Raw genomic sequence first — 243,793 nt, forward strand, 5'->3', positions numbered from 1 at the left:
TCAAAAGCAGGGTAAAGAGGTATTTTTTTAAATGAGAGCTATTTAAGAAGATGCCAGACGCACCGTTGTGGAGAGGGAGTTCCACAACTTAGGGGCTGCCCAGAGAATGCTGTGTCCTTGGCCACCACCATGCTGAGTTTCTGAGGGCTGTGGAACAACCAAAAGGGCTCCCTATGCTGATCCTGGCATCTGAGGGGGGTCTGTAAGGAAGGAGTGAGATTTACCAGGTATTATCAGGAGTCTCAGTCATTAAACACTCATGTTAGCTTTGAATTGGACCCTGGGACTGGCAACCAGTGCAGCTGCTTTGAAACAGGATTTATGTGAGATCTGAAAGACATACATAATTAGAAAACATGAACAGTTTTCATCTGTTCTTAGTCTATTGTTATTTTAGCATTCTGAAAATTTTAAATTAGTCTTGTTAATTTTTCCTAGTGATAATTTTATTGTTTTATCTTTTTTTGTAAACCACTTTGAGGTGTTCTTTCTTTCTTTCTTTCTTTCTTTCTTTCTTTCTTTCTTTCTTTCTTTCTTTCTATCAGGAGGTATAAAGTTTATGAAATAAATAGATAAGATAGAGGGATATAATAAGAGGACATTTAGGAGCATAGGACCCTGCCTTGTACTGAGCCAGACCACTGGCCCATCTAGCTCATTATTGTCTACAGTGATGGGCAGTGACCCTTTAGGGTGTCAGGCAGAGGGTCTCTCCCCTCCCTACTTGGAGATTTAACATGGGGCTTCCTGCACGTAAAGCAGATGACCGACTTCTGAGCTAGCTCAGGCCAATGTGATCTTCTTGCTTTGCATTCTACGTGACATGAGGGGGGTATTCATCCTAGACATCTGACTGATCTAGATTTCCAAATGGCTCATATCCTATCATTTAGAAGGCATCATAAAATATGTGTCCTTTACCACTTTCATGAACTTGGCAAACCACAGTTTTTAGAAGATGGCAGCTGGGAGTAGCTAAATGGCGGCCAGTGTCACTATCTATAGTTGGCAGACATGTGCAGTTATTGTCTGAGAGCAGTATTTCAAAATCCAACTGCAGTTCTCCACATGACTGAACTATGTAGGTGCTGAGTTTTGAAATCATGCTCTTGTTTTTCTAATTCATCACAGGATGTGCAGTTGGGAGGGGGGAAGAAATGCACAAAGTTCTAAAAAAAAAGGCAGATACTGCTAGCAAGTTGTGGTGACTGAGAAGCTAGTATTGCTTCTCGTGTACAATATTACAGCAAAAGAGCATTTCCTTTTCCTGCTTTTTCAACCCTCCATTAATCCTTGGGGTAGTTTGCATCATTTGTAAAAGCACAACATCAAAAACACCAAAACAAAACAAGAAAGCCTAACAGCACAGTCCTATGTATGTCTACTCAGCAATAAGACTCACCAAATTCAATTGGAGTTGCTCCCAAGTAAGTGTGCATAGGATTGCAGCCTAAATCTCCAAAAATGAGCAAGGCCTTCTGTATTATCTCTTATGAGATATTAATAGATTCAGGAAGGTAGTCATGTTGGTCTGATGCAGACAAAAATAAATAAATTATAAAATTATCCAGTAGCACCTTAGAGACCAACTAAGTTAGTTCTGGGTATAAGCTTTCGTGTGCATGCACACTTCTTCAGATACCATTTCTTCACTACTTCTTCAGGTATCTGAAGAAGTGTGCATGCACATGAAAGCTTATACCCAGAACTAACTTAGTTGGTCTCTAAGGTGCTACTTGACAATTTTATAATTTTGAGACATTAATAAATAACTATACCAAGCCCGCAGTGAGGTCTGTGGAGCCCCAGCTTGGCACTGGCAGAGTTGCCACCGCTGTTGCCCGAGAGCTTACCCCAACCCCACTACTGCCTTGTTCTGCCCCATCAAGAGGAGCACAGCGTTGCCACCACTGGGGAAATGCCACTGTTGGCATGGATTGTGCTCTCTTTGTAGCCCCTAGTACGGAAAAAATAACTGAAAAGTTTCCCCTCCCAGTTGCTATAAAGGAAGAGCATTTACTGTATGCGAAATGCAGACCCTCCAAGTGTCCCTATTTTCCAGGGATGTCCCGGATTTAGAGAAGCAGTCTCAGTTTCTGATTTGATCCTGGAATGTTTCCCTAGGACGTCCCTATTTTTATTGGAGAAATGTTGGAGGGCATGGAGTTATCCAGCTCTTAAGCTGTCTGAAGGAAATCCTGTATAGGGAAGATTTTTTAATGTTTAATGTATTATTATGTTTTTTATATATGTTGGAAGCTGCCCAGAGTGCTGGGGCAACCCAATAAGATGTGTGGGGTAGAAATAGTGAAATTATCGTTATGGAATGGGACGTCCCTATTTTCATCAGAGAAATGTTGGAGGGTACGGAAGTCTGAGTCAAACTTCTGTTTGTCTCTTTCCCTCCCGCCCCACACCTTCCTCTGGATGTGTATCTAGTCTGCAGTGCAGCTTGGGCTTCCTTCCTTTTTGTCAGAGAGTCTGTTTCCGCTTATACACCTTGCATTTGTGCTTTGCAGACACGCTAAACTATACGGCAGTTGCAATAAATCAAGCTGTTAGGAGAGTCTCTCCCTCCCTCCCTCCCTCTCCCTCTCAAACTGTTCTGTGTCTCTTCTAGCCGTGTTTTAATAAGAACCTCGGTGACTTATGGCGAGGCAGCTGCATTTGGAAATCCTGTCAGCTAGCAAAATGACACGACACTTTCTAAATCAGAAGGGAGACAAATACATTTTTAACAGGACCACCCAATTTCAGCACAAAAATGATCCTTGCATGCACACAGCTGGCTTCCTTGCCTTATAAAGCAAAAGCATGTGCGTATTTTCCTTTGGAGGAGTGCAGCTGTTTTTGCTTCATAAAGCTGCGTGCCATTTTTTTTTAAAAAAAGTTTTATTTACTACAGAAGCCTCTTATTTTAGCCATGTGAAGTGCTGCAGTATGATGATGATGATGATGATGATGATGATGATGAATGATATAATAACACTGTACACTGGGCTGTGTGGGGTGTTGGGGGATGGGTATCAACTCTGATGGGGGGGCACATTTTGCTCCTTCTGGGTTAGATTGCTCACCTTTGGTTCCCCACCCTTCACTCAGTTTTCACCTGAGGCTCAAAGAAGATGTCAGCAGGTGACATCTAGTATGGAAATACAACTCTGGGGAAAGCTTCACCAGTTCACATTCCGTCTGGAAGTCATTTTATGACATTGTGGAGGCATTTGCATTTGATGAAGCATTTAAAGAAATTGGAGTGAGGGTATTTCCTTGGCTTTGTGCATGTTTATTTCTCTCTACATGGTTTGTGGACGCTGTGTACTTTCCCATCCTCACCTTACCTTTTATCTTTGCAACAACCCTGTGAGGTAAGTGAGACTGAGTTAATTAATATATGTGCAGCTAAGCAGCATTTGGTAGCTGCAGTTCGTGTAACGTTAGGCATGCAGTCCCTGAAATGCTGAAATATATTCTTTTTGGGGTGCAGTCCTATACACACAGTTTCTTCAAACTGAGAATTTCTTGATCCAAATCCCACGACAAAAGGGAACTCGGCAGGGCGTTTTCCTGTCCAGGCAGTAGCAGCTCTCCTCACGCCCTGTTTGTCAGCTGCCTGCTTGCTAACAAGGACGCTGTGGGGTGCATGACTGAAACATGCACTCCTTGCCAGAAGCTGCCTGTCACTTGTGTGCTACCCCAGTAGTCTTTCAGCGGCTATCCTGATATTTAGCTGTGTTTATATTACCGTGCTGCTGAAACCTCCCTCCTGCTTTGCGAACAGCAGAAAGGAATGCAGACTGGAGGAGACCAAGGGCCCTGCGAGGCCACCCAGATCAGAGAGTTTTGTGCAGAAGCCCCTATATGGCTCTGTTTGACAGAGAGATGGAGATGGAGCTCTGCTCTGCTCCTTGTTTGGGAAGCTGGTGGGAGGGGAACAGGCCAAGGAGCTATATAAGCTGAAAAGGTTCACTTTGCCAGTGCACCACCCCAGAACAGCTCTCCCCAGCCAAGCGCTGACAGGTAAGAGGCAGGGAACCAAAGAAGTGATTTCAGGATTTGCCTGATCAGTTTAGATAAAGAAAGAAGGGGGGGGGAGAGAGTCTTTCTTTGCTGTTTCAATCCAGCATATTGGTGGCACGTAGGAGAGCTCATCACACAAGAAAGGAGTACATGTGCGATAATCCACGCCCATTGAGCTTAATTGGTGTTTGCTATTTTACTTCAGTGGGATGTTCCATGTACTCTTAGGTCGTGCTCCTGCTGTCTGATGCACTGCACATTTACTTGGAAGTAAGTCAGTCTGAACTCAGTGGAGTTTAATCCTAAGTAACTGTGCTGCAATTCTAAGGAAACATTCTTGGGTGTGGGACTTATTTCTGAGTAAACAAGCACTGGATTGTGCTGTTTGTCCTGATCCAATTAAGTATTTATTTTTATGAGAGGATTTAAGCACATGCCTTACTCTTCCAGTGAAATTGGTGGGGCTTAAAGAAGGATACTATAATTTTGCCTCGATTGTGCCATTGTCTTATTCCCTGACCCTCACTTTTGCATTTCCATTTCTAAGATGAAGCTGGTATGATGTTTATAAGCAATGTCATTTATAGCTAAGCCTCTGTAAGCCTTTCTGCCAGAGTATTTATTTCTCCTTCTGCATTGCTCTTTAAGCACCATCCTTGCTGGGAAAGGGTCTCTCTCTCTCTCTCTCTCTCTCTCTCTCTCTCTCTCCCTCTCTCTCTCAGTTATGATTCAGATTTGTTCCTAGTGTGTTCTTGCTCTTTAGAAGCTGTGTGGATATTAGGCTTGCATGAATCTGTACATTGTGAACCTGAAAAGGCTTTCCCACTTCAGGCTTTTGACAGGTTCTTTTCACACCCTCACTGGGATTCTCAAGCTTGGAATGAACTGGTGGATTGAGACCTAATTGAATGTGTGTGTGTGTGCGCATTTTCACATGGAACCCCTTTGGTTGTTTTGCCAAATGGAGATAAGATGCATTCACTTCTAGTCATGGCCTTAAGTTCAGAGCAAGAGGAGATATGTAGCAGAAACTTGTGTTTTGTTTATGTCATGGTGTAAAGTGCCATGTATATACATGGATAGTGCTGCATAAATAAAATTACTATTACTACTTCACGTGCTGCTATTACTCCTAAGTAGTGCCTAGAGGAAATTCCTTAGAAGCAAGCATAACAGCACAAAATTAAAACTCTAGTGAGTCATAACTTCACTCTGTCCCCTGTTCGGTGTAAGTGTTGATGTTAACTAACAAGGGTAAATTAAATTATAGAGTGCAAATGCTGTAAAAAAGCATAATCTAGGATGGCTAGATGCAAAAGAGGACATGGTTCTGCAAGTTGCATAGAAGTGGGATATTCAACAGGTGTGGCTTGTCATGCAATAAACAACTGTTGAAATCCTATCTTCTTTCTGTTCTTTGTCCCATTTTGCATCTTATTCTCCTAATAATAGCTGCAGCCTAGGTTCTCGTGGATGCCCTGTACTGTACCCAGTTGGGGCTTGTGGGTAGCCCAATGCTCGTATGTAGACCTGTGCCAGTGGAAGGTACATGCACTAGAATCCCTCCAGTCACACTGGCTCTGAGCATGGTCCTCTCCATGCCTCAAACACATAGCTATCCAAACTGGAGTGGCCAACATTTGTTGACATACCACAATATTTACTGCAGCATTTCCTCAGTATACAGTTGCCATTCTTCTCATGTATATAATGTACTTGCTGAACTCTGCCTATGATAATATATTTGGACATTTAATTATTAGAACACACACACACCACTCACTCACTGGGGAAAGCCCATTTTTTGCTTTTCCTGCATGGGTTTTTTTGTCAATGTCTAACACCCCCACACCTGAGCTTTGCCTGCATTGAGGCTGCAGGTCATCAGGACAGGCCAGCTGCTTGTCCAGTGCTTGTATGTGAGGAGGGGCCAGTGGAGAAAAGAGCGCAAAGCCCAGGGCCTTCTCCATTGTGACACCATCCCTGCAGAATTCCCTTCCGAAAGAGCTTCATATGGCCCACTCCTTCCATGGTTTTCTAGAGAGCAACTCTTCTCTTTATAGCCCAGTCTAGCACCTGCAAGGGACAGCGATAGTAAATCTTCACTCGGAGTTGTGTTATTTAAATTCTCCTTGTGTTGATTTCTGTCATTTCAACTTATAATTACTATAGATATTTACTTGCACAGCTTTGACATATTGTGAGCCTGTTTGTTTGGAAAGTGGGAAAAAATAGAAGGATCCTCCTCCTCCTAATATCTAAATAAGCCATAATCTGCAGACAGTATATTTCAATGAGATTTGCCTTTCCTGTAGCATACCTGGTATGCTGGGATGCCTTTTAGCTCTGTCCAGAAGCAAGAATTAGCAGACAATTGCACATCTTAGGACAGCTTTCCCCAAAGTGCTACTGCCCTCCAGATGATGTTGGAATACAAATCCCATCAGCCCCACTTAGCATCACCAAAGGTCAGGGATGATGGGAGTTGTAGTCCACCAGCAGCTGGAGATTACCAGGTTGGGGAAGGCAGCCTCGGGCTGCAATCCTGGTCATGCTTTTGCTGGCAGGCAGTCCCTTTGCACTCAGCAGGGCTTACTTCTCAATAGACATCCATAGGATTAAACTATTAAAAGACAATCCTATGTATAAACTCCATTAGATGTACTGGGGTTTATTTTCTTAGTAAACATGCATAGGATTGCTCATGAGAGATGCACACAATGGGTTTGTTGCAGGTTTCTGGGTTACATTAGCAGCTGCAGTTATCACCTTAGCACTCTGGAGCATCCCAGGGGCCTTAGAGCACTGCTTGCTTCTCTGTCACTAGAAGACACATGTTAAAATCTGCTTGAATTTATCCTAGTTACTAAATATGGTTTTCATTTAGAGTTCACCCTGCTCAGGCAGAAATGCAGCATTCCGCCCCCCCCTCCCTCTTAGGATTTTTGGCTCAGTTGGCTTGAGTTTGAGCAAACCACCCTTGACCTCTCCAGCTCTGTTCCAAAAACAGACATTTGAAAGACTTTGTTTCCTAATTAGGAAATCGTTTGTTCCAAACAGGCTAGCTAGAGGCACTCAAGTTAGGTAAGGTTTCCTCTGTGCTTTGGATTAAAATGCTCAAGTATATATAGCCACTAGCTCCCCAAAGTATGTGCTATTAAACATTTCTTTTCAGCAAAACTAAATATAAAAAGTCTTCTTCTACTTGTTGTTTTAAATTTAAGGTTTAATTCCCATCCCCTCCCTGAGCGTTTCAGAAGACCTATATTATACCCTCATCCACTTTTTATGTGAAGTAACCTGGACTGATGAGACAAAGAGTGAATTGACACATCACGTTCCTTGAGGTGATGTGTCGAAGATGTGTCAAATGAAAAATGTAAATGTGACAGATATAGATTTGCAAATGTGGGTTTATTACCACCCAGGGAAGAGCTAAGGTTAGCAGGAGCTCTTTGCTGAGCTCACTCATTTTGGGACAGCCCCAGGTTCCCCTGTGTGATGTGTATAGAAGTGGCCTCTCTCTATATTTATATTTTGGTATAAACATTTCCTTAAAGATCTCTTATCCCAGGTTGAGAAGGCATTTGAATTCGGTTCCCTCTCACACCCAAAGCAAAGGCTCACTGGCTCACAAAGCATTTCCTTTGAACACTGCCTCACAGTTCCCATTCCTGAGTCCCAGGGTGTGTTCTGAGGGCACCATCTTGTATGTTTGGGACTGGATGGGCCACCTGAGAATCCCAAATGCTTCACCTTGAGTTCCACATTGGAAGAAAATGAACTAAATATTAGTGACAGCAGATACCAATGGAAAGGCACAAGAAATGCCATTCTTTGTTTCTAAGAGGCATTTAGAGCCTATGTTCTTTGTATTCATGCTAGACATCTCATTTTTACCTTCACCAGTTTGAGCTTTCATGCTGCTGCTCTCATGATGAGAACATCAAGTGCTTCTAGTTTCTTAATTAAGGCCTGCAGTGCTTGATCTTATCTGCCTTGTTAAAATCCAGCACCGCAGGCCTTAATTAAGAAACCGGATAACAGTATTAAGTTGGGTTAAGTTGCACTTGAGTTTCCTCATGACTAGCAGAACTGTTTGTACCCTGTACTAAATCAAACTGAAATCTCGCATCCAAACCCTACACACACACACACACACACACACACACACACACACCTTCTGAAACCCTTGGAGAAATGATGGGATAAAAATTTAAGTAAGAATTATATTGTCACTATTACGATAAGAAACATTTGCTTTTTAAGAAAAGTAAGCTCAGATTCTTAGGAGGGTGAATTCTGTACCTAATAGCCACATTCTGTGGCTTTATCTTCACTCCCACTGCATCATGGGGGAGCGGGGGGGGGGGTAAAATAGTAAAGGTAAAGGACCCCTGGATGGTTAAGTCGAGTCAAAGGCGACTATGGGGTTGTGGCGCTCATCTCGCTTCAAGCCGAGGGACCCGGCATTTGTCCACAGACAGCTTTCCGGGTCATGTGGTCAGCATGACTACACCGCTTCTGGCTCAGTGGGCAGAGGCGTACGAAGTGGGGGCGGAAGGGGTGGGTGACCCTGGGTACTACTCGGGAGGGGGGTGACAAGATGGCCCCTGCCTCTCCCCAACTGTAGAGTGGCTGAGGGTACACGCAGTCAGTATGGGCGCCACTCACACAGCATCTTCTCTGACATCCTCCTCCATCAAGAATGGAGATGGTAGCAGAGAGGATTAGAGTATCTCCCTCCTTCACACCCCTTTGTCATCCAGAAGCATTGCAGGGCAGAAGAGTGTTGACCATTGGGGCTACTTTTAAGGCAATTACAATGGCAGTGGCCCTTCAGAAGCCCACAAGTCCCAAAGGCCACCACTTTTAAAGTCATGAATTGCTGCTCTGCTACTTGTCAGGACAATTGAGAGAGGTGACAGGGATTCCCCTTTTGCTACTTTTACAAAGTTTCTTCTAATTGGAACCAGACCCCGTTAACTCTCGAAGCTAGCATTCCCCTGCCCCCAACCACCACCACCGCTCCTGGGAATGTTTTCTTTTATTACATTGAGACTTCTATGTTCTCTTTATAGGTCTGTACTTGTGTGGAAGGTCTGAGAAAGTTGCTATAGAAGATGTGTGAGGAAGAGGACAGCACCGCACTGGTTTGTGACAATGGCTCAGGACTGTGTAAGGCTGGCTTTGCTGGGGATGATGCTCCGAGAGCAGTTTTCCCATCCATTGTGGGACGTCCCAGGCACCAGGTGAATAACTGGCTCAGCGACTGAAACACTGATTGGTACAGAAGCCAAAGGATTCATTAGCAATAATAACATGGACCTCAAAAGGAAGAGTTTTGTTTCCCACACACACTCCCTTTACAATGCCACACTCCTTATCCAATTTCTTTCAGATCATTCCTGTTGATGTCAATAGAGTTTTGCCATGTAGCATGTTGTGGTCCAATTTAAAATGCAGTTTAAACTCTTGAGCAGCCATATTGGAAGAGAGTAAACTTTCGCCAGAGGCTGGCAACCCTATTTCCTCAGCCAGTTTCTCTAATTTGGAAAAATGTGCATTCAACAGTGCTTTTTGGTTTTGTGTTTGCTGAGGTAGAATGGGAGAATGATCAGCAAGTAGAATTGACTATTAAAATTGACTAATCAGTTGACTAATTTAGAACATCTTGTAGATTGGTAGACTAACCATAGATTGCTATAGAGATGAGTTTTAAGAAAGTCGGGGGGGGGGACAAATATCAAGTAATCATAGCAAATCAAATATCACTAGTCAGATACCTCTTACTAAGGGCCCCTCAGGATGTCATTTTTATTGCACATTCATGATGATTTGTGCTCATGATTTTATCAGGGCAATAATATACAGTCCTGTTTTTAATACTGTTTGTAGCTTTACATGCTTTGGGGTAGCCACACTTCTTCCTTTTTAGTCAGTGCATATCCCACAACTTCCTGCTGAAATCTAGTAACTTTTTATACCACAAATGTTCTGGTTTCTTTTGTTTTACTTCTGTTCTGCTATAGCCTCTCCAGACAGCAATAATGTGATAGCACTGGGGAAGCATCACAGAACAAGCTAAACGGAATACATCCATCAGTAATGCGCTTTAAATAGCCATGTCATCAAACTTCAAATTCACAGCCTAAGATGATCTTGAAACTGTTGAGATATCCATAAGCTATAGACCTGAGTTGGGGGGGCCCTTGTGTGTCCAGTCTCTGCATGTCAGGTCAATGGAACTGTGGCTTGTATCAAATAATTATTGTGACCCAACAAGAATGGAAAATGCACGTATTCAAATCCATCAAGATAGCACACTTTTTTAAAAAAAGACTCTTTTTCTTCCCCTGTTAAAGCTGCAATACTATTTATCTGGAAGCAAATCCAACTGAAATACCTGAGGCTTACTTCCAAATAACAATGGCTGAGGATCAGGCTGTAAATGTGAGCCATGGAAGTGGAGCACTTGAGAAGAGTGTGCTGTCCAATATTTGCCACTAGATGGCTGTTCACTCATATTTATAGCATGTACCAGAAGTAAAGATGGCCATCAACTTGGATGACTTCAAAAGAAGATTAGACCAACTCATGGAGGATAAGGCTGCCAGTAGCTGCTAGCCACAATGCCTATGTTCTGCCTCTATTGCCAGAGGTGGTATGTCCCTGAATACTGGTTGCTGAAAATCACAAGAGTGCTGTTAAGCCTGGGTCCTGCTTATAGGCTTCCCATAGATATCTGGCTGGCCACGGCGAGAACAAGATGCAGAACTAGAGGGGCATATTCTTTGCATGCAGAAGGTCTAGTCTCTGGATGCAAGGGTTTGAGGAAGCACTATTATTGGGTCAGATCCCTGTCCAAGACTCTGGCAAGCTGCACGCCATCTGTGTAGGTGACACTGAGCCAAAGGGACCAATGATCTGAGCCAATATAAAACGGTTTTCCTATGTTTCTATCCCATTGGCCACTTTTTCCTATTACGTTTCTTATAGTTATGCTCAGTGGGGAAACAATGAAGGCTGGTTCCTCAACCTTTTATTTAAAAATAAGATAGAGGGTATGGGTCATCTTGTTTCCTTTGTTACATTACTTTCTTATGAGCCTGTTGTTATCGTCACCTTTTCTCCCTCTCTTACTTAGGGTGTGATGGTAGGGATGGGCCAGAAAGACAGCTATGTAGGAGACGAAGCCCAAAGCAAGAGGGGGATCCTGACCTTGAAATATCCAATAGAGCATGGAATCATCACAAACTGGGATGATATGGAGAAGGTATTGAAACCACAAATTAAAACAGAATATAATGCAAAATGAATGATAAGCAGAAGCAGGGATTTTTGCTCTTTTTTGGGGAGGGGAGAAAGTTGTGATTTGCCTGTGTATTTTTGGTGAGAACAATCTGCATATCTTCTGCTATTGGGATTTTTAATTTTTTTCCAATAAGTTCATGGTGTTTGGTGTTCCAGTAAGGACGTTGCAAGAATGCATATTTGCTGCTATGATTTGGAAGTACATAGAGAATAATTAAGAAGTCACAGAAAGAAAATGCAATTAACAAGTTCTGGAAAGTGGTGGCTAGGGCTTCCTGTATCTGGAGTGGGCGTGGGTGCTTCTCCACCACTGCTGGTAATGTATACATCTTCTGCCCATGGAGGTTATCTTTACTCACAGTGTGCTGATTGGGAGCTGTTTCTCCTCATTGCTCTCATGCGTGCAGCTGCGATGAATATTGCATTCACATAGATGACACCACCCCCTCTCATAGTTCTGAATCAGACATTGCTAGTTTGGGACGGAATTATGCGGTCCACTTAGCCACATGGGCAGAAGAGTGGGCAGAGGAGTAGATTGGGATTTGCAATGGTTTGAAAATTGTGACTATTAAAGTGTTTTCCTCACCTCCTAAATTAGGTGGCTGAAAGCTTGGGGGGGAATGGGATTATTTGCATGAGAACAGAATTGTGTGCAAGCTGCAGTTCTGATATTGAAAACATGTGCCTGTGGCGTTCGTACAGAGCCCCCAGTCGTTTCACAGACTATTGACCTGTACACCACTGTTTTATTCTTCTGCTGCCACCAACCAGGTTTCTTCTGCTGAAATACTGAGTCTCAGTCAGGTTGTAAAGTCAACAATGAAGATTAAAGTTTATTGAAGAACGAACAAGTTTTAAATATGTTCAGAACGGTTTCTCAAATGCGTGCCCTTAACTAGATGTGGCACTATCTCACACTGTCACACTCTTCTCTCTCAGTTCTATCCCTGTCTCTCACTCTGCCACAATTGCTATATTCATCTTTTACTAGCTTTCTCTGACTCTCCTATCTTCCAATGGTAAAATCCCTGGGCTGAACCTCAAAAGCAGGTAGGCTTTCTCATTGGTCAATCTACATTAACCATTCCCATCCCCCTGTACAAACATAATCACAAGGAATGGGCAAAGGCCACATTGCCCAGGAACACCGTGGTCCACAATGCTATGTCTGCCTTCTTGAGCCACAAGGGTCCAGTAAATTATCCAAGCCTGAAATCTGCCTACCCTTGATGTAGAAGAGGTTACCTGGACTGACATGGGTGAAACTATGGAGATATAGCACTTGCAGTCTAAAACATTCAGTTCTAATGTCTCATAAGAGTTCTGTACCCACTGGAGCTTCAGAAATATTGTCAAGGTGGGGTGGTGACCTGTGGCTGTTTATTATAATATTATAATAAAAATTCACTTTGCTTTTTATTAATACAGATTTGGCACCACTCTTTCTACAATGAGCTGCGCGTTGCCCCTGAGGAACATCCAACTCTGCTTACAGAGGCACCTTTGAACCCCAAAGCTAACCGAGAGAAAATGACACAGGTAAACAGCCTCTTCTTAGCATTAAGGTCTTTGAATTACTATATGTTTATGTATTTCTTCGTTAAAGTTCTATACGGTGTAGGTGCCAGCTGTATTTCTGATTGTTGATGTGGGTTATACACTGGTTTTGGTGGTTCTTTCTTCTGAGTTTGTAGGTGACCTTTATCTGTATTAGACTCTGTACTTCAGGACAATAAAAGGATTAACTCATACTTTTCATTGAATGGCTGGGATTTCAGTTCATGTCGTTAATATTTCATGGCACCACATATATATTGGTGTGAAACCCATTTCAGCTACCCTGATTTCCTGAGAACTGTAATTTTCTGAGGAATGGAAGTGACTGTTAATCCAGCTTAAGTTTGTAAACATACCCTAGCTGCATAGTACTGATTTTTATTTCATTAGAAAAGATGTCATGGTGTACATTAACCCTCTCTAAATTAATGGAAACCTCTGTTGTTAGTCATGAGTTCTATTGATCCAGTTAGTGGAACCTGCTTAATTTGCAGGTTCTGGATGCATTGATAAGGATTGTGGAAATCATTTAAATTATGTGCTGTTGGTAATTAATGGTTACGACCCTATTGCATGGAGTAACAAAGATGATAGCACAAACCCGATACTTTCATTTTGTTTGTTTGTTTTTAATTACTTTTCAGATTATGTTTGAGACTTTCAACGTCCCAGCTATGTATGTTGCTATTCAGGCAGTTTTGTCCCTCTATGCTTCTGGACGTACAACAGGTAAGAAAGTGATGGGAGCTTTTGGATTTGTGAAAAGGAAGAAGAGTACATAGATATCAGGATAAATTCTGCCCGTTTTGTGTTGTATCTAGGGATTGTGCTTGACTCTGGGGATGGTGTCACCCACAATGTGCCAATCTATGAAGGCTATGCACTGCCTCATGCCATCATGCGCCTGGACTTAGCCGGCCGTGACCTTACCGACTACCTCATGAAAATCCTGACAGAACGTGGCTACTCATTCGTTACTACTGGTAAGAGAAATACTTAGGATTGAGATTGCTGAACATACTTTTAGGAGCTTTACAGGCACGTGGTTGCTTTCAGTAATGGTGAACAAGTTTTTCTATTAACATGTCTTGCCTAACACTATGTCTCCTGACCCCCTGGATGTGATGTGGGGACAGATAGGAGGCGGGTGAAAGCCCTATTCTGCTAGTGCTTGCTCCTGCTAGTTCAATCTGGCCCCAAATGTTGTGCAAATTTGTAGCATTTGGGGACTTCCTGTTGAGACGTGTATTTGTTTATTTTGAATGCAGAACACTGCAATTTTAAAAGCAAAGCAAGAGTCCTGTTTCATTATCATGAATAATACTGAACTAAAGATAAGCAATGCAGTTCCTTTCTTTGATTGCCAAAATTCTTTGGTGATCACTTGTTGCCGAGTAAGATCAATCAATCATTCTTTGATTGCTGAAATAGTGTGATTTACATAGTACTGTTTGTAATTTAAACACAAATCTTTGCTTTGAATCCCATCTGCAGCTGAACGTGAAATTGTCCGTGACATCAAGGAGAAGCTTTGCTATGTTGCCCTGGACTTTGAAAATGAGATGGCCACGGCTGCTTCTTCATCATCCTTGGAAAAAAGCTATGAGCTGCCTGATGGTCAGGTGATCACAATAGGGAACGAACGTTTCCGCTGCCCAGAGACACTCTTCCAGCCCTCTTTCATTGGTAAGATAACTTACACTGTTTATTGGCCAATTATATTATTATACTCCTGCAAGAAATTCAGTCACCTCTCTCTAAATGGCCATACCTACCTGGTTATTAAAAATGGAGAACAAGTGGTCCTCAGGATGTCATTAGACTACAACTCCCATCATCCCTGGTAATGATAATGTATGCTGAGCTGATGAAAGTTGGAGTCCAACTTCCTCTCGAGGGCTATAGGTTTCCATAACTGCTTCTACGCCAACACAGACAACGATCCTTGAACATCCATCCTTCAGTTCACTTCACTTTCTGATTAGCTTTATATGCTAGAGGTGATGTGGGGCATTTCACTCATGGTGTGGTAAAAACCTGGACATGTATTTCCAGCTAGGAGCTGGCTCCCTGACAAGTGTACAAAAATAGCATAAACTAAGGCTTAAGACACCAAAGTGAACTTGCTGCCTTAGGGTAAATGAATGTTATTGTTGGCAGCTGTAACATTTGGGAAGAGTTGTTTGAGAATCAAAGTTGGATATAGTAGCAGCATTCTTTGCCAGGGAGATGGTCCAAGCAGTTACATACCTGTGAATTCTAGATTCAGGTAGGTAGCTGTGTTGGTCTGTCACAGTAGAAATAAATTAAAAAATTGTCCAGTAGCAGCTTAAGAGACCAACTAAGTTTGTTCTGGGTACTGTATAAGCTTTCGTGTGCATGCACACTTCTTGAGATACACTGAAACAGAAGTCATAAGACCCTTATATATAGTGGGAGGGTGGGATGGGGTTTTTCCCAGAAGGGTAGTAGGGGATGGGTGACTGACTCAATGGTAAAGCTGCTGACGACTGTTAATAACTGCAATTAGTCCTAAAGGAAAAATACAAGGGATAGTATGCAGGTGACAAAAAATAGCTTTAGCGTGTGTAATGAGACAAGAATCCAATATCGCTATTCAGACCAGGTCTCTGAATGTCAATTTATATACCTATGAATTGACATGTTTTGAAAACCCCAACTCTAACTGGATTTGTAAATGTTGAATAACTATATTAGGAATTCTTAGCCTGCATTGAAAATTGTAAAGGTGCTTCTATTCTTCTTTCATCTCTGTCATTCCCTTTATAAGAAACATTTTAAGAAACCAATTGTTGCACTTCAAACTTTGTCTGACTTCAACCTGCTAATAAGATATTGGTTTTTTAAGTGTGCACACAATTACCTGACTTCTATACGCTAGGCTTTGAATAACAATTTCTCTCAGCCTTGAATTAGTTTAAGGCTACAGTGGTACCTTGGTTTTCAAACATAATCTGTTCCGGAAGACCGTTTGACTTCTGAAACGTTTGAAAACTGAAAGTGGAAGCCTCAATTCAATAGGGCAACTCAAAATGGAAGCTGTGTAGTATGTTCAGCTTCCGAAAATTATTTGAAAACCGAAGCAGTTACTTCCAGGTTTTTGGCGTTCAGGTTCCGAAACGTTCATCAATGGAGACATTCAAGAACCAAGGTTCTACTGTATTTCATTAAGGTTCATTCTAACATCTTCTCCACACCTTCACAGATTGGTGGCTACTGGGTTCAGTCTTCTCAGTTGTGGCACCCACAATTCTACTATCCTAAGGCATGGTTAGAATTTTAGGATGCCCTCCCCAGGCAGATCCATCTGCCACTTAACATATATGGCACCAATTTAAAAATATTTCATTCTCCAAGGCCTTGACAGAGGGTGCATTTTGAATTTATGATTTTGTTGTTGCATGTATTTAAGTTTATCAATTGTTTCTGGTCCTGTTTTCTTTCTGATTGCCATTTTCCTAATTATTATAATGGATGTATTTTAACACTTGACTATAATCCACACTTGGAGAGGCAGCTCAAAAGTTGGAAAGCCAAGGCAAATATATTTTAAATAAATAATTTCTCAACCATCATAGGCATGGAATCTGCTGGCATTCATGAAACCACCTATAACAGCATCATGAAGTGTGACATTGATATCAGAAAAGACCTCTATGCAAACAATGTACTATCTGGTGGAACCACTATGTACCCTGGCATTGCAGACCGAATGCAAAAGGAGATCACTGCCCTGGCACCCAGCACTATGAAAATCAAGGTACTGCATTATTTGATTATTATCTAATTTATAGCGGCAAAGTAGGCCAGCATATTTTAAGGTGACTAGCTAGCTTACATATTTTAATGTAACTAAGATAAGCCAAAAAGGGATATGTAAAGCCCTTAATAAAATCTTGATGCAGAAAAGGTTAAAGCTAACTAAACAACTTATCCCATTCCCAAGCCAATATAGGGAAAGACAGGAACTGAAGAAAGTAGAAGACCAAGCAGAGGGGATTCCCAGCAGCACAGTGATTCTAGGGCGAGTTTACACCATTAAAATTTTTTTCTTGCAAGAAAATAAAATTAGATTATTTCCTGATGATACCATGGTTAAGCTCCTGTAAGTACTCTGGTGATCTTCCCCAAGGTTTTGCAGGAAATCACCCACCCAATTTAAACTGCCTTTAAAAACAGAGCAAAATATAAATCTGATCACGTAAGAGTGCTTTTGCAAGAATACTGAATTGCCCCAGGTGAACGAAACCTAGTGTTTACTTTTCTCCTGTCAAAAACAATTGCATAAGCACTCCTTTAGATAGGAAGACTTTAGAAGCAGCTCTTACCTGCTTGTGTCAGATACACAAGTATGGACAGATAAAACTCTTTTGTTTACCCATTTTTGCCATAGGAATGGCTTGCATCACTCCACTGAATTCAATTTCTTCGTGCAGTTCATTTTATCATTGCATACAGCATTTTAGCTACACCCTTCCATTTCTCTTTTGTGCAGATTATTGCTCCCCCTGAACGCAAGTACTCCGTTTGGATTGGTGGTTCTATCCTTGCCTCTCTTTCCACCTTCCAGCAAATGTGGATCAGCAAACAAGAATATGATGAAGCTGGTCCATCTATTGTTCACCGCAAATGCTTTTAAACTGCTTCTCTCTTTCCTATTTTTTTCTCTCTCTCTCCTTCCCTCTCTCCCCGAGCACATTACTGTGAATATATTCAGGAATAGCAATGTTTTTATAACTCTATTCCACTTATCTTAATAACAATGGCTCTGGCTATGTTTCTAATTAGATTCTGTGTATTTTGGGGCTGGGGCTGGGGATAGAATAAATTGTAAACATGCTACCAGTTGGGTGCTTGCAATTTTTCTTAATAAAAACACTTCCAGTTGTTCTTACTCAGCTGAAAAACTGCAGTTCACAAAAGTCATGGAATCTAAGACAGAAAATTCAGATGCGCTGCAAATGTTCCATCACTGTCACTGTTTCAAGTCCATTTTATTTTCATAGTATTTCAGCATAATAACATATCCTGATTGAATGCCACCATGAACTCTATCATGACAGAACAACAAAATAACCTCAAAATGGGAAAGGGCAATAAATATCAAATTATTAAATCTAAAATGTACAAATATAAAATGTCAGTAACTTTTGGAAAACACTGTAGGAAAATCTGGCAGCCATGTTCTCCTTTGGGCAGCTGTTTTTGAGGTGGTTTGTTTTCCCATCCACATCACCTCAGGTCCAATACAGTTATTTTTACATCTTTCCCAACGACGTGTTTACATATCTGCAAAAGAAGTCACCAAAATCAATCACGGATATACGTTGGTGAGGAATCTGCTGCAAGAGGCAAATTGCCTCTGAAGTCAATTGAGAACATGCTGTTTAAGAGACAGCAGATCATGAAAAATTTCTCTTTGAAAATATGGTACTTCTCCTGGAGGTTAGTGCTGGCTCAGAGGAAAAGAACCATGGTGCTCATAAAACAGCATTCTCCCTCCTCATCCTTGCCTTGCCATCTCTTGTAACTCACATATCAAATTGGAGGCAGTAGTTCCCCAGTCTCAGGCTGACTACATTCCATACATTTAAAGCATATGACTTCCCCCCCAAAGCATTCTGGGAACTGTAGTTTAACCTTCACAGCGCACAATGCCTAGCACCCTTAAATAACTAGTTTCCAGGATGCTTTTATATATATATATGCTTTGAATGCTGTGCATACAGCCTAAATCCCATCTTGGTCAATGTAAGACCAGCCACACTTTTTCCTGCACCTTATGAAAGCAGATGTTTGGTGTCTGTGATGTCGGAAAATTAGTGCTTTAATTGTGACCAAAAAGCAGGAACAATGGGGGGAAATGGAAGAGAGTACACTTTTAACTTATTAGTTAAATTTAAAATTAGTGTCTTTTAGTAAAGACCAGCTGGGCTGCATATATAAACCTATGCAGTTTACGCTTCTTCCTCACTAGGCAAAAATAAACATTTCCAGTGAAGGGGAAGGAGAAGGAGAATTCACATTTCCTCTCCCCCACTTTCTAGATGAGTTCTGCGTACTCCAGAAGCAAACTAAGAGAACACCCAGAATGATAGAGCACAACTCTATTTTGAGGAAAGGTTACAGTATTGGGGGCTTGTTAAATTGGAAAAATAGTTACAGGGGCATGATAGGAGAGAGTGGATGGGAGAAGCTTCTCTCCCTGTTGGAGATTCAAGGAAGACAAAAAGGAAGTGCTTCCTCACACAATTATGGAATTCACTCCCGCAAGACATTGTACTGGACAAACAAACACACAGACAGACAGACATACTCAGCCAAACTGTTGAGAGGTAATGCTTACATTAAATAGTCTAGGATCCTTGGTATGGGGATGAAAGCCCTTCTTTTTACAAGCAGAAACTTCCAACATGCCAGCATTAGTAAGTCTGAAGACTCCCGTGCTAGAAAGCAAAGAAAGTATTATGTCCAAGGAAGCAAACAGAACAGAGCAAAAAATAAAATAAAAATGTACATCTCAATAATGTGTGAAAAATCAGGTGCATGAGCAACTTTAGGGCGTTTGCCAGAGGAGCATTTCAATTTAAGCTCACACCTGAGGACTAAGAAATGGACAGCTCAATTCTACGCAGCAGCAGTAGCAGAAGAGGTATGTATATACAGCAACTGTAACAGCTTCCTATGAAAGAAAAGTTGCTTAAGATTCATCCAGCTCTGCCCAACTGTATTTATAAATGAGGCACCAGCAGGAGAGCGGGTTGCTTCACCAGAGAAGAGGATACTTTCTCTTTCTCTCCTAGTGATGAAATGGGTCATTTCTGTAGCACATTTGCATCACATATGTAGGACTGTAACTGCTGCCTCACGTATCAGACACACATGATGCAAATGATGTCACACTGCAGCCAGTGTGACATAATGAGCAGAGTAATATCCAAAAAGTAGATCCTGCTGTGGAAAATTCTGAACTTGCCTAAACCAGACAAAAATAATTGCAGTTGATTAAGCATTTAATTTTTAAGATAATCAATCAAGGTTGACTGCACCTGCACATTACATGGAAAAAAGACTCAGATTTAATCTCCAACTAGAAGGATATCAAGTAGCAAGGCTGGGAGAGATGCTTGCTTTGGAACCTATCCCTGGAGAAGCCACTGCCAATCACACGAGATCACACTGGGCTACATGGTCCAATGCCGTATTTTGTATGTTCAAGTTTTATGCTCAACACTTGAAATAAAGTTCATCTCCTTATTTCCCTTTTTCCATTCCCCACGACAGTAAAGCAAAATTGCACCACAAAATAAATATGCCTACAAATTAACATTCCCACCAAATAAACTGAGTAAAATAACAAACAAACAGCCTATAGCTGAGTACAGAGACATCTTTCTGAACATTGCTGATGGATGGAGTCAGAGAGAGAGAGAGAGAGAGAGAGAGAGAGAGAGAGAGAAATAACTTACTCATTATGTTTTGGTGAACAAACAATTGCAATAGCCTCCGGTAGCATTAGCTGATAAGAACAATGTGTATGAAGATCAACACTGGATAAGAATGCCGTCTGTGTTGGATGTGTCTACAAAGAAAGAAAGGAAAATGTCTACTTAGTGGATGGATTATTATTTTTTTAACAGATCAAGGTCAAATACAATCAAGGAGAAATCATAGTTAGTCTGAAGGCTTGTTGTATGATTTTCTAGCAACTGTTTATGCTATTTCCTTCACCCAAACAGACAGCATGACAATTCTCATCAGCAAAGAGGGTGCTTCAAAGTCATAGCAAAGGTACCTGTTGTAAGTTACTCACTGCACCATAGGTGGGCTAGTAAGGAAAGGGAAATTACTGAAAGGGACAGAAAACTAAGGCCTTTGACCATGAAACTATATCAAAGAAATAGGGGCAGAAAATGACAAACTACTACATGGAAAATTTAATTAAATTGGCAGGTATAGATATATAATTTGCATCGTTTTGGTCAGACATACAAACGATTGATGTACAGGAGGCGGGGATGTAATCTGTTTTTCTTGTTTGTAGCTGAAAAAAACAGTGCACAGTGCTAATTGCCTGACTCCTGTGACAATCACAAAACAGCCTCCCCAGAGGAATTTCCCCCTTGACTGACTGAAGTTTCAACTTCACCCCCAAAATGGGATGGGAAGTCCCCAAGCAAATGTTTTCTTGCAAAACTTTTCAAGGCACTTGGGGGATGTGGGAGGCAATGCCTGGCACGTACTGAAGTGATTATTTAATTGCTTTGGCACATGTCCAACTGGCAAGCTCACCTGAGCCACTGTTCAGGACATTTCTTTGGCTTTGAGGTTGAACGTGGCATGAGCTGAACATACTTCAGTGGTCACTGATAGCATGATAACCCCCCCCCAAAAAAAAAAAAATGCTGAGCAACAGGTCTGGGAGCATGTGTGCCCACCTGTACTCAAAGGAAAGTGAGACATATGGAATGCTCATTGGAAGTATATGCCAGTTAGTCGTATTTACCAGGGCCAATTGGGGGAGGGGGTACATTTGTAAAATAACACCAGCATTTTAATCGGGAATGCTGTGTTGGGGAAAAAGTTAACGTCTTCTCTCCCTACAGTCCTGGTCAATGTTCCCCTGTGACTGCTATTTAAATTTTGAAAAGATCAGTGTCTATACCTACCTAGAGTTACTATATATATTCTTGCAATGCCTTTTTTTGTTGTTGTACAGCTGCAGCATTTAATGACTTATTTATTAATTTGCCTATTTTACAACAGTTGCATACCACTTATTTATAATAAAACATCTAAATGGTTTCAAGTACATCAGTAAAACAGTTTAAAATAATGACAATTAACAGCAAGAAAGATTAAAAGACATAACCATCTCCGTGTCTGGATAGAGTTGCCTAAGCAAAAATATTTTAAGCAAATGTTTTCATTAAATGAATTAAAGCTCAAAATGTGTCCTGGTTTACGGTATCCTAATTAAACTGGTAATATATATATTTTTAATACATCATCATAATCTTTATTAGTAGCAGTAGTAGTAGTACTTATAATGTCTCCTAAAGGATGCATCTGCCTTTTTCTGTCACACGAGAAATTTTTTGTTAAAAAAAATGGGATGACAATATGCCCTGCTATCATAAGTACTTCTGTGTAGGCATAACAAATCTGAAGATCTAGTCAACAAAAGTAGACTTGTTGAAAGATTTGCAGTGCCCTAAGGGGCTACAGAACACTTGGTACATGTGGGTAGCAGGAAGGTTAAGGAGGAATAGTCTAGGGATAGTGCTTTCATTTTGAAAACAAACTGAATGCACTACCTTTCACTTTCCATTAAGACAAGCATATAACAATAACAAATGTGAAAAACAAATGTCAGTGCATGTGTCATGTTACAGGCAGTAGCAGACAAGATGGGTCTCCACTGAAATCCATGGAAAAATTAAACCAAAGTAAAATGGAAATAAACCAATGCAACTAAAATGAAGATAAAGCAAAAAGGACTTTGGCTTAAAAACCAAAACCAATCCCCCCCCCATTGCACACCCTTAGAATAGTTTACCAAAAATATTGTTTCTGTAAGGAATGTCTTCTGCCTATTTCTTCACTGAGATCCACAGCATATTTATGTATATACGTACATGGATCCAGCCGAGAGTGAGGAGATCGTGTTGGTCTTGAACACTGAACAGCTCTTCCACATTCTCCATGTCGCAATAATCTGGCCCCGCAGACTGTTTTGGCACTATCACATGAGTAATAGTGAATTCGTTATGGGTCTGTAAAATAAAAGTGTGGCAAAATAGCTTTGGGAACAAGCACCGAACATCGACCCCCAGAACCATCACCATTACCAACTGAATCAGTTTTTAGTACTCTTATCATAGTCGCTGTGCTGATTTACACCAAGCGATACTCAGGTTCATCACAGTAACAGACAAAGCAGAGGTCAACATTGATATTAAAATATTATATACGTGGACAAACATTTAAAGGGAAGATTGAAAATTGCCATATTAACTGAGGCAAAGCTTTAGTCCATCTAGCTTGGTATTTTCTACACTGACTGGAAGCATAGCGGTCAACGTTTCCCTTTTTAAAAGGGAAATTCCCTTATTCCAAATAGGATTCCTCGCAAGAAAAGGGAAAAGTTGACAGCTATGACTGGAAGTGACTCCAAGGATACAGACTTTGGAGCACTTTTCCTCAACCCTTACCTGCAAATGCCTGGTACTGAACATGGAACCTTCTGCATTAAAAGCCCATGGTTTACCACTTATGTAAAGATACGGTAGGAAATGCTACCTTTTCTTAGTATGTAATCTTATTCACACTCACTTGCGAATGGAATTTACTTCTCAGTAAACATAGATAGGGTTGGGTTTCACAATGCAGTGTATTTTTTTAATCTTCTTATTAGCCAGAATATATATTATTTTAATATCTGTGTATGTTTTCCCCTGTGTGCCAGGTTGAGTACTTTATATATCAGCCATGTTTCAGATACCATTTCGCAGTTAACTATTGGTGTAAAGTGAACATTAGGCAACAGTGTGCATTATTTACCTAGGAAGCAAAATCCAAGCAATAATAGCTAAGCGATATTTGCTATAATTTCTCTCCACTCATACATACACACAAAATCTGATATTCAGAATCTGATATGCCACAGCATTAGCTCCCACTATATTTAATATTGGTTTTCCTGCAACAAATTATCATTTGTGTTTCATGGAAATCATTTTTAAAAATCCTTTAGTGGAGTCTAACTTCACAGCAGAATGATTTAATAGCATTACATGCTTCCCATTGCCTAAGATCAATGATTTCTGCTCCTCCCCCAAAAGGCAAACAGCAGACCACAGTTCAGTAAGAATTTCTGAGAAGTAAAGTCAATTATGTAGCACACTTACACTCCACATCTGCTTTTGCTCTGATATCAGTTCATTACAGGAAAATACAGTACTATCAAAAGTGCCTTCCCCATACAAATGTGAAGGTTCAACTGTACCAGTTTTCCACAGAGAATTCCACATGTCTCTATTCCTTTTACTGTATTTGCCTCTGCTAGCAGCAGAAATTTGTGGCAAAGATCCTTGGGCAGAACCACACTTCGCAGCCCTTCAGCCACATTGTCTAAAAAGAGAGACAGAGTAAGAGTGTCATTTATGCAGAGGTAAAGGTAAGGTAAGGGATGCGGATGGCACAGTGGTCTAAACCACTGAGCCTCTTGGGCTTGCTGATCGGAAGGTTGGCGGTTCGAATCCCCACGATGGGGTGAGCTCCCATTGCTCGGTCCCAGCTCCTGCCAACCTAGCAGTTTCTGTCACGGTGTCCCGTTGCACCAGAAGTGGTTTAGTCATGCTGGCCACATGACCCAGAAAGCTGTCTATGGACAAACACCAGCTCCCTCGGCCTGAAAGCGAGATGAGTGCCGCAACCCCATAGTCATCTTTGACTGAACTTAACCGCCCAGGGGTCCTTTACCTTTACCTTTTTACATTTATGCAGAAGTCTACAGTATTAAAATGCTCTTATAAAATACAATTTAAAAAGTGCTTGACTGACTTGAGTACATGTACAAATTGGGAGGCTAATTTTTTTAATAATTTATTTTGCATTTATTCATTTATTTTGGAAATTTATACACTACCTAGCTACAGTCAGAATTCAGGGTAGATATAAAGACATAGCAAGTGACTGTCCCACTCCTAGCAGTGATTTTCTTCTGCGCCTGTTTCAGTTGCCCTCTACTTATGGCAAATAGCTTGTGCAACAAACAGAGGCTGAAATTTCTATAAAATATCACAAGCTATATAGGTTGGACAGCTACTAGAGTTGCTGCAGTCTCACTTATTTGGTATGTGCATTTTAGGATTTGAGTGCCAGTGTGATGTAGTGGAAAAGCTGGTTTGGGATCCCTGCTCAACCATGAAGGTCATTAGCTGACCTTGGGCCGTTCGGCAACATTCCAGGATGAATGAGCATTTATTAAACAGAATTTATTGAACTTTGGAAGCATAGTTCCAGAATCAGGGTATCAAAGAGGTTCGAGTGACTTAAAAAACTAAAGTCAAAGGGGAAGGAGTTATGAGGAATACAGAGAAACAGCTTTATGAAGGTAAACTAGGGGCATGGAAGAATGCAAACTACGTGAATGGAAGCCTGAAAGAAGGGAGATCTGAGACCCAAATATTTCCCTTCAGCAAACCAACGAATAGCGTATACTAGAAGTCAGTCACAAACACACAACAATAATGCGCACCTTGACTTCCATATCGTAAGTGGGGTGTTGTCTTGGATACCTTCGTTAGGTTGAACTGCCAATTATTTATTTATGGCTTTTCCTTTTTAGGGAAAAACCACTCAATTCAAATGGAGGTCTGAACAAGTAACTGGGCAACCTTTACAGAGCTCTCCATCCAGAACGTGGAAACACATTTCTAACCAGATAAAAGATACCTATGTGTGTATCAAAGTTTCAGAACATGCTCTATGCTGTAACATTTCAACGGTTTGGGATTTTAATCATTGGCATTGTGTAGATTTTTAGGTGAAATTTTTCATGTACAGTGGTACCTTGGGTTACATACACTTCAGGTTACAGACGCTTCAGGTTATAGACTCCGCTAACCCAGAAATAGTACCTCGGGTTAAGAACTTTGCTTCAGAATGAGAACAGAATTCGTGCTCCGGCGGTGTGGCGGCAGCAGGAGACCCCATTAGCTAAAGTGGTGCTTCAGGTTAAGAACGGACCTCTGGAACGAATTAAGTACTTAACCCGAGGTACCACTGTATTCCGATTTATATTGGATGCCACCTGTTGCGAACTTTAGCTACACAGTTGGCTATAGAGTCTAACAGTGCAATAACATGGGAAGAAGACAACAACAACAAAATTGCTCTCTTACTCTGAACAGCACTTAGAGTAGCAGCTGGCTTTAAGGCCCGACTTATAGGAGGAGACTGTCCATCGCTCTTGTTTGCAATTGTTGTAGGGATAGAATTATTCAGATGTGTTGCAGTGCACGACGATAACGTGCTCCCATCAGTCTGCTCAGATGTAATTGAATTATCCTTAGTTTTCTCATCACGGGCTCTTTCTTGCTTCTTCAGTTGATCTTCAAAGAATTGAAACTGTTCTGTTTCCAGCTGCTGTTGACGAATCTGTGCAATCCGCTTCTTCTCTGCTTCTATCAGTTTCTGTTGCTCTAGCTTCTTGAGTAATTCATCTTTGCATTTGCCCTGAAAAATATATTACATGAAAAAATCCAATGTACAGCCCACAGTGGTTCAAACCACATTAGACATGGCAGATCCAATTGTTTAAATACTTATCCCATTCACATATAAAGTGGAGTACAGTGGTACCTCGGGTTACATACGCTTCAGGTTACAGACTCCGCAAACCCAGAAATAGTACCTTGGGTTAAGAACTTTGCTTCAGGATGAGAACAGAAACTGTGCTCTGGCGGCGCGACGGCAGCAGGAGGCCCTATTAGCTAAAGTGATGCTTTCAGTTAAGAACAGTTTCAGGTTAAGAATGGACCTCCAGAACGAATTAAGTACTTAACCCAAGGTACCACTGTACTATTTAAAAGCTAGGAGTGTATGGGGATGGGGAGAATGCTGAACAAACCTTCAGCCTGTAGCTTTCCCCCTGCAGGGCTTACTTCTGGTACTGGACCTTAAGAAACAGACTTCTGGGTAAACTGTCCAATACCCTGCTCCTGGCTGCATAGCTCTCTGACCCTTTCATTTGCACCACCCACACTCATTTTGCAAGTGAATATGAGAACTTTTCATTTAGTAGGTCTGCTACCATCATGCATATTTTGGGCTTTGGAAAGGATCCTTTCCTCTGTGAGCACAAGCATAGGAAGTGAATAATGTCAAGGAACTGACATATGTTTATTGCTGGCTATGATTCTTGGCCAAACTTTTTGGCAAGGAACAGTGCAGTGCAGAATATGGCTGCATTGCTTTTGGGCAGTACAGTTCTTGGCACCCATGTTGTTTGGGCATGGCTGCCTACTTGTGTGTGTCTGTGTTGCCAGGGGATTGATTGTTCCATCAATCCAGTGGAACATTTCCATGGATCAAGGGGTAACAAAGGACTTTGGTTTCTAAATAGATAGCTGATATGTTAGTGTTCAGTTTCACTTTTTGTTCATTTTTAACATTATTATTATTATCATCAATAGTAACAGTGTTACTTACCACCACTACCACAAAATGTTTAAAAGCTAAATAAATTATGTCATTCACAGAAAGGGTTCCTTACTAAAGGTTTATATATTTGCCAGCTTTGTTATACAGAATATTGATGATGGGGTACACATATAATTAAAAACACATACAATATAAATGTTCTGGTGGAATTTACCTTGTCTTGCATATATTCCCGATATTCTGCATTATATTTCTTTAACAACTCCTTCTTCAATTCATCAGTTCTTGGAAAGGCTATGTCCTTCAGTTTCTTTGTTAGAAAGAATTTAAATAAATAAACAAATAAACAAATAAATGCATATAAACACTTGCTTTCCTCCCATTCCAGATCACCATCTTGATCTCATAATCAATTCATCTATTAGTATAAAATTAAATACAAAAAATTTAAGGTTCAGATCTATGAATCAGCTTTATCTGTGATTAATGCCTCTATTGACATGGCTATTCAATGGCTTTAACTGCCCTTGTGTTTGCTACTGATAGATTTCAAAGGTCATAATGGCACTGCTGCCTTGGTAAAATGGCTAACATAATTTAATCATGAGAAAATGTATAAAGTCTGGTCTCCATAGGAGAACATGGCTTCCAAACCCAGAGTTCATACTGTAGCCCTCAGCACCGATGGAAACATCAGCTTCTAGAGCCCAAATGCCTTAGCAGAGCTGATGGTGCTGTTGTTATTGGTTCATGAAAAGAAAAAGGAGTCCTTTGAAATGCCTGTTGTTGTTTTTAAAAAAAGCAACTCTACCTTCATGATATCCTGTTTTTCTGGAACTGCACATTGCTGGTAGTCTCGATGACAGGGCAGCTTTTCTACAAACAAACTAGAAAACGAGACACACACATTTTCCACCTTGCATGTCTGAGAAATATCCACAACACCATTGTTTTCCTGCAGAGACAAAAGCTGGCTGCATAAATCGTATGACGCTGGACCTAGTGTTCCTTTTTTGATTCACAGCAGCTTTCTGTACCTTTGGATTTTAAATTACAACACTGCAGTTCCACAGTCGGTTCTCAGTGCACAATTGGTTTACTATTTACTATGCTGTAGTGCCACTCATTCTCATGCAGCTCTTCCAGAAAAATAATGCTTCTCAATTGCAGTCAATGCTATGTTTAGAATATATTTGTAAACTATAAAAAGGTAAAGGTACCCCTGCCCGTACGGGCCAGTCTTGACAGACTCTAGGGTTGTGCGCTCATCTCACTCTAAAGGCCGGGAGCCAGCGCTGTCCGCAGACACTTCCGGGTCACGTGGCCAGCGTGACAAGCTGCATCTGGCGAGCCAGCGCAGCACACGGAACGCCGTTTACCTTCCCGCTGGTAAGCGGTCCCTATTTATCTACTTGCACCCGGGGTGCTTTCGAACTGCTAGGTTGGCAGGCGCTGGGACCGAACGACGGGAGCGCACCCCGCCGCAGGGATTCGAACTGCCGACCATGCGATCGGCAAGTCCTAGGCGCTATAGGTAATGAATAAAACAAAGCACTAGAACTATCCTTTGGTGTACCTACTTTCTTTGTTTGTTGTAATTGACAATGTAATTTTTCAATCCTTCACTCCCCTCCATTTCAATTCTTCTTGCCTCTTTCCTCGGGGGTACTAGCCCAGCACTGACTATTTCAATACTTCAACTGAAAACAACTTCTCAAAACTTAAGCAGGTGTCCCAGTCTGAAAAGTTGTGAACATTTAGACTGAAGGACTGAGGCTGGGACCTTCTGAGTGAAAAGCTTATGACTCACCACTGAGCTTCAAGACTTTCCCATTTAACTTCTCACATGGCTTTCCCCAGAACACATACCGTATTTTTCGCCCTATAGGACGCACTTTCCCCCCTCCAAAAATGAAGGGGAAATGTGTGTGTGTCCTATGGGGCGAATGCAGGCTTTCACTGAAGCCTGGAGAGCCCCAGCACCAGCCCCACAAGGTCGGGGGACAGAGGGAGGCGGAACGCTGCCATCCCGCTGTCTCCCGAAGTGGTTTGGAGGCTGACGGCGGGGAGCCCCCGCTGCCAGCCCCGCAAGCTCCGGGGACAGTGGGAAGGCACAGCGCGTCTCCCTGCTGTCCCCGGACCTAATCTGAAGGCGGGCGGCAGGGAGAAGAGCGCTTCTCCCCGCTGCCTGCCCCACAAGCGCCTTTATTTCCCCCCCCCCAAAAAAAAACTTGATGCGTCCTATGGGCCGGTGCGTCCTATGGGGCGAAAAATACGGTAGTTGCTGCAAGTTTTCTGTTTCCTTTTCTCAGATGTGAGTGTGGGTGAATGAGAAGGCAGCATGGAAAGCAGCTTGTCTGCATCCATAATGCAGCCTATTGTGTTAAGGTACGTCTGGGAACAAAACTGGGCTTGAGGAAGGGGAAAAGACTCTGCCAAGAGAGTGCCAGAAGCAGGCACAGGTGCACAAAAGGAATTCAAAAATGGGATAGCGAGCTTCCACTCATTCACTCGCAGGTTAGGAGATGGATTAGTGACTCAGCAACAGAAGCAGGTCTGGCAGCCTAGTTTATTGACACTATAGGAAACACTGGCAGGACTCCCTATCCCCATTTACTGGCAAAATACTGCAGTTTCTAGTTCATGGAGGTTGCTCGCTAGAATGAAAGTAGTCGTTGGCATGGCGATAGTGGCCGTTGTAATTGCTGGCTGCTTATTAAGGTATGCATTGGTTATTTGTACTGAAGATGCATGACAAGAGTTAAATAAAAAGCTGCTCTGTGTGTGTGTGTGTGTGTGTGTGTGTGTGTGTGTGTGTGTAGGGGGGAACACAGCTGTATTCAAAATGCAACATGCAAGATTAAATCACCCAGCAGAAATCCCTTATCTCAGTTTGAGCCCTAGCTTTGTGATGATGCAACAGCAGCCACATAGTTCACATGGACCTCATTTCTGCACTTTCCCCGAGTTTTTACAACCATCAGTTTTAGCAAAATACTAGCTGAAGGCAGGAGTCAACCCCAGCAATGCATGGTGCAGCCAAAGCTCACACGTTCTGATGAGTGGTGGCCTGCCTGATGAGCCTGTCTCTTCTCAATTAAAGGAAAGTCTATTAGGCTCTTCTGCATTTGAAAAGGTCTGGAAGGTTGCAGACTGTGAAACTGGGATGTATGGCAAACATGAGGCAACCCATGAAAACAGCACCCTGTGTCTTGTTTCTTCCCTATCCCCTTTCTCAAATGCCAGATAGCCAACACTGTTCTCAGACTACAAGTCCCAACATCTCAGCCTGCATGTGATATTCCATGCGTAATATTATATCATCACTCTCTGTATCCATGTAGATCATTGTCAAGGAAGGTTACAGAGTAATGAAATTCTTCTGTATGTTGAATATCCTTTATCATTATGGACAGGAGAAGGGACACAAAGCTGATGTTTAAGATGGTGGCCTCAAGTTTGCTGTAACATCTAACTCCTGGTTTTTGAGTGCTCCATCTTTAAACATTAAAAAAAGGAAAACTGTCTTTCCCATAAATTAACACAATGGTAGAGGCATCAGGTAAGGATGAAAGGATGTCTATTTCCAGTTCACGTAACTTTTGCATCGAGTCTATTCAGTCCAATTTCTGCGTGATTCTGCAATTTCTTTTTTTAAAAAAATCATAGGAAAATGTGCATTTTCTGTACACATTTTACCGTGAAATACAATTTTAATAGTTTTTTTTACCTAAAATACACATTTTAGCCTAAAAGAGGCAGTTGAATACACATTTGCGCTAACAGCTATATCACAAAATTCAGAGAAGTTTGAAAACGGAAAAATAACTGTGTTCTGATCTGCGTATTAATCCAAGAAGTGTGAATCAGGTTGGATCACTTAAAACATGGAGTGAACAAAAACTGTGAAAATCCCTAGCACCAGGTGAGGGTTTTGTTGTTTATCACTACTAAAGTTAACATACATTTTCTACCAGGCTCTGTGGCACTAGTGCAGTTACATTGCATGCAGTGTTCACATCACAACTGACACGCTAGCTGGGAGAAAGATGTATTTTCCAGGTATAAAAGTAATTACTGTTCACATGCTTGGAAAATACAGAATTTTGGAAGCAGAAGTTAGGAAAGCCTTCTGTGTGCCCTGTAACAAATGAGGGCATATTTGTTGAGCTCTAAAGTCATTGCCTAACAAGACCCCTTTTTTCAGACACGTTTGGAATCATTTGCTAGCACTCCACTGGCTTAAAATTGCCATTTCTAAAAATTAAGATGAGGTTGATATCCATAACTCCAGACCAATCCTTACGTTATAAACTTATTATAGAGAACAAAGGCATTTTCAAGATTTCCTTCTTCCAGATATACAGATGCCATGCGCTCCATCTCCACTCCAGATCTGAAGTAGCGCCGTGGAGTAATGTCTTCATTTATTGTGATGTTACAACCAAGTTTGCTTAAGGCACGTACACGCTCCTCTGGGGTCAGTGAAACATCTGTGTGGTCAGGTATAGCTGCTAGCCTTTTCTGTTAAAACAGACAGCACAAATTGCATTTCACTTTGGTTACTGAACTTATCCAAGGAACTCAAGCTGAAATCTTGAGCCACAATTAGCAGTTGCAACCTACAGTTTCAGCAAGGTTCGATTTTGCTCCATCAGAGCTGTTGCAAAATAGTGGAGGGGAAATCCCATTAAACCAACCCCCAGCTACTCCATGCACATGCACACAACCACACTTTCAAAACCACACAACTTTTCAAAAATCATTTTGCTTAATGATGCGAGAGATGTGCACTTTATGCCCATTATGATATATTTTTAACAGCTGCTGCTGTTCTGAAATGTTGTCTTTCACATTTACATATATGCACGTCAGAATCATAAAGCTTTCAGTCGCCACTTTTTAAACCATCCGGAGCCACTCTGTTCGGCCTCTTTCATAAACAGGATGCAAGTGGCGCTGTGGTGTAAACCACTGAGCCTTGGTCGGCGGTCCCCGCTCCTGCCAACCTAGCAGTTCGAAAGCACATAGTGCAACTAGATAAACAGGTACCGCTCTGGCAGGAAGGTAAACAGCGTTTCCGGGCGCTGCCCTGGTTCGCCAGAAGCAGCTTAGTCATGCTGGCCACATGACTCGGAAGCTGTATGCCGGCTCTCTTGGCCAATAAAGTGAGATGAGCACCGCAACCCCACTGTCATTCATGACTGGACTTAATTGTCAGGGGTCCCTTTACCTTTAGCCACTCTGTTCAGCCTCATTCATAAACAGGAATGTAATATGGGAGGTTTCAGATATGATTCAGGCTTCAGCAAAGACATAGTGAGAAAGGAAGACTGCTGAAGAAAACACCAGTCCTGCATCTCTGCCTCCTCCTCGCAATTTAAGCACATGGCATCATGCCACCATGCTGAGAGTTCCCCTGTGTCCCCAACTGGCAGCCACTTAAATGTAGCAAATATATTCTCTCACTGTGATGATGTCTCACCATACGTTATGTATTAGTAGACATTATGGAGGGAGAGAAAAGAGGAGAGGATGGTCCTATTTTTAGCAGCAGCCCCACATCTTCTGTCATGTCTACCTCAAGCCTTAAAAGTTGTGATTTTTAATTATGTCTGGGCCTACCAAGGAGTGGTTTAGGATAACTTATCAACAATGATATGATTATCAGAGGAGTTCAGTAAAAGTAAAAAAGTTATGGACCAGATGGAGAGTAAGAAGTAGCATTCATAAACTTTTATTTTATTTTATGCCAACTCAATACATTTTGGAAAGATGGACAACATGTTCCAGGGTGTATTTTGAGCTTGAGTGGGATGCTTGCTTCACAAAAAAACAGGGCTCAAGCCAATATCCACACCATTCAAGCAGACATGGCTGATAAGCAGCTTTCCATGCATCATGAAGCACCAGCCCTTAGCACTTACCAATGAACTTACAGTGAATGGTTGTTCCATGTTACTTTGTGCTTGCAACCCAAGCTTATTGTTCCTCTCCAGTCCTTCCATCTAGGCACAAAAATAGAATGGGAAAAGATACAGTGCTCAGTAGCAGTCTCATCCAACATCTCACGCCAATGACGAAGTTCCAAAGAAATATACTGATGATGCTCCTATCTTGTCAACAACCGTAACTAACCAGTATTTGTCTCTTGAAATATGAATCATGTATCATGAATCCATAGATTGGTACTTAAAGCATAATGGCTTTGTTAACCTGTATTTCAAAGGTAGCTATATCTTCCGGATATATACCTAGCAACTGCCCTGGAAAAATTGGGACATCGCCTTGTTTCATGTGAGATCATGGTGGCCATTTTGGGTGCCGCACTCTCACACTGTGCTCTTGCCCCCTAAAAAGAGCTTTGGGCGGGTCGTGATCTCAAGCTTTCCCTGCTTTGGGGGCACATCAGGGGACTAGGATAGTTTTAAATCCAAGCCATTTCCTGATCCTCCCCTAGCACAGCCCCAAGCCCTCCCAGGGGCCATAAGATTGCACCCTAAACAAAGGAAATGACTATACTTTCATGGTAGGCTCCTTCCTAGCAATATATCATATGTGACAATGCACTACAGCAAGAGCTAAGTTCTCTGTTTTACTGCACAAAGTAAATATGTAAAGTGTAAGAAAGCATTTGTTCCTTCACTACTTTTTTCCAGTCAAGACATACACTGTTATCATGCATTGGTAGACAGTCTTTAATACACCATACCTTAGGTCTGTTGATCTATCCCTTTCACCATATAAATAACAGTAGGACTAACTACTTTTGGGGGTGCAATTCACAGCTTTACTGAAATATACCTGCACCTGATTCACATAACCTTAACTCAGCAGAAAAGCCCTTGAGATCCTCTTCATATAAACCAAGGTCATTATCTCAGAATGTCAAGCATGGAAATGTCAAGCATGTTGGAGCTTGATTCTGCAAAAAAACACCCTGTGAGCTCAGCAACACCCCCCCCCGCCCCCAGCTGCATAAACCCTTTGAAGGCAAAGAAACAAAATGCAGGGTTTGAAAAAGGAACAACGTGATTAGTAACATCAACAGGCAAGTTTGCAAGCCTCATTGGTTCTGCCACCTGCACCCTGGTAGATTTAGAGAAGTCACAAAACCAGACATCGGAAATCAAAGCAACAGAAGATGAGAGTGGTAAGCTGAAGGGGGTGAAATGCTATCTATAGATATCTTAGCCAGTAAAAATAAGAATATGCAAAATACTAATTCAAATTTACTAGGACTGTGAGCTACATGCTACTATACTGATATCGTTCCATATTCTTTAAGAGGTAAAATGTTCCAGGAAAATCACCTCCCAGGTTTTGCTTTCCTTTGGGGAAGAAAGTGCTGGAGACTGGCCTTTTTGTAATACTTTGCTTATGTACAAATATGCAAGCAGAGTATACATGAAAGCAGTGGGTGTCCTAAGAGGCAATATCTACTATGCCACACCAGATCCCTGGAAAGGCACTGGCACTTCAAGATGCTTCCAGCCTTTCATTCACAGCTTCTTTCTTTGTATCCTGCCAGGTTCCAAAAGTGGTTTCTTTTTCTCTCTTCACATGCACACACAGCAGCACATACCCCTCTTGTCTTCCCCCTTAGCAGGGCAGGTGTAATGCTCCCAGCTCTGCTAACTCTTAGTCAAAACACTCAGCGTTGTCTAACTACTTCCTAACAATTAGCTCCCATTAATGAAAAATCTATCAACCGTTCTGGACCATTAAGCAGTAATTTCGCCTTGCAGCCATAAACAGCATTATCACTTGATTATCCCAAGATGAAAGAAAGGGTTTATTCCAACTGAGCAATTCATATGTACTTCAATAATCTTCCCAAAATTTTGGAGGGTGGGCTTGAAAATTATTTTGCGTTGTTGTATGCAGTGGGGCTTACTGGTTGTTATCAGCACAGTACCATCAAGCCATACTGCTGTACTATCGTGTTTTGGGATTCTTGTGATGCAATCTCAGTGCCATGCTCTTCACTCTCAGGAGCCACAGAAATCCTGGCACATGAACCTATATTCTTATTTTCCAAAATAGCATCTGACAGGATCAGGCTAAGGTGGAACTGTAGACTGTGTAAAAATAGCTCTGCAAAGTTTCTGAAAAATCTTTTTAATAAGCATTCATCTTCTATCATCTTTTAATAGAACTGGAGTATCTAACTCCAGCACTCAGCCCCCTTCATTTCAACAAAACTTGCTCTGACTGCCTAACTGGCTTTGGCAAACTGAGTTGAAGGATAGGCTATTTATAGGTTGTTCAACAATAATTTCAGTAGAATGTATTTACATCATCTCTCTCTCCTAAATAGAAGACATCTGTGTCTATAAATCGACACATTATTTTCAAAACCAAATAACAATTCAAGTCATTCTGCTACCACAACGCTGACATTATCCAATTATCTCACCGTGTGCCATCTTCCTCCAAAATAATAAAAATACTGAACACTCAGTGTCCAAATAATCTGATAGCAGAGAAAAAGCTGAGCTGGTAAAGAGTGCCCCTCAAAGATCTCTCATAATTATTTCATCACCTATTCTGAAAAGTGAAGTTCTCTCAGAGCCTACAGAGCCTGCAGGAGGTTGACTATATTGCCACCATTTAGAGGGAAACAAGAATTTGGTTTGGTATATGACTGGTCAAAATATTGGGCAAATTTAGAGCATTTCATTTTAAGAACAGTAAAAAAGAATAATAGTAATTATGCTTATTATAAGAACACAGATTATAAGAACACTCCACAATCGGTTTGTTCCCATAATCATGACTGTTTCAGAGCACTTGATAAAACCTCACCACATCAAATGCAATGGATTTAGTGATAGTCCACTGATAAACGGGAACTTGTGACTTATGTGAAATTGCTTGTGTGTGTTGCTCCCTATTGAACTGTAAACCTGTACTGTTCAGAGCTGGCAGTGCAGCACCCAGGTAGGAGGAGAAGCTAGGATGGGATGGCTAACTGTCCCTTTGGCAGTCTAATCCATGTCTCTAAGAAAACATTTCTGACACCCCCCCCCCAAGACTCTACAGGAAAAAAAATGGGGGTGGATGTAGGCCACCTCATCATCAGACTGCATTGATCAGCTGTGGAGGGAGGCAGTGTGCCTTTGGATGTGCATACAAGTGTGTGGAGCAGCAACACCTGTTCCAGAGGATTGGTCAGGAGTGGATGTGGCCCTTGACTGAAAAAAATAAAAATGGTGAGCCACCCTTGAGCTAGGTCATGTGGTTAATAGGAAGGTAAGAGCATGGAATGCATTTAGAAGGAATTACAGGGCAAGTTGTAACTTAGCATTTGCGGGGCTCAGAAATAGAGCCTTTATTCTCTGTCATTGTTAAAAACAATCTCATAGTATACAATAAAAAGGTACGCATTATTTTCATGCATGAAGTAACTGATTGAAGTTAATTGACTGCTCAACAGGCACTGTTTGATCAGTCAATTGTCCCCCACGTCTGTCCTAAGCAGAATACACAAATTAGCTTTGGCATTCTGGTTTGGGAGAGTTCCCTTGGCAGTGCACAAATTTACTGTCCCAGCATATTATTTTTCTCAACTGTCTTTATCGAAGCTGATTGTCCCCTGCACTCTTGGCCCTGTTTCTATTACCTTCTCCAGTTTTATTCTGCTTTGCACCATTGCAAATTTTGCCTGCAACAGCTGTCATTACTCAGAGTGGCCATTTTATCTTCCTAATCCGTCTGATTTATGCATAGAGGAAGCCCAGACATCCCAAGAACCACAAATCTGACGAGCCTTGCTTACTTATAGAATTGCCACTTGGGTCAATTGACTGATCAAATATTGTCAACTAACTGTCCATTATTAGATGCAGTCAACTGGGAAACACTGGCCTGCGAGCGCTCCAATTGGAGAACAGCCGTTACCAAAGGTGTCATGGGTTTTGAAGATGCTTGAACTCAGGACAAAAGGGAGAAAAGTGCTAAGAGGAAGGCACGCTTGGCAAACCCTCACCATGATCAACTCCTGCCTAGAAACCTACTGCATGTCCCCACTGTGGAAAGACATGTGGATCCAAAAATGGCCTCCACAGTCACTCACAGACTCACTTTTAAAACCGTGTTTATAGAAGACAATCTTACTCGGCTGCAAGTGATCACCAAAGAAGAAGACGAAGAAGCAGTCAAGTATGATCAAATATTCCATGAAGTCGGGGATGCCACCACACAGGTGTCAGCTTAATGCCATAATGAAATTAAAGAGGTTTTAGAAATTGCAGGAATGGAGATGCTTCCTCCTGGCCCTGCAGCAATTAGGGGCAAACTTGAAGGAAAGGAAAGTTTTTTCCAGCTGGCCACCTAGGGTAATTGTGGGTGGTTTTCAGCCTTTTTGAGTCCATAGTTTCCTTGACCAACTACATTCTTTCTGTGGCACCCCTGTGGAGCTCAAGAGCTCAGTTATGTCTCCCCTTGCCTGCAGAGCTGGCAGCCTCTCACCCTTTTTCAAATACACTACCTTGTGGAGTGTTCCCTCAGCATCCTCTCCCTCTTCCCTCTCCCCTCTCCTTGGGAGTCCTCCAGGCAGCAGCTGCTGCTGCCCCAAGGAGAGGTGCCTCCTCACACTTCCTCCAGCCCCAGAAGCACCATTCGCCTGGGTAGCTTGTAGGCAGGGATGCTGCAACAAACAGCTGTGCAAGCCTTTGAGAGGTAGAGATGTGAGAGGGCATTAGAGGAAAGGAGGGAGGGAAGGAAAGAGGAACAAAGACCAGTGTTGCCCCTGGCATCCCTGACCATCACTCAAGGCACCCCAGGGTGCCATGGAAGACAGGTTGAAAACCACTGGTGTATCTGAACAGGAAAGCAGTCAGTTATCAGTGGCAAAGACCACTGCCAATGAATACCTATTATTCTATCTTGCTTGCTGCAGGAATGAGCATTACCTCTGTGATATCTGTTGTTAATTTATTTTATTTTAAATAAATTAAGGCTGGCCCTGATGCTGCAGGATAAAAGTAAAAAAGGACTATTTGCAGAATAGTTAGCATTTATAGCAGAGCTTTCCAAACCGTGTGTCGCAACACATTAATGTGCCGTGTGAACGCTCCCTACGCTCCTCCCGGAGCTGGAAAGGGGTTAGTTTAACCTAGGCATAGGCAAACTCGGCTCTCCAGATGTTTTAGGACTACAACTCCCATCATCCCTGACCACTGGTCCTGTTAGCTAGGGATGGTGGGAGTTGTAGTCCCAAAACATCTGGAGGGCCTAGTTTGCCTATGCCTGGTTTAACCTCTGGTTTGCTAGTAAAACTGAACTACTGTGTCGTGAAATGATGCACATCTAAAAAGTGTGTCACCAACATGAAATGTTTGGAAAACTCTGGTTTATAGAAACCCTACCTAGCACTGTTTAAATTTATAGCAAGTTGTCTAATGACTCCAGGCGTGATTTGAGGCCACATGAGACAGCTGCCTTGGTTGTGCTACGCAGGTCTGTGCCTGGTCAGTGTCTACCCGGGAAGCCCATGTATGCTGCCTTGAGTTCCATCACAGAGAAAAAGAAGGATATAAACATACGGAATAAATAAATATATTTTTAAAAGTGAATTTAATTGTATCATAATGTTGACTAATTTGTTTTTGTAATTAGTATAAGTTTCCTATCTGCTCATGACTTTATTGTTTTAACAGTTAATATCTCTTAACATAGTTAATATATTTGATCAAGTGCCTATCTCTCATCTTCCAACCTATATTGTGGAAATTTCTTTGTCTGGTTGCTATGAATGTTATAAGCAAATTTTGCATGATGGTTCCTATGATCAAGTAGCAGGCTTTTATCTATGTTTAGATACAAATGGACGCCATTTTGGCAGACTGAACCTTTGAAAACTGCACTAATTTGTTGGTTTCTTAGAATTCCTGAGCAACGTCAACTAGGTGGCTACTGGTTATCTATATAAGTAACTATATAAGTATCCATATAAGTTGTTCAGAACTGTGGATACTTTTTTATTTTTTCACTGTTGCAGCTTCTGAGTTTGTAAATAGTCCCACTGATGACTAGGCAAATGACTAACGGAGATAATTATTTCCTTTTATGCTGCCAGGGCACAGCAAATTTCTGATACAGTGCATGCATAGGAAGGTTGGCTAATAATAACAATAACAGCAACTTAGTAACTGAAGAAAGTAGACTACATGTCAAGCCAAATCAATAATACAAAGCAAACAGAGGCATACAAACATTCAACTGATACATATTCACATCAAATTATGCAGAAATGTCAAACATTAAAATGGCAGCAAACTGCATTTGAATGTACAAGGTGAGCTCTAAGATTAGCTCCATGAAAGCTTAAGTAGTTACATTATAGATGACAACATGATTAAGATATATAAGCACTTCTGTCGGTTGAGAGTACTGTAGAATCATAATACAATCATTGAATATGTCTGCTTCCTAACAACAATTTAGTTGATTTTACAATGCAATGCTCTGCATACTTATTCAGAAGTGACTATGGGCTGTGTGTGTGTGTGTGTGTGTGTGTGTAGCAAAATCATAATAAAACAGATCATATAGAAGTTTCAAGAGGAAAGTAGTTAGATCTCAGGTTACCCTGGTTGTTTATTGTGTGTAGAAAAGATACTGACGAATGCTGCCTCTGTATCAAGGTAAACCATTCCATTGATTTTTAAACTTGACTCAGAGCAAAGGTATCAAAAGAAGGTGACCTTCAGCTCATGGAGAAGAGTTCATTCCATATGCTTGTTTGCTACAAACTTCTTTAAGGTCAACTGGCATGATTATTCTAAGCATCCCATTACTTCAATACGCTCCTAATCCGCTCATAGCTAGCAGACTGGTGTATCCTCTAATAACACTCATGTGAGCAATGGGATTTTAACCAATGACCTGTTGGTAGGCAATACCCTTATTACAACACAAAAGTAACATGTCGTTTGGGAGGTGGGGGAAGTTCCCCCCATTTTAAAAAGGAGCAGCTTATACGCAGTTCTGGTTTGTGAAACAAATATAGATATGCAGTAGATACTAGTCCATAAAAAAAATTCTATTTATTAGATTGTATTCCATCCTTCTTCTAAGGAGCCCAAGGCAACATGCCCAAGACTTAACTGATATCGCCCTCACAACAACATTGTGATGTAGGTTAGATGGAGAGAGCTCAAGGTGAACTGCATGGGTCAGCGGAAAATTGAACCCAGAAATTTCCCTGATCAAAATCTAACATTCTGATACACCGGCTGTCAACAGTTACTGACGTTTTGGGCACATCAGGACATCATGTGAAACCAGGGACCACCAATGTTGTGCCCATGGGTGCCCATGCAGCCATAAAGGCCTTCCCTAGTGCCCACCAGGTCCTATCCCCTCTCCACACAGATTTCTCTCTTGTAGCCAATAGAATAGGCTGTGGTGTATGCGTGGATGCACCGTGTGTGTGTGTGTGTGTGTGTGTGTGTGTGTGTGTGTTTCTCTAGCTTGCAAATGTGCTCACAGCCCCTAAAAGGTTGGCAGCCTTGGTGTTAGATTACAGGTTAGAATTATGCATGCACTCCATAATGAGCTGCCTCGAACTCTGGGCTCACATACTCTCCTGCTCCCATCTCATGCACCCAAGAGAAGAAGTTCCAAAGTGCTTGCTTTTGCTTAACCAGAGGTTGCATTTGCAGTTTGGAACTGAGACTGGGTTTTTTGCTCTTAGCTAAAAACTCAGTCTAACATTCAGCAATGATTGTGTGAAATCAGCCTGTTTGAAACTAACAATAGTGTTTGTTAGGTATTGAAGAGCTGCTGAAAGAAAAATGGATATTATTCCTGTATGCCACAACAGCAGCAAGAATCTTAATAGCACAAAACTGGAGGACTGGAGAAATACCATCAAAAGAACAATGGCAATAAAAGTTGATGAACTATGCAGAGTTGGCAAAGTTAACAGCCAAATTGCGTGAAAAGGACAATAGTGATTTCGAAAAAGAATGGGAACCTTTTACAACATACAGTATTTGCAGAAATGAAAAAACAAACAGACATGGACTCCCTGGCAGGTTTTAAATAAACATTTACAATTTTATTTACAGAGAACAAGAAATTTAACAACGTGACAACATAGTACTATATACAAACAGCAGGATGTAACATTTGATGGAATAAACCAGAAATGGAAGCTGAGGGAAGTCAATAGGAAGGGGGAAAATTGGAAAATGAATGTTCTTATATTGGATATTTGTTATGAGAAATTTTTTTAATTAAATTTTAAATTTTAAAAAGAAACTAACAATAGTGTTAACCATTTTGCTGGTCTGAACTACATGACAAAAGCACTTACAGAATAATAGAATTGTAGAGTTGGAAGGGACCCTGAGGATCAGCTACTTCAACCCCCTGCAATGCAGGAATATAAAGCTGTCCCATATGGGGATCGAACCTGCAACCTTGGTGTTATCAGCATGAAGCTAAGGTATGAAGTAGAAACAATGAGGGGTGTAGCCTGGCCAGAAAGAAGAGGCTGATGAGCCACATTTGGTCTGCAGACCTGAGCTTCAGCACCCTGGTTTAGTGTGCCATGGAAACACAGATGACAGAGGACAAGATATTTGGACAGTATTCTCGAAGCTACCAGCATGAGTTTGACCAAACTGCAGGAGGCAGTGGAAGACAGGAGTGCCTGGCGTGCTCTGGTCCATGGAGTCACGAAGAGTCGGACACCACTAAACGACTAAACAACAACAAAACCACCCAACAGATGGCCACTTTGCAAAGCCTGACAGCTCAGATCACCTGCTCGGGTTTGGAGGGGAGAGCTAAATCACAGATCCTTTTCTTCACAATCGGTAACACAGGAAGTAGCAAATGAATTATGTTCACTTCCTCCAAATGAATGCTAAGTGCTTTGTACATTAACCAGTCCCATATCTGGAATTACACAGAATCTAAACAGAAGGATCCAAAGCCAGAAAACATGCTCACTGTATACTTTTGAGCACATAATTTCAACCCATGCAAGGGATGTGTACATGAGGTTTCCTTCTGTACATGCACCATCCTTGTTAAATTGAAAATATATGCAATTACTTTCTTGGGCTCCATGATCACTGCAGATGGTGACAGCACTCTTGAAATTAAAAGGTGCCTGCTTCTTAGGAGAAAAGCAATGACAAACCTAGACAGCATCTTAAAAAGCAGAGACATCACCTTGCCAAGAAAGGTCCGTATAGTTAAAGCCATGCTTTTCCCAGTAGTGATGTATGGAAGTGAGAGCTGGACCATAAAGGCTGATCGCCAAAGAATTGATGCTTTTGAATTATGGTGCTGGAGGAGACTCTTGAGAGTCCCATGGACTGTAAGAAGATCAAACCTATCCATTCTTAAGGAAATCAGCCCTTAGTGCTCACTGGAAGGACAGATCGTGAATCTGAGGCTCCAGTACTTTGGCCACCTCATGAGAAGAGAAGACTCCCTGGAAAAGACCCTGATGTTGGGAGGGCACAAGGACAAGGGGACGACAGAGGACGAGATGGTTGGACAGTGTTCTCGAATCTACGAGCATGAGTTTGACCAAACTGCGGGAGGCAGTGGACGACAGGAGTGCCTGGCGCGCTCTGGTCCATGGGGTCACAAAGAGTCGGACACAACTAAACGACTAAACAACAACAACTGCTTAATAGAATAAAAACTTTCTACTTCCAATTAGAAAACAGACAGCACTAGCTGCATTAAGTTCCACTTAGAAACAAGAGGACAAGTTACTAGGCCGGGGGGAGAAACATGACTGCTACCAACTCTCTAAAATGACTGTGCCAAACTCAGTGCTTGCCAGCAGCAGTCACACTGCTCTCCCAAGTCAACTCATTGTAGGCTGAATATTCTCTGAGGATGGTAACATGCTGAGAGGGTTGTGTGACTCAACTTTCAGTCACATTCAAAACCCCATCAGAATTCACTAAACTCATGATTTCAGTGTACTGATTCACTGTGTTAACTGCTCCTAGGCTCTACTGAGATAGGTCATTTTTGAGCGAGCCCATTTAGCAATGGAATATAATTTGTTATGATCTTAAAATGTTTCCTGACACTGAACATTAGCATAGCTGCTAAAAATAAGCAAATATTGGCAAACCTTTCAGCTTTATATAGTCCAAACACCAACAGCCCCAACAACAAAACTCCAAATTCAGATACAGTATATGTTTTCTTAAAAAAAGAAAAGAAAAGAAAAGAAAAGCTTCTATCACTAGAATACCAGTTTATGACATCTTTAACTGTGGCTGTCTAGCCACATTCTTAGCAATTTAGAATTTAACAGCACTTTTCAACTTGGATTTCTGAATTTCTCAAGACCTAATCTATTCTTACAGTCGTATCAGTCCTATTAATTGCTAATTTTATGAATTATCCTTTGTCTGGAGATCCAGTCCAGAAATGTGACATCATTATGCAATATTTTTAAAATACACTCCATTTTATATTTAGTTGGCCTACTAAAATATATTACAGCAAGCTAGGTTACGGTTATGCCAAGCTTTTATCTATTGAAAGGCAATACAAGATTCTAGACAGCGCAGTTTCACAGAGTTGTTGCTCCTTCCTCACTTTCTTAAGACATTTATTTTTCATATTCTGCCAATGCTATTTACGGGCAATATTTCAACATGTCCCTGGAGAAAGTGCCTGTTAGAACAAGAGCAATTACCAGGCCGAAAACCTAGTAGAGTGCTAATTGCTGTTCAATTTACAGTTGAATCCAATTAGGAACAGAATCTTGGGTTAATCCTAACATTAGTAACTCATATATATAATGGCGTGGTAAATTATAAAGGTCATATACTGTACTCACAATAAAAAGGGGAAAGGAAAGAAGGAAAGCTGTTTATGATAGAGAGAGGGTGAAAATTCTCCCTGAGCATCTTCTCAGTTCCACCTTATTGTCTTGATTGCTTCTCAGTATTTGTATTGCATTCAAGGCCATCTTGATGCAACCTGAAAGTCCTTGGGGAATCAATAACATAGCTGCGAAAGTGCTGAGGGCAGGCAAAGAGAAAACTGCAGCTCTGAAGTGAAGAATGAGTCTGAGGTACAGATGCAATAAAATCCCTAGGGCAAAAGCCACTTAGCAGGAAAGGGGAGTGCTTGGACGTGGGGATGGGGTAGCAAATCCTTATGTGGATTTGCAAATCCCAGTGGGCCTGTTAAGGGATTTGTGGAGTCTGCTTATAAAAAGAGAAGAGTGGGGGAGGGAGAGAGAGAGATCTATAATGTTGTTTCTGAAATGTGCACCCTCTTCCAAGTTTCCCTTTAAAAACAAATGGCAGCTGGAAACGACTGAAGCTGCTTCATTTCGGCCACATTTCAAAGGAACTGCCGCCCGCCCCGTTGTCCAGATCAACTCTAGCCCTGATCATACAACCAAAGAGCACCTTTCCAGCACAGCAGGTTCCCGAGCGGCGATGCTCTAGGGAAACGCGGTATATAATAATGGCCAGGGAAAGAGAGATGTCAGATCAGCCTCAGCCAGAGAGCCCGGCTTCCCGATTCCCTAAGCTCGAGATTCCTCGCCGGCTGCGGCAGCAAGAGGCGGGACTAGGAAGACAAGGGCTTCGAGGCACACATGTTTGTCTGGCGGAGGGCCGGCGCCTCGTCCACGCGTCAGAGCGGGCCCTTTCGGAATGGGAGCGCAAGGTGCCTGCCGCCCAGCCCTGCGCCTCCGGGAGGGGTCGGCCAGATGCGCCTGGGGCACGGCGAGGGCGGCAGCCCCCCCCTCCGGCTGCCTTCCCGCAGCCCCCTTCCCCGCCCTCCATCCCTCTGCAGCAAAGCCATCCCCGTTTCGATACCTCTCCTTCGAAGAGGAGAAAGCGCGCCAGCTTACCATAAAGCCATGGCTGCCGGGAGAGTCGCGTCAAGTCCGCCTCGCCTGAGGGCTTCGGCTAGAGAGAAGTGGCGGCAGCCGCCGGTCGCCGCCGCCGCCGCCACAATGGCCCAACAATGAGCGGAGCCGAGCCCAAGCGCCGCTGCTGCCCGCCGCTGCTCGCCTCGCCTAATCCGTGACACGCGCCGGGGGCGGCGCACGCCCCAATCTCTCGCCGCGAGCGCCGCTCTCGAGAGCAATGCCGCCAGCAGCAGCAGCAGCGCCGCGCGGGCTCCGGCCGCCGTGGCTGAGCCAAGGGCCCGTTGCTCCCCTCAGCGGAGACAGCCGGCTGGCGCCGCGCGCGCGCTCACAGGGACAGCGGTTGGGCGGGGCGCAAAGGGAAAGGCGCGGTAAAGCTGAGCGGCCGCCCGCGAACGAGCGAGGCCCCCGGCTTAGCTCTTCGGAGTCTGCCTCGGGCAGGAATGGGAGTAGTTGAGAGGCGGGTTGGTAGTATGAGCAGCAGTTAGGACCTTGGTGAGGCTGAGCCCTCGTGAGGCTGGACTGACACCTGCACAGTTGTTGTTGTTGTTGTTTTAAAGCAGATGTAGAATCATAGAATTGTAGAGTTGGAAGGGACCCTGAGCGTCATCCAGCGGTTCTCAACCTGTGGGTTCCCAGATGTTGTTGGACTACAACTCCCATCATCCCTGAGCTCTGGCCTTGCTCGCTAGGCATGATGGGAGTTGTAGTTCAACAACACCTGGGGACCCAAAGGTTGAGAAAGGCTGGTAGTCCAGCCACCTGCAATGCAGGAATATGCAGCTGCCCTATATGGAATTGAACCCGCAACCTTGGCTTTATCAGCACCATGCTCTAACCAACTGAGCTATCCAACCGATGCATGTGTTTTTATTGTTATTTTCAAGGAACAGAGCGATCAGTTTGCAACAGTGTCGATTCACAATAGCAGCAGTAATGAAAAAGAAAGTTTAGGGTTAAGAGCAGGAGAGTCTTAATCTCAGGGTCATGCGTTCCAACCCATGAAAGATTCCTGAAGTGCAGGCGGGTTGGGCTAGATGACCCTCATGGTACCTTCCAACTCTACAATCCTATGATTCTGTTTCTTGTGTGGCTCAGAAGTCAGAGGAGGAAGTAGGGGAGGGCAGAACCTCGTAATTCATGTGTCATGGCAGGTGCAAGAACTACTGTGGAAATTATTGTTGGCTACAGTCACATTAAACCAAAGCTGAAACAGTGAAGAGTCTGACTCATATGTATGGGTGCACTGAACGACCTTTTTTTGATCACATGCTGTTTGCTTCTAGCACACTTCTTCTGCTCGCTCCTGCGAAACCCTTTACCAGGTCTATGTTCTGAACAGTTGAATATTATTGCTGGTTAAGTTTCCTTGCACAGTTAAGGCACATACCTCACCCAAGTCCTATTTCCCATTGCTGTGAGGAAAACCCATTCACCCTGTCCTCACTGACTGTAATATAATGGTGGGTAGAATATTGTGTCCCCAGTGGTGCTGCTCTAACAGGAAGTCAAAGAGCATGGGGAAAAGGGGAAATTATGGTATCTCTTTACAGCTGTAGTATGTACAGTTTGCAGGAACAAATTAATGCCCCTTTGTGAATTCAGTAATAAATGACATGCATGATTATGTATAGGTCAGGTTTGTTTGGCGAAAAGCAGACTACAGTATCCATTCATCTATTCATTTTTTTTTAAAGTAGCCTCCATGATAATGTCCTTGCAAGCTTTCAATAGCTCCCTGGCAGCATCATGTCATTCCACAAGTGCCACCATTGTTGCAATGCTGATGGAAGAAGCCAGCAGATAACAAGTTTATTTTCTATTTAGAAGCTTGTGTAAATCACTTTAATAACTTTAAAAAAATTCAAAATGGTTGTCATCTATAAAATTATTAGGTGTACTTATATACAATGTAAATAAATAAATAAAAAATGTTTTTCCAGTAGCACCTTAGAGACCAACTAAGTTTGTTCTGGGTATAAGCTTTCGTGTGCATGCACACTTCTTCAGATACACACTTATATGCAATGCTTTGCAGTTAAGTTTGAAAACCACTCCAAATCTGCAACTCCAGAATCACTTGTTCCATGTTTAACTTACATTAAGTAGGAATACTATGGACTCAGGCATGCAATTGTTCATGCTGTTGTATGCACCGATGCTCCCACAGTGATCTATACAAGGTAAATGGGAATACATTAGCTTGCTATGCTGAACAAATTGAAACAATTGAGAACAATGTCCAGGGCTGTGCAGATGTCTCTATCATAAACCTCAACAACCCTGAAGTGTATCAGCTTTTAGAGTGCTTATCATGGGGGTGTGATGCTTCAGTTTTTAAAGTCCCTTTCTGGATACTTTGCTGAACAAAGGAGACCAGACTAGAAGGGAATTTGTGTACACTCATACTATTGCAATCTATTGAATTTTTATTTTTTTTAAAAACACTTTAGACCAATAAAAGTCAAAACTAAACACTCATATAAGTGAGTATTCCAGGCTTTGCGGAACAGGACCTAAGCCGAGGGCATTTACTTCTGCTTTTCAGCTTTCTCTGTTCTTCCATCTCCTCTGAAGAAGGTCAGCTGAACAACCAGCAGCTGAACCATGCAAAGCCAACGTGGGCGCAATCTGGTTCGGAAAATACAGCCAGAGGCAACCTAGATACATACAAACAAGTACACATTTCTTTGTATGACTCAACAGTAAACATTGAAATGGCCTAAACCCTGTACATTTCAGATCTAGCATAGAATGGAACCACCAAAGGCAAGTATAGATTTTCCTGATCCTGTGTTAGTTGGGCAGCTGGGTTACATAGCAGAATGTGCAAAGGAACATGTGGCTGGACAGCTCCAGGTAACCTACAAATCCTATGCTGAAGCAGAGCATCACTCACAACAATATACTGTATCTGTTTGCAGTCAAATTACAATGGGATCAGATGGAGGAGACTATGTGACTCACTAGCCTGTTTCCAGGCTTCATTTTATAATTGACTGGCTCAGTCTTTTGGTCACATTTAGATTCTGATCAATCAGACATGGCTCCTTGAAATGTATCCCATGCAGATGTTTCAGGTAGACAGAAGGTACTTGATAGAAACGTTCCGTGCTTTTTTCCTGGGTGCACAGTACCGGCACCTTTTCTTTCCTAGAGGAAAAGCACTGGCATACGTTGAAGACGTTCTCAGTTGGTTTTTCATGCTGCATATAAAACCACTTTAATGCACTATGAACAGTGAGAAAAAGAAGCTTATGGCCCCATATGCACAGTCTTAATTGGTTCCGTACCCATACAATTGCTTCTAATATGAAAAATGTTGTTAAACAAGACTTTTGCCAATATCTGTGAAAACTAAAGCAACTACTTCTGGATATCTAGTTGCATACCTCACAATGGCCAGTATAAACTCTTTCTGCTTCCTAGTGAGTTTGGGGAAGAACATCTGTATAAATATATCTAGATATATGCCTCTATTCAATAGATTGGTGTCCTATAAATGTCAACGAGTTTAGAGGAGCATTCATTGTTTTGTTATTATTCCCTTTAACAGATGATCCTTCCTCTAAAGTATATGACACTTCTGAGTGGATTATTTTGGTTTGATAATAAGTAATCTTTCCTCCCAGAAATGACTGTTTGGTTCCTTCAGCATGGATTTCTGAAAAATAAGTCATGTCAGACTAACCTGATCTCGTTTTTTGACAGAATTACAAGCCTGGTAGATAAAGGGAACGCAGTGGATGTAGCCTACCTTGATTTCAGCAAGGCATTTGACAAGGTGCCCCATGATATTCTTGTAAAAAAGCTGGTAAAATGCGGTCTTGACTATGTCACCACTCAGTGGATTTGTAACTGGCTGACTGACCGAACCCAAAGGGTGCTCATCAATGGTTCCTCTTCATCCTGGAGAAGAGTGACTAGTGGGGTGCCACAGGGTTCTGTCTTGGGCCAGGTCTTATTCAACATCTTTATCAATGACTTGGATGAGGGACTCAAGGGCATCCTGATCAAATTTGCAGATGACACCAAACTGGGAGGGGTGGCTAACACCCCAGAGGACAGGATCACACTTCAAAACGACCTTGACAGATTAGAGAACTGGGCCAAAACAAACAAGATGAATTTTAACAGGGAGAAATGTAAAGTATTGCACTTGGGCAAAAAAAATGAGAGGCACAAATACAAGATGGGTGACACCTGGCTTGAGAGCAGTACATGTGAAAAGGATCTAGGAGTCTTGGTTGACCACAAACTTGACATGAACCAACAGTGTGACGCGGCAGCTAAAAAAGCCAATGCAATTCTGGGCTGCATCAATAGAAGTATAGCATCTAGATCAAGGGAAGTAATTGTTCCACTGTATTCTGCTCTGGTCAGACCTCACCTGGAGTACTGTGTCCAGTTCTGGGCACCACAGTTCAAGAAGGACACTGACAAACTGGAACGTGTCCAGAGGAGGGCAACCAAAATGGTCAAAGGCCTGGAAACGATGCCTTCTGAGGAACGGCTAAGGGAGCTGGGCATGTTTAGCCTGGAGAAGAGGAGGTTAAGGGATGATATGATAGCCATGTTCAAATATATAAAAGGATGTCACATAGAGGAGGGAGAAAGGTTGTTTTCTGCTGCTCCAGAGAAGCGGACACAGAGCAATGGATCCAAACTACAAGAAAGAAGATTGCACCTAAACATTAGGAAGAACTTCCTGACAGTAAGAGCTGTTTGACAGTGGAATTTGCTGCCAAGGAGTGTGGTGGAGTCTCCTCCTTTGGAGGTCTTTAAGTAGAGGCTTGACAACCATATGTCAGGAGTGCTCTGATGGTGTTTCCTGCTTGGCAGGGGGTTGGACTCTATGGCCCTTGTGGTCTCTTCCAACTCTATGATTCAGAACTTGATATTTCTATATTGTTTTCTCTCTCTTTGTTTTTCAAGCTTTAATAAAAATAGCTTTTTAAAAAAGAGCTTGATGTTTCTGAAACAGCAATATCTTGTCTGGAATAACAGGAACCAAAATGCACTTTCCCTAAGAAACCAGAGGCCTTTCTCTTGGGCATTAGTAACCAATTGGTGTCGAAGAAAGATAGAACTTTTTTATGTATGCTACTACAGCAGCAAGAATACTCATCGCAAAGCATTGGAAGACCCAAGATCTACCCACCCTGGAAGAATGGCAGATGAAGGTGATAGACTATATGACATTTGCGGAAATGACCGACAGAATCCGTGAACAGGGGAAAGAGTCGGCGGATGAAGACTGGAAGAAATTTAAAATTTATCTCAAGAAATATTATAAAATTAATGAATGTTAAAATGTTGAGGTTCTTAGTAAAGAAAGGAGATTACAGCGACAAAAGATTAAGTAAAAGAAAAGATCAAATAAGGAACAAATTTGATAAAATTAAGTTTAGGACTTGCTGAAACAATTTTGGAAATTGGGATGTAGAAAGGGGAGGTTTGGGGGAGTCAGAGAAATGAGGCTTATGAAAAAAAGGAGATGAAATTATACATGTTTGTTTTGTCTTTTTATTTGTTTGTATTGTTTATAAAAATTTTGTAAAACCAATAAAAATTTTTATAAAAAAAACAAAACAAAAAAACCAAAATCTTTTAAAAACTTTTGTTGGTATTTAAAAAACCCCAACCCAAATCAAAACCCTGTTCGAGTTCCAGTTCACCTTGATGGTTTTTAAGTTCTGCTTTCCCATGTTCATTTCCTACAATTTCTTTTTCTTTCCCATGAGTTAAAATTTAACTGCCTTCTTTTTTCCTTTCACTGTTGAAGTACTGGGTTTATTGAAATGTTGGTTTTTTACTTAGTTCCCTCTAGTCATGTTTATTTAGCCGTTAAACCCCATGATGTATTTTTCAATGGAAAAGAACAAGCTGACCTTCTATCACACCATCTTCATAAAACTTTGTCTCAACAAATAATGACACTGCTGACCACACCCATGTGACATTTTCTCCCTCTTTTAAGAAATCTCTATTTCTGTGGAGAAAAAGCTGGGTTTTTATGTCAACAGACACATATTATGTTTTAATATAGATTGCTTTGGGTCACTTTTGTAAGGAAAGCAACTAATGCCTATAATAGATCAATCTAATAGTAATAGTATACTCTGTTGGATAGCTCAGATGGTTAGGGTGTGGTGCTGATAATGCCAAGGTTGCAGGTTTGATCCCTTTATGGGACAAATGCATATTTCTACAGTTGATGTTCCTAGATGATCCTCAGGGTCCCGTCCAATTCAATGATTCCACTCTGCAGAAGTTGGTGCTGAACTATCATAGGGACACCCAGACCGAAGCAGAAACCACTTCTCTTCCAAATAACTGAGTCAAACTTCTGCTCTTACATAACTTACATGTTTCTCCACAGCCTCAAACATTACAATTTTTGTTTGCAAGGGGTTGCTCCAGCCTACCGATCATTTTGGTTGCTGTTTTCTGCACCATCTCTTTACAGATGCAATAACCTGAGTGGTACATAGCATTGTAGGTGTAGTCATACAGTAAATTCAAGGGAAGGCAGTTTTATTCTCTTTAAGATCTGTAACATAGAACTCAACATTTATTTTTTATAGCTGCCACACTGGTCAGCATTTTCAATGTGCTATATCCACCGCAGCCTCATGATCCCTTTTGTTGTCTGTCACCACCAATTCAGACCCCATCAGTGTATTTTGCCCTCATGTGCATTACTCTTACATTTAACTGCACCTGCCATTTTAATGCCCATTCTCCCAATATGGAGCTCTTTGCAATCCTCTTTCATCTTTACCACCCTGAATAATTGGGAGCCATCAACAAACCTGGCCAACTCACAGCTCATTCTCAACTCCAGATCATTCATGAGTTTGTTGCATGGTAAAAGGACACACCACATATGCCCATATCCACCCCTTGGGAGGAAAAGATGTGGTGGTATGCTTTCCATTTCCTATTTCAAATCTAAACATCCCCAAATGACAAATTGTCATTTCTCAGTTTCACACCAGGTGGTGGTGTTCAACCTTCCGCCACTTGAAACCAAGAGAAGGGTTGGAGAATGCTTTGCCTGCTGTCTCCCTTCCTGCTTGTGACACCACAGACCAGAAAAGGGAAATAAGTTTTTTTTTGGGGGGTTGGGCTTGGTTTTTGGAAAAAAGATGCATTTTGTGCAGTTGTGCTACATTTGCAAAGGAGGGGAGGGTGAATTCTCCCTGAGAAAATGCTGTGATAGGTCTCAGTTCCTTTGGGAGCTCCTCTTTGTGTAAGACGCTAGTGTGCTTGGACCAAGAAATCTGATAGTGGGACCCACACACCTCAGTCTATGTGCTTCCAGTTCAGCCCACAGGTTCCTGTTCACAGGATCCCAAGCATTGCTACTCTGCAGTGCTACCCTAGCTAAGAAGACTAGCTAGGTTAATATAACAGCTGTCCTCCAGGTTGGCTTGCCAGTCTGAGCAATTTGGCAGTCAGTCAGAAGAGCTGACGAATGACGCCTGAAGCTCTGCCCTTATTCTCTGCATTTAGATGATTCACCGTATTTATCGCTCTATAAAATGCACCCGACCATAAGACTCACCTAGTTTTTAGGGGAGGAAAACAAGAAATAAGAAGCCTCCTGAGCGAAGAGGGAGTGCTCCTCCCTCTTCACTCAGGAAGCTTTGCAGGGCTATCCCTGAAGCTAGGAGAGCAAGCAGGATCGGTGCGCACCGATCCCGCTTGCTCTCCTGGCTTCAGCGAAAGCAAGCCTCATGGCTTTCCCTCGACCTCCCACAAGAGTCGCACGCTCTTTAAAGGGAGAGCGGCTCTTGGGGACTTTTCTGGGAGGTGGGGGAAGGGACAGAGCCGCGCACTGTGTCCCTTCCCCCACCTTCCGCAAAAGCCAGGGATAGCTGCGCGAAGCCTCTGCAGGACAGCGGGATGAAGGCTCCCCGCTGCCCTGTGGAGACTTTGCGTGGCTAAGCCAGAAGCTAGAACAGCGCAGTGCTCCCTCTCGCTGTTCTGGCTTCTGGGATAGCCCGCGAAGCCTGCATTCGCTCCATAAGACGCACACACATTTCCCCTTACTTTTTAGGAGGGGGAAAGGGCATCTTGTAGAGCGAAAAATACAGTATATACCATTCTTTGCACAACCATCAGGGTGTTTTACAACAGATTAAAAAAGAAAAACCCCACCATCCTTTAAAACACAGAACAGATAACTAAAGGACAATTACTAAATAGCAGCAGCAGCTTTTATTTCCTAGCATTGCTGCCTTTCCAAACCTCGCTGCCTACCTGTAAAATTTTATGTCACCTGCCTCTGGGCCTTTGCTTGCTTCCTTTGGAGCTTCACTTCATGCTTGTCCTGGGGCCCCTTTTATGCCCTAAGTCTTCTCTTCAGCTTAGACTCACACCCAGCACCCCTAGACGCACCTTGAAAATGGACCACTTGGGACCTGGCCCTGCTGGGCCTTCACACTTTGGTTGTAGTTCATACTCTGATTATGTCAGCAGCCCAGACCATTAAAGTATAGCTAAACCCTTTCCCTAAGCTACCGTACTTGAAATTGCCCAAACGTATCAGAAGATATGGGTGGTGCTGAAAACAAAACTTGCTCATGGATTTATGAGCTTAGCCACTCTAGGTTTTCCTGAGATTGAGAGTGGACTGGCAGGAGAGAAGCAAGCTGATCTTGCTTTGGGAACTGAGGTGCTCAGGGAGGCATGTTCTTCTTCTTCTTCTGCTGCTGCTGCACCCCCATAATGCCTGATCTACTTGTACACTTTTAAATAAACAGATTCATACAAAGAAAGCTTTATTAGTGTAATCCTATACATGTCTATTCAGAAGTAAGCCCCATTAAGCTTCCTGGGATCTTCTCCCATGAAAGTATGCCCAGGGCTGCAGCCTAAGCCTACAGACCTCTTTTCAAAGGTCTTCCCAACAGTATTATATGATGTGAATCTCAGTAGCTTTACTATATGTTTTGGGACCTGTCTCTAATATCATTGTGTGCACACTAATCTCTGAGCAGTGAGAGACTCCAGGAGTGCCAGCACTTGCCCAGGGTTCACTTTCTTTGGAATGAAGGTCATTGGGGACTCCAATGTCTTTAGGATATATGGTTTTACTTAGACATCTATACAACCTGAGCAAAAGATACAAAGGCTCACAGTATTAACACTCCAACAGATCTTGCTTCCCCATTAGGTTTCTAGGAGGGTCCCAAACTCATAGCTTTTGATTCAGCACAGAGAGCAAGTCAAACCTCTGTCTCTTTTCAGCTCCCAGCTTCAAACCAGACTAACGTAAAACAAAACAAAACCTAGCTCCTTAATGTTTTCCCACCCATAAGATGACATGACATCCAGCCAGATGAGGAGGGAGGATGCTTATCCACTCCTGAAAGAGCATCAAAGGAAGCTTTGATTTTGCTTCTGATTCAGTGACAACTCTAGAGATGATTTGCTCTATGCTTTTGGTACTGTTACAGGGAGCCAGCAATTGTTGTATTTTACTCACATGCCTTGAGTCTCACCTTCCTGGAACCCAAGAGGAAATTCCATTCTGGAATCCTGCAGGACGATAACAACTGATTTCCAAAAGCCCTTTCTGCCAACAGCAGGCCCATCATGTTCTATCTTGTTCTCCATGTCAGACAAAATGAAATAATGCATATTGACCTTGTGACACAATTATGGGAACAACAAGTATGTAAGACAGATTGCCCATTTGCAGCACAACCAGACTCTCTAGGTCTGGTGAACAAAAATACAATTTCTAGATTTCTGAAAGCCTTGCAGGGCAGCATATTTGAGCCATACATCATCTTATTTGCAGTGTTGGTGAAAATAAAATGATATACTATGAGCTCAGTCACTTGAAACCTCACATGACCCTTGTGGTCCCTTCCAACTCTACAATTCTATGATTCGATGAAACGATTAACTATTGCATTGTATTTTTCCACATTAGGAAAAAATACAATGCAACAAATGCTTATGAGTTAGCAGAATGCCTAGAACATATGCATAGGAAAATTAGATAGCTGACATTTTATGGCCCTACATGCTAGCATACCCTACTTTTATAGAATTCAATTATCAGTGAATATAAAATTATTTAATGCATGTTTATTCCCCTTCTACTGATAAGCAGAAATTGCTATGAGTCTACACATACCTACACATACCTTGGGTGTTGCCCGTCTTTCGAGGAAACTATGATTGCTGACTTTCAAAACTCCACATGCCACTGTCACTTGTCTGTAGAGCCTTTTGTTCTCCACACTGGAGAAAAAGGCGAATAAAACTGATTTAACTAGTTTTCGTCAAACTTCCTGTGGCATCAAGTACTGTATTGTGGGCAGGCTTCTAAATAAATGGTGAGGCAGGTGTTTGTCAGTTGCGAACATTAAAGATCCTTAGCAACACTCTTTAAAGCTAAAGAGAAACAGATGTCAACAGACTGCTTTAGATGTGGAATAAATTGAGTTAGAAGTAAAATGCACCACTTATAGTTACTTTGCCAGTCACTAAGTTCCAAGCATATAAAGAAGGATCTTTGCTTAGGTATGTAGCTTTCTGGATGGCATTAAAAGAGTGCGGCACATGTAAATCGCCAACCAAAATGAATAGCCAAAAAATAAAGCTGGAATTCTTGGAGTCGGTAATATTAGAGAGGGAGGCTGGCTCTGGTTTCCCTAGACTGCAGGCAGCTTCCATTAAAGGACAATGTGTGAGCAGTTGTTATTTTTATATTTGCACACATCTGGACTGAGGCCAGTGATTTCAGCCACATGTTCTGCAGCTGAAGAGCTGATCCTAGTCACCTTTTAAACATTAAAGCTGCATGAATAGATCTACATTTTGCTGGTAGGTGGAGCTGAAAGAATTGAGCTTACATGCACATAAGTCTGTATTAGATCGGGGTGTTATTTAGAATCACAGAACTGTACAGTTGGAAGGGACCCCAGGGGTCATCTAGTCCAACCCCCTGCAATGCAGGAATATCGACTCACACATTCATGGCAGATGGCCGATGGAAAGAAAGTCCATCATTTTGGGGATAGCAGTGAAATTTATTACAGAATAAACCTGGTTAGGAATATGCTGCAAGCCTAAGAATATTTAATGCATGTTAATGTGTCTGAAATCAATAGGATGAACTACTAAGAAAACTTACATAAGGCCATACAGCTTAAGTTTGAAAGGTGCTTTCAAAGTTCCAAAGCAGTAAATGGAATTGAAGCCAGAACTACTAGCTATCTGCCAATCTTGTGTACTAAACAAAGGACATAATTATAGACTGGCTTGGTTAGACTGGAGGTGTCAGTTCTCACCTTCCGTATAAGCAGTAGCAACCAATTCCTTTTTGCTAAGCCGAAAAAAACCCACCAAGTTTCCCCCACCCCATCTGAGTGATGACTGAAACCTTTTTAGTTCCATAGAGTAGTTCCCTAGGAGAAGGTGGAAAGGCCTTTGATCAGTGCAGCCTTGGGGCAGATCAGCTCCTCCTCACTGGGCTCACACTCAAGAGATGATCTTGTAAATATAAATATGCAAGAGTACCAGGGTGGGACTGCTGAACTTGTTTTGCAAGACCTAAGAGTGTTTTGTTGTAGCATTAATAAATCCGTGCTCACTCCACAGTGAAAATGAGCAACCAGAACCTTTGCCAAACTCAACAAGAAATCATCACATCATTGAATTGTAGAGTTGGAAGCGACCCCAACTGTCATCTAGCCCAACTCCCTGCAATGCAGAAATGTCAAGCTGAAGTTACTTTCAGAAAGTATAGTCAGGATAGTACCCTCTAGATGTAGACTACAACTCCAATAATTCCCAACCGTCATCAATGTTGGATGGGGCTGATGGATTTGTATTCCAGCAACACCTGGAGGGAACTATATTGCTATTCCTACAATATTTAGAGGATGCAGGTGGCTAAAAGTAAAATGCCTGTTAGCACAGTACAAAGATGCCCCCATGGATAAGATGCCCCCTATTTTGAGGTACTCAGATTTAAGAAAATGGGGAGAGATGTATCCGTGTATAAGACGCCCCCTACTTTTTGACATAGTCTGATACATGGGAAAATATGGTAATTCTCGTGCAGAAGTCACAATTTTTGAATGAGTGCCTGGGCAGGTGTGTGTGTGTGTGTGTGTGTGTGTGTGTGTGTGTATATATATATGCTTTCGTAGATTTTCACGGGTACAGGAATGCAGGTTTTGGTGTCTTCGGGTGTCTTCCCGTGTAAGAGTCGGGGTGTCTGGGCGACGTTTCGACGAGGTCTCACTCGTCATCTTCAGGCTGGTGCTTTCGGCTTCTTGTTACTGGAACTTTCGTAGATTTTCACGGGTACAGGAATGCAGGTTTTGGTGTCTTCGGGTGTCTTCCCGTGTAAGAGTCGGGGTGTCTGGGCGACGTTTCGACGAGGTCTCACTCGTCATCTTCAGGCTGGTGCTTTCGGCTTCTTGTTACTGGAACACAAATATATATATATACACCCCGACTCTTACACGGGAAGACACCCGAAGACACCAAAACCTGCATTCCTGTACCCGTGAAAATCTACGAAAGCATATATATATATATATATATATATATATATATATATATATATATATATGCAGGTTTTGGTGTCTTCGGGTGTCTTCCCGTGTAAGAGTCGGGGTGTCTGGGCGACGTTTCGACGAGGTCTCACTCGTCATCTTCAGGCTGGTGCTTTCGGCTTCTTGTTACTGGAACAGAGAAGCCGAAAGCACCAGCCTGAAGATGACGAGTGAGACCTCGTCGAAACGTCGCCCAGACACCCCGACTCTTACACGGGAAGACACCCGAAGACACCAAAACCTGCATTCCTGTACCCGTGAAAATCTACGAAAGCATATATATATATATATATATATATATATATATATATATATATATATATATATATATTTGTGTTTGGCATTCATGTGCATTACGTTTTGTCTGCAGCTGCTTGTATCTCCTCAAATAACAATGTAATCATTCTGCCATTTCTGGTTTTACAGTTTCATTCTCTTTTGCTAGTTTGGTCCTCTTTAAAGACACATTGTATGAACTGAAAGAGGTTTTAATGTTTCTGTTGCTTTTATTTCAACAGCTTCCTTTAAGGAAACCTCTAATTTATGTTGCCAAACTGACAAGAGTGAGCCAACTCTCTTTCTGTTGTAACTTGTACTACTGAGATGTGGGAACCTTTCTGCAAAGCAATACTCACCTCTGCCTCACTGGGCAGGGCCTCTAAGCACACCATTGGCTCTCGGTGTGGCTGATTAAGAAAGCCAACTTGCAGCCAACAGTAGGAAGCACTTGGGAGCTGAGTACTGTACAATACTTGAGCCTGTTTGCTGCTCAGAATGCTCGGTTGAAGGACTTTGCAGGTTACATTTTCATCAAATTGAAGGACAATACAAAGTCAAGAGCCTGCTAATCCACGAAGGAGCAGAGGATTCCAGCCAGAATCCCAATATACAAAAAAGCCATGGGGATATTATACTCACAGGTATGTAAGGCGTTTCCTAGTCTGCTAGAATACAGCAGAAGTCTAGCAGGTCTGTTTCAAAGGATTTATAAAATCTTATTTAAGTGCTTCCTCAAGTGTAACTTTAAAAGTGATCTGAGGGTCTAGGGCATAATCATAGTAGGTGTAATAACCAGTTTTTCATACAGTGAATTAGATTACAGATATCAAGGGCAGGTATTTGAAGGAATGTTGTGGTTTATGGCAGCTAAACAGCATGAACTGGGCATTCTTTCCCAGAGTCCTCAACAGGGATATTTCTGTAGATGTTTATTAATGAGGGGGGGGAATGGTGAAAAGCAATGCTTTTTCCTCATGCGCACCTCACATTAGATCCATCCTGTAGCTTAGTTCAAGTCCTGGCCTGTGAACCTTAATGAAACAAGCCACACACGCACAAAAATTGCCCTCATTTTAAAAAGAAGAAAAAACTGTAATAAATTATAATTATTTTATTTTATAAAATGTATATAATGCTTGATGGGGGGGAATCCAGTGGGTTTTTTTTTTAAAAAAAACCCAAACTATATATTTAAACAATTGTGTAATTTTGCGTCAGCTATCTGTATACATTTGTAAAAATATTGCCCCCTATTAATGAACTTAATTAATGACAGTTGAGTGCTGATAGACAGGGAGTCATTAAGAAACAGCAGATGGTGTATCAGCATTCTTTGGAGAAGCCCAAAATATGCAGGGACATTAAATGTTTAAAACAAAAATCAAAGGAGGGAAACAGTAACCTCAGTGACGTCCAGGAGCCCTGGAATGTTGAGTATCATTTGGAAAAGAAAACCAGAAAACTTTGGAGCAGCACAATGCATGGGCTTGCCTGAACCTCTTTCAGCTTGTAATATCCTGGGGGAGAGCATGCCTGTCTGCCTGGGACCCTGAACCAAAGCATTCCTGTTAGAGGGTGTGAGAACACCGTATACATTTAATCCCAGATTTAGAGAAAAACTTATTGGTATTTGCGATTTTGGGGTGTAGCACTACTGCACTGCTCAAGAAAAACCTGTTTCTACATTTTAAAGGATCATTATCTAAATGTACAGCATGTGAAGAAAATGTGAATGCTTGTTAAATGGGAATGGGAAGAAGACATTTCTGACGTACACACAGATGAGCCAGTTGTCATGTCTGGTTGGATAGCATTCCATTTCAGGGAATGATCTGGGTTTTTTAAATCTAGCCTCTGTGTTCTTTGTTTTACTCACACATTTTATTGCAATACAAAAGGCAGACGGCCAGGTTTGTTTGTTTTTACTGGAGGTGCATAATACATGCATTCCTGTATAAGGCATTGCTGCCTTACTTCCTTGTGGGTCACAACTGCCTTCAGAACCCCAGCATGTGTCTCTTATGTTCAGGACCACCTGGTGAGGTTAGAGCTCTTCTGATCAGTAGATCCACTCTTATTTGTTTTTTAGACTCATGCTCCCAACTTTACAAACCTCCTTCTTCCCATATCTGTTTCCTCCTGCTTTGATAATGCTTGCCCTTCACTTTTATTCAGCTACAATCTTGCCCCTCTTAACATTGCAGCTGATAGTATTTCTCCTTATTCATGCTTTTAGTCAATGCCTTGGGCCTGTCTCTTGTTAATTTTCTAGGGTTGTTGTTGTTGTTTGTTATTTGACTCTGCTTGTCACCCCACCTTCTCCATTTCACACTCATTCACACATACACATTCCCTTTCTGTCCTCCATTCCCCCACTGTTGCACTCTTGTATGTCAGACTCCCACTCTACCCAGAAAGTAGAGGATTCATGAAATTGGTCCCTGCTGGGGGCACAGGCTCAGCAAGGGTGCAAAAATCACCCCAGAAATCTGTTTCCAGTTGTCTGTGCAAGGTTGTGAGTTTTGACAAGAGCTGGGAGCTAAGTAGTAAGTGAAATGGCAAGGTAGACCACTGGAGACTATGGAGTGTTTGGCATATAGGAGTTTGGTGATGTGCTGCCACTGTTGCGGTGAGATCAAACATGAAAGATGTTTCCCATCCTTCTTGCACCATGGCCCAAAGGCATGTGAATGTTTTCACTCTTCCTCCTTGCCTGTCTCTCACTCTGGATGCCTTGAGTACTTGGGCCATGTAAAATGTAGGAATTTCTAATGTGACTATTGTGGTGAAGTGATTTTTTGCCCCTGGGGGACTGTGCCAATACAGTTGCTTGCCAAGGGTGCAAGGGACCCTATGTATGCTTCTGACCCTACCTTCACACTAGGGATGTAAGAAGGCCGCAGTTTCCATTCTGACCTGTATTTGTCACAATCAGCACTGTCTCTTTTCTACTGCAGTTCAGCTTCCACAAAATACCACATTATTCATCTCACAGTGTGCATGGAGTGTTAGGGGAGGGGTAGTACCTCTGGTGGGGGGCATGTCCTGCTCCTTCTTAGGTAGTTTGTCCACCTTTGGTTCCCACTCTGAACTCAGCTCTCACCTGTGACTCCTAGACCAGTGTTTCCCAACCTTTTTTGGGCAAAGGCACACTTGTTTCATGAAAAAAATCTCGAGGCACACCACCATTAGAAAATGTTTAAAAAATTAACTCTGTGCCTATATTGATATATATAAAGTAACTCTCTTTAATAGGAATCAAATAAACACAAAGAAAGTATTTTATAATTACTTTATTATGAAATAGTAAGTAAACAGAAATATGAAAAATTATAAAATACTTTATTCAGTGCGCAACCTGGGCCTGTTTGGCTGAACACAAAGCTGATATTCTGGCTGGAATCGAAGAAAGACACACACGTAGCTCTTCGTCAACAGCTCTCAGTCTCTCTCTCTGTATTTAGTTTTTATAGCAAATGAAGGAAGAGTAAGCAGGCTGGGGAGGGTTAAGTAAGGGCTGAAAGTGCCTAGATGAAGTGGGGGAAGCTAGAGAGGAGGTACATTCTGACGTTTGAGGATAGACTAGGTTCTTTATGTGAATGATAGATGAGTTATTTGACAGATCGAACTGAGAGCAAGGTGTGGCTTGTGTAGCTGGGGTGGACATGAATGTTTGGGGTGCAAACCCCAGGCCGGCCAGGTCCGAGGGGGGGCAAGGAGAGACGGGCCTGCCTGCCTCTGCCTGCGCTGTAGTGTGTTTTGCCCCGACGGACGGACGGACCGACCTGCCAGCTGTCTCCGCAGTAGCAGCGCGGACTGGAGCTCCGTCATTCTCCCCGCCGGTGCCCGGGGAGGGGAGTGTGGGGCGGCCGCTGTGGAAGCGACGGCGTGCTCCTCCTCCTCCTCTTGCCGGGCTAGAGCCAGCCGGCTAGCGCTCGCCCCTCCTTGCTCGAGCCGACCCCGCCGCCGGGGGCCTTCCCGTCCTCTCAGTGGCGCCGCCTCGCGTCCCTCGTCCGGGGGTTGGGAGGTGGCTGGGGGGGAGGAAGGGGGCGAGGGGGAGCAGCCGCCGCCGCTCCTGAGGAGATTCTGAGGCAGTGGCGGGCGACGCGTGGCGGAAGAGGAGGGGTCCCGCCAGCCCCGCGTTTCTCTCTCTCTCTCCCTCACGGAAACCTTCCCCTCAGCTTCTGCCGCTTTTTCTCCTCTTTCCCTCTTCCTTTTTTTTTTTTTTTAAAAAAATGAAAAATCTTTCCTTTCTCTCTTTTCCAGCCCCCCCCCTCTTCACGGAATTTCACTGCACTCGGGCGCCGCGGCGCGCAGGCGCACTGCTCGCTCCTCTTTTCGCGCAGGCGCCTTCTCTCGCTCTTTCGCCTCCTTTTCTTTCTCTCTCAATGGTCCGCCTACAAAGGAGCGAGGGAGGCGCCCGCCATGTTTGGATTTGCATCCAGCAGGAGATGCCGCCGCCGCCCCGCCTCTCGCCGCCCGACTCGCCCGCCTCCCTCCCACGGAACACAAGGCAACGTTCCACGGCACACTAGTGTGCCGCGGAACACCGGTTGGGAAACACTGTCCTAGACATCTGAAGGCAACCCTGTATCAGGAAGTTTTTAATGGTTGGTGCATTAGTATGTTTTATATATTCTGTACGCTGCCCAGAGTGGCTGGGGAAACCCAGTCAGATGGGCAGGGTATAAATAATAAAATTATTATTGTTGTTGTTATAGAAGCTGTCAGCATGTGACAGCATCTGCTCCCTAGGAAACTGCTTTGATTGGCCAGCTAAACCAGGTGAGGGTAGCCAATGGGTCTCAAACACCCAATGAGTTAGGGACTTTCCTTGCATGCGAAGACAGGCTCTGGCAGATTGAGTGGACAAGGCTAACAACCAAGAAGGCAGTTTCTGCATGTGCTGGAGAGGGAAGTAAGGGGCAGATGGGGCTCCTGAACCTGGGAAGGTAGCCTATCTAGGAGAAGGAAAGTTCTGATTCTAAATTTCTGCTGCCTTGCCGGATATCTTCAGGAGAAGAAAAAGCTGAGGAGTAAAGCCTATACAAATGTTATGTACTGAGTTGAATAGGATCCAAATTGCAGCAGTCTGATTGGTCCTAGAACAATAGGATCCAGAATGCAGGAGTCTGATTGGTCTGCAGGAGCCACCCAATCCAACTCCAGGTGGAAGTGAATCCGCAACCTGATTGGCCTACAGGAGAATCCTGGAATTAGCCAATCATGTGGGGCTCATTGTGTAAATAGTGTATATAAAGCAGGCAGTTCAGGGGAAATCCCATTCCTCACTACTATGAGCTGAATAAAGAGCGTGAAATCTACACTCGACTCCGAGTATATTTTAACAAATCTGGAGTGGAGTCCTAACAGAGTTGGATGGCACCTTCTACAGTTCCATCTGGCACCTCCTGCAGCCAAACTGGTGCCTAATGTATTGCTCTGCTTTACTTTGGACCACATCAGCAAGCCTCAGAGAGGGGGGAGGGTCTTGTTGTTTGGGAAGCCCAGGATCTCTACACATACTGCCCAGGCTTGTGTCACAGGGAGGCCACTTTGGTGCTGCTATATAACACAGCGGTTTGACTTCACCCCTGGAGGTACACTCCATTGTCTCTCGAGACAGACGGATGCCAGCAACAACATCTCGCCATCCACTATTCAATGTAAGTTACATAACCTCTTACATAACTTACCTTGATTTCAATGTAAAGGAAATGTCAAAACAGTGTGTAAAAGAATTACATCTCCTAAAAATAATTTGTTTGGCTTATTTCCATTCATGACCACAGATGAACATGCGAACTGCAGCAATTTCAGCTCCCTTTTCCATTTTCACCAGAATGGTCTGACTTTCCTACTTCATTCACATGCTGCCTTTTGCTTTTCTTCTCTCTCATGAGCTTCCATTCATCCTCATTCTTTCTGCTGCTGACTCTTTTGCTGACTCATCCTTGCCTGTATCTTGGTTCACCAGTTTCCCCTTTTCTTCCTTGGTAGTTGGGACCTACACCCGTTGTGTTTTTCACCCCACTTCTTTTTTTAATAAATAATTTTTATTTGATTTTACAAATTCATTCACACTCAAAATCAAAAATAATAAAAATTACACAAGATTCTTTTAAATCTCTAGACTTCCCTCTGCCCCTTTGTGGGTTCTTTAGTTAACTTCTTCAACTGCATACTATAAGCCCTCCTAATTTTCCAGTCCTCCATTATGTCCAAAGTCTATGTAACATTACAAGAGTTATTTAAGACCTGCCAAAGAGTTCAAGTGTTTACAGTCGTCTGTCAAATATAATATAAATTTCTCCCATTCTTTGCTGAAGTTTTGGTCCTCCTGGTTTCTGATTTTCCCAGCCATTCTTGCCATCCCTGCATAATCCACCCTACCTTTATCCTTTATCAGGCTGAGTAGTGGCGCATCCCCAGTGCCCCACCATGTCACATTCAAATGGACTGTCAGCGCCTCACTGCCATTTAGGGAAGCCTCTGTAGGGGCATCCCCACATAAAGTGTTTAAATCACATGCTATTACTATAGCATATAAAGTAGTGACCATGACAAATGTTCATAAGAATGCCCTTTTTTGTATTTTAATCTTAAACCTATGCAAGAGGAGAATATTGAAGCTTGCTGGCAGCTAAATGATTCCAAGTGAGCTACAAATCAGCTTTCATATCCTCCAACATTTTTTTCAATGAAAATAGGTACATCCCATTCCATAGTAATAATAATAATAATAATTTTATGATTTATACCCCACCTATCTGACTAGGTAGTCCCAGCCATTCTGGGTGGCTTCCAACATATATAAAAGCATTAAAAAATTATATATATACACTTCCGCCAAACAGGACTGCCCTCAGATGTCTTCTAAAGGTTGTACTTATCTCCTTGGCTCAGGGTTCGCATAGCCATATACCCTCCAGCAATTCTCCGGTGAAAATAGGGATGTCCCAAGAAAAAGTGGGACATTCCAGGATCAGTAAGAAACTGGGACGGTTTCTGCAAATCTGGGACTGTCCCTGGAAAATAGGGTCTGAGCTCTGACTAGTGTAATAAATATACTTTAAAAATGCTCTTTTAGTAAATTCCCTTCAACTAAGATTGAAGACAGATGACTCCATAGTTTGTCAGTGGCCAGCAGTGAAGCCTGTTGAGTTGCCAAAGGTCTTGTACTACTTTTTGGTTCACGGGCCTTACTGCTTCTCTGATGCAACCCTGCTGCCCTTCCAGATTTGGACCTGAGTGTAATATGTATTACACATGTGAGGAAAGAGGATGTCCTGCTGCTGTTGCTGTTACTGAACAGCACCTTGGGAGATGAGGGATGATCGGGGAATCTGATCTTTGCAAATTCTGAAAGGAAGCCTGAGTCCCAGCTCCCAGGCCATTTGGAACATGTGGGATCTGCAAAAGCCAGTATATAAATGACTTCCAGTTGATTCTAGTCTGGGACAGTGTAGTGCTCGGCTGCTGTCTTGGAACTTCAGCTCCCATCAACCCCAGCCGGAAGCTCCAATGATAAGGCATGATGGGAGTTGTAGTTCATCACATTTGGAGGGTCACTACACTGGCTACCCTTGTCCCAGACTAATGTGCCAGGAATGGCTCCCCCCCCCACGAGGTTCTGCAGTTCCCAAATGTCTCCCAAAGAGTTTTCATCTCCAAATTTCTTTTGAAATGTGTGTTTTGAGATAAAAGACATTTGCAAATGGACAATTATTTAAATAAACACTTTAATGTATTTTTTAAAAAAATATGTCACAGGTTACTACAGGGCAGGGCAGAGGATATATGTGAAAGTGAGAGAGACAAAAAATAGACTGATGCTACTTCAGCCCCCACTCCCTGAGCTACTCTCAATTCTTCTTTCTCCAGACATCCACATGTATGGTTTTTGTGTTTGCATGGTGAGCTCAGGTGGCTTTTGAATCCAGTCCATTTGAATATATAGTATGCATTCTCTCACTACTTTCTCAGTCTTCTTACTGCTTCTGAAAGTTAATGATAAACTAGTTTGTCTGTAAGATGCCACAGCACTCCTCCTCTTCCTGCTGCTATATACAAAGGTCTGTTTCAGGTGCCAGAATTCTTGTATGCGAGATGAACAAGGAAGCACATGGGATGTTTTAGTGTCAGGTGTTTCAGCTGTGAAGGTTTCCTTTGGATTGAGCCAGTGGTGACTAATCTGCTAGCACCACTCTGTGGATTTAAACTGTGACTGCAGTTTTGAATGCCACGTGACTCTCTCTGTAGCTTCTCCTCACTTAGAAACATGAGGCGGGGTGGGAGGATTTTGCTTTATAGGAGTTGAGTATGCAGTATCATCTTATTTTATGGCACTCAGAATATTCTGCACTCCCTCCATCAAAACTCAGGTGTGAATACATGTAAATGCAGAGTCTTTACGAAGTAAGCCATATTTCACAAAGACACCACAGACTCATCCATCATAAGCAACAAGAACAAAGGGTTGGGGCTCCAGATAAATATTACTGTGTACCTCATGTGGAACGCCCTCCCACCAGATGTCAAGGACATAAAGAACTACCTGACTTTTAGAAAACATCTGAAGGCACTCCTGTATTGGGAAGTTTTTAACGCTTGGCGTTTTATTATGTTTTTATATATGAGGGAAGCTGCCCAGAGTGGCTGGGGAAAACCCAGCCAGATGGATGGGGTATAAATAACAAAACAATTGTTGTTGTTTATTACAATTAACTGTTGAGGATTATGTCTAAAGACCAGAGAGTGTACAAAATCTGCTGATATATGCACATTCACTAGCACATGTGCTTTAAATGTACAATGTACAGCCTTGGCAGACACACAAAAAAAACTCGATTTGTTTTGGGGTTAGGCATTGGTGTTGAAACAGGAATTCAGAAGGAAGCAAGTCTGACACATATTCCCCAAATGAGTCACGACTATGGCAGTTTCCCTTTGAATGGAGGCTATAATCTGCTAGCCCCACTCTGTGGATTTAAATTGCAACTGCAAGTTAAACTGTGTGGGCAGATCTACTCCAAACATTTCTATCAAGAAGTGGTGGTAGTGGAGTTGCATTTGTGTTTTTGCTTTATTTGTGTTGATTATGCAATCCAAAGTAGCAGCTTCTCATCTGGTTTTGCTCTCTATTCTGCTATATTTAAGTCTGCATGCATTCCGAAAACTTGTGTGGTGGTAAGGGTGTTTAGTAGTATGGGTGTATGTTCTGTAACAATTTTCTTTCATGTGGGGCAGTTCACACTGTGGCGCTGTGGGTTAAACCACTGAGTCTAGGGCTTGCCGATCAGAAGGTTGGCAGTTGGAATCCCCGTGACAAGGTGCGCTCCCATTGCTCGGTCCTAGCTCCTGTTAACCTAGCAGTTCTAAGTAAGCCAATGCAAGTAGATAAATAGGTATCGCTGCAGCGGGAACGTAAACGGCATTTCCGTGCGCTCTGGCTTCCGACACGGTGTTCCATTGCACCAGAAGTAGTTAAGCCATGCTGGCCACAAGACCCAGAAAACTGTCTCTGGACAAACGCTGGCTCCCTCGGCCTGAAAGAGGGATGAGTGCTGCACCCCACAGTCACCTTTGACCCAGGGGTCCTTTACCTTTACCTTTTTTATCACACTGTAGTGAAGGTGAGTTTCAGTTGCCAGTAAAGTGTTCATTTGTCTACTCTGCTGCACACCGAGACTCCTCTTAAGCTTGGCCATGTTGGAAATCTTACACAGCTACATTCATGGTGATGGACTCTCCTTCCTTGGATGTTTTTAAGAAGAGGCTAGATGATCATTTGTCATGTGTGATCTAGCTGAGATTCCTGCATTGCAGGGAGTTGGACTAGTTGACCCTCAGGGTTACTTCCAATACTACAATTCAATGAAGAATCTAGATGTGCGGTTTTGTAGTAAACTGGTCAGGGTAGACGGAAAGCTCTCTGTGAGCTCATGTCTAGTCAGCCAAACACCACAAGTCTAAGGCTATCGGAAAAGTTTGTTAACCTAAGACACTTTGTTGAACTGTCTTCATTTCCCACCTCTTCTTCTTCTGCAGCCCATTTGTCAGGCAGCTTATAATAATGACTTCAATGAACTGCAGCTCCTTCTGGAAGAAGACAGCAGTTATTTGAATGTCCAGGACAGCTTTGGAGGAGACACACCATTGATTTGTGCCTGCAAAAAGGGGCACAACAGAATTGTCAATTATCTTCTGAAAATGAATGCTGATGTAAACATAAAAAATAAGGCAAGTCTCAGCAAATGTATACCCGATGAGGTATTCCTTTATGTTACTAAAGTCATAATATGATCTATACCTTGAAGCGGAGGGGGTAAGCTTCTCACTCATTATTTGATTAGCTTAACATCCTCAAATATCCAGAAAAAGATAGATGCTGTTATTCACTTTTCCCATAAATAAAAATTTTATGCTCGGACACAGCTTAGACGTTTGGTTTAAAGAAGGTATGTCTCAGCAAAATCTTTCCCACATGCACAGTTCTTATTCACAGAATAAAATCAAAATTAAAACCACAAAATATATAATCAAAATAACAACAACAACCCAATAACAACCCCCCCCCAAAGAGCCACATTTTAAAAGGGCATAGGATGTCAATCAAATCAACCAAAGGCCTGGCACCTAAAGGTGTATAATGAAGGCACCAGGTGAACTTCCCTAGGGAAAGCATTCCACAGATGGGGAGCCACTGCAGAGAAGGTCCATTCTTGTGTTGCCACCCTCTGGACCTCTCAAGTAGGAGGCACATGGAGAAGGGTCTCAGAAGACGATCTCAGAGTCCAGTTAGGTTCATATGGAAAGAGGCAGTCCTTGAAGTATTGCAGTCCTGAACCCTTTAAGGCTTTATAGGTCGAAACCAGCACATAGAATTGGGCCCGGAAACTAATTGGTAGCCAGTGCAGTCAGACCAGGATCCATGCAATATGTTCAAACCATCTTGCTCTGGTGAGCAACCTGGCCTCTGAATTCTGCACTAGCTGAAGCTTCTGAACTGTCTTCAGAGGCAGTCCCATGTATAATGCATTGCAGTAATCTAACCTTGAGGTTACCAGAGCATAGACAACAGTAGTTAGGCTATACCAGGTCAGATAGGGGCGTAGCTGGGCCACCAGCTGAAGCTGATGGAAGGCACTCCAGGCCACTGAGGCCACCTGAGCCTCGAGTGACAGAAAAGATCCAGGAGTATCCCCAAGCTATGAACCTGCTCCTTCAGAGGAAGTGTAATCCCTTCAAGAGCAGGTTACCTCCCACCCAGCTTGTCTAGGGGACCACCCACTAACAGTGTCTCAGTCTTATCTGGATTGAGTTTCAGTTTGTTGGCTCTTATTCAGTTCATTACCAAGGCATATTTCTCATAGGCAATTTCTAATAGAGAAAAAGAAGGAAAATGTGCCCCAAATATGTCTAACATACTTTGTTTATAAAATGGAAGGGAATTGGAGCTATTTGCCTAATATAATGCGAGTTCTTCTGCTTCTCTCTAGAAAGAACGAACATGTTTACATTACGCTGTCAAAAAACGGTTCAGCTTCCTTGACTACCTGCTCATTATCATCTTAATGCCTGTTATGCTTCTTGGGTATCTGCTCATGGTAAGTTCAGCAAAAGAATGAAAATAGCATCTTTATATACCAGCCTTCACAAAGCTTCACCAACCTGGTGACATTCAAACAGCATGGCCACCTTGTCTGGGATTGATGAGAGTTGTAGTCCAAAATATCTAGAGGACACCAGGTTGGTGAAAGCTGTAAGATATCAGCAGATCTAGGGGAGCATATCTGGTTTGGTAGCACCAGGCACAGAACTTCTGGGCTGCCACAGTTATGACATCCAATAGAAGGCGAGAACCAGGATGCTGGATTTTGGCATTGCACATGGTGCCACTGAAATTTGAGGTGCCAAGGTTCCTCACTGGCCCCACACCCCATTTTCTGGACATATTTTCTCTCACAACATACTTTATGGACCCAACTATTACTTGTGCTCCCTTGCTCTAAAAGGTAAATCAACTCAACTGGGTAATCCCATTGTCTCACTCTCAGAACAGAAAGAAAGTATGCATATATTGGTTTGTAGCCATTAAATATCAACCTTGGCTTGTGTGCCAAAGATATCAACCTTGACCTAAGTGACCCTCATCCTTGGCATACCAGGGCCCGTTCAAATATTTCCAAAAGCCAGTGTGCACCCATAGGCATTGAGTGATTGTCACATGTGACAAGAGAACTTGTTTTCTACGGTTGACTATACATACTAGAAAGCCACAAAGCCAATTACAGCTTCCTAGCAAATAGGCATGCACATGACATTTTTTTTTTAAAAAAAATGTACATGCTTCTCACACAGAATTTATGTAACATGATGTAGTGCATTCTTGTAAACGGAAATACAGTGCACAGAAATGAATGGAGCCCACTTCACAGTATACCTGCATAGGATGGTGACATGTGAATTTAGCATCAGACTAATTTACATTGCATATTAAACTTTGATTGCTACAGACTGCATTCACTAAGTAACTGCTTATTTCAGTGGTGAAGGCTAGGGGGATTTTGATACAATCTTACTGATAAAATGTTTAAAAAGTTCCACATCATGAATAGAAGCACTGTATTTTTCGCTCTATAAGACAAACTTTTCCCCCTTCAAAAATTAAGGGGAAATGTGTGTGTGTCTTATGGAGTGAATGCAGGCTCCTTGGCTTCAGCGATAGCAACGTGAAGCCTCTGAAGTGCAGAGGGAGAGCTCCCCCCATGCTCCAGAGGCTTTGCGTTGCTTTCGCTGAAGCCACCTGAAGGCCCCTGGTGCAGCGGGAACTCCCTCTGTGCTCCAGAGGCTTCAGGCAGCTATCCACAAGCCTTCAGGGTGCAGCAGGAGTTCCCGCTGTGCTCCAAAGGCTTGTGGATAGCCGCCTGAAGCCTGAAGCCTCTGGAGTGCAGCGGGAACTTGTGCTGCGCTCCGGGGGCTTCAGGCAGCTATCCGCAAGCCTTCAGAGCGCAGCAGGAGTTCCCGCTGTGCTCCAAAGGCTTGCAGATAGCTGCCTGAAGCCTCTGGAGTGCAGCGGGAACTCCTGCTGTGCTCTGAAGGCTTACGGATAGCCGCCTGGAGAGCGAGAGGGGTCGGTGCACACCGATCCCTCTTGCTCTCCAGACTTCGCTTCACTGGAGAGGCGCTGCACAGTTTTCCCTCTCTGCGCAGCGCCCCTTCCGCGAAGCGGGAGGAGAAATGGAAGGGCTCCATTTCTCTTGCCGCTTCGCTGAAGGGGCGCTGAGCAGAGAGGGGGAGAATTTTTTTCCCCTGTTCTCCCCCTCTAAAACAAGGTGCGTCCTATGGTCCGGTGCGTCCTATAGAGCGAAAAATACTGTAAGTTTTCTTTGTTGTACAACTCAGTATGAGAGTTTTCTCATTGTGAATATAAACTGTCATTCTAACAATGCCCCATTGCCCATCTGTTGAACAGGTATCCAGAAGTAAGCAGAATGAAAATCTTATCAAGATGCTACTTAGAGCTGGTGTTGATGTTAATGTTACAGATGATGTAAGTGGACATATATATCCTTGGAGGATTCTAGGACAACGATATAGTGGGATCCCCAGCTCTTTGCACTAGGAGTGATCAAAAAGTCGTCTTCTTTTTTGGCAATCACTCATAGCTGAGTAAGATTGTCTTCCATGGATATGGTCTTAACGGTGTGTCTGTCTTAACTGTGGAGGCCAAAAGTAAAACCATACCCAAAGAAGAGAGGGGTGTGTGTGGAAATATCCAGAGCAGGGGGGAAAAAACATGTGGGGCATCCTCTGCAAATGTGTAGTTTGGACTCACAGAGGCCGTTAATTTAAATCATTTGTTTTCTATAGCACTTGTGGCACCCTACTCTGTTTCAGCAGCCCTCACTTACTAGTTGTAGGACAGTAACATGCATTCCTAATCATCACCACCATTCCATCAGGGTGCAAGTTGTTTTACAAAGTGTAAGAGGACAGGTCCACGTCCTAAGAAAGCTGAAGGTTAAACTTTGACACAGGGAAAACTGCAGAGGTTGGAGTAAACCATTATGGGTTTATTGTTTGGGGGGGGGGGAAAGAGACCAAATCATTAGAAGCATAACACAGCTACAAAGTTACAAGGCTCACAGCTCCCCTTTCCTTTAGAAATAAAGGATGCATTAACAGAGAAGCATTAGGACATGACTGAAACATCTGCTTCTATAATAATGCATATCTTTCCAAGGGTAATTGTTTGGTTCTTTTCAGTCAGGAAGGACAGCTCTCCACTATGCCTGTGAAATGAAGAACCCATCCATTGTTCCTCTACTTGTAGGAGCAGGTTCTGATCTCTCTATAAAGGACAAGGTAAGAAAGTCAGAGCTTAACACAGCTGTAGTTTTGACTGACTTTGACTAGGCTTCTGGTTCATCCTCTCTTCTGGATGGTACCAACTATCGTTGAGGGAGAACCTGCTGTCTCAAGTAGTTGTCCATTTCTAGAATGGCCAGCACTGCTTTGTCCCTCTGGAAGACCCAGGCTGTTCATCATTTGTTTCTCATGTAATTGATTGAGGAAAGCCTTGATGTTTGTATAGTTCCCATATATCAGGTATGGGGAACTACGGCCTGTCACTAGTTGTTGGACTCCCAACACCCCTGAGTCCTATCTATTGGCTATGCAGCTTGAAGTCCAACAATATCTGGAGAGCTTTATGTTTCTCATCCCTGATTTACATCTTTTAAACAATCTCAACCCTTGGGCATTCTAATTTAATTTTTACCATCTAAAAACATTCAACTGTAAACTGAAATGTGCAGCTGATTATGGGAGAGATGTAAGAGCTGGACCATGCAGGATTATACTATTCATTTTGAATGGATTTCTTTTCACACACTGTATCTGCTCTCAAGAACACCTGTACCAGCTGAATTGGAGCCCTCAGAAATCCTTTTGTAAATTCACATAAAAATGACCATTCTCTCTTGGCCATGAATAATCTCAAATCCTCTGCAAGGTGAGCAATATTGCATTTCAGAATGAAGACACCAAATATTCTTTTTCCATGTTCAGAGACCCACAATACTAAGCTGTGCCTTTGTTGAGGAAAAGCATTTGACTTGTTTCCTTTTTGTGTGTGTTGTTTCTGTCATTAGCTTTTGTAAAAGCAGAAGTATTTTATTCCTTTGCACAAAGAATTAAGTGTTCATATTAGCAAGACTGGGAATATTTTGATCAAAATTGCTTCCTCCAGTGGCAATTCTTTTGTACTGATCTCAAAATGGATAAACAATTGGGAATTATTAAGAGAAATCCCACTAATTTCAGTGGAGAAATTCTCCCTCACTCTAGAACCCACAGCTGGCGACAGCTGGCACTATCTGAAGTAGGAATAGGGGAGAAGATTGATTCTGTTCATTATTAAAGGTTAATCTATCCAATCTGCACTTTCTGAAAAAATGTGAGAGCTGAAATACAGCCACCCTTCAAAATTCTCACTAATCCATCTTTCAGTATTTCATTCTCCATTATTTACAGAGAAGCATATATTAGGGGAAAATGTATCTAAAAGTGTACCTTAAAGTTAATACAAGTGAAAATAACATACAAAAATGAATTATATTAGGAGAAATTGCTGGCAAAAACATGCATATTAAGTCAAAGCTGCATACAAACAAGTATGAGATTCGTACTGAAATGCTGGTGGATTTTCATGAAGATTTTCCAGATAAATGTACAAATTGCCAAGCAATGTGGAGAACTGAATACAAGACTCAAAAACTTGAGGGAACTGAAACGGGGAAATCTTTCCATCCCTAATCTGAAGGAATTGCATTTCACACAAGAAGCCATATTCAAAGATTAGCCCTGTTGCTCAGCAATATCTATTAATACACACACACACACAGAGAGAGAGAGACACACACAGAGGTACTACGGTCTTGAATTATTTTTATCGTTGCTTATTTTATCTCTTTTTTTTACAGGAAGGAGAGACTCCACTTGACATAGCAAGAAGATTAAAGTTCACCAACATAGAAAACATGTTAAGGAAGGATACTTAGGCCATAATGTGATGTTGTCAAGCCCGAGTCAGGGGAGGAATCTATGAGGGCAATAATAAGTCCCACAGTACTGACATGTTATAGTAACCTCATGTTTACAGCAGCTACCAAGTTTATACAGCATAGATGGACTGTGTTAAAATCTGCCGCTCCGTATGAATAGCTGCTATGATTTGACCAGAAGCACATGGTTAACATTATGAACATTAAGAGCTATTCATTATTTTCATTCCCCCTGTACCAAAGTATGTTTATAAAGAGAATGAACAATACTATTTATTTGATGTATACTATCTGTAGCAGTTGCAACTGGAAACAGATTAATCAGTAAAGATCTATTTTGTATTTTTTTTTTTTTACACAAGGTGTGCTTTCTCAACTACATAGAATTAGAAAGAGCTGCCAATTTATGACATGGGCATCATAAATGGCAGAGCAAAGGGCTGTGTGGGCATGCCTTGGCAGGAGCAGAAAACTTGGGAAGCTGAATATCTCTGTCTCTTCTACATTGTACTGTTCCCACTCCCAGTAGAAACAAAACCACACTAAGGACCTGGGAAGTAGGGTGATAAATGAAGAGGGAATTCAGACAGGGTGGTTGACAGGTTGAAAGTAGACAGAAGACTGAACAGCAGAGATCTACAAAATGATAATAGGAGATATCATTTTCTTTTCAATATTTATTAAAAAATAATCTGGGGAGTATTTGCTGCTAGCTGTGTTGACAGGCCATTCCTTTCTCCGGAAGACTGAAGGAGCCAAGAAGCGAGCAATTTTAGATGCCCAGAGATTATTTAGATTGTGCTGTTTGGATTTTTTTCTCTCTCCCTGTGCATTTCAAATGTCAAAAAGATACATCTTTCCATCTAGAGCTGTGAGCTGTACTACAACTCCCATTATCCCTAGCTAGCAGAACCAGTAGTCAGGGATGAGGGGAACTGTAGTCCAAAAAACAGCAGGCAACCCAAGTTTGGGAAGAAACCCAGGAAACAGCTAATTAAGTTTGTTTTCTTCTCTGACCAACAACACAATAGTAAAGTAGAAAGCAGTGGGTTCCCCTCTTGGGGGTACTCAAGGGTATGTAGTACCAGAACCTTTTTTCTAGAAGAAAAGCACTAATAAAAAGAAATCCCAAGATTATTTATGTCAGTGTTTCCCAAACTTGGGTCTCCAGCTGTTTTGGACTACAACTCCCATCATCCCTAGCTAGCAGAACCCAGTGGTCAGGGATGAGGGGAACTGTAGTCCAAAAAACAGCAGGCAACCCAAGTTTGGGAAGCACTGTGCTGTTTTGCCATATATGTAACTTGTTACAACAACATAGTTGCATCAAGGGCAAACTAACTAAATATCTCTCAGCTCACACCTTTATTAAACGCTTGCCAAATTACAAAGGTATTGCAAAGAAAAGAGGTTGTGAAAGAGGGATTAATTTCTTCATCTCCAAAGCAGCATTGAGTGTAGTATATAGATTTTTCTTCATCATCATCATCTCAGTTATTTCTATGTACAGTTGCATCAAAGATTATGGATATCCCCTGAACAAGAATATGAATATTCTCAGTGGTCAACTCAATTATAGCAGTTCTAATTGCTTTATCCATGATTTCTGTGTACATGTCCTCCTTCCCTAAGACTTCCGAACATCAGTGACAAGCACTATGGATAATTCTTCATTATCTCTATGATCTCCATATACATGCGCTCAGTTGCATCAATTCCCCAGATAAAATCTAGGTGGTTCCATTCGGGAAGATACTTTTCATAAATGAGGTTAGTAATCCGTGGGCGTAATAGTTTTACATCATTTGGGTGTGCAAACAAGTCTTGCCCTCCAGTCCATATTGCGATCGGTATTTGAATATCTTCTATCCTGTATACAGGAGGGGTTGTCTGGGGATAAAACAACAACAGTAATGACCACTAAAAACTTCCTTCCAAGCAGATGATGTAAAAAACAAGGCAACCTATAAAACAAAATAGGACTATACACAGGTTGCTCGTAACTTCCCTCTGGCCAGGAATCTTGAAGCAATATAGCAGAGGTCAGCAAACTTTTGCAGCAGGGGGCCGGTCTACTGTCTCTCAGACCTTTTTTTTGGGGGGGGGGACTATATTTTGGAAAAGAAATAATGAGCGAATTCCTATGCCCCACAAATAACCAAGAGATGCATTTTAAATAAAAGGACATATTCTACTCAAGTAAAAACACGCTGATTCCCGGACTGTCCGCAGGCCAGATTGATAAGGTGATTGGGCCTGATCTGGCCCCCGGGCCTTAGTTTGCCTACCGGTGCAATATAGTATAATATATCCAAAGGCAAGATTATTGGGGTATTATATATGTAACTGAACCATTTTCACAACCAAAATCCATTTGTCAGTGGCGTATAAACTGTGTCTCAGCACACTGTATTTCTGAAAACATATATAGTTTTTCATAATCTACCTCTCAATTATTACACTTGTAAATTACAATTCCAGCCAGATGTTATTCCACATTATGTATAGTAATGTAAAAACTAGGAAAATGAAACCTATTTTAAACTACATTTAAAAACATTCAGTCAACTAGCAAGCAAACTACAAAAAACCCTGTAAAATACCTCCAAATTGCACACAACAGAATGTTTGCTAAAATAGTGTGTAAATTTGAACACATCCAAGATAATAAAATGGACTTTAGATAACAGCAAAAAATATGCGAGGATGGGGTCTGAGCTCAGCTCCCTGACATAGGCATGCCTTTGAACATAAATCTAATGTGGTCCCCCTCTAACCTGTATGAAGTGGGAAATAGTATCAAAAAAGTTTCCATGTGCAATATACCTATCAGAGATGTTATTCTGATTTCAAACACTGCCCTACCTGATTGTACTTCTCCATATTCTTTTCCTCTGAACCATGGTCATATCCTTCAAATTGTTTTCTCAGATGCAGCTAGAAATAAATTGTACATTTTTGTAAAATGTATAATTTCCAAAGATGCAAAAAGTGTCATATGTAGGATTTCAGCAATCTTGACAACAGCCCTGTAAGATAGGCTGCTGTTATTTATCCCTGTTCTTTGGATAGATTGCTATAATGGACTCATTATGAATATCCGTCTATAATCATTTAATAATTCCAGAAAACATTTTTTAAATCAACTACAGTGGTACCTCGGGTTACGTACGCTTCAGGTTACATACGCTTCAGGTTACAGACTCCGCTAACCCAGAAATATTACCTTGGGTTAAGAACTTTGCTTCAGGATGAGTACAGAAATCGTGCAGCAGCGGCACAGCGGCAGCAGAAGGCCCCATTAGCTAAAGTGGTGCTTCAGGTTAAGAACAGTTTCAGGTTAAGAACAAACCTCCAGAACGAATTAAGTTCTTAACCCGAGGTACCACTGTATGGATTAATACACTGCTTCTTTAAAATGTTGCTTTATTTCCACATGAGTACATGGATGGAATCCCATTGCATTCTTTTCTGGGAAGTATTAGATAGTGTCAGGGGTTCAGGAGCAGAGACGCAGAGAAGGGAGGAGACAGAGAGCGAGGGGGAGGAATACGAAGGAAGGATGAGTGGGGATGACGACCCGAGATCCCCGAGCCTGTCCAGTGAGTCCGAGGATTCCCAGAAGGGAGCGCCAGCGGTCAGAGCAAGGGGGGAAAGCAGGGGGACACCCCAGGAAGAAGGGGCCAGAGAGGGATCAGAGAGCAGCAGCTGGAAATCGGGACCAACGTGCCCAGCTGGGAGCAGCGGGGAGAAAGGGGACCAGACATCGGGGTCCGGAGGCTTTCAGCAGGAGGGAGGGCATGAGTCAGGAGTAGTCACGCCCTCATCAGGAAGCGAGGAAACGGTCAAGAGGAAGGTAGAGAGTTGGGCGGGCGCGCCAAGTTCAAATGCAGCGGAAGCTGGTGCAGTAAGCAGCCCGGAGAGTGAGCCAGGTCCCAAAGCCCGCCGCAAAGAGGCGGAAGGGTCCGGGGGGTCAGCGTCAGAAGAGAGTAGGAGGGAGGAGACCCCGGGGGGCAGAAGGACCCAGAGACGGAAGGAAAGGCGCAGGAGGTGGAGCAAGGCTAGGGTATTAAGCTGGTGTGCAAGAGGCGGAGACTCAGACGGGTCTTCGCCGGTCTGACATAGAAGACGTAGGGCTGCACATTGCAGTTCGGAAATGGAACCTGTAAACCAGTAAAGACTCTTATAACGTGAACGCTGGCTAGCGTGGTCCTAGGTGAGCTGGGACTGGGTAGCAGCCCTGACAGATAGAGTCAGATTTCATGTGCCACATGATCCTTTCCCTGATTCCAAACATCGGAGGAAGCTGCTTCCAGCCATTCTGTAGATAGCTACAAAATCTGCAGACACAAATAATAAACATCCTGCTGTGACAGAAGAACTAGAATGATTGGCAGCATGGAAGTGGAATAGGATGTTCGGCACAGTTTAAAGCAAGTAGAAAGCATGGGTTGAAAAATGACAGAGATGAGAGACTCTAGTTGTGTGTGGGAAAGTCAGAGCCCAAGGGAAAGTGAGATGGGAGAAATACAGAAAGTGAATGGGGAAGAGTTGGGTTAACTGTTTCAAAACATATAATAGAAAAGTTAGATAAGAAAACCAGACTTCAAATTAGCTACCAGGCTAAGTTCAAGGTGCTGGTTTGGTGCATAAGACCCTACACAGCCTTCTCCAAAATGTTGCAAAAGACAATCAGATAAAGAAAATGCCATGGTGGGAGGAGGGGATCTGGACTTGGCTGATTCAGAGCTGCAGGGCTAGAATCTCAGCAACACTCTCCAGTTGCAGGGCTCACACTGTTTCTTAGAAAAAGTTGGTCCAGCCTCTGTTTTGTCCAACCTTTGATTTCTCTCTCTCCTCCCCCATTCCCAATTAATCCCAGATTCCTGTGTCTGTGTGTATGTGAAGTTTGATGTGCGTGTCTTAGCCTTATGGTTACATAGGTGGTGTCACACTTCCCTTACGACTATCCCTCATTTTGGTCCTACTTTTTAAGGTAAGGTTTATTTATAGCTGCATTCTGCTTCATGTACTTCTCCTTATTAGTACTTCTATCTTGTATGCATGCATGTGCAGTGGTGTAGCTAGCCGCTCGGGTGCCTGGTGAGGGGTGTGTGTCCTGCAGCTGGGGGTGGGGTGATCCACCCATAAGGGCGGGGCGAGCCTCTCCGCCGCATGGAGCCTCTCCACCGCCTCCCCCTCAGCTGTAGGGCAGCTGAGGGAGAGGCGGTAGGCAGAAGCAAGTCCCACGCTGCCATTTCAGGCAACGTGGCACCTGCAGGCACCTAAGCCACCATGTCACTCCTAAAAAGTTTCGTGAGGCCATTTTTAAAAACAAAAAAGCCCTCATTTTGTCACCCCCCCCTCAGTAATGACACCTGGGGTGGTGTGCACCCCCCCGCACCCCCTTCCTCCACCACTGTGCATGTGTGAGTAAGTCTTGTGAGCAAACTGCACACAGTCCAATACATATACAGAACAGGGTGCAGGTGGCACTGTGATCTAAACCACTGTGCCTCCTTGGGCTTGCCAATCAGAAGGTTGGTGGTTCAAATCTCCGCAACGGAGTGAGCTCCTGTTGCTCTGTCCCAGCTCCTGCCAACCTAGCAGTTTGAAAGCACATCAAAGTGCAAGTAGATAAATGGGTACTGCTGCAGCGGGAAGCTAAACGGCCTTTCCGTGCCCTCTGGCTTCCATCACGGTGTCCCGTTGTGCCAGAAGCAGTTTAGTCATGCTGACCACATGACTCGGAAAACTGCCTGTGGATAAATGCCGGCTCCCTTGGCCTGAAAGCAAGATGAGTGCTGCAACCCCATAGTTTTGTGTGTGTGTGCGCGCGCTTCAGTTATTTAAAAAAATATAATCTTTTTTTGGGGGGAAGGGAATGGTAAAGCTGGCTAGCACGAAAGTCCTTGCATGGAGTTACCTTTCTGAAATTTCAATTACACATGGGGAGGAAACCCCCAAACAGGGGTATTTCCCCCCTGCATGCCTCCCCCTTCCTCTCAAGTTGGCTCAGGGTGTGTGTGTGTGTGTGTGTGTGTGTGTGTGTGTGTGTGTCAAGAGGACCCATGGAACCGCTTGGGGGGAGGAGGAGAGTGGGGGTCATTTTGTCTGGTAAACCAAAATGCTTGTCTTGCCAGATCAATTGACATAGCACTATGATGAATTTCTTCAATGGCATTTTAATAAATATCGAAGAAACATAATGTTTGAAAATTCAATATACCTGTTTCCAATGAAACATATTTTGCACAGATGTTCCAGCAGGAGAATGGCTTGCATATACGTCCATTCGGCTCTGAAATAGAACAGTCTGCATGGCTTATGCTGCTATGATGCTCTGTTCTGGAAGCCTCACCTGATATTTACACTTTCCCCTTTTCAACAGCATGCAAAGACCTTTCTTTTTCCCAGAGAAATGAATATACAACAGTCATGATGTCTGAAGATGAGGTACAGATAGAGTCCAACAACAACTAGAGGAGTACAGGTTTGCCAGCCCAGTCTGACTGTAGGACTAGAATTCAAAGGGAACTTGTTGGAATCTAGTGGTTCAGACATGCTGCAGGAAGCTCACAGTCCATTAGGACTTCCTGCCTATCCATTTCAGCTTCTCATCCATAGTGCTAGAGTGCATGTGTACCTACAGGAAGCCTCTTGGATTGATAGGGGTCAACAAAATTGCCATCCTGGATTAGATGCATTTGCATGACTTCTCCATGAATGCACAGCAATACATAACAATACTTTGTGCACAGAATTAGAGGGAAAGTGATGCAGATCTGTGTTCCTTCCTGAGAACTTGTGTGATGAAACAAATGTTCATCATAAAGGTGGAATGGGAATTCTTTGCTACCCCTAGACAGAGGAGAGAACTGGTAATCCATTTCCACATTTCAATAATTTCAACCTGGAAGCTTTTACATAACAAAGCTTAAGCACTCATTAAGCTTAGATATAATATATCCTCAACTCCAGCAACCCCAAACAATCTATATGTTATAGATGTTTTTAATTATTTACAATATGCTTTTAATTTATTTTAAATTCTATTGTTCTACCATTGATGTGCTCCCTCTAGGGAGGAAGGATGAGGTAGAAATTTTTATTTATTTATTCGTTGTTGTTGTTTCTAATCCAACAACAGGAAGTACCTCAAAGTCACATGTGCCCAAGCTTAAGCCTATGCATGTTTGCTCATCATAAACTCACCTAGGATTGCAGGGCTAGTTTTCAAGAGAAAGAATCACCCTTCAGGGGCAGAAGGTCTTGCCCTGCCCTTGCCATTTGGACTACAACTCACTTCAGGGGATTGGGTGTGTAACATATAAGCAATGGCAACAGTATAGTGACTGTGCATAAAGCTCCAGAACCAGGTCCATGTTGTCTGTCTGGTATCTACCCAGCTCACTACGAACCCATTTTAGTGGTTAGTGGGTGGTAGCGCCACGTTTGAATGGGAGCCAAGCTTTGCCCCCGCCCCCAGTGGCCACCTGCCATTTTGATTTACCTAAAATTTAATTCCCATAAATCTATGAAATTGCTTTGTGTGTGTTCTGGGGACCATCAATAACACTGAGCCAAGAGCAATCTGGTGCTGTCCCTGCCCGCAACTCTTTTGTTGTTGTTTTTGGTATGTGTCATGGTTCCAGCTTGACTTCCAGGGTCATCAGTCTCTTTCCCTTATACCTAACCTGCTTAAACACAAGCTCCCCTAAAATTTCCATTAAGTGTTACAAAGACAAGAATATAACTTACCAGGTTGAAATTGGGGGTGTTATATCCAGCCACAAAGGAAAGAACTTTGGCACAATATTTAGGCTGATAAGTGCAAAACCAAGAGACTGGCTTTTTCCAATGTATAGCATAATCAAAAATATTTTTCTGGCCAATTGTTGCCTGAAAAATAATATATTTGAAATTAGCTACCACTAAACCAAATAAAGATCAACACCCTATTCCCACAGAGTCCCACTGTTGTGGAATGTGTATGGAGGCAGGAGGGAAGGAAGTCTATAGTGGTTTCTCAGGCTGCTGCACCCGCCAAACTCTCAGCAGATCTACCTTTGCCTCTAAGCTAGCAGCAGCAGCAGTCTGGGTGGCCAGTAGATGCCCATTTTGCAACTGGCACTGCCAGGATGTGGAAGAGGAGCCAGCCAAGCTGCATCATTCCATAGCACTTAAGTGCCTTTCCTGCTTCCTATGTCATTATGTAGCATAGCTCATTTCCTATTTTCTATTAGCATCATTTTCAAATAGACAGAAGGCTGCTTAAAGTCCTGATGCCACAAGTCCAGTCCTGCTGCCAATGAGCAGAGGGAGGGAGGCAGGGAGGCAGCTCCAAAGCCCTTGAAGGAGAGCCCAGATGTGCTTCAAGCACCTCCTGCTCTCCAGCTCAGGTTCCTCTCAGGGCATTTCCGCTGCTTCCAGATGACACCTTAGCTGGAGCTGCTTCACAATTCCCTCAGTGGTACTGTGCTTGGGAGGAAGAGCATTTCATAGAATCATAGAATCATAGAATCATAGAGTTGGAAGAGACCACAAGGGCCATCGAGTCCAACCCCTGCCAAGCAGGAAACACCATCAGAGCACTCCTGACATATGGTTGTCAAGCCTCTGCTTAAAGACCTCCAAAGTAGGAGACTCCACCACACTCCTTGGCAGCAAATTCCACTGTCGAACAGCTCTTACTGTCAGGAAGTTCTTCCTAATGTTTAGGTGGAATCTTCTTTCTTGTAGTTTGGATCCATTGCTCCGTGTCCGCTTCTCCGGAGCAGCAGAAAACAACCTTTCTCCCTCCTCTATGTGACATCCTTTTATATATTTGAACATGGCTATCATATCACCCCTTAACCTCCTCTTCTCCAGGCTAAACATGCCCAGCTCCCTTAGCCGTTCCGCATAAGGCATCGTTTCCAGGCCCTTGACCATTTTGGTTGCCCTCCTCTGGACACGTTCCAGTTTGTCAGTGTCCTTCTTGAATTGTGGTGCCCAGAACTGGACACAGTACTCCAGGTGTGGTCTGACCAGAGCAGAATACAGTGGCACTATTACTTCCCTTGATCTAGATGCTATACTCCTATTGATGCAGCCCAGAATTGCATTGGCTTTTTTAGCTGCCGTGTCACATTGTTGGCTCATGTCAAGTTTGTGGTCAACCAAGACTCCTAGATCCTTTTCACATGTACTGCTCTCAAGCCAGGTGTCACCCATCTTGTATTTGTGCCTCTCATTTTTTTTGCCCAAGTGCAATACTTTACATTTCTCCCTGTTAAAATTCATCTTGTTTATTTTTGCCCAGTTCTCTAATCTGTCAAGGTCGTTTTGAAGTGTGATCCTGTCCTCTGGGGTGTTAGCCACCCCTCCCAGTTTGGTGTCATCTGCAAATTTGATCAGGATGCCCTTGAGTCCATCATTCAAGTCGTTGATAAAGATGTTGAATAAGACTGGGCCCAAGACAGAACCCTGTGGCACCCCACTAGTCACTCTTCTCCAGGATGAAGAGGAACCATTGATGAGCACCCTTTGGGTTCGGTCAGTCAGCCAGTTACAAATCCACTGAGTGGTAGCATAGTCAAGACCGCATTTTACCAGCTTCTTTACAAGAATATCATGGGGCACCTTGTCAAATGCCTTGCTGAAATCAAGGTAGGCTACATCCACTGCGTTCCCTTCATTTGCTCTGCAAACTCTCCTGCCCACACTGGATAAGGGAGAGCTCCCGACATGCAACACAAACCGGGCTGCATGCCTTTTTCTTCATTGCAAATGTTAATGAGACTGCAGTAGGACCAGCAAATATGGCAGGTTGGGTTGGACAGGAGAATAACTGCTGTGACTGGGGATAGTGGCCAGAGTGCTGAAGGGGCCCAAGAGAGTCCCCGTACCTGACAGTGCCACTTCCTGCTTTGCCTCCCTCCACCATAGATCTAATGGGACACTCCTTAGTAAATTATAAGAAACTGTTACAGCACTCTTAGGGCCTTAGGGAAGAATAGCGGGGCACGCTGAGTTTGGCAAACAAATGAGAGCAGGGTGGCACTAGCATATACGTGTGTGTACGCGCGCGCGCACACACACACACATGGACTATGAATATAGATCTTTACTCAACTCTGTGCCTAATCTGTGCTCATATAAATAGTGCCCAGAAAGACTTACGTGCATGAACATCTCAGGAATACGCGCTAGTTTTACGAGTGGGGTTGTGGAAAATGTCACTGTGGCTATAGGTGCCAAAGCAAAAAATACTTTGATTCTTTCAGCCAGTTTTGGCCGAGTAGAGAATCCTATGAAACCTGAAAAAATAAAATTTATCCTAAATCAGCAAGCTGTCAATTTCTTCACCTTTCTAGAATACAGTGGTGCCCCACAAGACGAATGCCTCGCAAGACGGAAAACCCGCTAGACGAAAGGGTTTTCCGTTTTTGAGCTGCTTCGCAAGATGATTTTCCCTATGGGCTTGCTTTGCAAGACGAAAACGTCTTGCAAGTGTTCCGATTTTTTTCTGCTCCCCCCTTTTTCTAAGCCACTAAGCCGCTAATAGCCTTTTAGCCGCTAATCCACTAATCCTTTAATAGCCGCTAAGCCTTTAATAGCCGCTAAACCGCTAATAGCGCTAATCCGCTAAACCGCTAATAGGGTTGCTTTGCAAGACAAAAAAACCGCTAGACGAAGAGACTCACGGAACGGATTAATTTCGTCTTGCGAGGCACCACTGTACTCACAGCCCTTGCAGTTGATAAAAATGTAATTGTCTTCCTTCGTGTTGAGTGCCTTTAGCTTTATATTCCATTCCTGTTGGGCATTTTAATGGCTAGTTGGTGTCTTGGGGGGTTGGAATGGTCATGTTAGTTTATGCTGGTTTTCAAAATATTTTGTACTGTCTAAAATGGAATTCAATGCCTGTTTTTAATCTGGTTTTTAAAATGTATTATGATTTATTTGTGTTCATTTTTGTAAGTCACTTTGGGAAGCATTTTGATTGAAAAGCAAAATATAAATCTTTTAAATAAAGAAGGGGAGCCTTGCTGAATGCAAGGGGGTGGATAGCTCAGTTCCACTTGCTGCTCTGCCCTTTTTAACTAGGATGATGTACATTGGTCCACGTGAGGGCTGTCTGAGATACCTGTCCAAGAATGTGGAGAGAAGCTCCTATCCAGTGTAGATTGGGGATAGGGAACCTGTTGCCTTCCAGAACATGTTGGACCCTCAGCCTGGATGACTAATGGTCAAGTATAATTGGAGTGACAGTGTAACAACAAACATTATGAGGGCCACAAGTTCTCCATCCCTGGTGTGAACAGTACTGAGCTATGTGCATCCACGGTTTGTATCAGGCAATTTCCTACTGAACCAGGAGTGGGAAAGTGGATTCTGCTAACAAGTTAGAGACTCAACATTCTCACTCCCCGATACGGCACATTTGAATGCCAGTGATACCGAGTTGAAACCTGCAGCTGCAAAGGAAGAATCAGGAGCACAGATTTTCCCTTTCTTCCTCTACAGCCCTGCATTTAAACCAAGCCATGGCTGTAGGGGAAGATTCTCTCTTTGCAGTCACAATTTGAAATCAAGTTGTGGCTCTGGCTTCAAAGAACAAACTGGGAGTTCCTTCCAAGCGCAGTGGTTCTTCCATCCCAGGACTATACTTTTTGAATCTGGCACCTTTTTGGCCTCAGAAAAAGGCACCCAATTCAAAAAACAAACAAACACTCAAATCATAGCAGAAGCTGGCTGTATGCTGTGCTTCCCCCGACAGCCTTGTTTCTTTCTAGACCTGGTTTTTCTCAATGTGTCACTGGAACAATATCTCCACATCCCATTGTGATGCTCATGTGAAAACAGCCTGCATTCTGTAACATACCGCTTGTGGAGCCTTGAGAATGGCCTATGTAATATAGTTGTTCCTGCCCGGTTTTATTCAGAATGAAGTGTATAACAGCTGGAAGGTCATAGTATCCCATCTCATGAAAACTAGAGAGAGAAATGCACACAATAATGCATGAGCAAGCATTGGTGATGTATTAGCATTAGTAATGGATAAACAAGAGGCAAGGATTAGCACAAACCAAAGAAAAATATCTACAGGGATAATGTGATGACATAATCCACCATCTTTGTTTTCTTACCTAAACTCCCAGAATTTATTTTCATTTCTTCTCATTTTTTTATGATTTGAAGACCAAGAATTTCCTCTGCTATTTCCAAGCCAAACATCATACCCAGTGTCTGCCAATATGAAACCCAAACTGTTGCTGGGCAAGTTCGAAATCCAGTGGGTAGCATCTCCCAGCAAAGCATGTTGCAAAAGCACACTGGGCCGTGGACCTGTAAAATAGTAAGAGATGCTTTGTTAATGGCCCGTTATATTCTATATAAGGGACTCCAATTTTCAGTGTAGGAAGGAAACAATTTGATGTATTCTTCTTATTAACTTATTTATTTATACCCCACCTTTTCCCATGATGGGTCTCAAGGCAACTTACAGATAAAACCAAGAACTGCTTAAAACATAGAAAAATCAACCATTACTATACAATTAAATATTGATAGAATTATAAACTATATAAATATATAAAATCTGTTTAAAACATATCAGCCATTACAAGAAAAACGACACGGCACCAGCCCTTTCATTAAAAGCAGCCAGTTCCCAATTGCCTGTTGGAACAAGATTAACTTCACCGGCTGGCAGAAGGACAGCAAGGATGGAGCCAGTCTAGCTTCCCTAGGGAGTTCCGAGTCTGGGAGCAGTCACCAAGAAGGCCCTCTCCCAGGTCACCACCAAACATGCCTGTCAGGGTGGTGGGATGGAGAGAAAGTCCTCTCCCAAAAATTTCAAAACCTGGTCACGTTAATATGAGAGAATACCATTTTTTTTCAGATAGCTTGGATCTAAGCTGTGTAGGGCTTTATAGGTCATATACAGTACATTGCATTGCTGTCCTTCTGCTAGCGTGTGTCACTGAGGCCAAATCAGACGTCTCAAGGAATGGGCACACTTGGCGCACTAGCTTTAACTGTGCAAATGCACTCCTGGCCACCACAGAGACCTGAGCATCCATGCTTCCAGGAGCATTCCCGAATTGCGAATCTGTGTCTTCACAGGTTGAATCCCTATTCCCTGTTCTGCCTTCTGACTGACTAAAAGTACCCCTGTTTTGTCTGGATTAAGTTTCCATTTGTTCACCCTCATCTATTACTGATGACAGACACTGGTTTAGAACCAAGATTGCTTCCTTGGATTTAGGTGGAAAGTCAAAATAGAGCTGGGTGTCATCAGCATACTGGTAACACTGAGCGCCCAAATGCCGGACACCCTCTCCTGGCAGTTTCATGTAAATGTTTCAATAGCATGGGGGACAGAAGAAAACCCTGAGGGACACTGAAGGCCAATGGCCATCGTGTTAAACAGGAGTCCCCAGCACAATCTCTTAGGTTTGCCCCTTCAGGAAGGAACAGAGCCATTGTAAAACATTGCCTCCCAATCTCATCCTTGCAAAGCAACCCAGAAGGATATCATGGTCAATGGGACTGAAAGGCACTGAGAGGTCCAGCAGAACCAACAGGGACACACTACTTTTGTCCAGTTCCTGGTGTAAGTCATCCACTAAGATGACCAAAGCTGTTTTTGTCCCATAACCAGGCCTGAAACCAGATTGAAATGGATCTGGATCATCCAATTAACTGTCAATAGAAGTTAGTCCAATTCACATCTTTACTTGTTCTGCCCAAGACACTTCATTTGAAATGTGTAGATCACAATGTTCAAGAGGCTTTGCTTCACATATGGCACGACAATGCATTTTTCCTGTGTTGCCCTTGTTGTCCATTATTAACTTGTTTGCAAATGTCAACATTACTCTAGCATTGAGCTGCAAACCTTCACTTACCAGATAATCAGTGAAGGGACTAATTAATGGACTCAACACTTAATTCCTATTTAATTAAACAGTGCCTAATTACACACAGTTGGGATTAGGATTATGGCCAAAATTTGCAAAACTGAGGGTGGGATGGGGTAGGGCTTGTCAGTGTTATGGTGTTACCCTTTCCCGTGGCATTACCTTTGTCTGCATCACAGTATCTTCCACAAGGTATTCTGTTGATTGTAAGTATATATCCGTCTTCTGTCTCAACATGGTGTTCCTCACTTGGGTATCCATGATAATCGATAATCTCACTCTGGGGAGAAAACAGAATGGGTTTGCTTGAAGGCATCTCCTTTGTAATTAAGTGCTGCCCATCCATCCGTCCATCCTTCCTTCTGCCCACCTGTCTCTGTTAGCAAGTAGGTGCACCATCAGTAGGGAAATTCACCACAGCTGAGTTTCCAGCTTCACCCAAGCAGATAGAAAGCAGCTACAAGGAGCTCTGCCATGAGCTAGAGGGAGCCCTGGCTGGCAAAGCATCAAGGGAAGTTTTAGCCTCAACCATGACATATGCTCCCACATTTCTCCAATTCAAATTGATATCCTATTTATTATTTATATTTATATTTATATTTATATTTATATTTATATTATCACACCCATCTGACTGGGTTGCCCCAGTCACTCTGGAGAGCTTCCAACCTATATAAAAACGTAATAAAACATTAATACTTCATCAAATTAATAGTCAAATTAATCCTCCAGGGATCCACTGCCATCCCCACTTAACTCACCAGCAGGAACAGGAACAGGCAGGAGCCCAAGGTGTTGGGGGACATGTGGGCAGAGGAAGCAAGTGGGGAGGAGAAGGAGGATCCAAAAGAAGGGGCCAGTGACTTGTGAGGTGCTGTGCCCCTTGTGGTGGAGGAAGAGGGGAGTCAGAAGGAAGAGACCTGGCAGCCAGAGACAGGGGAGACAAGGAGAAGGAGAAAGCGCTGCAGGAGGCTTCAGATCCTGTAGATACTGAGAGTCATTGCTTTGGAAACCTCTAGGTCAGGCTTCCTCAACCTCGGCCCTCCAGATGTTTTGAGACTACAGTTCCCAGCATCCCTGACCACTGGTCCTGCCAGCTAGGGATCATGGGAGTTGTAGGCCAAAAACATCTGGAGGGCTGAGGTTGAGGAAGCCTTCTCTAGGTTCTCTCCTCTGCCTCTCCATACTCAAGGAAGGTGCTGAAGGACTGGAAACAGCAAGAGCTGCTACTGAGCAAGCTATAGCAGGAAAGGCGGGAAGGAAGCAAGCAGTAGTAGGTGTCATGACAGCTGTGTAGCAGGGAGTGTTTTTGTATTTATTTGAATGTTAGTAACTGAGGTAACCAAGTGCTTTGCCAATGAAGAACTAAAGATCCTGTTGCTCATCCTCATAGAATCTTAGAGCTGGAAGTGATATATTTTCAAATTCAAAATTCTTTTGCCTCAATCCTTTTATTTTCCTCTCTATTTAATTTCTTGTAATATAATGTTACAAGTGATTAAATTACGACAAACACAATAGAATATTGTGTTTGTAGTAATTTAATTTCTTGTAATATTTCTTTTTTTGAATTATGGTGCTAGAGGAGACTCTTGAGAGTCCCATGGACTATAAGAAGATCAAACCTATCCATTCTGAAGGAAATCAGCCCTGAGTGCTCACTGGAAGGGCAGATCATGAAGCTGAGGCTCCAATACTTTGGCCACCTCATGAGAAGAGAAGACTCCCTGGAAAAGACCCTGATGTTGGGAAAGGTTGAGGGCACAAGAAGAAGGGGATGACAGAGGAAGAGATGGTTGGACAGTGTTCTCGAAGCTACAAACTTGTGTCTGAGCAAACTGCGGGAGGCAGTGGAAGACAAAAGTGCCTGGTGTGCTCTGGTCCATGGAGTCACAAAGAGTCAGACACGACTAAACGACTAAACAACAACAACAACAACACAATATTTCTTTATTTCTAGGTTTTTGTAATAAATCTTTTTCTTTCCTTACTAACTCATTTACTTTTTCCAGTTTTTAAATTTCATTTGAATTTTTCAAATATGCATTTTACTTTATTAGGTAGCTGCTTAGGACTGCCTGACTTGTGTCCCAGACCCTCTTCGAAGTAGAAGAAAGAGAGGAAGGTGAAGAAGTAGATAGTTAGAGATGGAGAGGAGCAAGAAGGAAAGGAGGAGGAGGGAAGAAAGGAAGGAAAGGAAAAGAGAAGATTTTTTGGGGGGGGAGGTTTAAAAGTTGACATTCTACTAGTTCTCCAAAGTCTTTTTTATATTTTCTCACAAATGATGCGGCTTTCATTACTTCCACACATTGTTGTTTCTTTCCCTTGTAAAGAGAATTCCCTCTGGATGTTCCCACCGGAATGAAAGAGCTTCTGTCAAGAATTTGTGTTCACTCCTTTTTTAAAAAGAATCTTATCGGGATTTCATTCAAGTTGATAATTCTTTGTTCCTCAATTACCAATCCTTTCTGAAAGTGCGCCTGCAGTACATTATTTCTGAAGCTTCTGGAATTGAATACCACCAAACAGCTGGTGATTTCTTACTTTTAGCATAGGGTGATTCACTCTGAAAATCATGTGGCAACTGTAGTACTGCAGATTCCACCAATCAAAGTGATTGAGTGGGCACATCTAGTAGGTAAACTGTTCCCAAGTTCTGTTGGGCTTTATATACTAATTGTAACACCTTGAACTTGGCCCAGTAGCAAATAGGTGACCAGTGCAGATTTCTGAGCACAGGTGTTATATGCTGATATAGCCTCACTCCTGCCAGCAATCGTGTTGCAGCTTCTAGGTCAAGCGCAAGGCAAGCCCCACTTAGCGTGCATTGGAGTAATCCAGTATTGAAGTAACCATTGGATGAACCACTGTGGCAAGGTTTTCCCAGCCCAGGAATGGCCACAGCTGTCAAACCAGTTGCAGTTGGTGAAAAGCAGTTCTAGCCACTGAGGCTACCTGAGCCTCCAGTGACAGAGCTGGATCCAGAAGCATCCCCAAACAGTGAACCCGCTCTTTCAGGGTGAGTGCAGCCTCATTCACAGTAGGCAACTGGTTAAATTTTCAGACATGGGAGCTTCTTACCCATGGTGCCTCCTTCTTGCCAGGATTCAAGTTCAGCTTGTTTTTTTCTCATCCATTTCACCTCTACCAATGGCTTCATGTAGATAGCCACCAATGGGCTGAAAGGCCCTCTCCCAATGCTACTGTCTGGACTTGGTCATGAAGCTAGGACTGGAACCACTGTAATGCAGTGCACCAAATTTGAGTGCCCTTGAGACTGACCCAGAAACTCCAGTATAGACTTATGTCCAAGTTTTAAAAATCCAGGCACTGATTGCATAATTTTGGCAGCTCCCTAAGGGGCATTATGTACCCAACAGAGGCATTATCTTAAATCCTTGACAAATTTCCTTGTTGCTTGGCAGAAAATCCTACTGCTTAAGACAGAACTAGTCATTTCCCCCAAAATCTCAGTATGTGTATTCTCCCAGCACAGAATCATCTCCTATCCAAAAACCTCTCCTTTGACATGGATTTGGTGAGAACAAAGTGTATTTAAGAGCTGAGTTTTAGACAGAAAGATGGTGTTCCAACCAGGCAGCAGCGTAGCGTGGGTTATCAGCACCCGGGGCAAGGCAAGTAATTTGCGCCCCCTAACCCGGGACAGGGCAATTAATTTGCGCCCCCTAACCCGGGGCAAGGCAAATACAGTAATTTACTCTCCCAAGCAGCAGCAGCGAGGCTTCTCTTTCCCCCGCGCTCTCCTGGAGCTGCCTCTTTTCTTTCCTTTTTTCCCTTTCTCCAAGGCTTTTTGCTTTCTCTCCTTAATTGATTCCTCCTCCACACCGCAGCGTTTCCTGGCTGCTTCCCCCCCTTCCCCTCTCTCTCCTCCTCGCTCTGCTTGCCTTGCCCTGCCCTGCCCTGCCTGAGGGCGCCCTGAGGAGACTCCGCTCTTCTTTTTGACCAGGCGAGGTGGAAAAGTCTCTTCCCGCCCCCTCGCCAGACTCCTTGCTCAGCTCGGCTCACTACCCAGGCGGCCAGTGGAGAGAGAGCTGCAATTACCATAAAGCTCCTCTCCCTCCGCTTCGCCAAGCTGTCAAAGCCCGGCAGCAGCGGCAACGGCAGCAGCAGGTGCAGCCAGACCCCCGCCAGCCAGCCAGCCCGCCCGCCCGCCCACCCGGCTTCCTCTCCCTTTTTTGCCCGCGGCAGAAGGCTTCCGCGACCTCCTCGCCAAGCCGAGTGAGCGCGGGCTCCCTAACCCGTGGATTTTAGTAGGGGCAGAGAGCTGCTAGTGCGAGCGCCCCCCCCATGTTGCGCCCGGTGCGGCCGGCACCCCTGGCACCCCCCACGCTACGCCACTGCAACCAGGTACCTATGCTCCTGATGATTCAAGTCTGGATTTGGAGCACAGGCCTGAAGGGGGTTTCTGTTGCTTCAGGGTAAAAGCAGGTATTGCCTTCCTGCTTTTTGGTCAGAGTTCCTTTACAGATGCAGTTGTATTTCTCACACCACTCTTGGAGAGTCTCTCATGATCTACTGACTGAGCCATCCCTTATTTGATGCCCAATACCCCTGGACCTGTGTCCCCAAAGCCCAGGATGGTGTCTCCTCTGTTACTAAGCCTTTCCTCAGAACCTACCTAGGTTAATCCCCTAATTTCTATGCACGACCTTTGTAGGTCAGTCTGTAAACAAGCCTGTGCAAATGTGCCTGATGGCATCACCCTTCCCTGTTTATTACTACCCATAGATACTTACTAGTAGTATCTGAAATAGCCCATAGTACTTTGGCACAAGCACTGGTGATTCCTTTTTATCTCTCTTAGTTTAATGACAAAGAAATAGCAGTCAAAAGTATGTCTTACTTACAACATTCATAAAACACTCAGGATCCACTGTATCTGCAGTCATAGGTTTTTCTGAAGCTTTGAATTCTTCTGAACTGTAAATTCCTTGGCACAAACATGCTACTATAATAAAGCCCCACATCTTCAACCTGTATGGAACAATGCTGTTGCATAACAATAACAACAGTAGTAGTAGTAGTAGTAGTAGTAGTAGTAGTAGTATCATATGTGGTTCCTGCAGATTTAAAGCAGGAATGATATGCCCAAAACTTTTGGTTAACATGAAAGAAAATTCTGAAACCAATGTAATTCCCTGGTGGATCCCTTTTGACATAAAGGAGGAGATGTAAGAATGTGTTAGGAATGGGAGTGGGGATGTAAAACAGATAGGAAAACTATGACCTTGGATAACATGTGATCAGAGCATCATTTAAAGCATTTTTCTCTCTGAGATTCATGCTGAAATAATTAAAAAATAAATATCAGTTGGACTCTTATGTTGTTTCCCAGCATTTTCTTTCCTTGCTCAAATTTGGGAACAATGGGGGAAACCACACCAGTTGATGGTAGCTTTATCTGTGGTTAGGGGGATGTGTTGAGGGACTGGTAAAGTTTTGGATCCTTCAGATCCAAGTCTTCCTCTGGTTTGCCCTCAGCATGTTGCAAATCTCTCACCAGGCACCAGCTCCCGCTTCTTTTAAGGTCCTTCTGATACTACAGCTCCAAAATTTGTAGTCCAAGGGCCATGGAAGTTTCTGTGGTGGTGTGTAGGGGAGCTACAGCATCTGATCTCGCTCTTCTAGATCAACTATCTCTATCTCTCTCTGCTCTTGGGGAGGGAGATCCAGTGATTCCTAAGTCCCCTGGAATTTCAGGGATGTAGCACTACAAGTCTCTGTTTTCAAGACCTGTGTGGTTCCACTAACAAAACTTCCCAATCATCTTCATGCATTGTATGCATACAGTGGTTCTGTAAAATACACTCCCCATTGGGGGAGAAGTCTTCTGTTCACCATTCCCAGAGCACTGCCTCATCATCTAAAATATTTCAAAAGCCTGAACTATTATTTTTGTTGATCAGAGTAGCTTCCTTTCTCCAAGCCTAGAACTATATTTCCCGGAGTTAACACCCCCCCCCCATGGAAGGAAATCTATATATACAAACAGACTACTCACCTAAAGCAGGATTCTCACCCTTCTTTGTTGCAGTTGCAATTTTTTATTTTGGGCTAGAGTTCCTAAAGTGCAATTGCTAACGTTATTAGGCGAGTTTGTCGTCCTCTCTCAAAAGAAGTGCAGAGACCCGACTGAGCTTCGCAGAAGCGTTTATAAAACGGGAGTGTGCTAAAAGTTCTGGATGAATAGCAGTCCTCCAGAAGGTACATCGGAGGGTTGCTCTCTTACGCCGGGCAGCGTCGCCGCCCACTCTCCTGTTTCCCAGATTGGGCGTGACTCGGGAGCGGAGCTGCAAGCAGGCACACTCCTTCTGGCGCGGAGCCCGGCTCAGTTGAAGGAGCCTGCTGTGACGCCACCACAAAATTGCGGCCGGGGCCACGCCACCCCCGCTGTCATCGCAGCCTTTTGAAGAGACCAAAAGCAGTTCTTCAAATCCCAGCTAGCGACTCATTATTACCTCCTTCATTACTGTTTGTAAAGAGTTCGGTACAGCCCACGGAGACTGCGTGCGAAAGTCGATACATGGCTGAGAGAGCCTTAAGTGGATTTCATGATGTCCGTCTAAAAATACAACATGCGTTTGATCGCAGCCGGCAAGCAGGACAAAGCGAAGCAAATGGAAAGGCTGCCTCTCCCCTTTGCACCTCACGATGCTAATATCACTTGAAACTGTTGAATGACGTAAACTATCTCTTCCGCTTTGTGTTGGCTAAGCCACTGCGTTTAGCAGCACCGAAGTAAGGCGCAGGCCTGGAGAATGTGTGTGGAAGCCCTGGGCTGCCCAGACCACAAGACCCAACTCTCAGTCTCTCACGGATGTGGTCCAAAGGAAAGCAGAGCAACCCAACCCATTAGACACCAACTTGGCTGCAGGTGTTGCCAGATGGAAGCGTAGAAGGTGCCATCCAACCGCCTTAGGGACTCCACTCTTGTGTAAGGTTTGCTCCTTAGACTTTTCTTCTCCCAAAGAAATCTTGCAAGGCAGCAGAGCTTTAGGACCAGAGTTTTCCTTCTCCTAGATGGGGGGCAGATGGAGCTCAGGCTGGTGAGCCCCATCTGCCCCTCTTTTCCCTCTACAGCACATACTGCAGTCGAGAGGCTTCGGAGATCCCTTTCTGTACTTCCTAGAATTGACCTGTTCTCCCTGCCCCATCCCCACCCCCCACCCCTCACTAGCAGGCTTGAGATCCGCCAGGCTCGACAAGAACCTTCACAGAAGTGACGCAAATCAGTGCGGCCTTTTCAGAATGCTGAGGGAGCTATTCTGTAAAGGATGTGGCTTTAGATTCATGCTCATTATTCAATAATAATTAATTCTGAGGAGGAATTGAGGACACCTGGTAGCAGATTTGTTTGCGATGACTCAAAAATAAATTGAGTCAATGCTGACACATTTGGGCACTGGGTTAAGCATGTTGCTTCATCAGATTGAAGATTTCATTATACATCCATTGAATTGGATCCAAGCCCCAGACGAAATCCAGATGAGACCACCTGGGAATGAATTGAGGAGAAACAAGGTTCTTGGTTTGGCTGTCAGGTCTGAGAGCAGGTTTTTTCCTCCAGACCAAACTGCAATTGGCACAGACATATCTTCCACTTTATATAAAGGAGGGGTAAACTAGAAGGTGGAGGAAGGTGAATGAACTGGCTCCCCTCTGTCATCCCATTTCAGTGACAGAAAGTGGTGTCTTGTCTAATGAGAGACCCTAAAAGAACTATGCCTTTCATAGTTCTGTTGTGTGTCAAAATTTTGTTGTTGCCAAAATTGGTGAAGTAGTTCAGAAAACACATTTAGTAGTTATTTCCTGCATACTTTTAATGGACAAACAAACAAACCCCAGTGTTGCAAAATATGACTCAGCAATATCGAAAGCAACACGATGGCCAGAAACAATTACAGTACAGAAAACTTTATGGAATAATGCAAAACATCAAAACTATCAAACTGAAGTCTCTGAAAGTCCTTGAATAAGTCACGGTGCCAGACTTTACCCGGCGGAGATCAAGCTTGTAAAGATTTGTATAATCAGCAAATGTTCAATTCTGATGTCCAACTCTGAACTCTGCTGAACAGTGTTTCCGGATAGCAACTACTGTTTTATTCAGTTCTTCATCAGTCAATTAGCAGTGACTGCATAATCTCATGAGCACTATTCCAGAGCATTTTTCATTCTCATGTATATTATATCAATTCAAAAAAAGATTGGTTAATGAAGAAATTACACATCTTTCTACTTACGAGTGTTTGTTGAACTAATTGGCTGATGAAGAACTGAATGAAACAGTAGTTGGACTTTCAGAGACTTTCCTGCATTTTCAGGCATACTGTAGATCCCCTCCTTCCTGTTTCTGCATTAATCTGTCACTTTTTCCAAAACCCTCACCATAATTTGCATTTAAATCTGAACTTTCCTCTCAAAAATACATATTTCTAATTGGATTTTGTCTCAGAATGCAATTTAATTGCATATACCTTTCAGCCACAAACTGTGTTGAAACATCCTGGAATAGTGAAAAACATTAGTTCTGGGCTGAATGAATGAATGAATGAATAAATTTATTACGGTCATAGACCAGAAGAAAGGGGGGGGGGGAAACATAAAAGGCAGCAATAATTTACAAGGGAATGGTGGTGTCAGTTAAAAGTTGTAAAATTATACATAAAAACAATGCACATATACACACACACACATATACATACTCATTTATGCACTACAGTATATGTATGGGCTTAAAAAAAGGGGGGGCTTATCCAGGGGTCAGATCTTTTACTTTTTTACAGCTAATGCCCTCCGCTTGATCGCGGCCGCAGAAAACTTGGCCACTTTCAATGTTACTTCTGGGTTTTTGTCTCCTAGTAGGATTTTCAGCCGCTGAGATTCAGATCGACCTGGAAATTTCTGAACGATAGGGGAGATAAACAGTAACCTGATATCCCCGTAAAGGTCGCAGTGTAACAACACATGTGAAGCCGTTTCCACCTCCTTCAGACCACATGGGCAAACTCGTTCAGCATAGGGTGTGCCCTCGTATCTGCCCTTTAGTAAGGCAGATGGCAATACATCAAATCTAGTAAGGGTAAACGCCCGCCTATATTTTGCGATTTGTAGGTCCATCAAATATGGGGTTAGGTTAAACCCTTTTCCATAATCTTGGATAGCTGGATATTTATCTATCTTGCTCATATGGTCCTGAAGCTCTACATCTCCTATTCGCTGGCTCACCATCATTTTAGCCTTTTCAAAGCCTGAGGCTATAAGTTCTTGTGAGGAAAGCCCCAGGCCCCTCAGTTTTTCATAGAGCGACAATCTCCATTTAGACTGGAACGGGTCTAGTAGAGTCAATGGAGCCACTCCCACTGGGAAAAATATGAGTTTTAGCCAGAAATGAATCTTCAGGATCCATATCCTGGCATTAATAGGGAGTTGGCCAACCTCCAGCCTAACGGCAGTGTTAGAGACACAGGTAGGTAACCCTAGTAGGGAACGATAAAATTTAGTTTGTACAGATTCCAGGGACTTGAGTTTTTGACAGTTAAATATCTGGGTGCCATAGGTCAATTGTGGAAGTATTTTTGCAACAAAGACCTGGGAGGCAGCGGGAACATATTGACCTCCTTTTCTATAAAAGAATCTTATGATAGCTCTGGAAGATCTTTGCGCATTTACAATGGAATTCTTAATCTGATGGCACCAAGACCCCTTCTCATCGAAAATTATTCCAAGATATCTAAAAGATGTTACTTGCTCAATAGGTTGGTTATTAATTTTCCATTTATGTCGGAGTTTTCTCTTGGAGAACACCATAATTTTTGATTTGGTGTAGTTTATTATTAGGTGTTCAGCTTCGCAATACTCTGTAAGAGCTCGTAAAAGTTTTCTTAGACCCACACAAGAGAAGGAAATAAGTGCCGCATCATCCGCGTACAAAAGGACCGGGATTGGTGTATTATTTAGATTTGGGGAGTGAGTACTTGCTTCCTCCATCTTTCCGACTAAGGAGTTTATATAGAAGTTAAAAAGAATAGGGGCAAGAACACAGCCTTGCTTGACACCATGGGAACTTTGGATTTCCTTTGATAGGTTCCCATAACGGTCGCATCTAACACGGATCCGAGTATTTTCATGTAGTCTACGGATAAGAAGCAAAAGACGTCTATCGATGTTTGTGACATTTAGTTTTTCCCAAAGTCTGTGCCGGGGTATCGAGTCGAAGGCTGATTTGAAATCTATAAAGGCTACATAGAGAGAGCCTCCTTTCTTTGAGGTGTATTTCTCCACTAGATGTTGCAATACCAGTCCTTGGTCTAGAGTTGATCTATGTGCCCTGAAGCCAGCCTGGGCTTCCTTTAGGATGTGCTCCTGTTCTAGCCAGTCCGCAAACTTTTCACGTAAGTGAGTTGCATAAAGTTTGCTGATGATGCTTAAGAGACTGATTGGTCTGTAATTGGCTGGATCAAGTTTACAGCCTTTCTTGAATATGGGAACGATGATTGCCAATCCCCAGTCCTCTGGTATTATTGCTGTTTGATCTATGCTGGTGAAAAGGGTGGCAAGGACTGGGGCCCACCAGTCAATATTGGCTTTGAGAAGTTCAGGAGAGATGTTATCTGCTCCCGGGGCTTTTCTGTATTTGAGTGCCTGAATAAGCCTCCTAATCTCCGCAACCGACACCGGAGGCCACTCATCATCTGCCGCACACTGTATTAGTGGCTGTGTCAGAGGCAGAGCTGAATATGAAGATTGAAAAAATGCCTCCCAAGTCCCTGCAGGTATAGTATACTCCACTTCTGAGGAAGTAGGTCGCACTCCATTTGCTACCAGTCTCCAGAAGGTGGCCGAATCTCTCTCTCTGGATGCATCTATTAGACATTTCCATTCTCTTTTCTGTGCCAGGAGTTTTTTGTTTTTGATCAAAATTTTATAATTCCGTTTATCTTCAAACCAGCCCGTGGGGAGTTGGGGTAAATTGGCAGATCTATAATTCTTGTATTTTTTCAGTAAATTTAGCTTCATATCCTGACATTCTTGATCGAACCAGGGTTTGGAGTTTTTATATACTGAGGATTGTCTACTTGGCCTGTTCCTTTTTTCCTTCAGGGGATCTTGAAGGAGTAAAATTAGCTCCTGAAATAAATTTATCTTTAATTCATGGCTTGAGGAAGTTATGAGGTTTTCTCTCTTAATGAGGAATTCCTTTGAGCATAGCCTACTTGAAATTTCCTTATGCAGTTCATCTGTCCATCTAATGCGCGAATATCTGAGCTCCAAAGCTGTAGGGCTCGAATGCTCGATTTTTTCAGCGCAGGATAAATCCTTTCCCGCAGCCACAAGTGCACTTAATGGCAGATGATCACTGTCTAAGCGCTCCTCCACTTTGCATTCCAGAACTTTGTTTTAGTTCTGGGCTGTAGATGAGTCTTGAAGGCACAGAGTTGGTTATAATCTATTAGAATTCACAAAAAACAGTTTTGCAGGTGAACAAGGAAGCAAGTGGAATGACTGAGTTTTGCCCATGCACATGATCTTTCTTAATTTCTTAAACTTCTTCATATACATGAAAAATGTATATGAAAAAATGGCTATTTTTTTCCTTTTCATATGAGAAAGAATAATAAAAAGACATACCAGAACTACAGTCTTAAATCTCATTATCAACTTTTTGGATGGCACTTGCCATATTTATATTTTCTGTACTATATCCACTGAAAAAGAAGAAGACATTTCCACAAACACTATTAAAGAGTCTCCAGCTACAGAAGGTACTAACTACCCATTCCAGGCAAGAAATTGCCTTTTGTCAAGTATACCCTGTAAAATACACCAAGAACGGTCTGTTGAAATATTTGACTTTTGGCTTATTATGTCTTCTCCAAGTTCTGTAGCCATACTGATGAAGCAGATCACAGTCCTTTACATAAAGTACTTTCCCCTACATTACCTCAGTAACCTTTAAGTGCCCTGTGTCACAACCAGTCAGATGTCTACATCTGTACTCTGTACAGCTCACAGAGATTAACAAGCTTTATTTATGATCCAGGGGATGAGCAGGTACTGGAAAGAAGAGACAAGACATACTGTGAGGAGTCTTTCTGGAAGGTGAAGCAATTTTATTGCAGGGCTTTTGGAATACTTAATTCTAGTCACAGGAGCTAAGGCAAAAACCTTTTGATCTTTTGAGCCAACTCTGGCATTGTCAAAAATGCTACAAAGGCTGAGAGAAATCAAAGAAACAAAGTCAATGACGAATAGAGGTTAAAGAAAGTCAGTGGTATAGAACAGAAGTCTCATCTGCCTATAAACTAGGGTGAATCCTAAATCCTGAACCAGGCATAGGCAAACTCGGCCCTCCAGATGTTTTGGGACTATAACTCCCATCATCCTTAGCTAACAGGACCAGTGGTCAGGGATGATGGGAGTTGTAGTCCCAAAACATCTGGAGGGCCGAGTTTGCCTATCCCTGAACCGATTCAGATTGACCTGGGATTTGGCTGGATTGGGTGGAGTCAGCTGCAGATGCCCACAGTTGAGATGGGGTTCACCTCGAGTGAACCCAGACTGGCAAAAGTGAGGCAGTCTGGCCAGGTTTGGCCAAGCCATGAGGTAAGATGAGGTGCTGCCTCAGGTGGTAAGATGAGGTAAGAAGACCTGCTGCCTCAGGTGGCAGAACCCACAAAGGCAGCAGATTCAGCTTCCAATGATTTTTTTCCTGCTGTTGGTCTTTTGAGTTCAGCATGACCTGCTCTTAGGTAAGAATGTATAAGATTGCAGCCTAAATATTGGCCACATTCCTTATAACTAGTTCAGCTTGCTGGTAGGCACATTTGCAACACAACACACTTTCTCTGAAATGCCATCTTCCTCCTTGATACTCACTATCAGCTTTCTTTTCTCATTCTGCATCCTGTCGACACCAGATTTGGCTCTCCAATAGTTTCATGAATAAATGAGCACTGCATAGAATCTTATCATTCTGGAAACTTTTTATTTCTAAAAAACACACACCAAAAAACATATCTTATAAAAGTCCTCTTTGCTCCCACTATTAGCTTAAGGTTTTTCAAATTAATAGCCTTTTTTATTACCCCCACCCAAATATCTATAGCGCTTTTGTTGACTGTCCAACATAATCCTCAAAACTTACTCTCTCTTTTTTGGGGGGGAGAGAGGGTTGTCCAGCACACTAATCTGTGTTTATTAGTTCAACACACAGGTCATTTATTTTTTTTACATGTAAAACTTATTCAAAGCCCTGCAAAGTGCATACTGATATGGGTCACAAAAATGGCTTTGTTATATATGAGTCCTTAACCCAAGTAACATACCAGCTGCAGCACCCTGCGAATGGCCAACATAATACAACTGCTGTTGTCCAGTTTTATTCAGAATGAAGTTGAGCACAGCTGGAGGATCATATTTAGCCATCTCATCAAAACTAAAATGGGGAAAAAAATCAAGCACACAGAATGATGACAACATTCAAAGTGGCAACATACAAAACTGTACATCGGGCACAGAGCTGTTCATTGCCACCCAGGGCATGTGTGTGTGCATGGGCACATGCCAGGCATAGATGGAGCATGCTTGCTCAACCATTGCAGGGTGCGGAGGGTGCTGTTCACTGTCCGCTCTCACCAAGCCCACCCTGCCAGAGCCAGGCAGGGTGTGGGGATCTCTACTAGGGGCGGGGCATTCCTGGTTCATGCCCCCCAAGAGTCTGCACCCAGGGCCATGCCTCCCTGGCCCCCTATGCTATGCCACTGCTTTATATCACAAATAAAACTGAGTAGTGTCTTTTTTATTATTGAATTTATAGTTGTTTAGTGTCTTAAATTTTTTTTTTTAGCAAAAACTAAGAGTCGGGGTCCAGGAAAGCTTGGGTAAACACATGCTTTTAGAGATGTAGTTAAAGATCATTCTTGTATTTGCCTCATAAATGACCCGAGAGAGGGCTTTCTTGATGGTGGGTGCAAAAGTAGATTTAGAAATTGATGGGGGTTACGTAAGCAAGTGAAATTTTTGAGGCACAGTGGCAGCATCTGTTTTTGATCTATCTATCTATCATCTATCTATCTATCTATCATCTATCTATCTATCTATCTATCATCTATCTATCTATCTATCTATCTATCTATCTATCTATCTATCTATCATCATCTATCTATCACTCACAAATTAAGCAGCTGAGAGCTTGAGTCAGTGGCCAGATGGGGTGCAATGTTCTCCCAGAAAGCCATCTTTAGAGAGACAGGTGTGTTGTCACAGATGGGAATAGGGTGGTCGCCTCACAGAGAGATTCCTCCTGTTTGCCCCTCCCTCCTCCACATACACAGGCATATACCAGGTGCAACAGCAGTTGTCGTAAATGGAGGTGAGTGGCAGAAAGGAGTTCTCCTCTGGCTCAGATTACAATCCAAGCCAGGTGAGAACTATCAGGTCTCACATTCAGAAGTACCAAATTCACATTCTGAATTACGTAATTACCAAGATTTGGTAGCCTTACCGCTTTCCATCAGATGCGAAATCTTTTAACTATCAACTTGGAAGAAGTTCAACGGGTCTTTCTTCCTGGGAAAACATAGCGAACCTCCGTAAGATTATGATGAAGGGTGGTATATAAAACTAATAAATAAAAATAATAAATAATAGTCACCTTCAGCCTATACAGATAAAGGGTATACCTCTGCTCCCCACAAATTGTGGTGCTGGTGATATTTTGACAGATGTCATAGACTGGCTGGATCATTTTTTTTTAATTGACCTATAAGCTACTCTGAGAACCTTTCTATCTGAAAAGTTGGGTAAATAGGCTTTAAACACACACACACACACACACACACACACACACACCTGAAAGCCCCAAATTTTTTTTAGACAGTCAGATTTTGGTGCCTTGTGGACCCTGTGCTTCCTCTGCTGTTTCCAATCCAAGCATCATAGCTAGCATCCACAACGATGAAGCCCAGACTGTTGTGGGCAAAATGAATGACCCAGTTGCTTCCATCTCCCAACAAAACATGCTGGTGAAACACCACAGGTTTCAAAACTAGAGAAGGAACAGAATGCTTTTCTTAGTCATTAAGAATTAAGCATTAAGCATTAAGCATAACATGTTGTAATAATATGCTACAGCTAGAATTATTTGTAGTCTAGGAGAAGCATAATGAAGGGGTGAAGTAGCACCCGTCCCTTTGAAGCGGTAGCACTGCAGTGGAAATGGAGCGAGCTAAGGAGGCAGCAAGCTTGGGGAAATGTGGGTTAGTGGCAGCCTGTAGGTGCACATGCAGTTGCTGGGATACTGCCATCACCAAGCCAAGTGGATTTCACCACTGCTTTGTCCTGGTTTAACTCAGCAATTACAGCAACACCATTCCTGGAAGGGTGGTTTTAATCTACTCTGTTTCTACACCACTGCTGGTGTACTCTACAGACAGGGGGATCTCAACCAAAATCCTTCAGATTTTGAGAATTTTATTTCAAAATATATGTAATAACTCCACTCCCTCCTACCACAACATGGTTGTGTAACATTATTCAAATTAATGTAATAAAATGTGGGTTTCATCACTAACACATCCTTAAAACAAGCATCAAATGTCATTATGAAATCTGCCTCATATTTCGAGTCTTCCTCCTTGATGAGGCATTGAAATACATTCTTCATTTTGAAGCAGGCAGAAAATCAGTATTTCATTCGGAACTGAAGTAAAACTAAAAATTCTGGGCTATCCAGACTCTTGCACTTAAAGAAATGAAGCATTATGGTGCGATTCGAACCATGTCTCCTCAGAAGAAAGTCCCACTCAGTTCGGCATGATTTACTCCCAGATAAGTGGGATTAGGATGCAGCCTGAAACACTTCAATTTGACAGGAGTGTGCCTTTTGATTTTGCATATGGAAAGAGTAGTTATTGATATAAAATGTTTTGCAGTTTGAAAGTGCAGTGCATTTTGGATTTGCGTGTTGAGTCCCACAGTGCCACCCACCAAAAATTTCACACTTCACACGTAAATTTTTGTTTAAGGTTTTTGGCATAAATTTGGCCACAACTTTATTTAAATACAAAAAATGTGAGTGGTTGCTTAGGCATTGGTTATGACTATCTGTCCTTGCCCTCAAGGACAGGGCTGGCCCTTCCGGACACCAACGGAAGCCAGCGTGGGAAACAAGTATTGGGTGAGAAATCTGAAACTGGGCGACAGTCCCTCACTTCTCACCCTCATGTTCCGGTGGGGCTTGCACGGCCGCAGGTCCGACTCCGGGGACAAGGACAAATTGTATGGCAAGCCCCTGGATTCCTTTAATGGAATTCCCTTTCCGCATCATTTGGAGGGGTAGGCACTTACCCCTCCAAGCACCAATTTAACCAATGCCTAACTGCCAACCTTACAAGTTGTGACGATTTGCTACGTAGTAGGCAAAAACCAAATGGCACCAGCCAATCAGCCAGATGGCAAAATTCCTACTAGGCCCCCGCACCAAGGCGGACGACCCCATGACAGGCAATAGCAAGGTCAAGCGAGCAAAACAAAAAACTACCCTATAAAAGGGCGGGAGGGCGGGAGATCCGATGCAAAACGGCCAAGAGAGCGTCCAACGTCTGGCCCCTGTATTTAAAGACTCTGGCCCCTCCCACAAATTGGCCACAATTCAAACTCCCCAGCAACCCAATTTAACCACTTAAAGGCTTGGGTTCCTCACCAAATTTGCCTAGTCACTATAGGGTGGCCTGTTTTTCCCAACCGCAACACGTGCTCTCTGTTATAGAGAACACGCTTTATGTGACAAGTCCTCCCACCCAGGATCATGTATTGAACTGGCCAGCTGACCTCCCTTCAGAGAAAAGTGATTATTCCAGCTCTCTCAAGAACATGGTGAAGTTAGAATTGCATTAAGGGTTTCATTTCATCTCTGTTATGCAACCCACCATGGTGAACTTCATCTGGGTATTTAAATATGCCCCAATTTGGCAGTTCATGGCATGTTCACAACACCTGGAGCTCATCTTCACAATTCAGCTGACAGATAAGGATGCCAACCAATAAAATCCTGGTTGAAGGCCATCAAGTCTTGCACTTTCCCATAAACTCCCTTCTCTGTTTTCTCCTTGGGAAAGCTTAACAATGCACCACGCAGCTGGATGTCTCAAGCAAATGTCAACACTAGCTTTTCTTAGTGATTGAGAGAGGAGGTGAGAAGGCGGAAATAAGAGTAGGAGAGAGAAGGGAGTGGGTGGAAAGAAAATGGAGTGGGTGGAAAGAAAACGGAATGTCCTTTGTTACACACCCTGCTAGATTGGTGGGGTGAGCAGCAGTGGGTGGCTATTTACATTTCCTGGGAATGCCTTGCAGCAGAATAGAGGAAGAATCAATTTTAAATAGGCTGGTGTTTCCAACCTGATCAAACCTTGCTCGCATCAAGCACCCACTTATATCAAAGTTGCTAGTATAACTCTTGCTTCTCATCAAGATTAAGGAGGGAGTCAGGAATTTAGTAGGAAGCTTGCTATAGAGATTTGCATCCTTGGCGGTAAAAATATATTTAGATTACTGTGGGAAATTTTAAGGGTAGATCAAATCAATATTGATCAGGTCAGGTGTAAGCATTGGAAGGCCTTGCCTAGTAATTGCCCTAGAGTGTCAAGTGTTGGCATTGCCCTAGAAAGTGCCAAAGGCGTTTGGTTTCAACCAGCATTAGATTTGCTGGCATGCTTGTTTATCAATTCAGTTGTGACTGCAGACTTGCAATGTGGCTGAAGAAGGTGCATTGAATTCACTTTTTACATTACAACTGACGCTTCCCATATTCCACAGCATGCAAATTAATCATACCTGAATTCCGCTGACTCTCAATGCCAGATGGTATTCTGTTTATGCCCAGAATATAGCCATCTTCTGTCACCTTCTGTTGCCTTTGTGGATGATAAGTTCATTCTTCAAGGGAGAAGATGTGAGTGGGATTTTAGCCCCTCCTTGAAGGATTTATATTGTAACGCATCTTATCTGGATTTCTGAAGTGATATCTTCCTTTTCAAGTTGGACTGGGTAGATAAATAAACTAGACTAGAGCCAGGGATGGGGAGAAGACAGGGGAAAGCAGGGTACATCTGTCAGGAATTTATTTAATATCCTTTGATTTTTAAAGGCAGATCCTTGTACACTCTGGCCAGGTTTTCAACTTGCTCATGAGGTGGATAGTTGGTAGTTAGTTTGGATGTCCTAGGACATGGGTCGTCAAACTAAGGCCCGTGAGCTGAATCAGGCCTAATTACCTTCTAGATCTGGCCCACAGATGGTCTGGGAATCTCCGCATGGATCGCCAGCATATGTGTTCTTTCCCTCTCCCATCGATGGCAGGAGTCGGCTCGCCTGCCTGCCCACTTCAGCAAGGTGGTGCTGTGAAGGGGGCGTATGACACTGGCTGCTGCTGCATTTTTTCTCCTGCTCCTCCCCCCTCTGCCTTAGTCTGCCCTTCCTTCCTTCTCGGCACCCCTTTTCCGAGCCGCTTTCTCGTGTGCTTTCTTCACTGCCATCTGACTGCCTGCCTCCATCCCTCCTTCATTCCTCCCATAGCATTCAGGCAGGTTGTTGCGGTGGCCACAGCCACTGCTTGCGGGTTGGCGGGCGGCTCTGTCTTCTCCGCAGTGCCTCTCAGGAAGCAGCACCAGCAGCAGGTGGTGGGTAAAAACTCCAGCAATGCCCCAGTTCCCTACCTCCGCCCATGGCTCCTCTGCCGGGGCTGCTGCTTCTGTCTTCGCTGGCCAACGCAGACTCCTACCCCACCACAGTGCCTGGCTGGCTGGAGAAGCCAAAGTGTGGCTATTGGGAAGACAACTGGGACAGGTAAAGTGAAGCATCTTCAGGCCTCTTTGCAGGCAGGCAAAAATTGTTCATTCCCCCACCTTCAAAATATAGTCTGGCCCCCCACAAGGTCTGAGGGACAGTGGACCGGATGTAGTTTCTGTTTTGCCACTGAGCCACTGCTTAGAGTCACAAGGCTCTGTTTACATTCCAGAGACAGTCCAGGCTGCTGGAAGTCTCACAGGAGATGGGAGACGGATGTGACGTTAGTGGTTTCCTGTTCCTTTGTTCCTTTGCTGTTCAGTTGCTCTCTGCTTTCATAGAGAAAGGATGTATTTTTCTTTGCTGTCTGCGTAGCGAGAAATAAAACTCTTTAGCCATGTAGCCATAAATCTCATCACTTCCGCATGCTGCTTTGATTCTCTGCTGGATGGGAATGTGCCTGAGGCCTCATCAAAGGCTCAGGTCGTTAATTATCGTCAGGGGCAATTCCGGAGGAAAATGAGCTTTATCAGCTTGGCCGAGCAGAGATCTCGACACTGGCCCCCTGTTGAAAAAGTTTGCTGATCCCCGTTCTAGGAGATAGAATGAATGTAGAAGGGGACTTTAAAAGGATGGTTTTTGTGTTTTTTTACTTGAAGAACTATGCTAGTGACAATGATGATGTATCCTATTAATTGTGAACAATTATCACTAGGCAACTTACAGTATTCATGAATGCTTCAGGATCCACCGCTTTCTTTTTTCTAACTTGTTCTTTTGAATGTGCAAGTCCTTGGGACAGGCATATAAAAACAATAAATGGCCACATCCTGCTCCTAGGTAACAATAAGAGCATAGATTCATGAATAGTGGTGCTCTGTATTAGTTAGTACTGAGAAGAATGATTCTAGTGGGTACAGAAATCCTTTTAAAGGCCCTGCGAATGAAAGACACATTGGAGGAAATGCAAATAGCAACTACTGGTATAGTCACTATGCTTGTGTCCCTGTAATTTACTCAGATCTGATTATGGGCTTTTGCATTTATTTATTTAAAATATGTGTAAATTGGTGTTCCTCCAAAGGATCCCACAGGAGGCAGCACAGATGACTTGTTCTCAAAACAGAATTGCAAGTTAATACTGATGTCCATACCTGTGGCAATGAACCCATAAAATAGTAAACTTCTTGCCACAGTACAGAAATCCAAGCTATTCAGTCATGCTTTGATTTCAGTGGACCTAAAAAGTGACTTATTTCCTGTAGATCCAACTTATAAATACACACCTTAGAATAGATTTCTATGCTCAAGCTATACATAAACACATATCACATTCTGTTCTAAGCTGTTATTAAGGTTATTCTGAATCCAAAGCACATGCCATTCTGAAGCCCTTCTCATTCTTTTCTCACATTACTTTAAAGATGAATAAGGTGGGGGGGGGAGGAAACAAGTTATAACATTTCTCAATTTGTTCATCTCAGTTTGTTCATCTTGAAACTTCACACAAGCATTCATTTCCACATGTGGCTCCATGCAGCTCTAAAACAAATAAAATAAAGTTGTCACACTAACCTTTCGCAGAAGTCACTTGCTCTGCTGAAAAGTTCAAATACTTTGATGATGGACATTCTTGGCTCCTCTTTTATACCAGAAACATAAGGTAAAGATGATAGATAAGTGATGCCAGTCACATACGACCTTTTCCTTGTAATCATTAGCTCCATGGGCAGTGAACATCCCCTTAGCTACCACTTACCTGTAACCTGAGGAATGTCTTTTGCTTGACAGTTATCTCTGCTATTGTACATTACAAGGGAAATAGTCTGTGCCATAAGACTCGTAGCATGTATTCCAGAGATATAGGATCATTGCTAAAAGATCTGAAAGGCCCAAAGGATTCTGTTGTCGGAAGGCATCTGAAACACATTCCCATTTATGTTTGGAGTCAAAGAAAGGCTGTATTTCAGTTCTGATAATTTGGCTAAGATGCCCTGATGAGTTTCAGGGAAATATATCAATTATCACGATTGCTTGGCTAGCATATAAGGACACAGAAAGAGCTTGCTGGACCAGGCTGCTGGTCCTTCTACTCTAGCATCCTGTTCTTACAGTGGCCATCCAGATGCTTTTCAGAAGCCTGCAAACAGGACATAGGCACAACTGTACTCTGCCCACCTGAGATTTCCAGTTACCGAAGGCACTTTTTATCATATGTGGTGGACATGTAAAGTAGTAAAAGAATTTTGGGAAATGATATCTAACGAATTGAAAAAAATATGTTTAAAATAGGGGTCGGCAAACTACAGCCCATGGGCTGGATCAGGACCCCCACCTGGGTCCTAGATCTGGCTTGTTCCACAAAGCCGGAACTCGCCGCAAAGCTGGGATGGCGACGGGAGAAAGAGGCCGAGCGGCGGTGGTTCTGCCAATCAAATGCCACATTGATGGATTATGCCAAATTGTCAAAAAATGACCAGAAGAATCAGAAATCAGGAAGACCAAAATTTTAATAAGGAATGGGGAAAATACATAATTTATCTTAAAAACCATTGTAAACAGCTAGAATCATTAGTAGGATTGGAATAACACCTGTAGTTTATTTTTGAATTTGCATATAATGGAGATGATAGTTGCTGATAGCTTTCAAATGCGAAGCTCACTCTATGGATGAAAGCAAACTAACCTTCAATAATCTTTATGAATTGAGAAAGTCTCTTTATCTTTAAGAAATGACTTGAATGTTTCAAGGAATTTAGCTTGAAATGTGATGTATCCAAATGCCTTGGCTCCTAAAGAGGTGCAGGTTCAAGCTAGTTTTGTTCTCTCTAGGGAATATGAATTCTAATGCCAAAGAATACATCGTTAAAAGAAATAGATAAGTCTATATAGATATGTCTACAGGCATATTATTCTCAGTTAGACCTGGAGCATTCCCTCTTGGAAGTAGTTTGCCCTGACAAGCCTCCATTGTCTTCTAAGGCTTGAATTAAGCTCTCCTTGAATTTCTCACTGACACCCCCCCCCCCAAATTCCTATTGCAATTTCTTTATGAAGAACAAGCAACTCTAGTGACAGGGTTGTGCTTGAGAGTTTTATTTTATAGTGTGTCAATGAATCTTGATTGCTGTTTTTAGCATTGAAACTTTTGGATAAGACATGGAAAATTGGAATGTCCACTGATATCACCTGACCTTTGCCAAACAAACGACAGTTGTACCTCAGAAGTTGAACAGGATCTGTTCCAGAAGTCCCTTAGACTTCCAAAATGTTTGGAAACTAAGGTGCAACTTCCAATTGGAATGTCCTTGTTGGACATTCGGGTTACAAATAATGTTTGCAAACTGGAACACTCACTTTTGCGGCGTTCGGGAGCCAAAATGTTTGAGTTGCAAGGCGTTCTACTTCCAATCTGTTTTGCTATTATCTTTCATACCTCATATGATGTTTTTGTCAGCATCGCCCTTCAGCCAGTGCCACGGACTGGACTCATGCACTTCAGCCCCGACTGGGCTAGGCGAGCTGGGTAGCACTTCCAGAGACCACCTTCTGCACAGGAACAGGTCAAAGTGTTGTGGACTCACAGCTTAGAGTTGTGAGCACCGGATTCACTTCCACAAGAAGACAGTCGTCGCACAGCAGAGTATAGCAGAGTATAAACGACTCGGAAAGTAGCTCTGTAGAATATCTTCTTTTATTCTATCTACAACTATACAAGCTATATACAGAGCTATATGAAGGTTAAACATAAATGAATGTTGCACTGAGTGTCTGCAGCTACTCTTAGCAGCAACCTTATCTATACACACGATCTCTAACACTCAGTCTCTCTCTCTCTGATACTGACTGACACTTTGATGAAGTGCTGGAGCGGAATAAGTAGAGAGCAGAAAACCGCCCCTCCTCTATGGAGAATCAGCAGAGCACATCACCAGAGGGGTGAAATCTCCTCAGTTTTGTTTTGAAATCTTTAAGACAATGCTTCAGTTTTCCTGTTGATTACATTGCTTTAATGCATACTTTTTGTTTGATTTTCTTCAGTAATGTTTTATTATGGATTGTTTTGTTTGATGTTTTAATGTGTTGCAAATGGCTTTGAGATTTTTTTCCTGAAAAATATAAAGTGGTATAGAAATGAAAAGAAAATTTAAAAAGAATTATATGAAAGAAATAGAATACTTAAGCTTCTTAATGAAAAGGTAGTCATCACAATTTGTTGGCTCCTAAGGTGTATTCCTGAACAAATACCTGAATCATCAGTCGAAGGGCAAGAGAATAAACTTCTAGTAAGATTTTTAAAAACACTTTGGACCAAAATAAGAGGCAAACTTCAGTGCTATTTTTGTTCATTTAGAAAAATGAAAGACAGGAGAATGACTTAAGGAAGCTGGTTTTTGTGATCTTTAGTCCTGAAAAATGCCTGTCAGGATTGAGACTGTGTTGTATTTTGGGGGAGAATTAGAACTTGTTACCCCACTTAGAGTAACAGTTAAAAGTAGACCTGCTGTGATGGCCTATGACACAGATCAATTATTGGCTGGCCCTTGCTTGCTTGTTATACAGTATTTGTCTTTTTCAGCCACCCTCCATTTTCTCCTGCCCCCCCCCCCCCACTTTGAAAGTAGAGTTGCCATATTTTAGAAAGTGAAAATCCAGACATGAAAGTTGTTGAGCTCCCCCACCCCGAGATGGGTTGCCATACCTCCAGAATTTTCCATACATCTCAGCAATTTCCACCCAGACACTATTTCTGATGGCCAAATCCCAGCTATGTCCAGGAAATTCTGGACATATGGCAACCCTATGAAAGTAAATATTTTATTATTGGTCACAGAAATTGCTGGTGTGCCTAGAAGGTTAGAACCAATCTGTATTCAGTTGAAGCAAACTCCCACTACGAGTCACAGTATGGCAGCTTGTATTCTTCCGGCCCATCAGGCTTCAGTGAGACTTCCTCCAGCACTCATGCTTTATATGGTCGTAGCTCCAGACGTAGCTGACGACCATGTTGGCAATTATCATCTTTTCTTCACATCAATGTACTTTTTGACAAATCTGTTATAGCCTCCCCAGACACATATAACAAGCCCAACTGGGGTGTCATCTCGCATTGCTAACCAGGTTGGCAACTGTCCCACTTTTATATCCAGCAGCCTCATATCTTTTACTGCAACAGGTTGGTTTGCCATCTTGAAGCAGTCGGTATCCCTCTCCCTCATTTTCTTTTCAATCATAGTGAGTTGATGGTTCGTTGTTGCAGATGGTCCTCAAAATGTGTAATATCACTCTTCAAAGCTCACCAAAGCACACTGAAATGTCCAGAATACTATGTTGTATTGTTGAAGCACTCAAAGGAAACAACTGTTGACCATTTGCACTAAACTAGATTTCAAACGAGTCCATCAGAGGGTGTGGGTGGGTGCATGGAGTCTTTAAAATGTATATTTTAAAGAAAAGTAAAGTACCGTAATTTCCACTCCAAAACACGCACTTTTTTGCTCCTAGAAAGTAAGGGAAAATGCCTGTGCATGTTACGGAGCGAATGCATGGATCGGAGCCATGGCTGCCGTCAGTCAAGCAAAGCGGGAGCTGTTTACACGCTCTATGAGGCTCTCGCTTTGCTTGCTTTAAAACGACCTGGAGCCGGGGAGGAGGGAGGGAGGGAAGGAGAGCCATGGCAGCAAAGCGGACACGGAGGAGGGACAGACGCTAGCAAAGGTCTGTGCGCTCTCTAAACAGAGCAATGAGGCTGCAGAGGGACAGCAGGAAAGATAAAATTTAAGCAACCAGCAGCAAAATAAAACCAACCTCTAGCTCTGAGCCACGCAGTGAAAACCAGGAAGTAAAAAAAAAAGGCTGGGGATGAGGGAGAGGGGAAAACTTCGCAAATCCCCTGCGTCTCAGCTGATCCGCTGGGACGGAGCAGCTTGTTTTCAGGCAGGATAGATTTGAGCATTGTCTGGGTCCTAGTGCCCCTATCTCTTTTTTGTGCTCCATTCTATTGCTGCTGGTGGCTGCTTATCACTCAGGCTGCGAGGAGCGCTTTTACACAGCTAATGGTGAATCCCCTGCAATCCAAGTCCTCCTCACTTGCTCAAATCTATTCTGCCTCAAAACAAGGAGCGGAAGGAAAAGGCTGCAAACTGTTAAATGGAAAAAAACCCAGGCACAGGGCAAATACCTTAAGTATACCTTTAAAGCAACAGTGTTCTTTCCCTCCCTCCTCCCCGCTCAGCTCCCCAAAAACCTCCTTCTCCATACCCCCCACACTGCTCCTTGTCCCTTGAGTGCTTTTCCTTCCCTCCCCACTTAAAACGTGTTTACAAAGCATGGATCCACATGGATCATCAGGATTTTTGCACTGGGTCACCCCAAATTCACCATCAGATCACATGTCTGTGGCCACAGCATGAACCACAAAAATCATACATCCACTGTTTCATTTAGAATATTTCTTTCTTGTTTTCCTCCTCTAAAAACTATGTGCATGTTATGGTTGGGAGCGTGTTATAGAGCGAAAAATACGGTAAGTAAAAACCTCTAGCTATAACATTTCTCCCAGAATTTGATGCATGTATGCTTATCCCTTTGAGAACATGAAAGCTGCCAAATTTCAGAAAGATATATTTAATGGGAAATAGAAATCACCCTAGGGTGGGGGGGTTTTTTGGGGGGTGATCTTGAAGACTGGGGACACTGGAGTGAGGTGCCCATGGGTAATATGCCTGCCAACGTTCAGACAAATAAGCCCAGGAGCTATTGTAGTATGTAATTTTATTTTGTTATAAAAAGCTAGAAAGTCACAGTTTTTTCTTCACTGCCCCTCTGTTCCTGGATGTTGTGTGTAATGTGACCAATTTTGTAGATGTGCTAATAGATAAAACTCCCCTTGTTATCCCTAAGAGAGCTCTAGAATCAACTATTTGTAGTAGTGATGGTCAAGACAGCAACAAGGTTTGTATTTCTGTGAAGGCTGCCCAGTGCCTACTCATTCCCTACCCTGAAGTTCAAAGTATGAGGAGTCACTTCTGGAACAAAATTCAATGTTTATTTAATTACATTCTCTGAAGGTTTAAAGCATGATGATTTCAACCGTGAGACACAAAACTAAAGTTTAAGACATAACCTTTTTGCTGATAATTTTACACTCTTTTCTAAACTGAGTTTCAGGGAGATTTTACCCACCTAGAATGGCGGTCACTGTTCCTTACCAGAAACACCCACTCAATATCTTCTATTTAGTTTTACTCTCAGGGAATCAAAACTGAATTGCCCCACCTAAGTCCAGGCCTTAACTGCCCACCCTGGCAGCCACATTCATTCAGCACCATACATTTTAAACACTCTGGAAGTGTAGTATGCAGGGAATCAGTTGTGTGGTGAGGTGGTAATTCTTTTATCACATTTGTATCCTGGCCTTTTTCCTGGGGTCTGATGCAGCAAGGCAGTTCTTATATTCTTAATCATGTGATTAAGGATACACAAACCAGTGGTGAGGAAACTGATACACTTAAAATAAAATAAAAAGCACTCTTAAAACACTAAGTCATGAATTACTCCAAATAATTCTGGGAACTGTAGTTTATTAAGGATGCAGAGAGCTGTTAGAAGACCACTATTCCCTTCAGAGAGCTATAAGTAGAGGGATGATTGTTAAACCACTCTGAAATTGTAGCTCTGTGAGTTCCCAGGAAGCCACGACTGTTAAAGTGGTATAAGAGTGCTTTAAACATATGTCAATAGACTTTTAAATACTGTGGATTTCAGTGGCCTACATGGCTGTCAATGCAAGTATAGTGTTTGTTGTGACTGGTGTAAAAGGAAAGAAATGAAATTTATCATAGGAATGTATTGCTTTACAGAGACATTCTCATGGAATCATAGAATTGTAGAGCTGGAATGCAGGAATCTCAGCTAAAGCAACCATGACTCAGCTAAGGCATCCCATCTCAGCTAAAGCATCTCATCAACTTAATGATTTTGTAGTACATCAGCTCGGGGGCACTGAGGCCCCAGATGAAATCCCAGTGGTTCCAGTATGTCATATTTTTGTGGTAAACTAGGTTAGTGATACGAGGAAGTAAGACGGCTACATCTCTGGGGCTTGCAATCAGGTCATTTCCACCAGTCCACACTGCAGTTGGCACAGTCATGTCCTCTATTTTATACAAAGGGGGAAAGCTCTGGAAAGTAAATGACAATGAATCATTATTTTTTTTAAAAAAAATGTTGTTAGTGACAGCATCTTTACGCAATTCAGACCAACTGTGGACAGTCCACAGGCTTGTATAGATGGGTGATTTTTCCTTCTTTCTACCTAGAACACTTATAGTCTGCTAACATGTTTTAAATATGGTTAGGTGGATCCTCTGCGGTTCTCCACAGATTTGCTCCTGGTTTTTCAAAGTTTTGCACTACAAGCCCAGCAACTGTAGGCACTGATTTATTGCTTTCTGGAGTTTGTATTTTTTTTGTATTCTATCTTATTTCTTTTTAGCTTGTTGTACACTACTTTGATGGCCTCAGCCCATGAAGTGGCCTACACATTTACAAAACAAGCAAACAATGGAGCAGGGGGCAGGGAGAACCCAAGGCAACCTGACTGACAATTGAAAGCTTCCCTGAAAGAGCTACACTCTCTGTAATTCATCACACAGATAACATGATGATGTGGGAAGAAGATGGGAATTCTCCCCACATTTCTTTGCTGCCAATGCCATTGTTCCTGCAAGGAAAGTGGGGAGTGGTTTGGGTGGTGGGAATGGCTTTGAGGACCCTCCAGCTATTTGCTGCTTGGTCTGAGGAAAAGGAGATTGGGAGTCAGGAGATTCACACCACATTTAAGGAGGTGGAAAAGAACCTGCTTTGAATGCAGAAGGTCCCATATTAAATCCCTGGCAGGGGTACAAGAAATCCCTGGAGACAAACTGGACACATCTAGGCTCCTCCTCCAGACTTTGTCAAATGTGTGGTCTGAGGTTGGATCTAATGTACATAGCCATGCTCCACCCACCCACCACACATTCTCTGAGCATGTGGAGGCAAACACTTGATGGGATCACATTCACATTAACTGTGAACTAGTGTGGTATACTGGTTAGATTGTTAATTAGTACTTGGAGATCCATGTTTACATTCCCCCTTAACCATGAAGTTCACTGACTGACCCTGGATCAATCACAATCATTCTAGACTACCTCACAGAGTTGTTATGTGGATAAAATGAGGGGACAATGACCCATTCCAGCTTGAACTGCATGGATGAATGGTGGGAGGTATATAGGGCTACCATACATCCCGGAATTGGACTGTCAAAATGGGGTCTGGGCAAATTTTCACCGAATTGGCAAAATGTCTGGGAAAACCTAGATGTATGGCAACCAGGCCATTTTTTAAAAGAAAAAAGTGTTTTAAAAATCCAATTCCCCCCATCCCCCCAAAAAACTCAACAACTTTGACAAAAAACTAAAGAAAACCCAACTTTGTCCTGATTTGGAAATATGTCGATATATATATAGAAGACATCTGAAGGCAGCCCTGTTTAGGGAAGCTTTTAATGTTTGATGTATCATAGTATTTTAATATTCTTTTGGAAGCCGCCCAGAGTGGCTGGGGAAACCCAGCCAGATGGGCGGGGTATAAATAATAAATTATTATTATTATTATTATATATCGATATATGTCGATATATATATATATATATATATATATATATATATATATATATATATATGCAGGTTTTGGTGTCTTCGGGTGTCTTCCCGTGTAAGAGTCGGGGTGTCTGTGCGACGTTTCGACGAGGTCTCGACGTGAGACCTCGTCGAAACGTCGCACAGACACCCCGACTCTTACACGGGAAGACACCCGAAGACACCAAAACCTGCATTCCTATACCCGTGAAAATCTACGAAAGCATATATATATATATATATATATATATATATATATATATATAAGCTTGTGTCACCAAATCACTTTTGCAAATCCATGTTAAGAACATCAGAAAATTAGGCGAATTCTTAACTCTTATATTGACACTGATGAGAACGCCAAGCAGTTAATATCATCTGGGTTGTGCTGATAGTCAGAACCATTGTAAATGCATGTCCTTGATGCAGATTTCTATTTTCACCATATTTACTGAACAAAAATTGTTCGCTCTTACCTGGTTATATCTTGCCTGATTCTCATTCCCGTAGTCAAAGTATCTGAATAATCCTGAATCTCTTATCTATCAAAATAATAGGAAAGCCATAGCATTGGATATTAGCATTAGATATGATGTGATACATATTACAAATAATAAAATTACTATTTTTGATCCAACCTATTCTTTTCTGTAAAATCCTTGTTTGACTAATTATGAACGTTGCCTGTTCCTTTTGGAATTTATCTCTATGGCAGTAAATATCCCTTGGGGTAAATATATTTCATGTGAGGAATCCCTTTCTGAAATGAAGGGATTTGCAGAACACTTGGTGTTCATGTGCCCATTTTTTCATAAGACGAAAAGAGCTCCCTACTCCGCCTAAATAAACAAAACTAGGTTTTAGCCATGTCAGTTCAGAAAGCTCATATTAGAACAATAGCACCAACTTAAATTGGCTTAAAAAATTGTCCAGTAGCACCTTAGAGACCAACTAAGTTTGTTCTGGGTATAAGCTTTTGTGTGCATGCACACTTCTTCAGATACACTGAAAAAGAAGTCACTGGACCACTGTTTCAGATGTATCTGAACAAGTGTGCATACACACGAAAGCTTATACCCAGAACAAACTTAGTTGGTCTCTAAGGTGCTACTGGACAGGTTTTTTATTTATTTTGACTGTGTCAGACCAACACGGCTACCTACCTGAATCTTAAATTGGCTTAATTATTGTAGTGGCTTCCCAGGGAAAGTTAAGTACACTAATAGTTGCAGGATTCTTTGGTGGAGGCTCAGAAAGTTTGTAATTTTTGAGTGAGCATATAAGCATGGAACTCTCTTGACCATCACAGCTGCTAAAAAGTATACAACACTCTACCTGTTTCCAGTGTACAATAGATTTAGCTGATGTTCCATCCATAAAGCGAGCTCCATACACATCCATTCGACTCTGCAGGAAAAGTTTGGAAAATAAACAACAATCTGAAAAATCAGTGAAATTAAAACAAACCCCCCCCCCCAGAAACTCCCCTACAAGTAAAGGCTATTTTGTTTAGAAAAGGGATGATGAAAATACTATACAATTGTAAATGGGATGAAAAGAGTGCATTTGTACGGGGGGGGGGGGGGAGAGAGATTTCTCCCTTTCACATCAAAAGAACCTGAGGCCACCAAAGCTGGCAGATTCAGGAAAGTTCAAGCAAATAATTTTGTCACACAGTGTATATAGCTCAGCTGGGGAATTCACTTTTGCAAGATGTGATAGTGGCTTTGAAGTGGGTTGAGACAAATTCATAGATGATAGCTCTATCAGTGGCTATTAGTCATGAAGGCTCTGCAGTACCTCCAGTATCAGAGACAATATATTTCTGAATAGCAGCTGCTGGGAGACAGGAATGGGGTAACTGAGGTTGTGCTCAGGCTTGTGTATTTCCTGTAGGAATATTATTGGCCACTATGAAAACAGGATGCTGGGCACCATGGGCCTTTGGTTTCCAACGTTTCTTGAACGTGGGTCCCCAGCTGTTGTCGGACTACAACTCCCATCATCCCTGGCCACTGGTCCTGCTATCTAGGGGTAATGGGAGTTGTAGTCCAGCAACAGTAGGGGACCCAGATATGAGAAACCCAGGGCTTTTCTTATGTTGCTAAATTCCAGCTTTTTAGTAGCAACTATTGTTAAGGCAACAAGGTGCATTAAAGTTGATTCACCCTTTGAGATGAATTGGCCACATCCTGCTTATCGCTCGGCAGGCAGTGCATGCATTCTGTCTTTAAGGTCACAGGCTGGACAGAACCAAAATTCTAATGGTCATTTTTCTTCAGGAGACATGTCTCCGATGCCAGCTGCACCTTAACTTTAAAGCAGTATCACATCACTTAAAACAGCCATGGCTTCCCCCAAAGAATCCTGGGGGCTGTAGTTTGATAGGGGTGCTGAAAGTTGTTTGGTGACACCTATAATTCCCCTCACAGACTCTGATTATTTCCCACACACTGATTGTTAACTACTCTGAGGGAAGCCATGACTGTTTAAAGTAATAAGTTGCTGTATAGTGCAGATGGAGACTCACTTTCTGGCACCTAAACCCATTTTCCTGGGAGTAAGTCCCATTCAACTCTATGAGAATTGTTTCTGATTAGACATATATAAACTTGTGCTGTTCTAGTGCAACCATAGGCATATCTACTCACAAAGTAAGCCATTTTCTGTTCACTGAGACTTATTTCAAGTTTGTACAAGATTCCCATCTTATTCTGAGTCTTCAGTTTTTCGCAGGGCTTTTTGCACCCTTTGGATGCTCAGCTTTTGCTGCAAAAATGAAGCTTTGTGAAGATTCAGAGCATGTAGCAAACCAATCATAGTAGCAAACTACTATGTTTTCTTTACACAATCTACACACCATATTTAGATTTGTTGCATTAAATCCGCCTGTTGAGAATATGAGTTGAGCACAGAATTGCTGCATCAATGTAACGCTGCACAATTTCCTGAAAAAGTCTGCCACGGGTTTGCGAAACAGTACAAATTCTCCTCTGACAAAGATGCTCTGGGAAGATACAAAAGGTGTTACAATTTAACCTTAAAAATATATTTGCGGAATTAGCTATGTTCCTCTAGAATTCTTTTGTGGCTGGTTGCAGCTTCTTAAAGCAGGCTCGGCCCTCCAGATGTTTTTGGCCTACAACTCCCATGATCCCTAGCTAGCTAACAAATGGTCAGGGGTGATGGGAATTGTAGTCTCAAAACATCTGGAGGGCTGAGTTTGAGGAAGCCTGTCTTAAAGGTTTCAGTTGGAGAGTGGGAACAGAGACCCATATGCTGATCGTACCTGTTCCACCTTCCCGTGGGAAGGTCTGAAAGGGATTTAGAAGGGCATCCAGCTGGTCATACTTACAAGCCTCTTCTCAATCAGGAACAATGATAACACCCGGTTCCAATTAGAGGAAGCCTTGTAACCATGTTCCACCAAATCTATTCATAAGACCCCTTCAGATCTTCCAGCTCAGGTGGAATCTCGACACATATAAATGTGTCTCTGAAAATGCTTTTTTTTAAAATGCTTTGAAAAATATACTGAATCTGCCATAAGCTCAACATCACCACTTAGTGTCACAGCTGTATAATGCACTTAAAATGATATATTTGCAGCTGGATAGCTGAGTCCTCGGTGCAGGAAGGTTGGAGTGCGAATTAGTGAATCTGTTGATTCTATTTCTCTCAGTTTTTCATATTCCACTCTTAAGTTCAATTTTCCACATTTCTAAATCAGTTTGCATTTTTTTTAAGCACAAATCCGCTTGAAATTTCTTCAGTGTGAATTTTTTCAAATGCATACATTTTTGGTACATTTTTGCCTAGCACACACATTTTTGCAAATAAATTTCCCCTAATATAACCATTTTTGTCTGCTATTTTTGCTAACATGTGGAATAATAAACACATTTTACCCTAGTATATGCATTTTTGTATTCATAACCTGCTTGGAGAACCAAATTTTAGAGATGAGTAAATTTTGAATGGCAGCTGAGCTTCTTTTTTTGTGTATTGTGCAAATGAGGTCGGTTCTCCTACAATGCAAACTGATTTTTTTTTAAAAAACACACCAAAAACCCCCACAACCTATTCCTAGTTTGGATGTGGACCAAAAACACAAAGTACACATACATTTCTCCCCTAGATTGAAATATTTAATCCTTAGGGCTTTTTTCTTGGTTTATTCTCTTTATGTTGTTCAGCACTGTAAGAGCAATCCACAGCTCACTGAAATCTATAGTAAAGCCTGTGTTGGTTTTTCAAAACATTAAAAAAAAACAACCCGAAATTTTGCTATGCATAGCAACTCAAACAAATTTAGGTTGTATTTCTTATATTTCTAAACAGCCCTTCATTCAGTATGCTCTCCGAGCAACATTACAGTTATATAAAATGTGAACCTGTTATATAGAATCATAGAGTTTATAGACTTTTTCTTTTATAGCATAATCTCTATGAGGGTGACAGGTACAATTGTCTATCTTAGTTATGAAGTTAAGGGAAAGGTTACTCTTAAATTCCTGCTGGCCTAGTATTCTTTGATTTCCCGGTAATAAAATAGAGAGTAATGTGTACCTTGGATGAGTAGTCAGGAAGTAGGAAGGAAAATTTGGAAGCAGGGCTTGTCACATGCTTAAGAGAAATCACAGGAGCCAAGGCGGTAAATAGTTTGATTTTTTGAGACAGCTCTGGTATGGCTGAAAATGCTATGAAGCCTAAAGGATAGGGGAGAAAAACACAGTGAGCATTTAGGACTGCTCATAGTACAAAATTCATTTGCCAATTTACCAAAGGCCTACTCCTAGACTCTAAAGCAGAGATGGGGATTCTGTGGCCCTCCTGATATGGCTGGTCCACAACTCCCACTATCGCTGTTCATTTGCCATGCTGGCTGGGGCTGATGGGAGTTGGAGTCCAAGCGCATCTGTAGGGCCACAGGTTCCCTATATCTGCCCTATGTGATCAATGGATCAATTGAGGCTAAGCAATAGATCTGCCATGGGTGGCAAAACCTGACCATCTCCCTTCTCTACTTATCAAGTTAAAACCAGTTGCCAGTAAAGTAAGGCAATTGAGATTATTCTGTTATTCTTGTAATGAGTTTCTCTTTTAAATATAAACTGTAAAAGTCTAAAATGAATCTAAATAGGGCAAACCCTGGATCACAGCTGTATGTAAAGCAAGGCTGAATTCTTATGTAAGATCATGGGGCACATGGTAAGGTTTTATTCTGTAACGTCAAAGCCTCTTTTTCTCCCCAATGAGAAGCTGCTGAATGGAGGTGGGCAGAGGACCAGTTGAAACTGGTTGTGGGGTGCATCTGCCCCAAGGGTCAACAGGACAGCTTACCACTTTCTCCACCCTTACAGCCATCTTCTCATTTTCCCCTGAAAACTCACAGGGACATAGCATAGTCACAAAGGGAAAGCAGGCCCATAGATATTGATTGGTTCACAATTCAGCACCAGTGTTGGGGCAAGGCTGACTCTCAACACAAAAGGATCAGCAGTATAAGGTCAAACTGGAATCTTTACAGCTGGCTCTAGGATCCATAATAGCAGAACATAAACCCTTTTTTTCCCTTAGAAAGAGGGAGAGAGAGAACAAAAAAACATGGGTTAGCCCAATTTAGCATACCAATGGTTGTGCCTTGAGAGTAGCCTACGTAATACAGTTGCTTCTGCCCAGTTTTCTTCAGAATGAAGTTGATCATTGCTGGAAGGTCATACAGAGCCATTTCATGGAAACTGAAGGAAATATTTAAATGTTATGGCAAAATTAGTGACACCTCTTCATCTGAACTCCTAGATGTTCACCCAGAGTTGCCTTCTGGAAGCTTTTGCTTGAAATGTGGGTGCAGAACCAGGTGATGGCGCCACCATCCCCATTCTCCACTTTAATTTTGCAGCGATGGCTTCCAGCAACAGAACATCACTAAACATCTCTCTCTCTCTCTCTCTCTCTCTCTCTCTCTCTCACACACACACACACACACACACATTTTTTCATTTCATACATGAATCGCATGAAGAACCATCACACATAAAAGCAGGCTGTAAGATGTGAAGATGCTCAGTGTGTGGACTTCTACTTCTTTCCACACATTCTGGAATTGTGCAGGCCACAGTACATATGTGGAAATCCAACATGCATAGAGATCTATAGCTTTTAGTTACCGTCCTGACGAGGGAAGGGGGGGGATTTGATTCAGTTTGCATTGAAACCTAAATTTTTCAAATTCGCACTTTCTAAAATGAAATGACAACTGAAACACAGTCGTCCTTCGAAATTCATATTAATCCATATGTTGTGATGCCATCCTCCAACCAATCAAGAGTTTACAAAAATACATATATTATGCAAACTGTGAATAAAAAGTAGTGAAAATGACATGATAAAATGTGCACACCAAAATATATCAAGAGAAATTTGTACTAAAGTACGGAGGAATTTCCATGAAGACTTGTCAAACAAAATTTTTTCAAATTGCTGCAGATATGTGGAGAACCAGATTTAAGTTTGGGGGAAAATGACAGACTGTGAGAACCAAAACCGACAGATCCTTCCATCCCTAACTAGGAGTAGCAGGTTCACCCAGCCACAATGGTCCCCTCACATATGAATCAGGGGAAGGGGCATTGTTAGGAATAAAAATGTTGCCTTTTCAAAAGGCCACAAGGCTATAACAGCTAGATGACAGCAGACAGCAGAAACTTGCTTACACATATCTTGTGGTTAGGAGGCTTATAGATAGGGCTGTTTGCAGCCGTTATGTGATTTATCTGTACTCAGTTATACCCACTAGTGGTTGGGATGTGGCTTTATTGCTTGAGTCAATGTGTAAAAACATAAGAAACATGGACCAAATAAGGAGAAAGGTAAACAGGAGTAGTGGTCGTTGGAACTAGAGTAATGGGAGATGTCAACAAAGGTGGGGATTTTAGTATGTTAACTAGGTGGTCATGATAGGCTATAAACCTTGCATGTATCCAGCCAATGAGGAAACAAGGGAAACCTGTGCTTCAGGCATAAAGAATATAAACTTGTACCTTACCAATTTGAGGTGTGCCTACTTTGGACACCCACTCTTGCAAGAATGTATTGTACTTAATAATCTCTTTGCTACTTCACCAATTTTGTTCAGAATTTATTTTGAGGGTCTTGGGACCCACGTTTTACTTCTAACAGGCATCAGACATAGAAAATCACACATAGGGCTGTAGGATGCGAAAAACCCCTGCGTGTAGACTCCTGCTTTTTCTCACACATTCTGGAATTGTGCAGGGATCCAAAATTTTGTAGTCCCTATTTCAAAGGGTTATGTTTCTACAGTTCATTTCTTAGGATAGCTACATGTATAGAAGCCTATAGATTGTAGCCATAGTCTTGCTCAGTGCAAATCTATTGACATAAAGGGATATGAATAGGGATAGGGAGAAATTCAATTCAGTCTACATTTAAAGCTGAATTTATCAAATTTGTTGATATGAGAACCAAAACTCAGCCATCCTTAAAATTTTTGAGTGATTAAGTTCGGCAACCACTCAGTGTTTACAAAAATGTGTATATTCGGTAAAATTGTGCATAAAATGTATATTATTAGTGAAAATAACATTTAAAATGTACCATATTGGGAGATACTACTTGCAAAAATGTGTACATTAGTCAAAACTGCATACAAAAATGTGCTGATCTGGAGAAATTTGACTAAAATGCTGAAGATCAGCAGAGTTAATGTGTGAAATAGTATTGTTTATTGCTGTTTATTTTACAGTTCAAAATACCTGAAATCCCAAAATTCATCTTGGTCAGTTGACAAATTCTGGTGTCTCCGAGACCAACTTGATCCTCTGTTGTTCCCCAGCCAAACATCATAGCCAGCATCCGCTAATATAAAGCCAAAACTGTTGTTTGCCAGATTTTCGACCCAGAAGCTAGCTTCCGCAAATATCCCATGCTGCAGCAACACAACAGGCCTGGGACCTGGTTTAAAAAACAAACCATTATAACAAAGCAGGTGAGAATCTCTGTGCCATGATAACAAATATGTTTTTGACAAATATCCCTTGTTTATATTATTAGATTATAGTTTATATTACAGTACATTATCTCAGTATGTTTGTTAGGCTCTAGTCCCGGGGCCGGCAAGGTTTATCTTGCCTGGGTCGGATTGGTCCCATACAAATCCCTTCGTGGGCTGGATCCCTCTCTCATGTGAGCGCATGTGTCTGTTATTTCCGGTATCTGCGCATGCGCAGATGCGATTTCCAGCACCACGGCAGCGAGTCCCCGTGCTGCGCTGCACTGGTTTAGCGCAGCATGTGAGCAGGTGGCTCATGGGCCGGTCAAACGATCTTCGCGGGCCCCTTCCAGCCCATGGGCCCGAGGTTGGTGACCCCTGCTCTAGTCTCATTCAGTGGCATGGATCTGAATTTTGACTGTAGAGGAGGCTTGTCAACAAAGCCCTATTCAAGACTTCAGAAAAAATCTGTGGGCACTGAAACTGGGGAAGGGGAATAGGCAGGCAAATGCCAAACCATGCTCCCAAGGCCCTGATATGAAGTGGACTTGTCCATCCCATCATTGACCTTCCTGGGAGGTCTGAAGGGAAATTATAAGGATGCTTTCTCAAGACATTTCCATGTGCTTCCATGAGGACATCTCCATGTGATCCTGATAAGGCTGGGCTCTCATTTGAGGAGAGACTTTTTAGGGTGTTCAGTCCCTTTCTGACCTTCCTGCTCAATACAAGACAGTTGAGGAATGAAGCTGTTGTACCTGTCCCTTCACCCATCCAGTTTAAGGCTGTATATGCTCTTCTGAACACTTCAGTGGGGCTCCAGAAGGCCATGCAACAACCTTCTGGGCCGAGTCGCTTTGGGTCTTGACTCAGGGTCTGATATCTTTATGTAAAGCTCTAGTAATTACATAATTCTGGACTGTATTAAGGCTTTTAATATACAACTGTGATAGGCCAACAATTTGTTTTGAACTATAAATAAGGAAAAAAATATTTTCAGATACCTTCAGCGGTAAGATTTTCTCTTCCAAAGGGAATTCGGTTTACTGTCAAATAATAGCCATCATCTGTTAAGACTTCATACTCTTCACTGGTGTATCCTTTGTAGCGAATCACCTCGCTCTAAAAGAAGAAGAAATAAACTCCTGAGATGTTTGAATTCAGAATATTTTAATCTGTCACAGAGGAGACCCTTAGCTAACAACTGTACATTGATAGTGTCAGTATATAGGTCAGTCACTATATGGCAATGGAAGCAGTTGTTTCTATGTGAAGTGAGGCCCTTCTTGTGTCTGCTCTGTGTTTGTTTAAAAGACACCATAAACAGATGTCACCACCAGTGTACATTCCATATATTTGCATACACCAATAGTTGAGCAACACAATTATAGTGTTATTCACATGTAATGTTCAACAAGTTTACAACCTGAGTACAAAGCAGTTGAGCTGTGTAGACACTTTCAACAAGTGTAGACTCTGTCACACAAGACCCTTTCACTCTTTGCTTTAAAATTAGTTTGCAATAAGCTCCTGTTCAGTAGGAAATGAAGCTGTACCAACACATCACCACCACCATCTAATTTCATTGCCTTTGTATACTGTCTTTCTGCAAAGGCACCCAAAACAGTTTACTGTTTTAAAGTACTAAGACAAATGATAAAACATCTAAAAGCAGGGAGGAAGTCTGACTGGAGAAGGTTGTGATGTTGTCTGTGCCTGCCTCCTTCATACTCACTCAACCTACACTCAGAATTGAGAAATGTTCCTGAACTGCTTTCAGTATTACGGAACAGAAGTCCTGGCTCTCACTCTTGGACACCATACTCAGATTCTTAGCCAGATTGTTACCAAACACTTAATCCCACAATTCACCACATAGATTATGTTACAATGAGTCCATTGTACAACGAGTCCATTAATGCTGAGCTCCAAGGAGCATGGGGTAGGTGTAAGAAAGGCTTTCTTTCTGCCGGAACTCACCAACTCAGTTCCGGCACCTCTCAGGTGGGCTCCATTGCCATTCTAAGGGAATGAGGGAGGTGTTTGTGCTGGTGTCCCATCCTTAGAGAAGGAGGCTCACTGTCTGATTCAGACACAGGCACATCCCCAGAGATGGGAAGTGTTTTGCTGGCAGAAGGAGACACCTGGGTCAAATCAGCAGCCCTCCCTTGGTGCTTGGGACATCCAATAGCACTGAGGTGGGGCTTCCTCCCTCCAACCAGCATCCAGTACAGCACCTCACAGGCCACTGGGTCCCTCCCCAGGATCAAACTCCCCACTCTCGTCCCATTCCTCCTCCCTGCTCTGGCCAGCTCTGCCAAGAAGTCTTTACATAATCTATGTGGTGAATTGTGGGATTAAATGTTTGGTAACAATCTGGCTGAGAATCTGAGTACAGTGGTGCCTCGCAAGACGAAAAGAATCCGTTCTGTGATTCTCTTTGTCTAGCGTTTTTTTCATCTTGCAAAGCAAGCCCATTGAAGGATTAGCGGATTAGCGCTATTAGCGGCTTTTAGCTTTAGCGGCTTTTAGCGGCTTATCTGCTGATCGGATCAGCTGATAAGCGGCTTAGCGGCTTAGAAAAAGGGGGGAGGGGGGAAAAACCCGCAGGAACTCGCTAGACATTTTCGTCTTGCGAAGCAAGCCCATAGGAAATTCGTTTTGCGAAGCACCTCCAAAACGGAAAACTCTTTCGTCTAGCGAGTTTTCCGTCTTGCGAGGCATTCGTCTTGCGGGGCACCACTGTACCTCGGGTTACATACTTAATTCGTTCTAGAGGTCCGTTCTTAACCTGAAACTGTTCTTATCCGGAAGCACCACTTTAGCTAATTGGGCCTCCTCCTGCTGCTGCGCCACCGGAGCACAATTTCTGTTCTCATCCTGAAGCAAAGTTCTTAACCTGAGGTACTATTTCTGGGTTAGTGGAGTCTGTAACCTGAAGCGTATGTAACCTGAAGCGTATGTAACCCAAGGTACCACTGTATTGGGTTACTTTTTTCTGGGGGGGATGCAGGGGGACACATACACCTAAACTTTCTGTGAATCTAAGTTTTGCCTCATTGAGGGGCAGTATTTCAATATGAGTAGGAAAATGAGAGTACCACTAAACATTTGTAAAGAAAAAGAGCACTGCTAAGAGGGAAACAGAAAGTGCTGTTGTTTGTCTTTCCTTGCTGTTCTACATACTCCTCTGCATCACCAGAAATAAGTTTTGCATTTCCCCATGGCTTGTTTGTCATCATTCCCAATTGCATATCCCCACGCCATTAACCAATAGTTATGCTTTTGATGTTCAAGACCTGGGATTGCCAACACGGCGCCCCTGCAGATGTTATTGGGCTAGAACTCCCATTGGGTAAAGGGTAAAGGGACCCCTGACCATTAGGTCCAGTCACGGACGAATCTGGGGTTGTGACGCTCATCTCGCTTTATTGGCTGAGGGAGCCGGCGTACAGCTTCCGGGTCATGTGGTCAGCATGACTAAGCCGCTTCTGGCAAACCAGAGCAGCGCACGGAAACACCGTTTACCTTCCCGCCAGAGTGGTACCTATTTATCTACTTGCACTTTGATGTGCTTTCGAACTGCTGGGTTGGCAGGAGCAGGGACCAAGCAACGGGAGCTCACCCCATCACGGGGATTCGAACAACCAACCTTCTAATCGGCAAGTCCTAGGATCTGTGGTTTAACCCATAGCGCCACCCGCGTCCCTTGGGCTAGAACTCCCATTAGGCCCTGATAAATGGTCATGCAATCTGGGGCTCATGGGAACTGGAGCACCACAACAGCAGCTTGAGGGCACCTCGATGGCTACCCCTTGTTCTAGACTGGAGGAAGGGAGATAGAAGGAACAAGAGCTGCTCTTCAGCTCCCTCAGATTTGAATTCTAGCCCCATCTCAGGCCTGCCACTGCATAAGATTTATAAAGGAGTACATAGCTTACAACATTCATGTGAACTTCAGGATTTGAACCTCTGCTCCCACTCAGTTCTTCTGCGCTCCCAGTTGCTTGTATTAGACAAGCGATGGCAAGAAACCACCACATCTTCTTTCTATATATGATTTTTTTTTAAAAAAAAGTAAAAAGTGGGGTGGAAGAGGAGGAGGGGAAAAGTGGGGTATCCTACATCAATTACTTCATAAACAATGCAGACATAATATATACATTTTAATCAAATATTCCAGAATGTCTGAAATCCAAATTCAATACATGAGTAACATACAAAAATAAACTATCAAACCTAATAGAAAACATAAAATTGTGTTAAATGCATGAAGTCCAAGCTGCATAAACCAAGTAAACTAATTGGGGAAGAAAAGAAGAGTTTTCAACCATGCCAGGGCTTCCTTTCCTTCTAGGAGAAGAGAATATCAGGGAACTGGGGCTGTATGCCAAAAACACCTGCTTGAGGCACAGCATGTTATACTCACAGGGGCAGATGAAAAAAAAAATCTTTCTCTACAAATCTTCATTCTGTTCTGTTTTTAAAATTCTGTTTTTAAAATTCCAGGCTACACTGTACCTTGCCTTCCCCCTTATTTTTTGCTTATCAATACCCCATGCCCCTCAAAATGCAGACAAATATATACAAAAAAGCCCAGAGTAAATGAAAATATTACCACTCAGAGTCCTCTTGCTGTGTTTAGGCAGGAACAGAATTTCCAAATGATGCCTCCTCCAACATTGCCAGCATTATCTATTACCAGAGAAATTCCTTTTCCATGTTTCACAAGACATTTGTTTTTACAATTGCCAGTTCCTTCTAATCGGTTCTCTTTCTTCTTGATATCAAAGTATCTGCAGCATAGCAGTAATACTGTAGGCGGCTTCTTTAGTTATATGACTTGAATGGCACAACATTCTTGGTTAGTTCCATCGGGAACACCTAATTAAAACTGGTGACCAGTGTAAAGGAAATAAATGCACGTGACTGATGATCTGTAGCCGTGCACTTGACCTGACCACTCACAATCACAGTAGAACACATGCACAGCTCTGTTTTGGAAATTGGGGCATTTTTTGCCCTGAGAATCTATTCTCCCCTAAATTACTAACAAGGGATGTGATGCACAAATATGCAGAAAGAGTGGAATCAAGGTTATGGAAATGAATCCTGAATAGGGGACCCATGACTAAAGTGATGTACTTAATAAACCTTTCATTTTCATGCCTATGCCATTCATTTTAAAGCCACCCTACATTTTAGTGCACAGTTCCTTTTGCATTCCTGCATGTAGGCATGTGACATAAGATACCTGTGCTTCTTTCTAGGCTCCTATTTAATATAATAGGTTTATGGTACATTCATAGAGACAGCATCAATTAAATCAATTTCAGCCTACCTGTATGAATGACTTTCTGGCAGCACCACTGTCATATGCGCGAGTGCCCAGGTCTGTAGGTGTAGCGCTGACCAGGAAAGGTGTTATGCTCAAATATTTTGGTTACTCCACCACTGCAGAGGCAACAAGGCCATTTTTTTTCTTCTCCATTGTAAATACATACCCTGTGACATTCTACAAGTATATCCAGTGCCGCACTTTCCACACTGTGTTCTTCTTCTGACTCCTCCTACGTACACACAGTAAAACATATACCACTCTCTGTGTTCCCCTTCTCACCTCTTAACTGTCATTACATATCACGGATGCTTTTCTTCATTTATAAACTCTTGCAAAAACTGTCCTAACTGGTTTCTGAACAAGATGTTTCAGTAGATTGACAAGATCCATGTGTGCAAGGGTGTCTGTGTATGAGTGCCATTCGAAAGAATCTCATCCTAGATTCAGTTTAATCTCGCTTATTTGTGAGCAATGCAATCACTTTTGGATGGAGCCCCTCAGGGACCCAAGCCTCTTCTATTTCTGCATAGTTCATTCATCAAATCCACTGGTTTTCATTTCATCACCAGCCGTATCCTGGTGACACCCAGCTTTACTTTTCTACCCTGGAGATCTTTATCTTCATCCAGTCTTGCGACTCTCGCTGCCTGCAACAACATTCCTGCTTGGATGGTCACCATTTAAAACTCAGCACAACAGAGAGCAAACTTCTCATCTCTCCTTCCAAATCCTCACCTCCTCATAGATGATGTGCTAACACAGAGATGGACTTTTTCACTGCTGGTGCCAGTGTTGTGGAATGCCCTCCCTGCTAAAATACAAGACGTCCAATCTGTGTTGGGTTTCTGCTAGCTTCTGAAAACACACCTGTTTAGGCAAGCATTCTCCTGCGCTGAACTCCTGGTGTGTTACTGTTTTTGTTTGTGTGCTTTTAATTATATATTTATTACTGTGCATTATAATTAAGGGTGCCTCAATGTCCCAGTGGATTGTTTGTTTTAATTATGCATTGATTTTACAATTGCAAACCACTTGCTAAATAAATAAATAAACTGCTGCCCATTTTCATTCATAGACAAGGGTCCCAGTGTAACTTGTTGATAAGGCTCAAAGTCTGAATATTTTGATGGATCTTGCCTTCTTCTTCTTTTTTTGGTTTCCATATTTCATCCATTACCAAATTGTGTGACAACTCTGCTTCACATGTTCGTGTGCACGTGTGCACAATCATTTACTTTTGACTACAGTAACCTCTTCCTCCTCTGCCCCCTTTCTCATTCCTTAGGCCTCTTTCTTGAATGTTATGACTAAAACCATCTGTGTCACATGACTCAGAGACTGTAACAGCCATTCTTTGTTCCTTACATGAACTTCCTGTTTGCTCATATTCCTGAGCCCTTTCCAGGCATTCCTATGACACATGAGACAGAGGTGCCCCAACATTGCCACAAGAGCAGATGCTACAGGGCAAGAGGGCAGGTAATATAGGAGCAAGAGTGAGGCAGCTGGAAGCTCACAAGTGAGAGGGAACATAGCTCATCCCAATCTTGGCTGGGCACATATCAGGAAAAATCCTGAGCCATAAAGGATTATTTTATACTGCTATAGATTTTTTATTGTTTGAGCACATGCCAGGGGCCAAATTGAATAAGATAGAACAAACCTGAGCCCCAAAAGTGGACCTTACTGCCCATCTACAAATATCCCCTTTGGGGGCAAAGTGCTTGAGGCAGGGATGGCTGTGTAGCTTCAGCTGCACAGTGGAACCTTGGTTCTTGAACTTAATCCATTCTGGAAGTCCATTCAACTCCGAAACAATTTGAAAACCAAGGCATGGCTTCCAGTTGACTGCAGGAGCTTCTTGCACTCAAGCAGAAGCCACATCGGACGTTCGGCTTCCAAAAAACATTTGAAAATCAGAACACTTACTTCCGGGTTTTCAGTGTTCGGGAGCTGATTTGTTCGTCAACTAAGCTGTTCTAAACCAAGGTCCCACTGTACTTGCATGAAACAGACTACAGTGGTACCCTGGTTTATGAACTTAATCTGTTCCTGAAGTCCATTCTTAAAACAAATCTGTTCTTAATCCGATGAACGCTTTCCCTAATGAGGCCTCCCACCACCAGTGCCCTTCCACCGTTAGGCTTCCGTTTGTAGACAGAGGTAAAGTTCGCAAACTGGAACACTACTTCCGGTTTTGCGGATTTCAAAAACTGAATAGTTTGTTAACAGGGCTGCTCGTAAACCAAGGTACCACTATATCTTGACCCATTTCTATTTGACTTCAGATCTGATTTTGGTGCGAAAGCAGATTTCGCGTAATGAAAAGAAGCATCAATAAATTCAATGAACTCAAATCCATCATGGCAAAATATTTATTTATAGAGAATTCCCCACCAAAAATTTTGGGGTAACCAGTGCTATTTTTCTAAAAGAAGAGGTGCCAGAACTTACCATGAACATCTGCCTTGTTCTCTTAGAATGGCAATGTCTCCCACCTGAATGGTGCCAGAACTGAGTTCCGGAAAGTTCTAGCTGGAAAAAAGCCCTGGGGCTAATCCACGTAGCCCTGTTCATCGTCCATGCATTCTCTGAGTTTATGGAAGCAAACACCAGGTGGTCTCTCTCCGCCCCACAGTAGGCAGAACGCACACTCTGAGCTGTTTAACCCTATAAGCTCAAGTTCTCCTCACAGGAGTCACATTCACTTTAACTGGTAATGCAGGTAAGTCCGAATTCTCAAGTGCAGGAAGACTTTTTAGAGCGTTCAACTGAATGTACTTTGAAGCCCTCTTCTGACCTTCTTGCTCAACCCAAGACAGTTGAGGAGTGGAGCAGATGTGCTGCCCCTTCACCCATCCAGTTTAAACCCATATTTGTTATTCTTAATACTTTAATGGGGCTCTAGGTGTCAACCAATAACCTTCTGGGGCCAGTCGCTTCAAGCATGTATATAACTTTGTGCTGGCATAGCTGTCAAGGCTGTTATTATACCACCTTGACAGGCTAGGGATTTGTTTTGGACTTATTTTTAAAAAGAAATTATGAGAAACCATCAACTGCAATATTTTTTCTTCCAGACGGTATTTTGTTTATTGTCAAATAATAACCATCATCTGTTAACACTTCATACTCTTCACTGGGGTATCCTTTGTAGCAAATCACCTCACTCTGAAAGAACAAAAAACAGATTTTTTAATTCATAACATTTTAATCTATCTGCTGGAGAGTAGACCTTTAAGCAACCACTTTTAACAGTATGTTGGTTTAGTCACTAGATGGCCCTGGAGATAGTTTTATCTGGGTGAAGTCAGGAATTTCCTATCTGAAGAAGTGTGCATGCACACGAAAGCTCATACCAAGAACTAACTTAGTTGGTCTTTAAGGTGCTACTGGAAGGAATTTTTTTACTGTGCCTCCTATGTTCTTGTTTAAAAGGCACAATAAGGGTGTTCACACATTACATTCACAAATAATCTAGCTGTATAGTCAAAGTGTTATTCACAGGTAATGTTCAATGAGCATACAGTCTGTGTACACAGTAGTTGAACTGTATATAGAAGCTAAGGACTTATTCACACAAACACTTACAAATGTGAAAGAGACAGCTTCTACCTGTGTTCATTGTGTGAAGAAGCCTATGAATGATCTTGTATAGTTTTATCACTGGTGTACCATCTAAGCCATTTATGAAAAATGCCTCTTATCTTGTCATTTCTTTCCTTTAATATTTGGTTTGTAAAGATAAAGGTAAAGGTAAATTAAAGGGACCCCTGACTATTAGGTCCAGTCATGACCAACTGGGGTTGCGGCACTCATCTCGCTTTATTGGCCAAGGGAGCCGGCGTACAGCTTCCGGGTCATGTAGCCAGCATGACTAAGCTGCTTCTGGCAAACCAGAGCGGCGCACGAAAACGCCGTTTACCTTTCTGCTGGAGCGGTACCTATTTCTCTATTTGCACTTTGATGTGCTTTCAGACTGCTAGGTTGGCAGGAGCAGGGACCGAGAAATGGGAGCTCACCCCGTCGCGGGGATTCGAACCGCCGGAGACAGCTGAACAGTGGATTATTTACACTAGTACAAATAGGAACTGGCTTTCTGTAGAAGGTTCTGAATGAGTAGGTCATGCATTTATAAAGACCATGACACAAGGTGAAAATTCTCCCATGGAAGAAAACAGCAGGCCATATTTTACGTGTTTGTAACCTGCCTGGGAACCATATGGTGATAACTAGGCTATAAATGCATACAAATATAGTAATAGTCATTTCCCTCAAGATCACATGTCTAACCAGTTAGACCTTGTTAGCATATGCATAGTACTAATTATGTTGCAAACTATATGATATAGACAATGCCTGCATCTATTTTTTACGTTGTTAAAAAACAACTCTGAAAATTCCAGTCCTCCACAGGATTCTCATCTTCATAGTTCCTTACAAAACATAAGGATATATGGAAGACTGTGGAAGCAGACAAGAAGTGTGAATAGATGAAGCACAACTCACACTATTTGCATTGCTTCTAGTTTCTAGAGCTATCTTCACCTTAAGTCAGAGATATTAGCTCTCCACTGCTGGTTCCCACTACCCCTGACCATTGGCCATGCTGGCTGGGGCTGATAGGAGCCAGAGTCCAACATCATCCAGATGGCCACAGGTTTCTCATTGCTTTAAGATATATATGTGTGTGTGTGTGTGTGTGTATTTAAATGCTAGCCACAGCGTATTTTACTTGTCTTCTATTACTTTCTGAGCTCTGAGCACAGTACAGAGAAGCCAAGTCAATGTAGCCTTCCTGCATTCCATTTAATTCTGTCTCCTTTGGGAATAGCAAGGAAAGACCAACATCACACATATTAACTGTTTCTTGGAACTGATGAATAATCCCTTTACTGTCAAGGCTATGAACATTTTTGATGAGACTCGCCTAATATATTGAAGACAAGAGTTTTGCTTACTGATATTCTGCATCCCTAAAACATAGAATAAGTAAATATATTACCTTCCAGAGTCGTCTTGCTCTGTTTAGACAGGAGCAGGATCTTCAAAGGATGCCTCCGTAAACAACGCCACCACTACCAATTGCCACAGTGATTCCTTTTGTGTGTTTCACAAGAGACTATTTGTTTCTGCGATTGTTTTGTTGGTCTTGAGTGGCTTGGGAAACCCAGCCAGATGGGCGGAGTATAATTAATAAATTATTATTAAAAATTATTATGTTATAGTAAGTTCCACGGGGAACACCCAATGAATACAGACAATGCACCCACAGGGCTTTTTGGAAAATTCTCCTCATTCCATCCCATTCCATCCCATGGGAAAGTGTGCAATTTGCTTTTTCTTCCCTGAAAAGGACTTGATAGACATCTATGTTCTCCCAATTTACTAATGAGGGATATTATGCACAAATATTCAGAAACAGTGGAGTTAATGTTATGGAAATGAATCCTGAATAGACGATCCATGACCTTAAAGTGATTTGCTTAATAAATTTTATTATGCAATGCCTATGCCAATAGTTTTTAAGCCACCCTTCATTTTACTGTGCAGTTCCTTTTAACATTCCTGCAACAATATATTTTTAAAAAGCTATAATATAAAAAATACAAATTATTTTTAAAATGAAAACCATACCTACAAACCCTAAAAACTATTAAAACCATTCAAACGGGTGCAAATTAATGTACTTTTTATTGGGCTTTGGGTGGAAAATGGCCACTTATGTGGACAGCGCTTGTGGCCCTGTGAAGAAGCCCCTCCCTTCCTCCCCCAAGAGGGTGAAATGACTTCATCATGGTAGCTGGCCACTGGAACATCTTCCTGACTGGCCACCTTCGTGAAATTTGAAATTACCCTATCAGGATCAAGCAGAGGGGTGGAACCAGGATGGGGATAAAGTCCAACTGCACCCCAGCTGGGCGCCACAGTCAGCCGGAGGGCAATGAAGATAAAAGAAGTGGTGGGAGTCAAGTGGAGAAGACTCAACAGCAGCATATGGGAAGGGAGAAGCCTAGCAGAGAGTGGAGTGGCGAGAGTTAACTTTGCAGCACACGGAGACAAAAGCATAAAAAAGAGAGAAGCTGGAATCCTTGCAGGAGCTAATCTGAGGAGAGCCTCAGAGGATTCACTACCCCTAGCTTAAAGCCTCTTAGCGAACCAAGCAAACCATGAGTCTTCTAGTTAAAAAGAAGGGGGGGAAACACCCTCCATATAAGCCTGCGAATAGCCCGTAGATGGTCTAAATTGTGTCAATGTGCTGTCGTTAAGAACAATGTGTAGTCCCCCCCCCCCCAAAAAAAATATGATTCACTGTCTATTACTTTCTAGGAATTTGTTCCTTTATATAAAGTAGGATGTTACATGTAATGTTCATAAAACACTTACCATCCCACCTTTTCCGTTTTTTTAAAAAAAAGTTTAAGTTTTAAAATTAAGATGTGTTTTTAACGGAACTTGGTTGCACCCATCACTGTGCAGCCTGCATTCCTGAGGGAGTGATTTGCCATTCCCCTCTTCTTCCTGTGAACCCTCAAAATCTCCACCCAACCTTCTGCAGCAGATTTGTAGGGTACATAGGTTGGGGCTGGGGTTGCAGGAAAGATGATATTTCCTGGGTCCTGCTCAGTAATATTCAAAAGTGACTAGCCGGCCTCAAACTGCCTTCATCACCCTCCATTCCTACCTATTTGCCCTCTCACCTTGTGGTATCTGCTCCTGTGGCAATGACAGGGGCACATCTGATTCATGCTTCATAGGGATGCCTGAAAAGGGCTTAGGAGTATGAGCAAACAGGAAGTTCACATTAGGATCTAAGGGTGTCTGTCACATTCTCTGATGAACATGGCATTGATGGTTTTAATGGCCGTAGTCAGGATAGAGGCCTGAGCCATAACAGAAGGACAGGAAAGAGAGGTTGCTGTAGTCAAAGTCGTAAGATGACTACTAGGCTCACCTGTGCAGAAACATGTGAACCAGAGTTGTCAAACAATTTATTTCAGGATCAAATATGGCAAGAAAAAGAGAAGGAAGGATGCATCACAATGCTCCTACTTCAATAAGGTGGATGGAGACACTGTCCATGAATGAAAATGAGCAATATTTTATTTGTTTATTTAGCAAATAGTTTCTAAGTGGGTTGCAACTGCAAAATCAGTGCATAATTAAACGAAACAATGGGCAATCCATTGGGGCATTAAGGCACCCTTAATTAGAATATATATATATATATACACACAAACACTCACATAGCATAAAACTAATACAATAAAATCAGGAGTTCATTTCAGGAGAATGCCTGCCTTAACAGGTGTGTTTACATGATCCAATGGAATACCAACACAGATTGGGCCTCTTGTATTTTAGCCAGGAGGGAATTCAACAACACTGGCACCAGCAGTGAAAAAGCCCATTTCTGTGTTACCATGTCTTCTGTGAGGAGGCAAAGACTTAGAAGGATAGATGAGAAGTTTGCTCTGTGTTGTGCTGAGTTTTAAATGGTGATGAAACATCCAAGCTGAATGTTGCTGCAGGCAGCAGGAGCTGCAAGACCGGATGGAGATGAAGATTTCTGAAGAGAGAGCTGGGTGCCACCAGGATATGGATCCTGCTGAAATGGAAACTAGTGAGAGAGGCTTGGAAATGGATCCCTGATGAACTCATTTGAGTTCATTTGAGTGTCGTTCATACACAGACACTGTCACATACATGTTGTTGTTGTTGTTTAGTCATTTAGTCGTGTCTGACTCTTCGTGACCCCATGGACGAGAGCACGCCAGGCACTCCTGTCTTTCACTGCCTCCCGTAGTTTGGTCAAACTTTTCCTGCTTGGCAGGGGGTTGGACTCGATGGCCCTTGTGGTCTCTTCCAACTCTATGATTCTATGATTCTATGTTGGTAGCTTCGAGAACACTATCCAACCATCTCGTCCTCTGTCATCCCCTTCTCATTGTGCCCTCCATCTTTCCCAACATCAGGGTCTTTTCCAGGGAGTCTTCTCTTCTCATGAGGTGGCCAAAGTATCGGAGTCTCAGCTTCAAGATCTGTCCTTCCAGTGAGCACTCAGGGCTGATTTCCTTAAGAATGGATAGGTTTGATCTTCTTGCAGTCCATGGGACTCTCAAGAGTCTCCTCCAGCACCATAATTCAAAAGAATCAATTCTTCGGCAATCAGCCTTCTTTATGGTCCAGCTCTCACTTACATACATCACTACTGGGAAAACCATGGCTTTAACTATACGGACCTACAGAACTTCTCAATTCACTAAAACACCTTGCTTGAGAAACCAGTTAGGACAGGTTTTGCATGAATGCAAGAAAGCTTTAACATATCTGCCAACATTTCTTCAATGAAATGCTATTACATGATAATTATAATAATAATTTTATTATTTATACCCTACCCATCTGATTGCGTTGCCCCAGGCACTCTGGGCATCTTCCAACATATATAAAAACATAATAACACATTATACTTTCCCTGGGAAGAGGGATTGATTGTTAAACTACTCTTGACAACTGTAGTTCTCTGAGAGGAACAGGGCTTTCATAGCAACTCTCAGCAGCCTTAACAAACTACACTTCCCAGCATTCTTTGGGGAAATGATAACTGTTAAAACGGTATCATAGTTCTTCAAATGTATGGGGCAAATGTGACCAAAACAATGGACATGATCCAGGGGAAAAAATGAAGCACCTTTAAATACTAGAAAGGCTTTCCACACCAGCGTAGCTTACTGCACAGGGTTTGTTGTGACAGGTGTTAAAGAAAGATGTGTCAATAAAGGAAATGAAGTTAAAGCCATCTTAGCAAAGTATTTATTTACAGAGACTTCCCCATGAACTCTATGATTTTGCTGTACAGGAGTCTGGGGGCACTGAGGCCCCAGAGAAAATCCCAGTGGTTCCAGTGTGATATATTTTCATAGTAAATCAGGTTAGTGATACGAGGAAGTAAGAAGTCTATATCTCCTGGGGTTGCGATTATGTCATTCGCACCAAACCACACTGCAGTTGGCACAGTCATGTCCTCTATTTTATATTCGGGAGGAAAGCTCTGGAAAGTAAAAGACAGAAGATCATTAAACACCCATAAACACACAAGTGGTCTTAGTGACAGCATCTTGACACAATTCAGACTGCCTGTGGGCTGTTCACAGGCTTATATGAAGGATGGGTTTTTCTTGATTCTGACTGGAACACTCAAGGTTTTCTAACATGCTTTGAATAGGGTTGGAGCTCACATATTTCTAAGCTTCTAGTCATGTGAGAGAAACCACAAGCACACAACTACACACATCCAGGCCCTCCCTTCAGACTTTGGCCAAATGTGTGGTCTGAGGTTGGATCCAGCAGAAGGGTGGGGTTGAAGGAGGGGCTAATACACACATCCCTGTGCCCACCATGCTCTCAGCTTGTGGAGGAAAACACCTTTAGAGATCATATTCACATTAACTCAGAGCTATTGCATTATTGTGGTTAGATTGTTGAACTAGAACTTGGAGACCAAAGTTTACATCCCCACCCATTCATGAAGTTCATGGAGCAACCCTGGATCAGTCACAATCACTCTAGGCTTCCCCATAGGGTAGCTATCAAGAAATAACGGGGAGGAGGAGAACCATGTGTGCTGCCTTGAACTCTGCCGAGAAAAGGTGGGATGTATATAAATAAATGAATAAAATGATTGAGCTTTCATCTGGGAAGACATCTAAATGGTTAATATTATCTGGGTTGTGCTAGTACGCAACAAGTCTCATTTCAGACCCAATCTAAATAAGTGTCCTTGATGCAGAGTTCTATTTTCACTGTAAAAAAAACTAATTGTTCTCTCTTACCTGGTTATATATTGCCTGATTCTCATCCCCGTAGTCAAAACACCTGAATATTCCCGATTCTCTTACCTATCAAAATAATAGGAAATATTATATGATACGTATTACTGAGGATTGTGAAAACCCTGCCATTGAGAAAACTAAATCTACAATATCGTGGAAATGTAAAGGCAGCTTACAAAGAGGTTTACAGGGATCCTCATTAGCAAAGACCTGTCAGCTCTGTCTACATAAAGAAAACCAGGATTTAAACTCCTATTAGAACAACAGTACAAACATAAAGGTAAAGGTAAAGGTACCCCTGCCCGTACGGGCCAGTCGTGTCCGACTCTAGGGTTGTGCGCCCATCTCACTTAAGAGGCCGGGGGCCAGCGCTGTCCGCAGACACTTCCGGGTCACGTGGTCAGCGTGACAAGCTGCATCTGGCGAGCCAGCGCAGCACACGGAAACACCATTTACCTTCCCACTAATAAGTGGGCCCTATTTATCTACTTGCACCCGGAGGTACTTTCGAACTGCTAGGTTGGCAGGCGCTGGGACCGAGCAACGGGAGCGCACCCCGCTGCGGGGATTCGAACCGCCGACCTGACGATCGGCAAGTCCTAGGTGCTGAGGTTTTACCCACAGCACCACCCGCGTCCCGTAGTACAAACATAAAATGGCTTAATTTTTGTAGCGACTTCCCAGGGAATATTAAGTGTACTAACTCTTCCGTAGTTCTTAGGTGTGAGCTTTGAAAGTTTAGTGTTATATAAAACCTATATGAATTTGTGATTTTGAGTGTACATGCAAGCATAGAACTCTATTCTTCAAAGTGTGAAACTCTCTACCTGTTTCCAGTGTACAATGTTTTTAGATGATGTTCGATCTGGAAAGTGAGCTGCATATACATCCAGTCGACTCTGCAAGTAAAGTTTCAAAAAAACAACACCTTTTTTAAAAGAAAGAAAGAAAAGAAAACAGAAAAGCTAGTGGAAAGAAGAAGAAAAACATCAGTTACCCTACAAATTAGTGCTACAACAATTGCTAGGGCAGCTTAGTTGAGAAAAAGGGTGAGCTAGAAAGTATACAATTATGCATAGTTTGCAAAGAATGGAGGAAGAGGGAAATCATGCTCCCCCTTGCATTACAAGAACAAGATTGGCTTTAAAAGGGGTTAATACAAATTCATGGGTGACAAAACTGCATGGCTATGTAATGTCTCTAGTGACAGAGGCAATATACCTCTGAGTAGCAGTTGCTGGGGAAAAGGATTAGGGAGATTGAGGCCCTGCTTGTGGATTTCCTATAGGAATCAGGTTGGTCACTATGAAAACAGGATGCAGGCATGCCAACTCCATGAGGAATCCCAAAGTAAATAGAACAAAATTGGGGTGAAACACACCAGATGTGCATGGCTTCAAATGTATGCGATCACTCTATGTTTGTTTTCTTTGCAGTTGTCGGCATCTGTTTGTCTTGAGAAATGGGTAGAGTGCACCTCCGCAGTGCGTTAGTTACTGCTAAAGTCACCTCCTTGGAGTGCAAGTCTGGGCAATGTGCATAGAGGTTGCCCAAATAACAAGACCCCTCTTTCGGCCTTGTTGATGTGGTCCAAAGGAAAGCAGAGCAATACATTTGGCACCAGTTTGGCTGCAGGAGTTGCCAGAAGGAGGTGTACAAGGCACCATCCAAACAGTCTTCGGATTTATGTAGGGCTTACTCAGCCTTTTCTTCTTCTGAAGATATACCACATGGCAGCAGAGGTTTAGGATCAGAGTCTTCCTTTTCCTAGAGGGGCTACTTTCCCAAGTTGATGAGCCCCATCTGCCCCTTACTTCTCTCTAGAGCATGTGCAAAAAAATACCTTCTTGACTGTTGGACCCACTTTTGGTCTGCTCACATGCAGGGGAAGCCCCTAACTCACTGAGAGTTTGAGACCCATCAACTACCCTCACCTGGTTTAACCAGCCAGTCGAAGCTGTTCCTGGAGTGTGGCCACTGGCAAAGCTGACAGCTTCTAGGAGCCACAAGTAAGAGCTGAGTGCAGGGTGGGGGGACAAAGGTGGACAAACTACCCCAGAAGGAACATGACATGTCCCCCATCAAAGGTACTACCCCTCCCTATACACCCCACACACCCCAATTTGCAGTACAGAACATTTCTAGTTTTATTTATGCTAATTTCCCGGGTCTTGTTTCACAGGAAATATCAGTTGGCAGCTGCTCCATCTACTTCTCTCGCATGCCAAAGACAGAAATAAGCACCTGGAATAGCACCACCTTGTGGTGGTAATAGGGAACTAGGAAAATACATCTGATTGAAAAAGGGACCAGAATAAGAACTTGAGCCATTTTACAAAGCGAAATTTGGGCAAGCGATTCCAGAAAACATTGGAAGTATAGTAGAAATGAAGGCATATTTGTTTTGGTTGGTTGGTTGGTTTTTTAAAAAAACACTTTCTGATCTGAAATCAGATCATATCAGGGCTCCAGACATGTGCATCCCCAACCCCCAAACCAGTAAAAGTCAGTGGCTGCAATGCTACACCCATTTCCATGACAATAAATCCCATTGAACTGAATGAGACTTGCATCTGAATATACATGTGTAGGAGTGTGCTGTAATAGGGCAATGCTAGGCACATCTACTCAGAAGTAAGTTCTCTTCTGCTCATCTCAGCTATCTACCAATCTCCCATTCCCATTCCTTCTGAGTAATACCCCTCCCCACCTTCTCACTATATAGAAGGATCTGGCAACTTCTGTTTCAGTGTATCTGAAGAAGTGTGCATGCACACGAAAGCTCATACCAAGAACTAACTTAGTTGGTCTTTAAGGTGCTACTGGAAGGATTTTTTTTTATTTTCTCTTCTGCTCAGTGAGACTTGCTTTCCATGCATACCTGACTTCAGTCTTCCTCTAAGTGAGCTTTCAATTTTCCATGGGGCTTTTCACCCCTGAAAAATGGAACCTCATGAAAATTCAGCAAACCAGGAATTAGCTACTGTGACTTCTTCACACGTACGTCTACATACCATATTTATATTTGCAAAATTGATTCCACCCGAAAAGAAAATGGTATATGCACAGCCTGTATGCAGTAGTGAAACACTGCACATTGTGTTGATGAAGTATTTCCAGGCCTTGTAAGGCAGGTAAAATTCTCCTCTGACAAGCAGCCCCTGCAAAGATATAAAAGGTGTTACTTATATTGAACTTTAATTGTTTTTGTCCGACTGCCCTGCGCATCCTCAGCCCCTGTAGGGTATGAGAGGGAATCCTTCCAAGGCCTAAGCCAAGGTTCCTACATCTGAAATTCAATAAAGTTGTGGCCTAATTTTAAACCCATACACTGTTGTCATGTCTCATTTGGGGGGGGGGTAGGCTCCAGGGACAGGGTTTAGCACGTGGGCTCGCAAAATGTGTTACTTATATTGAACTTCAATTGTTTTTGTTTGCAGAATTAGCTGTGTCTCTAGAGATTTCCTTGTTGCTGTTTGCACCTATTCCATCTCCAACCCTGCTACATTCAGTGAGAAAGCTGAAAGGGGATTGTAAGACCATTCAGCTGAACATGCCTGGTTCTAATTGCAGGGAAGCTTGCAAGGATAATCTGACTGATCTACTTAGCAAAGGAAGGTTGGGATAATAATAATAATAATAATAATAATAATAATAATAATAATAATAATTTATTTATTTATTTGTACCCCGCCCATCTGGCTGGGTTTCCCCAGCCACTCTGGGCAGCTTCCAACAAAATATTAAAATACAATAGTCTGTTAAACATTAAAAGCTTCTCTAAATGTCTTCAGATGTCTTCTAAAAGTCTGGTAGTTGTTTTTCTCTTTGATATTTGGTGGGAGGGCATTCCACAGGGCAGGTGCCACTACCGAGAAGGCCCTCTGCCTGGTTCCCTGTAACTTGGCTTCTTGTAGCGAGGGAACCGCCAGAAGGCCCTCGGCGCTGGATCTCAGTGTCTGGGCTGAACAATGGGGGTGGAGGCGCTCCTTCAGATATACTGGACCGAGGCCATTTAGGGCTTTAAAGGTCAGCACCAATACTTTGAATTGTGCTCGGAAACGTGTAGATGGATGAATCTGACAATTGTCCATCGCAAGGTCATATCTGAGCATAGCATGAAAAGAGGGTGAGTGGGTCAGGTGATCCAGCGATGGGGCGAGAGACAGGGGAACGGCTGGCTGCGCCGTGGTTAACTCACCCACGGCCACACTCATACTGAGAGCTGATTGGCTGGTGCTGTCCCGTGAGGGCAGAACTCCAGCAACAACAATGCAGCTGGCATGATGTAGGTAAGAGGTGGCAACCTTCCACCCCCTAAGCAACTGTTGTGACCCGGGATGCTGAATTTGATTGTATATTGTTTTCGAAGGGCATATTTGGTACACTTGCTTATAAATGCAAATTGTATTAAATTTCTCCTCCATCCCTTTCTGGGTGTGCAGCAGACACACCTGACAGATGCATATCCCCCCCCCCCAAGAACTGATCTATTTAAACTTTAGTTTCTTTGTATTTTAGTTTACTTTCTTCGTTTCATTGACAGTGCAATCGACAGCTCACTGAAATTAATAGTAAAGCCAATTGATGTGATCGGTTCTCAAACACATTTTTTGTAGATGAAATTTTGCAGTGCATGAATTGCATGTGAACCAAATTTACCTTTTATCTAGCACATTTCTAACTTGCCCTGCATTCAGAATAATCTCAGGGGAACACAACATTCCTGCAAAAATTGTAGTCTGTTATATTCTTCTATAGATACATGCAGTTTATAGAATCTTTCTTTTCTTGCACACAGTAACCTAGATGAGTAACTAGAAATATTTGTCACGGATTTATGGTAGAAGTGACTTTTAGGGACCCATTAGCTTTGCATTTCTTGATTTCATCAGTCATGAAATAGTGATTGACCAATACCTTGGATGAATATTCAGGAAGGAAGACACCAAGTTCGAAAGGAAGACTTGTTGCATGCCTAAGAGAAATCACAGGAGCCAGGGCAAAGAATGTTTTGATTTTTTGAGACAGCTCTGGTATGGCTGAAAATGCTATGAGGCCTAAGGAGAAAGAGGGAGGGAGAAAAAACACAGTGAGCATTTAGAATCATGTTAAGTGATTCTCCAGTTTACCAAAAGGGTATTCCCTGACCTGAAAGCAGAGATGCAGAGCCTGTGGCTGGCCTAATATTATTGACTGGGGCTGATGAAAGTTGGAGTCTGACAGCAATCTGGAGGGCTACAGATTCCCTATATGTATTCTAAATGATCACTGGAGCTGCTGGGAGGAAATTGAAGGATAGCAATAGATCTACCAAGGATGGAGAAACCCGAGTGCTACCTCTACCACTGCAACTTTGAAACCACTTGCCAGGAAAGGAAGGCAGTTGTTGTGATTATTCAGTTCTCGAAATGTTTCCCTCTCAATTATATGCTCATCAGGTGAATGAGCAGATGAACTCTGCCCCTCGAGCTACCAAAAACTACATAGTCGTAGCCGTTCTAGACTCTGCACTCAGATTCTGTAGGTCTTTCTTGATTTAAGAACTGGCACCACTGTACCGCAATGGAAAGATAGCCTAAGGTAAATGGTGCAAGCACATTTTCTTGTTACCGAAAAGCCTTTAAATCAATCTCACTCTGAGAAATTGTGAACTCTAGGTGTACGTAAGCAGCAAGGCTCTTATGGTAGATGATGGGGCACGTTTTAAGGTTCCGTCACCTAACTTCAGAACCTCTTTCCTCCCCTCTTTTGAAGCTGATGGGTGGTGGAGACAAGAGGACTAGTTGAAGACAGGTCATTGTATGTATCTTACGTTCAGGCTGGTGATTTCTGTTCCCTATCTATATCTCCCATCTATATCTATCTATCTATCGATCGATCGATCTATCTATCTATCGATCGATCTATCGATCTATCATCTATCTATCTATCTATCTATCTATCATCTATCTATCATCTATCTATCTATCTATCTATCTATCTATCTATCTATCTATATCATCTATCATCTATCTATCATCTATCTATCTATCATCTATCTCTATCTATCTATCATCTATCTATCATCTATCTATCATCTATCTATCTATCATCTATCTCTATTTATCTATCATCTATCTATCTATCTATTATCTATCTATCTATCTATCTATCTATCATCTATCTATCTATCTATCTATCTATCTATCTATCTATCTATCATCTATCATCTATCATCTATCTATCTATCTATATCTATCATCTACAGTGGTGCCTCGCAAGACGAAATTAATTCGTTCCGCAAGTTTTGCCGTCTAGCGAATTTTTCGTCTTGCGAAGCACGGTTTTAACGGTTTAACAAAGTTGCAAGACGTTTTCGTCTTGCGAAGCAAGCCCATAGGGAAATTCATCTTGCGAGGCAAATCGCAAACGGAAAAACCTTTCGTCTAGCGAGTTTTTTGTCTTGCGAGGGATTCGTCTTGCGAGGTACCACTGTATATTTAAAAAGCTGTCTTCTCACTTTTCCTGAAAAGCCCTATGTACTCCATAGTGGAGTCAAGCAAGGTCACAAAGGGAATGCAGACACAACAGTGCCAGGGTTGGCGCAAGATTGACTTCCAACACAGAAAAAGGGGATGAGCAGCTTATAGTGGAACAGCTGCCTCTAGAATCCAAAACAGCAAAACACAGGACAAAGTGAGCAACAGAGAGAGAGGGGAGAGAAAGGAGAAAGAGAGAAAGATATGGGATTGTTCAATTTTAACATACCAATGGTAGCACCTTCAGAGTAGCCTACATAATACAGTTGCTTCTGCCCAGTTTTCTTCAAAATAAAGTTGATCACTGCTGGAAGGTCATACATGCCCATTTCATGGAAACTGAAATAGTAATTGGGAAATAAGATTGGGCTTTTTAAATTTTATTGCAAAATTAGTGACTCCTATGAGCTCACAAATATTTCACATTTGTGCCAGTCCACTCATGAAGTGAGGTGAAGCAGCTGCCTCAGGTGGTGGAAGCCCCTGAGGCAGCAGCCTTGCAAGTACCCCTCACACCTTGCCACCTCCACCACTGGTGGAGAAGTGGTGTCAGCATTGGCACCCATCTATGGTGAGATCTCATGGAGCATGAGAGATCAGGTGAGATTTCAGTGAGATCTGGCAAGATTGCACCATAAACCAGTGCCAATGCTGCTTCTCCTTCAGTGGTGAAGAGAGTGTGGAGGGTGGGCAGAGGTGGTGCCAGTGGAAGTGGGCACATGGTGGTGGTGCCAATGGAAGTGGGTACATAGTGGGGCACCACTTCCCATTTCAAGTGGTGAAATGGGATGCACCACCCCTGTTTTCCCTAGAGTTGGCTTCTGGGAAGTTTTGTTTGAAATGTGTGTGTGGAATGAGATGATGGAGCCACCATCTCTACTCTCCACTTTAATTTTTTTAGCTATGGGTTCCAGCAACAGAACATCACTAAAAATCACACACACACAAAAGAAAATCTCATGAAGGGGAATCACACATAGAAAAAGGCTGTAGAGTGTGAAGATCCCCAGTGACTGCCAGTCAGTGTAGAGAATACTCAGGTAAATGAACCATGTTTGCTTGAACCATGAACCATGCCATCAGAATAAATACATTCCAACAACGTAATACATTCCAGAAGCCCGTTTGGCTTCCTCAATGTTTTACAACCGAGGCGCGGCTTCTGATTGGCTGCAGGAGCTTCTTGCACTCAAGCAGAAGCCGCGTCGGATGCTTACGAAAAAGTTCAAAAACCAGAACACTTACTTTAAGGTTTTCGGTGTTCAGGAGCCAAAATGTTCCAAAACGGAGGTGTTTGGAAATCGAGATTTGATTATGCTTGGAAATTTCATTAATATTACCTACCTTCATAATTGGGATGTGGGTGGCGCTGTGGTCTAAACCACAGAGCCTAGGGCTTGCCGATCAGAAGGCGGCGGTTCAAATCCCTGCGGCAGGGTGAGCTCCCGTGTTCAGTCCCAGCTCCTGCCAACCTAGCAGTTCAAAAGCACGTCAAAGTGCAAGTAGATAAATAGGTACCTCCCCGGTGGGAAGGTAAATTGTGTTTCCGTGTGCTGCTCTGGTTTGCCAGAAGCGGCTTAGTCATGCTGGCCGCATGACCCGGAACCTGTCTGCGGAAAAACGCCAGCTCCCTCGGCCAATAAAGCGAGATGAGCGCCGCAACCCCAGACTCGTTCGCGAGTGGACTTAATGGTCAGGGGTACCTTTACATTTTTACCTTCATAATTTGGTATTGTATCACAGCTGATTGGCTAATAACCTATGTCCCAACAGCGACGAATAGGTCAGCATAGTTGAAGTAGGAGATAACATTGTCAATGGCTGTAAAGCTGTTCCTTTTTTGTTCAAACTACCTGAAATCCCAAAATTCATCCTGGTCAGTTGACAAATGTTGGTGTCTCCGAGACCAGCTTGACCCTCTGCTGTTCCCCAGCCAAACATCATAGCCAGCATCCGCTAATATGAATCCAAAGCTGTTGTTGGCCAAATTTTCAACCCAGTAGCTAGCTTCTGTAATCAATCCATGTTGCAACAACACAACAGCCTTGGGACCTGTTTTGAAAACAAAGTCTTTGTTTTAACAAAGCAGACAAGAATTTCTGTGCCCTGGTAACAAAGATGTTTTTGATGAATCTCCCATATTCCTAAAACATTCTTTATATTACAGTACATTACATCCATAAGTTGGTTAGGCTGTGGTCTCATCCAATGGCATGGATTTGAGCCTTGATTGTAGAGGAGGCTTGTTAGCAAAGCGCTATTCAAGCATTCAAAATATTTGTGAGGGATTAAAATGGGAATGGAATAAAGGCAGGCACCCACCAGCTGTGCTCCCAAGGCCCCAGTCAACACTGGATGTGTCTGCCCTCTCACTGTCTTTCCCGGAAAGTCTCATGGGAGCTTGGAAGCATGCCCTGCTTCCATGGGGATGCCTCCATGTGGTCCTGGAAAGTCAGGGTTCTCACTTATGGGGAGGACTATACGGTAAGTATGTTCAGTTGATAGACTACGGATTTTGTTGTTGTTGTTGCTGCTGTTGTTGTTAAACACACATAACAAGATACCTCCCACTGGAAGATTTTTTTGCCCAAAGGGTATTCTGTTAATTGTCAAATAATAGCCATCATCTGTTAACACGTCATACTCTTCGCTGGGGTATCCATTGTAGGAAATCACCTCACTCTGAAAAGAAAAAAGAAAATAGAAAATGCTGAGAGCTTTTGATTCGGAATGGTTTAATCTATCTGCCAGGAAGGAGACATTTAAGCAGTATGTGAACAGTGTCATTATACGGTTTAGTCACCAAAAGGCACAGGAGATGCTTGAGTTTCTTCTGTTTGTTCTCTTCTTGTTTAAGAGATACAGATATCTTCATACACTACATTCAACAAGTGTACCATCTGTGCACTTTTGTACACAAATTGTTGAGTTGTACATAGTGATATTCACATGTAAATTTCCTCAAAGGTGTGCCTTTGTTTACAGCAGTTCAGCTGTGCAACTGATGTTGAACCCTCAGAGACAGATGTGGGTTGATGCTGCTAATTTTTCTTTACTGTCAGATTTAGACTCAGGTCTTAGCCACACTTCTTCTTGTCCAACCACTTCTCCCTGTGGAAAACAGCTCTTTAGCACTCAGTAAGAGTGGACGGCAATTCGGATTTTATCCAGATTGACGTTTGCTCCAATTTAGGGCTAAAGAGTTGTTTTTCCATGGGAAAGGAGCGAGGCAAGGGGAAAATCCATTGGACCCATTCCTAGAAGGTTAGGGCCAAGCAGAAAACCACTCAGACCCATGTTTTCAAGGCACAGGACAAGCAGAAGTGTGGATGAGCCCTCAGGCCTGACCCCAGAGGCAGGTAGTGCTTCGCTGGCAGGAGGCAACGCTGAGGCCAAGTCAGACAGCTCTTCTTTGGCATTTGGGATGTCTTGTCAGGACAGAGGCAGGGCTTTCTCCTGACTACTCGCTCGGGCCTTCCCTCATCCCAGGCCTCACAGGCAGTGGCGTAGCAAGGTCAGGTGGTACCCAGTGTGGAAAATTATTTGTCACACGCCCCCCCCCCCAGGACTTCCTCCCAAATTTTGGGTTTCTTCAAGCCTGCTGACATCTCCCTCTTTATGCAGGGATGGTACTGTTTTAGCTACAATAAGAATCACCACTCAGCTAATAAGTATAGAACAGGTGTGGCCAACTCTCAAGAAACTGTGATCTACTCATAGTTATCATTTATACCCCGCCCATCTGGCTGGGTTTCCCCAGCAATTCTGGGCGGCTTCCAACAAAATATTAAAATACAATAGTCTGTTAAACATTAAAAGCTTCCCTAAACAGGGCTGCCTTCAGATGTCTTCTAAAAGTCAGGTAGTTTTTTTCCTCTTTGATATCTGGTGGCAGGGTGTTCCACAGGGCAGGTGCCACCACCGAGAAGGCCCTCTGTCTGGTTCCCTGTTACATGGCTTCTCGCAGCGAGGGAACCACCAGAAGGCCCTCGGCGCTGGACCTCAGTGTCCAGGCAGAACAATGGGGATGGAGACGTTCCTTCAGGTATACTAGACCGAGGCCATTTAGGGCTTTAAAGGTCAGCACCTTTAAAGGTGCTTCAGAGGAAGTAGCCATAAAATCAGTGGACCATGCTTATTCGTCTTACATTTTCTGCTATTTTTATTCAGATTTGACAGAATAGAAATACACTGTATAAATACATAAGCCAGGGCATATGAACTATATAAGTCTTGGTACAAATGTTAACAGGATGTGGGTGGCACTGTGGTCTAAACCACTGAGCCCAGGGCTTGCCGATCGGAAGGTCGGCGGTTCGAATCCCCGCAATGGGGTGAGCTCCCAAAAAGTTCCAAAAAGTGCAAGTAGATCAACAGGTACCGCTCCAGCGGGAAGGTAAATGGCATTTCCATGTGCTGCTCTGGTGTTGGTGTTCCATTGCGCCAGAAGCAGCTTTGTCATGCTGGCCACATGACCTGGAAAAACTGTCCGTGGAGCGGACAAACGCCGGCTCCCTTGGCCTGTAAAGCGAGATGAGCACCGCAACCCCAGAATCATTCATGACTGGACTTAACTGTCAGGGGTCCCTTTACCTTTACCTTTACCTGTACTACTTTAGACATGCAGTTTATGTGCTTATGCATGTGTATTTACCTTATGCAATTATCAGCATTTATTATGTATTTGAGAGCCTAGAATTTCTGTAACAATATGAAACACACAAAATATCTCATGAAGGGCAAGGTGAAGTGTCAGAGCAAACACACCACAACTAAAAGCAGAAGCTGGAAATACCATATGGGAAGCCTCCAACTTGGGGACGTTCTTCTCACATTGTATTATGTGTATGCATCCCTTTATTCTGGCTTTGGAAAAACACTGATGATGCAGTCCAAGTAACAGTATGCAGCTTTCTGTCTCTGATGAAGCTCCTGCATTTTTAGAGAACTTTATGACTAGCTGAAATTCAGCAAATGACACTTTTCTCTACCTTGCATCTTCATGCTGGTATGTAGACAACACTGATCAAGTGGTGCCATTTTTGTTCAACAGAGTGTTTTCTCTCTACTATGACCTAATGCTGTGTGCTATTGAATTTTCCAGAATACATCCATGCTTCCCTTGGGCAGAGGTAAGGCGTAAGAGTTGATGACTAACAAAGGTATTATAGATTAGAATTGATTCACCTTATTTGGTTATAAAAAAGTAACAACATTGTGTCAGCAGTGCAAATATCCTCTCATCAAATGACCCAATATAATTTGATTAGTTAAATAAATAACCAGCTATGTCCAGACATATAGGTCACCTACTTGCAAATTAGATTACTCTGCTTACTTACAGGCAGCACATTGATTAGTAAACACTTAGGTTCCTTTTCCTTTCCTTTTCCGCATCTTCTATTCTGCCTGGCTATTAAGGCAGAACTTCTAATTTGTAAATGTAAAGGTAAAGGTAAAGGACCCCTGACAGTTAAGTCCAGTTGTGAATGACTCTGGGGTTGCGGTGCTCATCTCGCTTTCAGGCCGAGGGAGCTGGCGTTTGTCCGCTTCCACAGACAGTTTTTCCAGGTCATGTGGCCAGCATGACTAACCTATTTCTGGCAAAACCAGAGCAGCGTACGAAAATGGCATTTACCTTCCTGCTGGAGTGGTACCTATTTATCTACAGTCATACCTCGGGATAAATACGCTTCAGGATAAGTATTTTTGGGTTGCGCTCCACGGTGACCCGGAAGTAACAGAGCGCGTTACTTCCAGGTTTCGCTGCTCTCGCATGCGCAGACGGTCAAAATGATGTCACGCGCATGCGCGGAAGCGGCGAAACACGACCCATGCACACGCAGACGCGCTGTCATGTCTTACGTTCTGTTCAGGATGTGAACAGGGCACTGGAACGGATCCCATTCACATCCCGATGTACTGTACTTGCACTTTGACGTGCTTTTGAACTGCTAGGTTGGCAGGAGCTGGACCGAGCAATGGGAGCTCACCACGTCACGGGCATTTGAACTGCCAACCTTTTGATCGGCAAACCCAAGGCTCAGTAGTTTAGACCACAGCGCCACCAGCAACCCAAAAACCATTTTGGCTCTCCTAAAGACTCTAAAGATTTCCTCTGCCTCCTTAATCCCCCTTGCCTGAGAATAGGTAGGCAGAGAGCAATCAGGAGAAGTTATTGAAGGGATTCCTCTCCTATATCTATGAACCTCCTTTGTATTAATTGTCATTGTTTGCCCAGATGCTCTGCATTGAGTGGCATGGGCATAGCCAGGATTTATGTTGGGGGGGTCAGAACTGAGTTGTCTGCAATGCAATTGGTCGGTTTGTTAAGTATTTTTATTTATTTACTTGATTGTGAGGGGCAGCTACACCCCCCATGGTGAGTAGGGAGAAAATCCTTTGTATCCTTGCAGGATACTGGTGCAAGGCAGGAGGAAGGTTTCCTCCCCACAGCAGAGAGTCGGAATTTGGGGTGGGAGGGGGCACGCCCCCCTAACATATAGGCTAGCCTCCCCCAAATAAAGCCTGGCTACGCCCATGGAAGGGTGTGTGTCTCTGAGTGCAAAGATAAGGAGGGGAGGGGTGAAAAGCTGTGCAATCTTCATCCATCATAAACAGGGAAAGAAGGGAGGATGGAAAGGATTGGGGGGGGTGACAGAATGAAGGGAAAGCAGAAAGAGTCTCCCCCCCATCCTACCTTCGCACTCACAAGGAGCTGCAGTGAGAGCTGCTCTGCCTGAAGCCCATATAGTCAAATGACTGGCAGGTTAGTGATACCTGGATGTTGTAACCAGTGGAGGAGCAAGGGGGGTGGGGGCAGCGTTGTAGAGAAGCACCTTTGCAAAAATAAAAATAAAAAAATCCTGGGGGCCCGATCCTGCCTTCCCTTGCTTTTCTGCTCCCTGATCTCCAGGGAGGTAAGATTTTTTTTGGGGGGGGGGCTCTCCAAGCGGGGAGGGGTCATCCGATCTCCGTGGGTCTCCACGTGCCGGAGATAACCAAGGAGCTCTGCGAAGTTGGCCAGGAAGTTGGTGGCGAGGAGGAGTAGTTCTGAAGAAGAGGGGACTGAGTGACTGGAAAGCTGCCTGCTTCTGAGACTGGAAGCTATTCTCCTTTTCAGTGCCTGCTTTGGAGAAGAGAGGTCCTTCACAGAAGATGATTTCCCTAAACACTTCTGTTCAGTTTGACCTGACGTCACAGTTGTTCTCTCTGCATCTGCTTTTGTTCTCTTTTCTTCCCCTTCTCCTTCCTTTCTTTTTAAAAAGCTTTCTCACAGATCACTCACTATTTTGCTGGTCTCCCACCCCTGCCTTATTCCTTGATTGGAGTGATGGAGGAAATTTTATGTCACATCGTTTGATGAACTGAGTAAGAACAGAAAGCTGTTTGACAGTGGAACAGTAGCGGGGGGGGGGGGGCACGCTTGCCACGGCTGGAGAGGGAAAGGCAAAGCCAGGCGGGGACAGAGGCTGACGAGGGAGCGAGCGCTTGGAGAGGAAAGGGAGCCGGGAGAGAGAGAGAGGCAGGCGTGCAGGAGGGACACAGCTGGCAAGGCAGCTGCCTGCGAGAGGAGCACTTCCCGAGTGAGGGAGGGGCATGGACAGGCAGGGAGAGCAGGGCATGCACCCAGCCACAGAGGTGGGAAGGGGACGCATCAGCATCACGATGAAACTCAACCCCACTCGGTTCCACTATACAGGCAGCATCGAGTTCAGCAGGCATTTTGTCACCCCCCTCATGACGGCACCCGGTGCAGTCCGCCCCCACCACCCCTTCTTCCGCCACTGCTCACAGGCCACTGGCCCAGGATCAAATTCCCCTCCCCCTGTTATCCCTCCCTCCTCCCTCCTGGCCAGCCCTGTCAAGAAGTCTCCACAAGGCTCATGATACTAGGAAGGAAATTGGAAGGACTGTTGGTACTCTTTGCCTCCTGTTTTCCAGGCTCATCGGTATCACTTAAGGAATAGTTTTGCATTTCCCTTTAGCTTGTATGTCATCACTCCCAATTGCATCTCCCCACCCCATGATGTTCTTGACCTGGGATTGCCAACACGGTGCCCTGTGGATGTTGTTGGACTAGAACTCCCATTAAGCCCTGACCATTGGTCCTGCGGGCTGAGGTTCATGGGAATTGGAGTCCCATAACAGTTGCTTGAGGGGACCTTGTTGGCTACCCCTGTTCTAGACTGGGGGAGGAAAGACAGAAGGAGCAAACACTGCTCTTCTGCATTTCAGGCCCATCTCAGGCCTGCCTCTAATAAGATTAATAAAAGATGACGTAGCTTACGACATTCATGTGAACTTCAGGATTTGCAACTCTTCCTCTCCTACTGAAGTCTTCTAGGATACCAAATAGACAAGCAAGTGCAAGAAACCACAACTTCTTTCCATAAATCTATTTTATAAATGGGGTGGAAGAGGAGACAACAAAGTAAGGGGGAGGATCTTACATCAATCAATTATGCTAGCAAAATATATACACTTTATTCATATATTCCAAAATGTATAAACTGCTCTACATTCAAAGAATACCTGAGTAGCATACAAAAATACACTATATAGATGGTCATTTTAAACCTAGTACAAATCATGAAACAATCTTAAAAACATGATGCCAAAGCTGCAAAAACCAAGGAGGCTAATTTGGGAAGAAAAGTTTTCAACCAACATCAAAATATAGAACTTGCTTCCTTTCTCGGGCAGGAAATTCCAGGGAGCAGCAGTGCTAAAAAACACATGCTCAAGTCACAACATGCTCTATGAACAGGTTCATGTGTCACCATGAACAAATCTTCATCCACAGATCTCAGCGACTGAGGTAGGCTGCACTGGGAGAGACGGCTTCCCGGACCTCTTAGTCCATAAATGTCTACGAGTTTATACAAAAGTAGTCAAACCTTGAATCTAGCTAAGTAGCAAACTGGCAGCCAGTGCAATGCTTTCAAGCAAAGGTTTTCCTAAATAACTTTTTTTTTTGTACTAGTCGCAGCCGCACATAAAGCACGTTACAGAAATCAAGGTTAGAAGTTATTCTGTGGCTCACTGTTGGCAAGCTCTCTCTATCAAGGAACAGTAGCAGCTGGCATTTCAGTCAAAGATGGGAAAGGGACTCCTAGACAGACCAGTGGGTCATTTGCACATGCACCAATAGTACCTGACCATTGGTTGGGAGTGATGGAAACTGGAGTCGAACAACATCTGGATGGTCACAGCTTCCACACTCCTGCTTTAAAGCGTCTTCTTTAAAAAAAGTTGCTAGCTACACCACACATTATTTGACCACTGTTGCCTTTTAAACTCTGACCCCAATAAGCCCACTTGCTGTTCTCACTTTCCATTTAAGTCTGTCTCCTTTGAGAGCACTAAGGAAGGACCAACATCAAACTTCTTAGCCATTTATAGGAGATGCTGACTGTTTCCCTAACTGTCAAAGCTATGAACATCTTTGATGAGAGCCAAACATAGTAAGAAATAAAGATTTGCCAGACATAGAATAAGTGACCATATTACCATTCTGAGTCCTCTTGCTGTGCTTGACAGGAGCAGGATTTTCAAATAATGCTTCCTTCTACAGCACCAACGTTAGTAACCACTAGAAACACGCCTTCTTCATGTTGCACAAGAAGGGATTTGTTTATCTGCTAGCCAGTTCTTCAGCATCCATTCTCAGCCTCCGCAACATGGCAATAATGCTGTGGCAACTATTTTAGCTATTAGACATCTTCATGGAAAACAATGGCTCAATGTTCCCGATTCATACACACCTCAAAAATTCCGCTAATGAGGTCAAGTGGGCGGCAAGGGAGGATGCTTTGTGTGGATCCCCATGGTTTGTTTCGATACTTATTTGTAACGTTGTGACATTTTAAAATGTCATGGCCTCTTCTCAGCTGGTGGGGGGAGGCCACGGTTGAGGTCCAACACAGATTCCCATGGTGGGCACAGATCCTGCTTGGGCGTGATCATGGAAGGCTGGCCATGTTGCAGCAATAGCAGGCAGTGGCGTAGCGTGGGTTGTCAGCACCCGGGGCAAAGCAAGTAATTTGCGCCCCCTAACCCGTGGATTTACGCCCCCTAACCTGTGGATTTGCACCCCTAACCCCCAGATGTTGCGCCCGGTGTGGCCGGCCCTCCCTGCACCCCCCACGCTACGCCACTGATAGCAGGTGACCTTGTGGACATGGCTTGGGGGGGGGACTGGAAAGAAGACTGAAGGTGGAGGTTGTTCCTCTGGTCCATTCCTGGGCATAAAAGCCAGCTGCACGCAGGCCCCAACCTGGACTCTGATGAAGACAGGCGTTGCTGGAGGCTCTTGAAAAAGCTGAAAAGCTTTGAAGATCCTGGGGTTTTTCTTTGGCAGTGGCAGCAGCAGCAGCAGGCTGGGAGAGCTACTGAAGAGCAGCAGCAGCAGGTCATGGCAAGCAGAGACCAGGCACTGGGGTGAGGGCTGTAGACATGTGTTCTACCCTTCTTCCCTCCTTTTTGTTTTTGGCCTGTGCTGAACCTTCTATTTGTCCTAGCTAGAGGCCTTTCTGTATTAGGCTTATGCTATACCCAGTTCTAAACCTCTTCCGCATATATTGCTTCACCAAATCACACGGCTTTAATTTCAACAGCACCCAAATCCAGCTTTACCTCTTGCACTCTGCTTAATTTTTTTAAAAAACTGTTTTATTATGCTTTTAATTATTTTCTGGTGTAGCTTAATTAAGGATTATTTAATGCCCTAATGGATTTGCTATTCTATGTGCACATGCCAGGGTTCTGATTTGGATCAGAGAGAATAAACCTGAGCCAGAAAAAGACTTTACTGCCAGGCACAAATATCCCATTTGAGTGCAAGGTTCTTGTGGCAGTGATGGTTGTGTAGCATCAGCTGCACTTTCATGAAACAGACTATCTAGACTCATGGTTCCCAACAAGGGGCACACGCCCCACAGAGGGGCAATTTGATTTTTAAGGGGGGAGTTGGAGAATGAGTTATTAACAGTTAATGGCCCTTTAGGCTTCCTCCACATGAATAGTTCACTTTTTGAATAATAAGAATTGTATGTCATGGGGGGGGGGGGTCAGGATTTTAGAGATGCTGAGGTGGGGCATGGCCAAAAAAAGCTTGGTACCCACTGATCTGGATGCATTTCCATTTGACTTCAGAATGGATTTTGGTGCCAAAGCATCTTTGGTCACCCGGATCAAAGACCTGTATTGGGAGGACGGGGAAGTGTAATCCTTAATCCCTTAAAGGCTTTTGATACAGTGGTACCTCGGGTTAAGAACTTAATTCATTCTGGAGGTCCGTTCTTAACATGAAACTGTTCTTAACCTGAAGCACCACTTTAACTAATGGGGCCTCCTGCTGCTGTTCTCATCCTGAAGCTCTTAACCCGAGGTACTATTTCTGAGTTAGTGGAATCTGTAACCTGAAGTGTATGTAACCTGAAGTGCCTGTAACCCGAGGTACCACTGTACTATTGGTTATAGTATGCTCCTGGACCAGTTCTGCAAGGTGGGAGTGGAACACCCTCAGGTGCTGCAGTGCTTCCACACCTACTTGAAGGACTGGTTCCAGAAAACAGCAGTGGGAGTCTTGTGCTTTGCCGCATGGCGGTTATGCTGTGATGTACCTCAGGTTTCCCATGCTTTATAATATCTCTACGAAGCTATTGCGTGGACAGGCGGAGTCCCCAGATCCTGCACGGTCCCCCTGTCATGTGGAATAACGACTCATGACAACGTGCTATGGGATTAAATTGGCCACAACTTTATTAAATTTCAAATGTGGGTAGACCTTGGCTCAGGCATTGGGCGTTCTCCCTCCCCGGTCCCCAGCCGGGGACCTAGGGAGCATCAGGGTTATCCAGTGTGGGGGGGGCGTCTCTGGAGAACATATGTTCAAGCAGAGATGGCCGCCCCCGTAACGCCGCCGCCGCAGGAGGGAGCAATGACGACCTTTCGGTGTACGGCCAAAGCCTCCCTTCAGAAAACCCCTTTAACGGGGAACCCTGGTATCGCCGCCGCAAGAGGAAGATGGACAAAAGGATTCCGCCCAAGGCCTGATACCGTCAAAGTTGTGACGTTTTGCTACGGGAAAGGCGAAACCTGCCAATGCAGGGAAATTCCTTTCCAGCCCCTTAACAGCGACCTTAACGTAGCAGCGCCCGCATACCTGTGAAGAAAAGTTAACCTGCAAAACCTGTGAAGAAAAGTTAACCTGCAAAATAAGACCTTAACTGAGGGTGGGGAGGGTGGGAGAAGCTCTGGAGCCAAGTGAGGATTCCTATGTAAGATCCTCCCTCTATTGTGTGGGCAGGTAATCCCCCCCTACCTGGCCTGGTCTCCTTGGCAAGGCTTCCCCCAGGTGGGATTGGACAACTGACTGAGGTAGGCGGAGACCTCCAGGTATCCCACCTGAGGGAAGGCAAAGCCAAGTTTATGCTGTTGGAGCCGCTCCAGATCTAGGGGCTGCACACGTCCACGCAAAGTGTGCCCCCCATTTTAAGCGGGGAGCAGTCATTGCTAAGTTGAAATCTGGGGTTACAGGGTAATGTGTCATCAATACACAGATGAAACCCAACCCCATTTCTCTATGTTACTGGAAGTTGGTCAAGTTGTGCAAATGTTGGAGTGATTTCTAGGGTTGCAATGCATTGGATGATGGCTTAATCAGAATCTTGACAAGACATACTTTGTGATTGCATAACCACATCAGATGCAACTTATTCCAATCTAAAAGAGGCTTCACTATCCGTTATCACACATGGTGGGGCAGAGCCACCCTCCCAACCAGCTGCTTTCTTGGACCAGGCTGGGCTGAGGTAGCAGTGAGGTTTGGGCGCAAGCACCAGCCTAGTATAAGTAAGCAGCAGTGATATCAGTATTAGCTGGGTGGTTCCACAGTTCAGCTCCATCACATGCAACACCACAACGGATTACTTCTGTGCATTACCCCCTTTGTAAGAGGAATTTATTTTATTTTCTCAGGAAAGAGGAGAAGAGATTCATAGGGACAGGAGGGGAATCAAAATTTGTGACCTATTTTTGATAATGCAGTAGGGGAGGGAAAGTATGTTTTATGAGCAATCCTTGCAAAAATAATATTTTTAATTAAAAACAAACAAACCCTTGCGATCTTGTTAAGCACTTGCAAGGAATGTTTGCAATACCCAGCTGAGTTCTGGGGAGGCAGGATGGTGCTTAATCATTTCTACTCTCCTATACACCTCTTTCTGCATCTTCTTATAAACTGCACCAAAGAGAATGTCTCGTTATGGAAATATGGCAAGCAACTGGATTTCATTCATCATTACCCCAATCATAAGTTACCATATTTGAGTTGAGGGCAGTTCCATGTTGAAGCAATGGAGGAACCACACTTCTAGTCCCACTCCAGCATCGCATCTCCTTACCCAACATCAATGCATCTTTCTTAAGAAGTATTTACTGAGTTTTCAAAACAATGTGCGTACAAGATAAAGAATGAAGAAACATAGAATAAGAACTGTGTGGAGCACGTTATTGCAATTAGGATGAAATAGACAACAGTACACTATTGCAGATATCATGATGAAATAGATCCTGCAAAGGGACACTTTGTAAATAAGAGTGACATAACAGTAAGTTAGCTTCGCCACATAGAGGACACTGATGACATATGCAGTGTATAAAGCATATAAATGGAGACCATACAACACCTAAAAGGTCTTGTTTCATAACCCCTCTTAGAACAGAGCAACAAATGCCAAAAACTGCACCTAGCAGTTGCAGGGCTCTGTGGGAATCCTCATAAGGGAGCTGGTCCTGGAGGAAGAACTGTGAGGGGAGAGACTTTGTCAGGCAAGGCCTCCTTCCACCTGCCTTGCCCCACCCTCTAGTCTCTGTTTCCCAATTTGTATTGTATTATTTTATGTACTGTGGCTTGCCGTTGTTTTAGTGATTATAGTTTAGAAATTATTTATTGTAACTGTTGAGTGGATTTCTGTTTAACTTTTATACGTTGATATTATTCTTATTTTATGCTATTCTAATGATTGTTGAATGTTACTTTTATGATGTAGATTGCTTGTTTTAAAGTTTTGTTTTGTTTTCACATTTTTGTACTGCATTAGATTGTTATAAGATGCACATTGCTTCAGCTTGTAAACCGCCTTGGATATTGTAAGCTAGAAAGATGGTATACAAATTAAAAATGATGATGTTGATGAAGTGGTCCTTAAGTGTCTCGTTGCTCAGCCCTGGTGCCCCTAAATTCTTCTGGTGAAAATTCACAATTTGTTTTTTCTCTGTTTAGAAAAAAAGATTGCAGGATAGGCCTCAGATCTTTCTTTGGGGTGTGCAGGTTCCTCGTCCCCCCTTCTCCAACCCTCCTTCTCTCAGTTGCCAAAGAGGGTTTCTAGATGGTCTGTTTCAGAATCATTCCAGGCCTTTGATTGGTCTGGTCAGTCTGAAAGGCCTGACAATGAAAGGGAGGTGTCTGCTGAGCAAAGTCAAAAGATATTACTAAATCAGTGGGATATCTCTGGACTAGTTCACTCACTGGATATCCTCTGCCTCTCATGCTATGTCCTTACAGTGATAATTCAATGGTAGTTGTCTCTGTTTAGCGAAATGTCACAAGACAGGCCACAGCTCCTATTCACCTCAGTTATGTGGGCAGAGGGATTGATTCTCTGTGCAATAATTTTATTAGTTTTCAATTACAATAACCCAATAAAAGCCTCATTGTCAATACCAAATTATAATACCAGATTATAATACAATTATTAATGCCAAATGTTCAGATGCCAAATTATATTATTTTGTTGGCTCCCTGCATGCCAGAATTGATGATTTGATAATTTACTTAAACTCTGCATTCCAAAAACTTACAAATTCCAATGACACACCAGTCATAATAACAAACCCTTATACCACAGCTGCAATTTTAATGACTTCCATTTGCATTAACACATCAAACAATTTACAGTCCTTCAGGTGAAGTCTTCAAACTCTCTTTTTGCTCTTCTTGTGTGTGGCTATTATTCTGTCCTTATACTTTATTATGTCTATCTTTTGTCATTTGTTGCTGTTATCCATCATACCTTGGGCGGAGCTAGTATTCCATTTCTGTTTCTTAAGTTCTCCATTGCACAGTTCCAAGCTTCATTGTTTTGCAACTCAAGCAAACTGTGGGTTTCAGTGGCCTAGTAGGGCTCTCCATGTTAGCAGGGTACAGGGTTTGTTGTGACAGGTGTAAAAGAAAGAATGGTTAATAAAAGATAGTGAATTAAATCTATTATAGCAAAATATCGATTTACAGAGACTTCCCCATCCACTCTATGATTTTGCAGTACACCAGTTTGGGGGCATTGAGGCCCCAGATGAAATCCCAGTGGTTCCAGTATGATATATTTTTGTAGTAAAGTAGGTTAGAGATGCGAGAAAGTAAGATGGCTGTATCTCCTGGGCTTGCAATGATGTCATTCCCACCAGACCACACTGCAGTTGGGACACTCATGTCTTCTACTTTATACAAAGGCGGAACGCTCTGGAGAGTAAAAGACAGAGGATCAATAAACACCCATAAACACACCCATAAACCCTGAGGCAATCTGAGTGGCAGTCCAAGCTCCCCTGAAGAGCTACCCCTGTGGTCTGCGGCCCATCATGCAGCTAGAATGATGAGGAGAGGAGAAAGAGGAAAGTTCTCCTCATTTCTTTGCTGCCAGCACCATGTCCCCTTCATGGGAATGGCAGAGTGTTTGAGGTGATGGAAATGGCTCTGGGACCCCCTCCAAGCACACGGAGCTTGATCTGAGTGAGGAAAAGGAGTTTGGGGGTTGGGAGATTCACCCCACATTTTGAGGAGGTGGTAGAGTGACTGCTTTGCATGCAGAAACCCCTGTCTGAAATCATGGAGAGCTGCTGCCTTGGTGTGACACAACTCTGAGCTAGATGGAATCATAGAATCATAGAATCATAGAGTTGGAAGAGACCACAAGGGCCATCGAGTCCAACCCCCTGCCAAGCAGGAAACACCATCAGAGCACTCCTGACATATGGTTGTCAAGCCTCTGCTTAAAGACCTCCAAAGTAGGAGACTCCACCACACTCCTTGGCAGCAAATTCCACTGTCGAACAGCTCTTACTGTCAGGAAGTTCTTCCTAATGTTTAGGTGGAATCTTCTTTCTTGTAGTTTGGATCCATTGCTCCGTGTCCGCTTCTCCGGAGCAGCAGAAAACAACCTTTCTCCCTCCTCTATGTGACATCCTTTTATATATTTGAACATGGCTATCATATCACCCCTTAACCTCCTCTTCTCCAGGCTAAACATGCCCAGCTCCCTTAGCCGTTCCTCATAAGGCATCGTTTCCAGGCCCTTGACCATTTTGGTTGCTCTCCTCTGGACACGTTCCAGTTTGTCAGTGTCCTTCTTGAATTGTGGTGCCCAGAACTGGACACAGTACTCCAGGTGAGGTCTGACCAGAGCAGAATACAGTGGCACTATTACTTCCCTTGATCTAGATGCTATACTCCTATTGATGCAGCCCAGAATTGCATTGGCTTTTTTAGCTGCCGCGTCACACTGTTGGCTCATGTCCAGCGGCTCATGGACCAGCGGTCTGAATCACTGCAAGGCCACTTCCTCTGGGGGCCTCTCTTACTGCAGAGTTTGTTTCCAAGCCAGGCTTCTGCATCACCCCTGCTTATATTAAAAATAAAAATAATACTCAGGATCGGAACTGTCGTATTTGGACTAACTAAGAGTATTGGAGCTGAACAAAATAAGAATATCATTCCCTGAAATCTAGAGCACGGATTGTTTAATTTGGTATTGGATAATTGGCTTTTTTAATTGCATTATAATTTGGTATTGTATTAATGTGGCTTGTATTGGATTGTTATAAATGAAAATTAATTAAAATTGTTTTATTTTGTTTTTAAAAAAGAACATATTGTGGAATGTGGCGTAATTAATCTCTAGTCTATGGTAAGTGATACTGAGTTTGCACTCTTCTTTAAGGGCTGAAGAACTTGTCTTCCACATCACATTCATTTAGTCTAGGATTCTTGACCCCACAATGGCCAACTGGTTATCCCCACAAACTGTAATGATCGCCGGCTGCTGTGGTCTCTCCATAGTAACTATGTAATCAGAGACATTCTGCTTCTGCTTACATGGAGAGTTGTAGACAAGCTAGTCCCAATCTGAATTGAAGCTATACATGGCTAACTCAAGTTCGTCCATTTCAATGGGTCTACGCTGAATAGATCTAAGTTGGATACAACCCATTTGAGGGTTGTTATGAGAATATGACAGGGAGGAGGAGAACCACGTATGAGCTCCGTGGAGGAAAAATGGAATACATATAAATTAGTGAAGAAACTTATTTTTTCACCTAAAAATTGTTCTCTCTTACCTGGTTATATCTTGCCTCATTCTTGTTCCCATAGTCAAAATACCTGAATAACCCCGAATCTCTTATCTATCAAAATAATAGGAGAGCCATAGAATTAGATAATGCATTATACATATTACTGAACATTGTGAAAACTCTGCCACTGCTGGTATTATCAGCAGACAGCTTGAAGCAGAACAATAGTACCAACTTAAAATGGTTTAATTGTGGTTAAGGGCTTCCCAGGGAATGCTACGCACACTAACAATTCCAGTATTCTTTGGTGGAAGCTCTAACACTTAAGTGTTATATCGGGTCCTCCCTTAAAGAGGGCACGTATTGCAGTGAGACCTGGACAATCGACTCCCTGTGTTGTGGGTAGGTATGATTGGTCAGCCACAACATCCTATTGGTAGGTCCCTCATAGCTGGGTGCAATCTGGCCAATGGGACGCAGTCCAAACGGTTCAAGGGACCTATTTATACCCATGCAAGCTTCCCCTTTCGGCGCGTTCATTCGGAACACCAGTCCACCTCTCCCTACTTTTAGGGCTTTGTGCTCGACCTTGCTATCCTGTCGTGTGTCGTCTGTCGTTGGGATAGGGGCATGGCAGGAGTTTTCCCCACTTGGCTGATTGGCTGTTGCCATTTGGGTTTCGCCTGCCACTTAGCAAATCATCACAATTTGTAAGGTTGCGAAGCTACAGGGAACCAGGCAGAGGGCCTTTTCGGTGGTGGCGCCCGCCCTGTGGAATGCCCTCCCATTGGATGTCAAGGTGATGGACAACTACCTGACATTCAGAAGACATCTTAAGGCAGCCCTGTTCAGGGAAGCTTTTAATGTATGATATTTTAGTGTTTTTTGGTTTCTGTGGAAGCCGCCCAGAGTGGCTGGGGAAATCCAGCCAGATGGGCGGGGTACAAATAATAAATTATTATTATTATTATTATTATTATTATTATTATTATTATTATTATTATTGCGGATAGGCTCTGGTTCAAGTGATAGGGATGGGAGAATGCTCTTGCCATCCCTATGTAAGGGTATTCCGTTAAAGGAATCCAGGGACTCAATGGTTTGGTCAGCCCCTGAGAGGGGGTTGTGCCTGTGCCTTATTCCAGGGGGACATTTGGGTGGCGGAGATAGCCTGTTCCCGGCTTTCCGCTTATCCAGGTGTTCACCTTTGGCTGACCTATGCTGGAACCCTGGGTCAGTGCTAATAGTACTAAACAACTATTTTACTTTTAAAAGACAACTGAAGGCAGCCCTCTTTAGGGAAGTTTCTAATGTCTGATGATGTACCGTTTTTAATATTCAGTTGGATGCTTCCCAGAGTGGCTGGGGAAACCCAGCCAGATGGGCGGGGTATAAATAATAAATTATTATTATTATTATTATTATTATTATTATTATTATTATTATTATTATTATCATTATTATCATTATTATCATTATTATTAATATACCTGCACGGCAGGGAGCTAGTTGAACCAGAACCTATGCAACCATTAACTTTCTGTAAAGACTCTCCTCCCTGGAAGAGAGGGGAGTGGTTGTGGGCGGGAGCCCGAGCTGCGCCCCTAGCAGGGGTCGTTAGCCCCCTGCCTCCTTCTCTCACCTGGCTGGCGCCCACGCCCCTCGGCAGGCACCCAACCAGGTGCCTCCGAGGGGGCGTTTACAGCAGCTTTTTGCTGCGGCACCAGCTCCTCCTTGGCCTAATTCTTCTTTCCTTTGTCTCGTCGCGAGTCACCCACCCTCCACTCCCTTTGAGCTCAGGATCTTAGTTCATTGGCCTTGCTATGGACCTTAGGTTGGTCGCCCTGGTTGACCAGGGGGCCTGGCAGGAATTTTTCCATTTGGCATTTGGCTTTGTGGTTTTTTCGCCTACCTCGTAGCAATCGTCACAACTTTCGTGGTATTGGTGGGTAGGTTAGGCATTGGAATAATGTGTTGTGGTGTGTGGAAGTGCTAGGTGTGGCCATCGCCTATGCCTTCAATATTTGGGTATTCCGTTAAAGGAATCTGGGTGTCGTGTATTCCGTCCGATGCCTGCTTGGCGGGAGGCCATGGCACGACCCTCGGTGACATCAGGGGAGAGCCTATAGTTGGATTAGCATCAACAGGCTCCACCTACTGGTGAATACACCCCCCTGTTTTAGACTCACCCCTCTCCGAGTGGGTGGAGTCACCTGACGTAATCCAATGCCTAAGCCAATGCCTTTTCACTTGCTGTAATCAATAAAGTTGTGGCCTTTTCTTGCCCATTAACCTTATATCACGTGTCCTTGCATATTCATTCCACATTGCGGGGGTCGGGTCCTCGAACCACAATCAATAAAGTTGTGGCCTAAATTCTGCCAAAAACCAAAACCAAAATTTGAGGCCAGTGTGAATTTATTTAGGGGGGAGGTTTCTGGGTCTGAATACACAAATGCAGTCAATATGAGTTTGCAATTTTTGACAGACCATAGAACCATAGAACCCTCTTGACCACCACATCTGCTTAAAAGTGCACAACTCTACCTGTTTCCAGTGTAGAAAGTTTTTAGATGATGTTGCATCTGGATAATGAGCTGTATACACATCTGCACGACTCTGTGAGAAACATTTGATTTGAAAAGCAAACACATTTTTAAAATTTATTTTTAAAAATAATAATCTGAGGAACAGGCAAAGGAAACTACATCTGTAACTAGTCTAGAAATAAGGTGAGTAGGATAGCATACAACATGGGTAGGCAAACTAAAGCCCAGGGGCCAGATCCGGCCCAATCACCTTCTAAATCCGGCCTGCAGACGGTCCTGGAATCAGCGTATTTTTACATGAGTAGAATGTGTCCTTTTATTTAAAATGCACCGCTGGGTTATATGTGGGGCCTGCCTGGTGTTTTTACATGAGTAGAATGTGTCCTTTTATTTAAAATGCACCGCTGGGTTATATGTGGGGCCTGCCTGGTGTTTTTACATGAGTAGAATGTGTCCTTTTATTTAAAATGCATCTCTGGGTTATTTGTGGGCATAGGAATTCGTTCATTCCCCCCCCCCCAAAAAAAATATAGTCCGGCCCCCCACAAGGTCTGAGGGACAGTGGACCGGCCCCCTGCTGAAAACGTTTGCTGACCCTTGGCATACAATTATGCACGGTGCAGAGGGAGAGGGTTTGGGGTTTCACCCTCTTGTATCTCAAGAACCTGAAGCCACCCAGTGAAGCTTTTGGTTGGCAGATTCAGGACAGACAAAACAAACGATCTTTGCCCCCCAGTGCACAGCTCAGCTGGGAACTGGCTTCTGCAAGATGCAATGCTGGTTTTGAAAGGCGTCGAGAAAAAATCACAGACGACAGATCAGTCAGTGGCTGCTTGTCAAGGTAATGTCCAACCCCAATGCTGTGCTTTTGAAAGTATTAAAAGCAGTGCCATTTTTTTCTAGAAAAAGAGTTCGCCTCCCTCTTTCTCTTAGAATGGCAACAGTGCCCACCTAAGAGGTGCCGGTGAGTTCCAGCTGAAAAAAGGCCCTGACTTAAAGTATTTTAAAAGCCCAGTCATACTGCTACTCCTTTGATTATATCCGAATTTCTTGTTGTATGGTATTTTGTGTTTGCATAGTACTTAGGGGATTGGTTTACATGAAATGCTAAGCTAAAAACCTTGACTTAGTTTCAAGTGTGAAGATTCTTGGAAAGGAGTTTGCTTCATTCCTTTCAGGGTCCTCCTGCTCTTGCACTGCTGTGAGCTGAGCCATGGTTTGGCTTAGCTTGTCACACAAACACAAGTTCGTGGTTTGTTTCCAGTCTAGACAAACCCTGAGCTGTAAACCCAGGAACTCTAATCTCTCTGGGATCCCATTTGCTCACCTTTCATGTTTAGCAATGGTCACCTGAGCTGCTCCACATCTGCCTCTCTCAGGTTTCCAAGGCTGAGATAGCACCACCTTGTGGTGGTAGTGGGGAATAGAGGGGACATATTGCAATGAGAAAAGGACTGGAGCAGGAAGCTATGCAGTTTCAGTGAGAATGAGGAATTTGGGCAAACACCAGTGATTTCAGAAAACGTTTGAAGTGTAGTAGAAATGACTGGCTGACAGCTGTGTGTTTTTTCCCATCAGAGCCTTTTTGTGCGGATAAGGGAGGGAATATGGGAGTAATTAGCCTCCCCAAAACTCCTTCAGGGTTGTAGAGGAGGCAGATTCAGCCGCAGTCGCCCAATATCTGACACCCATCCCGAGGGATTGTGGGGGCAGAGGGCATTGAGTGGAAAACACACACACCTAGGTAACTCTCCGAATGTCATCGTCATGAGCAGAGGGCTCCTGCTTATTTTTAAAGATAAAATTCGGACTTATTTAGCAGGCTTACTTTGAACTAGCGGAGAGAAAATAACTTGCAAATTTAACCAGCCACTGAGAAGGATTAGATCTGGAGAAAGACTTTTGCTACAACTTAAGACGCTGCTTGGGATATGTGAGTAGACTTTAAACCTAACAAATGAAAAGGATGGTGTGGAATCTGGACTATGAGTTAATTAAGAGGAGGATGAAAGGACGCCCCGGTTTGATTTATTGTATCAGCGTAGAAGCAACATTTCATAAACAGCTGGAGAGACACCAAAGAACTTTGCCTGAGATTTATGGTGGAGTGGAGTGACGCAGTTTAAAATCTGCAAGCAGCCACAGAGAACTGAAAGTAACTTTGCTAAGTCTGACCAGCTTGTTGAATCAACATATGGATTACCGGTAATTATATAGTCCTGGGGGAGGTAAGCCTTTAATGTTCTATTTCTTGATATCTGTATTCCCAGTTATATTTGGTAAAACCTCCCCCAGAAAGGCTACTACTTAAAAAACAGCTGGTTTGGAAAAGCATTTGGTAGCTGCTTTGATTTGTTTATATGTGGTCTGAGTGTGGACTTGGCAGCTACCTTCAGTGGGAAAAATCCTGGACTGAGTTGTTAAGATCTGGCAGAAATATCAGCTTGCAAAGAGATGCTGCGAACGCGCAGAGGGGAACCCAGGAGAGTTGCCAAGGGCTGCTGGCGTCTCTTTGTTTGAGACTTGGAATATTACAGCCCTTGAGAGCAGAAATATAATATGGATTTCAACAAGGAAGATTCCACACAGATTTATAAAAGCGAAAGTTGAACAGACCAGTGGCTGAAGGAATAAAAATAAATAAAAGACAGAAGGATTAACATTGGAGTGGTTCACTGAAGAATTATGAAATGCAATGCGACATTGGTTGATCAGCACTCCGCAAACTTCAGAGCATGGGAAGACACTCAAAAAGATAGATAATTCAGCATTTGTATTTGGCTTTTTTATGATTAATTGTAATTTGGAATGTTTTAATGTGGTTTTAATTGGTTTAAAATGGAAAATTTAATAAATATTATTTCCAAGAAGAAGAAGAAGAAGAAGGGGAAGGGGAAGAACAAAAAATGTGCACAGATTTGTTTCATTGAAAACACATTCTGATCTGAAATCATATCATGTGCAATCTGGACATATGCAAATGTGCCAACCCATGAAGGCTGCAATGCTGTACACGTTTTCCAGAAAGTAAGTTCCATTGAAGTCAGTGAGACTTGCTTCTGAGTAGGCCTGCATAGGATTGTGGTGTAATGGTGCAATTCTAGGCATATGTACTCAGGAGTAAGTCCTCTTATGTTTCCAAGCACAATTCAAAGTGTTGGTGCTGATCTTTAAATCTCTAAATGGCCTCAGAACGTCTCCACCACAATCGTTCTGCCTGGACATTGAGATCCAGCACCGAGGGCATTCTGGCGGTTCCCTCACTGCAAGAAGAGTAATTGCAGGGAACCAGGCAGAGGGCCTTCTCGGTAGTGGCGCCCGCCCTGTGGAACGCCCTCCCATCAGATGTCAAGGAAATAAACAACTATCTGACTTTTAGAAGACATCTGGTCAGCCTTGTTTAGGGAAGTTTTTAATGTTTGATGTTTTATTGTGTTTTTAATATCCTGTTGGAAGCTGCCCAGAGTGGCTGGGGAGGCCCAGCCAGTTGGGCGGGGTATAAGTAATATATTATTATTATTATTATTATTATTATTATTATTATTATTATTATTATTATTATTTCTGTTCAACAGGACTTTTCCAGTGTGTAAAGCATTTTCATCTGACTCTAACCAAGATTTCAATTAGCCATGGAATTTTTGCTCCCTTTGGAAGCTTTTGCCTCAAAAACGAAAGCTTGTGAAAAGTAGAACATATAGCTAAACCAGTAATCAACTACTATGCCTTCTTCACACATCTACATACCATATTTAGATTTGTTGCATTGAATCCACCCGAAATAGTGAACATGAGGCGCACACATAATTTCTGCATAAAAGAAGCGCGGCATAATTTCTGCATAAAGTCTCTCACAGGCTTGCGAGTCAAAACAAATTCTCCTCTGGCAAGCATGCTCTGTAAAGATATAAAGACCTTACATATAATGAAGCTTTCATAAAGTGGCAAAATAAGCTACATGCCTCTAGGGAATTCCTTCTCCCTGGCTGCACCTCCTAAAAGGTTTAAATCGGAGACCAGGAGGAGGAAACCATGTGGTGACCATGTGCCCTCAGTGTGCCTGCATGTGCCAGCTGCACCTGCTCCATCTCCAACCTTCCCACATTCGCTGATAACACCCAGATCCAGTTACAGGGAGGTTTGTATGCCTGTCCAACCAAATCTACTTAAAAGTCCCCTTCAGACCTTCCAGTTCAATGCAGGAAGGTTGGGGGTGTGGACAGTGACAAAGCTGCATGCTCCGGCACCAGGGATAGAGCGTAGGTGGGGGAGTGGCTGGCGCGCATCCCAGGGGCATGGCATGTCACTTGTGGGGGCATGGCATGAGCCCGGGGGGTGTGATGCACCGCCCGCAGGGGCATGGTGCGCGTCCAGTGGGCTTGACGCATTGCTCACTGGGGCGTAGGCCCTGGCATGGTGGGGGGGCGTGGCATGTGTCCAGGGGTAGCCACAATTGTAGCCCCCTCCTCGATGGTGCCTGGGCTGGTGCGCTCTCCCCACGCCCCCCCTTCCTCTGCCAGTGAGTGTGGATAGGCTCATCTATTTCATTTTTCTCCGTTTCTCATTCTCCCATGCTTAAGCTCAGTTCTGCATAATTCCCACATCAAGTTTGTGATTAAAAAAAAAAACAAGTCTGCATGAAAATTTCTGAGCAATGCACATTTTTGTATGCAATGTTGCCGAGCACACATAATTTTTGCAGAGCAATTTTCCCTATTATAATGCATTTTGTATGTTATTTTCACTATTTACTGTATATGAATATTTTACCCTGGTTTATGCATTTTTGGTACATATTACTTGGCCAGAGAACCACAATTTGGAGATGAGCAAATTTTGAAAGGGGGGTTGAGTTTCCATTTGCAAATTCTTGATTTCTGCAGTCATAAAATAGTGATTGACGGGTACCTTGGATGAGTATTCAGGAAACATGGGACTTATTTTCAACAAAGGGCTTGTCGCATGCTGAAGAGAAATCACAGGAGCCAGGGCAAAAAACATGTTGACTTTCTGAGACAGTTCTGGTATGACTGAAAATGCGATGAAACCTGAAAGGGAGAGGAGGGCGAACGAGAAAAACACAGTGAGCGTTTGGAGCTGCTGATAACCATGTTAAGAAATTCATTCACCAGTTTAAAGGGTACTCCCTGCAGAGGCAGACTTAGGGTAGCACAACCGGCTTGGTCACACTAGGTGCAGATCCTTGGGGGGCTCTGCTACTATAATTAAAGGCATTGAATTTTGGCATTTCACAGGGCACCACTGAAATGAGATCCACCTCTGCTCCCTGGCCCTATAGCAGAGGAGAACCTGTGGTCCCCCTGATGTTGCTGCAACACAACTCCCATCATTCCTGGCTGGAGCTGATGGGAGTTGGAGTCCAACAGCGTCTAGAGGACCACAGGTTCCCTATAGCTGCCTTATATGGACACTGGAGCTGCTGTTAGGAAACTGAGGGGAGGTGAAGAGTGGAAAAACCCAACCCTCACCCCTCTTCACTTTAGGTTGAAGCCAGTTGCCAGTAAAGTAATGTAGGTGATTCTTTAAAAGTTTCTCTTTTACAGATATACTCATTAGGTGAATGAACAGATTTATAATGAACTCTGCCCCTGGAACTACCCAAAACTACATAACAACATCCTTATACCCAGTGTTATTTTTCTGGGGGGAAAGGTGTCAGAAGGTGTTAGAACTCACCATGAGTTCTCTTACAATGGCAATGGCGCCCACCTGAGAGGTGCTGGAACTGAGTTCCGGTATGTTCTGGCTGAGAAAAGAGCCCTGCTGATACCTATTCTAGACTTCAGGTCATATAGGCATTTTTTAAAAGGTATCACTACACAGCAACTGTAATATAATCTAAGTTATATGGGACAAGCACTGAGCTCTGTTTGCCTTGTTACTGTAAAGCCCTAAAATGGACCTCACACTGGGAAGGTCTGGACCATAGCTGTGTGAGCAGCAGGGTCAGAGTTGTCACGATAACTGTGGGACTTATTGTAAGGTTTTATTCTGTACCATAACAGGTTATTTTCATTCCCACTGAATAGCTGATGGTTGCAGGGCGGGGGACCTAGAAGGCCAATTGAAAACTGGATCTGGGATGCATCTAGCCTGGGGGGTGGTTATTTCTGATCCCTGGTCTACTAGAAACCATATCCACCCGATATTCCCTCGAGAGTCCAATGTAACCTATAGGTGAGTCAAGCAAGATCGTGAAGGGAATGCAGGCAAATCAGTGCTGACAGATTCACAAAATCACTGCCAGTGCTGGGGGCAAGACTTGAATCCTTACAGCTGGCTCCAGGATCCAGAAGGGCAGAACACAGGACATTTTTTTTTGAAAGAGAGAGGACAAGAGAAAGAGACAAAAATGGACCAGTCCACTTTAGCATACCAATGGTAGCGCCTTGAGAGTAGCCTACGTAATACAGTTGCTTCTGCCCAGTTTTCTTCAGAATGAAGTTGATCATTGCTGGAAGATCATAGATGGCCATTTCATGGAAACTGAAGAAAAGGTTTAAATGTTATGGCAAAATTAGTGACACCTCTTCATCTGAACTCCTAGATGTTCACCCAGAGTTGCCTTCTGGAAGGTTTTGCTTGAAATGTGGGTGCAGAACCAGGTGATGGCGCCAAGATCCCCATTCTCCACTTTAATTTTGCAGCGGTTGCTTCCAGCAACAGAACATCACTAAACATCACACCCACACCCCGTTTTTTCACTTCACACATGAATCTCATGAAGAACCATCACACATAAAAGCAGGCTGTAGGATGTGAAGATGTTCAGTATGTAGACCTCTACTTCTTTCCACACATTCTGGAATCGTGCAGGTCACAGTACGTATGTGGAAATCCAACATGCGTAGAGATCTATAGCTTTTAGTTACTTTCCTGCTCAGTGTAACCCTATTGAAATTAAGGGTATGATGAGGGAAGGGGAAGGGATTTGATTCAGATTGCATTGATTGCATTGAAACCTGAATTTTTCAAATTCGCACTTTCTAAGACAATATGACAACTGAAACACGGCCGTCTTTCAAAATTCATATTTATCCATATGTTGTGATGCCATCCTCCAACCAATAAAAAGTTTGCAAAAATACACATATTATGCAAAACTGTGAATAAAAATTATTGAAAAAGACATGATAAAATGTGCACACCAAAATATATCAAGAGAAATCTGCAGTAAAGCACTGATGAATTTTCCTGAAGACTTGTTAAAAAGAAATTTTTCAAATTGCTGCAGATATGTGGAGAACCAAATTTAAGTTTGGGAAAAAATGACAAACTGAGAGAACCAAAACCGACAGATCCTTCCATCCCTAACTAGGAGTAGCAGGTTCACCCAGCCACAATGGTCCCCTCACATATGAATCAGGGGAAAGGGGCATTGTGAGGAATAAAAATGTTGCCTTTTCAAAAGACCACAAGGCTGCAATGGTTAGATGACCGCAGACAGCAGAAACTTGCTTACATGTATTTTTAAAACAGCTTGTGGTTAGGAGGCTTATAGATAGGGCTGTTTGCAGCCGTTATGCGATTTATCTGTATGTTTCAACTAATATGGGACTCGGTTACACCCACTAGTGGTTGGGATGTGGATTTATTGCTTGAGTCAATGTGTAAAACCATAAGAAACATGGACCAAATAAGGAGAAAGGTAAACAGTAGTAGCAGTCATTGGAACTAGAGTAATGGGAGATGTCAACAAAGGCGTGGATTTTAGTATTTTAATTAGGTGGTCATGATAGGCTGTAAACCCTGCATGTACCCAGCCAGTGGGGAAACAAGGGAGGGAACCTGTGTTTTGGGTATAAAGAATATAAGATTGTGCCTTGCCAATTTGGGCTGTTCCTACTTTGGACACCTGCTCTTGCATGAACGCATTGTACTCAATAGACTCTTTGCTGCTTCACCAATTTTGTTCAGAATTTATTTTGAGGGTCTTGGGATCCACGTTTTACTTCTAACAGGCATCAGACATAGAAAATCACACATAGATCTGTAGGATGTGAAAAACCTCCAGCTTGTAGACTTCTACAGACAGATCCTTCCATCCCTAACGAGGACTAATGATTATGATCAACAACAGCACTCTGATTTTGCTGGATATAACTTTATGCTGTGCAGATCTCTCCTGCTAAAGCCCATGCCTAACATGTAGATGCTGCTGGTAGGGATGAGAAGAGAGAAGAGTTCCATGACTTTGTGGTCAAAAAGTCTTTCAAAAAGGCAGGGAATATCTTAATTGTTTCAGCAAAATTATATCATTGCACTGGTTAATAGCCACTACTACCCCAACACACACAAAATTCTTCTCACACATTGAGCATTACCTCTGGTATGTAGCCTACCTACCAGCATCTCTTTAGAGAAGATGATAGGTGCATAATCTGAAAGTTCATGGAATGTTTATCATCAGTTTGTGTATATCTGAATAACTGATGGCATGGGGCCTGTAGTGCAATAGTAGGAGTCCATTATTTACATGGATAAGGTCCCTAGTTTGATCTCTGACATCAGCCCTGGAGAGGCACTGCCAATCACTGTTGGCATTACTCAGGTAGATGAGCGATGCTTGCTTTTGTAATGTGAATAATCTGAGTGAATAATAGGTGTTTGCAAATTTCATGAATATTTATTATCTTCATAATTTAATAGTTAATGTGCAAGATAATACCGTCAATTGCTATGATATTGTTACTTTTTTCTATCCAAACTACCTGAAATCCCAAAATTCATCTTGGTCAGTTGACAGATTCTGGTGTCTCTGAGACCAGCTCGTTCCTCTGCAGTTCCCCATCCAAACATCATAGCCGGCGTCTGCTAATATGAATCCGAAGCTGTTGTTGGCCATGTTTTCGACCCAGAAGCTAGCTTCTCCAAGTATTCCATGTTGCAGTAACACAACAGGCTTGGGACCTAGTTTAAAAAAGAAAACTTTAAAACAAAGCAGATGAGAATTTCCGTGCCATGATAACAAAGATGATTTTAAGAAATATCTCTCATGTTCGGAAACCATCATTTATATTTCAGTCCATTATGTCAAAAACTTTGTTAGCCACATGAATCGGAGCCTTGACTGTAGAAGAGGCTCGTTAGCATAGCCCTATTCAAGCATTCAAAAGAACATGTGAACACTAAAACAGGCGTGTGTGCAGCCAACAGCCCTGCTCCCAAAGCCCCCACATGCACTAGGGATGTGCACCCCACCACTGACTTTCCTGGAAGGTTTGAAGCGACCTTGAAAGCATGCTCTGCTCAATACCTTTCCATGTGCTTCTATGGGGATGCTTCCATGTGATTCTGACCAAGCGGGCTGCTTCTCACTTACAGAGAGGCTTGGAACTGCATTCAGCTGAAAGCACTTATAAGCCCCCTTCAGGCCTTCCTGCTCAACATAGGACAGTTGCAGTGGCAGATTTTGGACTTTTAAATTTCAGTGGTGCCTCCCACCTCTCACCTTCTGTTGTTCATCATAGCTGCAGCGCCCCCGAAGCACCCTTTTGGCTTGGCACCCACTACGGGCGAACCTGTGGTGCCCCCCTAAATCGGCTTTTGACACGAGGAGCGGAGCTGGTTTTCCTGCCCTTCCGCCCCTTCAGTTTCAGCCCACTAGTGATTCTGAATGTTTTGTGGGGCTCTAGGGGTCATGCAATGGCCTTCTGGGACCAGTCGCTTCTGGGCTTGACTGAGGCTTTGATAGCTTAAGTAAAGCTTTAGTATTTTCAAAACACGGCACTGGTTTAGCGATTAAGGCCTTTCTTATACCACTTTCATAGACGTAGGATTTGTTATAATATAAATATATACCAGATACCTCTGACTGTAAGATTTTTTCTTCCAAAAGGTATTCTGTTTATTGTCAAATAATAGCCATCATCTGTTAAGACTTCATACTCTTCACTGGGGTATCCTTTGTAACAGATCAGCTCACTCTGAAAAAGAAATAAAATAAATTGCTGAGATGTTTTAATTCATAATGTTTTAATCTGTCTGCCAGAGAGGAGACCACCTTGGGTGAATCCTGGTAGACCTACTCCATACCCCTCAATTGTCCCAATTTAGCTGGGACATCCTGGATTGACAGAAGCCGCCCTAGGAATCGACATAGGCATATCTGCAGCCACCACCCTGAGCTATGGAACTGGGCAGGCAAGCGGGCTGGGTCCGCTCACACTGCTTCAGCCACATCACATCCTGTCTGATTAAGACTCAGGCACGTCCCCAGAAGCGAGAAGTGCTTCAGTATCAGGAAGCCAAGTCAGGCAGCTCTTCTTGGGCACTGACAGCGCTGAAGCAGGGCGTTCTCATGACTACCCACTCAGCCCTTCTCCAGCATCCAGCTCAGCACCTCCATACCCTCCAATGTTTCTCTGATGGAAATAGGGACATCTTATTCCATACCCTCCAACATTTTTCCAATGGAAACAGGGATGTCCTAAGTAAAAGCGGGGCATTCTGGGATCAAATCAGAAATTGGGACAGGTTCTGTAAATCCGGGACTGTTTCTGAAAAATAGGGACACTTGAAGGATCTGCACCTCTCAGGCCACTGGGCTACTCCCAAAGATCAACCCCCTCCCCACTCTCTTGTCCAGTTCTTCCTCCCCCCTTTGAGCCACTCTGCCAAGAAGTCTGCACAGAGTTCATGACAGTAGGATGGAAACTGGAAGCAGCATTGCTTCGTGTTTCCCAGGCTCCTCAGTATCACTTCATGGAAAAGTTCCGCATTCCCCAATGGGTTGTTTGTCATTGCTCCTAATTGCATATCCCCACCCCATTAATCAATAGTTATGCTTTTGATGTTCTAAATCTGGGATTTCCAACACCGTGCCCTGTGGATGTTGTTGGGCTAGAACTCCCATTAGGCCCTGACCTTTGGCCATGCAGGCTGAGGCTCATGGGAACTGGAGCGCCACAACAGCAGCTTGAGGCACCTTGTTGGCTATCCCTGTTCTAGACTGGGGGAAGGAAGAGAGAAGGAACAAGTGCTGCTTTACGGCTCCCTCAGATCTGCATTCCAGGCCCATCTCAGGCCTGCATCTGTGATAACATTGGTAAAAAGATTATGTAGCTTACGACATTCATGTGAACCTCAGGATTTGCATCTCTTCTCCTCCTACTCAATTCTTCTGAGCCTCCAGTTGCTTGTATTAGGCAAGCGATGGCAACAAGCCACCACATCTTCTGTCTCTGTATTGTTTGTAAAGCTGGTGTGGAAGAGGAGAAAACAAGACAGGGTGAGGAAAACTCACAGCTATCACTTCACAAGTAATGCTGACAAAATAGATACACTTTAATAATTTATTCCAAAAATATATGAACTGCTCTACATTCAAAGAATACCTTAGTACCATACAAAAAACCAAAAAAACCTTTTAAACCTTGTGCAAATGATAAAACAGTATTAAAAACACGAAACCAACATTGCAGAACCTGAGCAGACTAATTTGGGGATAAAAGTTTTCAGCCAGTGTCTAAATATATAGAAATGTTGAAGCATGTTTCCTTTCAAGGAGAAGATGATTCCAGGGATCTGAAGCCACAGTGCCTAAAGGCACCAGTTTACTTACGATATCACCCTACGCCACATAATATCCACACATCTGTAAGAACTCGAACTTTCCGTGTGGCAGCACCAACACTTTGGAATTCCCTACCTTCAATGTGTTCCTTTCAGCGCCTGCTGAATACATTCTTCTTTAGACAAGCCTACCCAGATTTTTAGAACATTTGTACGAGTTTCAGTTTATTTCACTGTAGTTTTTACTTTCTATATGTTTTAAATTATGGTGTAATTTTGGGGGGATAATTTTATTTTTAAAAATATTTTTTAGCAAACAGTTTTGAAGTTTTTCTATATAAACAAGCAGTACTTAGAATTTATGAACTAACTAAATAAAACACATGCCTGAGTTGCAGCATATTCTACCTACAGGCACTGGGCGGAGGCAGAAGTGTAGTTAGCCGCTTGGGTGCCCGGGGTGGCATGCGCAGCCTGCAGTTGGGGGCAGAGCAAGCCACACATGGGGGCAGGGCAAGCTGCCCATGGGGGCGGGGTGAGCCAAGATCCAGTGCCAAGGGCCTTATGGCAGTTCCTTCATTGCGAGAAGTGAGGTTACAGGGAACCAGACAGAGGGCCTTCTCAGTAGCAGCACCCGCCCTGTGGAACGCCCTTCCATCCGATGTGAAGGAAATAAGCAGCTATCTTATCTTTAGAAGACATCGGAAGGCAGCCCTGTTTAGGGAAGTTTTTAATATTTAATGCTTTATTGTTTTTAACACTTGATTGGGAGCCGCCCAGAGTGGCTGGGGAAACTCAGCCACATGGGCGGGGTATAAATAATTTATTATTATTATTATTATTATTATTATTATTATTACTGCGTGGAGCCTCTCCGCAGCCTCCCCCTCAGCTGTAGGGCGGCTGAGGTGGTGGGCAGACTCAAGCCCCCTGCTGCTCGAAAAAGATGTGCAGAGCTTGAAGGCAGTCAGCCTGCCGCTTCCCCCTCCGGAGAGACGCGTGGTGCCCAGTGCCCTCTGCCTCACCTAGCTATGCCTCTGGATTAGGCAGATTCATGGAGGAGAGAGCTGTCAAAGGCTACTAGCCATAAAGGCTGTGCTCTCCCTGCAGAGTTGGAGACAGCAATACTTCTGATTTCTGGAAATCACTCGAGGGGAGAGTGTTCCTGCAGTGGCATAGGAAGGGGTGTGTGTTGAATGGTCTCTTTAAATTTGAAGGTTCGTTATTGTTCCACAAGATGTATATGTCTTTAAGGGCCAGAGCAAATAACATGACCTAGTTTTACAGCTGTGAAGCAGTATAGCAGGTGCTGTAAAGTTGTGTTAATTAAGCTGTAAAGTTGTGTTAATTAAGCAGGTGCTGTAAGTTGTGTTAATTGTGTCAGCAATTGGGTATAATAATAATAATAATAATAATAATAATAATAATAATAATAATTATTATTTTTATTTATATCCCGCCCTCCCCAGCCGAAGCCGGGCTCAGGGCGGCTAACAACACTAAAATAGTGCAACATTATAAAACATCATAAGAATTAATTAAAATCAAAATTGATGGCAACCATAAACTAAAGTATTGTAAAGATTGCCAAAGGAGGGAGTCAGGCTGCGCCCTGACCAAAGGCCTGGTGGAACAGCTCTGTCTTGCAGGTCCTGCGGAAAGATGTCAAGTCCTGCAGGGCCCTTGTCTCTTTCATAGCATAGTGATCAGACCATGGCACCTTCATCGAAGGAAACATGATCACATCTATACCGACGCCAAAGATCAGATCCAGCGTGTGGCCTGCTTGATGTGTGGGGCCCGAAACAAACTGGGAGAGCCCTGGTGTCGCCATGAAAGACACCAGGTCCAGAGCCTGTGAGGAGGTAGTGGCATCGGCATGGATGTTGAAGTCCCCCAATACCAATAGGTTAGGGAACTCCAAGGCCCAGCCGGCCGCCGCCTCCAGCAGGCCTGACAGGGTGGCTGCTGGTGCACTAGGTGGCTGGTACACCAGCCAGACAGCCAAGCTCACCTCAGAGCCCCACACTAGGCCAACACATTCAATGCCGGGGATCGATGGCGGTGGTAGAGCCCTGAAAGAACAATCTTCCCGGATTAATAATGCCACCCCTCCCCCCCGGCCCACAGTCCGTGACTGGTGGAGGACGGAAAAACCCAGGGGCGCCATCTCTCGTAAGGTAACAGTATCCCCTTCGTGCACCCAGGTCTCCGTCACACAAGCCAGGTTGACCCCCTGCGAGATGATGAAATCTTGCAGGGTGGTGGTTTTGTTGCCTATAGACCTGGCATTGCACAACACCAGTGACGGAGGTGAGTAATCCTTGCTCACCCTACCCTCGTCTCTCGGGATGGGGCGCAGATTGGAAGGGGTACGAGCATATCCGTATCTCGATCCCCTTCACCTATGACATCTGCCCCCACCGCCATACCTCCCTCGCCCCTCCACAAAGAGCAGCACCTAGCTTTCTCAGTACCCTGGTGGTTGGGTTGGTCATGCTTATTGATATATTTAGTCTAAAGGAGTTTTTGTTTTTGTTACTAAAATCTAGCTAAAGTTATTTTGCGTTCCTTGTAATGTGTGGTCCCCCCAGCAAGCTCTCTGCAGCGCTACTAGTCTGCAAATAGCCAACATCTTTGGTTATGGGCCCAGCTGCTGAGTGGATGACTGCACATTTTTGGACTTTGAGAAAAGTTTGAAAACTCCTTCTCCTGTTGGTGTGGTACTGTGGGTCTGGAAGTGTTCCAGAATGGTTGACCGGGTTCCAGAAGCTGAGAAAGCTCTGACCTTCCCACAGCTGACAAATGAGAACTACAGTTTATGGTCATTTCGGGTGGAGGCACGTTTGACCTCTGGGGAAGTGTGGACCTATGTAACTGATGACCCTCCTGACCCTGTAACTAATGCTTGGTTGAAAGGAGATGCGAAAGCCAGGGCAATAATTAATTTGGGAGTCAGCTACCAGCAAGTAGTCTGTATAAGGAATAAGAAAACTGCCAAAGAAATGTGGGACAGTCTTGCAGCAGTACATATTAGAAAAGAGTCCCTTAATGGGGACTTTGATGGCGTAGCTAGCCAGATATCTGCCGTTCCACCAGCACAATTAACTGTGGAAGGGGTAACGGCAAGATTAATGGGCGAGTTGGACAGAATGGAGGCTTGCACGATAAGCACTCCTATTTCCAGAAATAATGAGGAACACCATATGAGGGACTTCTGGGGAAGATGGCGCCAGGTCAAGTCTCAACTGAGTCTCTGCTGCGTGAGTAGGAGCTCTAATGATCAAATTACCCTGATAAAAAGTCTCAACCTTTGAAAATATCTGCCAACTTTTATCAGTAAAGGACTCCGGGAGCTGTCGGGTGGACTTTTAAACCTCCCCTCCCTTTTAAAGCTATGTAAATCAACTTTGAACCACCGCCCTTGAAAAGCCCATAAAGCTGTGGGTTGGATAAAACAGCCCCATTTATTTCTGAGTACAAAGATGGTACTTACAAGACAATGTTGCAAAGAACTGGGGATTTCACCTTTACAACCTGTAACAACTCCTCAAAAGAAAAAAAACAAGCCAAAATTTCGACCTACTTCCATCCCAAGGCTGCTGAAGCAAACAATCCAGGAAACCTCCATTCTCATGAGTGGTCAATTGACCACACCTGGACTGGAAGGGAGGAAAAAACTAACTTCGGGGGTGAGGGTGTGGACCTGGCAACAGAACTAAAACAAGCTGAGCTAGCTAAAGCAAGTATAGAACAGGAGCTATTCCTGGAAAACCTAGAAGCCATGGCAAATGAGCCTCCCCCTCCCCCACATCAGGAGAGAAATTAAGGTGCCCTTCCCCAATTGAGCTGACTGAAACAGACAAATGGCCAAACAGCTTAAGGCTACAGTACCCGGACAACTTTATCTTCTACCTGTCAGGGATGTTCGAAGAGTTACTCAAAACTCATTTCACACAGATAAGCAAAGAACTTGAGCCAATTAAAAATTTCCTTTTGGAAAGCTTGAACCTGCTTACCACCCTAACTGAATTGATTAAGAATCATGAGGTCGCTCTCCCCCACATGACATCTGGGACTAGGACTAATGGAGGTGAAACCAAACTGGGACTCGATTACAAAAAAAAACAAACAGAAACAATTCAGTGCAGGAGGGAGGGTCCCTTGCTCCCAAGAAACCGACCTTAAAGAGAAAATGCTCAGCACAAAAAATGAAGAAGACCAAAAACATCAAATTGAGAGGCCAAAAGGGACCGCCGACTTGCCAGACTAAAAAAATGAATTTCCAGAAGCTCTTTAAGCTGCTGGAGAATACAACAACAAAGAACTCTGTGCCTACAACCCAAAAGAAAATCACAAACTCATGCATGCCAGTAAAGCACTCTGAGGAAAAGCCCCACGCCCCAGTGGATCACACACCACCCTCTAGTGGGAAAATATGAAAACCAAAGGAAATTCCAGCTCCCATGCAACCAACCCTTCTCTTGACATCGCAAAGAAATCCCGTGTACCCTAACATAACAAGAAAGGATCAAGATAAAACAACACAGACTTGCTGGAAGCTAACATTAAATAATCACAAACTTGCCTTCACAATACTTTCCACAAATAGAGGACACCCATCATATGCTCAAAGAAAAGTAAATATTCCCGAAAAAATTGGAATAGTCACCAGGGGCCTCGTGACAGCAGAAAATATCATCAAGGTAAAATTCCTCCCTCATGATATGGCCCAAAATGGGGCTATAGTGACTTTTAAGGGCGGGCTCTCAACTAAACAGACCCTTACAAATAAAGACAATTTCCTGAGGGCTGGCTTGCTTGTGCACCGTTTCTTCGAAAACATCGAAGATCCTTCACCACTTCTAGGAGTACATAGGCCAGTTAGACCAAAAACCAAAATCAGCACTGCAGAATCCAACAGCACCGGAAACGGTAAAGTGCTCTACCCAGAGGCTGGCAGTCTTAAACATTCTGGCAGGCTGTACAAAACCCCGCCCTCATCAAATAAGCTAGAAAAAGATTTCTCCTCAAAGGATGAACAACTCCTAACAACCTACCTCGAGCAGATCCTACTTTCCCAGGATGCACTAATTGAAAGACTTTTGACCATAAGGAAGTCACTTCCACCTCTAGCCCCACCTCCTCCCATGGAATTTAATTACATCAATTGCAAATCAAAGCCTTTAACCAACAAGGAATGGACAACATGTCGATATCTGTGTCCAGAAGAAACAGGTTCTCCTACACCCCCTCCAATAGCCCAATCCAAATCGCAAAAAGTTGAACTAGTAGTGCCAGCGCCGGGAATTGGCTCAATCTTCATGGACTGCCTGGGAATCCTAGAAGCTATTCATGCTGAGGAATGAAATAAGGTCTCAGAGGGTGTCTGCCTGAACGGACAAATTAATACCCCCAAACTAGTCTCCCCCTTAAAAGGCTCCCCCATTCCTCCGCATCGTGGCTCATTCAAGCCAAACTCAAAGGACCTGAGGAATCAGCGGCAGAAAACAGCTATGAGAGCCTGGAATCTAAAAACCCAAGAATCATCTCCTGGAATGTTGTCGGCTGGTCCAGATGCCTCTCCCATTCTACAGACATTCCCTTCTACCATCAAAACTTTAACATCAGCCGCCTAGGACACCTAACGGACCCAATAAAAACCTTCAAAGGAGTCAGGCAAGGGTGCCTATTGGCCCCTTTACTATTTAATTTCTATCTAAACAACTTAGTATCTGCACTCAATGACTCATAACTCCACCCGCCGAAGCTTGCAAATCGGCATATTTCGGTCCTGCTATATGCCGATGATGCGGTAATTCTATCTAGAACCCCCATTGGACTCAAAAGAGCACTAAGAAAGCTCGCAGCATACTGCGAATCTGAACGTCTCAAAATCAACTATCAAAAGACCAAGATACTAGCTTTTGGGGAAAAACCAAAGCTTAGAAGCTGGGAACTCCAAGGCCATAAATTAGAACAAGTCACAAACTACAAGTATCTAGGAATGGTGGTACAGGCCTCAGGAACCCAGAAACTACACATAAACTCCATCGGGAGTTCAGTGGAAAAAACCGCAAATTGTATCCTTAAATTCTTCAGAGCACAAGGAGGCTTCTTTTCCCTGCAGCTCTAAAATTATACAAGGCCAAAACTTTGGCACAACTCCTCTATGGTTCCTTTTTGGGCCCGCCTTCCTCTGCTTTCTCCCCACGAGAGAGTTCAATCCAGACTTAGTAGAGCTCTCCTCCAAGTCCCCAGATGCGTACCAAACACATGGGTTAGATTGGAAACGGGGATGATGAGAGTGGAGGCTAGCATCTGCCTAACATCAGTTTACAAATGGCTGACATTGAACCTGCTCCCCCGAGGGATAGTCCCATTGATCCTCTGTGACCAATTCCAGTCGGGCTGGCAGACTGCAGTCCTGAACACCCTCCGGAAATTGGGTTTTGCCCCTCAAGCCCTTCTAAGTATGGGTTTGGACCAGGCAAAAGCTATGGTCAGGCAAAGAATATTAGACACCGAGAGACAGCAGGACTGTGCAAGGTGCCCCAACTATAGAACTGGAGAAATTGAGAGAGATATAGCCGCACGGGCAGCATATCTCTTCTTTCTTGTATCTAGGGATGCAAGAAGGGCCTTTACACTCGCCAGAAGCTCGGCTTTTCCCTCGCCGGTCCTGGATGGAGCCTTTAGAAGGTTCCCGTATGCTCAGAGACTTTGCACCTGCCCATTGGGAGAGATAGGAAGCCCAGAACACTTGTTTTTTAGATGTCCCTTTTATAAAGAGGCACACAGTAAGATCATGGATCCCCTACTGGTGAGGCTCGCTGACCTCCCACAAAAGCAAAAATTTGACCTTTTGCTGTTGGGCAAAGATCAGAAGATGACCTGGATGGTCACCAGATTCTGTCTACAGATCTGTAGGCGCAGACCATCACCCAACTCAAAATAGTCCGGCATAAAAAGCCCCAAACACGGTTCCATGGGTGATTCTGAGTTAACTCCCTGGGACAGTTTATTGCTATACATTGTTTCTAAATTCAGCGTTGTATATTGTTTTAATTGTCTGTTTCAACCATATTTGAACAGCAGTTTTTAACTTTGTGAGTGTCCTCTATTTAAGAGGCTTCTACTCTGCAGCCTCTTCTAGTTGTTTTATCTGCGAGTCCTTTAGTTCTTATGCTCTTACAGTTATTTTAACTGCGTGTCTTTGTTGGTTTTTAGCTCTTATCTGTTTTAATTATTAGTTTTTTATCCACCCATTATCTGTGTTTAATCTTGTATTTTATTCAGATGTTTTATACCTGTTTCCTTGTCCTCATTTGCCCTAACAATTATTGATCAAAAATCCCAACTGCTATTTTATCTATATGCTTTTCTTAATCCTGGTCTATGACCGTAATAAAGTTCATTCAACACCATATGCAAACTTGTGGTGATACGACTGCATTTAAAGTTGCCAAGTGTTGTTGGTTCTGCAATAAACAAGGACATTTTGCAAAGGACAGCAGATCCAAAAGGAAGCAAAGTACTCCTAAGTCTGTTTCTGTTCGTCAATCACAGTCGTCAGCCCAGCAGCCGACATTGTATCATAAAGACAGAAACGAGCCACGAGCCTTTCAGGCTCGGACAACAGATCGTAAAAGAATTAAAGGTGCCAAGTGGAAGTCTTTTATTGTGGAGCATCTCAGCATATTTGCAATGATCAAAGCTTGTTTATTTCTTTTGAAGAGGAAATTGGTAATGTACATTTAGCCAATTCACAAGTCTTGCAGTCGCTTGGCGGGGTACTGTTAAACTTGACTCTTTAAACATTACGATAGCGAACTGCATTTACTGCCCATCAGTAGATAATTTGTCAGTAAGGTGTTTTGCTCGTCAAGGCATAACTGTGCGATTCTTAAAGTCAATGTGTGAGTTTTTCGATGGGAACAAATGTCTATTTGTTCAGAACAAATGTCTATTTGTCTATTAAGCACAGAATGAACTCAGGCTTGCTAGAGAGGTTAAAAGCAACAAAAAAGGCTTTTATGGGTATGTCCGTAGCAAAAGGAAGAACAAAGAAACAGTGGGGTCACTCAGAGGAGAAGATGGTGAAATGCAAATAGGGGACACAGAAAGGGCTGAACTCCTCAATGCCTTCTTTGCCTCAGTCTTCTCCGATAAAGAAAACAATGCCCGACCTGAAGAATTTGGCGCAAATGATTCAGCAGAGGAAACACAGCCCAGAATAACTAAGGAGATAGTACAAGAATACTTGGCTAGTTTAGATGTATTCAAGTCTCCAGGGCCAGATGAACTGCATCCAAGAGTATTAAAAGAACTGGCAGATGTGATCTCAGAACCACTGGCAGTCATCTTTGAGAATTCCTGGAGAACAGGTGAAGTCCCGGCAGACTGGAGGAGGGCAAATGTTGTCCCTATTTTCAAAAAGGGGAAAAGAGAGGACCCAAATAATTACCGCCCAGTCAGTCTGACACCAATACCAGGGAAGATTCTGGAGCAGATCATTAAGCAAACAGTCTGTGAGCACCTAGAAAGGAATGCTGTGATCACCAATAGTCAGCATGGATTTCTGAAAAATAAGTCATGTCAGACTAACCTGATCTCGTTTTTTGACAGAATTACAAGCCTGGTAGATGAAGGGAACGCAGTGGATGTAGCCTACCTTGATTTCAGCAAGGCATTTTACAAGGTGCCCCATGATATTCTTGTAAAGAAGCTGGTAAAATGCGGTCTTGACTATGTAACTGGCTGACTGACCGAACCCAAAGGGTGCTCATCAATGGTTCCTCTTCATCCTGGAGAAGAGTGACTAGTGGGGTGCCACAGGGTTCTGTCTTGGGCCCGGTCTTATTCAACATCTTTATCAACAACTTGGATGATGGACTCAAGGGCATCCTGATCAAATTTGCAGATGACACCAAACTGGGAGAGGTGGCTAACACCCCAGAGGACAGGATCACACTTCAAAACAACCTTGACAGATTAGAGAACTGGGCCAAAACAAACAAGATGAACTTTAACGGGGAGAAATGTGAAGTATTGCACTTGGGCAAAAAAAAATGAGAGGCACAAATACAAGATGGGTGACACCTGGCTTGAGAGCAGTACATGTGAAAAGGATCTAGGAGTCTTGGTTGACCACAAACTTGACATGAGCCAACAGTGTGACGCGGCAGCTAAAAAAGCCAGTGCAATTCTGGGCTGCATCAATAGGAGTATAGCATCTAGATCAAGGGAAGTAATAGTGCCACTGTATTCTGCTCTGGTCAGACCTCACCTGAAGTACTGTGTCCAGTTCTGGGCACCACAGTTCAAGAAGGACACTGACAAACTGGAATGTGTCCAGAGGAGGGCAACCAAAATGGTCAAAGGCCTGGAAACAATGCCTTATGAGGAACGGCTAAGGGAGCTGGGCATGTTTAGCCTGGAGAAGAGGAGGTTAAGGGGTGATATGATAGCCATGTTCAAATATATAAAAGGATATCATATAGAGGAAGGAGAAAGGTTGTTTTCTGCTGCTCCAGAAAAGCGGACATGGAGCAATGGCTCCAAACTACAAGAAAGAAGATTCCACCTAAACATTAGGAAGAACTTCCTGACAGTAAGAGCTGTTCAACAGTGGAATTTGCTGCCAAGGAGTGTGGTGGAGTCTCCTACTTTGGAGGTCTTTAAGCAGAGGCTTGACAACCTGGGTGGGGAATTTGTTTCTGAGGTTTTTGAGAATTTCCTGAAAGCACAGGGGACTACTCATGAGTTATCTTGCCCCAGAAGTCCCTGGCAAAATGGACTTGTTGAAGTTGTGCAGCATGACTTGCAGGCAGGGGTTAAAACTTATCTGCATGATGCTAATCTGCCCAGAGTTTTTTGGGCTGAAGCACTCGACGCTTTTTGCTATGTTAAAAATCGTAGTTATCATTCTGGTTTAGATGTCACCCCTATGAGATGTTGTTTTAAAAAAAGCTCTAATCTGAAATACCTACACATTTGGGGTTCAGATGTAATTATGCATTATCCCACTAAGCAGAAATTGGGTGAGCGTAGTGTTCAGGGAAAATTAATGGGCTACCAGCAGGGGGCGTATAGAATTTACATACCAGCAACTGGCAAATTTCATATTCCCAGAAACATGATACAAACAGTAAATTGTAATGGAGCTGCTGTTTTCCAAGATACTAACAGTATATATAATACTGAGGAAGAAGAAGAAGAAGAAGAAGAAGAAGAAGAAGAAGAAGAAGAAGAAAATGATTCTGAATTAATGGAAGAAGATGAAAAGCCTGTTGAATCTGGTAATTTGTTTGATGATATAAAGTTACAGGCACCTGAGGGGAGGTTAAGTTCTCTTGAGTTTTCTGACTGTGAGCTTAGTCTACAGACATCTCTTCAAACTGACAATAATGATTTACAACCTGAAGCTAGTAGTTTACTTAGTCCCATTAAGTCTGAGGAGTCTGACTCTCCTTCCGGACAACGTTTTGCAGATGAACATTTTAATACTGTGTATGCCAATAAAGTGATTTTTGAGCCAAAAAGCTACAATGATGTTCGGAATTTACCTAAGCACCAAGCTGTAAATTGATATAAAGCTATGAACTCCGAGATAGCTTCTTTAAAAGAGCATAACACTTGGTCTCTTGTATACAAACCCCAGATATGAGACTTGTTGATTCAAAATGGGTTTATAGAGTTAAAATGAATGACAAAAATGAAATTGTAAGGTACACGGCTAGATGAGTTGCTAGGGGTTTTCAACAAATTCCAGGCGAAGATTATGATTTGTGTTATTCACCAAGTGTAAAATATGAAACAGTTAAGCTTTTGTTAAAAGATGCATCACAACGTGGACATTCTGTTTATCACCTAGATATAAAAACTGCATATTTGTTTGCAGATTTAAAAGAACAAATTTTTATGCATGTCCCTGAAGGCATAGACGCCGCTGAAGGTTTGGTATGCAAATTAAATAAATCCCTTTATGGTCTGCACCAAAGTGGAAGGAATTGGCACCAAACTTTAGCAAAACAATTGCTGGATATTGGTTTTTCTCAAGGAAAGGCAGACAATTGTGTGTTTATAAAGGAAAGGGCAAACTCTGTAACAAAAATATGTGCGTATGTAGATGATGTGTTAATTTCTACAAAAACTAAACAGGAAAATGAACAGGTAGTATCACAGTTACGGAACAAATTTGATGTGGTGGAATTAGGCATAGCTAATTTATCCATGCAAATTGAGAAAGGCAAAAATGGATCCTTTCTGGTTCATCAAACTGCAAAAATTGATGATCTTGTTGAAATGTTATGTTTAGAAAATGCGAATGGGAAGGAAATGCCTATGGTGTGTGGTTTCACCTTTACAGCTGAAGATAAGCCATTGCCTAACAAAACTTTGTATTGTTCTGCTATAGGCAAGCTAAATTTCATTCAAAGAATCTCGAGACCAGATATTCTTTGGTCCCCCCAGCAAGCTCTCTGCAGCGTAACTAGTCTGCAAATAGCAACAGGGTGCAGTGGGTGCGGGAGTCATTTTTTCAAAAAACATATTTTTGCCATTTTGTCACCTCCCTCAGTGATGACACCTGGGGCAGACCACACCCACCGCACCCCCTTCTTATGCCACTGGGCAGAGGAGGAATAGTGGAGACCACCTCCCCAGCCTGACCCTTCCAGAGGAACACAGTTTAGATTTACAACATGGGTTTGAGGGAGGTCACAGCTCAGAAGCAGATGAGGGGAAAAGTTGGGAAATAATGGAAGAGGAAGAGGCTGAGCCAGAGCAGCTGGATGACACATGATCACTAGAAAGCATTCCAGACCCACCATCTCCCAGAACCCAGTGAGCCTTGAAAATAGGAGAGCAAAGAGCTCCAAGACAGAGGGGACTTCTTAGCACCCGTAGGAGAGATGTTGAGCTTGATGAATGAGGAAGCGGGCGAGATGGTGGGGTGGAGATTCACTCGGGACAGTGCCATTATCCAAGAGGATGGGTTTTAGAGCCTCACTCTGTAAATACTGAATAAAAACGGACTGTAAGAACATTCCTTGTATTTGTATGTTCCTGGGCAACTGGCCGTGGGAGTTGCTGGTAGCAGCTTGACAGGTAGATGGTACCATGAACAAATTTAACAGACTTGGGGAGGCTGCAGGAGGAGAGGCTGTTTCTCAGATACCCTAGTCCAGAACTATTTAGGGCTTTATAATAGTGTATAATCGTGAATCTAGCCTAGCAGTAAACTGGCAGCCAATGCAATGCTTTCAGCAAAGGAATCACTTGTTGCCAATAGGCTGCCTCAAAGAGCAACCATGCACTTATACTGTCTTGCAGTTTCTGCTCCAAAGTGAAGGGCAGCCTCAGGTAAAGCATGCTGAAGAAATTAAAACTGGAAGTTATCAATCTGTGGCTCACTGTTGCCAACCTATCTCTCTCGAAGAGCAGCCACAGCTGGCATACTAGTCAAAGGTGGCAAAAGGGACTCCTAGACACTGGAGAAAACTGGCAGTGCATCATTCATACATGCATAAGTACTAATTTTGTGTGGCTGGTTCTGAATAATTGGGTCATATTTATAAAGACCGTGGCACAAGGTGAAAATTCTCTGGTGGAAGGGAAACAGCAGAGCAACATTTTGCCACGTGAAGCCACACAGTGACAGGCTACAAATTCATATAAACAAATTAATATTCATTTTCCTAAACATTGCATATTAAACCAGTTACCTCTTGTTTGTGTATGCATAGTAAGAATTGTGTTGCAAATTATACAATATAGTTAACAACTGCCAGCCCTACTGCATCCAGTTTTTGTTTTCATTTCTAGTTTCCATAGCTGCTTACAAAACATGAAAACATATGGGATTCTCTGCAAGATACAAGAAGTGAGATCAGAGTCAGCGCAGCTCACATTCTCTATGTGCACTTGTTTGTAATCTTTGGAGCTGCCTTTGTTTTAAGTTGGGATGCTTAACTTCTGCCTCTCTAGACAGTTCCCATCCTTGCTGACCATTGGCCTTGGGTGGCCATGAGTTCCCCATACCTGCTTAAACTTTCTTTCAAAAAATATTAACTACACCATACCTTGCAATTCCTTACAAGAAACCCTTGAAATGGAGCCAAACAAAAAGCAAAAATAGAGTCAAGGAACATATTACCAACCAGAGTCCTCTTGCTGTGTTCAACAGGAGCAGGATTTTTGAATGAGTTCCACAGCATATAATATCGTCAGCGCCTTCTTAGCAATAAGACTTGACTGGCAGAGCCTTCTATATTTTGCTGGGAACACCCAACTAATACTTGCATCAGAGGTTAAGGAAATAAATGCACATGACAGGTGATGTGTAGTAATGCACTTGGCAACTCACAGTCATGGCAGAGGGAATGCATCCACAAGGCAGCTTTGGAATCTGGGGTCACTCCATTACATGGAGGATAGCGAGCAATGGGATTTTGTGCCTTGAAAACGACATGATGCAAATCTATGCTCCCCCGAATTACTAATATTCTGCACAAATGTGCATAAAGTGTAGAGCCGATGTTTTGGAAATGAATTCTGAAGAGACAACCCATGCCATTAAAGTGATCTGCTTAATAAACAATTTCTTGTCATGCCTCTGCCATTAGCCTTTTAGCAACCCTTAAGTTTTATGCCACAGTTCCTTTGTCATTACCACATGTACACATGTCATTACTACACGTACCACATGTCGGATACATATGCTTCAGCCAGGGGCAAACTTTGGTCTTTTAAATTTCACTGGCACTCTGTGTGAGACCAAAATTTGGTACCCCCTCACCTTCCGTTCTGTGTGTGTGCTACATCATAGTTGTGGCACCCTGCGGCACCCCTCTTGGTTCAGCACCCAGTTTGGGGGGAATTGGTCATGCTTCCCTAAATCTGCCTCTGCTTCAGCCTAAGCTCATGTTTAATGTGCCATATTTATGGTATATTCATGACAGCAGCATCATTTATTTGACAGCCAATTTTCTTTGCAAATCAAATCCCTGCAAGTTAAGTTGAATGCATCATATCTACATCTTCGCACTTTCCGGCACCACCATTGTCACATGTGCGTGCACCCATGTCTGCAGGCATAGCGCTGGTGTCAGGAGTGAACAGTTCATAAATCACACCGTGGAAGTTTGTTAGCAAAACACTCCTCGCAGACTTACTGCAGTATCAAGCCTAATTAACACAGCAACTCATTCCTGGTAGGTCTTGCCTCCATGAAGCAGTTGCTGAGGCTGAAGGTCCCCTCCTCTCCAAGGCTTTACCCAAGCAATCAGAGACTGTATCTACATGGAGCAAATCTCTCCTCCACCCTTTTCATGCCTCTTCTGATTCTGGGAGACTGGGGGGCTTATGCAACAGGAGTAGTGGACACCCATGACTCTTTACCAGTCTCTGCCTCTTGGCCTCCCTCTTCCCTTGCATCAGCTTCTGCCTCTGATTCTGGACTTTTCTCTCCCCAGACTATTCCAGCTCACTAAGCCCTGTTACCCCTTATAACACCACCTCATCCCAGTCTTCTCCCTCTGACCACTCATCGTTGTCCCATCATCCCTCCTTTCTTTTCTTGGTGGTTCCCCAGCTGGTTCCTCCCACCATTCTTCTGTATCTCACCAATCTGGGACAGCTGGCCAGGTAAGGAGTTAGCTCAAATACTTCGGTTACTCCAACGGTGCAGAGGCAGCAAGGCTATTTTTTCCCCGTTGCTAATTTCACACCATGTAACATTCCACAATTATAAACAAGAACACTGTTGTACATGCACAGTACTGCAAAGATTACTCTCTGTGCTCCCTTTCTGACCTCTTAACAGTCATTACATATCACTTAAGGCCTTTCCCCATTCATGAACTCTTGTAAAACCTGTCCTAACTGGTTTCTGAAACAGGGTGTTTTAGTAAAATGAAGATCTCTGTGTGTTTGTATATGAATGTCATGCAAAAGAATCTCATCCTAGATTGGCGCCCGCCCTGTGGAATGCCCTCCCATCAGATGTCAAGGAAATAAACAACTATCTGACTTTTAGAAGACATCTGAAGGCAGCCCTGTTCAGGGAAGTTTCTAATGTTTTATGGTTTTTGTGTTTTTAATATCCTGTTGGAAGCCGCCCAGAGTGGCTGGGAAAACCTAGCCAGATGGGCGGGGTATAAATTATTATTATTATTAGTGAGCAGCACAATCACTTTTGGATGGAGTTCCTCCAGGATCCATTTCCAAGTCCTTTCTATTTCTATATTGATTACTTCAACACATCTGATGGTTTTCATTTCAACACCACTCATATATTGGTAACACCCAGCTTTACCAAAACATCCCTTCTCCATTCTGTCCTGTGGCGCCTGCTGCTTGCAGCAACATTACTGCTTGGATGTTTCACCGGGTTGCACAGGTGAGCCTGGTCATTTACTACTTAAACGACAGAAACCTGTTCCTCCCTTCTCCTGCCATGCCTCAGGGTTCTATCTTGAATGCTACCACTAAAATCACCAGCGTCTGAGCATGTGAGAGCCATCCTTAGATTCATATCAGAGCTTCCTGTTTGCTCATACACCTTAGCCCTTTTCAGTCATTCCTCCTGCACGTGTGAGTCAAAAGTGCATGTTTCGACCCTGCCCCCAACATTGCCACAAGACCATAATAATAACCGTAAGGTAAAGGTAAAGGGACCCCTGACCATTAGGTCCAGTCGTGGCCGACTCTGGGGTTGTGGCGCTCATCTCGCTTTATTGGCCGAGGGAGCCGGCATACAGCTTCCAGGTCATGTGGCCAGCATGACTAAGCCGCTTCTGGAGAACCAAAGCAGCGCACAGAAACGCCGTTTACCTGGCGGGAGCCAGAGCGGTACCTATTTATCTACTTGCACTTTGACATGCTTTCGAACTGCTAGGTTGGCAGGAGCAGGGACCAAGCAACAGGAGCTCACCCCGTCGCGGGGATTTGAACCGCCACCTTCTGATTGGCAAGTCCTAGGCTCTGTGGTTTAACCCAGAGTACCACCCACGTCCCAATAATAACCATGCTGACCAGCAAAACTTAACTGTCACCATCCAGTAAGCAGGAACTAGGCCTCACACATAACAATAAAATCTCTATCAAGCTGCATTTATTATCCTTGAAGTACAAAGATAAAGATGTGGTCTTCCCCAAATGAAGGTTGTGTATTCTTTACTTCAAACATACCTTACAAAACTGAATAGTAAACCAGAAGAAACAGACATTATCAGGGTCAACAAACAAGTCCTTTTCACCATGCCATATAATTGTTGGTATGCACATTTTTTCTATGTCATATGAGGGAGTCTAAGTCTTAAAAAAGGAAAAGGAAGTGGAGCATTTCCAAAGCAGACCCACTGAAATGAGTGACGATGGCTAAGTTAGGGGCATTCAATGGTCTACTGCGAGCAAAATTTACTTGACTACAACCCCACGGAGAAATAGCATGGCCAGAACACTTTGGGCACATGAAGAGGGAAGATGCCCCACATTATTAGTAAAAAATATCTGAAGCAGTGGAAATATTTGCATGGTGGGTGACCTCACATGTGCTGTGCATTTCTGTACACCATGTCCTTGGTTTGCTGCAGGCACAGGCACTTTGATTTCAGTCGTACCTTGACTATGCAGTCGTACCTTGGCTTTCGAACAGCTTAGCTCATGAACAACTTGGAAATCGAACACCGCAAACCTGGATGTAGATGTTCCAGTTAGCAAACTTTGCCTCGGAAGCCGAACATCTGGTGTGGTTTCCTGCAGCCAATCGGAAGCCGCACCTTGGTATCTGAACATTTTGGAAGTCGAACGGACTTCCAGAACACATTCTGTTCAAAAACCAAGGTAGGACTATAGTTCAGTGGTAGAGCACTTATTTTGAGGGCAGAGAGTCCCAGGTTCAGCCCATCAGGAGGAGACAGGACTAACATTGGTTAAGAAAGTGAAATACTTAGGGGTTAACATGACTGCCAAAAATGTGAATTTATTTAAGGATAATTATGAAAAATGTTGGATTGAAGTGAAAAAGGATTTAGAAATATGGACAAATTTGAAGTTATCATTGTTAGGTCGAATTGCTGTGATAAAAATGAATGTATTGCCAAGGATGTTGTTTTTATTTCAAACATTGCAAATTTTGGATTAGATGGATTGTTTCAAGAAGTGGCAGAAAGATATTTCCAGATTTGTTTGGCAGGGCAAGAAGCCTAGAATAAAATTTAAGATATTAACTGATGCTAAAGAAAGAGGTGGATTTGCCCTTCCAGACCTTAAACTTTATTATGAATCAGCTGCTTTTTGCTGGCTGAGAGAATGGCTGCTTCTTGAAAACACTGACGTGTTGGATCTAGAAGGTTTCAATAATGCATTTGGCTGGCATGCATATTTGTGGTACGATAAGGTAAAAGCACATAAAGCGTTTAAAAATCATATTGTTAGAAAAGCATTGTTTAATGTATGGATAAGATATAAGGATTTGTTAGAAAAGAAAACCCCAAGATGGTTGTCACCAATGGAAGCGAAGGCACAGAAAAAACTCAATATGGAGGCCAAATGGCCGAAATATTGGGAAATTTTGGAACAAGATGGAGACAGAATAAAATTGCAGAGCTTTGAAAAATTGAAAAATAAAGTGCGAGATTGGCTCCATTATTACCAAATAATGGAGGCATACAATTTGGCCAAAAAAGTTGGTTTCCAGGTGGAAAAATCAAAATTGGAAACAGAATTGTTAGATCAAAAAATCAAGAATTTGTCAAGAATGTATAACTTGCTGTTGAAATGGAATACTCAGGATGAAATGGTGAAATCAGCTATGATTAAATGGGCACAAGATGTTGGACATAACATAATGATGGCTGACTGGGAACAGTTATGGACCACAGGTATGAAATTCACGGCATGTAATGCCCTAAGAGAAAATTTAATGAAAATGATTTATAGGTGGTACATGAAACCAGTCAGGCTTGCAAAAATTTACCATTTGCCCGACAATAAATGTTGGAAATGTAATGAGACTGAAGGTACATTCTTTCACCTTTGGTGGACATGCCCAAGGATTAAGACATTCTGGGAGATGATTTATAACGAAATGAAAAAGGTATTCAATTATACCTTCCTGAAGAAACCAGAGGCCTTTCTCCTGGGCATGGTTGGCCAATTGGTGCCAAAGAAGGATAGAACTTTTTTTAAGTATGCAACAACAGCAGCAAGAATACTCATCGCGAAGTATTGGAAGACGCAAGATTTACCCACCCGGGAAGAATGGAAGATGAAGTTGATGGACTATATGGAACTGGCAGAAATGACTGGCAGAATCCGAGAGCAGGGAGAAGAGTCGGTGGAAGAAGACTGGAAAAAGTTTAAAGACTATTTACAGATTTACTGTAAAATTAATGAATGTTAGAAGATTGTTGGAATGAAGTTATATGGCTTTAGTAGAAATGTTATAAGGAATTAAGTATAAATAGATTAATAGAATATTAAAGGAAAAAATAAGGTTAGAATGTGTTAAGATAATTATAGGATAGAAAACAGAGGAAGATGGAAAGGAATTGCTGAAACAATTAACAGAAGTGGAATACAAAAAGGGAGGTGTGAGGAGGTCGTTGAAATAAGTGAATGAAAGATAAGATATTGATGTGTTTTAAACTGTTTTTGTTTTGTTTTGTTAGTTTAATGTGTTAGTGTTATGTGTTAGTGTTAGTGTTATGTAGTGTTTTTGCATTGTATTGTATTGTCCATTTTTTTTGTAGTGTTTAAATTGTTGGAAAAGCAATAAATATTATTTTTTTTAAGAAGAGAGAGTCTCGGGTTCAGCCCTTAACCCTGATCGGTAAGACTGGGCCCAAAAAAGTCCCCTATTTCTGCTAGTCAACCTTTCAGACTCAGGACCCATTTGTAACCCAAACATGAATTTGAGGACTCATTTCTTTAACCCTATATCAGCATGGTGGTAGTGTTCCCCTTGCGACCTACCTTGGACCAGGCCACCAGTTGAAGACCAGGGGTGCAGACAATACTGAGCTAGGGGTGAGTTAATTTGGTTTCTCTCAGTTTCTCATTTTTTCAAACTTCAGTTCAGTTCTCCACATTTCCACATCTGGTTTTGATTTTTTTTAAAGGCGCTTTTTGAAAATTCACCAGCATCTTAGTGCTCATTTCTCCCAATGTATGCTTTATAAAGGTAAAGGTAAAGGTACCCCTGCCCGAACGGGCCAGTCTTGACAGACTGTGGGGTTTGTGCGTCCATCTCACATCTATTGGCCGGGGGCCAGCGCTGTCCGGGGACACTTCCGGGTCACGTGGCCAGCGTGACATCGCTGCTCTGGCGAGCCAGAGCCGCACACGGAACGCCGTTTACCTTCCCGCTGGTAAGCGGTACCTATTTATCTACTTGCACCCGGGGGTGCTTTCGAACTGCTAGGTGGGCAGGCGCTGGGACCGAGCAGCGGGAGCGCACCCCGCCGCGGGGATTCGAACCGCCGACCTTTCGATCGGCAAGCCCTAGGCGTTGAGGCTTTAGCCCCCGTATGCTTTATACAGTGTAATATAACATTTTTGCAAAGTAATTTCTCCTAATAGAATGTGCTTGTACACTATTTTCACTAACAGATGCATTATTTTTTTTACACATTACTTGGCTGGATTAATGTGCAAATTGGAATTTAGCTACCTGTCAGCTTTTAAAATGACACCCCCCTTGTTCTCTCGTAATGGCAATAGCACCCACTTGATGTTCTTCTTCTTTTCTTATGTTTCTGGAAACCCCAAGGCACCTTCTTCTGTAAGCATGGAATGGAGGGGGAGTGGCCTACCATGCATCTAACCACTGTTATTTTTAAGAAAATAAGAAGAGCCTTGCTGGACTCAGCCAAGGGCACATCTAGTTCAGAAGTAGAGAGTGACAAAGAAACAGATGGAAGTTACCGTATTTTAAATAAAATAACAATGAGCTGTATTTCAAAATCTGCATCTCCTACTTCTTGGTCCCGTTTTTTTCTTCTTCTTCTTCAGAATATACAGCCCATGAGTCACGCTGGCAAACACGATCATCTGCCAGATTTTCATTCTATGTTGAAAACGTGTCTCTCTTTTTGGCTATATAAACCTATACAACACAATTATTTTTACTTACCGTATTTTTTGCACCATAACACTCACTTTTTTCCTCCTAAAAAGTAAGGGGAAATGTCTGTGCATGTTATGGAGGGAATGCCTACGGGTGGCATGCCTACGGATTTTCCTCCTCTAAAAACTACGTGCGTGTTATGGTCGGGTGCGTGTTATAGAGCGAAAAATCTTGCTACCTAACTCAGTTATGCTCCAGGCTTATCAAATTTATTTATTCATTATGCAGAAGTTCCTCGTTTCAGATGGTGGTAATCATCTGGGAAACAATCACTGGTTATATAACACTCTCTCTCTCTCTCTCTCTCTCTCTCTATATATATATATATATGCCTTGATTTGGTGTAATATTTATTCCTCTGGGGGATTTGAGTGAATTAATTATTTTTGTTAGAGGACAGCTGTTCCCCCCCCTTGAAAACACTATACAAATATTTATCATCATCATTTCTATATTCTGTATTGTTTTTAACACTTGATTGGAAGCCGCCCAGAGTGGCTGGCGGAACTCAGCCAGATGGGCGGGGTATAAAGAATAAATTATTATTATTATTATTATTATTATTATTATTATTATTATTATTATTTCTACAGATGTGCATACTAAGCCCATGGGCATAGCCAGGATTTATGTTGCAGGGGCAGAACCTCAGTTAGTTAAGTATTTTGTATTGGTTTACTTGATTTGGGTGGCAGCTACCCCCCTGCCCCCCAGCTGTGCCCATGACTAAGCCCCAATTTAGCAAGGGTAGTTTTTGCACACAGAAATTGACCCCTGTGCATGGATCCATCGAGCTTTCATGAGTGTACGTGTGGTACTACTGGGCACACATGAGCAGAGACACATATCAACAGAGACAGTCAGTGCCAATCAGATGTGAGCAGGGCGGTACTGATTTGTGACACATCCTCAGCTCAAAGGAGATAAACAATCACCTTACGCAACCTTTCTCAACCTGTGTGTCCCCAGATGTTGTTGAACTACAACTCCCATCACCCCTAGCTAGCAAGGCCAGAGCTCAGGGATGATGGGAGTTGTATTCCAACAACATCTGGGGTCCCACAGGTTGAGAACCGCAGCCTTAAAGTGACAAGTTTGTTTTGTGGTAGTTCTTCACTGACCCAGTTCTTCTTCACTATCATAAAGGCAATGAGCAAGTAACAAGCAATAACCAAATTTTCACAAGTTTAATTGTAAGCAAAGTAAGAAAGGCAGTAGCTGCTGCCATTTTACAGAAGATCCAGTGCTAAAACACAGCAGACATAATTTCTTTCGTTGTTGCAGCACTGTAATAGTGGGGGGAAACTGTTGAATTTCAGCCTAGCACAAAGTAGGTAATGACACAAGATAATGCTTTAGTTGATATTCCCAACATTGCAGGAGGTTTGGACCAGGTTCTCTTCCAACTCTACAATTCTATGATTCTGATATCAAGAAACAAATATGGAGTGATGAAATCAGACCCAAAGCCATCATCCATCACCATCAACAACAACAAAAGGAATCAACCATTGATGGTTAAGTTTTGAAATGCTGAGGAAACATTGAGTAAACTCTACCTAGCCGCAGTGGGCTACTGATTTTACATAAGAAAAATAAGGAGAGATTATGAAAAATGCATCTGCCTGACTGTGGGAAAAACAATAGGTAAAAAAACCTATCAGACAAAAACAGAATAGATACCAATTCCATCCTGTTTCCCTCAGTAGGTCTACTGCCACCTGGTGACCAATTACACCATCTACACAGAAAAGAAATTAATTAAATAGTAAAACAATACTGAGGTGTGATAGACTGACAGCCAAAAAAGGGGCTTCATTAAATTGACTACTTATCACCACTGGGTGCATATTTTGTACTGTATTGCCAACTGGTGCAACAATCATGAGTTGGAGAATCACGTTCTCTTGTATTGTAGACTCATACATTCGGAAATAAAGGTGGATCTGCCCAGGGCATTTGTGTGTGTGTACTGGGTCTGCCCAGTCTCTGCTACCACTGGAGCGACACCAGCCGCGAGTGCCAAGGCTGTTGCACCCTCCTCGCCCACCCACCCCCGATCTCGACCTTGCAAGGCTGCTTGGGGAGAGGTGGTGAGGGAACCCAGCAGCCATGCACCCCTCGATCCCAGCCTCGCCCAAACAATTTAGAGAATTAGGATTCTATTCAATATGAGAATACAGTAGCTAAACAACAAGCCCTAAATCCAGAGTACATTTCAGTTTGCAGTTAATTTTTTTATTGCATTTTACAGGGGGCAGGGAAATCTCAGATAGGAGGTTCCATGATTCATTGCAGAGCAGAAGCAAATTTATTTTATAAAGCATCATCACACAATATAAAATAAAATGCATATTATAATAAGTAGTACTAGAGGCTATATCCCTACTTGATGTTACACTTTTACCGTCAAGTTTCTTATGCATTTTTCTTCTTCATATCTTTTTGTTATTGTAAGCCAGCTTCAATATTCTATGTGACAGAAAGGAAGAATATAAATACAGAAATCAATCGATGTAAGATTCCTTTAAAATAAATGTGCACAATAATATCAGATATATAGTTTGCCCCTCATATTAAAACTTTATTTGTACTTTTGCATCAGACAGAGCACATCCTTATACAACCTCTCTGGTGCATCAAGACCCCAGATAAAATCCACATGCTGCCAATCAGGAATATGCTTGTAGAAAACTAAATTAGTGATTCGAGGAAGCAACATTTCAACATTTATTTTGCTTGCAATAGCGTCACGTCCAGCACTCCACACAGCTGTTGGCACAATAGAATCCTCTACTTTATAAAATGGGGGTGAACTCTGTTGATGAAGAGATCAGAAATATGAAAATGAGGTTCACATTTACATTTCTTCTCATTGTTAAGATGACTTTTGGATCTTCAGATGTATTGGATGTCTAACATCTGTCCCTTGAAAATCATTCTTTATCTGTCTATTCAGAATCAAATTCCCTACACTGGACCAGTAAGAATAGCAAAATGTATTAAAGGGGAATCTCCACTTACATAGGGGTTCCTTTCCTGACCACCACAGGTGTCACTGGAACACACACTAGTCTGTTCTGCCCCATTCCACCTGCACCACATCCCACCCTGCTGCCAATCTAGATAGACAATGTTGAACGAGATGGACCAATTATCTGACGAAATATGGCATCTTTCTAAGTTCCCCCTTGTTAAATGGCTGCATTTTCATAGACAAACCTATAATTTGAACCAGTTCTGTGTCTTTGATGTTATCAGTTATGCAAGAACTCAGAAATCACAACACTGTTCACGCTGAATGTTTAACCTGCAAGCCAAATCACTCATTAGAATCCAAATCACTTACCATGTTGTAGATAGCCCCGTTCTTTGGTCCATAATCAAAATATTTAAATTGGTTTGATTTAGCAACCTAAAAAGATGAAAAAGACTTATGCACAATTTGAAATTTGGTGCATGCTCAAAATATGAAATCTTCTGAAAGATGGATAGTCGAAAGAAAATTCAAAATGTAGGGATCTTGGTTTTCAGAATCTCCACCTAACCACCCTGGCCAATAAAAGGACCAAAAGCTCTGGTTAAAACAGTGGTGTCTCTAGAAAGTCAGGTAAAGGTAAAGGGACCCCTGACCATTAGGTCCAGTCGTGGCCGACTCTGGGGTTGCGGCACTCATCTCGCTCTATAGGCTGAGGGAGCCGGCGTACAGCTTCCGGGTCATGTGGCCAGCATGACTAAGCCGCTTCTGGTGAACCAGAGCAGCGTACAGAAACGCCGTTTACTTTCCCGACGGAGTAGTACCTATTTATCTATTTGCACTTTGATGTGCTTTCGAACTGCTAGGTTGGCAGGAGCAGGGACCAAGCAATGGGAGCTCACCTCGTCGCGGGGATTCGAACTGCCAGCCTTCTGATTGGCAAGTCCTAGGCTTTGTGGTTTAACCCACAGCGCCACCCGCATCCCTCCAGAAAGTCAGGTAGAATATTATTAATGTATGTATCAACCTCGTTTGTGAGAAAACTCCAGGAGATACTACAGTCTGAAACCCTGGAAAGCTGCTGTCAGTCAGGGTAGACAATTTTGAACTGAAAGGACCAATGGTTCAATTCAGTATAGGGGAGCTTCCTGTATTCTTCCTGTGAGATCCTAACAGGAAGTATTCTAGAAGTATCTAGAATATAATTTCAGGGGTGGGGAGTAATTTTGAAAATGATACTTTCATAAAACGAAATGGGAACCTTATTCCAAAAACAAGAATATGTGAAACTGAACATTCAGGTAAATATGTTCAACTTTTGACTTCTGAATTTTGAAATGCTGAGAAGGTTTTTTATTATACTGTACCTGACCCCAATGTACCACTGTTTTTACAGAAGTATAATCGGGGGAAATTCCAAGATACACATCTGCTTGACTCTGGAAGAATGATAGGAAAGAAAATGTTTTTTAAAATCACATTCTTGAAGAGTTTTCAAGGAACACCTGCATTCACAAGATCATGGCAGTACAGCAATAAAATGCTACACAAGGAAGCAGGTTTCTGATGAAGAGGTGTCTGGGTACCTAGATGTGTATCCCCCACCCATAGGGAATCCAGCTGATAAAGAGCCATAAGAAGGAAGAACAGGGGCCTTGAAGTTCCCTCTCAACAGTGAGCACCTGGACAGCACATGGAACAGGCAGAGAGTTCACCTCCTCACAGTCCGCCCAGCTGTAGGAATTCTTTATGTCTTTGCATCTGGAGTTTAGCATAAGCAATTAAAATAAGCCACTCTGAGACTTCTTTGATATTTGGAGTGTGGTGCATTTCCTCCTCTATGGCGATGTGTAAGTGACCAACTCCCTACTAGACGTGAAGTTAATTTTGAAAATACAGTGGTACCTCGGGTTACATACGCTTCAGTTTACAGACTCTGCTAACCCAGAAATGTTACCTCGGGTTAAGAACTTTGCTTCAGGATGAGAACAGAAATCATGCTCCTGTGGCGCAGCAGCAGCAGAAGGCTCCATTAGCTAAAGTAGCTAAAGTGGTGCTTCAGGTTAAGAACAGTTTCAGGTTAAGAACAGACCTCCGGAACGAATTAAGTACTTAACCCGAGGTAGCACTGTATTGTATGAACTGGACACCCTCGCCATAAAAAATGGGGAATTTATAGGGAGTATATCTCACAGAATTTGCTAGCACTTTCTTTGATTATGAAACGTAGTGTTGCAAAGAAAAAGCAGAGTGGATCTCAACAGGAGAAACAACCACATCCCCTCAGCAAATAAAAACATGAAAGATAAGCCGTTGCGGAATTTTTAAGAGTTTCCCTGATTTATTGGCTTTCTAGATGAAAAACAGCAGCAACATAAAATTAAAACGAAGATATTAGGTAGAGGTGCAGAAATTGCACTCAATTTTTTTCCCTCCAAAGTTTGATTTTTTTGTTTGTTTAAATATCTCTATATTGCTGTATCATTTAAAACAAATGGTCACAGCAGTTTGCATCGATAGAAAAACATACAACCAAACAATAGTATCATGAAAAGTTAAAAACAAGTTAAAAGGAAAAAGAAATTAAAAATGAACATCAGTAGACCATTGCAGGAGATGTACTATTAATTGCCAGCATATGCTTGGTGGAATAGAGGGATTTAAAAGTTGCCATAGAAGGTGCCCCCTGAATCTCTATTGGCAGAGGGTTCCACAGGACTTGAGCAATGACACCAATGACCCAGTTTTGTGGTGTTGTCAAACCAGCCTCACCAAATACACATGAAGTATAAAGCAAGCTAATTTAAGCTCAATTGAATATGTCAGTTATACAACCTTCCTTAGACGTCTGAAGGAAGCCCCTGATTAGGAAGCCTTTAATATTCAATGTATTGTGTGCTCTCTTATCTTCTGTTGGAAACTGCCCACAGTGGCTGGAGCAATCCAGTCAGATGGGCGGGGTATAAGTAAGACATTAAGATTTTATTTGCACTTTTGAATCAGACATAGCACATCCTTGAACAACTGTTCTGGTGCATCAAGACCCCAGATAAAATCCGTATGTTGCCATTCAGGAATATTCTTATAGAAAACTAAATGAGGGATTCGAGGGAGCAGCCGTTCAGCATCCTCTGTGGTAACAACAATGTTGTGTCCACCACTCCACACAGCAGTTGGCACAGTAATGTCTTCTATCTTATAAAATGGGGGTGTACTCTGTTGAGGAAAATATCAGAAACATGAAAATGAGGTTCACCTTTCACTTTTACATTTTTCTCATTTTTAAGACATCCTTTGGATCTTCAAATATATTGGATGCCAAACATCTGTCCCTTGAAAATCATTCTTTAACCATCTGTTCAGTATCTAATTCTGTACTCTGGACCAGTAAGAGTAGGGAAATGAATAATATTAAAGATTTAAGTTGGAATCCTATACTCATTTACCTAGCAATAACTCCTGTGGGGCTTACTTTTTAGTAGGGCTGGGTTAATCGGTCATTTATGGTTTCTCCCAGTTTTCATTTTCACCCAGTTTGCACCATTTCTGCAACAATTTGCAATTATTTTAAATCTTCATGAAAATGTGTATGCATTTGCCTGCATATTTCTCCTAATCTATGTATTTTTGAACACAATTTTACCTAACACAGATTTCTGTGCTCAAATTTGCTAGCAATATACATATTTTTGCAAGCAGTTTTGGGTAATATTATGCAGTTTTGTATTTATTTTTACAGTTTTACTGAGAAACAAATTTGTTGTTGTTCTTTAATATTTTCTCCTCTCCTCTTTCACCCTCATTAAAAGGTTCTTTAATTCCTCCTCACTTTCTGCCATCAAGATTGTGTCATCTGCATATCTGAGGTTGTTGATATTTCTTCCGGCAATCTTAATTCCGGCTAGGGATTCATCCAGCCCAGCCTTTTGCATGATGAATTCTGCATATAAGTTAAATAAGCAGGGAGACAATATACAGCCTTGTCGTACTCCTTTCCCAATTTTGAACCAATCCGTTGTTCCATATCCAGTTCTAACTGTAGCTTCTTGTCCCACATAGAGATTTCTCAGGAGACAGATGAGGTGATCAGGCACTCCCATTTCTTTAAGAACTTGCCATAGTTTGCTGTGGTTGACACAGTCAAAAGCTTTTGCTTTTGTCACACAGTACAAAACACTTAATACGTTATATTTGCTGCTATAGTGTTGGGATATGAGTTCAACGCAGCTGCAAACAAGCAGCTCGGTGTTTACATCACATGATGTGGCTGGTCGTGGGAAAGAATGTTCCAGCCAGTTCACTGGGCAGGACACAGGGATTTGTTCTATGTGTAATCGGAAACCTTCCTGTTGCGTATGTGAAGGAAGTCTAAGTCACTTGCTTGGAGAGAAGTCTGAGTGAACGGACATGTTTTTTGTACAGTTTTACAGTCAGAAATAAACGAGATGTAAATAGACTTTCTGACTATCTTCTTTCTCCTGCTGGTATGCGAGGGGGAAGGGGGTGTGCATCTCTCATGCTGGGAGATGTCACCTTTCAAGATTTCCCTGTGACGGAAGCCAGCCGTCACAAATGGCGCAGTTTAGCATAAAATAAAGATACAGAGAGCCAGCAATATTTTCAGGATGGTATGAGCAGCTCCTTTCGAACTTCTCTCCTCTCCGGTATCTTTTATTATCCTTTGTTCTCTCCTCTCACATGGCCGTTTGCCAATGTCTCACGTTACCTACATCCGGTCATGGCTTTTACCCACCCATTCCCATATAAGGTTATGCACTTAATACACTGCAAGGCACGGACATACAGGTCACCGAGGTCAGCGAGGCACCAGGTGGCGCTACAAGCCTTTGCCATGACTTTATGGCTCCCACATCCCTGGACTGCCGTGATGCCAACCAGGGCATATCACTGGCAAACAAGCCCCGGGAGTATGGGAGAGGGGCCAGCCTCTCCCGAGGGGGCAAGTTTTCCAACATATAGGGCAGATGTTATCCAACTCTTTCAAAAGGGAAGTATGTAAGAACTCAGAAATCACAATACTGTTCACATTGAATGCAAAATCACTCATTAGAATCCAAATCACTTACCATATTGTAGACAGCTTTGTTATTTGATCCATAAACAAAATATTTAAATTGGTTTGATTTAGTAACCTAGAGAGATGGAAAAGACTTATACACAATTTGAAATTTGCTGCATGCTCAAAATACTAAATCCTCTGAAAGATGAATAGTCAAAAGAAAATTCAAAATGTAGGGATCTTGGTTATCAGAATTCCCACCCATCTACTCTGGCCAATAAAAGGACCGAAAACTCTGGTAAAAACAGTGGCGTCTCAAGAAAGTCTCATAGAGTATTATTAACATATCTATCAACCTCATCAAACTTTTGACTCCTGAGATTTGAAATGCTGAGAATGTATTCCTAGGGAGGGAAGCTGCGCATCCGCCAGCCATATGGTTGGCGTGGAGCAGATTCCGTCCTAAGCCTCAGTGGGGATCACTCTCCTCCCGCGGAGGTTTGAGGGGCTTTCTTTCTCCTCACTCTTTTCTCCCCCCCCCCAAGCAGCACAGGCCCCTTTTCCAGCCTCCTCCTCTCCGTCCGTTTCACCCAAACTCCTCAGGCAATGCCTGCAATTTCTCTCCTTCGCTGCTGCCTCTCCTTTGCCCTATACCACGACTCTCCATGGCAACCTACCTCCTCTCCCTTTCTCCCTGCTTCTCGGTCCCCCTCCTTTTCGTCCTCTTCCTCTTCTCTCTCGGCAGCTGCCTCTTCTCGCCATCCTCCAGCCAACATCCCTGGAGCCATCAGGGGGGAGGGGAGGCCGTTGGCAAAGCCTCTCCCAAAGAGAGCAGCCTGGGAGCACAAGGCGCCATCGCACAGCCACTCCCAAACCTCCCCAGGACTTCAGGGGAAAGGGGAGGCCGCCGGCAGAGTGGTGTGGCCCACCCCCAAAGAGCAGCCCAGGAGCGCGAGGCAATGGCACACAGCCTGCTTGCCACTCCCAAACCTTCCCGGGGCTTCAGGGGAAAGGGGAGGCCGCCAGCAACCCAGGAGGGTGAGCCAACAGCACGCACCGCACTCAGGCGATTCAGCTCCAGGAACCACATATTCACTCCCTAAGACACACAGACATTTCCCCTTACTTTTTAGGAAGAAAAAAGTGTGTCTTATGGAGCAAAAAATAAGGTATATTCTGCAGGGCCAAAACCACAGGCAGGCAGATGTGCAGAGTCCAGGATGTAATTGTAGCTCTCTGTCCCAGTCAGCCACTCTGACCCTGACCTGCTTCTTGGGACAGCTTGGCCTTTTTACAGCTGGAGGCATTCAAATGAGCCTAAGGCTGCACCTGCACACAGCACAGCCATTTCTCCCAGCTGCACCTGCCACTAGGAGCACAGGAGGAGCCCTGCTGGACCAGACCAAAGGCCTAGCTAGTCCAACAGCCTGTTTCTTGCAGCGGCTAACAAGATGCTTATAAGAAAATAGGACATGAGGAATAGCGGCCTATCCTGCTGTCTTTCTCAAGTGAATAGCTTTTAGAGAAACGGAGGCAGTATACAGTATAGCCATCATGATTAGTAACCATTAATACTTTTAACTTTCATGGATTTTTACAATCCCATTTTGCAAACATCTACATTTGCAGCCAACTTTTGTGGTAGTGAATTGCATACAATGCACCCTATGAATAAGTACTTTCTTTTCTCTCCCTTAATCTCCCAGTACTGAGCTACATTGGAGACCTGGGTTCTAAGAAGTGTAACAGGAAGCAGGTGAAAGTAGTGATGAAAATGGTGGTGTGCTCCATGCATAGGTGGGTTTGTTCAGGTAGGTTGCAGATCCAGGCAACAGGGATGACCACTACTTTCATGCATAGCTGTGAAGTTTCCAGATACATTCTGGGACACAGAATATTAAAGAGGGCGGATCTTACTGTGATCTAATAAGCCAAAGCTTGTGTTCACATGTTCATAAAGCAGAAGTGAGGAAGCTGTAGCCCTCCAGATATTGTTGGACTTCCATAATCCCTGCCTGTTGCTGAGGCTGCTGGAAGTTGGAGTCCAAATCTGGAGTGCCATATATTCCCCTTATCTCTATACAGATAACACTCAGACTCCTACTGTTATGTACTAAAGTTCTTACCCTGGGCCAGAAGGGGGATAGTGTAGATAGTTTTCACTCAGGTCCACGTCTGTTATTTTAGGCGGGAAACCCTGGGTTGTTGTTGCTACAATGTTGATAGCCGGCTGCCTATAAAAGCAGGCCGGCTGAGCTGTTTGCTGTTCAGTTCTGTCCAGCTTACAATAAAGAGCTTCTCTGGAGAAATCACTGTGTCATCTGCTATGTTCGCCCACAACTTAACACCTACAGGCTGGAGCAGAAGAAGCGATAAGCAAATTCTGCCCCCTCCTTTCTGAAACATTGTCAGCAGATTCTTTCAATGGGAGGGGTGAAATATCCACACTAACTATTGTCGACTGTTTACCAAAGCCAGATTAAATGTATTTCCATTTGAAGTACTAAATGGCAGTCTGACCACATAGGCTCTGTTTATGTTCTCAGGATGTTTATTGCATGAAGCATATCCTACTACACTGTGGCTAGTATAAACAAGTCAGGGATCAATTAATTAAGCCCTTATTGGTAAACTTACTTGGGAAATCTGAAACCTTTTATCTCAAGTATCTTCTTGAAGATAAGTCAAATAATACTACCCTGTCTGTCAGAGTGATTAATGGCTGCTTGCACAGATAACAACTCAGGACTCCAGCCTGTCTTTTACAGGATTTATTGAGGGCAAAAACTATGTGCAGTGCAGAGGTTTCAAAAGCATGTCTGTCTCAATCGCTAGCAGAATCCAGAAGTGCTTCACGCCTGTTCCCCCTCCAGCAGAGAAACCCCGGAAGCCCTCCCTTTCTTTTCTTTTCCTTCTGTGACAAACTGTTATTAAAAATAATTATCAGCCTAATCTCCCCAGTCCTGACTTAGTTCACATGGTTGGCAAATCATGTTGTGGTTATACCCTAAACTAGTGGTAGGACTGGTTTAAAGTGATGAAAGCTATCAAGCACTCTTAATCAAAGTTCATTAAAGGTTTGTGGTGGGTATCAAGAGCCCCTCACCACAAAGTCTGAGTCCGTAACTAAAGGAGAGCACCAACTGTGCAAATAAAGCAATGCCACAGCAAACCAGCTTGGGAGATGGCTATGAAAGAAATGACAAGTTTGGGGTGTATGGCATCAAACTGGACACCCTGGTCAAAGATAATGGGGAATTTATTTGGAGTATGTCCCAAAGAACTTGCTGGAACTTTCTTTGAGTATACATGCATGGAGTTAAACAAAAGATCAGAGAGAAATTAATGATTATAAGGAGTAGCGTTGAAGAGAAAAAGCAGAGTGGAGCCTCAAACTCAACAGGACTAATAATAATAATAATAATAATAATAATAATAATAATAATAATAATAATATATTATTATTATTATTTATACCCTGCCCATCTGGCTTGGTTTCCCCAGCCACTCTTGGCAGCTCACAACAGAATATTAAAAACAACAAAACATCAAACGTTTAAATTTTAATTTTATAAAATTAAAATTAAAATTAAATAAAATGTATTTTAATATTTTGTTGGAAGCCATCCAGAGTGGCTGGGGAAGCCCAACCACATGGTTGGGGTATAAATAAATTGTTGTTGTTGTTGTTGTTGTTTAGTCGTTTAGTCGTGTCCGACTCTTCGTGACTCCATGGACCAGAGCACGCCAGGAACTCCTGTCTTCCACTGCCTCCCGCAGTTTGCTCAGACACAAGTTTCTAGCTTCGAGAACACTGTCCAACCATCTCGCCCTCTGTCGTCCCCTTGTCCTTGTGCCCTCAATCTTTCCCAACACCAGCGTCTTTTCCAGGGAGTCTTCTCCTCTCATGAGGTGGCCAAAGTATTGGAGCCTCAGCTTCACGATCTGTCCTTCCAGTGAGCACTCAGGGCTGATTTCCTTCAGAATGGAGAGGTTTGATCTTCTTACAGTCCATGGGACTCTCAAGAGTCTCCTCCAGCTCCATAATTCAAAAGCATCAGTTCTTCGGTGATCAGCCTTCTTTATAGTCCAGCTCTCACTTCCATGCATCACTACTGGGAAAACCATGGCTTTAACTATACGGACCTTTGTTGGTAAGGTGATGTCTCTGCTTTTTAAGATGTTGTCTAGGTTTGCCATCGCCTTTCTCCCAAGGAGCAGGCGTCTTTTAATTTCGTGACTGCTGTCACCATCTGCAGTGATCATGGAGCCCAAGAAAGTAAAATCTCTCACTGCCTCCATTTCTTCCCCTTCTATTTGTCAGGAGGTGATGGGACCAGTGGCCATGATCTTCATTTTTTTGATGTTGAGCTTCAGACCATATTTTGTGCTCTCTTCTTTCACCCTCATTAAAAGGTTCTTTAATTCCTCCTCACTTTCTGCCATCAAGGTTGTGTCATCTGCATATCTGAGGTTGCTGATATTTCTTCCAGCAATCTTAATTTTGGCTTGGGATTCATCCAGCCCAGCCTTTCGCATGATGAATTCTGCATATAAGTTAAATAAGCAGGGGGGCAATATGCAGCCTTGCATTTCCCAATTTTGAACCAATCCGTTGTTCCATATCCAGTTCTAACTGTAGCTTCTTGTCCCACATAGAGATTTCTCAGGAGACAGATGAGGTGATCAGGCACTCCTATTTCTTTAAGAACTTGCCATTGTTTGCCGTGGTCAACACAGTCAAAGGCTTTTGCATAGTCAATGAAGCAGAAGTAGATACCTTTCTGGAATTCTCTAGCTTTCTCCATAATCCAGCGCATGTTTGCAATTTGGTCTCTGGTTCCTCTGCCTCTTCTAAATCCAGCTTGCACTTCTGGGAGTTCTCGGTCCACATACTGCTTAAGCCTGCCTTGTAGAATTTAAGCATAACCTTGCTAGCGTGTGAAATGAGTGCAATTGTGCAGTAGTTGGAGCATTCTTGGCACTTCCCTTCTTTGGGATTGGGATGTAGACTGATCTTCTCCAATCCTCTGGCCATTGCTGAGTTTTCCAAATTTGCTGGCATATTGAGTGTAGCACCTTAACAGCATCATCTTTTAAAATTTTAAATAGTTCAGCTGGAATATCATCACTTCCACTGGCCTTGTTATTAGCAGTGCTTTCTAAGGCCCATTTGACTTCACTCTCCAGGATGTCTGGCTCAAGGTCAGCAACCACACTACCTGGGGTATACGATGTCAGGGAGAGGCAAACGGGAAAAGATGAAAGGACAGAAACAAGCAGTTATAGAGAGCCTAAAGAGATCATCAGCAGCTTGTCGTCTGACAGTCAGTCTGATGTAGAGGGGGAGGAGGATGAGCCTGGGACAAGTCATGCTGTGCACAGAGGAAGGAAGGGGAGGAGTTTTCGCAGAATTGCATGCTGGATGCGGAAAAGGAGGAAGAAACATTAGAGGGAGCAACTGCGCTCAAGGGGAAGGAGGTTAATGGAAACGCTGGAGATGTACGTTTGAACTTGTCAAATAAATCAATTTTTTGGAACTGGCTGGGAGCCCGGAGTCTTATCTATGGCCAGCTGGACAGCACTAAGCCTCTGACATACGAGACATCCATTTATTTCTGGTATAGTTCCTCTGTGTATTCTTGCCACCTCTTCTTGATGTCTTCTGCTTCTGTTAGGTCCTTTCCACTTTTGTCTTTTATTATGGAAATCTTTGTACAGAATGTTCCTTTCATATCTCCAATTTTCTTGAACAGATCTCTGTTTTTTTCCCATTCTATTGTTTTCCTCTATTTATTTGCCTTGCTCGTTTAAGAAGGCCTTCTTGTCTCTCCTTGCTATTTTTTGGAATTCTGCATTCAATTTCCTGTATCTTTCACTATCTCCCTCGCATTTTGCTTGCCTTCTCTCCCCCGCTATTTGTAAGGCCTCGTTGGACAGTCACTTTGCTTTCTTGCATTTCCTTTTCATTGGGATGGTTTTAGTTGCTGCCTCTTGTATAATGTTACGAGCCTCCATCCATAGTTCTTCAGGCACTCTGTCCACCAAATTTAAATCCTTAAACCTGTTCCTCACTTCCACTGTGTATTCATAAGGGATCTGATTTAGATTGTATCTTACCAGCCCAGTGGTTTTTCCTACTTTCTTCAGTTTAAGCTTGAATTTTGCTATAAGAAGCTGATGATCTGAGCCACAGTCAGCTCCAAGTCTTGTTTTTGCTGACTGAATAGCGCTTCTCCATCTTTGGCTGCAGAGAATATAATCAATCTGATTTCGATGCTGCCCATCTGGTGATGTCCATGTGTAGAGTCGTCTCTTGTGTTGTTGGAAAAGAGTGTTTGTGATGACCAGCTTGTTGTCTTGGCAGAACTCTATTAGCCTTTGCCCTGCTTTGTTTTGAACTCCAATGCCTAACTTGCCAGTTGTTCCTTTTATCTCTTGACTCCCTACTTTAGCATTCCAATCCCCTATAATGAGAAGAACATCCTTCTTTGGTGTCATTTCTATAAGGTATTGTAAGTCTTCATAGAATTGGTCAATTTCAGTTTCTTCAGCACCAGTAGTTGGTGCATAAACTTGGATTACTGTGATGTTAAAAGGTCTGCCTTGGATTCGTATCGAGATCATTCTATCATTTTTGAGATTGCATCCCAGTACAGCTTTTGCCACTCTTTTGTTGACTATGAGGGCCACTCCATTTCTTTTACGGGATTCTTGCCCACGGTAGTAGATGTGATGGTCATCCGAACTGAATTCGCCCATTCCCGTCCATTTTAGTTCACTGATGCCCAGGATGTCAATATTTATTCTTGCCATCTCATTTTTGACCACATTATTATTATTATTATTATTATTATTATTATTATTATTATTATTAAAACTTCCCTAAACAGGGCTGCCTTCAGATGACCACAAGTGACCACAAGAAACACCCAGCAAATAAAAACATGACAGGTAAGCCATTGAGGAATTTTTATGAGTTCCCCAGATTATTGGCTTTCTATCTGAAAACAACAGCAACATAAAATTAAGCTAGAGATAAAGAATCACACTAACCTGTGGAAAGCCCTCCCAGTAGTGATGTATGGAATTGAAAGCTGGACCGTAAAGAAGGCTGATCGCCGAAGAATTGATGCTTTTGAATTATGGTGCTGGGGGAGACTCTTGAGAGTCCCATGGACTGCAAGAAGATCAAACCTATCCATTCTTAAGGAAATCAGCCCTGAGTGCTCACTGGAAGGACAGATCGTGAAGCTGAGGCTCCAACCAGCATGAGTTTGACCAAACTGTGGGAGGCAGTGGAAGACAGGAGTGCTGGGCGTGCTCTGGTCCATGGGGTCACGAAGAGTCGGACACGACTAAATGACTAAACAACAACAACAAAGGAGTCTCAAAGCGGCTAACATTCTCCTTTCCCTTCCTCCCCCACAACAAACACTCTGTGAGGTGAGTGGGGCTGAGAGACCTCAAAGAAGTGTGACTGGCCCAAGGTCACCCAGCAGCTGCATGTGGAGGAGCGGAGACGTGAACCCGGTTCCCCAGATTATAAGACTACCGCTCTTAACCACTACACTACACTTGCTCTCTACAGGAATAAAACTACATTTACATGGGAATAAGCAACATTCTGCTGAGGGTGTTCAGTTAAAACCTTTTAAAGTAAAAAATAAAAAACTAAGCATCTGTAACCACCATAAAAAAAAAAAACATTAAGGAAGGTGACTGAGTCTGGAGATGTGGCAATTCCTGTTTCATGATTCATGATTCAATCCCTTAAACTGTGTGGGCTTAGCTAACCTGCTTCCAATACATTTTCAAATGGCACAATGCAATTTAAACTTGCATTGGCAAGGTGTACTATTATTTACAATGGGATGGAAGTCTGCTTACGTTTTACAGGATTGTGCTTCATTACAGTAACGTATAACATTGTTAAATGTAAAACTTAAGAATGCAAGCTATTAAAATACATAACTGAAGACCGGTCACCCCCCAAAAAAATAATTTAAAAGATACATGGCAGAAAATATTCTTAATTTACCTGTTCCTGTTCATCAGTAGTGACCAGATCTCAAATACACACTGCCTATATATACCTATATAGGTTATTATAGGTTATAATAAACTTCAGATAATAAGATCAATTTCATCATACATTGTATAATTATGCATCATGTATCTTTATAGATGCATTTTAAATATTGGAACACATATAGAGCAAGTAAATTGGTTAAGCAATAATAAGAATTACACACCCAGCATATGCAGGTCAGACAAGGCAGGTCTGTACAAAGAATGACATTGTATATTGCACTTCATTCCGTTAAAAAAATTTGTAACCCAAGGTTTATTGTTATATTAAGTGGTATAGAAATTGACCGCATATGGGATAACTGCACACCTGGCATTATAGGCAGCACAGCTTAGTAGTTAGAGCAGAGTACTAACTTCCCTGTATATTCCTGCATTGCAGGGGGTTGGACTAGAATTGTCTTTGGCATCCCCTTCAGCTATAAAATATGCTGGGAGATTGGGCTAGATGACCAGGGGCTTCTTTCGACTTTAACTAGAATAAGAATAAGAATATCTTTATTGTCATTGCCCCCTTCGGGGACAATGAAATTACTTGACTGCTCCATAAAAACACTAATTAAACAATACAATATAATACAGCAAGGGAGATTAGATGACTTTCAAAGTCCGGGCTTCCCATTCAGGGCCGAGATCGCTCTGGAGAAGAAGCTGTTCTTAAGACGGCTCGTTCTTGTCTTCATCGTCCTGTATCTCCGTCCCGACGGCAAGAGCTCGAAGAGACAGTGACCAGGATGCGATGGATCTTTTACTATGTCCAGTGCCTTCCTATGGCACCTTGTGGCATAAATCTGCTCTAAGGTGGAGAGTGGGCAGCCAACAATGCTCTCTGCTGACTTAACAACCCTGCACAACCCCATCCTGTCCTGGGCAGTACAGCTTCCATACCACACACATAAGCCATAAGTGAGCACGCTCTCAATGGCACAGTGATAGAAGGCAAGCAGCAGTTTCTGCGGAAGATGGTTTTTCCTTAGTATTCTCAAAAAGTACAGTCTCTGCTGCGCCTTCTTCACAATATTCTTTAGGAAACTATATTCCTAACTATATTCTTTAGGAAAGTACAGGGAGTCAATCACTACGTTTGCGGTGTGTTTACATGGGTGGACATGGGTGTATGTGCATGTGTGTGCTTACATGTGTGCAGGTGTGTATGCATAGTGTTGGTTATGCAAGTTTGCTGCGAATTTATTATGCAGGTTTCTGTGCCTTTTGAGGTTGGGCTAGATGACCCAGGGCCCCTTCCAAGCTCAACGTGGTAATATTACAAGAGGATACTGATTTGTTAAGCTGTTTCTATACACAGGGATATAGCCACGCACACACATGCGGGTACACATATGTATTGTTTAGTTGTGTTACTTATGCTTAAGGCATGAGAATTATGGTACACTTGTATCATATATGTGGATGTATGTGTATACATATTCTCATATATGTCAGACGTATTCATACAGACACACACACAATTTTGGAATAGCGATACTGTTGTGTAAGCACATGCATGGAATTTTTGAATAATATAGTTAATGTGTTTTCCTCCTCAACTAATGAGCTGCTTAATTTTCAGGTGCTGCACAGTCAATTGTGGACGAAGTGTGGCCTGTTGGCATTGCCTTTGTATACTATGTCCTAGTTCAGTGGTGGCAAACCTATGGCAAGCATGCCAGAGAGGGCACTCAGAGCCCTCTCTGTGGGTACGTGCACCATTGCCCCATCAACGCCACCCTTAAGAAGCAGAGGTTGCAACCTCTGGTTGCAAACAGGATCCATTCCAGAGCTCTGGCCGCATCCCGAGGAATTAGCAACTGGAATTCTGCGCATGTGCGTGGCACAGTTTAATGCTTCTACGCACGAGCGTGGTGTATAGAGCACTTCTGTGCATGCGCGCACGGTGAAACTCGGAAAAATACTTCCGGATTTGCTATGTTCACATCCTGAAATATGCACAACTAGAGGTGTGCGTATCTAGAGGTACCACTGTAATTGGATCTTAATTGGACTAAAGTACAGGCGTGTGCTAGAAGAGATGAGATCACAAACTGTGGAACAAAACCAACTAGGGCAGTGATGGTGAACCTTCTGGAGACCGGGTGCCCAAACTGCAACCCCAAACCCACTTACTTATCGCAAAGTGCCAACACGGCAATTTAACCTGTATATCTCATTTTTTTCCTGTGTGTTTCACGTTTCTTCTTTATGACTGCTGTTGTAATAAATAATCCTTCATAAACGTTATTGCATTACATTCTTCATTTAATTATCTTTCCACTGATATATAATTTTATGGTATAACTCAGTCCTTTTTTTCTTAAAAAATGTTTAGGGGTACTCTCATTTTGACTCAAGAAAATTACCACCAGGGGTGTGTATTACAATTCTTTTCCCGTGTTGCAGTCATGGGATTGTTTTTATCACATGACGGTATATGTTTTCATTCCACATTGTGGGAAGTGAAGGAGACAGGATGTTTGTATTACTGAGTTTCCGTGAGGCAGGACATTTGTCCTTTGTCCTTTCTCTTTGCTGTCTGATGTTGAAGAGGAAGGAGCTGAGTTATGATGCTCCAAGTGTGTATATGTAAATAAACATAGTTTAGCCAAATGCTGCACTACTGAGTCTGTACGCTGACTGCCTATACTCTGCTGATCCTGAAGTGTGCTGATGCCTCTGAGGTATCAGTCGCTGTGATGTTTGGGCTGGAGAAAGATTTTGAATCTCCTGAATGACTCACCAGAAGGGAGAGAACATTGCCAGTCGGGTATGTGTCTCTGCCAGACTCCTACTCGTGTGTAGGACCTCCTGACCCCGGGGGGGGGGGGGATAAATACAGTTCAAATTGGGAAAAATAAATACAGTGGTACCTCAGTTTTCAAATAGCTTAGTTCTCAAACTACTTGGAACCTGAACACTTCAAATCCAGAAATGAGTGTTCCAGTTTTGGAACTGTTTTTGGAAGCTGAATGTGCTCTCTTCTGAGTATAACTTCCGTTTTGAGTGCCACACTTCCGTTTTCCTAGTGAGCACTGCCGCCCTTCAGTGCTGGGTTCTTCCGCGACAGCAACCACCCCCTCCTCCAGCTCTGGTGGCCCCAGAACTGAGTGAGGGAAGGCTATGGGGGGAGGGGCAAACGAGCATTTAAAGGAGTCCCCACCACCTCCACATTGGAGCCCCTGTGCCACCTGAAGGCAGCTAGGCTGAATAGTTGCTGGGGTTGGGGAAGGTGGAGGCAGCCTGGAAGCTGCATCTGAGAGCCCCTGCGCCACCTGAAGGCAGCCAGCCTCTCCTCAACAGAGCTGCCCAATCCTGCTCCTACTTGCATGCAAGCAGGAGTGCAGGCAGGGATCTCTTGGCATGAAGCCTCCACTCCACTTCTGAGAGATCCCTGCCTCCCCACCTGATTGCACGTGAGCCCTCCTCTCCTCCTCCTCCCCCACCCCCAGCATGGAAGCTACAGCCCTGATGGGGCAATGGTGCACGTACCCACAGAGAGGGTCAGCAGGTCTCCCCCCCCCCCCCGCCATTCCATGCTGGAGCAAGAGCCACGTATTGAGACAAACTCCAAAAATTGGACCTCAAAACTGAACCAACGAACACTGCCTAACTTGCCCCAGATCAGCTGCAAAGTCTCAACAGTAATAGGCTCCCTTGTGTCTGGCAAAGCCAGGTGTACACAATGCCAGCCAGCGATTAGCTTCTTTTACGTGGAAGGTATTACAGGGGTGAAGCAGTTGAAAACATTTGCTAAAATAAGAGACAGCCACCCTATGGAGGCTCATGGTCTTGATAGCCAAACCTGAGCAATGTGTGACATTTCCCTCACTGACCTCTGGTTGGGTGGGCTAGTCAGAATTGGAGTACCTTCCGCTGGAATACAAAAAGTTATTCCAAGCTGCATATTATTTGGCCTTTTGTGGGTCCCTTCATATTGGCAAGGAATTCCATGATTCATTGAAGAAAAGAAGCAAGTTTATTCTAAAATGCATGGTGACACAATATAATATGAATATATATTATAATAATAAGTAGTACTAGAGGCTGTGCCCCTGTTACATTTTTACCATAAATTTTGTTGTGTGTTTTTCTTCCTTAGATCCTTTTGTTATTGCTAGCCAACCTTTAATATTATTTGCGACAGAAAAGAAGAACATAAGTACAGAAAACAATAAATGTAAAATTTTAAAAAAATGTGTCTGCATTAATATCAGATATATAGTTTGCCCCTCATATTAAGACATTATTTGAACTTTTGCATCAGAGAAAGCACATCCTTATACAACCGCTTTGGTGCATCAAGACCCCAGATAAAATCCGTATGTTGCCATTCAGGAATATTCTTATAGAAAACTAAATGAGGGATTCGAGGGAGCAGCCGTTCAATAGCCTTTTTGGTTACAACAATGTCATTCCCACCACTCCACACAGCTGTTGGCACAGTAATGTCTTCTATCTTATAAAATGGGGGTATACTCTGTTGAGGAAAAGAACAGAAAGATGAAAATTAGGTTCACTTTTATTTATTTTCCTCTTTTTAAAGACATCTTTTGGATCTTCAGATACATTGAATGCCTAACATCTGTCCCTTGAAAATCATTCTTTAACTATTAAGTATCCAACTCCTTACTCTGGAGCAGTAAGAATAGCAAAAGGAATAAGAGTCCTCGTGGCTGATGAGGAGGACGTGCTCTTCAGGACAGAGGGAGGGTCTCCTTGTGAGCCTGAGGGGCAGTAGGGCTTTGATGGTGTTGCTCAGCCTCCCCTCCCCCAACAGCTGAAAGGTGGAGTAACTTAGCAGAGGCAGCCACTTCCGCACATATCAGCAGACTAGTCGCAGCTAAGCCCCGCTGCACATCTGGCCTGGAAGGAGGCTCTCAATGGATCCCAAAAGGCAAAATCTAGAGGGGAGTGGTAGTTCACTGGTAGAGCATCTGGTTTGTGTGTAGAAGGTCATAGGTCCCTCAGGTTTTCTAGTAGGGCTTGGAATCAGAGCTGCTGCCAATCAGTATAGACAGATAGGTGGATCAATAGTCTGACTTGGGATAAGGCAGTTTTCTATGCCCTTACTCATTAAATGCATGCACTTTCATAGATAAACACATAATTACAACCAGTTCTTTGGTGTCTTTGGTGTTATCTCACCCAAAGGAATTATATAAGAACTCAGAAATCACAACACGGTTCACATTAAACATTTAACCTACTGCCAAAATCTCTCATTAGAATCCAAAACACTTACCATGTTGTAGACAGCTTTGTTCTTTGATCCATAATCAAAATGCTTAAGTTGGTTGGTTTTCTCAACCTAAAAATATGGAAAAGACTTATACACAATTTGAAAAACAAAATCCTCTTGAAAGATGGAGAGCCACTAGAAAATTCAAACTCTAGAGATCTTGGTTACAGTCAAACTTCGGTTGTCGAACTCAAAGAGAAGCCGCGTCGGATGTTCAGCTTCATAAAAGCATTCAAAAATGGGAACTTTTACTTCCAGGTTTTTGGCTTTGGGAGCCAAGGCGTTCCAAAATGGAGCTGTTCAGGAACCGAGGTTTGACAGTATCAGAATTCCCACCATCCACCCTGGCCGATGATAGGGCCATAAGCTCTGCTTAAAACAGTGGTGTCTCTAGAAAGTCAGGTAGAAGGTTATTAACATATCTATCATCCTCATTTCTGAGAAAATAGTAAAAAACTGAGCCCGGCCCCTCAAGATTGAGGGGGTTCAGCCCCATTCTTGCATATGCTGGGAGAGAGGAGCTATCCTCACCCCATAGAATTGGTGCCTATGCCCACAATATTGACCTCTTCTTTCTTTCAGCCTTCACTAATCTTCAGCTGCCAAGACCACTGCAATATGTTTCACCTTCTGCGTAATGTGAGGATTCCCAGCACCAGTGGATGTTAGTGCACTCGGGTGAATGGGGCAGTACCCCACCAACCTCCATCTTCCCTCCTCCACCCACTGCTTGCCTGTCAGCTTCCTACTCCTTAGTCTCATTGTTTCCTTGGTAGAACTCAGCAGCAAGGAGAATAAGCAATGGCAAAAGAACATAAGGAAGAATTATAATGTCAAAATTACGGTAAATATTCAGGAAGAGCCATAGATCAGTGATAGAGTCTCTGCCTTGCACTCAGAGGGTTCCGGATTTAATTCCTGGCAACTCCAGGTAGGGCTGGGACATACTACAGTTTGCAACCCTGGACAGCTGCTCCCAGTGAGAGGAGACAATACTGAACTGAAAGGAGCAATGGGCAGATTCAGTAAAGGGCAGCTTCCTATGTTCTTCCCATGCGATCCAAAGAGTTGTTACAGCTCATGTTTGAATATTGAAGTATCTAGAATATAACTTTTGAGTGGTCCGGTAACCTGGAAAACTAAACTTTTATAAAATGAAATGGAAACCTTAGTACCAAAACAGAAACATGAGAAACTAAACAGGCAAGTCGAAAGTTCAGACTTTTGACTCCAATTTTTTTGAGATGCTGAGAAGGTACGTATTTATTAGAATGTACCTGACTCCAGTGTGCAATAGTTTTTGTAGAAGTAAAATCAGGGTAAATTCCAAGATACACATCTGCTCGACTCTGGAAGAATAATAGAAAAGAAAATGCTTTTTATATTCACATTCTTGAAAAATTTTCAAGGAACATATTTATTTACAAAGCAATAGGTCATGGCAATCAAGGTAGTGCAGCATACAGACACTTGCATGTAGCACAAGGAAGCAGCTTTCTGATGAAGAGCTGTCTGGGTACCTAGATGTGTATCCCCCACCCATAGTGAATCCAGCTGATAAAGAGCCATAAGAAGGAAGAACAGGGGCCTTGAAGTTGCCTCTCAACAGTGAGCACCTGGACAGCACATGGAGCAGGCACAGAGGTCACCTGGTCACAGCCTGCCCTACAGTAGTAATTCCTTCTAACTTTGCATCTGGAAATTAGCATAAGCAGTTAAAATTAGTCACTCTGAAACTTCTTTGGTTTTTGTAGTGCTGTGCATTTCCACTTCTATGGCCATGCGTAAATGACCAACTACCAACTAGACGTGAAGATAATTTTGAAAATAAATTTTAAAAAATAGATCAACATTTATTAAAAGAGGCATCTAGCATTTCACCATGGAAGAACTGTGTAAAGGAACTCAAAATTATGGCACATACCGTACTCTATTTTGTTTGTTTGATTTTCTTTTGTTGTTTTGTATATGTACACAGCAAGTTCTTTCAAAAAGAAATAAATGAATAAATGATAGAGAATAAAACTACCTACCACATTTAGGTTTTTCTCATTGCGTCCTTGGAATAAGGACATGATTTGGAGACAAAGTTTGTCAATCCCTGGATAGCTGCACCACTTGGCATTGATGGCTTTTAGTTTGTTATAGAAAAAGCAGAGTTCATTACTGCCGCACATAAGCTGTAAAAATAAAAATTAAAAAATCTGAAGCATTACTAAATAATTGTCCTTTCTTGGAAGGAAACATTGAGGTTCCTGTTAGGAACAGATCTCCTTTATGTTACAGTTATATACCACTTTTCTTCAAGCATGCTCAAGAAGATACGCCTGGGCATTCTAGGCAATTTTGCTGCCAGGTTCTGATGTGGCCTGGCTCTGGATAGCTGAGGAGAGATTTCTAAGGGGGTGCTCTCCAACAACTTGAACAACCACCTTCTTCCCACACAACCTCTCAGGTGTTAAGATTGGCAGATGGGGCCTTCTTGATAGTTCCTTAAAAGTTTGGGAGTGGGGTCCTGGAAAAGGGCATTCTCAATAGTGGACAGTAAGATGAATAACAGACTATTTGGCAGAAGCTGAACTGCAGCAGAATTCAAATGGTACTGGTTGTGTCACATGCAGGTTGGAATGTCAATCATTCCTTTCTAGCATTTCTGACTGTGACAGAGTCTTCATCCTGTCTGGGAGCAGCCACCGAAAAGCATTGTGGAAGGATGTGTGGATCCAGAATTGGCCTCCACAGTCACTTAGGGACTCACTGTTAAGACCGTGTTACTTGGCTACGAGTAATCACCAAAGAAGAAGAAGAATTTCCATTAACCATTTCTCTTTTGCGTGGACAGGCGGAGTCCCCAGATCCCACGCGGTCCCCCCCGACATGTGAAATAACGACTCATGACAACGTGCTATGGGATTAAATTGGCCACAACTTTATTAAATTTCAAATGTGGGTAGACCTTGGCTCAGGCATTGGGCGTTCTCCCTCCCCAGTCCCCAGCCGGGGACCTAGGGAGCATCAGGGTTATCCAATGTGGGGGGGGGATGGGCCGGCTCTGGAGAACATATGTTCAAGCAGAGATAGCCGCCCCCGTTACGCCGCCGCCGCAGGGAAGAGCAATGACAACCTTTCGGCGTACGGTCGAAGCCTCCCTTCAGAAACCCCTTTAACGGGGAACCCTGATATCGCCGCCGCAAAGAGGAAGATGGACTAAAGGATTCCGCCCAAGGCCTGATACTGCCAAAGTTGTGACGTTTTGCTACGGGAAAGGCGAAACCTGCGAATGCAGGGAAATTCCTTTCCAGCCCTTTAACAGCGACCTTAACGTAGCAGCGCCCGCATACCTGTGAAGAAAAGTTAACCTGCAAATAAGACATTAACTGAGGGTGGGTAGGGTGGGAGAAGCTCTGGAGCCAAGTGAGGATTCCCAGGTAAGATCCTCCCTCTATTGTGTGGGCAGGTAATCCCTCCCCTACCTGGCCTGATCTCCTTGGCAAGGCTTCCCCCAGGTGGGATTGGACAACTGACTGAGGTAGGTGGAGACCTCCAGGTATCCCACCTGAGGGAAGGCAAAGCCAAGCCTATGCTGTTGGAGCCACTCCAGATCTAGGGGCTGCGCGCGTCCACGCAAAGGGCGCCCCCCGTTTTAAGCGTGGAGCGGTCATTCTTTGAAAGACTTCCAGTGTTGAGATCCATAAGGGTATATTCACGTATAACTTATGTTTATATATATTCCAGATTCTCAATATAATATGTCTGATGAAATTGTTTCTAAAGTCCACAGTGACTCTTACCTTATCATACTACAAATGTTCATGTGATCCAAACCTTCTAATTCTTCAAGCTCACACTCAATATAAAGAAATGAAGTGAATGGCAGGAAGACTAACTCTCCATAAAGATGCAGAAGAAAAATATATATTAGAATTATGGGACTTGAATAATACCTACTCTTATCAATTCTTGAGGAAGGTGCAGAATTAAGGAAAAGACTCCTTTCATGCCGTCCAATGTGTAGGCAGGAGCCAGGCCGATGAAGAGTTTAACCTTTTGAGCAAGCTGCGGCATAGTTGAAAAGGCAATAAAACCTAGGAAAAAGAAACAATACTAAAAAAAGCACTTGCAAACAAACAAACAAACAAATAAGAGATTAAAAAAAACCTGTGGCTCTCCAGGTGTTGCAGGAGCTGGAGCTCATCAGCCATGCTTGCTGGGGCTGATGGGAGCTAGAGTCTCAAATATCTGCAAGGGCAAAAGTTTCCCATCTCTCTTCTTTTGAAATGCCTGTCATTCAACAAATTTATTTGCACCACAGATGGACATTCTTCATGGCTGTGGAACTGATAAGAGCTGTATACAGTGCCTGATCCTGTATACTGAAGTCCTGATCCTGAAAAGACTTTCTCATAGAACGTATGTGAACTCTGCTTCTTCTTTTCTTTTTTAAAAGCTATCCTTTAATCTGTCTTTTTCTTTTCTTTGTAGTCCTGAGACTGGACCACACCCCCAGTAAGTCCTTGATAATGCAAAAAGGCAAGAAAATAAAAGGTATTTCATTCTTTTCTTATTAACTTACCCGTTGTACCTCCCTGGGAATGGCCAATATAATACAAGCTTTTTTGCTTAGTTTTCTGCAGAATAAAGTCTATGGCTGCTGGATTATCATAAATTGCCATTTCATGAAAGCTGAAAGACAAACACAGAATATAGCTGAAATTTTGCCTGTCTGCAATTGCATACAGTTGTGGACATTAATGTCTAAATACAAACAGTACCATACATTACATATGATACCCTTACATTTGGAGGATAACGTTATAAGTTTATTGTCCTATGGAAAGAGTAAGGAGAGAAAGAGTAAATATATATTTATGATTTATTTAAATATTTATATCACCCTTAAACTTGCCCAATAGGTTCTCAGATATGTACATTGTCCACATGTTAAAGGATAATTTTAAAGAATTATATTAAATTATATAAAATTGCTCAACTGCGTTAAATTTAAATGGTAGTTCAGTAGTCCCTTTACTCAGTCTAAAAGGTGTACATCCTGGAATGTCTGGGCAAAATGGTGTGTCTTCACAATATGCCTGGAGGAACTAACAGATCTGTACAAGAGCGGACCCTTTATCAGGTAATCTAAATGCCAAATTGTTCATGGTCTTATATGCTAGTTGCATTAGAACTGGCCTAAGATATTCTGGCACTGGAGGTGAACCACAAAATTGGACCACTTCCCTCCAGGGAGGAAGCAGTGAGGGACAAGGTGGCAATAAATGTCTTCATTACAACCAAGTGGAGAATGGAGATCTACATCAGGAACGATGTGCGGAATCACACTGATGATGCTTTACATATGGAAGACGGAAGGGCATTCCACAGTGCAGGGGCAAGAGCAGGAAATGCCTTTTGGGGGGTCACTACCTGTCAGGGAACTGACATCGGAGCCAGAGGCAGAGGGAAGGCTCTCAAGTGATGCTGGAGAGGGACCCAGCAGGGAGTGAGGTAGCTCAGCAGGGGAAGGAAATCAGCGCAACACCAGGGATAAAGGGGGGCAGATGGGGGAATCGGCGAGAGGGCTCCAGGACTCTTCACTGGACCCCAGCGGGGAGAGCACGGGTCCTCCGCTACCCACATCCTCCCTGCACAGAAGACTTCCGCGCAGGGAGAGTAGGAGGAGACTTGGCGTCAAACAGCTTTTATGCTGGAAAAGGTTTAAGAAACGCCCACTGACGGATGCTGCTAGCGACTGAGGCAGCCACGAAGTGAAGGGCTGTCCAGACAGAAAAGGTTTAACAAGGCAACATAGCCAGGAGTGGTGGCAACTTACACACGAGCAACCCCTATATTAATTACACTACCCTCTGATATTATGTGGGGTGTGGTGCCATGCTTAAAATTCCCCAAAATTAAATTAAAATTCTGCTCTGGGTGGCTGAACTGATATTACCCTTGCTGGTACCTTTCCCAGGAAAATCAAAGGCTCACTATGTCAGGTTCCTACTGGAAGACCGGACAAACGCTAGAACATTAGCAGTGGCAAAGTTTTTATTGGTGGTTGCAAGAACCAATGATCCCTATCCTTAAGTCTGAACAAAATAATAATAGTAATAATTTATTATTTGTACCCAGCCCATCTGGCTGGGCTTCCCCAGCCACTCTGGGCAGCTTCCAACCAAATATTAAAATACAATAATATACCAAACATTAAAAGCTTCCCTAAACAGGGCTGCCTTCAGATGTCATCTAAAAGTTTGGTAGTTGTTGTTCTCTTTGACATCTGGTGGGAAGGCATTCCACAGGGCGGGCACCACTACCGAGAAGGCCTTCCGCCTGGTTCCCTGTAACTTGGCTTCTCGCAGTGAGGGAACTGTCAGAAGGCCCTGGGCGCTGGACCTCAGTATCCGGGCAGAACGGTGGGGGTGGAGATGCTCCTGTTTAACCTGGAGGTAGGCTGTCTGAATTGTGTATTGCTTTGTAATGATTTGTTGGGTCTCGACCATAATAAAGATTGATGATGATGATGATGATGATGATGATGATGATGATAAAAATAAATACATCTATGAAGCATTTCAGTTAAACACATTGTAAAATCATATAGGGAAATCCAGTTGGGAAAGACAGAACTCCACAGTGCCATCTGGTTTCACAGTGTTATATTGCCTATACAGTGCATCTAAAATGCTTTTTCTTTACTAATCTAGCTGAGTCCTGAGAAAGTTCTCAGGAAAAGCATCCCTTCCATCCAAGCAACAATAGCCCCTTGTACTTACCTGAAATTCCAAAATTCTTCTTGGTCTACTGAGAAGTTTTGATGTCTTCTAGACCAGGTGGTCCCCCTGTTATTTATTATCCAGACATCATAACCAGCATCTGCTAGAACAAATCCCAGACTATTGCTGGGAAGATTTGAAATCCAGCTCCTGCCTTCACAAAGGTTACCAGGTACCAATAACACAACTGACTTAGGCCCTGGAAAACAAAGACAACATTAGATAGAGAATGGGCACTCACAGAGCACCAACATTTTCCACTGGTATCTAGCCCAAGGCCAAGCAGAGAAGGGTGCAGGGGGTACAAAGGAGGTGAGCCAGACGTTTCCTAGGACCTCAGGAAATGTTTTCATTGATTGTGTGAAGACTAGCAACGATGTTTTGTGTAAGCCTACATAAAATGCCATGACCCTTCTTTCCCCGCCCACTTTCTCTTCTGCCAACATGTCCCCGCCTACTTTTCCCAAGCAATCCAGAGAGGCAGTGCTGAAGTATTGGCAAAAGGTAGCAGTAGTAGGTGAGGTCAGAAGGTGGGTGGACCTTGCCTCTCCTGTGGGTGAAACGCTGTGTCTCTGAGGTGATTGCTGCCTACCGCTGAAGAGAGACCACAACTGCTGTGGTTGTTTCTAAACAACTCTCCTAAGAATCAGGAGGTAGTTAATATTTGCACTGATTTTTGAAAAGGCATAAAAAAGCCACTCAACCAAACCCCACGCCACTTAAGATATTTCATAGTGTTCTGCTATGAATAGAAGACTGGACAATTATTCTAACTGTTGATAATTTGGAATTATTGATTAATCTGGGAAACCTTGTTGCTCAGATATAATGAACAAGGAATCATCAAGTGTGCTTACAACTGAGCACAACTCAAGTGATTTCAGCCAACTTGCAACAATTTCTCCCTTTATTTATAATATTGCTTCCAAATAAAGTTGAATGAAAGGGGAAAAAATAGTGAAATCTGGGTAACATTTTTAAAGTTGAACATAGGGATATCAGGCATGGCATGTGGCATTTTAATGCATTTACTGCTAAATTTCAAAATTACCTGTCTTCCCAGAACTATGTCTTCCATGTGGAATTCTGTTTGCCTGCAGGTAATAGCCATCCCCTGTCAGGATTGTATACTCTTCGCTGGGGTATCCCCAATACTGGATAACATCAGGCTGTGAGTGGAGAAGGATGGAAATAGAAATGCTAGATTAAAAAATAAATAAATCTGATCATTTGATTTCTGGGACAATTGCTTTAATATATCAAAGAACAAAAACTACCGAGGGCCAAGATTATTGTGAAGTAACTTTACTAGTCCTACACCAGGAATGGGAAATCAATAGGCTATAGCTGGGCTCCAGCTCCTATCAGTCCCAGCCAGCATGGCCAAGGGTCAAGGATTATGGGAGTTGCAGTCCAACAACATCTGGAGGGCCTTAGGTTTCCTATCCCTCCCCTAAACTCTCATGATGTACACATGATTGTATGCAAGTTTGCCCAAAACACACCCTTTTTTTCCTAATAAAATGATATTTTTTTTGTATTCTATTTTCACTTGTATATGCATTTTTTAAAACACTTTACTATGGTATATACATTTCTATTTCCATTACTTGACTGGAGAACAGTACGCAAAAATTGGAGACGTGCCAATTTTGAAGGATGGCTTTGTTCCAGTTTGTGTATTGTTCCAGAAAGTACAAATCATGTAGAATCAGTTTGAAATGCAAGCTGATTCAAATTTATTCCCCCTTTCCCCCATCTGGGTATATATGTGTGAAGTGTACATAAACACAGATTGATTGTGGTTTTCTGCATTCCACAACAAAAAGACAAAAAGAAAATCTATACTGATCTAATGCAAAACACCAAGTCTGTATGGTAAGCAACTGCAAAGAAATCTCACCATGAGAAATATAATGAATCTGCTGCCTAAGGCTTCAGCTAATGCATGTGCAGCAAATGTCAACATTTACACTGAGGAGCCAGTGTAAAACTCTGCTTCGAGAAGGAGTTATCAAAGCTAACTGTGTCTTCTAGATCAGATAATCTAGCCAAGAGAGTATTGTTTCAAACATGATCAGATTAACTTGCAGCTTGAAATAACTCCTGCCAAGCATGGCGTTTCTTCCTGGAAATGCATGTGCTCTTGAAAACTGTTTTAAAAATAAAATTATAAGGATCATGGTCCACTGTTTTCAAGGCCATCTGAATTATTAACTTACAATACTCATAAATTGTTGTGGATTCAGATGTCTTCCACTGCTGAATTCTTCAGATGTCAGAGCCTGTTGGACTAAGCAGGCCACTCCCCAAAACAGCCACATCTTGGACCTGAGTTTAAAAAAGAACTACAGTATCTCTAGTCTGGAAACATGAGTCCTTAATGAAAAAGATTTCAGGGGGGAAACTCAATATATTGATATATTGAAGAATGATCTTGAGGAGACATGATGGGTGTTGTAAGGTGAGATAAAAGGGCTAGATGAACCTTTGGCCTGATCCAGCAGTGTTCTCTCTCCCTCTGGAAGGAACGGAGCTGGAAGTCCTATCTCCACACAGAGCCAGGTGGGGTTGAGGTGGGGCCAGCCTACCACTTCCATTCCTTCTCATCTTCCTCCAGTATCTGCCATGCTAGAGCTAGACCCAACAGTGCCAAGTGAGTCATGACACCAAACAACATTCCCTCCTAACCCAAGTACTTTTTAAAAGTCTTACTGCACCCTTCAGACACCAATTCTAGCTGGGAAATAGAGTTGTCTCCCAGTTTAAAATATTGAGTCTGGAGGTGCTGAGAATTCCTCTTCTCAGGACCACTGGCTCAGAACGTGCAGTTGCTGACTGGGATACTGGGAAATGGGGTCTGCTACACCTCATGACTCAATCCATTAAACTCAATCCATTAAACTTAGCTAACATGCTTGCTTTGGTAATTTGTAGAACAGACCATTATTTACAATGGGATGCAAGTCTGCTAAAAAATTATTGATTGTACTTCAGCAGCGTATGACATTGTTAAATGAACAACTTAAGAATGCAAGCTATTAAAATGCAAGACCAAAGCTATGTCACTGAAAAATAAATTAAAAAGAGACATGGAAGAAAGTAATTTTGCTTACCTGTTGTTGTGCATCAGTAGCGACCAGATCTCAAATAGACACAGCAGAAGACCTTTGTGTCAGGGAGTGAGCAGAGGAGCGGTGGAGACTGTCTCCACCTCCTGACCTTTCCAGGGAGGAGGAAGTGGAAGACTGTATCGATTTACAACAGGGATTTGAGGGAGGTAGCAGCTCAGAGGCAGGTGAGGGGGAAAGTTGGGAAATAATGGGAGAGGAGGAGCAACACCTTGCTGACGTGTTATTGGAAAAAATTCCAGACCTTCCATTTCCCAGAACCCAGCGGGCCTTAAAAGTAGGAGAGAAAGAACTCAAAGACAGAGGGCACTTAGCAGCCCCCGTACAGCAGGTGATGATGACGATGAATGAGGACGTGGGAGAGAAGGGGGGTGCAGATTAACAGAGGACAACACCATTACCCAAGAGGCTGGGTTCTAGAGCCTCTCTGTGTTCGAAATGAAAAAGGACTGTAAGAACTTTTCATTGTCTTTATACTTTCCTGGGCAACCAGCCAGAAGCTTCTGGAAACTATGAAAACAGTTGAGAAAGAAAACATCATCACACACCCAACATTTGCCTAATGATAAGTCTGTACAAAGCATTACAATGTATATTGTTGTTTCTCCTTTTTCCTTGTTGTTGTTTTAATGTAACCCACTTAGAGGTTTATTTTTAGATTAATTGGTATATAAATTGTATATCAACATTTTAAAATGTGGTTTTAACTGAGAATGTGGTTTTCAGTGATCAATAGGGCTGCCATAAACCCAGGAAATCCTGGCCATCTGGGGGGATTTTTTTCATTTTGAACCAAAAGTCAAAAGGAATAGGCAATTCATCCTGTCCCTGGACACAGGGCCACATACCCCTATTGGTCAGTTGGTCCCCTGCCCAAGGGAATGCCTGAGACCTCCTGCCACCATAGGCCAATATGTGACAGGCAGATGATCTGGCCTGCCATTCACTGGTTACCTAGGGTGGTTCAGAGCCCATCTGCAAAACCGCCTGCCTAGGAGGGCAGATAGACCCCTCAAACTTAAAACTTATTTTCTATGAAATGCAGGGGGAGAGGGAGGTATTCATACAAAGACCATAGACCACCTAAATAAAGCTCACAGACCACAGGTTGAGAGAATCCTTGCCAAAGGGATAGATTGTTTTCATTTTCTCATTTTTAAAAGTCTCAGTTTCAGTTCTTCACATTTGTTTGCATTAAAAAAAAATGTTCCTGAACATTCTTCAGTGAATTAGTGTCAATTTGACCCGACATGTTTCCATGCAATTTTGCCTAACTAGGGGGCTCTGCCCCCCTGCTCGCCATACTCACTCTAGTCACCAGCCACCTCCCCTCACATTAACCTCCTAGTACTTCTTTTTAGCACCCTCTGCAACTTCTAAGCTCACACCTGGTCTTCCCAACGTGGTTGTTGTTGTTTTTTAAGCCACTTATGTCTTCTATTCTGCACCCATTTTCACCTACACACACTGGTCCTACATCCCCGCCTTTTGTACAATCCCCTTACACACAGAACTCCTGCATGGCCACCTGGTGATAGCAGAATACATGATGTAAAGAGCGAGCTACAGCCCAAGATAGGTAAAGAGGTAGTAAGGGAACAGCTAGCTACTTTGTTGTTGTTTAGTTGTTTAGTTGTGTCCAACTCTTCATGATTCTCCATGGACAATAACATAGCTACTTTAAATAAATTCAAATCTCCAGGGCCTGATGAACTGCATCCAAGGGTACACAATAAGATTTGGATGTAATCTCAGAGTTGGTGGAGGAAATTGTGTGCCACCTCCCACCCCTAGCCTCATTATCTCCTTGTCAGGACAATGATTCACAGCAGGGGTTCTTGACCATGGCCCCCTAGGCTTCCATGCATGGACTTTAGGGGCCCCATGAACCAGGCACCAAAAATTATTCTCCCTCCCTTTATTTCCTTCACGTGCCTTAGAAAATTGTCTTTGTGAAAAGAATTCTGCAATGGGGCTCCACTGCTTTCATCAGATTCTAAAAAGGGCCTATGAGCACCTGTCCTCAAAGGTTAAGAACCACTGATCTACAAGGAACAGCAAGAAACATCTACGCTGTGGCTAAAAGATGAGGCCTTTGCAGAGAGAAGTATACTTTTGCAGTGCAAGGTCAATGAATTCCACTACCAATTGTGTCAATGCCAAAAGGTAGATTTTATTAGAAGACGAGCAATAGGTAATAGAAACAAAAATCAGTTAACAAATTGACCATAAATACAAGTCATACAGACCAATGCAGTGTCTACAATCGCAGGGAATATAAGCAGTTAGTGACTTTCATAACATTTTACTTGTACTTCTGCATAAGATAGAATATATCAGGGTATAGTTTCTTTGGAGGATCCAGACCCCATGGAAAATCGCCATGTTGCCATTCAGGAATATACTTATGGAAAACTAAATTAGAGATTCGAAGAAGCAACAGCTGTATGTCCTTTCTGTTTATTACAATATCATGTCCACCATACCACACAGCAGTTGGCACAACCATGTCTTCGATTTGATAGAATGGAGGAGTTGTCTGTGGATGAAAATATCAGAATGATTAAAATGGTCTTCATCTGCCAATCTTAGATTTTACCTGTTTTCTTAGCCGTCTGATGGTTCATATGCAGAACCATCAAAACTCTGGGATGTGTGGCCTATGTATCTGGAAAATGCTTCCTTGAGCATTAGTATCAGATTTTCTTCACCATTGTATTAATGAATCTGTCACGTATTAATTGTTTACTGTGCATTCTTGATTTATGTGTAGGACAACTACTTGACTGGATTGAGCATCGGATATACCAACATTGTGGGATGTACAATGACATTGAGGATGTGTATCAGGATTAATGTGCATGCCTGCTAAAGTTCAGCTTGGCACATTTAGGCTCTGGACTTAATCGTCTTTCAGGTAGCAGTGAGCAGGCTTTAGAAAGCTGCCCATATGACTTCAGTTTTGAAGTTCTCAGAATATTTCTTTCCTTCTGCCATTGCATGGCTTCACAGCTGCTTCTACAAACAAGATAACTGTTTTGAAGCTATATATATACATACACAAACACACACACACATGCTGAACATGTGCAGCTTTATATTTTTAAAGTATTTCAAACATGGCACCACCATGACTATAGGAATAAAACTGAGTTTGCTTCTCCTGCTCTGAGGTTAAACACATCTCCTTGGGAATAAGCAACATTCTGATGTAAGAAAAGGATAATATGATTTCAAAGTAAAAGAAAAGAAGAGAAGATCTCTAACCACATAAATGCCAGGGTGGTCACCCCTGACTATAAAATCTTCGTTGGGATACTGCATGCTGGCTGAGGTGCTGGAGTCAGGCTGGTTTGTCACTGCCAGCGCTATCTGGTGCTCTTTAGGTGATCATTTGGGCTGTGGAATCTGGGACCTCAGCCATGTGGTCCAGGCATGGCTGCAGAAGGAATAGTGGGAAGCATCAAGGGTTTACCAGGAGAGGGATGGGATCTAGGTTTACAATGTTGGTATCCATCTGTCTTGGGAGAGAATGGAGTGCGTTTCCAGGGGTGAAGTCCAACCACTGCGCTAGCAGCACCAAAGTGACCTGGGCTACCCAGACACTAAGACCACCATCTCGGCTGCACTGATGTGGTCCAAAGGAAGTAGAGCAATGCATTTGGCACCAGCTTGGCTGCAGAAGGTGCTGGAAGGAGGCATACAAGGCCCCATCCAACTGTCTCCGAATTTGTGCCTGGTTTACTCCTGAAACTTTACTTTTCTTTAACTCTTTACCGTATTGTATATAGCTTTGTTCTTACTGCCATAGTCAAAATATTTCAGTTCTCTTGATTTAAAAACCTATAAAATAAAGGGGAAAGTACAGAATTTTGATATTTTTTATGCAGGCATCTTTATAACATACAGAAAGAACCCTGTCCCTAATCCCTGCAAAAACTTTAAATAGATAGTTTTAATAGATCTGTTTTTTTAAAATACAATCTGTTTTTAGCAATATTGCATACTTTACAAATGAATAAGTAAATGATATTGGAACCCTTATACAATCATTTCAAAAATCAATCCTTAATGTTCGCTATCCTAGTAATAGCCAAACTCTGTAAGCTAATGAGAAACTGCAGTGTGCAAATTAAAACTTAACTATCACTTCAGATATTATGAATAAAAAAATCACTTGATGTTTGAAGTTTAAGAACTACTCTTTAGGCAACGAAATTGAAAAGTTTTTCTTTATTTCTTCTTTTGCATGACCCTATTTAAGAATATTTTCTTTTGGTTTCATTGGCATATTATGATTATCAGTTTCTACACCTGTAGACGCATATTGCATGTAACTGGGCAACTACACCAGCAGTAACTCAGAGCAACAAAGATCCTGTGAGTGGCAGCTTGTCATATACCATTTATTGCTATATTGTTTTTCATTTACTGTAACTTTCCTGTCACCTTCTGAAAATTTAAAAAAGAAAACCCTTAAATATTCACACACATTAAACATTCACTTGAACATTAAATGGCCTCTAAATTTTGAAATAAGGAAAAATATGCATTAAAGCTCACCTGGGCCAAGTGGATCATGTTTTTTACAGAACCATAATCAGGAATAATTCCAAAATACGCATCTATTAGGGTCTGTGGGGAGGAATAAGTATGGAAATGTTTTTAAGAATCGTCTCCTATCATTCAGAGGGAGGAATGGATGAATTGAACTAGCAAAAAGATCACAAGCATTAGAGCAATACAATATCCAAATACCTTGAGAAAGGTAAAGGGATATTGCATAGGAAAACATACATCTCAGGAAAGATGTGGTCATGAGTTTCATGCCGATTTGCATTTTTAAATATATATATATATATATATATATATATATATATATATATATATATATATATATATATATATATACATACTATTTTAAGCATCATTCCGTGGTCAATAAGCGCAGGACACCTTTGCCCTGCAGCGCTGTGGCCCACAGATTGCGGAAAAACTTTGCTCAGTATCTTGTTTGTGTGGTGGGCTCATGGGGAAAAACTGTCCCATGAGCCCTTGCAAAGAAGTGTGGAAAGCCTATATAAGGCTGCTGCCTATGATACTCAAGGCCAATTTGCCATGAAAGCTTCCTACCCACCCACACTGGGGTTAGAGCATTCACTGAGCAATTTGGGTCACTGGTTGAGAGGGCAAGGAAATAATTTTAAATAACTCAACCTGATTGGCACTTGCTTTACCTCTGTGAAATTATGGCCTTCCTTTGTTAGGTGAAGAATGTTGTTTGTATGAGGGCATGAATGCCACTGGGCAGAATCAACACACTATAAGGGGGGGGCTATAAGGGACCTGAGGTGATGATTGATCATGACACCCACAAGCTTAATGTTTTGGGTATCAGCCCAGTAGGAATCTGCACCCTGGTCGCCCAGAGAGACCTTACTTGCCTAGCTTGCACCTCAGGAAGAATCTGAACCACACTGGCTGACTCTCATGTAACAGGTTTGGGGCGGTCCAAACACAGCAGATCCATTCTATCAACATGGGGCTTGTGGAATATTCTGGGATCCAATGCCATGCAAACCCTTACCCTGTCTGCTGCTGTCTGATTTTATCCCATCACCATTGTACAATCTTGTTATTTTGCTGCTATCTATGGGTCACATAGTTCAGACATTATTATTTTTTGTTGCTTGAGACCCATCTTGTGAAATTCTTGAAATTAAAAGATGGGCTATAAAGATTACAAATAAATAACAAGTTAAGTTGTAATGTCCTGTTTTTCATCTGTTACAATTAAAGCTATAAGATCACTGTGTTCTGATATATAGGGAGTGGCTGCTCTGTACAGCTCCAAACACTGCTAGATGTCAGGCACAGAATGTCCTCCCCTCCCTTTGGGAACTTCACAGATAAGAATTGATGAGCAGTTGATAGGTTTATAGTCCTTTGATTACAACTTCATGTTGCAAGCACAAATATACAGCTCTCCACAAGGAGGGCAGTTGGCTACTCTAAATCCTTCTTCCAACTTCCACAGCATTCAAGGCACCAACGGGAAGTTCCTCCCCCTCTCTGCCTCCTTTGCTCTCTGATACGTTCAAACCTCCAAGTCCATGGGGGGAGGGTCCCCCACACTCTCAATTGATGTCTTGACTAGCTGTCCCCTCCCTTCTGGTTCCCTTGTCATTATTTCACAACTGGGTAACTCCTCCCTAAGCTGTTCAGCTCCTGTCTCTCTCTCTCTGCTTCTGAACACACTGTGGACAAGGGGAGTGACTCTTCCCCCTCCAGCTCTCCATCAGAGAAAAGCTGGTCTGCCATAGAATGCATCCCACAGTCCTCGTCTTCAGACCATTCCCTGACTCTCGACTACAAGAGCAACTTGCCGCCATGTTCTGCCTCCATGGACAGAGGCAATAAAGCTTCTGAACGCAAGTTGCTCTTGAGCTCAGGCCCTGCTTGAGGGTTTGGCCACCTGACTGGCTACTGTGGGAACAGGGCACTGGACTAGCTGGGCCATTGGCCTGATCCAGCAGGTGCTTCTTAGGCTCTTAACTGGCCTCATCCCTGACCCTTCGACAGGCAAACAGAGGTGAATGGGAGTTGGAATCTGACACCATCTGAAGGGCCACCAGTTTTCTACCCCGTGAGATATCAACAGATAAAGAAAACAACAAAAGCCATATAGTTTATCCCTTCTGTAATATACCAGGGTCTCTTCCACAAAGATTCTTCTCCATTCTGGCTCAAACATGTACAGACATGGTCACTCAGTTACACATTTAGGTCTCCAATGCTATACATGCATAACTTGAAGCATGTACTATTGAACTCCATCATGTTAGTTACTCAATATGCAATCCAAAGCATGGTTAATTTATCTTTAAATATTAGAATAAAATATATTGCTGTTGTGGGGACTGGAGTATGGTATTTTGCCAATATGTTTAGCAAAATAAAGAGTCAACATACCATGTTTAAGTTATTTGGATTGCGTCCGGAGCCAAGGAACATAAATTGGATGCAAATCTCGTCCATTACTGGATAGCTACAAAACTTGGCAATCAGTCTTTTCAATTTGTTACTTAAAAAGACAAATTCTTTCTTCCCCCATATCAGCTGTAAAATTAAACACAGAGAGAGATCTTAGTGATTCTCTTTAAAATTAATTTCCAAGCATTTAGAAATTAAATCCTCTTAATTAAACCAGGTATAGCATGACCCCCCCCCCCAATGTATAAGCTTGAGGGTTGAACTGCCCATATCACTAAATTGATTATGCTAGAAGACTGCATTAACACACTCGGGAGTGCCCAACCTCGGCACGCACTACACTAATGATTCCTCTGCCCTGTCTCCATGCATCACCCCAGCCCCTCTGGGCACCACCCAATACGGCTGCTTCCACAGTCTCCATGCGCCACATCTTGTTGGCTCTGCACTTCACCCACGACTGGACCAGGCCTGAACTCCAGAGGAAAGGCAGTGGGTGGGACAATGGAGCCAGTCACAACTGCAGCAGGCCCTGTGGGGCCTTTGAGAGAGTGCAAGGGCCTCCCAGGAGCCACGTGGTGCCTGCTACAACTGTGTCGGACTGCTTCATGCCATCCCACTGCTGCAGGCCAAGGCAGGCAGCACACAGAGGTGGCTAACTACCACAGCAGGCAGAGGTGGTCTCAGAGGCAGTGGGTGGCAGTGAGGACCCCAGGGTCCCATGGGTTTGGCACCTATGAAGACACTACCAAAACCTATGAGAAATACCTACTTTCATTAATCCATCAGGAAGACTGCAAAATAGCACTGCAGGTCCACTGGTGCCCACAAATGTGTAGATAGGAGCCAAAGTCATGAAGAGCTTGACTTTCTGAGTAAGCTGTGGCCTGAGTGAAAAGGCAATTAAACCTGCCAAAGAGAAAGAATTCCAGAATTCAGCAGCTATTCCAGATAAACCAGAGTCAATATGCACATTCAGTCTTTGGGTCTCTCATACTGGAGAATGGTCTTATCCTAGTGGAAGAGCACATTCATATGTGTTCAACCCAGGTGTCTCAAGGTAGAGCTGGGAAAGACCCAAGAAAGCTGATGCCAGTCAGTGTTGACAATCTTGAGATACAGGAACCAACGGTCTGACTTGGTACTACAGCTCTCTATGTTCCTATATGCTTATCTGCAACCAGTTTGCAGAGACCTCAAAACCAATACCAAAAACAGTATTTCTGTCCCTGCTTGTTGTTCCTTCAATCTGAATTATTAGATTGGAACTATACCTGTGATGCGAATTTTGGATTGTAAGAAGGTTTTAAAATTAAGGGCTCAGGCAGTAAATGGATTCCATTCATTTCGTATTACTTACCAAGTGTCCCACCCTGAGAGTAGCCAATAAAATACAATCCTTCTTGCTTAGTTTTCCGCAGGATAAAATTTATTGTTGCTGGAATATCATATATCGCAATTTCATGGAAGCTATAGAACATTACAGAAACAAAATGCAGGTGAAGTTTTCTCCCCTTAGCCTCATGTTGCATTAGTAGGGCACACTATTAGAGGTGTGTATGGACTCTGCCCAAATAATGAGGTGAATTGGGGTGATTTGGGCTGTGATCTCCCATTCCTAAATGGGATTGTGCCTTTAAAAAGAATGTTAAGAGAGTTAAACGTGTGGCTGTCCACCCACCGCTGCCCCATTGACATCTTTGTATTGCTCTAGGTGAACCCAGACCCAGGCAATCTAGAGCTTCATCTACACATTCCCAGCAAATCCCAGATTGGCCTGATTCAGTTCAGGATCTAGGATTCATCCAGAGTGAATGCACAGTCCTAGTTACGATCCTTATCTATATCTCAGAGCTCCACAAATTCAGCCTGCATGAATATAGAGAAAGTCATGCATTTTGTCATGTTGATGTAGGCTCTAAAAATAACAAGAAAGGGAACCATAGTCCACCATTTCCCATTTTTTGGAAGTCTTTCCAGTACTGAAGCACTTCTGACACAACAGAAGTAAAAAAGATATGTTGGTATCAGTTATAATTCAGAGACAGTAATTATTACAATTATCTCAACTATCCAAGCTACAAGTTGTGCCTTTATACCTGAAATTCCAAAATGCTTCTTGGTCAATTGACAGAGTCTTGTGTCTTCTAGACCAGCTGGTCCCTCTATTATTTATTAGCCAAACATCATAGCCAGCATCTGCTAGAGCAAATCCCAGGCTATTCTTGGGAGGATTTATAATCCAGGTCCTACCTTCACCCAAAACACCATGTACCAGTAAAACAACTGGCCTAAGATCTGGTGGGAGGGGAACAGAAACAAAATGGGCATTAGATAATATTGTTCTCAGTAGGAGTTGTTGTTAGCCACTTAATACAATAATACATATACTGCTTAATGCTAGATAGGTCTCTAAGTAGTTTACAAAATACAAAAACCCAATACACATATAAGCATCCATCATTAAAATATCCAGCAAAACAATTCATTAAAATAATGCAGCAAGTAAAATAGGACACTCAGATCAAGAACTCACAGTAATGCCTGTGGAGACAAGTCATTCCTTTGATTTTCAAGAAAGATTCCATAGCTTGCAAAGGGCTGTTAGAAAAGGAACTAATTCTAGATCAAGTTGAACATGACCAAAAAGGAACTAATTCCAGTTCACATTTGTCCACTTACAAAATGAACTGTTTCATGTTCAGTTCAGATTTTAGTTCAAATTATCTCCGACAATTTTTTTCAGCATTCAGAATGTTACAAGCTGCTGTGCTGATGTATAAAATATAGGCAAATAAACATTAAAACACCCGCAGTTGGATGTGACTTATTTTCTGCAACAATTAGGAACTTTAAGCTTAAGAACTTCTAGGCTATGCTGAATCCTTTCAGTACAATTCCTTAAAGAAACACCAACCAGTTACATTCCAGAATTACCTCTCTTCCCAGAACTGTGCATTCCATAAGGAATTCTGTTTGCTTGCAAGTAGTAGCCATCCTCTGTCAAAATCTCATGCTCTTCACTGGGGTATCCCCAATATTGAATGATTTCATTCTGCAAGAATAAAGAAAGGCTCAGCAGATTGAGACTTCTATTCTAAATCTAGATGTGCTAGAGGGGATTTTAGTTACAATGGTGCTGAGGAGAAGAGAAAAAGTTCCAGATTCTGCCTTTGTCCCCTGATGGCTGTAATGAACAAAAGCAGAGGAGGCGCAATCAATACACTATGTATTAATCATTAAACAAAATATGTCATTTGTCCTTGGAGTCAGCTAAATCCATCCATTGCAATCTATCAAGCCCTCTTTGGAGTAACTCAGGAAGGCTCGGAAATGCTTCTGTGAAAAGCCAATGCTTTGGAATATCACTTAAAAGAAATATGTACAAATTGTTTTGTCCTAGCAATAGCCTGTTGTTTTCAAATGCATCTGAACAAGCAACTCACAATAGTCATGAATTCTTGGGGATTCAAGTGCCGTTTCCTTAGGAATTCTTCTGACTCGATTGTCTGTTGGATTAAACACGCCACTGCCAAAAGCAGCCACATTCTTGAGGTGGTACGGACAGGTAATGGCCCCAGTTTGCGCCTCATGAGTAAGGGTTTTCCCACCATATGTGAGTTGCTTCATATCACTTCAAGCTCCAAGTTGCTTCAGAGCATGATTAAGGTACTGGATCATACCTGGCTGTAAATTATAGAGCATCTCCCACTGAACATGGAGAATCTCTTGCTGAGCTTTTGTTTGGTGGAAGGATTACTTAAACAAAGTTGCCCAACTTACTGGAGGCTGAAGGAGCAACACAGTCTGAACAACACTTCCAGAAAGACTCCATGAAATGCAAACAAAATGCTTACTACAACTAGTGCTCTTTTCTGGTCGGAGTACTCAGCTACAGAGAACAATATCTGTTTCATCATACACTATCCAGAGCAACAGAAAAGGTTTCAAAAAAATATCATCACACACTGAGCATTTGCCTAGTGATAAGGCAGGACTGTACAAAGCACTAAAATGCATATTGCAATTCCTTGTTTTATTTAAAAAAAATGTAGCCCACTTAGATACTTATTTTTAGATTAAGTCATATTTCTATTTCTATTGTAGAGGAATTGCAATAAATTTGGGTTGCCGAAGAAAGGAGTGGTTAGAAGGATATAAACTTGATCTCATATTCTTATTGTTCAATTTAAGTAATAGTGCAAGTTTAACTATTATTCACTTGTATGGGGCATTAATAGAGAGCTCTGCTCAAAATACAAGCTATGGTCCGACTTCCAGGGAGGTGCCTCTGGTAATGGCGGAATTCCTCTGACCGGGAGGAATCTGCTCCGTGGGAATCTGGGTCTGGCCGCCACGGCGAAGGCGGAGACCCATTTAAATCACTGGCGGGAGAAGACTGTGAGTGTGGGATTCGGCGGGCACCTTTTGCGCCTCCCCCACTCGCGGGGAACCCCGGTTTTTGGGGCTCTGGAGCGACGTGGGGTGAGTGGCGCAGTGCATTGAATCATCTGCTTCTTCCACGGAGCGAAGCCGCATAGCTGTTGCCGGAGAGCGCTGACCTTTTCCTGTGGACAATTTGACTTTAAAGTAATTACCCGTGAGTGGATCTGAAACGGAAGAATTGGATTTATAAATGTTTAATTTGGTATCGCAACAGGGAGGTTCAAAACAGGAAGTCCGCCTTCCCCTTTTGTAAATAGACTGAGGCAATGAAGTTGCAAGCTGGAGTCCTGGAAAGTCTTTTGTAAAAGATTAAATTTCCATCAATAAAGAGCATTAAACCCCCTCTTGGAGGCAGGAGAAGAGAGGGGGAAGTTGCGGATTGATTATACCTGTGGGAGAGAGTGAAGAGATTTAAAACACCGCCGCTCTGACCCTGGAAATGGGCTGCTAGTAGGACTGACGTCTTTTGGAATGTTCATTGACAGGGTTTAGAACGTTCATTGACAGCTAGTTAAACAAGAGAAATACATTGTTTCTACTGTCTCCGGCTGCTTTAAAAAGGAGTAAAAGTAACTGAAAATTGAAACTAATTTGAAACTAATTTTGGATTGTTGAAAAGAGGATACTATTGACTATTACAAATAGAAACTGTTTCCCCCTAGTGGAAGCCTTTGAAACCGGTTGTTTTACAAGAGCTGGGATAGGGGAATTTCCAGCTGCAAGTTAAAAACCGTGAGACTCTGGGACTGACCTTGAATCTTTTAAGTGTTATGGTAAATGGAAGAGGAAAAATAGACCAGTCAACTGCTGACAAAACATTAAGGTCTGGGAGGACTTGGCAACAATCCAGAAGAGGTTCATCATCAGGCCCCCCTGCTCCTTCTGTTGCTGCCTTTGTACCAGCATATTTAAAACCAAGAAGAATGTCGACAGAAGAGGCTTTAGTGGCTGCATTTTATAAGATAAATGACTCATTGGATCAGCTTAACAGGAAAATGGACATCATAAATGCGAAAATGGATGTTTCAATTACTAAAATCAACCTAAATACAGAAAGTATAAATAATACCAATACAGAAACCACCCAGAAATTGATACAGGAACCTACTTTGATACGGCAAACTGCGGAGGAAGCCAGGGAGGGGGGTGTTGTTGCTGAATGTAAAGTGACACAACTGGAGAGAAAGAGAAAGAGAGCCCCAGCCCTACGGAGGCAACTTGATGAACATGGGTTGACGCTTGCTATGACTGAACTTAAAGAAAAACAGACGAATTTGAGGATTAGAGTTCACTTTTGGTGGACATGCCCAAGGATTAAGACACTTTGGGAGATGATTTATAACGAAATGAAAAAGGCATTTAAATATACCTTCTTGAAGGAGCCAGAGGCCTTTCTCCTGGGCATGGTCGGCCAATTGGTGTTAAAGAAGGATAGAACTTTTTCCACATATGCAACAATAGCAGCAAGAATATTCATTGTGAAGTACTGGAAGACACAAGATTTATCTATTCGGGAAGAATGGCAGATGAAGTTGATGGACTATATGGAACTGGCGGAAACGACTGGCAGAAATCCGAGACCAGGGAGAAGAGTCGGTGGAAGAAGACTGGAAAAAGTTTAGGACCATTTATAGAAATATTGTAAAAATAATGAATGTAAGAAAAACGTTGGAATGAAGTTATATGGCTCTAGTAGAAATGCTATAAGGAATTAAGTATAAAAAGATTAATAGAGTATTAAAGGGAAAAATAAGGTCAAAATATGTTAAGATAATTATAGGATAGAAACAGAGGAAGATGGAAAGGAATTGCTGAAACAATTAATAGAAGTGGAATACAAAAAGGGAGGTGTGAGGAGGTCGTGGAAATAAGGGAATGAAAGAATCATAGAATCATAGAGTTGGAAGAGACCACAAGGGCCATCGAGTCCAACCCCCTGCCAAGCAGGAAACACCATCAGAGCACTCCTGACATATGGTTGTCAAGCCTCTGCTTAAAGACCTCCAAAGTAGGAGACTCCACCAAACTCCTTGGCAGCAAATTCCACTGTCAAACAGCTCTTACTGTCAGGAAGTTCTTCCTAATGTTTAGGTGGAATCTTCTTTCTTGTAGTTTGGATCCATTGCTCTGTGTCCGCTTCTCTGGAGCAGCAGAAAACAACCTTTCTCCCTCCTCTATTTGACATCCTTTTCTATATTTGAACATGGCTATCATATCACCCCTTAACCTCCTCTTCTCCAGGCTAAACATGCCCAGCTCCCTTAGCCGTTCCTCATAAGGCATCATTTCCAGGCCTTTGACCATTTTGGTTGCCCTCCTCTGGACACGTTCCAGTTTGTCAGTGTCCTTCTTGAACTGTGGTGCCCAGAACTGGACACAGTACTCCAGGTGAGGTCTGACCAGAGCAGAATACAGTGGCACTATTACTTCCCTTGATCTAGATGCTATACTCCTATTGATGCAGCCCAGAATTGCTGGGCTAAGATAAGATATTGAAATTGTTTTGTGTGTTAAATGGTTTGTGTCTTATTTTGTTATTTTTTTTTTGTTTTGTTGTGTTTAAATGGTTGAAAATTAATAAATATTATTTTTAAAAAACAACAAAATACAAGCTATGCTTAAATACAGTTTTTTAAAAGTTGCTGCAACAGGAAAAAAATACACCACCGAAAACAGGCTGAAGGGTTTTTGCTTACCTGCTCCACTCCAACAGAGTCTGAATTTCAGCTGGATGCTGCAGAAGTGTTGAAGAGAATTTAGCTGCATATGTTTTATGAATAATTATGGTGGCATGCAGTACCCTGGACACCATTACACATTCAACCTCTGAAATATGTAGGTTAAGCACCTGAACTATGAGGCCTACGTGGATTTTGTAAGCGATTGATTGTGGGTGTAATCCTACACACATTTACCTGGTAATAAGCCATCCTAATCCACTTGATCTTACTTTGGGGTTGGCATTCATATGATCGCTGTGTGTGCGTGCGCGTGCGCGTGCGTGTGTGCGTACTTTAATTCACTCTTGTTCCTTTCTAGATTCAAATTAAATGAGACCTAGAGGTACAAAGGCCTTGTAAATTAGAACGTTTTGATGAATTGTAGATTCTACACAACATGAGTATCCACTTGGCTAGACCAAGCAGAGCATTTCCCCCAATAATTCAAAGTGTGAGAGGAAATTCTCCCTTCCAGCTTTCATGAATTCTTCCCCAGTGACTCAATCTCCCGGCCCCCATGAAACACGCTTTTAATCCTACTTGACTCAAGTTTACATTTAGAGAAAACAAAATGCAGTTATAGATACTGTTTGTGTTTTCCTATAGACCAGGCACCCCTGAACTCAGCCCTCCAGAGGTTTTGGTACTACAATTCCCATCATCCCTGACCACTGGTCCTGTTAGCTAGGGATGATGGGAGTTGTAGTCCCCAAACATCTGGACGTCCAAGTTTGGGGATGCCTGCTGTAGACTATGTGATTTAGATTTTGCTGTCCTTTTTTAAGCACATTTTTTAAAGGGCAACTCCATG

At 42.9% G+C, this 243,793-nt stretch overlaps 8 protein-coding genes and 2 long non-coding RNA genes across 18 annotated transcripts; 2 read left to right on the plus strand and 8 right to left on the minus strand.

Moving 5' to 3' along the window:
- The first annotated feature begins 3,866 nt into the window (after window positions 1–3,866).
- ACTA2 (actin alpha 2, smooth muscle) lies at window positions 3,867–17,757 on the plus strand. Its single transcript, XM_082222190.1, has 9 exons — window positions 3,867–4,020; window positions 9,102–9,272; window positions 11,168–11,296; window positions 12,766–12,876; window positions 13,539–13,623; window positions 13,716–13,877; window positions 14,389–14,580; window positions 16,494–16,675; window positions 17,411–17,757. Exons 2-9 carry the CDS (start codon window positions 9,144–9,146, stop codon window positions 17,552–17,554), a joined length of 1,134 nt encoding a protein of 377 aa, XP_082078316.1. The 5' UTR covers window positions 3,867–4,020; window positions 9,102–9,143; the 3' UTR covers window positions 17,555–17,757.
- Window positions 17,758–17,879: 122 nt separating this feature from the next.
- On the minus strand, window positions 17,880–45,186 carry STAMBPL1 (STAM binding protein like 1). Of its 2 annotated transcripts, none has more exons than XM_082222117.1 (11): window positions 44,948–45,186; window positions 33,024–33,092; window positions 31,391–31,608; window positions 27,896–27,971; window positions 27,299–27,394; window positions 25,824–26,157; window positions 23,924–24,048; window positions 22,554–22,691; window positions 20,385–20,497; window positions 19,262–19,361; window positions 17,880–18,204 (listed from the first exon to the last, which is right to left on the minus strand). In XM_082222117.1, exons 1-11 carry the CDS (start codon window positions 44,948–44,950, stop codon window positions 18,148–18,150), a joined length of 1,329 nt encoding a protein of 442 aa, XP_082078243.1. In that variant the 5' UTR covers window positions 44,951–45,186; the 3' UTR covers window positions 17,880–18,147. The 2 variants fall into 2 exon arrangements, with proteins under 2 accessions (XP_082078243.1, XP_082078242.1); XM_082222116.1 differs by having other exon boundaries at window positions 33,012–33,092.
- A 13,088-nt stretch (window positions 45,187–58,274) lies between these two features.
- On the plus strand, window positions 58,275–74,256 carry ANKRD22 (ankyrin repeat domain 22). The gene is made up of 6 exons (XM_082222238.1): window positions 58,275–58,475; window positions 67,885–68,080; window positions 69,340–69,443; window positions 71,312–71,389; window positions 72,106–72,204; window positions 73,824–74,256. Exons 1-6 carry the CDS (start codon window positions 58,455–58,457, stop codon window positions 73,899–73,901), a joined length of 576 nt encoding a protein of 191 aa, XP_082078364.1. The 5' UTR covers window positions 58,275–58,454; the 3' UTR covers window positions 73,902–74,256.
- A 994-nt stretch (window positions 74,257–75,250) lies between these two features.
- Window positions 75,251–94,080, minus strand: LOC309532136 (lysosomal acid lipase/cholesteryl ester hydrolase-like). 3 transcript variants are annotated; one of them, XM_082222125.1, is made up of 10 exons: window positions 93,837–94,080; window positions 92,683–92,809; window positions 87,977–88,094; window positions 86,039–86,237; window positions 85,774–85,883; window positions 84,069–84,205; window positions 81,666–81,806; window positions 80,134–80,205; window positions 76,770–76,841; window positions 75,251–75,794 (listed from the first exon to the last, which is right to left on the minus strand). In XM_082222125.1, exons 2-10 carry the CDS (start codon window positions 92,800–92,802, stop codon window positions 75,561–75,563), a joined length of 1,203 nt encoding a protein of 400 aa, XP_082078251.1. In that variant the 5' UTR covers window positions 92,803–92,809; window positions 93,837–94,080; the 3' UTR covers window positions 75,251–75,560. The 3 variants fall into 3 exon arrangements, with proteins under 3 accessions (XP_082078251.1, XP_082078250.1, XP_082078249.1); XM_082222124.1 differs by having other exon boundaries at window positions 92,683–92,824; XM_082222123.1 differs by having other exon boundaries at window positions 92,683–92,895.
- A 19,567-nt stretch (window positions 94,081–113,647) lies between these two features.
- On the minus strand, window positions 113,648–129,917 carry LOC309532143 (lipase member M-like). 2 transcript variants are annotated; one of them, XM_082222148.1, is made up of 10 exons: window positions 129,666–129,917; window positions 128,266–128,374; window positions 125,329–125,446; window positions 124,089–124,287; window positions 121,942–122,051; window positions 120,880–121,019; window positions 119,171–119,317; window positions 117,646–117,717; window positions 116,787–116,852; window positions 113,648–114,804 (listed from the first exon to the last, which is right to left on the minus strand). In XM_082222148.1, exons 1-10 carry the CDS (start codon window positions 129,698–129,700, stop codon window positions 114,571–114,573), a joined length of 1,230 nt encoding a protein of 409 aa, XP_082078274.1. In that variant the 5' UTR covers window positions 129,701–129,917; the 3' UTR covers window positions 113,648–114,570. The 2 variants fall into 2 exon arrangements, with proteins under 2 accessions (XP_082078274.1, XP_082078275.1); XM_082222149.1 differs by lacking the exon at window positions 129,666–129,917 and adding an exon at window positions 128,943–129,147.
- Window positions 129,918–138,029: 8,112 nt separating this feature from the next.
- LOC309532946 (uncharacterized protein) lies at window positions 138,030–190,783 on the minus strand. The gene is made up of 20 exons (XM_082223734.1): window positions 190,649–190,783; window positions 177,017–177,147; window positions 175,756–175,873; window positions 174,659–174,857; window positions 172,324–172,433; window positions 170,835–170,974; window positions 169,674–169,823; window positions 165,925–165,996; window positions 163,423–163,488; window positions 161,319–161,548; window positions 155,536–155,593; window positions 154,313–154,420; window positions 148,587–148,704; window positions 147,876–148,074; window positions 146,252–146,361; window positions 144,422–144,561; window positions 142,516–142,662; window positions 140,329–140,400; window positions 139,502–139,567; window positions 138,030–138,720 (listed from the first exon to the last, which is right to left on the minus strand). Exons 2-20 carry the CDS (start codon window positions 177,119–177,121, stop codon window positions 138,487–138,489), a joined length of 2,442 nt encoding a protein of 813 aa, XP_082079860.1. The 5' UTR covers window positions 177,122–177,147; window positions 190,649–190,783; the 3' UTR covers window positions 138,030–138,486.
- LOC309532212 lies at window positions 140,442–142,498 on the minus strand. Its single transcript, XR_014219657.1, has 2 exons — window positions 142,325–142,498; window positions 140,442–142,115 (listed from the first exon to the last, which is right to left on the minus strand). It is a non-coding gene; the product is annotated as an uncharacterized lncRNA (long non-coding RNA).
- Window positions 190,784–199,906: 9,123 nt separating the features above from the next.
- Window positions 199,907–202,075, minus strand: LOC309532210. The gene is made up of 3 exons (XR_014219654.1): window positions 201,940–202,075; window positions 200,945–201,010; window positions 199,907–200,413 (listed from the first exon to the last, which is right to left on the minus strand). It is a non-coding gene; the product is annotated as an uncharacterized lncRNA (long non-coding RNA).
- Window positions 202,076–203,551: 1,476 nt separating this feature from the next.
- On the minus strand, window positions 203,552–229,261 carry LOC309532155 (lysosomal acid lipase/cholesteryl ester hydrolase-like). Of its 2 annotated transcripts, none has more exons than XM_082222174.1 (10): window positions 228,809–229,261; window positions 227,915–228,023; window positions 226,744–226,861; window positions 225,693–225,891; window positions 223,490–223,599; window positions 222,865–223,001; window positions 220,950–221,096; window positions 220,194–220,265; window positions 218,920–218,985; window positions 203,552–203,788 (listed from the first exon to the last, which is right to left on the minus strand). In XM_082222174.1, exons 1-10 carry the CDS (start codon window positions 228,820–228,822, stop codon window positions 203,555–203,557), a joined length of 1,206 nt encoding a protein of 401 aa, XP_082078300.1. In that variant the 5' UTR covers window positions 228,823–229,261; the 3' UTR covers window positions 203,552–203,554. The 2 variants fall into 2 exon arrangements, with proteins under 2 accessions (XP_082078300.1, XP_082078299.1); XM_082222173.1 differs by lacking the exon at window positions 203,552–203,788 and adding an exon at window positions 217,759–218,154 and having other exon boundaries at window positions 228,809–229,259.
- A 1,710-nt stretch (window positions 229,262–230,971) lies between these two features.
- On the minus strand, window positions 230,972–243,261 carry LOC309532158 (lipase member M-like). 4 transcript variants are annotated; one of them, XM_082222187.1, is made up of 9 exons: window positions 242,959–243,261; window positions 238,754–238,871; window positions 237,916–238,114; window positions 237,177–237,286; window positions 236,589–236,725; window positions 235,796–235,942; window positions 233,387–233,458; window positions 232,601–232,666; window positions 230,972–231,362 (listed from the first exon to the last, which is right to left on the minus strand). In XM_082222187.1, exons 2-9 carry the CDS (start codon window positions 238,773–238,775, stop codon window positions 231,129–231,131), a joined length of 987 nt encoding a protein of 328 aa, XP_082078313.1. In that variant the 5' UTR covers window positions 238,776–238,871; window positions 242,959–243,261; the 3' UTR covers window positions 230,972–231,128. The 4 variants fall into 4 exon arrangements, with proteins under 4 accessions (XP_082078313.1, XP_082078310.1, XP_082078311.1 ...); XM_082222184.1 differs by lacking the exon at window positions 242,959–243,261 and adding an exon at window positions 239,263–239,383; XM_082222185.1 differs by lacking the exons at window positions 238,754–238,871; window positions 242,959–243,261 and adding an exon at window positions 239,263–239,709.
- Between the last annotated feature and the right edge of the window lie 532 nt (window positions 243,262–243,793).

Source organism: Podarcis vaucheri (genome assembly GCF_965113315.1).
Source record: "Podarcis vaucheri genome assembly, chromosome: 5".
NCBI classification, from domain to species: domain Eukaryota; kingdom Metazoa; phylum Chordata; class Lepidosauria; order Squamata; family Lacertidae; genus Podarcis; species Podarcis vaucheri.

What these genes read in the sequence shown, in the direction of transcription:
- ANKRD22 (XM_082222238.1), top strand. Translation starts at nt 58,455, where the DNA reads ATGGGGATATTATACTCACAG. An exon ending in AAACATAAAAAATAAGGCAA is followed by an intron (nt 68,081 to 69,339) that starts GTCTCAGCAAAT and finishes CTCTCTAGAAAG; the next exon opens with AACGAACATGTTTACATTAC. An exon ending in TTCTTGGGTATCTGCTCATG is followed by an intron (nt 69,444 to 71,311) that starts GTAAGTTCAGCA and finishes TCTGTTGAACAG; the next exon opens with GTATCCAGAAGTAAGCAGAA.
- LOC309532946 (XM_082223734.1), bottom strand. Translation starts at nt 177,121, where the DNA reads ATGTGGTGGCTTGTTGCCATCGCTTGCCTAATACAAGCAACTGGAGGC. An exon ending in CTCTCAAGGCGCTACCATTG is followed by an intron (nt 170,975 to 172,323) that starts GTATGCTAAAGT and finishes TCTCCCTTTCAG; the next exon opens with GTTTCATCGCATTTTCAGTC. An exon ending in GATGAATTTTGGGATTTCAG is followed by an intron (nt 146,362 to 147,875) that starts GTAGTTTGAACA and finishes TTACTATTTCAG; the next exon opens with TTTCCATGAAATGGGCATGT.
- LOC309532155 (XM_082222174.1), bottom strand. An exon ending in CACAACAATTTATGAGTATT is followed by an intron (nt 226,862 to 227,914) that starts GTAAGTTAATAA and finishes CTCCACTCACAG; the next exon opens with CCTGATGTTATCCAGTATTG. An exon ending in ACAAAGCTGTCTACAACATG is followed by an intron (nt 203,789 to 218,919) that starts GTAAGTGTTTTG and finishes TTTCCTCAACAG; the next exon opens with AGTACACCCCCATTTTATAA.
- LOC309532143 (XM_082222148.1), bottom strand. Translation starts at nt 129,700, where the DNA reads ATGACAGTGGTGCTGCCAGAAAGTCATTCATACAG. An exon ending in CTCTCAAGGCACAACCATTG is followed by an intron (nt 121,020 to 121,941) that starts GTATGCTAAATT and finishes CCTATCCTTTAG; the next exon opens with GCTTCATAGCATTTTCAGCC. An exon ending in CTATTGTACACTGGAAACAG is followed by an intron (nt 116,853 to 117,645) that starts GTAGAGTGTTGT and finishes TTATTTTGATAG; the next exon opens with ATAAGAGATTCAGGATTATT.
- ACTA2 (XM_082222190.1), top strand. Translation starts at nt 9,144, where the DNA reads ATGTGTGAGGAAGAGGACAGCACCGCACTGGTTTGTGACAATGGCTCA. An exon ending in ACCGAGAGAAAATGACACAG is followed by an intron (nt 12,877 to 13,538) that starts GTAAACAGCCTC and finishes ATTACTTTTCAG; the next exon opens with ATTATGTTTGAGACTTTCAA. An exon ending in CCAGCACTATGAAAATCAAG is followed by an intron (nt 16,676 to 17,410) that starts GTACTGCATTAT and finishes TCTTTTGTGCAG; the next exon opens with ATTATTGCTCCCCCTGAACG.
- STAMBPL1 (XM_082222116.1), bottom strand. An exon ending in GGGAATATATGCAAGACAAG is followed by an intron (nt 26,158 to 27,298) that starts GTAAATTCCACC and finishes TATATTTTTCAG; the next exon opens with GGCAAATGCAAAGATGAATT. An exon ending in GAATTCTCTGTGGAAAACTG is followed by an intron (nt 22,692 to 23,923) that starts GTACAGTTGAAC and finishes TTTATTTTACAG; the next exon opens with ACCCATAACGAATTCACTAT.
- LOC309532136 (XM_082222123.1), bottom strand. Translation starts at nt 92,886, where the DNA reads ATGATACTACTACTACTACTACTACTACTACTACTACTACTGTTGTTA. An exon ending in ATACTGTGATGCAGACAAAG is followed by an intron (nt 86,238 to 87,976) that starts GTAATGCCACGG and finishes ACTATTTTACAG; the next exon opens with GTCCACGGCCCAGTGTGCTT. An exon ending in AATAAATTCTGGGAGTTTAG is followed by an intron (nt 85,884 to 86,038) that starts GTAAGAAAACAA and finishes TTCTCTCTCTAG; the next exon opens with TTTTCATGAGATGGGATACT.
- LOC309532158 (XM_082222184.1), bottom strand. Translation starts at nt 239,364, where the DNA reads ATGTGGCTGCTTTTGGCAGTGGCGTGTTTAATCCAACAGACAATCGAG. An exon ending in GCACAGTTCTGGGAAGAGAG is followed by an intron (nt 238,115 to 238,753) that starts GTAATTCTGGAA and finishes CCCTCCCACCAG; the next exon opens with ATCTTAGGCCAGTTGTTTTA. An exon ending in ACATGATCCACTTGGCCCAG is followed by an intron (nt 232,667 to 233,386) that starts GTGAGCTTTAAT and finishes TTTATTTTATAG; the next exon opens with GTTTTTAAATCAAGAGAACT.